We start from the raw sequence: 288,358 nt of genomic DNA on the forward strand, positions 1-288,358 counted from the left end.
AATTCGTGATAGACATCGCTGCCACTCATCAGCGTCTGCGGTCCTCCTCCCCTAGACCCACGGGGGACTGTGTCACCTTCTCTGTCTACTGAACTTAGATGTGGCCGTGTGATCTTCCACAATCAATAAAATGTGCGTGCAAGTGGTAACAAGCTCCCTTCTGGGTGAGGCATTTAAGAGCTGGCACATGACTCTCCATGATCTTTCTCCTTGGTCCGGCTTGGGGGGCAGCACTCCAGATGATGGGAGTCTCCACCAGCCTGGGTGCGGGAGTGATGATGACATAGAGTGTCCTGCTCCCCTGTTTATTTGAGGAGGGCATGGAGGTTGAAGGGAGATATAAGCCTTTGTTATTCTAAAACAACGAAAATCGGGGGCTTATTTGTTACGTATAATGCACGTAATTCCAGCAGATACAACACTCCCACTAAAGAAAACCACTCAATTTGTGTGTAGGTCATTAATAGAAATACGCTGTTCAAGCAAAGTACCTGGCGCAGAGTGAGCACTGGGATAGTAGCTTCTCTTTTCTTCATTCCACATCCCTCATTGAAAAGGGAGACAGAACCCTGATACAATCACACATGGCCTACAGTGACCTCCCTCAAGAAGCATTGTCTAAAAGTGGTGGCTTTTCAAGAGTTTCTAAAGGAAAGATGTTGACATGACAGTTATTAAGATGGTTTAAAAAAATTAGAAGAGTCAGAGTGAAAGCAAAGGTGAGTCTCTTCAACCCCGGGTTGAACCATCAGCTATAGGAGCAGGAGGCTGTAAAGGAAGAGGCGGGTGGCTCCCTTTCCAGTGCTTGCTCAGGCGCTGCTGGAGCCTGGCTGCACGTTTGAAGCAGAGGCGAAAAAGCTGACTTGAACTCATTGGCTTCAGTAATGAAAATAATTTCAGGTTTTGGCTGGTAAAAAGGAAGTTTCTTTTTTTAATTCTGGAAGAAAGAAAGGTGAAGGAATGTTCCTAATAATCATGAGTTTCTAATAATAATAATACCAGCAATGAACACTGTTCTAGCTCTCATAATGACCCAGGTACTGTTCTGAGCACCTGGCATGTTTTAGCTCTTACAATTTTCACAGTCCTGTAAGTTGAGGGTTATCATTATCTTTAGTTAATTGATGAAATGGTGACACACAGGGAAATTACGTAGCTTCCCTGAAGAAGCTATGAAGAAGAGGCTATGCAGATGCCCCGGGCCTGTTGCAATGGCTCTCAGCCACCTTGCTCTGCTGAATGTCCAAAGGTTTTGCCACCGGACTTGGAATGGAGTAGGAAGGCAGAGATGCATTCCTAGACAACTATGTTTACGAGGTTACTTTTGGCCCTCTATATCAGAATGCCCAACTCAAACTGGCTTAAACAATGAAGAAATTTATTATATGACGTAACAGAAGTCAAGAGGAGGGGCAGTTGAATAATTGGTCAGGCTACTAGTTGCCCCTTGCCTTCAGATTCTGCTACCCACAGAGTTGACTTCACCTAAGGTTGCTTATTGTCAATAATGGCCACCAGTAGCAAAAGATTACTCCTTTTTTGCTATCCAGATAGCAACAGATGCACTCACTGTCTTCCATTCTTTCTGAGCCAAACTAGGTCACGTGTTATATCTGGGGGTGGATTTGAGCAGGGCAATGCCACCTACCATTCAACTTAGAAAAATCAGGGTTCTTAGAGTGGGAGAAGGGGTCAATTCCCCTGAGAAAATCTGGCTGCATGGCAAAAAGACTTAATGCCTGAATAAAATCAAGGTTTGTTTAGGAAGGAGGATGGGGGTTGGATGGGTAAAACAACCAACAGCATCCACTAGCAGGTATCAGCTGAAGTGCAGCCATATTTGGCAACTTGGCTATCTCTGCCACCCTTTCCTTGGGAATCCTTCCACAGAGACTGTATATTGAGGTGTAAAATGTATACTCTCATTCTTGTTGGATCTTAATTCTGCTATCTTCCATGGGCAAGTTGCTTAAACTCTTGAAAGGTTGACTATACAGATGGACAATGGCCAGACGATATATAAAAATAAAACTCTGACCAACAGCCTGTAGCAACCAGTCCAGAAAGCCAACCGATCACCGACGGTAACCAGTCCAGGAAGTCAGACCGTTAGATCTAGCAACCAATTCATGCAACCAAATAACACCTGTGAAACATTGGCCTCAATGATCCGGACTTGGTTGAGAACTGACAACTTCCATAATCTTTGCCTCCACTTCCAAGTTAGAACTAACCAGAGGAAGCCAACTACACTTCCATAACCAGTGACATGGGATACCGTGCTTCCACTTAGCTTACCCACAGCTCCTCTGGGCCAACAGCCTCCAAGCAGGGCAGAACTGAAGCCTTCCCTTTTTTCCACTAAAAAGATTTCCCATTCGTCTGCTTAGTTTCTGCCAAATACACGTGATGGGGGCTGACTCCTTTGCTATAGCAAGCCCTGTGCTTGTTCTCATTTGGGTGACCTGTATTTGTTTCTCCACATTCTATGCTTCTTTTTCCTCATTTATAAAGCAGGGATACTACTACTAATACTGACTTCAAGGGCTGTGAAGATTAAATTAGATTATGTATCAAAGCCTTAGCATGTTCATTATTATGGGCTGGAAATTATCTCTTAAGAAATAATCATTTGATTATTTGGTGATTAAGTTTATAGAGGGTGAAGAAACTGCAGGGATTCACCATGTAGCTGTATCATGCATGATTCAGGAAATGATTCAGCAAATACCATGTGGTCTAAGCAGAAAAGGCCCAGGGTTACCAAGCTGTCTTCCTATGAGGAGCCCTTGCTATACATGTCACATGAAGTGTCCCATGAGTGAGTGTGTTTTTGTGTCTTTGCCAAACTCCATATGGGCTTCTCAGGGCAAGAAGACTGGCCTGGATTGGGATGAACCAAAGAAGATGGCACTGTTGATAGCTTCCACTGCTAGCACTGTACCTTCCACGTAGTGGGCTGATGGTAAGCAGTGGTTAACTGACCAAATAAGTGCCACTTACCACTGCTAAAAGTTTGAGAATTAATTTGAACTGCATGTGAAACTATTTTCACGTAGTCTGAGAGGCTAGAATTTCAAGGATCTGTAATGGAAAGACTTACTTCAGTCCTCATAAATAGTTCACACCACAAGGGTTATAATTCACTACCCCTACTGAAAGGAAGACAAGAGGAAATATGATGAAAATCTAACGAGGAAAAAAAAAATCTAACGAGGAAGAGGAAGACACAAAGGGAGAGAGACACACACACCCACACACACAAAAAGAGGATTAGATTTCTTTTCCCATTTGTGTTATGAGCCACATGAACAGGGAAGCAAGAGGCTCCCATAGGAAGATGTTAAAGGACAGGATTGTACAAATGTCGTACAGAGAAGGAGAGATAGGTGATTTATCCCTTTAATATTAATTAAGAAAATTTCTTTTTTTTTTTAAAGATTTATTTATTTATTCATTCAGAGAGCGAGAGGCAGAGACACAGGCAGAGGGAGAAGCGGGCTCCATGCAGGGAGCTCGACTTGGGACTCGATCCCGGGTCTCCAGGATCACGCCCTGGGCTGCAGGCGGCGCTAATTCAGGAAATTTCTGAACCGGGGCTGCCCCTAATTCAGAAAATTTCTAAGCATTTGTCGTGTGTGCGCATCCATGTTGTAGGTTATTCCGATTGAAAGGAGTTAAATGCCTGAAAGAAAGGTGGAGAGAGTCAGGTGAAGTAACTATGGTCAGGGCAAATTCCAGGTTACAGAGAGCTTATCCCTCAAAGACCTCTCCAAACCATCAAAGGATAGGAACAATTTTGAGGCAAAGTCGTGTTGAGCATACTGAGTCAGGGAAAATACAGAGAGACCCCTGCATGAGGTAAGTTGGGTTAGAACTATGTTTCTTGCAAATGATTCATGGGGTTGTGCAGATTCATGGTGACCTCTTAGCGTGAGACAATCTGAGAGGCATCCCCCTCGGCCATGGTCTGGACCCTGGCAAATGCATGAGCGGCAGGGGACTGAGGGGAAAAACCACGACTGTGCAGGTGAGAATTGTAGCCTCTGGAGAACACTGGGAGCTTAGAGAGATATCCTGAAAATCAGGCTTCGATTATCTGCAACAGAGAATTGTGAAAAATCAGAAGAGCCCTGCTGCCTTTAAGTGATAAAACAGTGAGAAACAATTGGAAGGCAGAGAACTCACCACAATCTGAGTTTTTTAAAGCTCAGACCTGATGTTTCAACAATTGCCAGGCAGATGTTTCCTCTGTGGGCTAGGTTCGGTGCTTGCTCACTCGTTCTCCGTTTGGCTCCATCACACTAATAACCCCACCAAGACCTCTCTCCTTTCATGCACAGTGAAGCAGAAACTCTTCATTCTCCCATCTCTGCAGGTGACATGGATTCTGTGTCAAGATGCTCTCGACACCCAGGAAAAGACCCACACAAATATACCTGATTCCTGACAAAGGTGCAAAAGCAATTAAGTGGAGACAGGATGGCTTTTCAACACATGGTGCTGGACAACAGAAGCCAAAAAAAAAGAATCAAGCCTTGACCCAAACCTCACACTCCATTCCAAAATTAACTCAAAATGGATGATAGACTTAATATAAAACATAAAACTACCGAACTTTTAGAAAAAATGTAGTAGAGAGTGGTTGGGACCTATGATGAAGTAAAGAGTTCTTAGATCCCACACCAAAAACACAATCCCATAAGAGGAAATATCAACAAATTGGACATGATAAAATTTGGGACTTGTGTTCTACAAGAGCCGATGTGAAAGGACAAAAAGAAAAAACTACAGACCAGGAGACAGTATTTGCAAATCACATACACAGCAAAGGACTAATACTGATAATGTATCAAGAATTCTCAAAGCTCATAAGTTAAAAAGACAAACAATCTAATTAGAAAAGGGGCAAAAAGACATCAAAAGACGTTTCACCGAAGGTAAACAGGAAGCAAATAAGCACACGAAAATGTTCCCCATCCCTGACTAATCCAGAAGGGCACGTTGAAACCCCAGTGAGACACCGCACACCTATCACAATGACCAGCATAAAAAAGTGATGAAACTGTCTTTTGATCCAGCACTTGTGCTCCTTAAGTATTTAGTTCAGAAAAATGAAAACATACGGCCACACAAAAACCTAAACACAAACATTCATAGACTTCCTCGTAAAAGCCCACACTGGCAACCAACCCAGATGTACTCGCCTTCACAGGTGAATGCCTACGCTGTGGTCTGTACCGGACGTGGAACACGACTCCCCCGGCCAAAGGGATAGACTGCCAGGAAGGTTGGGCTATTGGGGCCCGTCTCTAGGGCTTTCTACTGAGTGAAAACAGCCCATCTTCAGAAGTTACATTGTGCACATTTTCAAAAAGATTTTTATTTCTTTATCAGAGAGAGAGAGTGAGCACAGAGGGAAAGGGAGAGGGAGCCCAATGTGGGCCTCAGTCCCAGGACCCCCGGGACCATGACCTGAGCCGAAGGCAGACACTTACCGGGCTGAGCCACCCGGTGCCCCTGCAGGTACCTTTATAGAACAGTTTTGAAGTGACAACACTTTAGACATGAGAACAGATTAGTGGTTGCCAGAGATGAGAGCCTGGGGGACGGCACAAGGGGAGTGAGTGTGCTGCTCAAAGGAACAAGAGAAGGGGCCTTTGGGTTTTGGAACTGGTCAGTCTCGTGGCCTCGGTAGCCACACATCGACACAGCTGATAGGATTGCAGAGAACTTAATACACGTACACACACTCATACAAATGAGCACGAGTAAAACTGGGGAAATCTGAGTAAGAGTGGTGTTTTGTATCAACGTTAACATTCTGGTTGTGATATTATTTTATGATATGGTTCATAGTTTAGCAAAATGTTACCATTGGGAGAAACTGGGTAAAGTGTACGGCAATCTTTCTGCCTTGTTTCTTACAATGGAATGTGAGCTTATAATCATCTTAATTGGAAATATTCATATGTACACGCCATGTCGGAACAACAGTCCAACTAGTGACACCTGCCAGCAACCTACCCCAGGCCACTTTTAAAGGTAGTTCTGACCATCCTAGGGATGTGTGTGTTCACTCTCAGGCTCTGCTCCGAGCAGACCTGAAGGAAAATTTTCTTTTCTTCTTTTAAATAGTTTATATTTTTATCATAAGGGTTATGTTTAATTGTAGAAAAGATGAGAAAATATGGAAATACAAGCAAGGAAAAGTAAATAAAAATCACATCTAATCCCACCACCTGACGATAACAAATAGTATGCCCTTAAGAGGTAGGCCATAATATAATTTATTTTTGTTTTTTGCCATTTTTGTGTTATTTTTTTTTATTTTATTTATTCGTGAGAGACACACACACACACAGAGAGAGAGAGAGAGAGAGAGGCAGAGACACAGGCAGAGGGAGAAGCAGGCTCCATGCAGGGAGCCCGACGTGGGACTCGATCCCGGGTCTCCAGGATCATGCCCTGGGTTGCAGGCAGCACTAAACCACTGAGCCACTGGGACTGCCCCCATTTTTGTATTATAATTAATGCTTCCATGCATATACTTTCATAAATATCATGGGCTTTATTTCTTAGAATATACTCTTTCTCAAAGAATTTACCTTTTATGAGTAATACCGTTGCTATACATACAAGTAAGATCAGGAGACTGTGTCAAGGTCAATACCCTGGCTATGATATCATACTCAGTTTTGTATTTGTGTGTACATGTAGGAGACGGCTCAAGTGCATAGCACCCGTGAGCATTCCTGCTCCTTGTTTTAGTTATACCTCCACACTCATGATCATACAGGAGGTCGGGCCCCCCCAACATCTGTCCTAATCTCAGAGGCACCCAGAGATACCTGTAGTGCTGTTGCTTAGATGGCTCTAAGGGTGTATATTCAAGGAGAGGCAGAAAATCCTTCAGTATCTCTTTAACACTTGGAGGTTGTCCTTCCTGGACTTCTGTGGGCTTTACCACACCTCTCAGGTCTGAAATACATACAACAAACTACCTTAATATAAAAGGAGGTGGAGAAAAAGCCCCACGCAGACACTTGCAGAGGGTCCAGATCTGCAGCCCTTTCTCAGTCTACACTAGTGGGTAAAGTCTTTTTTTTTTTTTTTTTTTGGCTCCACATGTGCAAGGGCTGTCATGGATTTTCCTGGACAGGAGGTAAGAGACCTGACATTTCATAAAGCCTCGAAAGGAGAATTCACTGGAAAGAACACCCTGCATAATTCAGGAAACAACAAAAGAAGTGCGTGATTGTATATTTCTCAGTCTTCAGCATCATGGTGCCACAGAAGGGCAATGGTGTTTCTCAACCTAAAAGGGGTAAAATAGGAAACTCTGCATGTACAAAAGTGTGCTATGACTTCCATTCCAGGGAGGGTTTTATCATCCAGCGTAGCACCTGGCAGGCCCTGGAAGCGAGCATCCTTTCGATGGGAATGCTAGTTGAAATGCTTTCCTTGCACTGCCGATGTGACCGCCTTGCCTGGAAACTACCTATGATTTTTTTTTTTTCCCACTTCACTGAATTGCATGTCATCTGTATTTTTCCTGCTGCTTATCAATGGATCCTTCTGCGATGGAGAGGGATAGAAGGAGAAGAGCTGACACACCGAAGAGATGCTGTTTCCCCTCCTGTCTACGGATGTCTTCTCATTCAGGATTTGCTTCGCTATGAAATCAGAAGTGAAACTCTGCCCTTGGCACAGAGCATCCGAAACCAGCGCCAGGACACACCGTGGTTGGCATCCGCTCATGGAAATTCAAGGCCAGCTCATCAGTTTCCTCCCACAGAGCTGGGGCAGATATTCCAACAAATTGGTGCCAGACTAATTTAAGACATGATAGGAAACAGATTTTAGTAAGCCAGAGTTGTTGTTGTTATTTTTTTTTTTTTTTTGGATTTTCTCAGACAAGGAAAAACACAAAACTCGGATGTTAATGGGAACATAAAATGAAAGGAGATCAGTACATCGAGTGCAACTTCAGTGGGCTGAGAAATGAAGGCTGTCAGAGGATGGAGTTCAGGTCTTTCTACTGTCATGGCTTGTGTCGGGGCCAGGAATCTGCAGATACCACGGAAGTCAACATGTCCACCAAGAGGAAAGAGACTATATTTGCTAGAAAGGGGGCTATTTTCAAGGAACACGGGATTTCTGCTCTGGGAGCATATTTTCCTTTATGACAGCTACGAGTGCTGTCTCTGTAGCTGTGCTGAAAAGGGCCGTGTGCTGTGTGTCCACTCCAGTGTGAACATAAGATCCCAGGAGGGCCTTGAGCCAGTCCTTCAGAGCGGTTTAACACGAAAGATTTACAGAAGGGCCCCAACTTTTGATGGTTTGATTTGGATTTTCCTGGTGCAAACGCAAAACACATTGAGTAGAAACTCTCCTTCTAATTTCGAACTTGACCTTTTCCCAGGCTAGTGACGCGACCCCGGGCAGCCGTGTGAACTGTGGCTCCCTGGCAGCCCTGCAACCAAGATGCTAACAGCCCGTGGGCTTGCAACCCTTCTGTACCCAGACAACCACTGTTTTTCCCTCTCAGTTCAGTACTCAATGCATTACATGAGGTACTTGGTACTCGACACCGTATTCCTAAATAGGCTTTGTGGGAGGTGATTGGGCCCGACGGTAGGCTAATGCCAGGGTTCTGAGCGCATGAGGGTGGGCGAGGCTAAGCTACGACGCTCGGTAGGTTAGGTGCCTTCAACGCATTTTCGACTTGACAGTATTTTCAAAGTATAATGGGTTTATCGAGATGTGACCCCGTTGTGAGTCAAAGAACATCTCAGGATTAAAGAAAGGCAGTAACCGTCTGACACGTTCACCTTTCTTGATTGCACTTCCCCTCCGTGTTATATTCTGTTTCATTTCCGAAGACGCGCTCTTGCCTCTGGAAATGTAGATTCTCATAAAATTCACTTTGGTTCAACAACAACACAGGCTAGTATTGTTTAAAAAAAAAAACTTTGTTCCAAAACCAACAATATTGCTCCAAAATTACATAACATCTTTTCTTGAATGTTCTTAAAATAGCTTCTAGACATTACCTCACGAAACTAACACCGTCAGAAACCTTTGGTGAAGGCAGAAGTTGGGGGTGCCGGGCCCTTCCCCCTTGGCCTGCCTCATGGTGCTGTGGCATGAAGCCTGAGATGGAGGAGGGCGGGCTCTCTCTTCCCTTCCCTGTCTGGCTTGAGAGCGTCCCTTCAGCTTTCCGCAGCTCCGCTTCTCGTCTGGAGGCGGAGCCAGATGATTTGCACAGAACTCTCCGGTCCTGTGAATCTCCGAAATTCCAGAACGAGGAAGGTTCTCATTAAGAGAAGTAGAACGCCGACTTGCCACGCCTGTGAGAAGTGGGTTTCACTTTAAAATCAAGCTTTACCTCCTTGAAGGGACGACGGATACGCCAGGCCCCGTTTCCGTGCCCGGGATCCGCTCAGCCTTGCCCACCTGCCAAGCCTGGCTCTGGCCATCAGCCTTCCCGACCGGGGGCCCGGCCCAGCGCACCCATTCTTGCACCTCGAGGGCGGCTCGCCACAAACTGAGGAGCTTCCAAGGACACAACCAGCCAAGGAAAACACGCGGTGGCCACACACTGCCGGGATCGGAGCTTCGGAAGCTTCGGCTGGTTTCCGGGAGGCGGTACTGAAGCAACTTGGCTTGGGGGGAATTGAGCCAAGGTGAGCTCTGACCTCGGGAGACGAGAGGCAATAAGAGACCATCGGACGTAAGGGTTTGCGCCCCCCTCTCCCCACACACATTGTTCCAAGATGCAGGTACTTTCACCCGGTCCCTCGGAAGGTGTCTGCTCAAGACTGAGCAACCGAAGGGTTGGTGGCGGAGGTGCTTGGCGGTGCTGGGGGCGGGCAGGGTCGTGAGCCTCGCCGCGGGGGCTCTTCTCCCTTCCCTGCACGTTTCTCTCTTCCGCCTGGGGTCCGCCCGTCAATAAAGTGGTGACACGTAAATTTTGCCTCAGGTGCCGCCCGCTAAGCGCCCAGGCGGAGACCGGGGTCCCGGAGTGGCCTTAGGCCGAGCTTCAGGACACGACTTAGGGGCCTCGCTCAGAGGGTAACCCAGGCGTCACCAGTCCTCGGCACGCCCTGATGTCGCGATCGCTACAGTGTCCACCTGGGCGAGCCCGGTGCGTGCTGACGGTAGAAGGCGGGACGTTGGTACCTCGTACGGCTGCTGGACTCATCCGTAAGGGACAAACGGTGATTACTGGGATGGCCCTGGGAGACGGGATCCCCGGGCCCGGGAGCTAGCTGGCCGCCTCGAGCCCGCTGGTCCTGCAGCCGCAAGGCAGGCGGGGTAGGAACTTGTGGCCAGGATCCCATATTCTGGGTGGCGAACCCACAAAACAGACCAAACGCACAGCCTCCGAAAGCTCCGAAGTCAGAGTGAGGCCCTGAGAGGCGGAGGGTGGCCTCGGCGCCCTGCTCCTGCGGCTACTGACTGCCCTGCCGCCAGGGCCGGAGAGCCGAGCCGGGCCCCGGACGAGGCCTCAGTCCTGGACAGGCCCCTCGCCTCAGCCCCTTGACCTTAGCAAAGCGGTTACTCGCGCTTCCCTAAGATGACGCTCTGGGACAGAGTTGCCTTCCCGCCCACAGTACCTCTGCCAAGAGGACTCTTTCAGGACCTACAGGATGTCTGCTCTCCTCCCACACGTGTGACATTCCCTCAGAGTAAAGGACTTGCTTTACAGCAAAGGAAGTAGAGTAACAAGCTCATGGCCATAGAGTTCACCAGTTTTATTTTATTTTAAAAGATTATTTACTTATTCATGAGAGAGACACAGATAGAGAGAGAGGCAGAGACACAGGCAGAGGGAGAAGCAGGCTCCATGCAGGGAGCCCGACGTGGGACTCGATCCCAGGACCCCAGGATCAGGCCCTGGGCTGAAGGTGGCGCTAAACCACTGAGCCACCCGGGCTGCCCAGTTCACCAGTTTTAGAATGTATTCTATCAACAGAAGCAACTGGCTTGATAGAATTGTGGAATGGCCTAGAGAAGTCTCAGCTAAGTTGCCAGCAAAGGGACAACTTGTTGGCTTGCGGTATTGTCCTTCATGGTGTAACTGATTAGATAGATACATACATACGTAGTACGTACATATCCCAGATGATATAGGATTAACCCTGTTCCACCATAAACCCAAGTGATTCACAAATAGAATTGTAGAATTTGAGTTTCTCATTCCCCACAATCTCTGCTAGTTTAGACGTCTTAGGTCTCAGGGCAAGAACTCTTGTCACAAGTATCACTGAACCGGGGGCTGCAAGTGCCTCCTGGCCACTCTGGGCTCCATATGTCACTGAACCTACAGAGGACAAAAGAAGTTACTGTGCCGGAAGGCATGATCAATGGTGATTCCCTTGAAGGATGAGAGTTGCTGCTAAAGACAAGAGTGTGTCTAGAACCGGAGGATTCCCTGGGGCTTCTCTTAGCTCTCTGGTGTCTAATAATCTCCATTAAAGGCAATTGCATCAAGAATGATTTGATCAGACTCACAAGTCAGGGCTGAAACCCCTCAGAGATGGAGGTTCATGTCACCACCACGATGACAAACATTCAGTGTGACCGTGACAAACACTCGGCCAGACGAAAGGTTTGTGAAGGATAAGGAAAACCTAGAAGGGGTGTTAAGGAAGTGGTGACTCCCCAATATTGGTGTCGCCCTGGCTCGGCTGCAGCGGCCAAAGCTGTAGCCTGATTGGTAACATCTTTTAAGCCTTTGAAGGGATTACAAGTGACCATCACCTTAAAGAACTGGACTTGTATTTCTCCTTATGGGAAAAGTAGGAACTTCTTTTTACAATATGGATAATAAAGTCAAAGTATCAGATCTGAGTGGCCCAAGGAAAGGACCCTGACAGCCCTCCCCTCCCCGCTCCTTCGGACGCCTGTGAAATGCAAAGGACTGTGTGGCCAGCATCACTCTCACTCCCGGACTCTGTCGTGATGCTTGCCGTCATCCAGGGAAGAATGAAGGTGTGAAAGCGGTCAAACAGTGTGTCGTGATAAAGTAACTAGGGAAGCACAGATCAAGGGAGGGGGTGTGGGCGCTGGGGAGTAATTCTAGAGCCACTTCTTGATTCCAGCTGTGGTTCTGAGAACATCAAGAAGAGCCTGCACACGCCGCCCTCAGGGTATAAATTGGCTCAAAATCAAAAGGGTTCTTGATGTGCAGCAGGGCTGGTGCTTGCTCACCAGGTTTTCTCCCAGAAATGCAGTCACTGAGGAAAGAATAAACCTCCTGCTAATTAGATCAGCCACCTTAGAACCAGGGCGTGGAATGAAGAAAATGAGAAGACTTTGCACATGTTGTTTGTGTTAAATAGGAGCACAAATGTTTTGTGCATGTACACACACACACACACACACACACTACAGTGGTACAGAGAAAAAGAAGAAAACTTAAACTTCACCTCTTAGAAGAATCCAGAAAAGCAAACTGGGGAGACTCCAAGATAGATAGATAGATAGATAGATAGATGATAGATTGATAAATGATAGATTGATGATAGATAGATGACTGATAGATGATAGATTGATAGATGATAGATCACATATGATAGATGATAGATAGATGATAGGTAGATAAATGATAGATTGATAGATGATAGATGATTGATAGGTGATTGATAGATTGATAGGCGATAGATGATAGTTAATACATAATATGTATCAGTCTGTTGAAATCTGAATTGAAGAAAAGGAGAAAGGACACACTAGAACTTTGTTCAGCATTGGAATTTCTACACCAATAAGCCAGTGGATTGAGATTCAGGTCGCCGTGGAAAGGACCATACTTGGGATTCAGAAAGTAACAGCAATAAGCCCGGAGTCCAGGTTAATTCAGTGTATGTGACAAGTCAAGATTCAGTGACCTAAGCTGAGTGTCTATAAATGATCTCCCCACCCAGCACCCCCGAAGTTTCTGCTTAGGTAGTAGGTTAGTTTTGTATTCAAAATACACAGGTGAGTGATGAGCTATGGGAGGATTCAGTAAATATTTATGGAAAGAAGAGTGGTTGCTACAAAATTCTAAGGTAATGCTAGGAAAGTCCTCTAAATTCCTAAAGGTCCAACAAACAACTTTATCTAGTTATTCATTTCTAGTAACCGTAAAACTAATTATTTGAGAGATGACTTAAATTGTGTGTTAGTAGTACCTTGTTGGGGGTTCTCTGGAGAAATAAAACCAATAGAGAAAGTGTGTGTGTGAGAGAGAGAGAGAGAGAGAGAGGAGATCATTTTTTTAAGGAATTGACTCACACAACTGTGGAGATACAAGTTCAAACTCTGCAGGAGGGCAGGCTGGCAGGGTGGAGACCCAGGGAAGAAAAGCATTTTGAGTCCAAAGGCAGTCTGTTGGCAAAATTTTTTTATTAGATGATATCTGTCATTTTTCTTTTTTTTAAGATTTTTATTTATTTATTCATAGAGACAGAGAGAGAGAGAGGCAGAGACACAGGCAGAGGGAGAAGCAGGCTTCATGCAGGGAGCCCGACGTGGGACTCGATCCAGGGTCTCCAGGATCACGCCCTGGGCTACAGGCAGCGCTAAACCGCTGCGCCACCAGGGCTGCCCTCATTTTTCTTTTAAGGTCTTCAACTGATTGGATGAGGCCCACCACACCTATGGAGAGTAGTATGCTTTGCTCAAAGCCTACTCATTTAAATGTTCATCTCATCTAAAATACACCTTCATCAAAACACCTGGAATAATGTTTGACCCAAGATTTGGGTACCATGATCTAGCCAAGTGGACACACAGAATAACCATCACGAGCAGTAAGTAAATATCCGAGCATACTTAATTGGATTATAAAATTATTTCTTTGCATTGAGACCCTAAATATATTTGTTGAGTTTGTAACATAAATGCTTTTGACTTTGGTGGTTTAAGAGTACACTAAATATACATAAAAGTGATTTGTTCTCTGTGAACTCCAAAGCATTATCTGGCCCTAAGTGTGGTCAATTAACACCCTGAGATTTTGTGATATGTTGGGCTTTGAAGGTGGCCAATTCATCCGGTTTTCCTAGGACTTTCTTGGTTTTGGTGCTGAAATCACACTCCCTCAGAGACTCCCCAGAACACCAGGCACCATAGTGTGCTGTGCTTAAAACCTCCTTACTTCCCAAAAGGAAGAAGGATTCAGGGGTGGCTTGTGCTGGCCATAAAATAATTTACATCTGAACATGGCTGAATTACTTTATGATTTTTCCTGCTTCCTCCTTGGAAAGAATCCTGAAACAAGCAAAGGGACCAGCAGTGGGACTTTATCATTTGCTGTGGCTACCTGGACTTCACCAAGGACGGTCCTGGCAGGCTCTCATCTGGAGCAAGGTTTAAGCTCACTGTTCTTTTCTGTGGCTCTGAGGATCTCTCTAAGGAGGCGGCTGCCCGGGGGGGGGCACTGAACCAGGCCCCTGATTGGTGCTGCCCTCCTCTAGGTCATAAGAGCCCTGGTGACCACACAGCAGTGAGGCTGCCAGGCGGCCGGGCCTTCCTACACAGCCACATGATACCACCGTGGCAAAGACACACTCCGTCACCCACATATGACATTTGACTGCTTCCTGGATCTATGGGCTTGAGTGGTATGTAGAAAAACGCTCGGGATTTAAAAACTATGCTGGGCCATACACGAGAGCCATAGAGTTCTTGACTTTGGGGAAAATAGTTGAGAGGAGAGACAGAAGGATCTCATCGATTTCCCACCCCCAGGTGCCCTGAGCAACTGCCCTTTTATTCAATTCACGTTCTGGGTGCCCACACCAGGTTTTGTTTAACGAAAATATTCTCTATATTGCTGAACTGTTTGAGAAGAACAAAAAAAAAAAAAAAAATGAGGTACAGACTAAGATATGGTCATGAATATTTCAAACCATTGGCGTGCTGAAATGACCCTGTTATGCAATATCTTAAACCACGTAACTATTTGTGTCTTTCTCTTTCATTTCTAAATGTAGCACTCCTCCGTCCACCCCACCCCACCCCACCCCACCCCCTGCTTTTTTATATTTTAAGGCTGAGAGTTTGAATGGTTGGGTTCGAATTCCAGCTCTGTGGTTTTCTAGCTTTGGGTGGGACTGTGAAAAGTAGATGGAAGCTACTCGAGCCTCTGTTTCCAAGGGTGTAAAATGAGGGTGGTAATAGTGACTCCCAGGTGCCCGGCCTGCCCTTGCTTAGTGAGTAAGTAGCGGCCTCGTCACTGACCGGAGGCCTCCCAGTCGAGGCCTGCAGAGCCCTGCATCGACTCGGCACCTGCCCTCAGCGCGCCGCTCTGGCTTCAGCCCCTCCAAGCTCTGGCAGGGACTTAACTCACTTCCAGGATAAAGAAAATAAGGGGTTTTGTGAGGTTTTGTTATGCATCTGGGAAGGGTGGCCAAGGATGCTCAGAATACGAATCTATGACAGCAATCTGCACAATAATCTTCTGTGCTTTGGAGGCACTACTCTCACCCGCCTGTGGCCCTGTTCCTCATCTTCTTCAGCAGACCCCCCAGTTCCAATTGTCCCCCAAGCCTGGATTTAGGGGTCCTCTCTGTACCCCTGACTCCTGCCACCCGGTGAGGGCTGGTCCCACGCATCCTGTCGGACCCGTGGAGGGCACGGGCAGCGCGCTTTAGCGTTTACCCTCGCAGGTGCCTGGAGCAAGCCCGAGTCCTTCGGAACCTGCGCACCCCCCCCCCCGGTCGGCTTCACCCAGGGTCTCTGCCACCAGTCCCAGCCTGTGACCTGTCACCTGTGCCCGCGGGTCATTCTGATTGGGCAGCGGCGTCGTTCCAGACAAGCGTGTCTTCTGCCTTCCGTCCCCAAGGATTCGGGTTGGGCGGCTCGGGGCCCCGGGGGGCCTGGTTAGAACCCCACTGGTTGCGGTAGGCTCCGGGCAACGGCTCCTCCAAGCTGCTGCACGCCCAGCAGGAAACGGGCTGCCCAGACGTGCGCAGGTCACGGAGGGTCACAGGGACCTGTCTCCCAAGGCCGCGGGGACGGGACACTTGTGGTGCTGAAGACGTGGGTCACCCGGGAGGAGCGTGGGGGGAGGGATGCGGTGGGGGGAGGGGGTGGGAGGAGGGGGGCAGGAGGGGGGGAACGACAGGTGGACGTGGCAGGCAGGGCCACAGGCCGGGCCCGGTGAGGCCCCCCCGTGGCCCTCTGCTCCCTCACCCGCCCCCCATGGCCCTCTGTGCCCTCACCCCCCCCCGTGGCCCTCTGCCCCCTCAGCTCCCCCCGTGGCCCTCTGCACCCTCAGCCCCCCTCCGTGGTCCTCTGCTCCCTCACCCCCCCATGGCCCTCTGCGCCCTCACCCGCCCCCCGTGGCCCTCTGCCCCCTCAGCCCCCCCCGTGGCCCTCTGCGCCCTCAGCCCCCCCCGTGGCCCTCTGCCCCCTCAGCTCCCCCCGTGGCCCTCTGCGCCCTCAGCCCCCTGCCGTGATCCTCTGCTTCCTCACCCCCCCATGGCCTGCTGCTCCCTCACCCCCACCCCCTGTGGCCCTCTGCTTCCTCAGCACCCCCATGGCCCTCTGTGTCCTCAGCCCCCCGCCCCGTGGCCCTCTGCACCCTCAGCCCCCTGTGTGGCCCTGCTGTGCCCTCAGCCCCCCAGGGGAGGCCCTCCCCACTGTCCTGCCCCCACTGAATGGACCGAATGCGAGGAATCGCACACAGCCAGCCCCCCCCCCAGGACGCTGCATCCCAGGCTCTGCTCCCCAATCCTCATACTCTGTCTCCGCCCGCCGTCCCACCCACAGAGCCTCTGCAGGCCCCCAGCTTGTCCCCCAAACCCGTGCAAACTGCAGCACCAGCCTCCCTGGAGGTGGCAGGGCTGCAGGCAAGAGCACATGGGCTGAAGCTCCGCTGGCCCTACAGGGATCTGGCTGGCCTACAAGCACAGGGACGATTTCCTTCCTTCTAACTTGGAATCCTAAGAAAACGCCTAAAGAAAATCTGAAAGCTTAATTTTGAAAAGGGAGAAACTAGAAATGTGAATAACTCATTCTCCCGGTCCGGAGCCACCTGTAGCCTCCAGTAAAGTTTGGGGGGGGGGGGTGGGCGGGAGGTTCTGAGCACCATCAAGGCTGAGAACAATCCTCCTGATGCAGAGATGCATGTGCAGAATGATTTCTGACCATCATATTTATGATAAATATATCAAACTTATTTTGCATACTTTGTCCTCTTTGACAGTGATGACAGATGGAACAGGATCTTTACTCACTACAGGAAGGTCCGTGTCATGCATCGGGGCAATTAACTTGGAAATTTCTAGTCGACAAGCATGATTCTGGGGCTTATCGAATGTCAATTCAAGGATTCTGATGAATCCTACTTCTTCCATTGGCTGAAAACAATACTTTAAGATTTTGAATTATGTGCTAAACGTTTTCGTTTTGCTCGGGCCTCCCACTTGAGTCCCTTGGCATTCGGCAGAAAGTGAGTAGGGGCAGATCTCCGCCGGCTGAAACGAGAAAGGCTAGTCTGGGCAGAGCATTTTGCAGGGTGCAGGTCTGAGTGCAAGCCAACTATTTTTAAAGTCCTCGTTCTTGTAAGCCAGCACCCGGCCTCTCCATAAGGGGGAGGAAATTCCAGAGCTTGGCGCCTGCGATCTGGAGGGGACTGCGCAATTTACTCGAAACCTGCATCGCCGTGAACTTGGAATTAATCCTAGTGATGAACAAGGAGAACATGCCAGGGCGGAGAGGTCAGCTTCATCTGATAAGAACGGCCCCCGTGGTCCGGCTGGGGGGAATGTGCTGACAGTCATCACATTCAGGAACATTCTAGTTGGCCCCACCCACGGGAGAGGATTCCTGGGAAAGAAAAGGTCTCCCGTGAGGCTATCGAAGTGAGAACCCCGTCAAGGCCATGGCTTTCCACGGTGCCCGGAATCACGGCGAGCCGAACACCATCCGACGCCGCTCTCTTTCGTCCTGGGAGAGAAGGCATCTCTCCACCGCGCCTGTGAGGTTTCCCGTGTTTGCTCAAATCACGTCAGAAATAGAACGTCCAGTTTGCAATCAAGCACCAGTTGGAGCTATTTACTACCAAGCGCATGGTTTTAATTTTGAAGCCCTCTGCTTGTGTTCGTCAGCGCTGGGAAGGGCCTGTGACGCCACTGACTGCGTCTCCCCCTTTGGCCTAGGGAGACCCAAGAGCAGATCTGGCTTAAACTCCCAAGCCGGCTAGAGCCAATTTTGTTCCATTTTGGTTGCTGCTATTATTTGTTTTTGGAAGAGGGGCAGACAGAAAAGAGCGCAGCGGGGATGGTATCTGAAGTTTGCTTTTGGTGTATTGGGAAAATAGGCACCTAGCACCATAAAAGACGTTTCCTTCAAAATGTGACTTTCTCACCATTCCAGCTTAGCTCTTGGAACTGAAATGTTTGGAGAGCAGTAGAAATCTGTTAAGCAATCATAGACCGAAGAGGGGAAGGGACGATTTGAAGTCATCAGATACAATTCCTTGCTTTAGGAAGCCCATGATCCATAGTTTCCTTTTGCGGTGACGCAGCCTGGAAGTAGGTGTGTGGTTCAGAACCCTCAGTCACAGACTCTGCTCTCAAGTCTCTGAAGATGACTTTGGAATCTGTATGTGCCAAGGAATTGGCATCACACAGAACTGGGCAAAAATCACAACTTTGCCCCTTCACTCCTGTTTGAATTTGTTAAGGGGCTGGAACCCTCTGACCCCCGGTCTCCTCACCTGTAACATGAGGGGGTTCTCATAACTGTCTTGCAGAGATTCTTCTAAGATTAAATGAGATAATGCTATTTTTCCTATTTAGATAATACACAAAACTCCTTTTTTTAAAAAAGATTTATTGATTGATCTATAAAATTCAAATTAACACAAATTTCCTGTAACAAATGCTTTGCTTAAATTCAATGCATTTACAGTGTGAATGTGACACAATTAGGCAAAGGTCCCTTTGAGTTCAGCAAGGCTGCAACCCTAAGTTCCAAGGCATAAATGTCCCAGGAATTCAGTCAGTCCCTGGCAGCTCTCTGGGCCTGTTTGCCATGACATGATGGGCTGCCAGGCATTATCTCCACCCCTGAGACTATTGCTCGGGCTGAAGAGGGATCTTCTTTACCCAGCCAGCCACAAGCCCAAGCACGACCACGTGGGGGACCCTACAGGCCAAGCTCAGTGACACGGAAATTCTGTGTTTTTGTTGTTGTTGTTGTTTTGGTTTTTTTGTTTTTTGTTTTTTGTTTTTTGTTTTTTTTGGTTTTTGGTGGAAATTCCGTTTTGCTGCTCAGTTGTGAATAGTCTCATAGATACCCGTTCTTGAGTGGCCAAGGGATTCACATCTTCTAGAAGGCACTGCAAAATCTTCAACAGAGGAGCTACATGTTAGCTTTGTCTTTGAGGAGATTCACTTTGACAGAAGCTTTGAGGATGGCTTGGAGTGGCTGAGGATGAAATTCGGGGATGACAATTGGACTACAGAAATACTCCAAACTCATGAGCTTGCCATTCAAAACACCACAACACTCACTGCTCACTGGCTTCATCCACTTCTGTTTGCCAATACGAAGCTTCTGCTCCTGCCAATACACCTCGCTTTCCCTGTATGAATACGGTGTTTTTCCGTCTATTTGGTTCGTACTCACACCTTGCTCTTCACTTATAATGTCCTTCGCAGTCCTTATCACAAAGGCCACCTACCACTCAGAGTCCATCTTCTCCACCCAGTCTCCTTTGGTTTGTTCAAATCACCCAATAGAACCACAAATTACCCGTATTGAAGTATATTTGTTCAGTATTAACATTTGACTCTTGCAGCAATTGGGATCAAATTCAATGGCAAGGATGTGTCTTGCACAAGTTGACATCTCACCTGGTTTTAACTTAGTACAGCTCATTGTTTACTGTTGGTTTTCAATAATTACTGAATTCATAGAGGTATAATTAAACCACCTGACTTATCTTACAAGGCACCTGTGTACAGTTATAAGGAAATTATTTAGTATAATGAAAAGTGAGAGTTCACTTAAGCTTGTCAGATATCTTTTTTTTTTTTTAAGATTTTATTTATGAGAGACAGAGAGAGAGGCAGAGACACAGGCAGAGGGAGAAGCAGGCTCCATGCAGGGAGCCCACTGTGGGACTGGATCCTGGGTCTCCAGGATCACACCCTGGGCCAAAGGCGGAGCTAAACCGCTGAGCCAAATAAAGCTTATTTAATGAATTATTATCCAAGAGAACATAGGCAATAACAAAAAGCCACAGAAAGTGAGAGAGATATAGAAACATGGTTGCAAGGGTAACAGTTTACTGATACATAAGAAAAATAAAAATAGAAGTGAACAGGGAAAAAGTCTGAAATAATCTTTTCACAATATGTTTTGTTTCCGGTTTGTTTTGCTCTAGACTATGAAAAAAAAAAACTTGCTGGTAAAAGCACTTCTGGTTGGTAGGAACAAGAGCATATTGAATGAAGTTAGCAACATATTCAAACTGTAACAAACAATGAGTTTTAAAAAGTCAGAAATCTGGGATCTACAGACAAGCCTGGAATGATACTTTTAACTGCAAGTTAAAAAAAAAAAATGTACAAAAGGGCCCAAGCCTGTGATTAAGAGAGCTGTTTAAGACATTAATTTTCTTTTGAATTTTTGTCCTAGTTGTATCAAATCTTCCAAGTAATGGAAAAAGTAATCAAGACTTAGTTATATCCTAACTGTTTATTCTTTTGATAATTTTTAAAATAGAATAGTGAGTACTGATGAGATCATAATCAAAATGCTCCCTGATGCAGCTATTTTCACTAGGGAAAAACCTTACCCACTGTTAGTCGTTTTTATTTTCTTTACACGTATTAAGGGCCTTGCAAAAACAAGTGTTTGGTGAATGAATGAGTGAGTGACGGATGAATAAATAAGAGCATGCAAAGCAGTCATCTAGTGACAGCCCTTTTTCTCAAAGGACCTAACAATCTTCATAGGCCCATGCTTGAAAATTCAGTTTTTTAAAAAAGATTTTATTTATTTATTCCTGAGAGAGACACACACACAGAGGCAGAGACACAGGCAGAGGGAGAAGCAGGCTCCCTGCAGGGAGCCAGATGCGGGACTCGATCCCAGGATCCCGGGGTCACGCCCTGAGCCAAAGGCAGACTCTCAACCCCTGAGCCCCCCAGGCATCGCAAAAATTCAATATTTTAAGGACAGAAAATGGTATAGCATCCTCGATTCTTTTAATTCCCTTGGTTTTAGACCCCGGCACTAGTATCCGGCTCTTAGAGATCCTTTGTTCTCTAAACTTGCGACCGCGCCTTGCCGCGGTTTCTCTGGCTCGGCTGTATGATGGCAGCGCCAGCCCTGATGCACAGCTCTCGTTTACTTAATCGTTTGTCAATGGATTAAAATATGTAGGTTGGTCTGGGGGGAAGTGCAGTTCACGTAAAGCCAACACTTCGTTCTAGTCACATTTGTGGCTATTTTCCCCCTCGCTATAGCAGCTGAACTCATAGGTCTTTAATTTTCAGAACAAAACCGTTTTTCCTTTTATTTTTCAACCATTTTACGTTGGCTCTTTTCCCAGTATGCTGGCACTTCCTCCTCCATCCTCCACGAAATGTTAAAGGATAACAGATGTGACCCTGCAAAACTTCAACCAATTCAGCAAGTTCGCCGTGAAGTAAGTGGCCCTCCCATAGCTTCGAGTGCAGCTTCTTGATCGACGACCTCCTGTCCGTTTCGGTTCCCTCTCTGGGGCCCTCTGTCCTCCCTGCTGGTCCGTAGCCTGGGTACTGTACTGATACTCTATCGATCAGGCAATAAGTGGTTGCTTCTGATAGGAATTCAGCCGCGAGTTGCTCCGGGGGAAAGGGACTGGTTTCGAGGTGAAGTGGTAGGCTCGGGGCTTCAAGGCTCTGGATACAGTAGGTCCAGGGACGTATGATGTCTTTATTCAGTACCATGTGCTGTAGGTAGAAGAGGCCACTGATAATTCCAGGTGCTTAGCCCTCACCATCCTGGAGACGGGGTCACCACCAGGCATCCAAGAGCCTCGGTCGCTGCGGGAAACCAAGCATCGCCGGGTGGGGGCTTCTGTGGTCTTCCCAATAGAGCCCACAGTGACGTGGGAATGTGGCAGCCGGTCTGGATGGTTCTGGGCTCCCATGCCCTGAAATGATAAGAATTCGCTTTGAGAATTTGAATCAGCTGCATATTTGACCTTGAAACATGCCCAGGAACGGGGCACAGTGTCCATCGGTAGAAAGACCTAGGCCTCAGGGCGAGAAACCAAGGTTTTGGCGGCGCTGCTGAATAAAGACAGGTGAGTAAACCGGCCGGAGACAACAGGCCCGTGAGCCCGGGTTTGCACAGTGCGGTGCACACCGAGGCGAGAGGCCGTCCAGACGGGAGGGCTCTGGGCTGGCCCTCCGAGCCGCCCTTGTCCCGCCCTTGTCCCGCCACCCGGCAGCCTCACAAGCGTGAAGCACCTGCGGCCGGGACATGTGCTCATGGCTTATCTCCCAAGAGAAGCACCGCGCTGCCCTGGAAGCTCCCATCTAGGGAGAGAAGTGGGGCGTGGGTGCAGCCAGTGAGGCATGCGGGGTGCCCAGGGCTGCCAGAGGAGGCCGGGGGGCAGTGGGGCTCTGCTGCATGGCCTCGGCCTCAACAAGAGGGCCAATCCCTCTCCGGGGATTACGCCCTTCACCGGGGCGACGCGGTAACGGGAGCATCTGATTGTTCTCCTTTGCCACCCACTCTATGAAATCATTCGTCCTCATTACTAAGCAACACCCAGGGCCCTTCCTGGGGTGACGTCGGAAGTGCCGTGGGAACCTAGCCCTCTGCTACAACCTCAGCTTCTGCTTTGAGCATCTTTAGAGGGTACCCCATTAAGACACACCTCTCTTCTACCTGGGGCAGTTGCAGACATGGGCAAGGGGACGCCATACTTAGGGGACAAGCTACCACCATGCGATCGTGTCACCGTTTCACGTGCCATCGGACGTGGCCGCACACGGCAAGCTTCCCCAGCCTCAACCTGCAGGTGGGGCGCCACTGAGAAGGGACTGGAGTAGACAGTCCATTACCCTGGACCTCGGTGCTTAGGGGAACGAGTGTTGTTTCATGTAACGAACGATGATGAACCCTTTCTGTCGTGACGGCGCTTGTCAGGACGCCGACCTGTCCTGCAACCTCCTTGTGAGCTCCCGTGGCCCTTGCTTCAAGGACGGAAGGGAATGCACAGGCCTTGCCTCAACGTAAGAAACGAGTTGGGTCTTTAGAGAATGTTCTCTGGAAAAACCAGCTGGCCAGCCAACGCAGAAGCAGTAGTGGCTCTAGAAGTTTCCAAAAGAGAGGATCTCAAAGTGGCAACTGGTTTGGAAAGGCTCCAGGGGGCCTGTCCGGAGGTGCGTCCACACATGGAGCAGTGTCCTCCCTTAGCTGATCTGTGTTGGCAGGTGACGCGCGAATGTTGGGAGAGGAGCGAGACCCCGATATCTTGGCTCTACCGCTCTGTGTAAACCTGGACAAACCCACATAAATAAAGGGCAAAGACAGGTTCTCTCTCAATTGACCAAATTCCTGGCTCCGGTCTCCCCTGGATATGAACCTCCCAGAGTGGCCCTGCGGGTATGGGGGGCGAGCAAGGCCAAGAGGGAAGGCCTGGAACCCTTGGACCAAAGGCCTGGGACCAAAGGCCTGGGGTTCCCCTCGCCCGCCCCCCCGTGAGGGGCCCCCCCACTGCCTGGGCCAGAGCCAGGAGCCAGCGAGGAGGGGCTTGGTCACCGACTCTGGAGACCCTGCGGGCCATCTCGAGACGGATGGACTGGACGGGAGCCTAGAGAATCTGGTTTGTGGTGAAAGGAACCCAAGGCCCAGCTCGGCTGCCTGGGAGGTGGCTTCACTGGGGGGACAGTGCCCTCTGCTGCTTGGCTAACGTTCCAGCCTCCAAACTAAGGAAAGGACCATCTCTGCAACTCGACCAACACAGGAAGGTCTGTAATAAGACGGGCCATCCTTAAAGTTGCCCTTTCCCACCCAAAACTGTGTTGTCACTTGTGTGCGAGAGTTTCCCCCTTTGCTCTGACCTCGCATAGATCCGGGCAGGACCCCGCAGGCCCCGCGGAGGGGACGGCGCGGCTCCTGTCAGCGGGGACTTGAGAGGCCGACAACTGAAGGAGGCTGGAAACCCTTCACTTTCAGGATTTAGCTTCTTATTTTCACTCAGTGGAGCTTCAGACACAGGCTCCCCTTCTGGGATCTGTGGAGGCGTCTGAGTTTGGTTCACCTGAGCTGGCTTTTGGACAGCGCAGCCCTCAATAATTTCTGTGTAAGAAGGAAGGATTTACCCCTTCCTTCGACTTTTTTTTTTTTTTCATAAATCATTTATTTGTTACGGGTGGTCCTTTGCTTTGGGGATTTTTTTTTTTTTTCTTGTGGCAAGGAATTCCAAGCAGGCGAAGTTCTGCTAGAGGCTTTTTCTGTAAAGAGAACCACAACCCTCGCAGGCCCCAGATAAAGAGCCTAGTGTGAGACGCTGGCGACAAAACTAAACATGAAGCTGAAGTTCCACCCAGCTGGGTCTGCATCTGGTTGCCTCATTCTTTTAAGATCAAACTGATAAAGGGGGAGACAGAGAAAGTAGCTGTTCTCGTTCACATCTTCCAGATACTCCTTCCTCTCTTGCTATTTGAGGCAGTGTTTGCCATGACTCTCCTCTGTCCCCTCCTCCTATTTCTCTCGTTTGGGGGGACCCCGGGGAGGTAAGGGGCAAGCACGTCCGGGGCTCGGGCTGGGAGGCAGGGCTCTGGCACAAGAGGGCACGCGGGTGGCCTTCACACGGGCGAGGGCTGCGCTGGGTTTCGTGGGATGTACTGGGGGGGCTGATGAATTATGCCTACCCCTGAGGTTTGCTTTTTCCTTAAAAATCACGCTTTGCAGCTTCTCCTGGGAGAATTTCCAAAGACAGAAGATGTGTAGGCACCGGTTAGCACAGCCGTGCCCGCCTCTTGGCTGCTAGGTGCACCTGGCCCAGGGCCTGCCTCACCGGGTGGCACCACTGCTGTCCACCTTGGGGGTCCTAGGCCAAGCCCTGTCACCTCATCGTGCTCAGCCACTCTGCTCCTTCCGACCGTTGACTTTCATCCCTTCCCTTCCCAGCTCATTTCCCACAGTAGCCCAGGACCCTGAGGTCTGTGGCTCAGAGGTGCTGCACCTTCTAACATCTGCCCCCACTTCCCTGTAGGGACTCCGACTGGCGACCTGGCTCAGAGCCACAGAAGGAATGGGTCTGCTCAGAAGGCAGATCCTGAAGCCCCCCCCAACCCCCCGGGACCTCAAATGTCCCACGAAGCAACTTAGAAGTAGGAGAAAGCATCCCTTCTTCCAATTAGATGAGGCCCCGCATAGAAGCTCATGTCCTGGAACCGGAGCAGTTGGGACCTCAGTCCCCACTGAGCCTCCCAACTGGGCACCTTTGCGCAGTGAACAAACTGAACAACTGTTCCCACATGTCCTGGTACCAGCTAGCCTTGTTTATCATGACTCGCCCAAGGCATCTTTTCTTTTGTTCAGGTTATTTTCCTCGCTGTCTGGAAGGATGCCGGTCTGAGTCCTTCATCGGTGTCTTAGCTTCTTTAGGCAAACAGAACATCCTTGCCCTCCGCCTTCCCGAGCACAATTCTTTCACTCTTCACTCTTTCCGTTAGCCATATCTCCTGTATTTTCCGACTTCTTCAACTCATTTTGGCCTTTAACTCTTCTGGATTCCTGTGACACTTATGCTTAGTATTGTAGGTCAACTGAGCACTTCTAGTTTCCTATGTGTATTTTCTCTTCTCTGCCAGTTGATATAGCCTTAAGAAAATTCCTCCTTAAGTCACTCTCATTGTGATAAGCACACTGCAGGAGCTCAGTAAATATTTCATACTGAATTGAATGGATTTCAAAACAAATACATAGCTCTGCCCCTTAAAAGAGTGTCTGGGGACTTCTGCTTTGAGCATGATGGGTTTAACAGGGATTGGAGTTGCTAGATAAAATCCAAGAAACCCCATTAAATTTGTATTTTAAACATACTTATACTATAAGTATGGGTCATACATATACTAACAAGTACTGGCTGTTGATTTAACATTCAGATTTTACTGAAAGTCTTGCTTTGTTCCCCCAAATCTGGCAGCCCTTCCAGGGGTGGCTTTACCCTCCTACCTTAAAAACTTAAATTAAAAAAAAAATATATATATATATGAAACAATGGTTTTCAGGCATTGGCAAACAGACAGTGAGAGAGAATGATCTCTGAGAGAAGTAAAGAACTGGGCTTTCTCTCTGCCTTATCTCACTCTCTGGAGAGCGTTTCCATACTGTGGCACAGAAGGAGGGAGCGCAAACAGAGCCTGACAGTCTCCCAAGATGAGAAGACAGAGTCAAGAGTTTGGGGAGGCCGAGCGGACTAAGTTTCACAGGGCCGTGCACCAGAGAAGAGACTGTGGACCACTGCCCCCGATTCTGCTGAGTATTGATTAGTGCATGTGTACGAAGGAACTACCCAAAGTTAGGGGAATAAAACCACTAAAAAGGAGTGAGTAGAACTTCTAGAGCTCATGCAGAGCTAAGGATGGGATTTACTTTCAACAGCCAGAGTGGAGAAAGCTTATTATCCATAAAGAAGGTAGAAATTGTTAAACTGGGTAAAAAAGACCCAATTTTATGCTACCTGTGGGAAGCCCATGTCAAATATAAAATAAAGTTGAAGGTAAAATATTAGGAAAATGGCATACCATACTACCATGAATCAAAGAAAGCTGAAGTGGATATATAAATACAAAATAAAGTTGACTTCAGAGCAAAAAAAATATTATCACGGTTAAAAAGTCATTTCATAATCATATAGGGAAAAATCATCAATTGGACAAAAGAATCCCAAGTGTTTATGCACCTACACATAAAGCCTCAAAATACATGTAACAAAAAGTGACTGAACTGGAGAAAAATTCAGAATTACAGCTGAAGATTTAAACATTCCTCTGATGATAATAATTGAATAAATAGGCTAAAAGTCTCGAGTGAAAGAAAAATCCTAACACTATTAGCCTATTTTACCGAATTAATATTGACAGAACACCACCCAGCAGCCACAGAGAACACATTCATTTAAGTGCATCCTAAACATTAGCCAAGATAACCATATTCTGTGCCATAAAACAACTCAACAAATTTAAAGTGATTTAAATTATAAAAAAGTATATTTTCCAACCACAATGGAATTAAGTTAAAATAAATAAAAAGATACCTAGAAAAATCTCCAAATAGTTGGACGCTAAATGACACACTTCTCTTTTTAAAGATTTTTATCTATTTATTTGAGAGAGAGAGTGAGCGAGCATGAGCTGGGGGGAGGGGCAGAGGGAGAAGCAGACTCCCCACCATGCAGGGAGTCCCACGTGGGGCTCGATCCCAGGACCTTAGGACCATGACCCGAGCCAAAGGCAGATGCTTAACCAACTGATCCAACCAGGAACACACTTCTAAAATAAAACAAAACCCATAAATCATAGAAGGAATCACAAGGGAAATCAGAAAAGATTTTGAAGAAAATGAATGAAAATTTAACTCTAATATATCAAAATTTGTGAGATACAGCTAAAGGGGAAAGATTTACATGCTTATATTAGAAGAATCAATGACCTAAGCTTCTATCTTAAGATGCATGAAAAAGAAAAGCAAATTGAAACCAAAGTTAGCAGAAGGAAATAATAAAGGCAAGAGCAGAAATCAATGACAGAGAAAGCAGAAAAATGATAGAGAAAAATCAATGAAACCAAAAAGCTTGTTCTTTCAAAAGATCAATAAAATTGATCAACTTCTAGTCAGATTGTCCTGGAAAAAAGAAAGACACAAATTAGCAATATCAGGAAAGAGAGGGGTGACATTACTATAGATTATAATTAAGGGAATAAAAAGAATATTATTAACAAATTTATGCCTACAAATACAACTACTTAGGTGAAATGGATAGCATATGTGCTGCTGAAGCCAGCCCTAGACGAAATGGATAAATTCTTTTTTGTTGTTGTTGTTTTTAAGACTTTATTTATTTATTCATAGAGACACAGCTAGAGAGAGAGGCAGAGACACAGGCAGAGGGAGAAGCGGCTCCATGCAGGGAGCCCAACGTGGGACCCGATCCCGGGACTCCAGGATCACGCCGTGTGCTGCAGGCGGCGCTAAACCGCTGCGCCACCGGGGCTGCCCTGGATAAATTATTTGAATGATACAAACTATCAAGCTCATTCAAGGGGAAATTGGTAACCAGAAGAGTTTTCTGTCTAAAAAATTGAGTAGACCCTCAAAGTCCTCATTGCAAGAAAAAATTGTAACTATGCATGAGGATGGATGTTAACTAGACTTACTGTGAAGATCATTTTACCAATATATACAAATATCAAGTCATTATGTTGTACACCTGAAACTAGTATAATGTTATATGTCAATTATACCTCAATAAGAAAAAAAAAATTGGGTTTGTAAGGTAGAAATTTTCCACTAAGAAAACTCCAGGCAGGGATAGCTTTATTAGTGAGTTCTTTCAAATTTAAGGGAGAAATAATACCAATTCTACACAGTCTTTTCTAGAAAATTGAAGAGGAAGAAACACTTAACATAGTCTGAGACCATTATTACTCTAATAAAATAAAACAGACATTACAAGAAAAGAAAGCTACAGACCAATATCTCTCATAAAAATAGTGCTTGAAAATCCTTTTAAAATAATAACAAATTAAATCTGGCAATATACACAAAGGAATATACATCACAACAAAATGAGGTTTATCCCAAGAATCTAAAACCAGTTTAACTTTGTAGAATCAATGTAATTAATCACATTACCAGACTAAACAAGAAAAAAAATATGGTCATATCAATGTAAAAAAACATTCCAAAAAACAAGGAATAGAAGTGCACTTCCTTAACCTAATAAGGGGTATGTTTGAAAAATTTTGAGTTAACATATTTAATGGTAAGAGACTGAATGTCTTCCTCCCAAGATCCAGAACAAGGCACGGATATCTTCTCTCATCACTCCTATTCAGCATTGCACTGGAAGACCTAGGTAGTGTAATAAGACAAGAAAAAGAAATAAAGGGCAAATTGGAGAGGAAGAACTAAAAGAAGAAATACAAGTTTTCCAGAAATAAAACATTCACAGATAATATGGTGCATGCCGACAATTCCAAAGAATCTACAAAAACCCTCTTGAACTAATAGGGGAGTTTTGCAAGATCACAGGATACATTGTCAATATACGAAAGTTACTTGCAATGAACAACTGGAATTTGAAATTTTAAAAGACTATAAAAAGTAATTTGATATAACCCTAACAAAAATGTTTAGGGTTTATATACAAAACATTAATGAAATACACCAAAGACCTCAGTAAGTGGAAAGATACACCACACCTCTTTTTGATTTGGTGTTCCTTTCTTTCATTTCCTTCAATATGACCACAATAAAAACCAAACCAGTCATTCTGAAGCCTGAGGAGAAAGAGGAGGTATCCAACAGAGAAAAAACATAATTTAATATAGATCATTAAATATGGGTCATTAGAGTTCACCAGTAGAAATCTTTTACTAAGCTCCTTTATTCTTTGCAAGTTTTGTGCCATGTTTTCTTCTCTCTCCCATTCTCTCCTCCTCTTTAGCTCCCTTTATATCTTTTCTTTTTCCCTTCCTTTCTTTTCTCTGCTATCTGCTCCACATTCCCAATTTCTATCTATGCCTTTAAATGGAGCCCTTTATCCATTTTTGTTTTGTTTTGCTTTCTCTCACTACCTCAAACAGCTTAACCAAGGATTTTTTTTTTTTTCCTAAGCGAAGAGAGTCGAGAGGGGTGCCTGGGTGGCCCAGCCAGTTAAGCATCAGTCTCTGGCCCAGGAAATGATCCCAGTGCTCAGACTCCCTACTCGGCAGGGAGTCTGCTTCTCCTCCTCCCTCTGGCTCGTCCCTGGCTTGCTCTCTCTTGCTCAGTCTCTCTCTCTCTCTCAAATAAATAAATGAAATCTTTAAAAAAAATTTGAGAGAGACAGAAGGATAATCTCCTCTACCCTCTTCAACTTGGCATTTAGATAGAATTGATGTACATTACATCTTTATATTGACTTTATTTAAGCATTTATAAACCTATAAATGTTAGATATTATTATAATTATCAAAGGTAGTGGCAGTCCTAGTGAAAATGAAGTGCCTGGACAAGGCAAGTCAACTGAAAGAGCCCTCAGAACAGACTAAGGGGATGAGGCATTCCATCAAAGAATGGATGTAATACAAGGAAAATGACATTTCATTCTGATCCACTAAATATTCAATTCTGAGAGAGACCAATATATGAAAAAGTACATTAAATGGAAACAGAAGTAGAAACAGAAACACACTGGTAGAAACAGTCACCTTTCACACACTATAAGCAGGATGCTGTAGAACCACATAATTTGCTAAATGGTTTGGAAATCTGTTGGCAATGTGGCCACCATCCCGGCACATGCAGGACTGTTAAATGCATGGCTAACCGTCCATATAGCAAGGCAAATCTGGAGAATCAGAGTATACGCATCATCTTTGATTAATAGACTATCCAATGAGCCTCTCTATTTTGGAATCCGCGTTTGGATCCTTAAACTTACTTCTTCCGTAGCTCTTTGGGAAATTCATTGTGTTTCTTATATGAGTAGATAAGATTTTTAGTAAAGCCAATGATTACAAATGTTTCTGGAGCCAGACAGTCTTGAGTTTGACTCCCGAACCTGCCCTTTACCATCTGATTCCCGTTGACCAGTCCCTCTAACCTCATTAAGCCTAATCTCTTTGTCTGTTAGAAATCAGAATGATCCTTAATACTTCAGAGAATTGTGAGGAATTGGTAAAAACAATGCCTGTAAATCTCAGCACTCCATCTGGCATGCAGTTGGAGCTGAAAAAAGGCTGTTGGAGGAATGTTGTGATTTATAAACTGCTGTGCTCCTGAGGTGGCAGTAGAGGGAGCACAGTCCTTGGAAACCGGTCCTGAGGATACAACAAGACAGATCTTTAAAGCCCTTTGTAGACCTTGCCCCTGTTCTGCTGGAGCTTGAGGGACCTGCCTCCAGATGAGCTGAGACCCACACCACGCTGTCTTGTCCCAGTTACCCTCGCTGTCGTGCTCATTTGATACTAGCACAGGCTACCGTGGAGTTCAGCATGTCTGTACATGCGCGTTCTCTGTACCCAGCATCGGACTCTAACTCCCTCTAGTTTCCTAAGGACACATTAGAAAGGAAGCTTGGATGGGACGGGTAAGGTGCTTCCACAAACATGAAAATGAACAAATGTTTACATTCTTCGCACAAGAATTGGGAGAAGGTGGAGCTTGCTCACAACCAATGTCAGGGAAAGTGGTAGCCCCTTCCCTTCTCCTCCCCTTGACTCCCCCAGACGCAGACGCTGTAGAAAATCAAACAAGGGGTAGTGGAAGGGGAGGTGGGCGGGAGATGGGGTGACTGAATGACAGGCACTGAGGGGGGCACTGGACGGGAGTGGTGTGCTATATGTTGGCAAATCCAGCACCAATACAAAAATATACAAAAAAAAAAAAGAAAGAAAGAAAAAGAAAGAAAGAAAGAAAGAAAGAAAGAAAGAAAGAAAGAAAGAAAGAAAGAAAGAAAGAAAGAAAAGAAAAGAAAGACAAAGAAAAAGCAGTCAAGAACTGACTGTATCCTCTCGGCTTCTGATGCACAGATGTGAACCTGCCTATCTCACTTGACCCCTCTTCGTCTCCATTTGGAAACCCATCCGGAGGATGAGGAGAGAAGGGGAGGAGAGTTATCCTAGTCACTTTCAAAGCCTCCCAACTTGGTTGTTATGATTCTATTAAGAGCAGCTCTTGTCGAGTGTTTTCTCTTATCTTATTCCTTACACTAGATTTTTGAATCTTCCCAGCAATTTTATGGCGGATATACTATCCCCATTTTTACAGAGTTTGGGGCTTAGAGAGGTTACATAGCTGAGCTGACTTTGTGTAGCTAGAAAGTGGCACAGTCAGGACTTTCCTGCAAGTCTATAATCTGATATTTCCCAGTTAAGGGGAGGCAAAAAAAAATTAGAAATAGAGATTTAACTAGGGGGAATGGAGCATGGATTCTAGGGGGACAAGAATCTGCTGTGGTCTTTGAGCTTAGCAAACTGGGGGTTTCACTACGATGTGCTTTTCTTTGGTTTTATTTCTCTTCTCCTACTTCTCCAGCCTCCCCTCCCCCTGCCTTTCTTCTTTGTCTTTGACTCTAAGGGACTGATGAAACCAGGGTCCATGTAGGGCCAAGAAATTGGGGACCTGGCTATTTATTTGACTCTAACAAAGAAAAGTAAAGTGGACATAGAGATACCTGTTCTTAGAAGCCAGACTCAGTTCATGAAACAGGACGGTAGACAGAGGTTTAAGGCAGATGCTTTAACCAAGAAAAAAAAATGTTCATCTGAGGACAGATTCCCTCATGATATACCACTGGATAAACTGATGATGGTGGATAGGATACGGTAGACAGAGCAGAGGTTTCAAAAGTGTCTGCAGATTCCCAGGGGGTAGACGCCAAGACCTTTTTAAGGAAAGGCCATCTGTCTGAAAATAAAACTATTTTTATAATAATGTTTTGCTTTTTCACTCTATTGACATTTGCACTGATGGTACCAAAGCAATGGTGGGTAATGTTGGTGCCTCAGTGTGAACCAAGGCTGTGATGCCAAATTACTCTAAAAGTCATTGTACTCCTTTTTTTTTTTTTTAAGATTTTATTTGCTTATTCATAAGAGATACACAGAGAGAGACAGAGTCATAGGCAGAGGGAGAAGAAGGCTCCCTGGGGGGAGCCCGATGTGGGACTCCATCCCAGGACCCTGAGGTCACGCCCTGAGCCAAAGGCAGACACTCAACCGCTGAGCCCCCCAGGTGCCCCTCGTTGTACTCTTTATCACCACACACTTAAAACTATTTAAATGCTAGTTTAACTGATAATGTTTTCAATGAAGCTGGAAAATTAATTTTATTACGTTTTATATTAATGTCTCCATAATATTCTATCATGAGAAGTACACACATTAAGGTGTGGTGATCGTCTCAAGAAAAGCCCTTGTGTGATTGAGTGTCACAGAACATCATCGTTACTCAGAAGAATGACTTAAACTGTGGTTATTCAGACTTGGGTATTTGGAAGACGTTTTCCTGAAAATGAACGGTTTGTGACTGTCACTTCAGGGAAAACACTTGGCAATGTCTGTCTCCAATAATAAAATTGAAGTTTTCAAGCAAAAATTAGAATATGGAAAACTTGCATACTTGCAAACTCCCTCTGGGCTTAACAATTTCCAATGCTTAAAAATACTTTTCTAATAAGATCAGTGGCGATATTAACTAATACGATTTTCTGACTTGTACGATGAAGTGTGTGAGCATTTACAAGATCTGCATAATTTAGTGGATTCATGTTTTCCAAATAACCAATGTATGATATTACAAAATTGTATGGGTAAAATTTCCATTTAAAATATAAGATGTGCCAACAGATTTTAATGTGAGTGTATATATAGAGCTTACTGTTGGAGTTTCACATTCCACAGTGCAACCAACCCTTAAAAAACTATCACTTGTTGAGTTTTGTTGTGGTATCAAAGAAGGATTATCTGAAAAGGCTATTAAAATGCTCCTCCTGGGACACCTGGGTGGCTCAGCGTTTGAGCGTCTGCCTTTGGCTCAGGCCGTGACCCCGGGGTCCTGGGATCGAGTCCCGCATCGGGCTCCTGCAGGGAGCCTGCTTCTCCCTCTGCCTGTGTCTCTGCCCCTCTCTGTCTGCGTCTCTCATGAATAAATAAATAGTCTTTAAAAAAAATGTTCCTCCTTTTCCAATTACACATCAGTGTGAGTCCGGTTTTCTTCAAATACTTCAACCAAAACGATATTTTGCAAAAGATAAAATGCAGAAGTCTGCTCCTGCAGACTAAGAATCCAACTGTCTTTTCCCAGCCCACACGTTAGAGATTTTCAAATGTAAATCCATGCCACTCATTCTAGTTTTTTAATTTTTTTAATTAAAAAAAATTTTTTTAAGATTTTATTAAGTAATCTCCACATCCAAAGTGGGGTTGGAACTCATAACTCTGAGATCAAGAGTCACATGCTCTGCCTACTGAGCCAGCCAGGCACTCCCTTCCCTAACTTTTTTATATTAGAAATACACTTGTTTTTCATTCAAAAACATTTATTTTAACACATAATGGGTTTATGATGGTAATTTTTAATAAGTAATTTTTCCTCAGATTTAGTTTTAACACAGTAAATATGAATTTGATGCAGAAGAGTAACACGCAAAAATTCTTTGGAGATGTTAACAATTTTTAAGAGGATAAAGAGGTCAAGAGATCAGTTTGAAAGCTGCTGAGGGAGTCCTGAGGCGAGGTCCTTAAAAGGAAGAAGAGAACGGAATTGGCTTTGTAGAGCAGGCGCTCAACTGTTGAATATAATGATGGTAAAGACGCACAAAACCAGTATGACTAACACTGGAAGGCAGGAAGTGAAAAGTGCTAAATGAGTGGTCTAGATCTGCGCTCACAGGGGAGCCACCGGCCGCAGGAGGCTCCTGAGCATTTGGCCAGGCCAAATGGAGATTTCCTCAAAGTGCCAATTACGCACCCGCCCTCAGAGATTTAGTTTGAAATACGGAATCCAAAGCATCTCATTAGCAACTTTGATATGGATTCTATGCTGAAATGTTAATATTTTGTATTATTGGATTATTTATAGCCTTGAAATTCATTTTGCCTGTTCTTGTTACCTTTTCCAACGTGGCTACTAGAAAACTTAAACCTGTGGCTTGTATTTTATTTTTCTTGGGCAGCACTAGTTTGGATGGGAAGTGTGATGAGAATTCAGAGCAGGGAAAAGATGCTGTGGGTTGGGGTCATCAGTGAAATCTTCACTAAGGATGAAAGGATTTAAAAAAGAAAAAAAAGGCAAACCAAAAAACAGACTCTTCACTACAGAGGAGAAATAGAAGGTTACCAGAGGGGAGGTGGATGCGGGGATGGGCAAAATAGGGAAAGCGGATTAAGAGTACACCTATCTTGATGAGCCCTGGGTTGTTGACTTGTTGGACTTGTTGACTTGTTGAATCACTATATTGCACACCCGAAGTTAATGTAATGCTGTATGTTAGCTACACTGGAATTAAAATTAAATTTATAAAAAGAGGGATAGGATTTCAGTAAGTAGACGGCTTGGGGAGGAAGCGGCAGTTGAAGGGAGCACCAATACTGAAACAGGAGAGGTTCTTCTAGGGAACAGAACAGACTCAGCTGCCTTGGATCCTGGGCTCCAGGGCAGGGATTGGGGCGGGGGGGGGAAGGGGTGCGAAGGGGAGATTCCCGGATAGGTTGAGACCAACTTATACAGAATTTTGAGTGCCAAGAACTTAGACCTTTCAGGAGAGACTTGCCTCCCCAGAGGAACCAGACTCTGCGCCTAGCTTATGGGATAGCCCACATTAGGGACTTGCTGCAGGTGGGGACTGAGCAGCAGAGCCAGCAGCCAAGACCAGGCCCACCTGGCGTGACGCCCAGTATGCTTGGGGAGTTGACCCACTTACTCTGGTGATTCTGGTGCTCGTGGGAGGGAGAGGGGTGAATTTAAGCAGGTGATCAGATCACAATGTCAGGAGGGAGAGGAGAACCCAGGAAGCGCAGCTGAGGGAGGGAGGCCCTTACCGGGGTACCTTGCTCTGACTCCTGTGCAAGCAAATGGGGCCATTCTTTCTGCCTCGGTCAGTCTGTCTTCCTTTATTTTGTCTTCATGTTCCTGAACATTAGTAGGACTCCTGTGTGAGGAGTAGCCTCTAGCTCGGAGGAGAGGAAATATGTCAGATCACTGGGGAGGGAGGGCCAACATCTGGCCTCACCCAGGCTCAGAGACACCTGATGGAGTCACTCCGGTGGCTCCTCCGGCACCGTCTGTCTTTCCAGGTACAGAAGAGGTGTTAGAACCAGAGCAGGCCAAGGCTCCGTCCACCCGTGATTCTAGAAGAGGCCCGTGTCACAAAGGGAGAAAAGCATCCCGTGGCAACCAGGTGCGGGGCTCCGCGCAGGTGCAGGTGGTAGGAGGGCCCCGCAGGTAGGAGCGGCCAGGGCTCTGGGTTCGGCTGTCCCCCCCCCCCCGCCCCCCGTGAGGGACCCCGCGGGCCTGGAGCCCCAGAGGTCTCTGAGCCTGGTGGTCGGGTCCCGGCGCCCCTTCCTCCCTAGGTGCCCCCCTCCTCCGCAGGCGCTCCCTCCTCCGCAGGCGCCCCTCCCTCCTCCCCAGGCGCCCCCTCCTCCTTAGGGCTGGCGCCGCAGGGTGAGCGGCCTGGGGGAGCAGGAAGCCAGGGACCTAGGTGCTAGGTGCGGGCGGGGAGGTGTGCGGGCGAGCGCGGGAAGGCCCAAGAGGGGGTGCGGAGCCCCAGGCGGCCCCTGCCGCACCTGACACCCGGCGCACGCGGAGTGATGGGGGGCGGGGAGGGGGGCTGCCGAGCGGCTCCCGCCTGCGGTTTCTGCTCTTTAGCGTTTCTAGAAGAGAGAGTGGGTGGGAACCGACGCCACTAAAGTCCCGGAGCCTCTGGGCTGACGCACAGGAAAGCCTCGAGGGGGCGGAGAAATGCAAATCCGCGGCTGACGACGGCGCCCGCGGCCGGTCCTGGGTCCTTGGTCCTGGGTCCTGGGACTGCGGAGGGCGCCTCCCACGGGACTGGACGCCGCGCGAGGCCTGGGCCGACGCCGGGTGAGTAGGCCGGGCCTCCTGCTCCTGCGCCTGCGCCTGCGCCTGCGCCTGCTCCTGCGTGGGATCCCCTGCGGCCCTGGGATCCCCTGCAGCGGGGCCCGCGGCCCTGCACGACGGGGGTGGGGGGGAGGGTCTCCGCGGCCCAGCACGACCGGGGGTGGCTCCCGTGGGCCCTGGACGGTGGGGGGGGGGGTGTCCCCGCGGCCCTGGACGATGGGGGTGTCCCCGCGGCCCTGCACGACGGGGTGGGGGGGGGTGATTCCCGCGGCCCTGGACGATGGGGGTGTCCCCGCGGCCCTGGACCACGGGGGGTGTCCCTGCGGCCCTGCACGATGAGGGGGAGGTGTCCTCGCGGCCCTGGACGACGGGGGGTGGCTCCCATGGCCCTGGACGATGGAGGTGTCCCCGCGGCCCTGGACCACGGGGGGTGTCCCTGCGGCCCTGCACGATGAGGGGGAGGTGTCCTCGCGGCCCTGGACGACGGGGGGTGGCTCCCATGGCCCTGGACGATGGAGGTGTCCCCGCGGCCCTGGACCACGGGGGGTGTCCCTGCGGCCCTGCACGATGGGGGGAGGTGTCCTCGCGGCCCTGGACGACGGGGGGGGCGGTGTCCCCGAGGCCCTGGACGATGGGGGGGTCCCCGCGGCCCTGGACCACGGGGGGTGGGGTGTCCCTGCGGCCCTGCACGACAGGGGGGAGGTGTCCTCACGGCCCTGGATGACGAGGGTGGCTCCCGCGGCCCTGGACCACGGGGGGGGGGGGGGTGTCCCTGCGGCCCTGGACAATGGGGGAAGTCCCCGCGGCCCTGGACGATGGGGAAGCTCCCGCAGCCCTGCACGACGGGGGGGAGGTGTCCTCGCGGCCCTGGGGTACGGGGGGGGGGTGGCTCCCACGGCCCTGGACGATTGGGGGGGTCCCCGTGGCCCTGGACGCCAGCCCCCCGCTCCCCCGCTGGCTCCTCCGGGCAGGACTGTGGGCCGGGCCCGGGCCTGGCATCCGGAAGAGGTGCTTTGGCCCCGACGGGGGTGCGGGCCCCCAAGGCCTCGAGCTGCCCTTGGGCCGCGCCGGGCGCCCCAGGAGAGTAGACAGGCGCTCGGTTCTCAGAAGGGATGTTGCCCAGATTCCTTGTGATGCGAGAATTTGCCATTAGAGGCTGAAAGGATGACTGCAGACCTTCTAGGGGCTGCCTCGGGGGAGAGGGCCTCAGCCGCCCTCTAGACGGGGCCCCGGGGCCTGGGACTGAGCTCCCCAGCTTTGCCACTGTTCAGTGCAGTGAATTCTTAGAAAACAGATCTTGGTCCAAATCATAGCAGTGACCATTGTAGTGGCATTTGCAGCTCCTGCTCTCTCACCGGTGCCTGGAATAAGTTGGCAAGGACCTAGTAGGACAGTATCACTGTGGCACCGGAACAACTATCCCAGTTTTATGGGATCTGTTTATCAGTCTGTCCGTCTATCTATCTGTCTGTCTACCTGTCTGTCTGTCTATCTATCTGTCTGTCTATCTCTACCAGCATCTGCAAAGACAACGGCGTCTGGTGTCAGGAGACCTTGGATTGGTCCTTGGGTGCTGTGCATCTTGGATAGGAGTCATCTTCCTTGTCCTTCCGATTTTTTTTTTTTTTCATTTCTAAAGTTGGAGTAAAATTTACTCTCCACCTGCCCCGTTCGTAGCCACCCCAGAATTGCCACTCCCTTGCCAAGCACTCGCTGAGCACTTACAACATGCCTAGAGTGGTGCATGTAAAGGTCTTCAAGATACGAAATGATGTAGAAATAAAACATTATTTCTTTTTCCAGTTCCTTTCTTTTAGCAAAACATTCCTCTATAGATTTAGGTCAGAGAAAAGGTGCCCTGAGAATGGTTCCATTTGAAACCTGAGGAATATGTATATGAAATATATGAAATATGTTATTGTGACCTTATAGGCAAAAGAAATCTTAACTTACTTACAAGGTAGGCCAAAATATTGTGGTGATTAACCATGTAAAAGTTTTGTTCCTTGATCTAAAATTGCTGATAAAACAATCGGAACTTTGACTCTGGAAAAAGCAAAATACTGTAACTTAATTAAGACTGTCCTATTAATCCCCCTGTGTTAGGAAATGCCTAAAGCTTCTAAATTGGCCAGAGTAGGGTACCGTGGAAGAAACGCATACTTTTGTTTTGTGACAGGCTGCCAAATACATATCAAGTGTGGTTTCCTCCTCAGTTAACCTGAGGGGTTAACCACTGTCAGGTGCACATCAGAGACTAATGAAGAGTAGACTTTTTTTTTTTTTTATAAACAAACTATCTGCTTTTTTTGTTTTAATTTATGATAGTCACACAGAGAGAGAGAGAGAGAGAGAGGCAGAGACACAGGCAGAGGGAGAAGCAGGCTCCATGCACCGGGAGCCCAACGTGGGATTCGATCCCGGGTCTCCAGGATCGCGCCCTGGGCCAAAGGCAGGTGCCAAACCGCTGCACCGCCCAGGGATCCCTGAAGAGTAGACTTTAAAAGCTCTGCACAGTCATAGTGGATCATCATACAGAGAAATATAAATATGTATTGATTTAGAGATATTTCGACCTGAAAGAATTAGAGCCCACAGAAATGCATACGTGAAACTCTTCATAAGGCAAAGACCACATTCGACTAGAGGTCTAGGAATGCGAGCATGAGTCTGGAAGCCAGACACATCTGAAATAAAGAAGGGTTGAAAAAAAAAAAAAAGAAGGGTTGGGTTGGAGAGACTTTTATTGGGGGCGCTTCACGCGGAAAGTCTTACGAGGTTCTGAGAAGGTACAGTTGAATATGTTTGCCTTCTGGTTGCTCAAAGTCAAGAGTGCAGAGGGAGCAAGGGAAGGAAAGGAGTTTGTTGACGACACAGATTTGTGTGACAGAGTGGAGGTGTTGAGGGGGAGTGAATGCTTTCTGGAGAAAATTCTGGAGTTCCTGTTAGACCAAAGCAGGATGTGGTTTGGGAACAGAGAACTTTTTTTTCCTTTATTAGAGATGACTTAGGGAAAAGCTAAGAATTGCTTTATCTTTGGATGGAAGGCATTGTCTCTTTACTGTTGTCTTAAATAGGGTGACTATAAAAGAAAAATTTTTCCAGTTACTTAACTAATGGACGACATTGTCTTTCTTTGAAGTCTGAGCGAGGGACGCCTGAGTGGTTCAGCGTCTGCCTTCAGCTTAGGTCATGATCCCAGAGTCCTGGGTTCGAGCCCCACATAGGCTCTCTGCGCTCAGCAGAGTTTGCTTCCCCCTCTCCCTTTCCCTCTGCCTCTCCCCCACTTGTGCTCACTCTCTCTCGTGCTTGCTCACTCCCAGATAAATAAATAATTTTTTTAAATCCAAAGGAAAACGCCCATGTACCACAGTAAATTTTTTTAAAGACTTTATTTATTCATTTGACAGAAAAAGTGATAGCAAAGCAGAGGGAGTAGAGGGCAAAGGGAGAAGCAGACTCTCCGCTGAGCAGGGAGCCTGATGCAAGGCTTGATCCCAGATCCCAGGATCGTGACCTGAGCAGAAGGCAGATGCCCAACCGACTGAGCCACCCAGGCGCGCGCCATGTACCACAATCATTAACGTTATTTTTAAACTCTAATTTTACCTCTTCATTTATAGCATGTCTCAGTGGAATCAAGTCCAACAATTAGAAATCAAATTTTTGGAGCAAGTAGATCAATTCTACGATGACAACTTTCCTATGGAAATTCGACATCTGTTGGCTCAGTGGATTGAAAATCAAGACTGGTAGGATCAAACATTATTGTATTTTCCTTAGAGGCTGATATACAAATGCCTTATGCTCTATCCTTGTGAATTTATCCTATGATCTGCTTTTGACTGAGTACATACATTATTTCAGATCGAGAACTTTCTTCAAGGATTTGGAAAGTTTCCTCAAAGGAAAATCCTTGTCCTTTCTGGTTTCATGTATTGTAGATGAAAATTTGGTGCTTCTGGCACTTTGTTTTTTTTGTAAGCCCAAATCCTAGTAATTTCTAAATATTAAAAAGCCAAGAAGTAAACCTATCGCTTACATCAATTTTCAACGTACAGACTCAATATAAATAATTATTTTTTCTTATTATGTTTTACAATCTTTCTTTAAAGCTCTGTTTATCATGTACAGTTAACCTTTTTTCTTTGAATAGTCCTCTTTTTTATTGTGATAAAATATACATAACATTTACCATCTTAGCCATTTGTAGATATACAGTTTAGTGGCACTAAGTATATTTACGTCGCTGTACAAACCATCACCACCATCCATCTCCAGAACTTTTTCACCTTCCAAAACTGAAACTCTGGCCTCATTAACCAATAACTCCTCACCCTCTGGCCCCCAGTCCTGGCAAACACCATTCTATTTTCTCTCTCTCTGAATAGGACTATTCTAGGTACTTCATGTAAGTGTAATCACACAATATTTGTGCTTTTGTGGCTGGTGTATTCTACTTACCAAATTTTTCCTAGGTTCATTCATGTAGCATGTATCAGAATTTCCTTCTGTCTCTTTTTTTTTTTTTAGAAACTTCCATTCCTTTTTTTTTAATTTTTATTATTTATTCATGAGACAGAGAGAGAGAGAGAGAGAGAGGCAGAAACCCAGGCAGAGGGAGAAGCAGGCTCCATGAAGGGAGCCCGATGTGGGACTTGAACCCGGGTCTCCAGGATCATGCCCTGGGCCGAAGGCAGGCGCTAAACCGCTGCGCCACCCAGGGATTCCCCTCCTTCTCTTTTTAAGGCTGAGTGATATTCTATGTAAATGTATACCACATTTTGTTTATTCATCTGCCAATTAGCACTGGAGTTGTTTCTACCTTTTGGCTACTGTGAATAAAACTAACATGAACACTGATGTACAAATATCTGTTCAAGGACCTGCTGTCAGTTCTTTTGAGTATCTGCCCAGAAGTGGAATTGCTGTTTGTAACTCAGTGCTTATATTTTGAAAAGTATCCATCCTATTTTCCACAATGGCTGTACATTTCCCGTTCCCATCAGCAAGGCACAAGGGTCCCAGTTTCTCTGCACCCACACCAACACTTGTTATTTGAGGATTTCAGTAATGGCCATCCTACTAGGTATGAAGTAGTACCTCATGTTTTGATTTGCATTTCCCTAATGATTAGTGATGTTGAGTATGCTTTGAAGTGTACAGTCTAATTTGTAAAAACTTTAAGTGCTTGCCACTGTGGAATAGATTTTACCAAAATTAGTATGGTAAAAAAGTAGACGTTTTACTAAGTTGTTTCCTGTTGCATAATAACACTTTTGTTTTTTAGGGAGGCAGCTTCCAACAATGAAACCATGGCAACAATTCTTCTTCAAAACTTGTTAATACAACTGGATGAACAGTTAGGTCGCGTTTCCAAAGAGAAAAACCTACTCTTGATACACAATCTGAAAAGAATTAGGAAAATCCTTCAGGTGAGAATGCATTTTACTTTTTCAAAAATGTTTGGATTTATGTGTCTTAAATTCAGCCAAAAAATTAAATATGTACCCTTACGTTATTTTCAATTCAGATTTAAGAGGGAAAATTTGAATTCTCTTATCATGTTAAGTTTTGTGCTCCATTTTATTTTATTAATTAATGTTTGCTTTTTATGAAATTTTGAATCTGAAATACACTATAAGTGGGGAGGTATGTGTGATTTTAATGTGACTATTTACCGGTTATGTTTAAGACTGGAGCGAAGATTTGAAAGACGGTAAGTTCATGGCTGTCTCCCGTTTCTTCCCTTGCCTTCTCTCTCCTAGAACAATCTAGTTAGTATTGTGGTTGTATATATCCTTCCAGATTTGGCTCATGTCTCACCTCCCCCAAAAGTGTTTCTTGGTACTGTCTAGCCTCTAGCTCTGCAAAGGTTTGGCCAGGCAAAGCCCATCCGTCTGTGTTCCCACAACACATCTGTACCATGGCATTTAGTATATTTTACATCAGTGAGTTGTCTTCTCCCCCAAACTGAGAACTTTAGTATTCAACTCTGAATTCCCAGCGCCTGCCTCAAGACTGGATATATAGTAGATGTGTAATATTCATTGAAGAAGGAGCTAAATGAGTGAAGCGAGGGAAAATAGGGATCTAAAGAATTAAGGGTAGGCTAATACTGAGTTAAACTGAGCCGTGCTAACATTCATAATGAACTCTGAATAGGAACTGCTGTAATATTTCCTGAGTGGCTATGCAATGTGTCAGGCAACATGAAAAGTGCATCTGCCACTTTTCAGTGAGGCATTCTTAAAATCCCAAAGTTACAGTGAATATATTTTTAGAAATTTTTATCTAGACTGTAACAGAAATGTACTGGAAGTTACTAACATTTGTGGGAGGGACATAGATGTTGTTCTGTTTGCTGTATGGATTTCACTGAGCTGTCTTTGCCCTTCTAATCCCCTACAAACTTGCAAAACACTTGGCCAGGTAGGAAAATAGCTTCTTGCCAACAAAACAGGATTTTTCACAGTATAAAGCAAGCTGTCTCTTACAAGGATAAGACATTTGACCTGGGCTTCATTAGCTTGGTGCTCTAATCAATAAACTAAAACAGGGGTGAGCACATTGCTAAATATGAAGTCAGATGTGAGTAGGTCACTGCCTGTTATGAGGCCTCATGACTAAGAATGTTGTTACATCTTTAAGTGGTTGAAAAAAAATAAAAATAAATTAAGTTTGTGATGTGAAAATTCTATGAAATTCAGGTCTTTGTATTTTAGTGGAATATAGCCATATGCTTCATTTACATATTGACTATGGCTGCTTTTACATTGCAGTGGCATTCTTGAATAGTTATCGCAGAGATTGACCCCCAAAGCCTAAAATTAAAATGTATGTAGTGTATCGTGTGTGTGTGTATGTGTGTGTCAATGATATTTATCTTGCCTAGAAGCAAAGATCTTGCAAGTTACTTGCCTAGAAGGATGCAGATGGGTAAAATGGGTGATGCATGGTCTTTGGAAATTCTGAAATTTGAAATTCTCACAATATGACCTTGGACAATCACTTAATCTTTCTGAATTCTCACATCTTTTCATGTAAATCGGAATGATCCTTATTTACTTTTTGGGATTGTAAAGAAGACTGGAGTTTCTATTCTGGCAAAAAATAGGCTTCCAATGAACAGTTTTTGTTGTTGACTGGGGAAAATAACAGGATTTTTCTTAGGATAAATCAAGGGTAAATTTACAGCCCATCTTTTTTAGGGGTGGAGATAAGATTTTGATTGAGTTCAAGAACCTGCAGTAACTCCCATTCACATTTCATCTTGAGCAAAAACTCTTCTCGTATGTCACTGTAGCATCTTATGTCACCTCAAGCATCTTATCTCTGTAGACCCTTCCCGACAAACTGCCTCCAGCTCCCTTACCATCCCTGCCCCCCGAAAATAGATCTTCTCCTTATTCCCAAACATACCAAACTCACTCTTGAAAGACTCTGAACCTCTTTCCATGGCTAGGAGTGCAGTGCCACCCTTCTTACCCCAGCCCCGTCCCCAGTTACTTCTAGAGGACCTGTGGAGGTCCCCGTGTATTAAGGAAATCTTCAGCCATGTTAGCCCGTATTCTCATCTTTCATGGAGCGTGGGTTGCGAGATAACCAGCATCTCTTCTGGCTGGATGTGTCTAAGCAGGTCACAAGCTCTTTGAAGTCAAAGCCTGACCTCCTTTTTTAGACCTCCCTGACTCCCTCCAGTACCCACTGTGGTTCTACTACGAACTAGGAACTCAAAGAATGGTTTGGTTGGTTAAGGTATTTTGAACAGACAAAACACTTGCTCTTTCATTCGTTCTGTAAGCTGTCCTTATCGGGTATTTGTATAAATTCAGAATACAGTAAAAAATAGTAACAGAATACAGTAAAAAATAGTAACAGAGAATATTGTCAACTATTTTATTATTTATTCATGAGAGACACAGAGAGAGAGGCTGAGACACAGGCAGAGGCAGGAGCAGGCTCCCCGTGGGGAGCCCAATGTAGGACTCGATCCCGGGACCCCAGGATCACACCCTGGGCCGCAGGCAGACGCTCAACCACCGAGCCATCCAGCTGCCCAACAAGTCTTCCTGCTTCCTCAAGAATTAAAAGAGAAAAAAAGCCTCCTATCAAAGTCTGTTGACACTGTGCTTATCTGGTTTGAACATTTTCATCCTCTGAGATTTTAAATGCAATCCATTTTAACTATTTTAGCAAAAAAGAGCAAACAATACAGTTCCAGGGGAATTAAACTGGCGTAAGACAGACTTAGTTCTTTAGACAGCAGCTGAGATCTCCGGTTTCAATATTGTGATTTACTCTGGGGTGGGAAGCAGCTGGGCAGGACGTCCAGCTCACCTTTGCCCCTCCCGGGGAGGCAGGGGAGGCAGCGTCAGGTGGAGACTGGGAGCAAGGACTGCCTCGCCAATCCTGCTCTGTGAAGCACTGCTTGCAGCTCCCACCAAGATATTTACACTCTCTGGCCTCAGTTTCTTCATCACACTAGTACGTACCCCAGGGGTGTTAGAAGCATTACAAAACTGTTAAGAATGTGGTAAGAATAGGATTTGCTAAAAAGAAATATATGCCTAAATCTTTCAAGAATGCTTTCTTTGCCCTGTTCTTGTTTTTTGTTTGTTTGTTTGTTTGTTTGTTTGTTTTTAACCAACAGACTATTTTTTAGAGCAGTTTTGGATTTATAGAAAAGCTTAGAAGGTACAGAAAGTTCCCTTATACTCCCTCTCTACCTGCCTCTCCCCAGTTTCCCCCATTAGAAACCTCTTGTGTGGTATGGTACATCTGTTACAGTGAATGAACCTGTGTGGTACATTATTATTAGCTTATGGTCCAAGCTGATGTGAGGGTTTCCTCTTGGTGCTGTCCAATTCTATAGGTTTTGACAAATGCGTAATGTTACGTACATATCCACCATTTCAGTTTCGATGCCCTAAAATCTCCTCTGCTCTGCTAGTTCATCCTTCCCTTCCTTACCCCAACCCCCTGGCAACCACTGGTCTTTTTACTTTTTCTCTAGTTCTGCATTTCCCAAAATGTCATATAGTTGGACTCATATGGTATTTAGACTTCAGATCGACTTCTCTCACTTAGGAATATGCTTTTAAGTTTCCTCCATGTCCTTTTGTAAGCTGAGAGCTCATTTCTAATCATTGCTGAGCGATATTCCCTTGTGTGCAGCAGATACTATAGTTTGTTGATCCATTTTTGGCAATTTCGAATAAAACTGACAGTAACATTCACGTGCAGAGTTTTGGGTGGGCATGTTTTCTCAACCCATTTGGGTAAACGCCTAAGAGTTTGCTAGATCTTTGTTCTTGGGCTTTCAATTGCAAGCCCCTTTTCCTTATTCATCTTCCTCACCATATCTCTGGTCAGGCTGCTGTAACGAATACAATTGATTGCGTGAATTTTAAATAACATTTATTTCTCACGGTTTTAGAGGAAAGGAAATAATGGTATGGGCAGATTGGGTGCCTGATTCAGCTTCCTGGTTCAGAGACAGCTGTCCCTTCACTAGACCTCACATGGCACAAGTGGGGAGGGAATGCTTTAGGTTTTCTTCTATAAAGATGCTAACCCCATTCCTGAGGGCTCTGCCCTGATGACCTAATCACCTCCCAGAGGCTCCATCTCCTAATAGCATCACATTAGGGGTTAGGACTCAACATATCAATTGAGGAGACACAAATATGCAGTCTATGACAACCTTCCTATCTTCTCCCACAGGATGACATAAAAAAAAAATTAAAGTGGGAGTGCCTGGGTGGCTCAGTTGATTAACGGTCTGACTCTTGATTTTGGATGAGGTCATGATCTTAGGGTCATGCACTTGAGCCCCATGTTGCAGAGCCTGCTTAAGATTTTCTCTCTCTTGGGACACCTGGGAGGGCTCAGCAGTTGAGCATCTGCCTTTGGCTCAGGGTGTGATTCTGGAGTCCTGGGATCCAGTCCCCCACATCCACCTCCCTGCATGGAGCCTGCTTCTCCCTCTGCCTGCGTCTCTCTCTCTCTCTCTCTCTCTCTCTCTGTGTGTGTCTCATGAAAATATAAAATCTTAAAAAAAAAAAAGTGTTTGTCTCTCTCTCTGTCCCTCGCACCCCGTGCATGTATGTGCACTCTAAAAAATAAATGAATAAATAATTAAAATGGTGCATATTCATAATAAAAAAATTGAAGTAGTACAGAAAAAATGCAAAAAAATGTGCGATAATCCAAAGTCTACTGCCTACATATAACCACATTAATATTTGATGAGTGTCATTCCAGACGTCTATACATGTATGTGTGGATAGAAGGTTGGCTGTTGCCGCTTTGTACCCAGTGGTCTCCAGAATCTTAGAAGTCTCCTGTGCCCCTTCTCTAATTCCACTCTGCTTTCTCCTCATCCAAAGTAACTACTAGTCTAAATTTTTCATTTACCAGTCTCTTCCTTTTTGCTACAGTTTTACCCCATATGTTGGCATCCCTAGACCTAGACAACATACTATATAGGTTTGCAAGTCACAGAATCTTATGTAAGTTGGATCAAAAGTGTATTTATTCTTGACAGTTTTCTTTCTTCACTTAATCTTGTTCCTAAGATTGACCTGTGTTGACATGTGCCGCAGTAGTTCATTCATTTTCATTGTCACGTAGTATCCTGTTGTGTGAGTATCAAGGCCTACGCATTTCACTATTGATGTGCATATGGGTTACTTCTAGTATTTCTTCACTGTTTCCAATGATGTTGGGCTGAACATTCTTGTTCAGCACATGTTCACCAAGGAGCACATGAAATGTGCATGAAATTCTCTAGGATAGATACCTAGGGGTGGAATTGCTGAATCATAGAGTATGTACATCTTTCATTGCACTTGGTAATCCCAAAATTGTTTTCCAAATCGGTGAAACCAGTTTATGCTCTCCTAATAGAGTCGTGGCTCCATATCCTTGGCATACCTGTAGTGGTCATATATCACATGTCAGTCTGGTGGTGTATCCATCTTACTTCTTTAGTTTACTTTTTTCTTTTACTAACTTCTTTATTCAAGTACTTTATATTGAGTCTTTCTCTTTTTTTATAAATGAATTTAACTTTATATATTTTTGAGAACTACTTTATATACGTTAACATGTAGTACTCTCACTATTCATTTTGAAATAGTCCATAATTTCAGGATCGACTTATAATTTTAGATAAATAAAAACTGTCCCACTAAAAATACATAGAAATGCTAGGAAAAATAGAACAGACTTTTATTTTTTTTAAATTTATTTATTCTTGAAAGACACACAGAGAGAGATTGAGAGAGAGAGAGAGAGAGAGGCAGAGGCACAGGCAGAGGGAGAAGCAGGCTCCGTGCAGGGAGCCCGACATGGAACTCAATCCCAGGACCCCAGGATCACGCCCTGGGCCGAAGGCAGGCACTAAACCACTGAGCCACCCAGGGATCCCCTAGAACAGACTTTTAATTGCATAGGTTGGTTCATCACATTAGAAGAAATTGTAGAACCAAATAAAAAATTTTTAACTATAAAACATAGCTGTAAATAGAGGCTGCACTGGAGACTGTCATACATCATTCCTGGATTCTAGAAATATAGATCCCAAGCAGGAGGGACATCAGAAAGAAAGAAAAGTCCCCAAAAGTAGCAAGAGAGATCAAATATATTACCCATACAGAAATGAGAGACAAACCAGAGCCAAATTTAAAACAGAAACAAGAGAGAGAGAAGAGTAGAATAATTTCTTCACAGAGCTGGAATACAATATCCATCAATTCTAAACCCAGAGAAATTATTATGCAACCTTGAAAGTTCACCACATAGATACTACTAAGATCTATTGAGTAGAGATATTTAGGATGCATGGTCAAATTTCAAAAGTACCACTACAAGTGAAAATAGAGTGCAGAAGAAATTAAAAGAATAAAAAAATAAATATTTAGCATCTGTAAAAAAACATTGAAAGCACAACATGAGATATCAGAAAAAAATCCAAGTAATGTCTATTAAATGGACAAAACTCAGCAGTTATTAGATAAATAGTGGATTGTATCTAAAATATGAAATAACATAAGATGATGAGATCAGAGAGGTGTGTGAGAACTGTCTTGTAGAGAAGCTTGGGGGCTTGGCGAGGAATCCAAATCTTATTCTGAGTGTAATGAGAAGCCATTGGTAGGTTTGATCGGAGTGTAACATGAACTGATCTCTGTTTAAAAAGCTCTCTCTGGCTATTAAACTGTTGTGAGTCAAGAGGAATTTGGGGAGACCTGTTAGAAAATTATGTTTATTTTTTTTTAAGTTAACATGTTGAAGGGGCACCTGACCTGGGTGGCTCGGTTGGTTAAGCATCTGCCTTCAACTCAGTTCATGATCCTGGTGTCCTGGGATGGAGTCCCACGTCGGGCTTGTTGCTCAGCAGGGACCCTGCTTCTCCCTCATCCTCTGCGCCCACTCGTGCTCTCTCTGTCTCTGAAATAAATAAATGAAATATTTTTTAAAAAGTTAACATGTTGAAATCATTTTCTATTAATTTGGATTTATCATCACTTCTAAACTTCAAAAGCTTTGGCTTAATGTACCTATTACTATGTTGTGAGGGGCATAGGTACAAGACAATGTTGGTCAATTAAACTTTAAAAAACCCACTTAAAATATCCTTTTTTTGATCCACTTATTATTTTTCGTTGTAAAATTTATGGTGTGGTTTTCTTTTTGTTACCATTTGCCAACCTGTAAATGAATTCATGTCTTCATTTTCATACTTCCCATGTCACTTTGTACTGGGCTTGTCTTTTATAAATATCGTGTAGCAATCTTCATATTTGGTCGACAGATATTGAATGAGCCCTTACTGTGTTACCAGTCACATTTTCAGCAGGAGAGATGCTATCGGAGGAAGTCATGAAGCTTACAGTCCAAACAATTCACACCTCCTATGTTTTGGTTTTTCACTTAGAGGAAATTCTATGGCCATTCCTCAAAAATTGGTGTTGGGCGGGTAAAGGGAAGCAGGCATCAGCAATCTTGTCTAATAATAGAAAAAAAATCTCCATCAATTAGAAGACTGTGCTCGGGGTTTTGGCATTAGCTCTGTGGTTAGCAGTCCCACCACCCACAGACTGTTTGTCACTGACCAGGGTAACGTTCTGTTAGTGAGAGTTTTAGGCCCTGTTGGTGTGGGGGCGCTTACAAGTGTAACCCACACCCCACAAGTTCTGTTCTCTGCCTCACCGTGGCCTCTTCCTCAGAGGGTTTCTCATTTGCGTTTGCCTGAACAAAAAATATGTGCCGGAGCTGAGAGCACCTTGAAAGTTGAGCGATGGGGAGTTTCTTCTCACCCCATCTGCAAAAATCCTATTGTTGGTCCTGAGTATCAGGTGGATTTTTCGTATGACAAGGTGCAGGGTCAGAAACATTTTTGCAATAGGAAGGGAGGGGGGAGAAAAGCTGTTTTTACTGCTGATCTACTCCGAACTTGCCAGATCTTACCATCTAACTCCGCTGCCTTCTCAGGTCACTCCTCTTCCTTCCCCTCAGTGTACCACACACACAGAGAAGTGAAGGGGTGACCTCAGCCTATGACCTGAAAACAACCCAGTATCACCACTCGGTGTTAACTCTGAGAGAGCCGAGTGGAGGGTTCAGTCGTTCACGTCACATGCCCGTGAGCCGGAGCCAGTGTGCCATTCACTCCACGGTTATTTTCCCCAAGTCCCCTGCACACACACCCCAGATCTGTTTTCATCGGAGACAGTTACCAGGAGCCAGTGTCACAGTGCTCATATCCCATAGGCTTAGAGACGTACCTGTTGTGCTGTTAAAGGTGAAACAGGAATTACTTGTCAAGATTCTGTTCATTGCGTAATCGGGGATGGTCAGCAGAAGGCAGATGGTGTGCGTTGCCATCCCTTGTCCTGTGCACATCCAGCATGGTCAACTCAAGATCCTGCCCACCTGGAATTTCATTCATGAATCATTTTGTGTAAATTCCTCCAAGCCTGTCTCTTATCCAAGGCTGCCTGGATTGTTCTCTCTCCTTATTATTGTCTTCTCTAACAGTCTAGTACTTGAGTTGACAGTGGTATGTCCTTTCTCTGAATTCTGATTCTCTTTGAAATTTATGCCATAGTCCAGAGCTTCTTTATGCAATAGTTACTTTATGTTTGGTGTACATAGGCTTTTTTTTTTTTAATCCAAATGACAGCTTAGATTTTTTAAAGTAAGGCTCATGTAATTTGCTCTGGGGAATACTGTACCTACTGCATAGATATTTGTTGATTGAATATTAGTTTCATCATATGAATTTTAACATCAGGCTCTAATGACGGCTGAAAACGCAAGGTGAAGAGAACAGAGATAAAATCCTGATGTTCAAAATTTTGCGATTTAGAATGGAGACAAAAGTGCAAATAAATGTTTATAATGCAGTGGGGTAAGCACCATGGCAGAAGTATCTACAATAGTAATTGGCAGAGTTGGAAACATTTAAGGTGATTCTAGAAGGATGATTCGGGACTGTGAAGAGAAGAGAAGAGAAGAAAGGGAATCCCAGAGAAAAAACAAGAGTAGGAACACAATGACAAAATGCTTATCCTCAACAAGGGAGTTCTACGAAGACCCCGAATGCCATGCTGAGCCATTTGGACTTCAGCAATGGGGAGCAATCAAAGGTGTTTAGGCCAAAGTGTGGCATGAATATATGTTTCTACCGAAAACATCCAGAGCTAGTTTTCTCTCTAGGACAACCTGCTCCTGATCTGCTGTAGAAGATACTCCTGAGGTTGAAAGATTTTTCTTTCCTCATTCCAGCCCCTATATTTCCTCTACTCAAAGGATTTGAATTTAGAGAACTGAGCCAGAGTTTGAATACATTTTATTTTTCTTAACACAAAACCTAGCTGTAGTTTGTCAAAGGGAAATAAAAAGTAAGTTATTCATGTGATGAAAAGTCAAGTTCCACCCTTGGTTTGGGAAACAGGAAGGCTACATGGAGCTGACATGGAAACTCCAAACATACTGATGTGCCCTGTGACTATAACAGAGGTTTAGGGAGGAGCTGTCAACCCCAGAGCGAGCAGCCATGACCAAGAAGAAAATTGGATTTCTACGGCCTATAGTGTGATGACTAACCACGCCATCGGGAACGTTGTATAGAGACATAGATGTTAGCTGAGAAAGAAGATATGAGGATGTTTAGAGTCACATGTTGACTTTTGTTATCCCTTGGCATCATTTTCTAGGAATGTCATGGTGGTTGTGAAGAAAAAATTGGGCAGATATTTGCTTTAAAAGTAGAATTGTGTCATTCTAATAGGTTGTTTTTTTTTTTTTAAGTTTTCTATTTTAGTTGTCCCTATTACATGAAGATGAAGACCCATAGGAAAGCTGCCAAACTGGCCTGAATCCATTGTGATCTGGAAGCTTTCCAGAAAGATACTTAAAGATAGTTCATAATCCTTGCAACCTTAAACATTTGCTTTTTGAAACACTTTTATGTACATTTTGCAGAAGTTAGTTTAATAAACAAAAGCATACAAATTAGAGAAAAAACAAATCCACTTGTCAAAAAGTTAGAAAACAATTGTCAGTTTGAAACCAATTTATGTTTATATTTAAAATTGTGGTTTGACTGAGTTATGATCATGTAAATATCTGAACTTAGTAGATAACTCATTTTAGTTCATGGGCATTGAGTGATTGCCTTCAACTGATCCAAACCACTTTTTTTTTTAAGATTGATTGATTGATTGATTGATTCATGATAGACATAGAGAGAGAGAGAGAGAGAGAGAGAGGCAGAGACACAGGCAGAGGGAGAAGCAGGCTCCATGCCGGGAGCCCAATGCGGGACTTGATCCCTGGACTCCAGGATCCCGCCCTGGGCCAAAGGCAGGCGCCAAACCGCTGAGCCACCCAGGGATCCCCGTGATCCAAACCACCTTAAAGGCATTTGTTTTAATTTATCAATGAGATGTTCATAATAGGAAAAGAAGTTGGTTTTCTCTTTGAGCCACCAGGCACCCTCCACACTTGCATTACTGCCAAGACATGACCAAAGGACAAAAGATTTGCTCGATTAATACCTATCTCTCTCCTTCTTCCCAAAAATGAGGATCGAAAGCCAAGTACTTGGTACATGGTTGATCATCAGCACTCTAAGACCATAGTTATTCTCTGATGGGTTAACTTTGGTCAAGAACATAGACCTTCACTCCTAGCTGCTGAGTGGGCTCCTAAGTGGGCTCCACAGTAAGGTGCTAATGTGGTATGGATAGCCAAGACGTATGTTGATGGCTAAAGAATGAGAAGACCCTTTGTCTATCTGTTTTCAGGAAGTTTCCTCTTTTATATCCTCTAATCTGGGATCTCTGCTTCAGTAAAAAGATCTAGGAGTGAGAAACAGAAATGGGTAGCAGCCTTTCATACTTACCAGGTTCTCACAACCTACCTCATATATGTCAGGATTTACTTTGGAAAAAAATTAGTATCTCATTGGTTCTCTGTACCATCAGCTCACCCCATCTTCTCCATTAACTTCTTGTATTTCTTTCCCTGAACAATAAAAAGTCTTCCCAGAGAAAGAGGCAAGAGATAGACATAGAGACTTGATGGGAACAATGTGGAGGATAGTGTGTAAGAGGTAAAAACAGGGGCATGGAGACATTTGGACATTATTGCAATAATTAAAAGGAAAGGAAACAGGATGCTGGGCAGTGACAGGGGGATGGGGAAAAAATGTGCTGGAGTTGTGAGGCAGTTTGGTAAAAGAATTGGCATGTAATGAGTGAACAGATGTGAAATCCGTGAGTGAGAAATGAGAGATGACTGATGGTTTTAGTTTGGGTTATTATATGGACATTGTTGCATAATGAAGATTGCATTTGGGAAAGGAAGTGGGAGAGCAAGATGAGTTTGGTCAATTCTGAGTGGAGTGCAGTAGGAAGTTAATAATAGGAAGTAACCGAAAGTAATGTGTCTACATAACTGTCTCTTCCACAAGACTGAGAGGTCCTTGAGTACATTCTCCTTTGCATCTCCAGTGCTAAACACAGAGCCCAGCACATAGTAGGGCCCAGTGTCTTGTTTAATAAATGAAGAGTTGACATTGAAAAAAACGATTTTTGCCTTACTGCAATAGGTATCTCTAACAAAATGGAGCAAATGTCATTCCATTATTGGAAATGCAATTTAGAGCCCATAAGCAAAACATAGATGATAAGATTTTCTTATTGAAATCAGCACTTTCTGAAAATATTTTTCTTAATTTTTTCAGATATTTTTAGGCTATGTGGTTCATCTATGAGCTTTTTCGAATTGCTGCAAATCTCAAATCTCCAAAAAGTTTTCCAATATATTTCTGGAAAAAAAATTCATGTAAAGTGGGCCCATGCAGCTCAAACTCATGTTGTTCAACGGTCAACGATACATGTATTTGGGTCTTTTATATTCTTCACTGCTGCTTTTAAACTTCCCATGCAATTACAATATATCTTTCCTTAAATTATCCCAGGAGATGTACGTACCTCTAGGTTTATTTACAATAGCCAAACAATGGAAGCGACCCCGGTGTCCAAATGAATAGAAGTTGTATAGTGTATAAACATATACTATTTACACACGATAGAATATTACTCAGCCATAAAAAGAATGAAATCTTGCCATTTGCAACAACATAGATGAAGCTAGGCAGTACAATGCTAAGCAAAATAAGCTAGTCAGAGAAAGATGGAATATTGTATGTTTTCACTCACACATGGAATTTAAGAAACAAAACAAAGGGGAAAAAAAAGAGAAAGACACCAAAAAAAAACATTCTTAACTGTAGAGAAGGAACAATTGGTTACTGGAGAGGAGGTGAGGGAGGATGGGTGAAATAGGTGAAGGGGATTAGGAGTGCACTTGGGATGAGCACTGGGTAATGTGTGAAACTGTTGAATCTCACTACACTGTACACCTGAAACTAATACGGCATGTATATTAACTATGCTGGAATTTTTTTAAAAATCAGTAATGGGGGTCAAAAGGTAGAAACTTCCTGGGACGCCTGGGTGGCTCAGCGGTTTAGCTCCTGCCTTGGGCCCATGGTGTGATCCTGGAGTCCTGGGATCGAGTCCCGCGTCGGGCTCCCTGCATGGAGCCTGCTTCTCCCTCTGCCTGTGTCTCTGCCTCTCTCTCTGTGTGTCTCTCATTAATAAATAGATAAAAATCTTTAAAAAAAACTTCCTATAAAATAAATGAAAAAATATGAATTCTTATTAAAAATCTAGGAATTTTTTTACATTTTATTGATATTTTGAGGGATATTTTTTCTATTACATTTTCTATATAATTATTGCTAGTCAAAAGGAATACAACTGGTGTTTGAATACAAATCTTTCTGATCTCTTTTATTGATTCCAGCTTTATGCAGACTCTTATTTTCTGTAGATTCTCATATCTGCAATAAGAAGAGATTTATTCTCTTCCAAATTTTATGCTTATTTCTTCCCTTATCGGTTGAGATTTCTATTACAATATTGAAGTGAAGCAGTCATAACAGGTGAAGTGTTTTATTAAGATAATGTTTGCTGTAAGTTTGTAATGGTAAGGAAATTTCCTTATAATCCTGGTTTACAGAGATTTTTAGAAATCTTGATAAATATCACATTTTATCTGATGATTTTTCTACATCTCTTAAATACTTATCTCTTTTAATCTATACTTAACGTGTGTGACATAGATTCTCATATATCAAACCGTTGTTATGTTCCTGAGATAAACTTTGGTTTTTATATACTGCCGAATGACTTGCTAATATTTTATATAGGATTTGCATCTACTTGCAAATATATCCTTTTCTTTTACAGTCCTTGTCTGGCTTTGCTTTCAAGGTTATACTAACTTTACAGAATGAGTTGGAAGTGTAACCTCTTCTTTGTTCTCCAAAGCTGAGTTACCAGATGGGATACAAAAATACAACCTAGTTTTTCTCTTTTTTCAACCTTTTCTTTTTTCTTTTAAATATATATATATATTATATATAAATATATATTATATATATAATATAATATTATTTATATTATATATTATAATATATAATATATATATATATATATTTAAGGTGTTCAACATGCTGATTTTGATATACCTGCACGTGATGAAATGAAATGAAATACTACAACCAAGCTAATTAAAGTATCATTTCCTTATGTAGTTACCGTTCTTGTGTGTACCTGAAATCTACCTGAAATCTGCTCTCTTAGCATGTTTCCAATATTCAGGACAGTATTATTTACTATAGTCCTAGTGCTTCCCATTAGATCTCTAGGCTTATTCAAGCTGTGTAACTGCAGCTTTGTACCCTTTGACGGGCATCTCCCATTCCTCTTCACCCCTGACTCAGGTCCTGGTAACTACAAAACATCCATTTATTTTAGATCTTTAATTTCTCTCAGCAATGTTTTACTTGTTCTTATGTAGATCCTTCACATCTTAGAGACATACCATAATTTAATCAATCCTATAGAAATGAGCCTTTAGTTTCCAGTTCTTACTCCACTTCATCTTTATAAGCGAAACGAAGTTTAAAACTTCCCATCTAACCTTTGTTTGTCACATTTAAGTGCTATAATTGGTATCTAACACCACTCATTCTCCCCTCCTACATTCTCATTTACAAGCACGAAATCAAAGAGCAAAAAAGGGCCCCCAGAGTGTCCCATCTTTTGGGTTTTAAAACCACAGCTGAACCACCTCAATCTGTTTCCTGTTATTTAAAATCTCTAGGGAAAGGCATGGTATACACAGACTTCAGAGCCTCTGCAAGGCCCTAACAACATGGGCATCAGGAAAGGGCTCCTTTTGTCAAGCTGCGTTAATTACACCATTTTCCCATTGTTCACTTACAGTGAATGGAGGAACTTACCTGTGAACAGAAGAATATCTGGCTTTTGAAAACTAGTTCTTCATGCATTAGAAGACAGAAAATGTATTTGGGGGACTATTAATGCCCTATGTCTGTAGGTGTTTGTCACTCTTTTTAGCTCTGCATACAGGTCGTAATCTCCAACCTTGCCAGTCAATTAACAATCATGTACTGGATGGTAAACTGCTGTCTATGAGGTCTTGTAAGAAGTGTGGTTTCAGGTCTCCTCTTCGAGGGAGCCAACTTTCCTAAGCTGTTGAACCTCAAACCACATGAATCCAGAGCCACGTAGATGGTTTATCCTGAGTTCCTTAGGTTATATCTTTTTGCTAATGTAGGTTACTATCATACCAACCCATTTTTAAAAAGATTTATTTATTTATTGGAGAGAAGGCAAGTGCAAGGGGAGGGGAACAGAGGGAGAGAGCCTCAAGCAGACTCCCCTCGGAGCACGGAGGCTGACTCTGGGGGCTCAATCTCATGACTCTGAGATCAGAACCTAAGCCAAAACCAAGAGTCAGAGGCTCAACCAACTGAGCCACCCAGGCACCCCGATAATACCAACCAATTTTTAAAGAACTTTATTTCTATTACAAAGGTGATCCAAAAACAAAGTTTAGAAAATCAAAGATAAGTAAAAAAGGAAAAACTCATTTGTAATCCCATCTTTAACTGCTAACCACTGTTAATATTATAGTATATTTCCTGCTGATATTTCTACTTACATATATATCTTATTTTAAAAATGAATACTGTTTTGCTCACCTTCTTCCTAAGCTTATTGCATTCATTTAAATGATCAAACAATCATGGAATGGCACTCTATTCCATTAAATATTCTTTTTCAGCATCATTTGTACTCACCTATTAATTGGATATTTATTACTTTTTTCCATTTCTTCACCAGTATAAACAAGTGAAGTACACATAGCTATTATCAAAAGTCCATTCATATATATGATTATTCTGTTAGGAGAATTGGTCTTTTTTTTTTTTTTTAGGATAGTAGGCCTTAACTCCATGCATCAAAATCACCTGTAGAGTTGTTTTTATTTTTATTTTTTTAAGATTTTACTAATTTATTTGAAAGAGAGAAAGAGAGCACAAGCAGGGAGGGGCAGAGGGAGAAGCAGACTCCCCACCGCTGAGTGTGGAGCCCATCACAGGGTTCCATCTGGGGTTTGACCTAGGGCTTGATCCCAGGATCCTGAGATCATGACCTGAGCTGGAGTCAGATGCTTAAGTGACTGAGCCACCCAGGTGCCCCCGTAGAGTTGTTTTTAGGACAGGTATCCACTGTTGACATGAGTGTAAACAGATACATTAATGAAGGTAACCCTAGTTACTGTATTAAACAACAGACAATTGGATTTTATTTATCATACACATAACAGTCTAATGTTTGGCTATTATGTGGATAAGAATATCTTACTCTTTTCCTTTTCATTGCTATTCAAGGATCCAAGTTCCTTCCATGGTGTGGCTTGGCTGTTCCAAAGGGGACTGCATGTCTTTGTAGATAGGAGATAAAGAGAAAGAGCATGAAGTCACAATCATATCTGGGATATCTTGGCCTAGAAATGACACACTGTCTGCTTTCCATTAGGAGGAACTAGTTGTCTGCCTCATGCATCGTGCAAGGAATGTTAAGAAATGTAATTTCTGGAAGGGCGACCATTTCCCACTTGCAAGGGCTTACTGCATCCTGTCAGAGAGGAAGCAGGAGTTTCAGTGGACAGTTCGGTTTGTCTGCTACGTTTAGTAAAACCATTTTGGAAAGCAATTTGTCAGTATCAAAGTCTGATGTGACTCAGCAGTTCCATTTCTGAATGTTCATCCATAGAAATTCTCACACAGGTAAAGAGATGGATATCCAGACAAGAACATTCATGTTTTTGTTGTTTATGACACCAAAAATGTGAAAATAATCTCAAACGTCCATCTTGAAACGTCCACCATGGTTAAATATGTTGAATTATTTCAATGCATGCAGTAACTACTAAAATATGATATCTGTGTTTCCTGAAATGGAAGGATGACTATAATATATGTTATTGAGTGGAAAAACAGAAAAAATATGTCCAGTGTGATTGCCCGCAGGGAGTAAGGGGAGAAAGTGGAGGAGGATGGAGGCTTTCACCAATTTTTTAAAACTTTATTACTTGAAATTTTTTTTAAAAAGCCCAAATAACATCACTATTTTCAAAACCCAGATTCCCAGACCTCACCCAAATCTCTGGAATCAGAATCTCCAGAAATGTGTAGTTCATAAAAGCTTCACAAGCAATTCTGATAAATTGTCAAGGTTGGGACTACAGCCTTAGGATAAATTTCTAAAAGTGGAATTACTATGATATAAAAAATGATCGGGCTTTGCTAAGAATTGCCAAATTGTCCTTTAGTAAAGTACCAATTCACATTCCCACCAGCAGCATGGAAAACCTGATTCCCTCATCAACACTGAGTGGTACAAAGTGTTTTAATCTTTGGTGTTTTGATAAATGAAAAATGGTTTATCTGATTTATTTAGACATAAGGGCTAGCTTGTTGCATTTGGATCTCTTGGGGGCGGGGAACATTCCCTTCTATCTTCCTCTTGAATTGTGCAGACTCATCCTCCTACATTAGGTTGCATTATAAAAATCATTTAGGGAACTTTTAAAACTGGAGTCCTTGAGCTCCTCACTTCCAGTTCTGACTGAGCAGGTCAAGGGTAGAGTTTGGGAATATGGACGGGAGAGGTAGGATCCGAGAGTTTACAAAGGAGAGATCCATCCCAGGCAGGAGCATTAGAAGAAAAGGAAGCAGTGGGGGACTTAGAATACGGGCCTTTCGTATCCCTGGTGGAGACCCTTTGCTCGTGACTTGCCTTGCCCTCTGCCCAGGCCTAGGCCCCTGACTTCCCGGCATCCACCAGGCTCCAGCCCTAGTCCTCTCCATGTGTCAACAAAAATCACATCGATTTTTCTTCCTCTGCCCTCCCACGGCCCGTGGTGTCCACGCAGCTCATCCTGACACTTAAACACACACTGCAATTACTTTAGATAGATGAGAATCGACTTACAGTAATAAAGATATAGTCTAATGAAAGCTGGAGAAGGATTATTTCAGGACAAAAAGAAATGCCTCAGGATAACCTGGAAAATAATCCTGCAATACATTACTTTTGTGTCGACACTGAATTAGAAGCAACAGCAACTCTATAGAAGGTGAAATTTGAAGTCATACAGCCTTAAAGACTTAGAAACGAATGCTTCTCTGTCAAAGCAAGCAGAGGTCACTTTTTAATCTTCCAAACGGGCAGAGATTAACACCCCCTGATATTACCACTCATGGACGATTGTGGACTGAGCAACCCAGGTGATTCTTGTGATCAGACCAGTTTGGCAAAGAGTGCCCCTCCACTGGTGTTCTCGGCGTTGTCTGCTTATTAGAATCATCAAACACACGTTGAAAAATTAGCCATGCTCGGCTCCACCCCAGAGATTCTGTTTCAATTGTTTTTTGTTTTTTTTTTTAAAGCTCCTGGGTGATTATAACATGTAGCTAAGACTGAGTCTCATCTGAAGAAAGAGAAATTAAGGAGTCAATCCCATTTACAATTGCACCCAAAAGCATAAGATACCTAGGAATAAACCTAACCAAGGAGGTAAAGGATCTATACCCTAAAAACTATAGAACACTTCTGAAAGAAATTGAGGAAGACACAAAGAGATGGAAAAATATTCCATGCTCATGGATTGGCAGAATTAACATTGTGAAAATGTCAATGTTACCCGGGGCAATTACACATTTAATGCAATCCCTATCAAAATACCATGGACTTTTTCAGAGAGTTAGAACAAATTATTTTAAGATTTGTGTGGAATCAGAAAAGACCCCGAATAGCCAGGAGAATTTTAAAAAAGAAAACCGTATCTGGGGGCATCACAATGCCAGATTCCAGGTTGTACTACAAAGCTGTGGTCATCAAGACAGTGTGGTACTGGCACAAAAACAGACACATAGATCAGTGGAACAGAAGAGAGAGCCCAGAAGTGGACCCTGAACTTTATGGTCAACTAATATTCGATAAAGGAGGAAAGACTATCCATTGGAAGAAAGACAGTCTCTTCAATAGATGGTGCTGGGAAAATTGGACATCCACATGCAGAAGAATGAAACTAGACCACTCTCTTGCACCAGACACAAAGATAAACTCAAAATGGATGAAAGATCTAAATGTGAGACAAGAGTCCATCAAAATCCTAGAGGAGAACACAGGCAACACCCTTTTTGAACTCGGCCACAGTAACTTCTTGCAAGATACATCTACGAAGGCTAAAGAAACAAAAGCAAAAATGAACTATTGGGACTTCATCAAGATAAGAAACTTTTGCACAGCAAAGGATACAGTCAACAAAACTCAAAGACAACCTACAGAATGGGAGAAGATATTTGCAAATGACCTATCAGATAAAGGGCTAGTTTCCAAGATCTATAAAGAACTTATTAAACTCAACACCCAAGAAACTAACAATCCAATCATGAAATGGGCAAAAGACATGAACAGAAATCTCACAGAGGAAGACATAGACATGGCCAACATGCACATGAGGAAATGCTCTGCATCACTTGCCATCAGGGAAATACAAATCAAAACCACAATGAGATCCCACCTCACACCAGTGAGAATGGGGAACATTAACAAGGCAGGAAACCACAAATGTTGGAGAGGATGCGGAGAAAAGGGAACCCTCTTACACTGTTGGTGGGGATGTGAACTGGTGCAGCCACTCTGGAAAACTGTGTGGAGGTTCCTCAAAGAGTTAAAATTAGACCTGCCCTACGACCCAGCAATTGCACTGTTGGGGATTTACCCCAAAGATACAGATGCAATGAAACGCCGGGACACCTGCAACCCGATGTTTCTAGCAGCAATGTCCACAATAGCTAAACTGTGGAAGGAGCCTCGGTGTCCAACGAAAGATGAATGGATAAAGAAGATGTGGTCTATGTATACAATGGAATATTCCTCAGCCATTAGAAACGACAAATACCGACCATTTGCTTCGACGTGGATGGAACTGGAGGGTATTTTGCTGAGTGAAGTAAGTCAATCAGAGAAGGACAGTGTATGTTCTCATTCATTTGGGGAATATAAATAATAGTGAAAGGGAATAGAAGGGGAGGGAGAAGAAATGTGTGGGAAATATCAGAAAGGGAGACAGAACATAAAGACTCCTAACTCTGGGAAACAAACTAGGGGTGGTGGAACGGGAGGAGGGTAGGGGGTGGGGGTGAGTGGGTGACGGGCACTGAGGGGGACACTTGACGGGATGAGCACTGGGTGTTATTCTGTATGTTGGTAAATTGAACACCAATAAAAAATTATTTTATTAAAAAAAAAGACTGAGTCTCATTGTCTAAAATAATGCAATAACGCAAAACAAAACAAAAATCTTGAGCAGATCTTCCATATAGTTCATTATTCTTTATGCTGCTTTAAGAGGAGGGGATATAGGAGTTGCTTTTCTAGAGAAAGTAATGGATTCCCAAAGATTTATTTACTATCTCCCTCAAATCTCTTGTTATTTGTGAGAAGTTTTTCTGGGTACATTTATTTTCACTTATTCAGTCATTCAATCAGTCAACAATTACGCATTGAGGGGGTTCTTTGCGGGAGCACTGGTGATGTTGGGGAGAGCGCCCTCATGATGTGTGTGATCTACCAAAATGGAAATTCAATAATTGCAAGTAATTATTATGCTGGAGCTGAATTTGTGAGTAGGCCTCTGTGGTGTCCTGCTTTACCCATGAAAGTTAACCATCATGGACCATTTCTAAAACATACCACCTTTGTCTAAATTGAATCAGTGTGACTTCAATAACTTCCCTTGAGTTTATTCTTTCTGATTTATTTATTTATTTATTTATTTATTTATTTATTTATTTATTTATATTTTTTTTATTCCTTCTAGTTTAATGTAAATCTATAATAATTTTATTAGAAGATAATTTTCTAAGCTGCTCAAGGGTATTTCTTTCTAACCTGAAGTAATATTTCTCAAATTTTCTTAGGCTTTTTTTTTATTATTATTATGACTAAGCTGATTCTTCTTTATCTGAACTTCAGATTGCATAGTAATTGTATAGCAAGAAGACCAGCTCATGAGGGGCACGCGAGTCCAGTTTGGGATGTAATGGGTGGTATGGTCCTATAGAGAAGGGTGGCACCAGGTCATAGGTCTAAAAGCATTACGTCATCTAACTGTTTTCCTCTTGTCAGCACCAGTGGACAAAGGGCACGTGGCATCTTTGCTCCACCTTGGGAATGAAAAAAGTGAAAGGGAACCATAAAGATTTTCATTGTGTCACAGCTCTTACCAAAAGGGTTTTCATGTTATGAGAAGAGTACATTCTAAGCAAATGAAGTTTTTCTGGTGATCCAACAACATTCAAACTTTTTCTGTGACCATACTGTTCATTTGGACCACTGGTTTCATGAACACAGGTTCACTAGTCCCATTTGACTAATCCCCTACTCCTGCGAGCATTAGGCAGCTCTGTGTAATGGACGCAATCTCATCTGACCTTTCCGTGTCTTGCTTGACTGGGCAATGAAGAACCCAGTATGTAAAATCAGAGTAAATTTTTTAGACCCTCCCAAGAAATGATATATGTTGATCACTGTACTTCTGCTGTGACATATATAGGAAGATACCTAATTTATTAAGGGCTTCTTCACTATCTTCGCATCGGTGGTAAGTTGTTATTTCTGAAGACTGAGGTCATGTACTAGTACTAAGTGTTAGTCAGAGTCCTTACTGGAAACATGGAGCTGTAAGCTTTGAAACTTTGCTCGACTTGGGAGCAGCATTCTGTAGACAGATGACTAAGGACCAAATAAGACACAACAGAAATGGCCCATGGGCTTTTGGGGAGTCCGATGAAGTGGCATCAAGCACAAAACCAAATCAGGTGTCTTCAAAACAGTAGAGCTTGCAAGGTGTTGAAGCACGAGTGATAGGTGATAGCCTGCACACATGCACCAAGCAGAGGGACACGGGTGGGGTGGAGGGAAACCCCCTAGCGCAGCGGTGCGTCCTGGTGCTAGACTGCCTAGGTTGCTGTGTTGGAAGTCACACTAGGTCATTACATGGAGTAATAGCTGCCCTGGTTTTCTTTGATTTCCTATCTGCCTGTGAGCCCCAGCCTTTCCTCAGCTGAGGTACATCCAGTTTCTTGACCATGTGGGTCAGTATCGTCTGCACACCTGACTGACATCGTGAGGCGCAACATGGCCTCCAGCTAGAAGGGCTCCAGCTCATGAGAGAAGAAGGGGAGCCCAGGGTCTAAGCAGCCACTGCCAAGGCAGTTGGGGTGCATGTTGAGGTCAGAACCCGTAAGCCCATCCACCTTCAGGCCTGCGTATGCGTGTCTCAGAAATGGCTTCACCAACAGACCAGAAGCTGGCGGAATGGAGATTGCCTTTTTGCATCAGCGTGTCCTATGTGGAGGAGGAGGCTGTGTTCAGATACTTTTAGGAGTTCTTACAAGCACTAGGTGAAAGCACACAAGTCAAAGGAAGACCTCCCTTGTGCTGAGCTTGGCAGGAAGGCTAGAGTTCAAACTGTCTGTCATCCTGCCCAAAGTCATGAAAAAAAACAAAAACAAAAAAAAAAACAAAAAAACTAAGGACACAATACAGATTAAATCCAACTTCTCTCTCAGAGCCCAGATCAAATCACACTTTCTCCCTGAATCAATTCCTAACCCCCAAGAAGAATCATTTTCTTACCTGAGCTCTGCACGAAAGCTTTGTTCACACCACTAATAAAGCAGACATCTCATGGCTGCATACACATCTCTGTTTTGTATTAAGCTGCAAGTTTCTGAGAGCAAACAGCCAGGAATCACTTTGACGAATGGGCTCTTTGTGAACCGATTTTTGATGAATTCACCTGCAGGTGGAATTATCATTTCACTCAACTTTGACTCTCCAATACCTAGCATAATCTCTAGCACATAGCAGAGGTTCCATAAGTGTTGGTGGAATTGAAAAACAGCTAAATATTTTTCTCTTTATAAAAATAATGCATTTCCATGCTTGTCAAAAAAAATAAAATAAAAATATGGAATATAAAGGGAAAAAATCAATAAGGTTGCCTTTTCAAGCACACAGACTAATGTACATCAGCACATCAGTTCTGAGAACAAAAAATAACAGTAGCAACGATGACAACACTGAAACCAAGATACATGAAATTTTGCCAGGGAAGGTGGGAATGTACCTTTACGCCCACCCGACTGTGTGGCTGCCCAACTGAGCTGGAAGGAGAATTGCATTCTCTTCCATTTTCATATTTGCTGTCTCCCCACTCCCAAGGGATCTTCTAATCTCATGTCCCTTGAAGGACACGATTAAGGCCAATGACCCTATGGCAGGTCCTTCAGGATGGTGGTGGGAGAGCCCTGGGCTTTGATTGCACGCGGAAGCGGCGTCACATGTGATGAGGGGTGTCGTGATGGCGTTCTCGCTAGAACCAACTTCATATTTCTAATAAATGTTCAGCTGAAAACTACACAGAGGATGGAAAACATGAATTATGCAACGGAGAGTTGTGATTTCCTGTTGAGCTTTATGGAGGAGGTGAGAACAGAACAGTGAGAGAGAAACTATTCATAAATACTTCTTTTTCGACGTATTGTCCTTCCCTTGGCTTCCCCACCATCTACACTGTCCACAGCATCTTCTCCATGATGTTTCCTGCAGTGTATGTGGCTCTTTAGATGTGGAAGGACCTGGGACCTAATGGACATATCTGCAACAAGCACCCGGCAAACTCTGTGTTTTGGTGGTGTGGTGTGTGGTTTTAGGGAAAGGAACATCTTCTCCGTATCCGGTCTCACCACCATGATTTTGAGAAGACTTCGGACTATACATTTTTCTAAATTAAATGTCTTATCCGGCTTTAAAAATTGTATCAGCAGCTTAACATTGAGCACAACACTTACAGCTTGAGGTTTCCAAGACTGTCGTCGGTAATTATCCCCCCGCCTCGATTCTGATTCACTTGGGTAAAGTCAGTCTGAGGAGCTACCCAGGCCGTAAAACAACTGCGGCCCAGACTAAATTATAACAGCGGCTTCCTGTATGTCACACCTTTGCTCAGACCACAGTTTTCTTAAGAAATTATGTATTTTAAACATAAGATTTAATGGCTTAGGGGAACCTCCTCCTGTCTATGGTAGTTCTGAGCAGAAGGGAGAAGCATGTCAAAAATGATATGTATGAAAATATTTTCTCTACATAAATCACTTTCTCTGTTTTAAAAACCTGTAACATTCTCTGCTGCTCTTGTGTAAACTTCCTCTGTGAAAAAGTTACTTTCTAAAAAAATTAAAAATTTCCACAGATCTTCATTATACAGGTTCCTGTACTTATTTTTCTCTATACTATTTCTCTGGTCATTTTGCTGTAAAGCTTATCTTTAATTTATTTGATCCCTTTTTAAATGGCAACAAAGGCAGAAAATAAAGTTGGCTCTGATAGCACCTGTTGCCTTCCTACATCTCCCTGCGAGGCCAAGATTCTGCCTAGATTCTCTCTCTTTTTTAAAAATATTTTATTTATTTATCCATGAGAGACACAGAGAGAGAGGCAGGGACACAGGCAGAGGGAGAAGCAGGCTCCATGCAGGGAGCCCAACGCGGGACTCAATCCTGGGACCCCAGGATCACGCCCTGGGCTGAAGGCAGATGCTCAACCACTGAGCCCCCAGGCATCCCTGCCTAGATTTTCTTGAACCAGTTCAGCCTTATTCCGATTTGGCTACCTTGCAGAAGTTTCTGAGTATTGTTTGTATATAAAAACTTCTTTATTGTACAAATTCAACATTTTCCCTTCTCTTAAATTCAATATATTGTGAACAAGTTTTTGTTCCAGGCCCCAAGCCCTGCCCTGTGCCCTTACCACAGCTCTCCAGGGTAAAGGAACAACCACAATACAGGTCCTGAAAAAGAAGCTCAGCTTCTGAAAAGGGAAAGATGGGAGGAGATGATGCTGGTTTGTTTCTCAGCGCCCAGGTTGGCGCCTGGCAATAACCGCTGTTCAGGGCAAACGTGTGGACTAAGTGAATGAACACGGGGCATCAGTGATGCCTGACAGCAGCGGCTGTGGGTGTGTGGGTAGGAGCTTCAAAACAGAGGTGTGTGCCGCTGCTGCAGGTGGCCAGCACCGTGCAAGCAAAGGCACAGAAATAGGAAAATAGGTGAGGGAGACATAAAAGCCTGGGTCGGTTGCCTTGAGGGCATTCTTGGCCCACTCCCGTGAGTCGTGGAGAGAAGGGCCAGAGCATCGAGAACCATGGGAATGCCTGCGTGGGAGGGGATGGTGAGCTGGCAGTGGGGTGTAAGGCAGAAAGAGTCTTTTTCCTTAGTCTTGGTTCCGCTGCGGGACTAGAAATCGTGTGTTTATTGTGAGGCACAGAATAATTATTAACGCGTCTTAAGAAATGACCTTAGGCGCACTTGGGTGGCTAAGTCAGCCTTCGGCTCGGGTGGTGAGCCCGGGGTCCTGGGATCGAGCCCTGCTCTGCAAGGAGTCTGCTACTCGCCCTGCTTGTGCTCTCCCATTCTCTCTGTCAAATAAACAAGTAAATAAAAAAGAAATGACCTTAAATTTTCCTCCTGTGGTCTGTGCAGAGAGCCCTGGATCTGAAGGCACGTGTCTCTTATTCCACTTCCAGGGCTCCCGCTCATTAGTTGGTTGATCTTCCCTCTCCTGCCTCAGTTTTCTAAGCTGGAGGATGGGGTAATAATAAGACTTACCTCACTTAGTTGTTAAAAATAGGATGGAAAAGTGATGACACTAATAACAGAAGTTTCGTTTTTCGTAGATTGATTCATTGCTTCTTTGGGGCTCATCCATACCTTACACCGTACATACGTTACACCACATTATCTGTTTATGTAAAAAGCATGTGTGCGTCCATGTACCTCTGCCTACGCGTGTGTACATCTCAGAGCAATGGTGAGCGCCCCGAATGCTGGGGGTACTGTGCCGGCTACTTTCATTGGGCCATTCAGTCCTCACAGCTCTGAGGTCATTGCTGCGGGGTCCTCTGACTTCCAGGCGGGAAACCGAAGGCTTACAAGGGTCACGTAGCTAAGACCTGAGCGAACTAAGATGCAGTCTCAGTTTTTCTGAGCCTAAACGCTGTGCCCCGGGTATTTTACACGTGTAGATAATTTCTCCAAATTTTGTCTTAATATTTCTCTGAAACGATAGTCTGTGATAATTTTAACAACTTTATTGAGATACGATAATCTTCAATAAATACCTATTTAAAGTGTACAACTTGGGCTCCTGGGTGGCTCAGTCAGTTCAGCGTCTGCCTTCAGCTCAGGTTGCAAATCCCAAGGTCCTGGGATCGAGTTCCGCATCGGGATCCCCATGAGGAGCCTGCTTCTCCCTCTGCTTGTGTCTCTGCCTCTCTCTCTCTCTCTCTGTGTCTTCTGTGAATAAATAAATAAATATTTTTTAAAAATGAAATCAAACCAAAGTAATCCAGGGGGGTACCCTAGACTGCATCTCACTCCGTGGCACAGTGCCTTGGAGCTGGGCCCATTATAGTTCACACATCCTTCCTTCGGTGATGGAGGCCTAAGTGGGCCGTAACCCTTCACCTTCAGTGCGTGTACATCACGAAAGAATACTTTAAAGACAGACAGACAACTCTTTTTGCAGATCTGCACGTTGCAACCCCACATGACGCTTGGCTCCAGATGGTGTTGCACAAAGACCCGCGCGTATTGGCCAGGCTGGCAGGCTGGCTCCCCTGAGCTTCCGAGGCCCCGTTTGTGTTTGTTTTAACATTTTTAACATTTATTGAGGATTCTTGCCCAAATCTGTCCATAGCCTAATGGTTACAAACTTTCTAACTCTGCTACTCCTTCCAGTACCTTAGAGGAGGAAAAATCCCATAATCTCCAAATCCACAATAAAACAATGTTGGAAACTGCCGTAAGGATACAAGTGGAAAAAAAAAACAATCTTTTCTAGAAACGATAGGACTACAAATTCAGGAAGGACGCAAAAATTTTTAAGTGACTCAAACTCATCAAATCATATACATTAAATGTATAGCTTTTTTTAAAAAAAAATGGTACTCATACTTTATTCGAGTGGTTTTTTTTTTAATTTTTTTTTAATTTTTATTTATTTATGATAGTCACAGAGAGAGAGAGAGAGAGGCAGAGACACAGGCAGAGGGAGAAGCAGGCTCCATGCACCGGGAGCCCGACGTGGGATTCGATCCCGGGTCTCCAGGATCGCGCCCTGGGCCAAAGGCAGGCGCCAAACCGCTGCGCCACCCAGGGATCCCTATTCGAGTGGTTTTAAAAAAGAATCATGCCAAAGAAAATCACGGTTTTTGGCTTAATCCTGAGTTAAGAATATTAAGAATTTGCCCACAATGCATATGGCCTCCTATATACAACAGATGATGTTATATACAATTTAAAATCCAACCATATTATGAATTTATGGTAAGACCTCTGAGCGCTGGGCTGCGGACCCAGCCCACTCCTCCCAGCTCCTTCCTCCTCTACCACCACGTTGGACTCCTAGTTAGTACAAGGGCTTCTTCCCGTTCCTGCTTAGCTCTTCTCTTCTCTTCTCTTCTCTTCTCTTCTCTTCTCTTCTCTTCTCTTCTCTTCTCTTCTCTTCTCTTTCTTTCCTTTCTTTTCTTTTCTTTATTTCTTTCTTTCTTTTTTCTTTCTTTCTTTCTTTCTTTCTTTCTTTCTTTCTTTCTTTCTTTCTTTCTTTCTTTCTTTTCTTCCCTTTTTGGTTTTGTGTGTGTGTGTTTGGGATCTTTGTTGAATAAGCACCCAAAGGAACCCTCTTGTTCCCAGCATTGGCATCACACCAAATCCACAGATGTGCAGGTTGAGGACCAGCAGGCCTTGCTCCCCAGAGAAGCATGAGGAGCGGCCCCTGGAGCCCCGAGCTGGGGTGTGGCTGGTTTGCCACAGGCCTTCCTGGGTGGCAGGGTCAGACTCTCCGTGGGAGGGGACAGCGCAGACTGGAACCCAAGGGCTTGATGACGGTGGCCTTTCTCTGAATGGGCCCCCTTCTGGTGTTACCAAGGACCATGTAGTGTTGACACACCCTCAATTAGTAAATCAAACGCCTTGCTGCCTGGGAAGCCCAAGGAAGTCCCAGGAGGTCCACCCGATGGCAAAAGCAGTCCCAAGTGAGGAGGTTCATTGGGCGGGGGTCCGGGTCCAGGTCAGGGTCGCAGCCAAGCCCTTCCCCACGGAGGTTGCTCTGTGAGAAGCAGACGCGTTTGCTGCGTCTTTGATAAATAGCAAAGTAAACAAAGCTAATGTTTTTGTGATTTTCCATTTGAAACCAAGAGGTTTCTGGGTTTTTTTGCCAAATGGAAGAAGATTTGTCATGCATGCAGTTTTATTTTTCCACATCGTTTAGTATACGTGGAAAATTCAATTAAGAAAAATGATTTTGTTAGTGAATCTCTATCAAATTTTTAAGGGCAACTACCCAGTGTTTTAGAATTTCAGGGGAGTTTCCATCAGTGAATAGCGCTTGTTTTGTGACCTTTTGGCTGGTTTAAACCTGTCAGGTCTGACCACAGAATCATGGTCCCAGGGCACACACTTGTTTTCTCCCACTAACCTATTCATCACCCCTCTTTTGCTGATGCTACCCAAAAGATTTCCTTTTTCTAAGTAAGAAACATTTATCTGCGTAGTTTATGTAACTCGCCCGCATGAACTGAAGCAGTGTTTCCCCGGTCCCTCCTCTTCTTCCCTCACCACCCCCCTCCTCTTCCCACATTTGACTTCCCACATTGACTGTCCTAACACTCCAAAACCACTTCCTGCACCCCTTTCTCAAGGTATCCCTGCGTGTAAGTAAAAGAGATCTGTTCCCAAAAGGACATTCATCTAGATAGGACAACGCTGTCACTATCATCACGTTTGTAGTTACATGTTCTCCTTCTTTCTGAAGAAGTTCCCTGATGTTTTGTTATGTCTCTATCCGTTCAACAATGAATAATCTCTTTATTTCATCCTCGATATGCTTCATAAATTGCAATAATACTATTCAGAGAACATGGAAATTACCTCTTTTTGTAAAATATGGTCATTAACAAAGAAACATTCTATAGAAATGGGGGCTCTTCAGCCTATAGAAATTTGGGGGACTTCCCCACGTAGTAAATACCTGCTGAGAAACCAGAGCTGTCATTGTGATTCTCTTGCTGTGACCATACATTGGAACAGCAGGAAGGGATGGTAACAATCTGGATCCAAACAATAAAAAAACAGAGAAACTATGCTTTGAATACTTCCACTTAGCCTGGGTATACTGAAGCCACGCACAGTGACCTTAAGAAAAATTCCCACATCAAAGCCAAAACGTGGAAACAGAATTTAAAAGTCATAGCATGGGGATCCCTGGGTGGCACAGCGGTTGAGCACCTGCCTTTGGCCCAGGGCCTGATCTTGGAGACCTGGGATTGAGTCCCACGTCGGGCTCCCTGCATGGAGCCTGCTTCTCCCTCTGCCTGTGTTTCTGCCTCTCTCTCTCTCTTTATGTCCATCATGAATAAATAAATAAAATCTTTTAAAAATAATTAAAAAAATAAAAGTCATAGCATAATGCTTAAGTGCACATGCGTTTGTGAATCAGACTCTCTAGGTTGCCTCCTGGCTCTGATTTACTAGCCAGGTGACCTTTGGCAAGTGACTTAATTCCTCTGCTCCGTGCTATCCTTGTCTTCCCCCATCAAACAGGAGAGCGACAGTGCTGTGCCTTTATCATTGGGTTGTTGGAGAGCTAGACAGCAAAATGCCTGTAGAGCATGGTACCTGGCGCTCAGAAAGTCCTCAGCAAATACTACTTAATATACGCCATCTACAACTGAGTATAATTGACGTGTTTCCTTAAGATTGGCATCAGGCAGGAGACTTATAAAGAAAAAATACAGATGAGTTGGTGGATTTCAGCCCATAAACACGTTTGCAGCATATGTGGAGGCCAACACCCTGGGGGGCAAAAGGCTGACTACTATGACACCAAAGAGCTCAAAAGAACGAGAAGGTGAACCTCTGAAGCTTTTAAACATTTTTCATCTTAGCAACCTCCCTGGACACTACGTAAAAAACAAGCAAACAAACAAAAACCACCTATATTTATTTTGTGCAATCACAACTTTCTCCAATGAAGTAAAACGTAGAGAAGCATTTGAATTCAATAAATACACTTATCAGTACCAATCCCAGCATCTCTTTACTGACACCCTGGGGTATCACCAAGCACTGAACATGTCCCCTTTTCAGACAGCAGCATCCTTGTGCAGTTTCTTTCGTCTTTCTCCCCTAGAGGATTCCAGGAATGCTCCCACATAAAAAGTAGATTTTTCCACATACTGTATTACTCTCAACAGGATCTGGCCTAATTGGAATGCTGGGCACGGCGTCCTGTCACAGGGACGCGGTCTTGCTCTGGCCCTGAAGGATGTATGTTTGCTTTGCCTAAAATGATTTGTTGACTCATACATACTTTTTTGCAAAAAGCTCCTTGAATTGGACGCATTTTAATTTTTTTTTCTAAGCAGCTACTAAACCATGGAACTTAAACAGAATTAGGCATGTGTTTTGATTTGTCTTCTACTTTGCTAAGTTGGAAGAGTTCCTAGCATCAAGTGATTTATTTGCCAACAAAACCGCAAAAGCACAAATGAGACCCCAGAGGTTACAAGTTCTTTTGTAATATCTGTGTTCTGATGGATGGCTAATTATTTCTGGCTTGAGACAGGTTGATAGCAAAACAAGAATTAAGAGCTAGCATTCTAACACCATCTAATCCCAACTCCTAATGTTGCCGCTGATTCAGTTGAGGCCACAGCGACCCGATGGAGATGCCTCGGTAACAGCTGATTGACAGTCTCCCTCCTGCTCTTTCTTCTGCAGTTTTCACAGGGAGCCCCAGGGATACACCCACAGTCTCAGACCATCACAAGCCCCCTACCCTGATGCCGACACTACCTCACTCGAGGAGTTAGCGGTGATTTATTGTCAGTTCCTGTCTACTAGCAAGGATTGTTAAATACTATATTTAGAAACCAGGAACAATCTAACCGTCCATAAGAGGGAGATGGTTCCACAGATTGTGCCTAGGGAGATCATTTAGTAGCTTAACCTCATTTAACACCATCTTTTTGAAGACTATTTAATGACATGGAGAAGTAATCCTGGGGTGTTATTTATTAAGTGACAATACAAATGTACATCTCAATTTTATATCACACTCTCTATATTTAAAAATAATTTTAAAAATCTGGAAGGAAAAACAAAATGTTGATGCTTATCTTTAGTGGGTAGAATTTGGGATGGTGTTTATATACAGAAATATACTCTTCCTGTGTTTTATATATTTTATTCAGTGGACATGGATTACATGTATAACCTGGAAGACAAGGAGTGTTCTTTCAAGCAATCCAATGTATTCATAATCAACTGGAAGAGGGGAGTTGGTAGCTGTACAAACTATCCTTTTTTTCTTTTTAAGAGTATGTCTGCATGAATATGATGTATGATATATGTGCCATCCACTCATGACTTTGGCTGAGGAGTGGCTTGATCCAACTTAGATTTTAACAAGATCGCTCTGGCTACCATGTTTAGCCAGGCTAAAGGAGGATACTAGTGGTACAAGAGGTGGTGAGAGGAGCTGGATTTCAGCTGGTTATACATCACAGTGTTCGATTTTAAAAACTATCTTCCCACAACCTATTATTTATTATGTGGTGGTTTAAATATGTCTTTTTAAAAATGATTTATTTAAAAAAAATGATTTATTTATTCATGAGAGACACAGAGAGAGAGAGGCAGAGACACGGGCAGAGGGAGAAGCAGGCTCCCTGCAAGGAGCCCGATGTGGGACTCGATCCCAGGACTCCAGGGTCACACCCTGGGCCGAAGGCAGATGCTCAACTACTGAGCCACCAGGGGCCCCTAAGTATGTCTTTTACATATATTTTATCAATGGGACTTGTGATAAACCTAAAAAAACATTGAGTATAGCAGGCCTTCTTTTGGAAAGTAATACCAAGTCTGCTTTTACCTTTCCTTTTTAAACGCCTGCTCCTATACTAACAGTTGCTCTGTCTCTATGGAGAGCCACCAAGGTTTGAGACTAGGAGTCTCAAAGACTAATAGAGGCAAATAGATCAAAATTAAAAACTCAAAAGCATAATATGAAAAGGAGATGGTACCTAAGATAGGAAGGGTTTCTCAGGAGGGAAAACGAGAAAGTGGGGTAGAATTAAACTTGTGTTGGACACAGGAAAGGATAGAAATGATACCACAGATAATAAATGGAGGATGTGGGAGGCACAGGTAAAGCACACAATGTAGTGATGTGGAAGAAAATGGCATATGGAAATCAGAGACAGAAGGGCCAACACAAATATAATTGAAGACACCAAAAAAATAGAACAAAAATAATCAAAAATAGGTTCTAGGAGCACCTGGCTGGTTCAGTGGGTGGAGTGTGTAACTCTTGATCTTGGGGTTGTGAATTTGAGCCCCACATTGGGTGGAGAGATTACTTAAAAACAAAACCTTTAAAATATATAGATATATATTTATTATTATATTATATATTATATATTTATGTAAATTTTATATATTTATTTATATAATATATTATTATATATTATATACTTAATGTAAAATTTTATATCTGTATGTTCTAGAATACTTTTCTGGGTTGCCAAAAAAAACCATTTGGAGGTAGAGTTGAGAGATTTAATTAAAGTATGCTACACACCTTATTCTGACATGGAATTTCAAAAGTTTACCTTTTACTCCAGACACTATAAGTGAGGTTGTTTTTTTTTTTTTTTTTTAGATTTTATTTATTTATTCATGAGAGACACACAGAGAGAGGGGCAGAGACACAGGCAGAGGGAGAAGCAGGCTCCATGCAGGGAGCCCGATGCGGGACTCAATCCCGGGTCTCAGGATCAGGCCCTGGGCTGAAGGTGGCACTAAACTGCTGAGCAACCTGGGCTGCCCTATAAGTGAGGTTTGAATCACAACGTCATGTAGCCGCATCTTGTGATTAGTGCTAGTGAGAATGGACGAATTAGAGAGGGAGAAACTGGGAATTGTGTATAATCCAGCCCATGGTATCAGTGCTGCCATCCATAGGGAGAGGAGCATGTATGAATGTGAAACTACCCACCAAGTGGCTGCAGTGGTTGAGAACCACTAGATCCAAAAATAGCTTTTGGTATATTCAAAGATTATTGCTAGAAGCATGTAAAACTATATGGATACCTTCTGAAAAAAGTGGAGAAGGTGGAAGAAACGGAGCAAAAGATAGGCAAAGGAAATAGAAAACCAGGTGACAAAGTAAAATGAAATCATTAAATGTGGCAATGAATCCAAGTAGTTTAAGCTATCTTTATTTTTTTTTTATTTTATTCATTTATTCATGAGAGACACAGAGAGAGGCAGAGACACAGGCAGAGGGAGAAGCAGGCTCCAGGCAGGGCGCCCGATGCAGGACTCGATCCCAGGACCCGAGGATCACGCCCTGAGCTGAAGGCAGATGTCCAACCCTGAGCCACCCAGGTGTCCCTAAGCTGTCTTCAAAAATGAAGATTTTCACTTGGAATCAAAACAGAAAATTCAATAACATGCTATTACAAGCAACCCCCTAAAATTAGGTTCTAGAAGAGTTAAAAGTAAAAGGCAAAGGCAAAGATCTATCAGGCAAATACAAACAAAAAGAAAGCACCATCACTATGTATGATGTTATAATAATATCATAAAATAGAAATGAGATATAATAGCTGACATTTATTTAGTACTAAGGACATATAACATCTCATTTAATCCTCACAATGGTTATGAGGTTGTTAGAGTCAAGTTCCAGTCCAAAAGAAATCATCAGGGTAAATATAATATGACTCTTAGAGACAATTTTAAATGAACATCTACCATTCACAGATCAGTATGCAACAAAGCATTGTTAATCAACAAGTAAAGTAAAAATTATAATAAGCACAAGAAGAAGACACAAGAGACAAGTAGTAGTGGGACACTTTAACACTTTTCTCTGTCTCTGACCTATCAAGTAGGCAAAAACAAATGAACAGGGTCTAAATGCTATAGTTTAATGAAGTTGGTTTAACAATAAATCACAGCATTTTAATGGTGAAAACTGCAAGTAATCTAAATACCAACTGGATAATTTATTAAACAAACCAGACTAGGGCTAGAATAACCATTAACAGCTATTAAAATGATATTGTAGATGGTTATTACACAGTTAAAATACTTAAAAATGATATTGTAGATGTTTTAATGACATCAGAATTATCAATGGCAATGGAAAAACAGATACATTTTGACATACAGGATGTGCTCTGAATTTTATTTTTTTAGAGTGTGTGTAAATATACGTAAATATACACACAGAGGAAATAAGCTAAATGGATATGTCAAAATATTGACATTGGTTATCTCCAGATGTTGTGATTATGGGTGATTTTATTTTCTTACTGAGTTTTCCACTTTAAATTTTTCTTCAAAGGGTATTTTGTCTCTGCAATCAGAGAAAAACATAAATGACCTTTGTTTAATGACTGGGTGTGATCTTACCAGCATCCCACTTGATTCTCACAACCTAGGAGAGAAAAGGTACAGATTTTATGGGGGAGGAAATCAAGGCTCAAGAGAGGTAACACAGGGGTTTTTTTGTTTTTGTTTTTTAATGTCATAGTTAATGGCAAGACTCCGGTAAAACCCTGACTTCTGACCTCAAATCCTGAGGACTTTCCAGGGCTTTTCTTCTGGGTAAACCATGTCTCCATAAAGGCCTTGTACAAATGCTGCTGGTTTAGCATGTCAAGTGATCAAGGCCCTGAGGCAATAACATAGAGAAACCCATACAGCCTAACAGGATTTTGCATCCAAGATGATAGGAGAAAGTGACTAGAATTAGCTCTAACTGATCAAGGAACTAGGGGAATGAGATCATACATTTTGCTAGAAGCTGGAAGTGGAAATAGTCCTGAAAGCCAGAGCTGGTCACCAAGAGACAAATTTTACCTGGCTAGCATCTTTTCTAGAGGTGCTCTGAGAGAAAAAGCTACTTTAAGCATAAAGGTGTTAGTGTGGCTTGCATTTTAGGCCACTCTAAAGACCGCTTTTCAAGTGTCGCTCTGGGTATCTATAAACCAACAGTAGGATTCATTGTTTTAGAAATGCATCTGTGACCTGGCCTTATATTCACGGTTGAGTTATAGATCATTTGTGCACTCACTTTCCATTTTTTACGAACTATTAGCAATTTTTCCGTTTCTATTTCTCTCAGGTGCTGGTTAAGTTGTAGTAATATCTCCGCTACAGTTGTAAAGAGATCGTGGATTTTTGTTCAATGGAAAATGTACAGGGACACTTTGAGGGCTGCTTTGTAAATGTCAACCTTCTTCAAAGATGGTTTTATTTTTTTGGATTGGAATGATTTTTCCACTTCTTGCTTTAGGAGTTCTAATTTTCTAAGTTTTGCACAGTATGTAAATTAATATGTTTTTAGTAATGGAATTTTTATTATAAAAATAGTTTGAAAACGTTTTCCAATTGCTTAATAACACAAATCTTTGTAAATACTCAAACAACAATGAAAAGTCTAAGAAGAAACTAAAAATCCCCTGAAATTCCATCAAAATAAGATAATCACCATGAACATTTTGGTCACTGTCTTTTCATGCTTTTACTGAATACACACAAGTGATTTACCATAAATGCGGTATTATACGTGCAGCCTTTTTATTGCAAACTTTTTTTCTTTTTTCTCTTATTTCCATCCATGCCATTACCCCCAAGGATATCATTGTTAACCAATGTGTGCTCGTCCATACCTGTACTTGATTACTTAAATAAAATAGGAGAATGTACAATTTATCCCCATATATATCATCTGTCTTTATGGAGTTTTATAGGTGAGGAAGTCAAGATTTTTGTCATTTGCAAAAATGAAGTTTTGCTACTTTCCAAAGTTTCCATCAGAGAAGACTCTAGATTTTAACGGTAGCAAACGGTCTGTGGAGTGGCTGTGCCACAGTTTATTGAGCCATTCCCGTTAGGTGAGCAAGCACTTTGCTTCCAGTTTTCCTCTATCATAAACAGTGTCGTAACAAACAACCTTGTGCGTGCTTTCTTACGGGCTAGTGCTTGTCTTTTTACGGGATAGATTCCTAGAAATGGGCTTGCTAGTCAAAGGCATAAGGACTTAAAATTTTACGTGATAGTGTCAGATTGCTTTCCAAAATGGGTTATAAAGTTGACATATTTCCATCAGTAAAGTGTATGAGGATATGAGGACCCTCTCTCCCCATCTCCATTAGCAGTAGGTATTTTATTCATTTTCATTTTTGCCTCCCTGATTGTTGAGAAATAATCTCTCTTACTATCTTACTTTTGCTTTTCTCTGACTGAGGCTGGGCATCCTTTCTCAAATTTATTAGTTCTTTGGATGTGCTCTTTTGTCAGTCTCTTATTTACTTTCTTCTAGTAGGCTTTCTCATCAATTTCAAAGGATTCTTTATATATTAGAAATAAACCCATGCTCATAGAGTCAATCTTTGACAAAAGAGGCAAAAAGATACAGTGGAGAAAAGATAGTCTTTTTTTTTTTTTTTTATAAACGGTGCTGGGGAAACTGGACAGCTACACACACACAAAAAAAATGAAACTGGACCACTTTCTTACACCACACACAAAAATACAAAATGTATACAAGACCTAAATGTGAGACCTGAAACCATAAAATTCTGAGAAGAGAACATAGGCAGTAATTTCTTTGGCATCAACTGTAGAAACATTTTTCTAGATATGTTTCCTGAGGCAAGGGAAACAAAAACAAATTAAACTATTGGGACTACATTAAAATAAAAATCTTTTCAGCAAGGAAACCATCAACCAAGGAACCTACTGAATAGAAGAAGATGCTTGTAAATGATAAATCTGACAAGGGGCTAATATCAAAAATATATAAAGAACTTACAAAACTCAACACCAAAAAACCAAATAAATCCAATTTAAAAATGGGCAGAGGACCAGAATAGACATGTTTCCGAAGAAGATATGCAGATGAACAGATACATTGAAAAGATGCTCAGCATCACTAATCAGGGAAATGCAAGTCAAAACCACAATGAGATGTCACCTCACACCTGTCAAGAAACAACAAATGTTCATGAGGATGTGGAGAAAAAGAAATCCTTGTGCAGTGTTAGTGAGAATGTAATTTGGTGCAGCCACAATGGAAAACAGTCCGGAGGTTGCTCAAAAAATTAAAATTAGAAGTGTGATATAATCCAGTAATATTGCTACTGGATATTTACCCAAAGAGAATGAAAACACTAATTCAAAAAGATGTATGCACCCCTTTATTTATTGCAGCATTATTTTTAATAGCCAGGATATGGATGCATCCCAAGTGTCCATCCATAGAAGAATGGATAAAGAAAATGTGGTATAAATATACAATGAAATATTACTCAACCATGGAAAACAATTGAGATCTTGCCATTTGCAATAGGGTATAATGTTAAGTGAAATAAGTCAAAGAAAGACAAATACTGTATGATTTTGTTCTTATGTGGAATTTAAGAAACAAAAAAGAAAATGAACAAAAGAGACAAAAAACCAGACTCTTAAATACAAATAAACTGATGGTTGCCAAAGGGAAAGTGTGTGTGTGTGTGTGTGTGTGTGTGTGTGTGTGTGTGAGAGAGTGTTGAAATAGATAGAGTGCATTTATTGTGATGAGTGCTGGAAAATACACAGAATTGTTGAAACATACCGTACACTTGAAACTAATATAACACTATGTTAATTATACTTTAATAAAAATTTTTAATATTTAAAAAATATCTTTCATGTAAAATAGCTCTTTCATATGATTTATTGATATTTTTCTCAGACTACCATGTGTCTTTTGGCTTTATGACATATTTTTCCATACAAAAAGTTGTCAAATGTAGTGAAAAATTCATCTTTTTGAATATAGTTTCTGGGGATCCTGCCATTGCTAAAAATCTCCCAACTCTTAAATTATACATGTTTCCCTAAATTTTACTCAAACATTTTTTTTTTAATTAAGACTTCAGTCTAGATAGAATTATTCATAGAGAAATCCAGCTTTTTTCTTCTGGATTGATAAGCAAGTATACCAGCAAGATTTTTTTAAGTAATCATTTTCCCCCACTGAACTGAAATACCACCTTTCATATTTTAATTTTCACAAATGATAATTTTCCATCACTCTCTGGTGTGTTCTGCTAATTAGTTAAATGTCAGTAGTATTGATTATAGTGTGTATTTATGAATTAGAAATGTACTACCCTTCATAGTATACGTCAGTATCTTGTATGGGAAATCCTCCTCCCTCCAACTTGGAGACCGTGACCTGGTGGTTGATTGGAAGCACACACGCTGGTGTCAAATTGAATCCTGGCTTCAAGTTGCTGAACATCTCATTATCTCAGTTTACCTATCTGTAAATTGGGATAATCCTATGTATCACAGTTGTTGTGAAGATTAAATGAAGCAAAACATAAAACACTTAGAAAATTTCCTGACATATTTTAAGCACTAAAAAACTAGCTTTTGCGGTTTCTTAACTGTTGTGCAACATTTCTTTCATTTTAAAGTTATTGACTCTTCCCTTCAACCCAAACCCTCTGAAAGCAACTCTTGGGAGTCTAACTTAAATTGCATTAAATATATGTATTCGTTTTGGGACAATTAACATTTTTATGATACTATATATCTGGAGTTCTGTTTTGTTTATCCTATGTTATGTTTTTAATTTATCCCCTTTTAGATCTTGATTAAATTCTTCAATATGATGCTAGTTTAACTCATATGACTTGAACCTTTCTTGTTGAATTTATTCCTAAGTTTTAAAAATTATTTTTCATATTATTCTGATTATAACATTTTCCCCATTTCCTGTTGTAGAGAGTTATGGCCAGTGTAGGGGGAAAAAAAAAACATGTCATCTTGATTATGCATTCTAGACTTTTATTAGAGTCTCTTGTTTTTGCTGTACATACAGTTATTTACTCAGTAAGAGAGATGTGTGATGCCTTCCTTACCAAGATTTACACTTAATATTCCATTTTCCTGTCTTTATACTTTTGTCTTAATACTCTGTAATTAGGATAATGATGTGTCCTTGTTATCACAAGAGTACAGGTGAAAGGGTGACCAAAGGATATCATTAGACATAAGCACAGGACACTGATTCCTTTACCATCAATAAAAGATGTCTTACCTTACAGAAAGCAGGAGCCTCAGCTTGGGTGTGAACCCCCATGCCCTGGGGGACAACCCTCATGGTTCAAGTCTCCCCAAAGCAGCCTCACTACCTGTCAACCAAGTGAGAATCCCATCAGGCCTTTGAGAAGCAAAGTTGCCATCTCTGACAATATTTCATACCTGCTATCCTCTTCCGAGCAATCTCAAGACTCCAGTTTCATCTTTCTGGCTACTGGGGACACATGACTAACAAAATCTCCAGAAGGATTTAAAGAGACAGGCCTGGGGGTACCTGAGGGACTTAGTCAGTTATGCATCCAACTCTTGATTTTGACTTAGGTCATGATTTCAGGGCTGAGAGATTAAGCCTCAACCCCAGGCTCTGTGCTGGACATGGAGCCTGCTTAAGATTCTCTCTCCCTCTTCTTCTGTCCCTCTTGCCGTCTCTAACAACAACAACAACAAAAAGACATAGGCCTTTACCAACATAGAGGTTGAATAATAGGCTTTTTCTGTTATTATCTCAGGAGGAGATTATCGTAATTTATTCACCCCACCGTTGATCATTCAGCATGTATTATGAAGTTCCTACAAGGTGACAGCTATTTCCAGATTAGTCTTGAAGAAGACCAATCCCTGCTTTTTGACAGATGCAGAGTCTAGATGGGGAATCAGATATAGAAATAAATCATAGAAATTCTGTGTGAGATGTTTTATAACACAAGTAGGTACCAGGATGTGCACAGGGTCCTCCTTACCTCCTTTCCTTCCTTTCAAGCTAACAAGTGAGCTTGTATTGTTTTCAGGGCTGCTAGAAAAAGACATGTCTCTGGATCATTATTATTCATCGCAAAAGCAGTAGTCTGAGCTTCATGACCATTTGTATCGGTTCCCCATGTACCCTGAGTTGCTAGGGTGATGCAGTGGGCTCCTCAGAGGTGTCTGCACACTCAGTGGATTGTGTTACAGGAGGAGAATACTGAACTTCAGGAATTCACTATTCTGATAGGTAGGGAAAGCAAGCCTGCCCTTCACCTGGGCTCGGTGGGGAGACTTTACCTCATTTAAGGTTGCTTGCTGCAAATACAAATCTGAAAAAATGAGTAAAGAATGGTCTGGGTCTTGCACTCTTGTCATATCCAGCAAGATCGTGCAGGGGACACCCAGGGTCCATGGCAGATTGCCTCTCTCTAAAGTAACGATAACTGCCAGAGGTATTAAGACCTCAGTTGTCTCAGGAAGTGATTGAATAATTTTGTAATCAAACACATGCTCCTTTTCTGTTGGTTGCTTTGTTTTTACCACTGCAGCTAGCTATCTTGAGGTTCCATAAAGAATGGTTAGTCCTTGAACAGATTTATCATAGAAAGTATTATAATTTCCAGGGAAAAATAAAATTAAATGCATCTGTGGCTCAAGGGTTTTGGTTAAATAAACGGGGAGTACATTTTTTTTAAAGGCAGTAATGATTTGGTAAGGTCATAAATTAAATAAAATGCACCTAGATTTGAAGGGTTTCTTCTCCCTTACTTCCTAGTTCTATGACTTTTCAGAAAAGACATAACCCTGAGCTTCCTAATATGTACCTTGCAGGCTATTGTCAGTATTAAAAACAAAGCTTGTAAAGCCCCTTGCATATAATAGGTAGTCGGCAAATGGCAGGTTCCATTATTATTATTATGTTCAAATATATAATGGTAAGTGGAGTTTGTTAACATCTACCTTGTGTTCTTGCTGTCATTTTGAGTTAAGCAGTTCATTTATCTCTTAATTCCAAGGCTGTGAATTGCCAAGGAGCATTGAATTTTGGTCGTCATAATGATCTATTAGGCGCCAAACTCTCTTTTCCTTCTTTCAAAGTTTCAAAGCCAACATTCATCTTTTACAAAAACCTTTGCCTAAATCAAGCAAAGAGAAAGATCTTATATGAAGAATATACATATAATTTATCACTTCGTGTTTAGTTTTAATTTTAAAAATGACACATGCTTAATTATTTTAAAAATTCTAGTAATGCCAGGATACCTGGGTGGCTGAGCAGTTGAGTGTCTGCCTTTGGTTCAGGTCGTGATCCTGGGGTCCTGGGATCGAGTCCCGCATCAGGCTCCCCATTTTGCTTTAATTCACTACATTTTAAAAATAGGTAGAGGAGCCAAAAGAAATATAGTTAGAAAATATAAGGGAAAAAACAACTTTTCTTATTATAGTAGCAGCAGTGAGTTTAATGATTGGGTGATTTTAGGCATAAAAATGAGACTTTATAACCTTGACTTTCCAGACAAACTACAAACAAACTATGTATATATATAAACTCTAAGTATATATAAAATAGTTACCAAAAAAATACATAAATAAGATAAAATAGTTGCTATTCTTTAATTCACCGGGGAGCCTGCTTCTCCCTCTTCCTATGTCTCTACCTCTCTCTGTGTGTCTCTCATGAATGAATAAATAAAATCTTTTAAAAAAATTCTAATAATGCTGAAGAATTGAGGTAAAAGTGAAAATTTCCATCCCCCCTTCCCATTTCCCCAAGGATAATCATTAATGACAGTTTGATGTGTTCCCTCCGGGTTTTTTCCTATGCCTAGATAGTGTGGTGTTCTTTTCTTCCAAAGATGGCATGAATTATGCTCAAGTGAAAGCATTATATCATTATTATTCTAATTGCTAGATTGTGGAGTTTTTTTTTTAATTCAAAGAAGCTTTTATGTATTTATGTGCATGCAAAAGTTAGTCCTAAAGAGATGACAAGAAAGTCCCTACAGTCTATTGTCCTGAAAGCCCCAAATACCTAGTCTTCCTTTTTCTGGAGCTTATATTCATGTAAATGCATTTCCTAGAACATAACTCAGTCTTCATTGTCTTTATAACCAGTCTTTTCTTTCATTTCTGTGAAACCAATTGGAAGATTTTCATCTTCTATTTGTGGCCATTTGTGAGCTTTAAACTCTCCTAACACCCCCAAGAGGCAACAAAGAAAACTCCTTCTGTTAATAGAAAGTAAGTAGAACTAAGGCATTAATCATTTCTATCCGTGGAGACTCTCTACCTCATGCTTTATCAAGAAAATCTATGTGGTGACGAGAGGATTTAAGGCTGACTGAGCAAGAAAGGCAGGTAAACTCTATTCATTTGAAATTTGTTCACTCCTGGCCAGAGAAATAGCATAAGGATAAGTGAGAACTGTGGCTTCCATAAGATGATTTTAAAAATAGGCTTGATTTTCTGGAGCTGCCTTGAGTTTACAGAAAAACTGAGCGGGAAGCGCAAAGAGTTCCCATCACTCCCTCAGCCTCCCTCCCCCCTGCCAGAAGCCCCCCTGCATTACTATCTTGTGTTCTCTGTGGTGCCTTTGTTCCGATGGAGGAATCAATAATACAGTGTTAAAGTCTGTGGTTTACCTTAGGGCTGACTGTACGGCCAGGTATCCGCCACTGCAGCCTCTACAGAAGAGGCCCTGTGCCCTAAGAGCCCCCCACACGCCCCCTGTGCATCTCTCCCTCGGTCCCTGCCCCCCAGCTCTGGGCAACCACTGATGCTTTCACTGTCTCCATAGTACAGACACAGCCTTTTTATATTGGCTTCTTTCATTCAGCAATGGTTTCCTCTTTGTGTAGCTCGACAGCTCATTTCATTTTACCACTGAGTCCTATTCCGTCCTAGAGATGTACCAGTTTGTTTATCCATTCACTATTGATGGACATCTTGGTTGCTTCCAAGTTTTGATAATTAGGAGTAAAATCGCTAGACACATTTGTATGCTAGTTTTTGTGTGAACATAAGTTTTTAATTCATGTGGGTAAATACCTAGGAGCCTAACTGCTGGATTGTATGGTAGGAGTATGTTTGACTTTGTGAGGAACTGCCAAACTATCTCCCAAAGTGGCTCCACCATTTGAAAGCTCCCATTGCACCACACCCTCATTGGTGTTTGGTGTAGCATGTGTTTTGGATTTAACCTTTCCAAAAGATAGTGTAGTGGTGTCTCATTGTGGCTTCAATTACCATAAAGGATAATGTCTTCTAAGTCTCTTAGACGGGTCATTCTACATCTAAATCAACCTTAAGATGACCAGATCAGCTCTTGCTCAAATTACTGGGTTTTTCCCCATCCTAGACTTGCTCTTATGATTCTCATGAGGAAATACTAGGTAGAAACCATTATGAAAAATCATGTGCTCAGAATAAAGAGAAAGAAATAGTAAAAGGCTGATGCTGAGAGAGCATATTGTTAAGTAGAAACTGGCCAGTGTGTTTTGGGCAAAGATAAAAATAATCAAACAGCAGTATTTGGGAGGATAAAAGGGGAGAGAGCTAATTGGCAACCAGAAGTGTGCAGTAGGGTGCATATTGCCAATAAAAATGTGAATGAAAACATTTTACTCCGTAATTGGAGACAACTGCGTCACATCCCAGAGACACCATAAAAGAAGAAGTGTCAACATTTCGGTGTAGTATGGTTGGGAGTAGTTAAAAACAATGAGAAGCCACCTGTGGGGAGAAGAGCTGGTGTAGCAGAGGCAGGGGGTGCCCTTCCATATCCCTTGGGCCTCATCATTTTCGTTCAATGTTCTGAAATGCCAGCATCTACATTTCTTTTGCTTCAGGGCTAATGAAGACTACAGTTGGTGTAAACATACTCCATTTCCCAAAACCCTTGGAGAGATAGCTCTGTCACATGTTCTACACTGCCTCCCAGCCCATGTTAGACAATGACTTGATAATACCCCCTCTATTGGATGCCTTCTTTTCTTCGTCTCACTTATCCTCCCTCCCATAACTGTGTTTTTGGGGATCAACTCCCAATTACACTTTTTGTACTGGAATTTTGTTGGTTACATGTTTCTTCAGAATCCCACGTCCCCATTGACTACTATTGACTCCTTCATTCAAGACTCCTCTGAAATTTGTCCTGGGACCCATCACTTTCATCCTGCAGTTGCCAAGTCCCGGCAGCCAGAAAGCAACATCTGATCATTCTTGCACAGTGCTGAGGAAATTAATTAAATATAGTGTTGACTCTGCCTCATGTGTTTGCATTTTAAAGGGGATCCTTGGAGAAATAACTCAAAAGAGTGAATGTCTAGTTGTAAAATCTGATTCTCTGCCACCTGAGTGGAGGAGATTATTTTGAGCAAGACTTCTCATATCCTTTACCTCTGATTCTGGTACTCCTTGGACCATTTGGGAGAAAAAAAACAAACAGATGAACTAGTCACTAGTGACAAGTCAAAATTAGAAATCAGATGGAAGGGCAGGAGAATAATTTGAAGGAAAGCCAAAGAAGTTAGCATAAAGTAGCAAAAAAAGAATAAAACAGCTTATTTATCAATTCTAAGACACCCTTTTTAGCATTTTAATCTCTGAAATGAAAATGCTTCTTCTAATCAATAACATCTCTTACTTATTGTTGTCAGGTGGCAAATGCAATGTCATTGTCATTGCCTATGATGTGAAATTGGGTCACAGCTATTTGTGTTGTCACTTCGGTTGAATAATGTGCACTGTCAGCGTAGCATATGTTGAGTTTAATTGCTGTTTAAAGTGTCATCAATATAATACTGATTTAAGACTGAAACGAATAGCTATCATGTATGCAGAATGGGATGGGAACAAATCAGCAGGGTATACATTTGATATTTGTTAAGTAAATTATTTGTCACTGGATGGATGATCCTAAATTCCATATTTTCATGGAAAGTAACAGTAAAGTCCTTTATAGGATGTAAGAAAGGAAGAAAGATGAACACAGGCAGAAGAAAATGTGTTATATTTTATTACTGAGATTCATGCAAAAGGATTGCCTATCATACACAAAGCAGTAGTGGCAAGAGAAATTGCCAGATTCCTCACAATAGGTGAATGAAATCTCCGTGCAATAGGAAACTTGAGTAAATGAATCATGTGTTGCAAGGAACTATGTGTAAGATGTATGATATCTATTTGTCAGAAACTTCCTCCTGATTTGGAACAGAATGCATTTAACTTCCACTATGCCATGAAGGAAAAAGTTAAATATGTGCTTAATCAAATAGGTAATGCCTGGGATGGGAATTTGTTTTCTTTGATGAGACTTAATATTACACTGTCAACACAAAAGGATCTTTCGAGTCTGAGTTTGAGTTATGGCAAGCAGTATGTCACTGTAATCTTATAACTGCCAATTGCTGAAGTTACTGCCATATTTAATTTAATTTAAACAATGTATAAGAATAAGAACTTCTTCAAAGATATTATTAGGAGTGGATCCAAAGAGTACGGGTAGTGGTTGAGCTGATAGAGGACTGGTTAGAAGGCTTATGGAATAGACTCCCAGGAACCTACTATATATTCTGGTCCTCGGTGATTTTATGGACATATTTCTGAACACTTAAATAATAATTTCATCTAAAAGTATAGTGATATGGTTGTTAATCATGATGGCATGACTAGGCCACTACGATCCCTCAGTGTTTCTGTCAACAAACCATATAAGGACCATTTGCAGACGGAGTGTGAATCTGAGTCCTCGTTCTTGTCTGAAAATTTTCTACTAAGAACTTTTGGTAAGATCAAGAAAGTGCCAGCATCAAAATTTACAGAATGGAGACAGTAGTTGTGCACACTTTAAAGATTTTTTAAAATTTATTTATGATAGAGAGAGAGAGAGAGAGAGAGAGGGGCAGAGACACAGGCAGAGGGAGAAGCAGGCTCCATGCTGGGAGCCCGACACAGGACTCAATCCCGGGACTCCAGGATCACGCCCTGGGCCGAAGGCAGGCCCCAAACCACTGAGCCACCCAGGGATCCCCAGTTGTGCACACTTTAAAGAAATGCTGCATCACCGACATTCTTGACATCCTAGAGGACATTATTTTATTGAAAAATATGAATGCCAAAGACTCTAAGTTGAAGAGATTCAAAAAATTTGAATTCTAAATATGTGAAGAGGTTTTAGAATGCATTAACCAATTTACTTCATATGTATTTACCCTTTTTATATATACACAGTACTGATATGTGATTTTTTAAAAAAATTTTTAAAGATTTATTTATTCATGAGACACAGAGAGAGAGAGAGAGAGAGGCAGAGACCTAGGCAGAAGGAGAAGCAGGCTCCTCCCAGGGAGCCCGATGCAGGACTAGATTTCTGGACCCGGGATCACTCCCTGAGCTGAAGGCAGACGCTCAACCACTGAGCCACCCAGGCATACCCTGATATGTGATTTTATTTTATTTTTTAAAAGATTTTATTTATTTATTCATGAGAGCCACACAGAGAGAGGCAGAGACATAGGCAGAGGGAGAAGCAGGCTCTATGCGGGGAGCCCAAAGTGGGAGTCCATCCCAGGACCCAGGGATCACGCCCTGAGCCAAAGGCAGCTGCTCAACCACTGAGCCCCCCAGATGCCCCTGATATGTGATTTTAGTATTATATCTCTGTAGAAATAAATCCAGTTCTTTCCATAAGTATGAAATAAAAATTCCAAGTGATAAAAAAAGCATTATGTCATAGTTTATATTTTTGTTTCAAAGCTAAGAGCATCATTAAAGTTCAGTTCGCAGAAATGGAAGGTTTGACTCACTGGTAATATATAAGTCTGAATGTGTATGACAGCACCACAAGGAGAAAAATCCACAGAATAGATTTTAATGTGCCTCTTTCAATAACTGATAATATTAACTAGGGAAAAAAATCCACAAGGATGCAGAAATTTGAACAAAACAATGAACAAATTTGGGTTAATGATCCTGTATAAGACATTTTGCACTGAACAACTGCTTCTCCACAAGCTTACAAAAGATCCATCTGCTGGGCCACAAAGCAATTCTCAGCAAATTCTAAGTGGCTGAAGTCACTCAGAACATAATCTCTGATTAGAATTTTTAAATCTATTTAAAAAAAAAAAAACAGTTAAGGGGCATCTGACTCTTGGTTTCTGCTCAGGTCATGATCTCTGAGTCTTGAGATGGAGCCCCACATTGGGCTCCATGCTGGGCATGGAGCCTGCTTAAGATTCTCTCTCTCTCTCCTCTGCTCCTAACCCCCCACTTGCATGCTCTCTTTCCTTCAAATAAAAAAAATAAATAAAAAGCTTTTAAAAAAAATCAGTTAAACAGATAAGTAGAAAACCCTTATGTTTGGAAATTAACCAGTACATTTCTAAATAAGACTTAGGATGAAGGTAAAATTTCTGATGCAAGTTAGATGTTAGAAAAGGGAGAAAAATGTTATCAATATTCATACAAGATATGATTTGTGTATATATAAAATTCAAGATAGTCTACATATAAATTGTTAGAATTGATAAGAGATATTAAAAACTCATTATTAGGGACACCTGGATGGCTCAGAGGTTAACCGCCTGCCTTCAGCCCAGGGCATGATCCTGGAGTCCTGGGATCGAGTCCCATGTTGGTCTCCCTGCATGGAGCCTGCTTCTCCCTCTGCCTGTGTCTCTGCCTCTCTCTGTGTCTCTCATGAATAAATAAATCTTAAAAAAAAAAACTCATTATTAGAGTCAAGAGTTTAGCAAAGTTGATAGTTTCAAAATCAATAAATGCAGCAAAAATAATTAGGAAAGAAAGATACCATTTATTCTGTTATCAAAATACCAATTATATGGAAATAAACCTAATAAAAAATAGGTAAGATCCCTATAGATAATTATAATGCTTAATAGAGAGGCATTAAAGAAGACCCAAATAAATAGATTAGAACATAATTATAAAGAATGCTAAGTCTCCCAAATGCATCTAAAGATACCATGCAATTCAAATTCTCAACGTGGCTATGTGTGTGCAGGTTGACAAGGTAGTTCTCAAAATTTATAGGGACATGCAAAGAAAGCTATTCTCCTTGACTTCAAAACTTATTATAAAGCTCTAATATTTAAAATAAGCTGTTGACAAAACAGAGATAGAATTCTAAGATGGAGTGAAGTTCAGAAGCAAACCCATCCACACGTGGACACATGATTTATGAAAGAACTGGCCCAATAGAGCATGGTGAAATAGCAGAATGTTCAATAAATACTCTTAGAACTGAGTATATGTATAGAAAAATGTGAAAAAAAAAAGAAAGAAAAGTGTGAAAAGGACCTCATATTATTAACAAGCTCCAAGCGAATTACAACAAAAGACAACATTATAAAGGCTTAACAGAGGGAAAAAAGCTCCATGACTGCAGGTTAGAGCAAGATTTCATAAGTCATAAAAAGCATTAACTATAAATGGAAGAATTAATAAGTTTGACTTCACTTAAAAACTTCCATACACTGCCTCTTGGGAAAAGATAAATCACCGATGTACTAACCATACATGAGACAGACACACAAAATGTGCAGTTTTTCTCTCTCTGACATTCTCTTCCTCCCACCAACACACACTCAGGGGTGTTGTTTTGGTTTGCTTTGGTTTGGTTTTGGTTTTGGTTGCCTTTTTTTTTTTTTTTTTTTTGAGGTCCATATACGTGATAACTGAAAGGTGAACATGAGTACATCTTTGATATTTACAAAAATAAAAAGCACCAATTTGGTTTTTAATCTGTAATGATCAATTTTCCTTAAGAAGTTTTTGTCTCATACATTTAAGTGTAAGGGACTAAGTCAGGAAAATGGAAAAAGGAAGTGAAAAGATAGCCTAGATGAACACAGTGGTGCTCCTGTGCATGAGGAAAAGCTGAATCAAAGGGAAGGTAAACAGTGCAGGTAGGAAAGGAAAATGAAAATGTGCACAATGAGGCTGAGAAGCATTGAAAGAAAATATCTGAATGATCATGGAAAAGCTCCTATAATGGTGAGAAACACAAGGACGAATAATGGTGATTTTCCGGGTCTTAGAGGAACTCCAGCACTTGGACAGGAAGAGGAGTTTTCAAGTTTATGTGAGCAACAGAGCCTCCAAAGGAGCCCTAGAAGAAGCCTTTTATTTTTAACGAGTATTTTAAAAATAAAGGCAAAATGAGGAAACGTTTTTCTTAGGAAGTTGATAGGAAGGTATATGGAAAACACCAGTAGATCAGAGAATTAACAACAGGAACAAATTCCAACGAGACAGAATCTGAAATTGTCGGCATGCAGAAATGGGAAATTTGGTGTATCTGCTCAATAAATAGGATCATTTGGATTTCTTAACTTATGAGCTTCTGTCAATTCACGTTTGTTTTTTCTTTTGGAGCTCTCTGACTTAAGAGGGAAAAAAAGAGTTTTGAAGGCTGTAGAATATGGAAGAGTAGGAACTCAGGAACTTGGTATTTACCCTAGTTTTACAAATACAAGTCCTAATGAATGTGCATCATCTAAGAAAATTGTGGCAGCAGTGAAGGTCATAAAAATGTTTACAACCTCATTGCTTCCATTGAAAGACCCTTTAGTTTGTTCAATCTGTATAATCTTCCTTTTGATTAATTGTTAATTTTCCACTTTATGGATTGTTACTTTATTTTTTCAGTTATCGACCCTTTTGACCATTTCGGAGATAATTAGCATGTCCTTCAGAAAGGAGGGTAGAGGGAAACTAAATAAGTGTATTTGTCTACATTTATTAAGCTCCTGTTAACCCTGGTTTGGAAAAGGTCTATTGATAAAGAAGTTTAACACTACTGACTAAAATGATGGTGTTGTTGGAATTAGTCCTATAAACTCAGACAACTCAAATAACTACAGGGTCCTGGCAGGTAGGTAAATTAGTGCCTGGGTTACTCAGTGGTGGGCACGATGGCAGCTGTGGGTGGACATGCTCCTTCTGAAGGGGTTATGATATTTAACTTATGCAGCATATCTAGTGGCTGAATTAAACCTATGGGCTGCCAGTGCAGCATCCTTAAGGGTGATAAAAAATGTATATGCCTTGATGTGATAAAAATATAATTGCTGAAATGCGTGATAGTCTTATTCCAGCAAATTCACGTAGTTAAAAGCTAGTCAACATGAACACCACCAAAGAGGGGCTGAAAGAGTGCTTTAAGCATACCATAAAGTACAGAGCGAACAAGTGGACACCTGGGGCCGCCCTGGTTCATAATTTGCAAAGAAGCAACTCTTTTACCTAAAACTTACCCTAAATAAATGGATCTTCCTGGGTGTGTGTTCAGGACCTTTCCTACAGAGGTGTTCAAGAATTATTTTTAATTACTAAAATGATTTTTGAAGAGAGAGCAATATGCTACATAGGAGTTTCATTCCCAATACAGGTTTCTGTGGCTTTAGAGTGGATTGTGGAAACAAGTCCCAAATAATTTCATATATTTATTGGGAGATTATTTTTGATTTGTAAGTAGTGATGTTCTCCTACAATGTATATATTTGAGCTTTTATGTTTGTTTTTGCTCACTTTTCTTCAGGGAAAATTTCATGGAAATCCAATGCATGTAGCTGTGGTCATTTCAAATTGTTTAAGGGAAGAGAGGAGAATATTGGCTGCAGCCAACATGCCTGTTCAGGTAATATTTTCTGAACTTGTGGTCTTGTTATGACCCTGAACTCAATTTTTCTGAAACATTCTTTTCTTCCCAGCCAGCTCCTTCTACCTATGTTAATGGTGCCTCCATCCTTCCAAGCACTTGGAGTCAAGGTCTTAGGATCATCTTTGAGTAATTCCTTTTCTCTCCCTTCATCCTGAGATAATTACCAAGTCTTTCTAGAGTTTGTTTCTGGAATCCTATTTATACATTCTTCTGTTTCCATTGGTCACACTCTTGGTCCATGGTCTTAAAATAACATATATAGTTAACTGCCCCCTAGCTGAATTCCTAACTACAATTTGGACTTTGTTTCCCTCAGCATGTTTATCCTCAGGGAATGACCTTGCTCAAAACCTTCCATGGCTTCTGATTTCCTACCCCACAAGTCCAAAACTACTCCACACCCAAAATGTTATCTTATGGAAATTCCATAAATACTTGCTTGTTGATTGTTTCAATGTATTTTACCCTGCCATATTTTAGATTATATGTTGTCACACTATCCTGAATGAATTCAGAGCCCCCATCAAAGACAAATAGATGAATCATTGAAGTTTTGGGTAATACTTTTTCAGTTAATCCTTATAAAAAGGAAAGAGTATGTAAGTAATCTATTTTTCAGATGAAGTCCTCCATAATTTAGCAGATCACACCACTATATTTATTTATAAAGGTCCAAGAAAATATATTTTTTTGAGCAGTTAAAAATCTTTAGGCTTAGTTATGTCAGGTTATGATTGTTTTTGGAGAAGTATGAAATTTTAACAATTTGTTCTTCATTTTTTTAGGTGAAGGATCGTATCATTTTTATTTGATTTAAAATCTAAAGTATAGTGCTTCTAAAATATAGTTTGATTTAGTGCTTTTTAGGTAAAAATTAAGATGCTGTTACTACTAATATGTGATATTCTCACATATATCCTCTTATCTCCAGTCATTTTAGAGTGTGTGTGTGTGTGTGTGTGTGTGGTGTCTTCAAATGTCAGATAGCAGTCAAATTAGAAGCTACAAATAATCTGCCAGTACCACATGCTACCACAAGAGAAGCACTGGTTTGTGATTTTCAAACCTTCAAACCAATACACAAATATGTGGAAAAAAAATATATATATATATCTCAGAGAGAGAGAGAAATAATGGAAGCTGAAATGAGAGAGAGGGATTTTATATTTTTTCCAATCTCAAGAGTGTGGTGTAGTTGAAAGAGCATTTGATTGACCGCCAAGCACATTGTTTCTACTTGAGGGTCTTCCACTGATTTGCTCAGTCAAGTCGTCCGCCTTTCTAACCATCCAGAGCTCCTCACTGAACTCTAAGGTAGAGGGGTTGCCGACTTGCTAACTCTCATCTGGGTATCGATGTAGCTTGATACCTAAGGACACAGTCAGTGTCTCTATATCCAAAAACACTCAATGTTAGATTATTTGAATGACCAAGAAATGGTGCTTGGAAGAGTTGGTTAGAGTTTCTATTTAACCAGACTAACATTTTAAAATATTCTTTGGTAAACTCCCTTTGTTCCAGTTCCAGTTGTAAAAGTAAGTCTCATTCTAGCAGATTCAACATCCCTAATCCTGAATTTAAATCCAGTCTAATGTAGTTTCACTATGCTCAATTTTAAATTACATGTATTCATTTTATAGAATTACAAAAGTAACATAGGTCTGGTATAGAAAATTAAGAAGTTTAAGCCATAAAATCATCTGTAATTTCACTTACATAATGATAACGTTTTAGTATGTATGTTCTTCCAGTCATACGTACTTGAGTTTACTTGTCTAGACATATATCCATATATTTATACATACACATATATATATATGGAAGATGGTTCATAAATATATGTTTTTATAATTTGCTCTATTTCTTAACAACTTAATTCCACTTTAAATGTCATTAAATATTTTTCTAAAGTATACTTTTTAATGGCTGTATGGTATTCCGTATCATATGAATTCAAACCTCAGTTCAAGGTATACTACATTTATCATAAACTTCTTTTATTAGCATCACTGAAATATCAAGACATTCTTTTTCCAGGGACCTCTGGAGAAATCTTTACAAAGTTCTTCAGTTTCAGAAAGGCAGAGGAATGTGGAGCACAAAGTAGCTGCCATTAAAAATAGCGTGCAGGTGAGTGATCTCATAGACCCCTAGCAAGGCTCGCCACCACCCCCATACATCTAGCTGTGCACCTTTTTCTTATAGACCCAAAGTTAGTCCATACAGAAATCGTAGGGCAATTTGATAATCAGTATCTCTTACACACTATGTTCATATTATGAACGATTTCTTTGAGGGGAGCTTTTCAGATTCAATTTACTGGAGACTGGGCCTACTCCACCAAACCTGAGGCCTCTAAACCTTTGCATCCGTAAGTCTCTATCTTCATCTGTAAAAGTGAGGGTGACCCCCAGCACAGGATTGTTGTGAGGACTACATGAGGTGATAGAAGAAAAGCCTTTAGCCCAGATCTTGGCACTTAATGTCTGTTATGTCTGAACACAGAGAGAACACCGGGTCTGGAGAAGAGCAAATTGAAATCTCAAAACAGAAACAGACAGGACATGTAGAGGAAGCATAGATATTTTTCTAAGAAATAGGGAGGAAAAATGTAGACTGAATTGCCATAAACTACAGCAGACTAGAATAGAGACTTTAAGTGAGAAGATAGTTGGTACATTAATACAGTTATATGGAACTCAAAGGGAAAACGTATCCATATTCTCAAGCAACAAAAGATATTAGTAATCTCTAATGAGATTTCTCATTTAGTACCAAATGACACATAAGAGGCAAGATGCTGAAAGATTTCCAAATAATCAGGAAAAGCAAATGGAAGAGCAAATTTAGTATGGTTCTTCTAGCACTAGTCAACCTTCATGGGCATAGCTCTTTAGAAATGTAGTTTCTATACACTTAGGCCAGGATGTGATGGGAGGCTGGAAGCGCCAAACCGTGCATTTTAAAATACTGATGGGGATGCCCGGGTGGCTCAGTGGTTGAGCATCTGCCTTAGGCTCCAGGCGTGACCCCGGGCTCCCAGGACCGACACCCATGTCAGGCTCCCCATGGGGAGCCTGCTTCTCCCTCTGCCTGTGTCTCTGCCTCTGTCTTTGTGTCTGTCATGAATAAATAAATAAAATCTTTTTAAAAAAAAAAAAGAATTACTGATGATGATGTTTCACTGACATGCTTAATTAGAACAGAGTATGTTTTCTTTTGTAAAAAGATGACAGAACAAGACACCAAATATTTAGAAGACCTACAAGATGAATTTGACTACAGGTATAAAACAATCCAGACAATGGGTAAGCTTTTATTTTGTCTATAATTCTACTTAGGGACATAAAGACAACATGACTAGAATTTCCTCTTCACTGACAAAATTGATAAATTGACCTACTTCTCTAAGTGAAGTGCATTTGTTTTTGTTTTGAAGAGATAGTGCAGGAGTATTGTGAGTCCTCCTTTTCTCTCAATATAAATATAAACATAAATATATATACATATTACCAACCAATTTAAAATAAATTATAAAGCTCATGAGAAGTCACTCCTACTTTGGCACGCATCTCCAAAACCTAAAAACATTCTCCTATAGAATCAAAATATCATTATCACGCCCAACAGAAGTAATGATAGTTGCCTAGTATGATCAGGAAATTACTAATTTCATCCCTAGGTGAGTTTTTTAATATAATTTTTAAGATCATAAATAGAAATGTGAGGCACCTGGCTGGCTCAGTCAATAGAGCCCACAATTCTTGATCTCAGGTTCATGAGTTCAAGCCCCACACTGGCGTAGAGCATCCTTTAATAAATAATAATAATTTAAAAAATTGTAAGTAGAAATGTGATTCACTGTAGGAAATTTGGAAAATAGACAAAAGCATTAAAAAATAAAAAGTCACACAAAATTCCACTAAAATTCCAGATAAACGCTGTCAAAATGTTAGTTTATCTCCTTCCAGCTTTTTCCCTGTATGTTCAAATTCATATATATCTAGTTGCAAAAAAAAATTGAGATAATCCTTTACATAGTTTTGTGTATTGCATTCTAAAGTTTTAAGTATTTTCCCAAATCATAAAAAATGTTCAGACATAATTTCAGTAATTGTATAAATGACAAAATGACACTGCAATTATTTGTCTTTTTGTGGTTGAACATTGAGTTTGTTTACAATTAGATGGAGTTTTTTTAAATGGAAAGAAAGGGAAAAAAGTAATGGAAAGGAAGAATGAGAATATTTACAAGGCCTACAATTTACAAGTAACAGGATTGATCATTTGAAGTTTGTTGCCATTAGTGGGACAACAGAGAAATTCCAATTAGATCTAGATTAGTTAATAGGGTTGTACCAATGTTAATTCACTGGCTTCAATAATTGTGCTATGCTTCTGTAAGAAATTAAAGGAAGCTGGATAAAGGGCAAATGGGAACTATTTTTGCAACTCTTTTGTAATTCTAAAATTATTTTAAAATAATTAAAAAAACAAACTGGATAGAAATCGTTTATTTACAGAAGCATCTTTAACTGTTGAAATGTTAGTTTAGGATTTATCTGGAAGGAAATGGATGATTAACTTTCATCTCAGATTTAAAAGCAGGGATGTTAGGATAGGAATCTTGTTTGGCATAGATTAGGAATGATTTGTTCTCCTGGCCCCTTCAGGATGTATTGACTTCAGTGAAATGATATTTAAAATGTTCAGAGTTGCAGGACACTCCTAGACAGCAGTGGTTGGTATAGACCATCACTTGCTATAAACCAATAAAGTTAAATGTTCAAGTTAAATAATACAACGTTTATTGCACGTCTCCCATTTAAGAAGATAAACTATTTGGGGTTTTATCAGTCAGAAATTTTTCTTACTTTGTACTTCTAGTTTTATTGTGAGGCCAGCCCATTTTGCAAAGGGAAAAAAAAAAAAAAAGGAAAGCAAAGGATTTAGTCTTTATTAATTCATGAGACTAAGTAAATAAAACTGCGACCCTTCCAGGCAGTTTTCCGTAATTCCTGGATAAAAAGTAGAGTGGGAACATGTGGGTAAAAGGGTCAGCAGGAGTCAAATATGATTTAATAATAGGCACAAAGACAGGCTCCTTTCCTTTCCTACTTGGGCCATCCCGTTAGGGTTGTCATCAACGTAGAAGTATCTAAAAAGGAATGCATTTCAAAAATATTTTTACCTCTGTCCCCATCCCAGAAAAAACCATGGTGTGAAGAATGGTCTTGTGTCAAGGTCTGTAAGGTAGAAAGCTCCTCCCTGGCTTGCTTGGAAGTGATCTTTCCTGGCAAATGAGCAGATAGGGACTTACTCTCAAGCTCATCTCCAAAGGCCGCATTTAGGCTCTTGTAGTATAGGATTTAAGGATGGGGTTGCAGCAGACGGTCCGAGAGCTTTGCCTTGGAGAAGACTCTACATCTTATCTCTCTTCCTTCACAGATCAGGGGGACAAGAACAACGCCCTAATGAATCAGGAAGTTTTGACTCTACAAGAAATGCTTAACAGTCTCGACTTCAAGAGAAAGGTTAGTGAAGAACTTTAATTTGACCTTTTGCCTATCTTTCTCCTTTTCCTATATTTGCTCCTCCTACTGAAAAGAATCAAGCTTTTGGATTCATTCAGTTCTATTTGAGCTGAATGAATAAATGGCAATGTTTCTAGGAAGAGTGCCATCCTGTTTGCCATGCTTCTCTTCCCAAGTTTACAAAGCTGGCCCTCTGTAGAGTTTATCTTTTTTATGCAGTACATTCACTGTAGCTACCATTAATTCCAAGGAGAACGTTTTACCCAGTTTTTATTTACCACGATCTCAGACGTGACTGTTTTAGTTTCTGTACTTAATATGTTGATGTGGGTTCTGCTACACATGTATAATTAAAATATTACTTGATGGCTACTAAAATTTTACTAGAAAAAAGCAGTGTTCCAGTTTCCACTCTGAAAAATGGCCTCATGCTAAATAATTTCATAGATTGCAGGGTAGTTCATTGACAACTGAACACGTTCAATCTAATCTCCTTTCAAGGAAAGGAAATTTTTTCTGGCTCAATGAAATATTTTAAAAGAGGAGAAACATTTCTATTTCAACTTTCTCTATCTCCTTGAAAATAAATGCAATTGAAATTTGAGCAGTCACTGATAAATCAAGTGTTTATTTCTAAAAGCTCAGCTTCATTTTTTTGTGCAGAAATTTGTGTGAGCACAAATAAATGTAAAATTTATTTTCATCCTACATTATAAGCTTTAACAGTTAGATATCAGATTTTAAACATGCAAATATTCAATCAAGATGAACTAGTGGGGATCCCTGGGTGGCGCAGCGGTTTAGTGCCTGCCTTTGGCCCAGGGCGCGATCCTGGAGACCCGGGATCGAATCCCACATCGGGCTCCCGGTGCATGGAGCCTGCTTCTCCCTCTGCCTGTGTCTCTGCCTCTCTCTCTCTCTCTCTCTCTCTCTCTGTGACTATCATAAATAAATAAATAAATAAATAAATAAATAAATAAATATTTTTTAAAAAGATGAACTAGTGCTTTTGTGCATAACAAATCTGTACTATATGTATAGCAAAGTTAAGTGGTTTATCCAAATTCAATTGGCTTGTCACTAAATTGGGATAGGAATTCACACCTTCTAATTCCTAGGCCTTTAAAAATTATACTTCTCTACTCCTCTTCCTTCAACCCAGATAAAGTCCTAAAAAGACTAACACAAAGAGGCTCAACTTTAGGCACTACATTTTAAATGCATGTATTTATAAGAACATCAATTTAATGTATGTCTTTTTAAAAAGCAGAAGATGTATGACTAGAAGATGCAATATTGTCACAAGAGTTACAAACTCAATGTATTTGGTTTTGTACTAAATGATACTAAATGATATTATGAGATGTTCTGAGATTGTGAACTGTGGTCATATGCTTCTTTCTTTATAACATTTAATTATAATGATTTAATAGTTTGAAAGGGCAGTGCTATGGTAAATAGAAGGTAGTATCCAATAAAATATTTGGTGAGGATTTTATTTTATTGTTTTGTTTTTGTTTTTGTTTTTGTTTTTTTGTTTTTGGTGACAATTTTAACCAAGCATTTATCCCCCAGGTCAGACAGATTGTTTCCCGGATTGAATTATGAGTGATGTTGGTTGTATCTCATGAAAATCTTTTCAGTAGTCACCTTTGTTTTTAGGAAGCCCTCAGTAAGATGACACAAATAGTAAATGAAACCGACTTACTAATGAACAGCATGCTAATGGAAGAGTTGCAGGACTGGAAGAGGCGACAACAGATCGCCTGCATTGGAGGGCCACTCCACAATGGGCTCGACCAGCTTCAAAACTGGTAAAACAAATTGACTTTAGTTTCTAGAGAAAACCACAGGAAGTACAAAACTTCAGTGTCGCTCAGCCAGAGAAGGCAGGCTTAGACCAAAACATAAATTAATTCAGTTTATTGATGGTTTATTAGCAGCTGGGAACTCCACAGTTGAGAACAAATAAGTGTATACGTACTTTTTTTAAGATTTTATTTATTTATTCATGAGAGACATAGAGAGAGAGAGAGGCAGAGACAGGCAGAGGAAAAAGCAGGCTCCCTGCAGGGAGCCCAACGTGGGACTTGATCCCAGGGCTCCAGGATCATACCCTGGGTGGAAGGCAGCGCTAAACCTCTGAGCCACCCAGGGATCCCCTGTATACATATTTTTAATTGTATTCCCTTGGGGCAAAAAATAAAACATCTATAGAAATCTATAGAAGGCATAAGAATTGCTTAGTTCTCTCATATACTAAATTAACCCTAAAAGAGTCCAATGAATTTTTGAAACCAGCAATGAGTACAACTTTCTCTAAGGACATAAGAAGCAGTAGCTTCAAAAGCTTGAATAAAGGTATCTCAGCTTTTAAAGGTGTATCTTAAGAAAGTTGGAGTTAAACATTCTTTTTGTGTTTTCAACGAAGTGATTGTATTTAAATGAAAAATCTCAGATGGCTACCATTCCCCATGCATGCACATATGCAATCATATACAGATACTGCCTATTGTATTAGAAGAAAAAATGTTGATAAAGTTTTCATCAGCAATGCAAAATAAATTTATCTGATGGAAGAACACTTAGAAAAAAATAATGAAAAAGAAGGAAAAAGTTCAGTTGAAATCTAAAATTGCTTTTAAAGGGTACAATTCAGGGTGGCTAAGGAGTTGAGCATCTGCCTTTGGCTTAGGGCGTGATCCCGGGGTCCTGGGATCGAATCCCACATGAGGCTCCCCGAGGGAACCTGCTTCTCCCTCTGCCTAAGTCTCTGCCTCTCTCTGTGTGTCTCATGAAAAGATAAATAAAATCTTTTAAAAAAATAAAGGGTACAATTCAATATGATGGAAATATATCATAACTGGGGCCACTGGCACTAAAAGCTCTCCCCTGCCAGGCCTGCTTCTCAAGAACAGTAATAAATTGGGCAATTTTTAAAACATACTGATTTTCCTTGGAGGGATGCTTTGATTCTCTAACCTCACTGTGATAATAAACAGTAATATACACAATAATAAAGTATAATATAATAATAAAAATAATAAACAACAAAGGAAGCAATCAAGAACCTAGTAGATAACAGTGCTTATACCACAATCAGTGGGGGGTTGACAGATCCTTCCATCGCAGCACTACGTAGGGAGTAAACTTTTAAGTAGAAAGAGCTGCTGTCAGGGTCAGATGGACTTACCAAGTCTGTCCAGACATCCTGCCTCCTCTCTAGTTGATGGTCCCTTGGGTGTCCACTTCGGAATATCTCTTCCCTAGACTTCAGGCCCAAGTTCCCACCTCCATTTCCGAGGTGAAATCACCACACAGTGAGTAACACTCTAAGCCATACCTTTCTCTAGGCAGATAATTTTTGGCTAATACTTAGGATTTGTAAAAACATTGGGGAAGGGAGTCCATTTCATATTGTTTTTGTTTTTTAGTATTCTTACACAACATTCTTCATATCATGTATCTTTAAAGTTTTAAATTTGCTCTTTCTTTACCCATTACTGAGTACCGTATATATGTTTAACAGACTTTTAAAACAACTGTTAAAAGGGATTCGGTTCCAGAAGTTGACAAAATTTTATAAATGATGTTTATTACTACAGGTATCAATGACAAAACATTGAAAACATTTTCCATGTATCATACATCTCAGAGGAAAGAAGAGATTAGAGAAATAAACATAAAGAACTGTCACTAACCTTTAATGGAATTAAGTGAATGATTTTGTTAATTGAATAATTATTTAGGAATTTATTTTTTGCTAATGCAGTTAATAGTTAAAACGGTAGATTGTTAAGTGGGGAAACCATCTGCTGATTTTCATTTGATGTTCAATAGCTTTACACTGTTGGCGGAAAGCCTGTTCCAACTCAGAAGGCAATTGGAGAAATTAGAGGAACAGTCTACTAAAATGACCTACGAAGGGGACCCCATCCCCATGCAAAGAGCACATCTGCTAGAAAGAGTCACCTTCTTGATCTACAACCTTTTTAAGAAGTAAGTAAATTTAAATGTGTCATGGCAGCCTCCATCCCGTGGGGTTGTAAGGATATCCTGGCTGGGGTTTTGGTGTTCAGGCAAAGCAGGATAGGGATGTGTTAAACAGTGAGCCTCAAGGTAAGGTGAATTGAGGCTCCAGAGAGTTCCAGAAACATTTCTGCTCTTCGCTATTTATTCATCACTTCTCCCAAAAACTGATTCAGTTTTCTATAAGCCAAGCACAACATCCAGCTGAAGTTCATTTTTAACATTTTAGAAAAGAAGATTTCAATGATTTCTCAAGTATATATCCAAGATATGAAGGGTAGAAGCCATGTGTATGTGTATAAGCTCATCTAAAGAAAAAAAAAAAAAAACACAACTATGTACCAGAAATTCTAATATCCAGTTCAAAGATGACATGAAATTAACTTTTTACTTTATGTTTAGTTTGATAAAAATAGGCTTTTATTCTCGACTCAAGAATAACAATTAAGAATTATTTACTGCTGTTATTTAAGGGACAATCTTTAGGCATTTTTTTTCCATCTCCTAGTAATAATTTATGAGAAGCTTTTGGAAAGATTTGAGTTTAAAGGAGGTTTGAATAGCTTGTAAGTAAAGAAAATTTGGATTTCTTAAGAGGACAGCATCCTGTTTCTCTGTGGTTTTCAGCCTGACAATATTTTCAGTGTTCTCAAATGATGTGCTTTATTTCCTTTTAATCTAGCTCATTTGTGGTTGAACGACAGCCATGCATGCCAACCCACCCACAGAGACCGATGGTACTTAAAACTCTCATTCAGTTCACTGTAAAGCTAAGGTAGGCAGCATGTGCTCTATCTTTCCATTTGTTTGTGGGGCCACGGCCACTGCTTAATTAAGACTAATTTCTCTCATAGTGCCTTTCATTCAACTCTTCTATATTAAATGCCTCCTGCATGCCCAGCACTGAGCTATGGTGGATACTCTCAGAAATGTTAATATGAGGGCCCTGCCTGTAAAGAATGTGACAGTAAATATAAAGACATGAGGGACATTAGCATGAACGCTTGGAATCACAATATGGGGCATCATGGGATCAATTGCTGAAAAGATCAGTTGGGAGAAGACTGGAGAGTCTGGAGAAGTCTTGTGGCCCCTTTGAGGGCCAAAGACCTCGCAGGAAGAGCAGAGAGGGAAGGAGAGTGGGATTGTAAGAGAGCCAGACTACAGAAATAATGACTTTCTGGGTCTGTTTTGCAAGCATGTGAAGCAGAGAGAGGCAAAATTGAGTAGATTGGGGACAGAATATGGAAGACTTTGAATATCTTGCCCAGGAAACAATATTGGCACATTCTTCCCCTGTGATTGCCCAGCAACTAGCTTATAGGATTTTTATGAAAAATCTCAACGTTGTAATTTTCAACATATCCTTACTATGTACCTGATTTAAAGATATACGACTTTCATGTTATTGTTGCTTTGTCCATGCATTTGGTCCTTTCCATTAGCTGAGTAACCAAAACATATCATTTTCCTTAACAACTTTTAAAATAATGAATTTGAGCTTGAACTTTTGAAGATTTTCATTCATGCATCAATCCCCAAAGGCCCCAAGCTTTTAAATTCCTAATCACTAAATCACCTCTGATAGGACAGGAAGTGGTGATAACACAGTAGATAATTGATTTAGGGCCTCATGATAGGGTCCCTGATCACATATCACTATTAGAACTTTATTTTTAGGGATCCCTGGGTGGCGCAGCGGTTTGGCGCCCGCCTTTGGCCCAGGGCGCGATCCTGGAGACCCGGGATCGAGTCCCACATCGGGCTCCCAGTGCATGGAGCCTGCTTCTCCCTCTGCCTTTGTTTCTGGCTCTCTCTATCTCTCAGTCTTTCATGAATAAATAAATAAATAAATAAAATCTTTAAAAAAAAGAACTTTATTTTTATTTCATTTTATTCATTTCCATTTTATTGAAATGTAATTGACATACAGCACTTGAGAAGTTTAAGCTGAACAGAGTAATGACTTCTGTAAACTGCAAAATGATTACTACACTAAGCTTAGTTAACATCTACCAACTCAGAACTCCACTTTTAAAGGAAAGGCATTTTTCTTTAACTTGCATTTTAAATACCTTACATGAAATTCTTTTTTTTTTTTTAAGATTTTATTTATTCATTCATGAGAGACAAAGAGAGAGGCAGAGACACAGGCAGAGGGAGAAGCAGGCTCCCCGCAGGGAGCTCGATGCAGGACTAGATCTGGGACCCCAAGATCACTCCCTGAGCTAAAGGCAGATGCTCAACCACTGAGTCCCAGGTGTCCCCTGAAATTCTTAGTCATTTCCTTTGTGTGAATTTTGCAAGAACTTAAGAACCAAGAACAAAAGCCAGAGGACAATTTCTTTTAAAATGTTATGACTTTCAAAAGTTCCTTCTTCATCCTCACATCTCTATATAACCCAGAAGATAGTAACACTAAAGAGAAATAGGATAGAGGGGTGGCGGGCATCCTACTTTTCCTTGAGACACCTCTGTAGATTATATGATAAGTCTAAGATTCTCTCTGGGACAAAAAGGGAGATGAGTAGAGATTGCTTAGCCAAGAGTTCTGAGTGGAAGAGGCCTCTTGAATGGGCATCACCTTGCATGTTGTTTGAACTAATTGCCAGGGCTACTGACCATTAATTAGTCCCTGACTTGAGTGTTTCCACTTTCCTCTTCCACCTTTCTGTTGGGTCCCTGTCCTTCTTCCCTGTACCCCTGTTCTCCACCATCTTGATAAATGATCCTTTACTTAGTATTTTCCCTAAAACCCCTCCCTACCATAGCATTCCATCCTCCTATTTCTAAGGGAAGGGTGACATCACCGTCTTCCAGTGAATCAGATTCTGAAGTAAGATCCTTACTTCACATGACCTTCTCACTTCTCACTGCTAACAGCTACACACATCATATTCCCAACCCTAAAACCAATCCTGTGCTTTGTATAGGATAGTTAAGCAACATTTGTCACATTCTGCCCACACTTTTGCTTGGGCTATCATCTATGATTACATTTCTCCATTGCCCATCAGTTGCTTATCACCATTCTCCATATTCCATCTACTACTATATTTAGCTGGACTTCTTCCTTTGATGTATAGCCGTGTCCCCACACTTCTCCCTTCCCTAGTCTTCACCAATTCTTTAGTACCTAGGGCTGTACTGGGTCTAGATGAGATGTTCAATACATGCTGAGAGAATGATTGGGGTTTGGGATGAGTGCATGATTGGGGTAAGTGAATGAGTGATTCAATTAGTATCTCTGAAATTAGACTGAACCCGCAGAGAGGATCTATGAGAGGTTACAACTCAGAGGAGTTGAGGAAAGCAAAAGAATAAAGGAGGAGCTGACATCAGAAGAAATTAGAAGAATTATTACTCTGATCTTTCATCACTTATTTGCTTGGAGTTCGATCTTTTTTAGTTATGCACATTTTTGTTGTCATTTTCATAGTGTATTTAAAGATTGCAAATGCATTTGAATTGGAATTTTTCACATTCCACCAAGGTCTGATCTTTCTCAGTATTTTTACCATAAAACAGTGATCATCAAAACATTTAGTTTTCTAAACTTAGAGTTTTTTAATGATACGAGAATAAAATGGAGTGATATTAATAAATTTGCAAAGAATTTTTCTTATATTTATACATTTAACCTAGATTTGAGCTTTAACCAAAATATATATATATATGTATGTGTATATATATATATATATATATATATGTATTTTTCTGACCTAGCCAATGTATTACCCAACACACATCAACTGAAAATACTTTCCAAGTTTTTGTCAATATGATATTAAGTGACTGGTGTCAATATTAATTACATGACAAACTAAAGAGGAATTGGACATTTTTATTTTTACTTGTTTTTGTTTTATTTTAATTACAATATAGTTACTATACAGTGTTATATTAGTTGCAAGTGTGCAATACAGTGATTCAGTAAAGAATTAGATATTTTAAAAACACGCTAACATATAACTAGAGATAACCTAAATTTGATTTGTATATATGACATAAATATATTTAAATATTTAATTATAAAAAGTTTTTTAGCACTTTTAATTTTTGCCTCTGATTCTTTATTTATATGTCTCTCCAGACTATTAATAAAATTGCCAGAACTAAACTATCAGGTAAAGGTGAAAGCATCAATTGACAAGTAAGTTCTAATTTCATTTTGAAACATGAAAATGTGAGACTTTTTAAAAAAAGAACTTTCCTCATTTTATAGAATAATTTCAAACTTTTAATGTATTTCTCTAACATTACATATCAATGTACTTCAAATATTTGACTTTGAAGTTCAAACATTTAATAGAACTCCAATGAAGACTTACTTTAAAAAATTTTACTATAAAGTCTTGAAATGAAAATTAGGACTATATTATACTGTCCCCTAAAGTATCAAGGAAAGTTTTTACTAGGTCTATAAAATAGCTCATTTTAAGGAATCTTCTTGATTTTACAGGAACGTTTCAACTCTAAGGTAAGAAATTCATTTTAGAATTGTTTTTGCTGTTCTCATAAATATATTTTACCTGAGAACGTGTAAATAGCTAAGATTTTCTCTCTAGCAATCGAAGATTTGTCCTTTGTGGAACTCATGTCAAAGCCATGTCCATTGAAGAATCTTCTAACGGGAGTCTCTCAGTAGAATTTAGACATTTGGTGAGTTCAATTACACAAGCTTCTCCCCCTCCCTGAATCAGACATGTCTTTACAAATAGGCCTTGTAATTCAGTGTATTTGGGGTTTGGGGGGTTGCTTATGTGAGATTAAGGGCCATATTGAGAAATAAAATATGGCGTCATTGAAATATTAGAAAGAGTAAGGAACTTTAACTCAGAAGTCCGAGTTCTCAACAATGGTGATACAGTACCCAAATACAGATGCCAGTTGGTCAATATATTTTGGTAATGATGACAGAGATAATTGGTCTTATAATGGAGAGGCATTCCTGATTTCATTTTTTTAAATCTCTCCAAGAAACGATATCCAGCAACCACATGTCTGGCCGAAGGTGCTTTCATTTTAGGAGTAGCTTGAGGAAGCAGGATGTTCCTGGGTATGACAGTTGCACGCAGTTTGCTTTGGCATGTCTAGAAAGCTTCTGACCCGGCCTCACCCGGTTGCTTCTTGTTTTTACCACTTCCTCTTAACCTAGAGTTCTCTTCCTGCTTTCTTTCTAATTCTTTGCATAGCTCTTAGATTCCCAAAGACTCTACTGCTTTCTTGTCGATGCATGTTACTCGTGGTTTCTTAACATTTAGGAAGTTCCTCACCTGAATGTTGGGGCGCCACTGAATCAGCCTCAAGGGGTCTTTCTTAAAGATAAAATTTAAGTTCACAGATACCTGCATATGCAAGCTTATGGTTTTTGGTTTTGATTTTTGTTTTTGTTTGATCTTTAGTAGTGAAGAGTACCTTTTTAACTGAATCCCTCCAGCGTGATACTGATAAATAAATAAAATGAAATGACGAGTCATGTATTATGTATCCTTTTAACTGGCACTCTTTTTGCTTAAGTTCAATTTCTATCCTTAAGAAATTTTCAACAATGGACAGTGTTTGCTAATAAATAAAGCTGTAAGAGATCCTTAACTTAGAGATGTCTGTCTCTCAAAAAAGTCATGTGGTAAAAAAAAAAAAGGAACATACCAAAAAAGGTTAGGTCTTTCTTCCAGCAGGTATAATATATAAATTAACAAAACCTTACTTTTTGCAGTCCTCTTCTAGTAGCAAAGCATTTTTAAATATATTATTTTTTGCATAATAATTTTAATTGCTTTTTAATATAAAACTAAATGTAGAAAATCAGAGAGAAAAAAAGAAAAAAAAAGAAAATCAGAGAGGCAAAAATTTTAAAATTAAAAATCACCTGTATCTCCCTACCTTGTAACACTATTAACATCCATAGTTTTCATTCTCTTATACATACATGTATATGTACTTTTTAAGTGGGATCAGATTGTACACACTATATAAATTATTGTCTGCCCCTCTGTTTAATTAAGTAACCTCTATCCTGACCATTTTTGTGTCAGGAAGTCTCTAATGCCATTTAGTAGCTTACTGTGCCATATGGCACACTATCCCATCGTTTGTTTTCCCAATCCTTTGCATTGGACTTAGTTTCACAGGGATTGAGAATCATCATGGTTTAGCTCAGATGATATTTTCCAGGTACAAGGGAGTGCTGAGCAGATTTTAAAACATCCCAGCATGATTTCCTCTTTCCAAAATGTTGGCTGAAAAGCGTAGTCTTATTAGTACGTCAGCTTGCTCACTTACCTCAGTGAAGGTTTCTAAAGTGGGGCATCCCATGAGATGAAACAGGAGGCTTCTTTTTAGGCAACTATGTTAGACATCTGGGTACCATTCTAAAAGGAAAATTGTAGCCAAGGAAATGACTACACTAGGTATGACCAACTTGATATTTAATTGATGATGCTTCTCCATCTAAACACTGTTCTTTGTTTGTTTTTTGTTTTCTGGGTTTTTATTTTTTTGCAAAGCAACCAAAGGAAATGAAGTCCAGTGCTGGAAGCAAAGGAAATGAGGTACAAAATGTTTTCTACAAGATAATCCTTTTAAGGAAACAACCCTATAATATCATATTTTTACAAAGTTTTTCAACTGCCCTTTATCGTTAAATATAAAGTCAAACTTGTGTCTGTCTAGTTACAAATTAAAGCTTGATAATTACAGTGTAAGAAAGTTTGTCTTAAAAAGGAGAAAACAGAAATTGCATATAATAATACCTTCTTAAAAGAACAACTATTAGCATTTGGTTCACGTCATTCTACCTACCTTGTAACTTACAAGTTATATTAACTTGTATATATTAACTTACATCTATGTACATATTAGCTTAAGTGTATATACATATTGTTTCATAACCTGTTTTTCCCCCCCGCACATAACAATATAAGGTGAGCAGCTTTCTATAACCTTAATACTCTTGGAGATAAGCATTTAAAGTGGTTGCACTGTATTGCATCTTACAGGTGTGCCATAATTTCTTTAGTCAATCTTCCACTATTGCAAAATATCTTAAAATCACTCATTTTCCACAGATAAGAGGCAAGTCTCAAACTTCATGACATAGTATATGAAAATCACAGGTGAAAAACAGTCCTATTAATTTATGGTATCAATTACCTTGCCCTTGTACTTAAGGTTTGCATTCCACTGGATGAACTGATTAACAGAACAAACTGATGTGGTCCAAGTGCTTGCATTTGAGTCCGTAAATGATAGAGTGGTCAGATCCTGAATTGAAAGTGGCCTTGGAGATCGTCTGTTTAGTTGGCCTAGATGCCAGGGCATATGTGTACGCCCTACATATTTGGAATTAGAAAACCTGGATTTGAGTCCATTCTGACAGTGACTGAAAATGTGATCCTTGGCAAATGATCTGATGGAGAAAAATTGCATTTTTTTCCTCTAACGGATCAGGGTAGTAATGCCCAGCACTCTCTGCTCAGAGATGCTGTATATGTAAGATCATCTACACAATGTAGTTATAAAGCAGTGAGGCTTATTCCTGGTGTGGTGGTAAGGATTCAGTCTCCTGGCTTGACAGTCACAGCTTCTAAGAGAAATCTCTTTGAATTATTTGGAAGGGAAAAGCACTTTATAAATCCAGCATTCAACTGCAACCAATCTAGCCCTCTCCACAAAACCACAAAGATTGACCACAAGAGGTTTAATGCTCTGCATTTTCCCTCCCAAGAATTCTTCATCCCCTTAATTGTGTCTTAAAGAGCATTTGCCAAATAGCACAGTCGCACCAAAGATGAGCCAGGGTAGAGCCTTGGCTTAGGGCAGAGCTGCAAACAGGTCTCTATCGCCTAGATATCACAGAAGCAGAGCTTTTGAGTTAAAGGATATTCTAGTAAACTAGATAGATAGGATTTATTCTTCCCACCTTATAGAAATCCGTAGAGATTTCCCAAATTTCCTAATTGGAACATTAGCACATTATAAATTAAAAAGTCATTTCACGCATCTCACTGGAACTTTGGCCAGTGATGCAGAGTAACATCCCTGAGTAGTATCTGCTAAGTCTGAATAGACTAAATACAATGCTTTCTGAGCTTTTCTTAAGTAAAACAGATCAAATGGGAATAAATCTAAATAGCTCAACTCTCCAATACATTGTCATCTTTATAAACGTAAAATCAAAGTCTTTACTTGGGTTTCCCTAGAGATGAAAATCCATGTAAATCATCCTCTACTATAGAATAACCAAGCAATGTCTTATTAACACTGTCTGCGTATATTACTGCGAACGTATTTCCTATTGTTTTCTGATTAATACCAAAATCATGCAGTCGTGTCAGAATGATTTTATCCTTCTCCTTTTTTCCCCTCTTTGCCAGCTCAGTTTTATTCTAAGCTAATTCCTTGAGCTCCCCCTGTTGATAAAATTGTAAGATGACGCCTGGGTACGTTTAAAACACACCACAAGGCCCCGAAGTCGTTTCCTGTCCTACAGAAACAACTGAAAAGTCACAAAAGATATGAAGTGGCCTCAGAAAGATGATCAAAGGATCAGGGGCTTGGCCAGGCAGTAGGAGTGATCAAAAGAAGTCAGGAAAAAGCTTGGGGAAGATCTAGTGATAAAATAGAGTTCATAAAGTCATAGGGACAGAGGTCGTAGTAACCAAAATGTCAGGAAATCAGGAAGCTAGGACATTATACCTCATTTTCAAAATTCGGATAGATGTTGCTTATCTGTGAGAACCTGCAGCGGGAGTGATATGGCCTGATAAGAATTTACTGAACAAATCCTCCTGTGGCATTTACTCTATACTGGGCAATAAGAGCTTCACTGACGTTGATTGATGTACTTCTTGTGACAGTGCTATGAAGTGGATACTATGAGCGTACTCATTTAATGAGGGAAACTGAGGCACGCAGGGGTCGGGCCAAGATTCAAAGTGGGGCTCCCGTGTCCATGCTCTTGGCCACTATGCCAGGCTGCCTCTGGGATCAGAAAACCTGCGCTGGGAGAAGCGGCCCTGGTTGGCACTGCTCTGTGACCCCCTCCTGCCCCTTGCTCACACGCTCGCTCCATCTGCTGGGATTCCTGTCAGGGAGGCCTTTGTGAGCATGCGAGTAGCACCCATCCTTTCTCCAGCTGCTGCTGTTACGGTCTCACCCTGCCCACCCACTCAGAAATCACGTAGCCATCTCGCACCAGAATCCTTAGAGAGTTTAGAAGAAATTTAAAATAGTGCTTTCTCAGAAAATGTTGTTGACCTCTCCCTTAACTCCTCCACCCGTCAGTTGGGGATTGGAACTAGCACCGTGGCGGGGTCTGCCTCTCAGAGGCATCACTGACCCCCCCGTTCCGTTACCTGAAAATGGGGATCACGTTGACCTGCGCTCATGGGGTGGTTAAAAGGACCACGGGAGATGGGACATGGGGAGAGTCGGCTGCGCTGCGCTGATCAGAGCCCCAGGGCCGCCCATGTGTGAACAACAGGTATTGACCCCGGTGGAGAAGTATCTGTAAAGATGACCCCTGACTTAGGACACGCCGCCCGTCCTTACCTCTGCCACCTGCCAAAGTGCTTGGATGTTCCCTTTCAAGGGCCCCTGGCACATACTTCTCTGATTCCAGATCCCTGAGCTCTCAAAGCACCATGTATGTAAGCCCTTTTTATGGGATCACATGTCTTGGGTTCCTACTTGGCCTGCCCCTGTGTGCAGCACACGCGCACACACGCACACTGGGCACCTCAGTTCTGCTTTTGTGGTTGTCAGAACTTGGACTGGATACTTACTAAAAGATTGGGAACACACCAAGACACCATGAGTGATGGTTTCCCCAGGGGCGCCCACTCTAAGCCTCCCAAGCACCCCATATGGGGCTGTTTGACTCACAGTGTCCAAAATGAGGGGGTCGGTCAGGATGTGCTGGGGGTCTCAGCTGTAGGATTAGGTAAAGGGAGGAAGTTGCATTAGACCCGTACTGTTGCAGAACAAGCAAAGAGGTTCCTTAGGAGCCACCTGTGGATTGGGGGAGGGGGTGAAAGGTGGAGCTCTGGGTCACCCACCCCTATTCAGTCGCTCTATTTTATATATTTTACAGATTGGAACCCAGGTAGTAAAGTTCTTTTCAAGAATACGTTTCAATATTATTGAAATTTGAAATATTTGAAAACCATTGGATTTAGACAATTTCTGAAGCTTTTTTGACTAAGGCTCTATAATATGCAAAAGTGCAAACTAGAGTATGGTCTTTACTTTTTTGTAAAAGAAAATGAATTTAATTTTAATAATTTCCTTTGCAATTTCACAACCCCCCCCCCATGGGAAATCTGTCGATGTGCTGTCGCAAAATCAAGGCTAACAATTATTGCTCCTTTCTCCCCCCTTTGTTCTTTCCTTGGAAGAGCCGCCGCAAAGAAACAATCCCATCTCCTAGCAAATGGCCAAACCTGGAAGGCATCAGGTTGTCCTTGTAAAATAAACATTCCCAGGAAGCAGGCTTTCCCAGAGGTCCTTCTCTGGCAAAAAGCTAGCTAGAGAGTATCGTTGAAATGTGGAAACTGTTTGAACAGGCAAGCTGGAATGCAGCCTCTCGAGTTTGCTCTCTGTCATGGGCTTTAACTGACAAATGAGGTTTAGCCACAGACTAAGGTATCAGGTAATTTTGTTTATATGGTGGGAAGTCATGAAGCCTAAAGAAGCTATTAGTAGAGCCTGGGTGACTTGAGATTCATCGAACAAAAGAGCCAAACAGATGTTCTTTCAAGGTTCGCTGTTCTCAAGCACAGATACACGTTCACGCGCCAGCCAGCCCAGCCGTTGTCGCAGAAAGCTGATTCCCTTCTGAACAGTTTAAGTAGTGGCCACACTTTTTAAGAGTGACGTTGATACAAGAATGACACTAAGTGTGTAGACTTTGTATGGGACACCTTCCGTATAGTCCCCTTATTTTATGGGCTGAGAATTAGTTGTTCTGTGATTGAGGTCGGTCTCTCGTGTGATTGTACCATTATTTCCCGCTCGGATCTTTGTTTCCCAGCATCCAGCTCAGTGTCTGGTACATGGTAGGTACTCAGAAGGTGTTAATTAAGTGAATAGATTATCATTCATTGTTTTCTAGTCCACGGAGCAACATTATCACAGATTATGGCTTGTTTAGAGATGAGCAAGGAAGGCCGCCTGGGTGGCTCGGGCAGCTCTTGACTGCAGCTCAGGTCGTGGTCCCAGGATCTTGCGGTCCAGCCCTGCTTCAGGCTCTGTGCTCAGCGGGGTTCTGCTGTTCCTCTCCCTCTGCTCTTCCCCCCCTGCTTGTGCGCTCTCTCTCTCTCTCAAATAAACAAATAGAATCCTTTAAAAAAAAAAAGTGAGCAAGGAATTTAGATGAAAATTTGCCTTATCCCAGTGTATTTTCTTAAAAGAGGTTTCCTCAAGTCCAGAGTCATAACATATGACTTATGTTATTCACATATTCTAGATTTAATAGCATGATAATATGTTTATTCACATATTCTAGATTCCCAGGGTGTATTATTAGGCATAGAGCATAGGAAAGAGAAAAAGAATATGGTGACATGTCTCCCTGCCTTTCATAAGGTTGTGTATTTTCGTGTCCAGGTGAGCCTGGCCAGGTGGTTATGGCAGATGATGCAATGTGTGCTTTTCTTTACAAGTACAATGAAGTCAATCCATTCACGTCATTCAGTGCCGTAGACTATAAACACCACAAATAAGGATATTTTAAATCCATAATCATCTCAGATGATTAGAGTGGCTTTTAAACACAGCCGTTAGTGATGCGTCTTATCTGTGACGTTTTCCCCAGTCTCCGAGGAATGCATCCTGGCAGTGCGAACTTGAATAGTAGCCCTGGCCTGGATGGCACTGATAAAGCATAAAGGCTGTGATGGGCAGCCGTGTGAGCTTTCAAAGTCAGTGGTGCTTCCTTTCGTCAGAGCTGCTTTTCTCCAGGCACGTCTATTATATAGTGTTGACTTCCTTGCTGTATTTCACTCTAAATGTGCCTCACTACTGCATCCGGGGCTTTAAGTCATCATTAGAAATTAGCTTGGGGGCGCCTGGGTGGTTCAGTTGGCTAAGCGTCTGACTTCGGCTCCGGTCATGATCTCAGGGTCCTGGGATCGAGCCCCACATTGGGCTTCGCACTCAGCAGGGAGTCTGCTTGAAGATTCTCTCCCTCGGCCTCTTCCCCTGCATTCCCTCTCTCTCTTGCTCAAATAAATAATCTTTTTTAAAAAAGAAACGAGTTTGGATCACTGAGGAAAGCTCTTGCCATCCATATTCCAGTTCAGTAAAGTGATGAGTAAAGCATGTCGTCTTTTTCCAAAGTTCATGGACAACTCTGAGTGTCATTGCTCTGTCTACAGAGTCCTGGTTTCTCACACTTGGGATGGTGAACACACAGGCCCCATGACACAAAGGCCTGAGCAAATTATCCATAATGAGTAATTAGATCATGTGTGCATTTAGTTGTGGAAGTTAAACTCTAGAGACTAGTATGGGGGAGGGGTGGGGCCTCATAGTCAAAAAGACTCCCGTTAGCTGTCCTCCGGCTGTGGCCCTCCCGACAGAGAAGGACGTCTGTGGGATCGAGGCAGTGAGCTTCCCTGGAGTCCCAAGCGCAGATGGCACCATCAGTGCAAACTTGTAGGTACAAGCAGAGGCCTATGGGCCACACTGGCTGGTGAGGCCCCTCACAGAGGTGGAGGAGAAGAGGGTGGGCAATGGTCCAGAACGGCCCCGCTCTCTCCAGGCCACCATGTTCCAGTGAACTTTGAGCAGTTAAAACCTGGCCAACTAGGTCATATGAAACTTAGAGGTCAAAGCAGGAGCTATATCATATTTTAACAGTTTGTTAACTTGATTTATAATGGTCAAGTGTTTACCCGTGTGGTTTGTGGGTCTCCATCTGTGTACTTGCCTCAGGCCTCTTAAGTGTCCTACACAGGCTTGCCTCATCCTGTCCACTGAACTTAGTGAGAATGTGAAAGGAACCCGCTAGTAAACATGCATTGTGGATTCTTTGTTTGTCTCAGGATTTGCATAGTGGAAGCACGCTATGGGGCAGTGAGATTTTTCTGTTTAAAAAATGTGGGTTTTGTTCAATTCCGTGTCTAAACAGAAGCTGATGACTTCAGCCCATACTTGACCAAAGAAACAGTAATGTATTTCTTTCAACACGGGAGGGGTTTGGGCGGGGACTGGCTGTTTCATGCATTGGATGTACTGGGGGTAATTTTAGGAGGGGTCTAAGGGATTTTCAAGCAAAATTTCCATTAGCATAACTTTCTACTAACCCAGTAAGAAGCAGTCCCACTCCTACCTGAGGTCGATGTAAGGTACCACAGTGATCTAGCCCAAGGAACAGAAGAGTCTTTAATTCTCTACTTCTTTCCCAGTGACAAATCCTAAGTGTGACATTCCTCATTGTCAATAAAGTCTTCCTCATGCAATTGTGCTTCATATCATCATATTAGAACTAAAATCTTTATTATTTGAAATTTAATATAAGTAGATTATAACTTGTTATTAATACATATTCAATTTAGATAATTTCTGCTAGGGCTGACTCTGACACCCTTAATGCCACCCCGACTCTTGTAGTCTCAATAATTGCTCATCTGCTTACAGGTTCCCACAGGGTTTGTGGATTTTTGTTGTTGTTGTTGTTGTTGTTGTTGTTGTTGTTGTTGTTTTAACATTGTTTAAGCCTTCAAGGTGCCTGGGTGGCTCAGTTGGTTAAGTGTCTGGCTCTTCATTTCAGTTCAGGTCTTGATCTCAGGGTCATGAGTTCAAGCCCCATGTGCTGGGCATGGAGACAACTTAAAAATATTTATATAAGTAAATTAAAAAATAAAATTCTACACCCATCTCCAAATTTTGCACATCTCTTTTTGAGACTAAACACAATGTGGATATAGTATATTGAGACTCATTGTCTCACAAATTCCACCTGAAGTTCTTGTTATGATGCAGAATCTGATTCAGAAGGCTTGGGATGAGGCCAGAGATCCTGTTTTCCTACCAGCTTTCAGGTGCTGACAGTGCTTCTAGTTCTGGGCACACAGCAAGCTGCTGTACGATTTCATTAGAGGAAAAACAGCAAAAAAAATAAAAAATTAAAAATTAAAAAATTTTTAAAAAAGAGAAAAACAGCAATTTCTGTCCCACTTCTTCCTACACCAAACCTACTTTCCAGAGGTGATCATTTTTTGAGTCAAAGTATTACGCTAACATACTAATATTTCTTGATTTTTAAAAAATTTCATATACTTAACTTCTGAATTCTTTCTATAAAAGATTAAAGTATCACTATCACCAGTTCTTTTTTCTTTTTATTTCACTGATTCTTTATATATATACATTTCCCCCCATCTTCACAGTATCATTATAGAACATAATTTGTTTTAGTCAATGTATTCAACACTTACATTACTTTGAATAAATAAAAATTGTTGACAGCTGAACCACATATCATAGTATAATTGCATTTCCATTCTTGTATTACTTCTGACTTTCCCTGGATTTATTAGTTGCCTCAGTTTCTTTTTCAATCAGTTTATTTTACGTACCTGTCACTAATGTGGCCCAAAACTTTTCTTTGAAACTTGAAAACTTCTTTTTTTAATAAGGATTTTTTAAAAGTTTTTTTAAATTTATTTATCTGAGAGAGAAAGAGAGCCCGTGCTCAAGTGGGGAAGGGACAGAGGGAGATGGACAAGCAGACTCCCTGCTGAGCAGGGAGCCCCATGGATGTGGGAGGGGTCTTGCTCTCACAACCCTGAGGTCATGACCTGAGCTGAAATCCAGGGACACTTAACTGGCTAAGCCACCCGAGTGCCCTGAAACTGGAAAACTTGCTGCAATATGATCAAACAAGTCAATCTGTGGGGGTTTTTTTTCTTTCCCTTGGGAACACCCCCTCCGGAGCCCTCCATCTCTTTCTCTAATTTGAGCTGATTGCCCTCTGATTCTGTTGCCCAATTATTATTATTATTTTTTTAGTTCTTAAAAAACTTCCTTTCACCATCATCCTAGGAACTACATCTTCTACTTTACTAGAGACTGAAAAACTATTCTGTAAAGTGATCGTACCCACTCCCATCAACAGTGTATAAGAATTACCATTGGATTATGCCTTTGAACTTTTTTCTATTCCATTTTCTCTATTCTCTTTCTGGAACTTCTGTTAGTTTGTTATTAGAGTTTGTGTATTAATTCTTACTCTCTTTTCTATCCTATTTTTTTATTCGACTTTTTTTGTTTGTTTGTTTCGCTTTCTGGGACATTTCTTTCACTCTATTTCCAGTCCTTCTGCCAACTTGTCTATTTCTCTTATTCTATTTATAATTATTCATTATTATTTTCTGAATGTTCCTTTTGATAGCATCTTATTCTTGCTTCACTGGTGTGATATATTTGTTACATCTGTTAATAAAGATTTTGCGACATCTTTAAGAGCTTTTTAACGAACACACACATGCACAAGTAGAGAAATACAATAAACCTTCATTTATACATCACCTAACTTCAACAATGATTAACAATTGCCTATCTTATTTCATCCATTTTCTCCCTATAGTCCATAAACTTTTACAGGATCTTCCTCTTTTCTGCATAATATCCCAGCCCTGCCCTCCGCTTGGCCTTGTATCTGAAATGCAGAGAGCCTCTCTAGTTCCTCTGATTCATCTGCTCTAGAGAGTAAACCTGTCCTTCTTCAGGGTCGGGGATGGGTGGGGACCTCATTGCATGGGCTCCTAACCGCTCCCCTGTTCAACCCTCTGCATTCAGGCCTTGCAGGCTCAGGTGTTCGGAGACACCCCGGTTCTGCCCCTTATTGCCACCCTTACACCACACCCCTTCACCTCTCATTCAGAGATCTAAATTACAGTTTTATTTAATGAAAAGTAGACAAAACTCCAGCTGTTACTTTATTGAAGTTTCTGGAGGGAGCAGAAGAAAATACATTTTCTACCTGCCAATTTTAACCAGAAGGAAATCTTGCTTTCTTTTTAAACAAAATTCATTATGACATTGACTTGTTTCTGTTATATCTATATACATATGCCTTGATTTTATTAATAGTTTACAAGCTGAAAAGGGCAAATTTTTAAGAATTAAAAATACAGAATTGTCTGCTTCTTATTGATGAAAATATGCTAGAATTTTAAGTAAAAAAATATATTGTTAGGGAGACTTAAAATCATTCTGTTTATGGAAATGAAGATTTCTCACTCTGTATAGAGTCTACATAACTTTTTAATTTTTTTCAAGAGTTTATTTATTTATTCATGAGAGACACAGAGAGACAGGCAGAGAGAGAAGCAGGCTCCCTGCGAGGAGCCCGATGTAGGACTCGATCCTGGGACCCTGGGGTCATGCCCTGGGCCAAAGGAAGGCACTAAACCGCTGAGCCACCCAGGGATCCCCTTAATTTTTTATTTAAATTCAATTTGCCCACATATAGTATAGCACCCAGTGTTCATCATATCACATGCCTGCCTTACTGCCCCCCACCCACCTCCCCTTCAGCAGCCCTCCATTTGTTTTCCGGAGTCGAGAGTCTCATGGTTTGTCTTCCGCTATCATTTTTTCCGTTCAGTTTCCCATCCTTCCCTTACATTCACATGTGAGTGAAACCATATGGTGATTGTCCTCTGATTGACTTACTTCACTCAGCATCATACCCTCCAGGTCCATCCACGTGGAAGCAAATGGTGGGTATTTGTCATTTCTAATGGCTGAGGAATATTCCGCTGTATACACAGACCACAGCTTCTCTATCCATCATCTGTCGATGGACACCGAGGCTCCTTCCACAGTTTGGCTATCGTGGCCATTGCTGCTATAAACATCGGGGTGCAGGTGTCCCAGTGTTTCATTGCATCTGAATCTTTGGGGTAAATCCCCAGCAGTGCAATTGCTGGGTCATAGGGCAGATCTATTTTTAGCTCTTTGAGGAGCCTCCACACAGTTTTCCAGAGGGCTGCACCAGTTCACAGTCCCACCAACAGTGTAAGAGGGTTCCCTTTTCTCCGCATCCTCTCCAACATTTGTGGTTTCCTGCCTTGTGAATTTTCCCCATTCTCACTGGTGTGAGGTGGGATCTCATTGTGGTTTTGATTTGTAATAGAGATTGAAGTCAGGCATTATGATACCCCCAGCTTTGGCTGTCTTTTTCAACATTCCTCTGGCTGAGATCTTTTCTAGTTCCATACAAATCAGGATTATTTGTTCCAACTGTTTGAAAAAAGTTTATGGTATTTTGATAGAGATTGCATTAAATGTGTAAATTGCCCTGGATAACATTGACATTTTTACAATATTAATTCTTCCAATCCATGAGCATGGTATGTTTTTCCATCTCTTTGTGTCTTCCTCAATTCCTTTCAGAAGTGTTCTGTAGTTTTTAGGGTAGAGATCCTTTACCTTTTTGGTTAGGCTTATTCCTAGGTATCTTATGCTTTGGGTGCAATTGTAAATGGGATTGACTCCTTAATTTCTCTTTCTTCAATCTCATTGTTAGTGTATAGAAATGCCACTGACTTCTGGGCATTGATTTTGTATCCTGCCACACTGCCGAATTGTTGTATGAGTTCTAGCAATCTTGGGGTGGAGGCTTTCAGGTTTTCTGTGGACAGTATCATGTCATCTGCAAAGAAGGAGAGTTTGACTTCTTCTTTGCCCATTTGAATGCCTTTTATTTCTTTTTGTTGCCTGATTGCTGAGGTGAGGACTTCCAGTACTATGTACTATGTTGAATAGCAGTGGTGAGAGTGGACATCCCTGTCGTGTTCCTGATCTTAGGGGAAAGGCTCCCAGGGCTTCCCCATTTAGAATGATATTTGCTGTGGGCTTTTTGTTGATTTCATGATATTGACGTATGTTCCCTCTGTCCCTACACTTGAAGAGTTTTAATCAAGAAAGGATGCTGTATTTTGACAAATGCTTTTTCTGCATCAGTTGAGAGAATCAAATGGTTCTTGTCGTTTATTAATGTGATCTGTCATGTTGATTGATTTACGGACGTTGAACCACCCTTACATGCCAGGGATAAATCCCACTTGGTCAGGGTGAATAAGCCTTGTAATGTACTGTTGGATCCTACTGGCTAGTGTGTTGGTGAGTATTTTGACATCTGTGTTCATCAGGGATATTGATCTGTAATTCTCCTTTTGGGTGGGGTCTTTGGTTTTGGGATCAAGGTGATGCTGGCCTCATAGAACGAGTTTGGAAGTTTCCATTTCATTTCTATCTTTTGAAACAGCTTCAGTAGAACAGGTATTATTTCTTCTTTAACTGTTTGATAGAATTCCCCTGGGAAGCTGCCTGACCCTGGACTGTTGTGTTTTGGGAGGTTTTTGATGACTGCTTCCATTTCCTTATTGGTTATTGGCCTGTTCAGGTTTTCTATTTATTCCTGCTCAGTCTTGGTAATTTATAAGTTTCAAGGAATGCCTCCATTTCTTCCAGGTTGCTTATTGGCATATAGTTACTCATAATACATTCTTCAAATTGTTTGTATTTCCTTTGTGTTGGTTGTGATCTCTTCTCTTTTATTTATGATTTTATTCATTTGAGTCTTTTGTCTTTTCTTTTTAATAAGGCTGGCGAGGAGGTTATCTATCTTAATTCATTCAAAGAACCAGCCCCTAGTTTCATTGATCTTTTCTACAGTTCTTCTGGTCTCTATTTCATTGAGTTCTGCTCTAATCTTTAGAATTTCTCTTCTCCTGCTTGGTTTAGGTAAATAACTTTTTTAAATATTAAGAGGGAACGTTCCATGACAGGGAATGTTTGGGGCATTTACTTTAAGACTTTACTAATTTTTGTTAAAAGTAGGCCTAAGAGTAGATAGCAGAAGTGCATTTGTAAGATAAAAAATTCTTTCTTTCTTCCTTAGGGCTGTCACATGGTAACTGAAGAGCTTCATTCTATAACCTTTGAAACACAGATCTGCCTCTATGGCCTGACCATAGATTTGGAGGTAGGTGTCAATCAACTATTTACTAATAATATTTTCAGTAATTGGCTGGCATTTGTAGATGAAAGTTGAGTGTTTTTAGGTTTTAGTACATTCTCTATTATTTTTGGTTAGAATTTTGTTTAGAAAATTTAATTTAGAAAATCAACATGTCATTTAGTTACTAATTAATCAACATTCTACTAGTAGAATGTATGCCATTCTGGTTAAATATAAATGATAAAATCTCATGGGCATTATCAATGCAATATCTATTTAATAATTGCTTGCCCAGATTGCATGTTTTTGGTTTGTTTTCTGGGATCTTCTGAGTCATGCCTACTCAGTGGAAAGCCTAAAGAGAAATAAGTAAGCATCCTTAAACCATGCCACATAGTGATATATTTTTAAAATTTTAACTTGTCCACAAATCCCTCAGAAGGAAGGTTTTTCTAATGTAATGAGTAAAGACAAATGATAGGAACATTAACAATATGTTGTTTTATTCTCTTAACAGTCACCATTGGGGCATCCCTGGGTGGCTCAGCGGTTTAGCACCTGCCTTTGGCCCAGGGCGTGATCCTGGAGTCCCGGGATCGAGTCCCACTTCGGGCTCCCGGCATGGAGCCTGCTTCTCCCTCCTCCTGTGTCTCTGCCTCTCTCTCTCTCTCTCTCTCTCTATGTCTATCATAAGTAAATAAACAAACAAACAAATAAATAAATCTTTAAAAAAAAAAACAGTCACCATTGTACTCAAAGAAGGAATAAAGAAATTTTGAGAATTAAATTGAACATGACTGACTATGAGCTCCTTGAAAGCAGGGCATCATCATGACTTTGTCACACCATTGCCAGTAACTTACTCAATGCCTGGCACATAGTAGATGCTCAGCATAGGTTAAATAAATTAATGAACGGGTGCATGAAGGAACACACACAGTTTTACACATCCCAATATGATCTTATTTGTGAGAGGTATTGTCTTAGAGATCTACCTTTCCATTTTTTTCTTATTGAATGTAAATCTATAAGCATTTTCCATGAATGCCTTCCTTATCTCTTTTTCCTAAATCTCTGTTTAGGAAACATGGGCCTAAGAGCCCATGTTTTCATGAAAATGTTTTCATGGGCTATTAGGGTTGGTGTTTCCCTGTCTCCAGAAGTCTAACCTCTGTTATCGAGAAAGGACTAATGTGGGTTGATTAGTTTCTCACACTAGTCTGTGAAAGCCTTTTTATTCTATGAGGTTGAGAACTACAGTACCAGTGTAGTTCCACAGCAGACTGGGCAGCTCTGTTTCTAATAAAGTTTTGTATTCCAACATTGCTTACCCCTTCATCTTCTGCAGTGAAAATGCCCATGTCTAGTACTGACATTAATTAGATGTCAGATCATAAATTGAATATATTGATTCACTTCATGGATTAATTTGAAGTTAAATCCTTTATAGTAACTTGTTAAGAGAACGGTTGCAAAATCAATACAAGCTCTAATTGGCTGCATTTTAGGCCATTTATAATACTAGAAAATATAAATATTTTTATGATGTCAAGGGAAGATACTGGAGAAGTTAACTGGCCAAGCGCTCGGAAAGGATTCCCATTTTTATGGCTTCTTTCATCCCCATACCTTCATTCATATATGCCTAGAAATTTCCCGTACCTTCACAAGTCATTTCAGTAACCAGGGCAGTGTAGACACCAGGATTAAAGGAGTAGAGCTGGCTTGAGATGGCCCTTTAGGAGACAGGGTCAAGTATAAAATCAGTGCAAGGTGCAACTACCTGTAATAACTGTGCTTTTTTTTTTTTTTTTTTTAACAGACCAGCTCATTACCTGTGGTGATGATTTCCAATGTCAGTCAGTTACCTAATGCTTGGGCATCCATCATTTGGTACAATGTGTCAACCAACGATTCCCAGGTAGAGTCTATTCCTATTTCTCCTCCTTTAATTCTATTTGATTTGTTTTATTGTCCAAAAACCCATCTGCATCAAAAGATATATATATATATATATGTATATATATATGAGTTTTGAATATATAGTCATATATCTATATATATTAAATTTAGCATGTTTTTGTGGATTGTTTTATTACAGAGAGTTCCAATTATATTTAGTTGTATATATCCTCTCTTATGTTATATTTAAAGTCATATGTTCTGATGAACTTGGACGCTGGGAGAGTTCTGGCTAGCAAAACGGACAGGCAGGTATTTGTTACGTCTGAGGATCTGGTCAGCTCTCAACTATGTACATAACAGTGAGTTCTAGGCCCATCCTGTGGCTCTGTTAATTGGGCCATGGGGAGACTTCTCAGTATAGAATTAATGTCTGACTGCTATGTGTACCGCCTCAACTACTTCCGGCCCCACCTCCACACAGATTTTATTTAAAGGTAGCAAATTGGTTTCCAAAGAAGTAACTAGAATATTAACCAATCTTGCCTAACTAACCCTCTGACTATACAAATTTTCAAGTTGATTATAGATTTTATCCATTCTAGGCTCAAGCTGGGTTTTAATGCCATCTGGTGGTTGAGACATTGAGCAAAAATTGGCTTCAAGTTCCAAAGCTAGCCGAAAACAGAAACAGATGCTCTTCTTAAAAGACAACCAAGGGAAACGAGTGGCAAAAAAAGATGTCTGCCCTTCCCCTTGTTCCCTCTTACAAAATTTCATTATGTTGTCCTCGAAACCAGCAAGGCCTAGAGAAAATGGTTCAAATGTAAAGAATATTTATTCTTAATTCAAAGCAAATATTCACTCTTAAGGGAAGAATTTTTTTTTTTTTTACCTTAGGTCCTAGCAATAAGAACCGACATGATGAGTTAGCTCTATCTATCTATCTTTTTTAAAATGTGCCTAATAGGGAAATAACATGGACTATGACTCAGCTCTATTCCTTCTCATCCTTGGTGCCCTGGCATCTGAGATTAACTGTAGAGAGGGAGGCTGCACAGGGTACACGGTGCCTCACTTCCTCTCAGGCTGCAGTGAGAAGAACAGGACTCACTAGAGAAATCATCTGGTCTTTAAAGCCAAGAAGAGCCTACACCCCTGGATTAAAGGATATTCCCCATGAGGGGCTACACATATTCAGAGCTTTTCATTCAACTTTGGGATGTAGGAGAAACGATGGGTCACTTCCCTGTCCTCTGAGTACAGCACTGTTGCACTTAGCTTTCTTCAGCATCTTTCACCAAAATTGTCACACTAGCCACCCCAGACTCTGTTCTGCTCCTGCATGAGGAATGTGGAAAGCAGATCGCATGTAGCTCCTACAGCATAGATGCACAGCCTACTTACAGAGTCCAGCATAACAACAAACTCTGGTTTTTCTTCTTCCCTTTCTTCTGCTTCAAAATCTAAGCTCCCAGACCTCAATTATATTCTATGCTTTTGGGGCATTTTTCCAGACACAATTGTCTGGTTCAAGGGAAACTGCATCTCTAGAAACTCTTTCTCTCCATTCCTCCCCTTCCTATCTCCCACTCCTTGTTGGATGCTGTGTCCTCTTTCACTCCCAACCTTCTGACACCTCTTGGATTGGTTCCTTTTGTTGCTGCCCAGCTTAGCTCATGCCTCTCCTGAACTGTACTAGATTACTCAATTCTTCCCCTTCTTCTCTCCCTAGAACATCTTTCTTGGCTTTCACACCTTCTGCTTTCCAGTAATCTGAGATGAAATCCTCTCTTTCACAATTGTTGACCCAGTTTCTGGTACAAGCAGTCTTATTTGTAGTTAGTCATACAGAAGATTCTCTTGCCCAGATCAAAAGAAAAGATTACCGTATGACCCATAAAACAGGACTCAGGTTAATTATGAGTTCGTATTTGTAAGGTCACCTACTTTAGCTCGAGACTTACCTATTTTTGTGCTTTGGGATTCTTCGTTCGGTCAAGGTGTAACTTGTACCAACCCATGATAAGATAATTATATAATTGATATAGGTATTGTTGAAGATTGATATTACTTGAGAAAAGAATATTTGCCCAGTGACTTGTTGGACAGTATTAAGGACTTACCTGAGTTGATTGATAGCCCACAGTCCAGGGAAAGTTAAGAGATGTCCAACGATTCTATCAAGAATAACATGGAGACATCTATTGTATTGGACTCAAGGATTAAGGAACTCTTCAGGAAAAGACAAAAGCAGCGTCAGTTTAAAAGCACAGCAGAGATGAAACAATAATCTGTATTAACTTAGATTGGCCTAAACAGTTTAAGACAGGAATTTTACATACTGAATTATAGTGTGTTCAATGTGATCAATGAATATAATCATCGTTACAACTCTATTTTAGAACTTGGTTTTCTTTAATAATCCTCCATCTGCCACTTTGAGTCAACTCCTGGAAGTGATGAGCTGGCAGTTTTCATCCTATGTCGGCCGGGGCCTTAACTCAGATCAACTCAATATGTTAGCAGAGAAGCTTACAGGTGAGAGCTTGTAGACGTGAAGACTTGCCTCTGTTTGGGGTCCTCAGGCATTTTAAAGAACCAGGTGATACTACTACTTATTCATAAGGAGGAGAGTCACAATTTACTGAGCACCTACTACATCGCCAGGCACAGAGCTAAATGCTATGTTATATTTTTTAGGAAAGGCTAACTCATTACTCTATCCGTTTTAGAGATGAGGGTCCTTCAGCTCAGAGGTTAGTGCCTGGCACGGCTGCGTGGCTAGTACACAGCACAGCCAAGACACAGGCCAAGCAGGTCCAGTTCCAAAGCCTCTTTCTTTCCATTCCACTCTCCAGTGTCCAGGGTGTTTCTATGCCATTTTCACTGAGTGTAATGTGAAGTCTTAATGGTGCCTTGACTTTCATATTAATATCACAATGGTCATTAGCCAGCTGGACAACAGCTGATTCCAGGGCCAGGGAATTTCATAGAAATTAGAAGCCACCCAGATAATACTTAATTCTCCATATCAAGAAGATCTCAGTTTTGGGCACCTGAGTGGCTCAGTCGCTTGAGCATCTGCCTTTGGCTCAGGTCATGATCCCAGGGTCCTGAGATGGCGCCCCACGTCAGACTCCCTGCTCAGTGGGGAGCCTGCCTCTCCCTCTCCTTCTGACTCTCCCCCTGCTTATGCTCTCTCATGCTCTCTCTCTCTCAAATAAATAAAAACAGTCTTTAGGAAAAAAAGGAAAGACAATTTCAGTTTTGACTAATAGTTTTTTTAAATTTGCAAAATAGAATTATTGGTACTTCAGATAGTGACTATAGTGTAAGATTTTTCTAAAAGAATTTTTTTTTCTAAAAGAATTTTAAAAGGCATCTATATTTTGACAAGTCTGGGGTAAATACATTTAGCACCAAAAAAGAGTTAAGATTAGATTTGTATACATTTCTAGTTAAAGTAGGGCGTAAGATGCATTTGAGCATCAGCAGTGAAATACTAGGTGACTTGGCAACTGGTGCTGGGTTGCCACTTGGACCTACTATCTGATCAGTAAATCAGATCTTTGGGGAATATTTAAAAATTTAGTTAATGTAAATTTGCTTTTTGAACTTACATAGTTCATAAACTGCATTTAGTAAATATTTGTTGAGTGAATAAAGTTTTCAAATATCCTTTCACATCTTTACCAAATTATCCTTATAAGTATAATTTCCTTAAAAATTGAGATAGTCTTGTACCGTGTCATTGCCCTGGACCATAGTCAGATGGCTCCTTACTGCCTAAAGGATCCCGAGTTCATTCTTTTCGTAGTAATAATTAGGAGTCCTGATAATCTGTCTATATCTAACTTATATAAGTTTATTTTATGTTTATTGACCAACATTAGGCAGCTCTCACCGTCTCCTATATAAGCCTTGTTCACGCCCACTGTGCTTCATCCTACATTATTCTTACTAGAGTGTGGTTTCCTCCTTTTCTTCTGATAATTTATATCCAATCCAATCATGAGGGCCTGGCACTAGACACTCACCCTCTTCCTAAAGTTATCTTAGCTCCTGCACTGAAAGGAATTTTTTCTTAGATAATTTCGTGATATCTTACATTTTTACTCTTTCTAGCATTAAGTACACTGAAAACCCATAACAGATGCTTAAGAAAATCTTGAAAGGGGCTGGGGAAAATCTAAATTGAGCACCAAATGGAAAAGCCTAATTGTTAATAAAAAATCTCATTCTTTTCTTTCATTTTAGCCCAATCTAGCTACAATGATGGTCATCTCACCTGGGCCAAGTTCTGCAAGGTACAAACAGGGGAACAAGAATATCATTAAGATTTTTTTTAAGTAGTGCTTCTTCTTAAGCCTCTTTTGCATAATCTGGGATTTTGAGGATTTCCTGAATGCAGTTTTTTTTTTTTTTTTAAACTCTAAACTATTTTCTCATTTAAAGGAAGTATTCCGGGGTGCCTGGGTGGCTCAGATCAGTTGGGCAGCCAACTCTTGGTTTAGACTCAGGTCATGATCTCTCGGGGTCTGGGATTGAGCCCCATGTCAGGGTCCCCACTCGGTGGGGAATCTGCTTCAGGATTCTCTCTCTCCCTCTACCCCTCCCCCCACTTTCTCCCTCTCTCTCTCTGTTTCTCTCTAAAATAAATATTTTTTAAAAAAACGTTTAAAGGAAGCACTTCATTGAAAACTGGAACTTGAACTGTTATTTCAACATTACTATTGAAATAATCATTGTCCTAACATGTTTATTTATTGCAATAGGAACACTTACCCGGTAAATCATTTACCTTTTGGACATGGCTTGAAGCAATATTAGACCTCATTAAAAAACACATTCTTCCCCTTTGGATAGATGGGTGAGTTACAGGCTATATTTTCCACATGAGTTCATTAGATTCTTGTTTTTATGGTATTGGTTTTTTTTCCTTTTTTTTAAAAAAAGCATGTTTAGCGATGGGTGGGTGGGGGAATAGTTCAGTTCTTTCATTCTTCATGAAGTTCTGATATTTACTTTAATCTTATAAGAGTATTTCATTGACTTTTTATTGTACTCAGAACAAATTTAAGTCAGTTCTTTGTGAGTGAAACAAATACATATGTAATAAATTACAGTGTTTGCTCAGATAAAACTTGTGCCATTGCTCTACTTTTAGGTATGTCATGGGCTTTGTTAGCAAAGAGAAGGAACGACTCTTACTAAAGGATAAAATGCCTGGAACCTTTTTGTTAAGATTCAGCGAAAGCCACCTTGGAGGGATAACCTTCACCTGGGTAGACCATTCTGAAAATGGTACATGCTCACTCTTGTTTGTACATGTGAATTAGCATCGGGTTTGGCTGTCGGCATTTCAGTTTTCAGAAGTGTGTAGCACGATGTTCTGTTTTTCACGTGTTCAGGGGGCTTTAACATCAGTTGCTAGAGTTGTCCCCGAAGAGGGTACCTTGAGTCGCTCACAGCCCTGTGTGGGTGCCCTCCATCGCGTGGCAACCTCTAGCCACACCGCACAGAAGGGCCGGCAGTGTTTTAGAGCCAGTTAAGTGAAAAATGACGTGGGCAGGAAGAAAGTCCGCAAAGCATTGGCGGCAGGAACCTGCATGTTCCTCCCCGACCCCCTGTCTGTGTTTCCAGGAGAGGTGAGATTCCACTCGGTGGAGCCCTACAATAAAGGCCGGTTGTCTGCTCTGCCGTTCGCGGACATCCTTCGAGACTACAAGGTTATTATGGCTGAAAACATTCCCGAAAACCCTCTGAAGTACCTTTATCCTGACATTCCCAAAGACAAAGCCTTTGGTAAACACTACAGCTCCCAGCCGTGCGAAGGTTAGCTTCTTTGCTTGCTTGTCGTCTTCAGACCTTGGCAGATACCCTCATATTGGAGAAAAGTAAATGCAGCCCCTCTCCTTAGGTTTACTTCGATTGTCATTGAGACCCAGGGAGCACGTGGAGGTCAAGGCCTTAGAAATGAAGTAGCGCGGGCAGTTCCCGAGGAGGGACAGCTGGGGCCACCGCGCCCCGCACAGGAGCTAGTAATCCGTGGCTTCCAGCAGCCGGACTTCCGGTGGCCATGACAGCTTCTCACAGCCACTGGGAGGGTGTCGGCTTCCTCCTTCCTGAAACAAAAGTGCCTCTGACTTCATGTCTATGACTAGGAGAGGGGGGCAAAAAAGAGGAGGTAATGATTAGAAAGCTATTAAGAGTTCGGGAAGTCTGTTTTCAGCAAAAGAAGCCTGGGGCTTAAAGGCTTTACATTTTCTACCTTACAGTAGTCTCCCAACTGAGTGGACGGTTCACTTGCCGGGAAGGGCCCGGGGCTCACTGCTTCGTCCCCCATCTACTGGCCGACTAACAAGTCTTAGCGCACCTGCCTTTCCGGGTTGCATTCCAAGGGGCTAAAGTAACGCCTGACCAAAATAAGCATTTGGGAAAAATATTTGTGGGGTTTTTTTTCTTTTTCTTTTTTTTTAAGATTTTATTTATTTATTCATGAGAGACATAGAGAGAGAGAGGCAGAGACTCAGGCAGAGGGAGAAGCAGGCTCCATGCAGGGAGCCCGACGTGGGACTCGATCCCGGGTCTCCAGGATCACGCCCCGGGCTGCAGGCGGTGCCAAACCGCTGCGCCACCGGGGTTGCCCTGGGAAATATTTGTTAAATACATGAAAGAATACAAATAAAATTAGCTGTATAATTGTAATGTTAAGTTTCCCGTTCTGTGTCTCTAATAAAAGTGTATGCAAGTCATTATCCATTACAATGTCCATCTATAGCAACCTAACCTATGAGCACCGTCTTGTGGAATATCACAGTCGTCACCCACAGACACTGATTGTGGCTACCCTACTGACTCACTGTAAATCCTACAATACTCAGATCAACCAAATATAATCAAACTTAAACATAACATTGAAGACAGGTGATATAGGTGACTCCCACTTCTTCTCATACATCCCAGAGACAATCATACGTAAAGTCAGTTTAGGCCTGCCAAGAGATTTTTCTCTTCTTGCACATTTTATGTTCATAAACACTGTTTCATCTATTCAGCCAAATATTTTGGCGAGTCACTAAACAATCAGAATATCTCTCTTCTTTTAAGGTTCCTTATATTTTCATAGGATTTTTAAAAATATATATATATCACATTGATATCATTTTTTCCTGCCTTTCTTTTCCAGTCTCACGGCCAACAGAAAGAGGGGACAAAGGTTATGTTCCATCTGTTTTTATCCCCATTTCAACAATGTAAGTAACCTTAGCTACATGTAAAATATCTCTTACTGAACTTATCTTTCTTTAAAAAAGCATTTCTACAGGAAATCTTAGGCTAGAGCAGAGTACGTGTACCTGACAATAAAGCATTTTAATGCTCAGTGTCCCACCCACTTCAATACCTAGAGAGCCGGCCCTCAGGAAGCCCCATAGCATGCCATGACTGGAATCCTAAAGCTGCCACTTTATATGTCATGTAGTTCAGGGGGGGCATCTCGGTGTCACAGATAGATGAAGCCCCAGCAATGAGTTCCAGCCCCAGCGTCTCACCACAGCTATTTTTTTTTTTTAAACTTTCATTTATTTATGATAGTCACAGAGAGAGAGAGAGAGAGAGAGGCAGAGACACAGGCAGAGGGAGAAGCAGGCTCCATGCACCGGGAGCCCGACGTGGGATTCAATCCCAGGTCACCAGGATCGCGCCCTGGGCCAAAGGCAGGCGCTAAACCGCTGCGCCACCCAGGGATCCCCACAGCTATTATTTTTAATCCTTTTCAACATGTGCCTTGTGATCTCTTTAAGCCGAAGCGATTCAGCTGAGCCACATTCTCCGTCAGATCTCCTGCCTATGTCTCCAAGTGTCTATGCAGTGCTGAGAGAAAACCTGAGTCCCGCAACAATTGAAACTGCAGTATGTTCCCTTTCCTTTCCATTGCTGGTCAAGGGCACTCCTGTGAAGCACATGTGCTACCTGGTAATCAGAGGGGCTGAAGTTCTGCCTGAGAAGTGAGAAAACACTTCTGTCGGACCAAATCCATGAGCAAAATGCTGGGTGTGTCTGTCTGTTCCTGTGGGTCACTGAGGGGGTCTTGCCAGCAGACGCTTTCACTCATTTGAACTCCTTTAGTTTCTTGCCATTAAAGCCAGCAGAGGGCAGATACTGCTCTTCCTCACTCACATACACCTTGTCCCCACTTCTCCCATTGGCTGCACCACTCCCCACCATTCCCCACCTTAGCAGACCACATACATTAGTCAATATTTATAAGCCCAGTTCAATATTTATTATATTTTTTTAAGATTTTATTTATTTATTCAAGAGAAACAGAGAGAGAGAGAGAGGCAGAGACACAGGCAGAGGGAGCAGCAGGCTCCATGCAGGGAGCCTGACGTGGGACTCAATCCCAGGTCTCCAGGATCACGCCCCGGGCCGAAGGCAGGAGCTAAACCACTGAGCCACCCGGGCTGCCTGCAATATTTATTTTAGTTGAAGGATCACAAATTCCGATTTTTTTTAATTGTTACTTGTATTATTAGTCTTGTCCCGGGGCTTCTTCAAGTAGTACATGAATTACAGTCAGTAGCAGCGTAATAATTCTCTCCTGAGAACTGAATCACAATCTTAAATGCAGTAATGTGACTTAGGGTGCATCCTCTCTATTGCTCGTCCCCAATACCATCGAGGGATTCCATTTACATACAAATGAACATACTAGAACAATAGAATCTTAGAGGGACCCTGAGCCCCAAGAAATTTGTATCTGGTGTTGGGGAGGAAAATTTTTGCTTTGCCCTTCGAGGATCCTTTTGCTGATCTAAGAATTAAATTGGCATGAGACAGATTGATAAGAAAAAATAAAACAATTACTAATAATTACTAACTAAAAATAAATAAAGTACTAACAGGGAACCATAAGAATATGAGGCACACACACAAGCAACTGAGGCTTATATGCCATTCTGAGCTAAGGAGAAGGGGCTAGGGTCTGGGACTTCAAAGAGAATGAAGACAATTCACGGGAATATGAAAAAGAGTAAATATTTCATACATGTTTGCTGGGCTATACAGAAACAATGGGGCAAAGAGAAGAATTTTAACAAATAGATTTTGTTAAGTTCCTCCCTGACTACCACACCTAGTTCATTTTATAATGTCATTATCTATGGGGATCTGGCTCCCTTCCTGAGCCAGATCCTCTATCTAGATTCTTTTAGACCATTAGTGGGAAGGTCAAAGTTTCTTCCTAAGCCTTTTAGTTCTTAAACATAATCAGCCTAAAATAATTCACATGCTAAAAAGGCACATTTTGGGGTGGCAAATTTTGCTCCTCTACACGGGTTATAAATCAAGTGAGTTTTAGTCCTCTTGAAGATTTCTGGAGACGGAAAGCCCATTGTCCCCTTTGGCAGCTTATTCCAATGTTAGTTGTCTTAAATCATTTAGTTGCGAGAACTTTTGCTACATTTTTATACACATTTCCTCATTACTTTTTTTTTTTAAGATTCTATTTATTTATTCATGAGAGAGAGAGAGAGAGAGAGAGGCAGAGACACAGGCAGAGGGAGAAGCAGGTTCCATGAAGGGAGCCCGACATGGGACTCAATCCCGGGACCCCGGGGTCACGCCCTGGGCTGAAGGAAGATGCTCAACCGCTGAGCCACACGGGCTGCCCTCATTACATTTTTGTGGGATAAAATTTGTGAACACTTACTAGTTAATTGGTAGAAAGATTATGAAATATTTAGTAGACAAAAGGGTGTTTACCTAAAAAAATTATAACTTACTTGCAAAATCATTATTTTCCTCAAAAGTCATTTTCATTTTCCAATTTTAGATGAAGTCTCCGTATTCTGCTGAATGACAGGATAAACCCTTGACTCTCAGAAGAAGGAAGCAAATGAAAAAGCTTAAAGACTGATCTTTGCCAACAATCATATCTTATTTCTTCAGCTTTGTATATACCGGATTCCAGGAAATGGTTGAAGTCTGAAGCTCTGCTTTCACTGACGTGACACCACCAACTGGGAATGTCCTGGTTGAAATGCTAAAAACCGAAGCTTCAGATAAACTTGCAAAATAAAACACTTTAAGAAACCAGTGTTAATATAATATTAACAAATGACTCATTTGTATTTGCTTCATTTCTGATTTTGTTTCTTACATGTTACTCCTGACTTCGTCTCTAGAAGGACTAAGTGTTAAGATTTCAGAATAGGTCAAGAATGACAGAGTCACACCTACATCACTCAAAACCCAGCAAGAAGGCCTGAGAGTAAAGCCAAGTGGGCTAATGTCCTGAGTTCTAGCAGGTAAAAGCCATCACCCTAGATACCAGATGGAAGGAATGACAGGGCATAAGAGCAGCAATTTACAGGGTGTCCTGGGTGAATTGTGAAGCCTCTTGATTGCCAGATCAATACTGTCTCAACTTTGGGGTTCACAGCTGCTGGTTCCACTGCCAGGCATGACCTCGTCTCAGGGGAAGGGTTCCATCATCATCCTCAGCTGGTATTCTCAGGTAAATTGCCCCAAAAGCAGATTCATAGGTAAAAATTTCATGAAACAAGGACGACTCTAGAAGAGGTTGGACTAGGTGAGCCCTATGATCCTTTCCAGCTCTCTTAGTCCCCAGTCCCATGAATCCAGTCTGAGCCTGGGAAAGGACTCGAGGATGAAGAGAAGCTCATCCCTTCGGTTTTCTTGGGTGATGAGGGAGGGGAGGGGGTTTCTGGAATGATGATGCAGGTGTATGAGCTGCAGGTCTGTTTAGATCCTTGCCTTGCTTCAGTGGTGCCTTTGCCCAGATGCTGCCCTTCGTAACAGTGTGGGGTCCCCACTGCCCAAGACCTGGGGAGGTCTCTGTGTCTCAAGCCCTGGGGAAGCTGTTGAGCTGGGTGAGGAGGTCATGATACCAAGGCATCTGCCCAGCCCAACTACAAAAAATCTTGAGGCAGGTGTTCAAGGTGAGGTCTGACTGCAGCGTCAGACAACAGCTCCCTCTGGAGCTCTCTAACTCCTACCCATCTTCTGTCCCTGAGGCAAGACAGAGAGAGGCTAACATCTAATGGAAAAGAATTCGAAGAAAAAAAAAGGTTTTGCTATAACCTGCCTTCTCAGAGATTCCATCTTACCAATCTCATCCATTCTATCTACTCACATGGGCCCAACTGGATTCCGTATTGTTCTTCCAGCACCTGCCCCAAGGCCCGCAACCTTACTCCTTTGCAAGCTCCCGACAGCCCTCTTACGTGGTCCAGGCGTCTGTTGGATGGAGGGCCGTCAGGCTCACTTGAGGTGCATTCTCCTAGTGTCTCCTCCACATGCCCTATTTCCTGAAATTCAATGTATCAGTTGGCAGCAAAAGTAGAGGAGATCACCGTAAACCTTATTTAAAGCTATATAGTTTGGTGGATATTTTGAATTGTAAAATGATTATTATAGTTTTGTCTTTAAAGAGGTAATCTCCTACCAGGAAATACTCAACTGGATTTGGAAGCCAACCAAGGTGGCGGAAGCTTTTCACTAATGAAATGTAGTAAAAGTACGATGCACCCTTATTCAGCATGGTTTTTAGAACCTCTCAACATAGAGCCTGGTAGCAGAACGCCAAAGTTCCATATGGGATCTCAACCATCGTCGGAGGGCAGACAACACAAGGACATGTGTACTGTGCTCCCTATAGTAGAGGCAGAGGCCATCTAGTAAGAGCTCAACATGTGGTTATTTGTACTTAGATTCGGGAAATCAAAACCAAGTTCTTTATGACAGCGTAGAATTGGGGGATTTTGTCCAAGGATTCCTGGAGAACACCTGCAGTTCAGGATGAGCTGTGCCACTTGAGATGAAGTGCAGTGAATGGGAAGGGAATTTAGATTACATCCTCCAAATCCTCCTCCAAGATATTTTTTTTTTTTGTCACAACTGGCAACAAATAGCATTTAATGAAATACAATGTAGATTTGTTTTTTAAATATTTTTATTTTTTAAAGATGTCATTTATTCCTGAGAGACCCAGAGAGAGAGGCAGAGACAGGAGAGGGAGAAACAGGCTCCGTGCAGGGAGCCCGATGCGGGACTCGATCCCGGGACCCCGGGGTCACACCCTGGGCCAAAGGCAGCGCTAAACCTAAACCGCTGAACACCCCCGGGCCGCCCTGTATTTTTTGTTTTTTGCTTTTTTATTTATGATAGTCACAGAGGAGAGAGAGAGAGAGAGAGAGAGAGAGAGAGAGAGAGAGAGAGGCAGAGACATAGGCAGAGGGAGAAGCAGGCTCCATGCACCGGGAGCCCCATGTGGGATTCGATCCCGGGTCTCCAGGATCACGCCCCGGGCCAAAGGCAGGCGCTAAACCGCTGCGCCACACAGGGATCCCTTTGTTTTGTTTTGTTTTGTTTTTTAAATATTAATCACATTTTCACTTCTCCCCTCCCCCACCCCAGGCCGACCCCAGATGTCCACTCTGCTAATCCCTTTGCAAATTCTTTTTCACATGGACTCACTTGGACCAACTGCACTGAAAGTCACCGACTTTATCTGGAATAAATGTTGCAAGGAGGCAGCCCCCAGGGGATCTCCTCAAAGTCCTACGGTAGCAAGGAAGGCCTCCGGAGGCCCATAAGGAAGGAGCGAGCCTGTTTCTGGCAAACTCTAGGGCTTTTCCTTTACCTCCTACGTTCAGGAGCCCCAGGAGCTCAGACAGGATTTGAGGTCCAAGCAGTCCCTGCTCTACTCTCCCCACAGGAAACCGTGTGCAGGCTTAGCCAGCCGCCCTGTGCACACACCCCAATTTCTGGCAGATGGTTTTCTTTTTCAAAATGACCGTGAGCTTTGATTGACTTGACTGCATTTTTTTTTAAGAGTCAGGTATGTATTAGAGAGAGTGTGCATCCGTGGGGTGGGCAGGGGCAGGGACCTTGCAGCCGACCCCCCAGGGACAGGAGCTGAGCCCCGCGGCTGTGGCCGCTGCTTTCTGGCTCGGGCTGCAGCGCCGCACACGCAACCAGACCCCCTTCCTGGCCACCCGCCGGGCAGAACGGCTCCAGCAGGGCCCCAAGCAGAAGCTGCAGAAACACGAGGCACGACCACCCCGCCACCTGCTACAACAAATGCGACAACTCTGCGGCTCCCTGTGTAGACCGAGGGCCCCGCTGAAAAGAAACCCCACGGGTGTCCTGGCTTGATGATCTTGGAGGGGCTCACGGGCCTGCGGACACTCGGGCTGCGGGCGCCCGGCCGGCAGGTCAGCTCCGCCTTCACAGACGCCCAACAAACCCGGGGTGTCCTTCGGTAGGAACGAAGGCAACGAGCCGTGGGCCACGCAGCTGTCACTGGTCAGTTGTGACCATTTTGAACTTGCCTTCATCAGACCCACTGATGTACTGAGCCGTGAACACGTAGATGACTGATGACCGTGTCACAAAGTTGGCTTTTAATACCTTGACATCTGCATTTCAATGCCGTTCGTTGGCTTTCTATTTAATCTCTTGCATTTTATTCAACTAAAAACATTACCCTCTGAAGGAGTCCACAGGTCTCATCACGCTGCCGAGGGGCCCGTGGCACAAAACCTAAGCATCCCAGCTCTCGGGGCACCTGGGTAGCTCCACCGGTTAGGCTTCTGCTCGGGGTCCCGGGATCCAGCCCTGCTTTGGGCTCCCCCCTCAGGGGAATCTGCTTCCCCCTCACCCACTGCCCCCCCCCCCGCCCTCGTGTTCTTTCTCGCTTTGTCTCTCAAATAAGTAAAATCTTAAAAAAAAAAAAAAAAAAATCTCAGCTCTGGGTGAGGACCACAATTCTCAATGGATCTTTCCAGAGTTATGTAGTCTCTTCTTAGTGTTCAACTCATCCCCCATTTCCTCCCCCAGCAACGGCTTCTCACCCCGCGGGACATAAACACACACAGGACTGAACTACTTTCTGTTTCTTTGAGGGCCTGGCCTCCCTCCCGCCCCCTGCACTGCATCCTCTCAATTCTTCAACCCCATCCCGTCCACGCCGCCACCTGGACAATGCTCCCCCAACCTCCAGGTTCTAAAAAGCCTCCTGCCCCCAAATGTGTACACGCGGAGGACTCTGGTCACTCCACCCTCCTCCGTATCCTGCGGATGCCCCAGCATCCTTGCTACCACCTCGGTAGGAAAGGCGCATCGGCGGTCTTCCTCATGAGGCTCTAAGCAAGTTCTGCACATACAGGGACCAAGAAGCCTTTGTTCCCAGTTCTAGCCCTAAAATCTAGTCCAATCTGCCCCCGAATAAGTATTTGTTGACAATTTAATATTTGAGCACGTAGAGGACAACAATTAGTTCCTTTCCCTCTATTGCTCCCTAACCTGCAAGACTAAGAATTCTCTTCACGACCCTCCGAATTCCAAAATTATGGAACAGTCACTAATACTACAGACCGATTAACCAAAGTATGCTTGTCCTTGCTTTCCTTCTCCTTCACCTCGTAATTTCCAGACTCTGTAGAAGTGCTCTGGATTACATTGTTTGATTGTCAGCTCATCCGAACTTCTCTTTAATTCAGGGATCTTATGTGTGCCTCACATCCCAGACATCTGCCCCTCCAGGAATGAACGAAGTGCTCCTGAAATTTCCCTGAACTCCGCCTCTATTGGACCCTGGGCCTTCCTACTCCTGGGCCAGGTGAAAGCTCTTACGTGAAGCTTCAAGGGCATTCACTGAGATGCCTGGAGGCTCTGCTAGGCCCGATGGAGATGGGGAAGAGGTTGGAAAGGGGACAGACGAGTGAGGCTCCCCCTAAAATCCTTCAGACCGGGTTTCAGAATACTCCTGCTCTTTCTTCTCCCAGCTCAGGAGGTCTAGAGCCCACGTGGAGGTCTGAGTGGTTGACTTAACTGTGATTCTTGATTTCCAGGTTGTTTGGTGCTGTCATGCGCTCATTAAAAAAAATATTGATGGGCAGCCCGGGTGGCTCAGCAGTTGAGCACTTACTTTAAGCTCAGGGCATGATCCTGGGTCCTGGGATCGAGTCCCACATCCGGCTCCCTGCATGGAGCCTGCTTCTCCCTCTGCCTGTGTCTCTCTACCTCTCTCTCTCTCTGTGTGTGTGTGTGTGTGTGTGTTTCATGAATAAATAAATAAAATATTTTTTAAAAAAACATTGAGGTTGCCTATCAGGGACCGCCTTTCTCAACTAGGGCTTCCCATCTGGACCATAAGACACAGTCGGTGATTTGCTTGACTATTTTCCCGGCTGTGCCAATGCCGATACGCGGCCGTTCCACGTGCACAGGAGAGACAGGAGCTGCCACGCGGGCTCCCCGGGGCACCAGGCCGGATTCTCCCCCGGAGCCCGGGACAGCTGTCACGGGACAGTCCTTCCTGTTGTGTGGGGAGATGAAAACACACAAACGACAGGTTATTAAATGACAGGTACCGTGGAGACTAGAGTAACTGCAAGAAGTGGTGAGTGAACGTCTCTCCGGGGAGATCATGTGATCTGAGACCTAAAGAAAGAGCAGGAGCAAGTCCACGGACAGGGCCGGAGCCCGGAGCCCAGTTACCTGAAGGAACAGCACAGGAGGCCCCCGCTGAGAAAATCCTGAGGAACAGGAGGCCACAGGGAGGGGAATGCGGTGAGGGGCACGCAGGGGAAAATATGGGTGGGCGACAGGGGAAAGACCAGACCCTGCAGGTCCCTACATGGAAAGCTGAAGGCTCTGGACTTTATTGAAAGGGCTCTAGGAAAGAATGGTGTTATTGTTTTCGTTCCTCCCTTATCTAAGTTTTCATTTGTAAAATGAAAGTAAATACGTAACAAGGTTTCTGTGGAAGAACTCACCTTTCCTTCAATTTCACACTAACTGCATTAGTGCGCAACCTGAGCCGCTGCGCAGGGCGGGCGCTCACAAGGGCTCGCGCTGGGATTAAGGCTCTACTGCCGCCTTCTTGAAATTCTTTAGTGTTGAACACAAGGCTGCGTGTTTTCATCTTGCACGGAGCCCCGCCAGTTACCCAGCCCGCCCTGTCCGTGTAACCGCAGGAAGTGAACCTCCATTTGCACCGTGGGGACCGTGTAAGAGCGCGTGGGGGGCCCGGGGCTGGAGGCCGAGGTCCCTCGCACACTGGGAGCCCTAGCTGGGGCCTCTGTCACCCTGAGGACCTGGTACCCTGTGCAGGGGCTGGAGCTGAGCCCAAAGGAACCCGGGGCGAGCCCCCCAGAACCCTTCAGTAGGTCACGCAGGTGGCAGGCGGGGCCCAGCCAGCTTGCCCGGCCGTCGAGCTTGTGAAATCGGGGTGCCGCGCCCACACTGTGCTCCCCGGGACGTCTCTCCCACTGCCTCTGGCCTAACTGCCCCGGGGGGGGGGGTGGACAAGAAGACCCGGAGGACAAGGCTGCGGGTGCGGGTGCGGGTGCGAGTGCGAGTGCGGGGAGAGGCCCTCGGTTCCCGCGCGCCGGACCGTGGAGATGCGGCCCTGGCTCCGGGGGCTCCGTGCTGCAGGATGGAGGAAGGGGCGGGGGGGGGGGGGGTCCGGGCTCATCCCCGACGGCCGTAGGGGTCATTCCGCTCCGTCCCTCCCAAGCTAACCGGCACCCCCCAGGGCGCAGCCGGCGGGGCGCAGGGCAGGTACCCGCGGACTGGGGGGGGGCAGGGAGCACCGACCCGGAACGGGGGGAGGGGGTGTGCTGACCTGCAGCGGGGGGGGGGGGGCATTGCTGACCTGCAGCGGGGGGTGGGTTGTGCCGACCTGCAGCGGGGGGGGGGGGGCCGGGGGGGGCTGACCTGCAGCAGGGGAGGGCGGGGGGGGGCGCTGACCTGCAGCGGGGGGGGGCAGGGGGCGCTTACCTGCAGCCGGGGAGGGGGGCAGGGGGCGCTGACCTGCAGCGGGGGGGGCGGCCGAGGGGCGCTGACCTGCAGCGGGGGAGGCAGGGGGCGCGGACCTGCAGCGGGGGGGCTGACCTGCAGCCGGTGAGGGCGGGGGGGCGGCGACCTGCAGCGGGGGGAGGGGCCGGGGTCGCTACCTGCAGCCAGAGCTGGGGGGGGTGCGGGGGGAGCCCCGGGCCGCGCCTGCGCACTGCTCCCCGCGCCCATTTACTTTCGCTTTTCGGTTTCCTGCCACTTCGGCGCCTTCTCGCTCGCGGCCGGTTTCCCCGAAAGCACGTGGACGGCTCTTCCGCGCGCTGCCGTCCCTCCCGCCGCGCCGGTGGCGGAGCTGCGAGCGCCCCCTCCCGGCGGCCGGCGCGCGGGACCCGCAGGTGCGCGGCTGCGGCCGGGAGCGCAGGTGTGCCCGTGAGACACGCGGAAGAAAAAGAAAAAGAAACAAGTTTATGTAGTGACCCACCACCCGGAAACTTTGACAGTTTCAAATATTTTCCCTCTGTCTCTCCCTCTTGTCCAGTGTTCCCTGTATTTACGTTGCTATATATTCCCGCAGTAATAGAATAACGATTTCTTCCGTGTATTTCAATTTTATACAATTTTATACAGTTCAATTTGATACAATAACTGGTCTTCGAAAGCATAACGCTCGTATTCAGGCATATGAATATCAAAAACCCAGAGAACTACAGGGGAGTTCAGAAATCCCTTATTTTAACCCCGCTGTATTAACAGATTAGCAAAGATGCCTTCCATTGATTAAGGGTCATTTCTCCCATTGGAGAGAAGTTACCAACATGAGTACAACATTGGAAAAATGTGTCGCAAATGCAAAATGGAACTGTAGATTTTTCTAAACGGATGTGTCGCTGCCACTTTGAAACAGACCAAGGCCATCAAGATGGGACACAGAGGGAGTAAGTTGTTCATGGGTGTGTCAGTAAGAACACACAGCATAGTGTCCTACTGGGGATCCAGAGACCCCAAGGAAAATATTTGTGGGGGGGCCGGGCACTCCCTGAGAAATTACATTTTATAATTTAATAGTAGGATGCTTTTCTTTCCCCCATAAGGTCTATATCAGTGATCTATTGCTACATAACAAACTGAACTATCCTCAAAACTCAGGATAAAACAAGCACCGCGCATCATTGCTTGTGAGTCTGGGGCACACTGGGCGGTTCTCCCCGTGGGCGTCAGGGCTCCAATCTCGCTCCCACGCCTCTGAGGCCCAAGCTCTGCCAGCTGCATCTCTCAGCGGTGTTTGGGGTGCTCTCTGATGTTCCAGCCGGCCCAGCTGACTTGCCTTGGAGGACGGCAGGGTTTCTGGAATCCGGTACTGTGAGGTCCCTTGAGGCCTGGGCTCAGGACGGCGCAGTGTCACGTCTGCTGCACAGTATTGGTCGAAGCAAGTCAGAAGCCAGCCCAGATTCAACAGGTGCAAAAATAGTTCCCACCTGTTGCTGAAAGGAGCTACAGAGTCACATTGCAAAAGTAAGTAGATAAAAGGAAGGAATAACGTGGCCCTTGTTAGGAGATCCTAATTTCTTATAAAAAAAAAAGATTTTATTCATTTATTCATGAGACACACAGAGACATAGGCAGAGCAAGAAGCAGGCTCCCTGCCTGAGCTGAAGGCAGACACTCAACCACTGAGCCACCCAGGTGCCTGATCCTAATGTCTTCTGATGAGAATTATGTAACTGACGATATCTATCTTTTTGCCCTGGTTTGCAAACTGCGCTGTATCCTTTACATTTGTTGTTCTTGTAAATATAATTAAATAAATATGACCGAGTGATTGGAAATTTAAAAAAAAAAAGGGATGAGTGAAGAATAGGAATGATATTGTCTTCTGGATGACTCTCAAAGCAAAAATAAATTCGCTTCAAATAGATCTGGGGTGGTTCCTAAAAATCTTTTCACTGTAACGTCATGTTAATTTATGAGTTACTACAGTGCTTTCGGTTACTTATAAAATGTAGTTCCACCATCTCGGACTCTCCTTTAAACACCAGCTGGGGGGGGGGGAGGGAGAGGGAGGGGGAGGGGGAGGAGTCAGTTTCACCTTACTTGCCCTTTCTGATGGATTGCTAGCAACTGGCCAGATACAGTGCGCAAAGGACTCCCAAGCTGGCCACTGGCAGCAAAGAGCACCCTGTCATTTGTTGCCCTTTTTTTCCCCTTTCAAACCCAAATACAGGTCTTTGCAATTACTGTGTTTTACCAGGTTCTATCCCGTTAGCTTCAGCATAGCAACACTCTGCTGAAGATAATTTAGATTTTTGATTCTGTCATCGGTGAGGCAGTCAGCCCTTCCTGTGGGCGGGGTAGTGGGGGAGGAAACCGCAGGGACTTCCAACAGGGACCACAAACAAACACCCCTTCCTCATGGGGCTGTGGGTAGGCTGCAGCAGTTCTGCTCCGGGCAGAGAAAGTGCACGAGGGCATGTTGATCCTACAGACATTCAAGGTCTCGGGTGGGTTATACCTGAGTGTACCTCACATCTGCTTATATTCCATGTCACCGCCATGTCACGGCCAGAGTGAACCAGGGCAAGGAGTGGGAAGGGAACGAAACAAATGGAAAAATAATGCAATCTACCAAACATGGTATTAGCTATTTTTTTTTTTCCAGATTGATGTCTTTTGCGAAGTGGGCACTGTTAGTATAGAGATACGGTTTCCTAAGCTGACTATTCCAGGGAGCCATCGCACATTTGGGTTTTCCACTTCTGGATCTCTAGTTCTTTTATTCGGTTTGGTTCTGTATTTGGTTGCTTTTTCAGCAGTTGGTATGTTAGTCACACTTAGAAAATACATAAGCTTGCCCTCCTGGAACTTAGAATCTTGGAGAGAATAAGGCCTGAAGACTTCAAAAAACATAATGTAGGGACTGTTGACATAAATGGAGACACATATCATGTTATTTCAGAGACGAGATTAATCACCACAGGATTAAATGGTTCCAGAAGGAGAATATAGGATTTTGGCTTAGTTTTAAGAGTTGCATAAAGACTTGATATTCAAAGTGAGTAAGGGGCAGCACATGCCATTGAGTAAGCACAATACTTGCCAATGGTATGAGCAAAGGGCCAGAAACAGGCAAATTAAAAGCTTGGGGGTGGGAGTAAAACAATGGATAGAATTTCGCTGGGTCCTGGGACAATGGGGGACAAGGCCAAAAGGTAAGAACATTCTGTGGAGGATCCAGACTAGCAGAGCTGGTGTTTATCCTAACTGCAATGAGAGTTGTCAGGGTTCTTGAGTAGGGACTGAGGGTATCAATGTGGTTAACGTTTTCAAGGACTTAATTTGGCAAACAGTGGAGAGGAAAGGGAAGGGAAGACGGTAGTCGAACTGGTCTTTTGTCGCATTCCAGTTCTGAAGCGATGAGAGCTACGGTGGAGTTTGGTCCATGACAGTAAAACGAAGGACAACAAAGGCACAGGGAAGGAGGCATCCACAGAACTTGATAACAAATGCTGACTCTTCCTAGAGGCAGATTTTCTCCAACATTGTCTTGGGTCCTAAATGCACATAAGTAGGGGGGAAAGGGCGTTTTGTAGCGGCCTGGCATCTCTTTTTACAGAAGGCTGCCACTTTGGTGCCAGGGGTCATTGCTATCGCAGGTCGGTACTGGCTTTGCGAGGCTGAATATGTGACAAGAAAGAGCATAAGCATAGCTTTGGGAGCCTACTGAGATCTTTTTTGTACCCAAGGGCGTCTTATTATTCATGGCTTGATTCAAGTTCCATCTACTTGAAGGCGCCAACTTATCTTGTGGGCATACATTCCAAGAAGATCTCATCTAGGCTGGCCTCCTGGATGCCAGAAAAGAGGTTGAGAGAAAGGGATGTTGCCCCAAGGGACTTTCCAAATAGAGAACTGCTGGTGAAAGGCCCGGAGTTTGGGGAAAGACAAAAGTGCTGAAGTCTGGAAAAGAAAGAATAGCAAGAAAGACAGGATTAGAGGAAGAAATGGGGAACCAGGGCTTTGTAAACTATATTGAGAAATTTGAATTCGGTAAGAAAACCCATCATAGGATTTTGCAAGTGGCAAACACATGATCTGCTTTGAAATAAAAAAAAAAAATCACTCAAACTGTCGTAGGGAGAGCGGATTAAAAGAGCATTAAAGGCAGGGCACCTGGCTGCCTCAGTTGGTATGGCATGCCACTCGAGCTTGGGGCTGTGAGTTCAAGTCCTATGATGAGTGTAGAGATTATTTTTTAAAAAAATTTAAAAAGGGGAGGGGCAATTAAGAGCTTAAGTGAGGGGCACCTGGGTGGCTCAGGGGTTGAGCACCTGCCTTCAGCTCAGGGCGTGACCCCCAGGGTCCTGGGATCGAGTCTTGTGTCAGGCTCCCCGCAGGGAGCCTGCTTCTCCCTCTGCCTGGGTCTCTGCCCGTCTCTGTGTCTCATGAACAGATAAATCTTCAATTTGAAAAAAAGAGTTAAAGTGAAGCAGCCATTTGGGAATCTACTGCAATCATCAAAATGAGGAAAATGTGGGGGATGGTGTAGGAGCTGGAGACAAGTTGGTGGGACTTGGGGCATCGCCAGCAGGAGCACCGAGCGGGCTGGAGAACAGGTGTGCGGGGGCGGGAGGAGCCCACACCCAGACCCCAAGGGCCTCGACGCTCTGACACGTGCCAGTTCTTCCAACAGGGGGCAGGTTTGAGGGGACAGGTGTCCAGAGGGGACAGGTGTCCGGAGGGGGCAGGTGTCCGGAGGCGACAGGTGTCCGGAGGGGACAGGTGTCCGGAGGCGACAGGTCCAGACGGGGCAGGTGTCCGGAGGGGGCAGGTGTCCAGAGGGGGCAGGTGTCAACGGGGCAGGTGTCCGGAGCGGACGCTGCGCGTGCGGGGAGGAGCGCAGGAGCAGGAGCGGGGGCGGGAGCGGGGGCGGGAGCGGGGGCGGGAGCAGGAGCGCCTGCCTCCAGAGCCGCACGGCCGCTGCGCGCGGGGCCGTCGGGTCTCCAGCGCAGCCCGGGCTCGTCCACACCTGGCCGCACCTGGCCGCACCTGGACACCCCCGACGCCGCCTCGCACCGCGGCCCGAGGTCGGGGGGGGGGGGGGTGGGGGCGGGGGGCGGGGAGGCTCACACGGGCCGCGCTGGGCGCCGAGCAGGTGCGCCGCCCCCGCGGCTCCGGGGGTGCCCGCCTCCCCGCCCGCCGCCTGCCTCGGCTCCCCGCCGCGGGGCCCGTGCACCGGCCTGCGAGCCCTGCGAGCCGCCCCTCCGGCCGCCGGGGTCACCGCCGCGGTCACCGCCGGGGTCGCCCGGCCTCGCGCCTCCGCGGGGGGCCCAGCGCCCGGGCTGCGGCGGGTCCGGGGGGAGGGGCGGCGCGCCCGCGGAACAGCCGCGTCCGATTGGCCGAGGCGGCCGCGGCCGCTGATTGGCCGAGGCGGCGGGGGGCGGGGCGCCGGCCTCGGTCTTTTACGCGCCGGGCGCTTCCGCTTTCCCGCACAGTCGCCGAGGGACCCGGGCGCTGTGACCCCCCGGGCCGAGCCCTCGGACCCGGACGCCGCCGAGGCCGGGCCAGCGCCGCGCGCGGTGAGTGGCCTGCTCGCCCGGTGCTCGCGGGGGCGGGGGGCCCGGTGCTCGCGGGGCGGGGCTGGGCGGGGGAGCCCGGGGGGCGGCGCGGGGGGCGGCCCAGCGCTCCCGGGGTCGGGGGGTCGCGGGGTGCCCGCTCCCCGAGCCTTCAGGCGCTGGCGCCCCGCAGGAAAGGAAGCTCCTAAGACACCCTCCCCCAAACCCTGCCTCTCCCCCTTTCACCTCCACTCCCCCCACCCCCCGCCTCCACCCTGTCCCCTTCTCACCTCTTCTTCTCCCCGCAGGAAAGTTTCCCTTTTCCCTGTGCCAGCTGGGACGCTCCCACCGTGTGCGTGCAGGCCCGGCCGCCCGCGCCTCGCCAGCAGCCAACAGCTGCCGCTTGGGTTGGATCCTCAGGCCCTCGCGGGCCCCCCGGGAGCAGGTCAGTAGTTGCTCCCGAGGAATGAATGTCCCGTCTGGGACTCTTAGTCCTGCACCGGTGCGTACAGACGGAGCAGCTTAACGTCTTCCTGGAATATAAAAGTTCCTGCAAACCCCCGAGCGATGTCAGTTGTTTAAAAAGTGGTGACTAATACTGAAGATTTGGGGGCCGTGTGTGTGCATGTGTGTGGCTGACTGTGCTCCAAGCGTTTGTATAGGTTGGAAAGGTCATTTTTATGGCACAGAACTAGAGGACTTGAGCCTCCAGCACAATCCCGGATGCAGCTGCTGCTTAACAAGGATGCAGAGCTGAGGCTTGGTGCAGCATAATGTGGTTTGCCCCGTACTCTTTTTTTTTTTTTTTTTTTTAAGATTTTATTTATTTATTCATGAGAGACACAGAGAGAGGCAGAGGGAGAAGCAGGCTCCATGCAGGGAACCCGAGGTGGGACTCAATCCCAGGTCTCTGGGGTCACGCCCTGGGCCCAAGGCGGGTGCTCAACCGCTGAGCCACCCAGGGATCCCCTTACCCCCTACTCTTAATTCAATGTGAAATACACTAGATTTCAATTCAGTAAACCTGTTGAACACATACTACGTGCGAGACACCGTGTAATGTACCAAGGATGTTTTTAAAAAAAAAAAAAAAAAGAAAGAAAGAAGAGGAGGACACAGTCCTGGCAACTTACTTCACTCAGGGGAGAAATCCTGGAGCTTTATAAGGAGCTGATGCTCCAAGACAGGGTACAGAATGCTGTGGCACACAAGTTAAAGACAGCTTAGTTGTCCCTGGGTAAGTCCCAGATGGCTTTCTGGAAGAAGGGGCATTCACATCTACCTTAGAATAGTGGGAGGATGTAGAGAGGCAGAGATCCCTGGGGAGGCTGTTTCCAAGGGTGGATGACAGCCGGAGCAGCGCCACAGTGTTGGGCCTAGCCAAAACACAGTAGACCATTTGGCAGTTGGTTTGCTTTGTTAATGGGTGAAAATAGGGTCAGGGTGCACATCAGCCTCGGAACGGGCAAACGGCAGCACTTTTGAGCAAGACAGTGATGTGGTCCAAGTGTGTGCAGCAGGAGGCTAGACTGGGACGTGGTTTGGGAAGCAGGGAGGTGGGAGGTCTTGGGACTGCAGGAAGGAGTCCGTATAGCACTGGAGCTTGAGCATGGTGACGGGGAGGTGGTCATGGCACTCTTCGCATTGGTTACAGGTTTTGTGAGAAGATGACACGGATTCGGAGTTGTTAGCATTAATTTATTAGTTGCCTGCTTTGTGCCCGGTGCTGTGTCTGTACCAGTTCATTCATTCTTAACAGCCACACTGTTGATAGGGAAGTGACTTGCCCGAGGTCCAGCATCTAATAATAGGGGTTATACCGGGGATCCCTGGGTGGCTCAGCAGTTTAGCGCCCACCTTCAGCCCAGGGCGTGATCCTGGAGTCCTGGGATCGAGTCCCACATCAGGCTCCCTGCATGGAGCCTGCTTCTCCCTCTGCCTGTGTCTCTGCCTCTCGCTCTCTCCGTGTCTCTCATGAATAAATAAATAAAATCTTAAAAAAAAAAAAAAAAAAAGGTGTTATACTCCCTCTGGCTGACCTCTGGCCAGTGTAGTTGCTGTAGGCACATCCTTATTAAATAAACACTTAGCAGAGAGGGAAGAGCCACAGATTTGGAGTCTCCCACTCAGGTAAAATTAATTTGAAGTGAAAAATCAGATTCCTGTTGCAGGTATGCCAGAGGGGAGATTTGTGTCCGTTTCTTCTTTTTTTATTTTTAATAAGATTTTATTTTTTCGTGTGAGACACAGAGAGAGGCAGAGATACAGGTAGAGGGAGAAGTAGGTTCCATGTGGGGAGCCTGATGTGAGTCTTGATCCAGGACCCCAGGGTCATGACCTGAGCCAGAGGCAGCTGCTCAACCGCTGAGCCACCACCCGGGCATCCCTGTTTGTGTCCATTTCTACTCGTATTGTGATGGCAATGAGTTTTATAGTCCCACCATATTCTTGCTTTTCTTTCCTTGGAAGGAAATTCGTGGAGTAGATGTAACTTCTTGCCTGCACATGTGTGCTTGTCCACACCCTGCACGAAAATCTAGACCCCTTCCCAGAGGCCTGCTGGGACAAGATTCACATATACCCACTCTGCATATTGCAGCTGTGCACTAGTGTAAATCCTAAGTTATGCTGTGGTAATGGGACGCCCTTTGTTTTCTTCATAGATGCTGGGACTTCCTTAAATTCGGGTTCTGTTTTCATTTCCTTAGAACTGCTATGCAAAAACTGACTTACACTTATCCAAAGAAGTGAAATTATATTTAAATATATTGAAATTATATTTAACAATGTGGTTTCAATCTTTAAATTGTTACTGATATTAAAGACTTTTTGAGCTAGTTTTATTGTTTGTAGTCAGCCAAGAAGAAAATCTGTTTTAAAAGGTACAGGACAAAAATAATTCATTTTACCATATGAATCACAAAATATAAAATACCAGTTTAAAATTCTTCTTCTTCTTAGTTGGGCAGCCCGGTGGCTCAGTGGTTTAGCACCTGCCTTCAGCCTGGGGTGTGATCCTGGAGAACTGGGATCCAGTCCTGCATGGGGCTCCCTGCATGGAGCCTGCTTCTCCCTCTGCCTGTGTCTCTCATGAATAAATAAATTAAAAATTAAAAAAAAAAAAGCATTTAAAAATAAAATTCTTCGAGTTAAATTACAAATGCACTGTATTTCTTTCTTTCTTTCTTTTTTCTTTTTTTTTTTTTAAGATTTACTTATTTATTTTAGAGAGTGAGGGCATGTGAACAGGGGGAGGGCTAGAGGGAGAGGGAGAGAATCCCCAGCAGACTCCTCACTGAGCTCAGAGCCCAATGCTGGGGCTCAACCTCAGGACCCTGAGATCTTGACCTGAGCCAAAGTCAGACGTCCAACTGACTGAGCCACCCAGGCACCCCAAATGTACTGTGCTCCTAAGAGAGCAGTTTTTGGAGGGTTCTTAGAATTTGTCTGAAAGTAAATCTAATGAAATACTATTTTCCATTTTTTATATGATGAAAGTCCAGATTCATTCCAAAGTCATATTATGTGCCCAGCACTGTTCTGGAGAGATAGCAGTGAACAGTCCACTTCCCTCCAAATTCTTCCCTTCGCGCGGGGAAAACAGTAATCAAAATAAAAAAGAAAATATATGGTGGGTTAGATGGTGGTAAGTGCTATGGAACAAAACACATCAGGGCAGAGGGAGAGTGTTTATGAGGTGAGAAGTGGTGTCAGTTTAAGCAAAGCATCCAAAAAGGCTTCCCTGGTATGTTGACATTTGAGCAAAAGGCCCAAAGATGTGTTTTCTGGAGAGGAAAAGAATATTAACCCCCAAACCTTAAAAAAAACAGGCTTTAGTGTATAAACATCACTTAAATTATATATTTCAGAGACAAATTACGTTTTGGATTAAGTATGATTTTTTAAAGAAGCATAATGCTAGATAAGCTTTCTTTGGAATTACGGTCTTCCATTCATGATCTGTGTTTTGTGTTTTGTGTCCTTACAGGATGTCCCAGTGGTATGAGCTTCAGCAGCTTGACTCCAAATTCCTGGAGCAGGTTCACCAGCTCTATGATGACTGTTTTCCCATGGAAATCAGACAGTACCTGGCACAGTGGCTAGAAAAACAAGACTGGTAAGAAGGAAGGCTCACTTGAAGTTTTTCTATGCTTTTAAAGTGATTAAGTGACTCGGAGCCACACTGGTTAAAAGATGAATCTCATTGTAGCTGTTTGGATTATCTGTTGCAGAGAAACGTATTGGTTTGAAAAATGGCATTTGACTCTACAAAAGTAAATGGGTTAGTCATTGAGTCTTTTAAGGTAGTTCTGTCCATTTGATTATGATGCATACTCCTAAATGCTTTGGACACGTTAGATAACGCTGGCACCAATTATTTTCCACATTAAGATCCAGGTTATAGAAAGAAGTAAGTTAAAAGAAGTCATTTATAGCTAAATTATGGCGACATATTGATTAGAAATATGAAGATAATAAAATTAGAGGACGTCTCTAAAAACTGATAAGTATTCTGTTTTAAAATTTACTATTTGCTGGGATGCCTGGGTGGCTCAGCGATTGAGCGTCTGCCTTTGGCCCAGGGTGTGACCCCGGGGTCCTGGGATCAAGTCCCACATCGGGCTCCCTGCATGGAGCCTGCTTTTCCCTCGGCCTGTGTCTCTGTCCCTCTCTCTGTGTCTCTCATGAATAAATAAGTAAAATCTTAAAAAAAAAAATTTACTATTTGCTGACTGCAAAAATTCTAAATGTTTTTAAAAGTATTTGACGTACAAAGTAAAGGCCCCTACTGTTTTTTTTTTTCCCCTCCAGAGATAATTACCATTAGCAGTTTCGTGCACAATCTGAGTTCTGGATTTTTTTTTTTTTATAAGATTTTATTCATGAGAGACAGAGAAGGAGAGAGAGAGAGAGAGGCAGAGACACAGGCAGAGGGAGAAGCAGGCTCCATGCAGGCAGCCCGACACAGGACTGGATCCCGGGTCTCCAGGATCACGCCCTGGGCCGAAGGCAGGCGCTAAACTGCTGAGCCACCCAGGCTGCCCCAGAGTTCTGGATTTTTTTATGCTAATTGTGTGTAATAGAAATATAGTACAAACAGCTGTTAAAAACAATGTCAGCCTTAAAAGAAGGAAAAATCCTAAGAAAACGCTAAAAATTTGGCTTCTTGAATAATTTTCATAAGGAAAGCAATGTTTATTTTGTCTGTTTAAAGTAGTATCTAAAATGAAATGTGTGAATTTTAAATCTCCCAGGGAGCATGCTGCTAATGATGTTTCATTTGCCACCATCCGTTTTCACGACCTCCTATCACAGCTGGATGATCAGTATAGTCGCTTTTCTTTGGAGAATAATTTTTTGTTGCAGCATAACATAAGGAAAAGCAAGCGTAACCTTCAGGTATGACTTGGTTTTTGCATTTTAGCCAAAATGTTCCCAAGCATAAGAGTCTTCTTCACTGAGTGAATATTCTTGAGCATGCATTTTATTGGTATTTTTTAAAGTTTCAGAGCTGGTAAATAAACTCCCTTTGTATAGCTAATATTTTACAGCATATAAGCAGAGTAAAATATCAGTTCATTTTGTAAACATACAGGGAATTTTGAGGTTTAGATGTATCACCTGCGAGGTGTCCGTAATTCTGAGAGAAATGTGATGCTGTCCCCTGTTTTACTAAACATTGTTGAAATTGAAACCCAAGGGAAGGGGTCCCATTGTCAAAGCAGTGAGCTGTAGTAACATGTAGAAGCTCAAAGGAACTTAGTGTGAATCTGGTCTAAGTCCTTGGTATAAAAAAATAAAAATAAAAATAAGTCCTTGGTATACAGATGAAGAAGAAGCCCGGAAAAGTTTGACGTTCCTGAGGCCTGATACTGAGTTGGTGAATTGGAGCTAGATCCACCTTTCCTTGCTTTTGGAAGATTTGCTCTCCCACAGATGGGATGGTCCCAGGGAGTCCCAGGCAGGAGATAATGGGCTACAGAATTTCAGGAGTTCCTTAAGCCTGGCTACTGTATTTACTTCTATATTAACAGAATTTTTCTGTTTCCATGGAAACGAGAGCGATTGTTTTCTTGTTTCATACAACACAATCGGGGATCCCTGGGTGGCGCAGCGGTTTGGCGCCTGCCTTTGGCCCAGGGCGTGATCCTGGAGACCCGGGATCAAGTCCCACGTCGGGCTCCCGGTGCATGGAGCCTGCTTCTCCCTCTGCCTGTGTCTCTGCCTCTCTCTCTCTCTCTCTCTCTCTCTCTCTGTGACTATCATAAATAAATTAAAAAAAAAAAATCAGTCATACAACACAATCAAACTGTTCAACTTAGGTAATTAGAAGGTTTTTCTTCCTTTGTGAACATATCTATGATTACATAATACCAGTGACAGGGGAAGGCAGCTTAAATTTACAGAAATTTGCTCTGCTATAGACTTTGTTTGAACGTGCCTATTATTGAAGAGCCCCCCGATTGCTAGTATTTTGCAACCCGCGTTGACAAGGATATAGGAAAACTGAAAAGAGTATCTTTGACTAATTCAATACAGAGACTAGCAGATAAATTAATTGAGAAATGGCATAGTTTTTGTATCATTTGCATTGTCTCAGGATCCTAATGGAACATAAATGGCTTCATGAAGAACGGAAATTAAAAAGTCATTAGAGGAACCATGTTTGAAAATACTTGGTTTTTTAAATCAAGAAATAACTTAGATACCTACACTTATTGGAAAGCTTTTGTCATAATTTATGAAAAGAATATTTTGATTTTACCAAAAATAGCTTGTGTAAGAATTTAATAAATTCAAGATGAGTTATCTCAGTAGATAGAAACAAATGCAATTTATAATATACAATGGCTTAAACATTCTGAAATTTCATTTGTTCTTATTCTAACAATCCCTATCTAGGATAATTTTCAGGAAGACCCAATACAGATGTCTATGATCATCTATAACTGTCTGAAGGAGGAAAGGAAGATCCTGGAAAATGCCCAGAGATTCAATCAGGTACTTTTTTTCTAATTAAACACCGAAGATTATAGTAAAATAAAAAATTCATTCATTTATCCAACAAATATTATCAACACCCCTGTGCAAGCCAGTAGTGAATAGTCCTCTGATTTGACAGCCCCAGAAAATGGGAAAGATCAGATACAGAGATTTGATGGGACCCAGGCTGTAAGAAAGGACTGTAATCTAATGGAAGTCATTCTGGTGGGGGAGAGAAATAAAACATAAACAGAATAGCTTCAGATAGTGGTAATTACTATGCAGATACCAAAGCAGGATGCTGTGAGAGAGTACTGGAGTATTCGGGGATGGGTTTGTGTCTTTGTTTTATTTTTTAAAAATATTTTATGTATTTATTCATGAGAGACACAGGCAGAGGGAGAAGCAGGCTCCCAGCAGGGAGCCCGATGCGGGACTCGATCCCGGGACCCTGGATCATGAACTGAGCCAAAAGCAGGCGCTCAACCACTGAGCCACCCGGGTGCCCTGGGGTTGTGTCTTTAGATCCTGCAGGAAGCTTCTCTGAGCCCTGGGGCAGAGAAGGAAGCAGGCCGACTGAGAGCTCGTGCAGCGGCAGCCCGAGGAAGTGGAAGTGTCCTCGGAGAAGGTGCAATGGGTAGAGGTAGGAGGTGGGCGGATGAGGTTATGGATATGGTACCAGCGTGGCTTACGTTGAGCATCAGAGGTGGGAGTGAGGGAAAGGGGAAAACAGGATGATTTGGTGGTTTGAAACCTGAGTCACTTGGACATATTGTTTATCGAGCTGGGAAGGAAAGAAAGGACAGGAGTCGGACTTCTGTAGGACCTGGTATGTTTTGGAGAAGAACAAGTTGTTGGGAAAATCAAGAGCTTTGTTTTGAATAGGGTCGAATTTAAATCTTAAATATATAAGGCATCCAAACGGAATGAGTCAGACTTTGTTTTAGTGCCAAGATTTTTTTTTTTTTTTTTTTTTAGTACCAAGATTCTTGATCGTGGTTTTACTAGTACTATTATGAGCCTACCTGGCGATTAGGGTTCAGATTTTTAAAGTTGCCACGGCATCTGTTTATTCCTTTCCTGGATGAGGGGGTGGTGGGAACAACCCAGAAGGCAGGTCGCTGTGACACCACCGCGTGGGTGGTTCTGGCTAAGACCCTTCCAGGATGAGGGGACACCGTGCCCGTGTACTAGAGCCCAAGTAGCGGTGCTGAATGCCATTCTCCATGCACATTCTGGGCATTTGACCCAGTCCTTGGGCATCTGCTGCTTCCCTGGGCGTTTCGTTCCTGTCACATTGAAAGCACCTTGCTGTGCTGAGCAGGTAAAGATCGGCATTATTTGTTCTCATGTCAAGCTAGTCCGTCTGCTTCATGGCCTATGAACCTAAGTGCGTGCGTGCCGGTGTTGGCCGCCCGGCCTCCCCGCAGGAGGTGTGCATGTCAGCGTGGCCCTCTGCACCTGGGAGGTGTCCAGCAGGACCGTTGTGGTTGTGTGACATTTTTGTCTTAAGGATGCTATGCGATGGGCTGGCCGCTCCTGTGTCCACCTTGAGAGGACTGCCCGGAGCAGAGGGAGGCAGAGTGGGCCTCCCTCCTTGGCACCCAGGCATCCCTCGCCTCACATTTGGCCCCTTTGGGAGGCGGAGCACGCAACATCTTCTCTCCCAAATCAGCTCCTCTTTGGGTCTAGAAGACTCACCAGCTTTGGTCTCCCCTTTAAAGAATGTCGGTGATCTGGGAGACGATCATTTCAAGCCCCTTGGAAGACACCTGCGTTATCAGTGAACACCTTCAAGGAGGTTTAGTTGGTTGTCCAGCTGAGAACGAGAAGCAAGGGCTTCTTTGGGTTTGAGGGAAGGATCCAGATGTCTGAGGCCATCGGGGAAAGGGAAGAGGCACTGACATTACCCAGCCTCCTCTGGGCTGGGAAATTGAGAAACCTTCCTTTGCTGTTTCTCCCCTGGTTGAAGCAACCACATGTTTTTAATGCGGCCGGCCGTTACTCATCCTGACACACCATGTGTGGGGTGTGGCGATGGCCGTATTTGCTTCAAAGTAACCTCATTTTGGGGCCAGAGGCACAGGGGAAATCTGATGAAACAAAAATGTTCATGAATGGACAGACGGCTGGGGAACTGATGGGTACACGGGGATTCAGGAAGTTCAACAGGTTAAAAACATGCAAACTTCAGAGTCCGTTCAGAGCTTTTAAAGAGCGCAGAATTCTGTAGAAACATCAGGATAGGAAAATCTGGTTCCTGTTATTTTTTTTGTCTTAACAGAAGAACTTTAGAAAGTATGTAGATACTTCTTGGTAGACTACAAATTTTTGTTTGCCACCATTTTAGAACACCAGGCTTTCGTGTGTGTGTGTGTGTGGGTGTGGGTGTGTGTGTGTGGGGGGTGAAAAACTATATGTATGGATAAAATTGAGGTTCATAGGGTTCACCACAGTGAGTGGTGTAAGGAAAGACCTAGAGGCACCTGGATGGCTCAGCGGTTGAGTGTCTGCCTTCGGCCCAGGCCATGACCCCAGGGTCCCAGGATCGAGTCCCATGTTGGGCTCCCTGCATGGAGCCTGCTTCTCCCTCGCCTGTGTCTCTGCCTCTCTCTCCGTGCCTCTCATGAATAAATCAAATCTTTAAAAAAAAAAAAAAAAGACATAAAGTGGCTCTCAGGGTTCCCTTTGCTGTTACGTCCTTGTGATCCTCAGCAATAGCAGACTTACCATATACCACAGGCTTATTTCCGGGCCTGTGCTAAATGCTTTATAAACAGGATTTCAAAGCTGTCACTGAAATTAAGTCCTCTTATCCCCATTTTACAGATGAAAAAGACTAAGACTGAGGGGCCACGTGCTTTGCCCCAGGCCACAGAGCTGAGTCAGAATTGTCTGACTACAACCCGCTCAGTAGAGAAGTGTCTTAATCTCTCTTGGGGTTTCAGACTCATGAGGTGGGAGAGGAGTCCCATGCTGCTTGGGGCTCTGACACCCGCAGGGTGCCTGTCACATGTCCTCTTCCTTGGAAGCTGCTTGTTCATCGAGGGGGAGGCCGCCTCAGTCCCCAAGCAGACTTCTCCTTGGTCTAGGGCACATGAGAAACCCGGTTCTTTTTTTTTTTTTTTTTTTTTTTTTTTTTTTATTATTTATGATAGTCACACAGAGAGAGAGAGAGAGAGAGAGAGAGAGAGGCAGAGACATAGGCAGAGGGAGAAGCAGGCTCCATGCAGGGAGCCCGACGTGGGATTCGATCCCGGGTCTCCAGGATCACGCCCTGGGCCAAAGGCAGGCGCGCCAAGCCACTGCGCCACCCAGGGATCCCAACCCGGTTCTAATTAAAACCCTCCAAACAAGGCGGGTAGAGGTGCTGGTGAGCAGTGAGAAAATACAAGAAGACCGCAGAGGTCCCTTGCGACTTTAACAGTTGGTGCAAAGCTTTTACTTAGACTCCAGTTAGTTCACAGGCAGTGTGATGATAGCTTCAGGTGTGCAGTGGGGGGGTCAGCACCTCTGTACCCACCTTCCCACCTTCCCGTGGTTTCCTGATTCTCTTGGCTTGTCCGACAGTGAACAAGTCAAAGATCCCGGTCTCTGGAAGTAGTATCAGAATCACAGGTGTAGGGCGGTCATAGTGATCTTGTTGGTGTTTCTAAAATACTTGATGGGAAAATGCTTAACAGCCACCCAGCAGTGGGGTGAGGGAGGGAGCGGGGCGGGGGAGCGACATCGGAGCACCCAGGGTGTGGGAGGAGCTGGGCCCCGACTGCTGACGCTTCTTTGTGGAGCCCACGCTCCTTAGGCCTCTGCCACAGTTGCCAGAGCTTTTCCACCCAGCATTTCCCAGTGTGAAAGCGGGAAGAGACTTGGTAGCTGGCACTGCGGCTGCACTCGCATGTCCACTTTGTCCCCATTTGCTAAATTAACCCTTGACGGTGTGGGAGGAAGGGCCTGGTCCCTGCGACCGGGTGAAGTAGCCCAGCTGTCAGGAGAGCCCGCAGCGCAGGGCGTCCACGTCGGGCTCCCAGCAGACACCAGCACAGATGCCTCTCAGGGCTGCAGCTCATTCTGAATGGCCGGGGCACCTGGGCGGCCTAGTGGGTTAAGCATCTGCCTCCAGGGTCCTGGGGTCGAGCCCACATGGGGCTCCCTGCTCAGGGCAGAGTCTGCTCCTCCCTCTCCCCCTGCTTGTGCTCTCTCTCTCTCTCTCTCTCAGAAGTAAATAAAATCTTACAAACAAACATGTGTTTGAATGGCCAGAGCAGCCCCGTTTATTTCTGAGTGACACGTGGCACCTGAAGATAGCAGTCATTTTATTTTTTTCAGCAGTCATTTTAATATATTTTTTTTAATACACACTTTACACAGATAAAATTCAGATGCTTTGAACTTCGGTGATTCCAGAGGATATAAAATGAGGGAAAACTTCCAGAGTTTTCTGTAAACAATAACTTTGATTACCTAAATGTACTAAAGATAGAGCAAAAGATACTATAGGCCAATTTCCTGTATGAATAATCGACGTAAAGTCCCAAATAAAATAGTTCATTGATCAGAATTCAATAATACATTAAGAAAAAAGTATATTATGACCAAGTGGGATTTATTCCAGATTATAATTACAGAGTAAATTGTGCCTGGGAAATGCATTAATGTAATTCATTATGTAAATAGATATAAGGGTGGGGGAAGCCTATGCTTATCTCCATAGTTATTGAAAAGAGCTGACAAAACCCAAAACCCATCCCTGATAAAAGACAGTAAAAAAACACGAACTGCTAGATACCTCTTCAGCATATTAAAATATACACCTCTCAGTTCTGTAGACAGTGTGTCCCGTAGTTCAGAAAACCTCAGTTAAGTAAGTCAGAACCAGGGCAGAGATGTTCATGCATCTCTATTTCCACTGCTACTTAAATAACATTATGTTATTTGCCAATACAGTTAGACAAGAGAAGATCGTTAGAGGCATAAGAATCCAAAGACAACATCATAAAGATATTGGCTCTCCCTGAATCATTCATAATTTTAATGTGATCCCAATAGAAATAACAAGTCGCTTTCTGAAGCTGTGAAAGTCATCAGGAAAATAAACGTGCAGGAACAGCAAGGAAGCTCGTGGAGAAGTTCAGCAGTAAGACGGGCCCATCCCTGCTAGATATACCCCAAACTCTCTATAAGTAAACACTGTTCAGGGGTTTGGGTTTAGGAAGAGAAAGACTTGTGGGAAAGCAGAGAAAATCTACAACTTAAACCCAAGTAGATAAGGAAATTTGTGTGCTAAAAGTGACAAAGCTCTGGGGAAAATACGAACTTTTCACTGAATCTTAAGACGAAGGAAAGAAGTTACAATTGTATCCACTCTTCACAGTAAACGCAAGAATCAACTTCAAATGAATTAGAGATTTTAAGGAATAAAGAAACCATGCAAGTGGAAAATCCAGATATAAAAGAAGAAAACACTAGCAAGTTTGAATATGTAAAAATACTCACATGGAATCTGTGCCATGTAGGACTCTATGTAAGACAGTTTGATGGGCACACTTTTTGCCATGGGAGGGGCTTTAACTCTAAACAAAAATAGCATCTTTCTAGAATCCAGTCTGTAGGAGAACAGTCTCCGGTTTACCACTCCACCGCCTGGGTGTGGGACGTTACCTGACCTTGACTTAACACCTAGTAAGCCATGCTGTGAGGATAAACGGGAACACCTTAGGTCACGAACGCACAGACACCGCTACGTCGGAGTCTTCTGATCATCAAGGATGAGGACTGAACACTGATGTGCCTGCACTGATGATCACTCTTATGTTAGCAGATACCCACTGAAGTCCTGAATGGCAGTACTGTTCAATTGATAGGCCTCTGACTCACCTGGGGTCTTGTCAGAATGGGGCTTCTGATGCGGTCATCAGATCAGGACCCAACAGTCTGCACCTCCAGCAGGCTCCCAGGTGGTAGGCGCCGCTGGTCTGGGTACCACACTGTGACTTGCGAGGTTTTAAGACAAATAGGTACAGGGTTAATGAGAATAACCTTGTCTACAAAATTTGAGAAACCCTGAGATAAACTTCCTGTGTGGTACGATGCAACCGTATGGGTTAATGGGCAATTGCAGAAATCCTCTGTTTACAGTAGACCTGAGCGGAGCTTCGTCTTTCTGTAGCCTTTTTAGTAGTTGACCAGTGTTTTCTGGGGTCTTGAGAACTGAGTGGTTTCGTGTCACTGCTCACGTGGGAAGCTTGTAGGAAGGTCTGGGAGGTCTGGGAGGGAGGTGTGCACAGGGTATGGACTTGACTTTGGAGACTAACCAGCAGCTGACTACAACGGAGGAGAGGAGTTAACCAGTTGTTAACCACGCACCACCTCCCATTACAGGCGCAGTCGGGGAACGTTCAGAGCACTGTGATGTTAGACAAGCAGAAGGAGCTTGACAGCAAAGTGAGAAACGTGAAGGACAAAGTTATGGTGAGTATTGAGTAAATATGTATGTCTAGCCTCTAGCTTTTTTGTAGACAGGAAAAGGTTTCAATTGCTGGCGTGTAAACGTGGTAAGTGATTTCAGCCTTCTACGTAGCTGAGGAGAAGAGGTTTGCTTAAGTTCCAAACCACGAGGAAACAAATTGGCTAAACCAACGAGCAGATAGACCTTTATGGCCGCTGCTCTAACTTCCAGACATTGAGCTTATCTCTCTTTTCCTTTGCAAGATTGTGCAGGAACTGCTGACTTTGCCCCACCGCTCGGTAAACTGGGTGTTGCTGCTCTGCGTAGCCTTTTATGTGCACGCTTCTCCAATTGGGGTGTTCCTGGGCTCACACAGAGGCCTGGGTGAACGTGGCCCATCTTTCTCAAGCACCTGTTTTATTCTAAGACTTGGAAGGGGAACAAAGACTTTTTGCTAAAAGAAATTCTGATAACATTTCTGATTAAAAGAAAATACAACAATTTTAAGATGAAACCTACAAGAGAACTGAATCTGCGGAGGAGAGGGCTGCTCCGGTGCCCTGGGAGCACGTGTTCACCGCTCTCCTCTGTTAGGGCTGTTTACCGGAAGGGAGAAGTAGTCCTGCGGGGCAGCAGGCCTGAGTCTGGGAAGGGCCCTGAGCTAGGCGCGCCATCTCACCTGGGCATCTGGGTCTCACCAGCATGGACTGGACTTTGTGCTTCAGGCAGGGTCTTTCCAAACTCCAGAGTCTTGGAAGCAACTTTATCCTGCAGCCTCCCAAGGAAACACTTCATTCAAGTAGAAATCAAGTGAGCCCAGTCTGAAAATAACTGTACATTTTCCTCTTAAAAATTATTATGTGCTTATTAAGGAAATAGACAGTATTATGTATGTGATTAGAATTTTGCAAGTTGAATTCATATTTGAGGATTGTCACCGTGCTTTTCTGGGTCCCATTGACCTATAGTAATCTTATTTCCTAAAGTCTCTGGAAGCTGATTGGTGGAAAACCTGTTTATATCCTTATTTGTAGTGTATAGAGCACGAGATCAAGACCCTAGAAGATTTACAGGATGAATATGATTTTAAGTGCAAAACCTTGCAGAACCGAGGTAAGAGTCAACGTTTGGCTGGCTGTCACTTCTGTGTACACTCGATGAGGAAGGCAAGTAGGTCTTCGTGTTTGTCAGATGTTTTATGACTCTGAATTGCTAGTTTGGGCCTCTTGATGATGCAAGCCAGGGTCTTAACCTCTGTACTGGTGACATTTTGAGCCAGGTAATTTCTTGTTGTGAGGGGCTGTCCTGTGTGTTCTAGGATGTTTAGCAGCATCCCTGACTTTTACCCACCAGGTGGCAGTAGAACTATCTCAAATCCCCCGGTGGGTGGGAACAGAGCAGTCTCCAGCCTTTGCCAGCTGCTGGGGTAGGGGTGGGGCCAGTATCATCCCCCCCGCCCCCCTTGACAAGGGCTGGTCTCCTGTGGCTTCTTGTACCTAGCCCGCAGATGGACTTAGACTGACAGGTGTGTGGAGCTTGCCTGCTGGAAGCTCTCCCAGACACTGCAGCTTCCTACGTACACTTCACAGAGAAGTTCAGCATCGCTCTTCATGTTCTAAAGCCATCTCGCTCCATTTTGTTGTTGCTCATCTTTAACGATGACAGACTATCAAGTGAAAAGAACCCAAATGCGTGCATTGTGTAAAACATGGGAGGCATTACTGTGACCCTGGTGACCGCTTGGAGGACGCCAAGGGTAATCTGGAAAGATTATTAGGATAATCTGAGGGCTGGTGTGAGAGAAAGGAACCTGAGCTACTGCTTCTCAATTGTGGGCTTGTCTTTCAAAGCTACAGATACACTTTGTATACATTCTTTATCTGAGATTTTCAATTTTGTCACTTGTATTCATTTAAGTAACATTCTAACAATGACTCAAGAGCCAACTGGTACTGTTTCCAGTTTACTTGGGTCACTGGAAACGAGTACTTTGTTTCAGCCTGTCCAGCTTCTATACTTAGGGCATTTCTCTCCTTCAATCAAAACTGAAGACGAAACTTTGATCTGTCAGCTGATAGTGTTTGGGTTATATTTCTTCTAAGTGTATGTGAACCTTCGATTTAGTTGATTTTGTTTTTTTTACATTTACATTTATCTGCTCTCTCCCTCATGTCGTAGAACATGAAGCCAATGGTGTGGCAAAGAACGATCAGAAGCAAGAACAGATGTTGATCCAGAAGATGTATTTAATGCTTGACAATAAGAGAAAGGTAGTGATTTGCTTTCCAGAATAACCTGTTGCTTTTATCACAGACTATAAATAATAGGCCTGAAGTTTAGAAGAGAGGAAAAATTATTTTTATTTATTTATTTATTTTTTTGAAAAATTATTTTTATAACCACTTGGTTTAGAGCCCCAGTTGAGCTATTATTTGCTTTGCTTTTAAAAAAGATTTTTAAATTCAATGATTAGGGCAGCCCAGGTGGCTCAGCAGTTTAGCACTGCCTTCAGCCCAGGACGTGACCCCTGGGTCCTGGGATCGAGTCCTGCATCAGGCTCGCCACAGGGAGCCTGCTTCTCCCTCTGCCTGTGTCTCTGCCTCTCTCTCTCTGTCTCTCATGAATAGTCTTTTTAAAAAAATAAGTAAATTCAGTGATTAAAGATGAATTTACCTCACTGTGTGTCTTCCTCTCCCTTTAGGAAGTAGTTCTCAAAATAATAGAGTTGTTGAACGTCACAGAACTTACCCAGAAAGCCCTGATTAATGATGAACTGGTGGAGTGGAAGCGGAGACAGCAGAGCGCCTGCATTGGGGGACCCCCCAATGCTTGTCTCGATCAGCTGCAGAACTGGTAAGCTGCTCCTAATCCGACTGGCCGACCCTGTGAACTCAAAGTGCGCATTCGAGTGGTTAGTGGAAGGGACCCCGTCAGAACTTTGGTTTAGACTGTGGTTTAGTCCGGCTTCTTCTGGCCCTGGAAGCACTTGAAAAGCACATGCTGTTCATGCCTGTGGCCGAGTTCAGCCAAGTTCTGCTTGGTTGGGAGCACGCCCCTCCCCACTGTCCATGCACCATGGGACACGTCATTTGTGCCAAAACGCTGGCGACATAGTCACAGAACACATTTGGTGACTTGAGCCCTGTGTCTTATTGAAAACAAGACCACGTAAGACATTTTCCAGGTTTGCATGAAATAATAGTCTGGATCACTCATTCAGTCCTCCATCTCGGAAACGCTTGCTAGAGGCTGTGTGCCCGGCCCTGGGCTAGGCCCTAGGAGTGCGCGACCAGGGATTCTCGGTCCTTCCAGTAAGGAGTCTCTGTGTGGGGGCGGGACCCAGGTGTGCTCCTGTGCAGTAGAAGGCTGCTGGCGGAGGTCTGCGGAGGCGAGGGGAGGAGTCATCGGGGAAGGTTTCCCGGGAAGTGGCCCTGCAGTGACGTGACCCGGAAGAGGAGTCCTGCGCACAGCCCCGGCTGGGTGGCTGCAGAGTAGGGGGCCCAGGAGGACAGGAAGCTGGAGCATGGTTCTAGGGGATCTCACCTGCTGCCGGGAGCAGGACCGTGTCTGGGGGCTGCTGACAAGCCAGGAAGGCTGTTTACTGGAGTAGAGGTTCACTTCTCTGGGGCTTTTTTGACTTAGGTCACCCTGGCAGCAGTCTGGAGAGTAGACTATAGACAGAAAGGCCAGTTGGGTGACCTGAGCATGTTAGTGTCGCCCCAGAGACACCGCCAGCAGAGTGGACGGAACAGATGGTTTAGGGTAGAGGTGAGGGGACGGTGGCCTGAGTGGCCCCCAGGTGCCCAAGGCCCAGAGATCTCAGGAAGTTCTCTGAATTGATACATTCTTTAGAATTCACACTTCATACTCAGCCTTTATTTTTATTCTGTGGATTGGCTCCTCATATTCCGAATGTCTTGTGCTTAGTTAGAATGTCCCTGCAGAGGTACTGTCACCCTCCCCCCCATCCCCCCCCCCCCCCCCCCCCCCGATGCCTTGTCGCCGAGGCCACAGGAGCCTGTTCAGGGCCGCAGCTGGGCTCTGGGGCCATCGCGGTACTGCCCGCAGGTTGTTGAGCCTGTGTTGGGTGCCAGGGTGAGCCTGCGTCCCCGTCATGGCCACATGGCCACTTGGTGGGGCTCCTGGCGGGGACTGCGCAGTGACGTGGCCTTTCCGGGGAGAAGGCTCCTGCAATTGGGCCTCCAGGGGGTGAGGCCGAGGGGCCTGAGCGCCCTGCCCTCCACAGCCCTGCACTCCCCCCCATCCCCGTCCGCCCCCATCAAGCCTGCCTGGGCTCCCCCTGTCCCCGTCCTCATCTGTCCCGTCCGTCCTGTCAACCTCTGTCAAGCCTGCCTGGGCTCCCTGCAGCCCTCGCGCCCGCTCTCAGGGCCCCATGTCCCCGCTGCCCTCACCCTTCCCCTGAAGTCGGGGCCCGCAGGCTGCAGCCCGACGTGGGGGGCCGTCTCTGCAGCCAGGGGAGGGCTGGGAGCTGGGCCGTGGGGACACTGCTTCTGAGGGAGGCCCGTGGGTCTCATACCCCCAGGTTCACCGTAGTCGCTGAGAGTCTGCAGCAGGTGCGTCAGCAGCTTAAAAAGCTCGAGGAACTGGAACAGAAGTACACGTATGAACACGACCCGATTACAAAAAACAAGCAGGGGCTGTGGGACCGCACCTTCAACCTTTTCCAGCAGCTCATTCAGAGGTAATGGAGGGATCCCTGGGCTTCTCCTGCAGCTCTTTTACCCGGGCGGGGAGGGGGGGCAGTTTACTGCTCTCTCAGCTGCTTTAAAAGTTTAGTAGGTCATGTAATTCGTTTAGGGCACTCATGTCTTCCGGGACCCCTGTCCGTGCCGCTGGCTCTTTGTTCTCGTGGCCCCTGGGCTGTAGCTTGTCACTTCGCCGTGCCTGTCCTGTGCCCCCCCGCACCCCCACCGCCAAGCCGCCCCCTCGGAACCTCACCTCAAAACTGTATCCTCCTGCAAGTTGCAGCTTCTATCTTGTCCCAAAATCTTCCCAGAATTTCCAAACACAGCACCTCCCTCCCGGATCTGCACGACTCAGTCTTTATTCGCCCGTTCTGGATTTCTTATGTACCTGTGGGCGTGTATTTCTGTTGCCTGTGACATAAATTACAAGTTCTTGGAAGACAGAGATGCGCCTTTGTCATCCTTTTCCCCCCATGGGGACCTGGCCCAGTACCCAGTACCGGGCCCGTGGGCAGGCCTTCCAGATGTGCTTAGTAGATACAAATGCGAGCGAAAGACGAGTCCTTATTGTAGATTTTTTCATACTCACTTGACATAAATACCCTCCGCGTCCTGCGGCTAATGTCCAAACAGAACCACCTCAGGGCTGTATCTTGAAATAACCAAGGATATGTATTTACTTGGGTTTTGGAATGCAAATTTGGTCCCTTTTAAAATGAAAATTAATATTTGGAAATGCTTGTGAGGTAGTCAGTATTACTAAACAATTGGACCAGAAGAACGGCTCTCTAACGGATACTGGAATACCCGCTTCAGATTATGGTAGTGAGCAGTACGTTACCTGGTTCATTTGTACCTGTAGCAAGATTCCTTTTTATTTTTTGTTCTTGTTTATCTTTAAACTGACAGACCTTACATTGGGCTCAGGTGCACACATAGCGATTGGGTGTTCATGTATTTTGCACAGTGATGGCCAGTGCGGGTCTAGTTAGCAAACTTGGTTCTTCGTGCATCTTCCTAAATGAACATAGCCCAACCTGGGGCTTTTGCTGGCGAAGGTGTCACAGGTCGCTGCAGCGACTGTGGCCGCACGTCGAGTGCAGATGCGGTATGGAGGTTTCCGTGCTGACCGACAAACCTCACTTTGTTCATCAACTTGTTCGAATCTTCCAAACCGAATTTTCGCTTGCACGCTCCAGCCCCCTCTCCTGTTTCAGGAAAATAATTTGTCCCGCCTCAGCCTTCACGGAAACGCTAATGTGCACTTTGCTCGGAATTCACAGCTCCTTTGTGGTGGAAAGACAGCCTTGCATGCCAACTCATCCCCAGAGGCCGCTGGTCTTGAAGACGGGGGTCCAGTTCACGGTGAAGCTGAGGTAACCCCAAGACGTGGATGCCCCGGGCCCTCCGCTATGCAGTTTGTGTCCCTGGGCCCCCAGCACTGTCACGGGGGATGCTCCAGAGGACGCACCCTGCAGTGGCATTCCAGCCTGCGTTCGTGCTTGGGACGTCTAAGAGTCTATCTTCTCCATTAAAAGAAAGAGTTAAAAAAAAAACAAAAAAAAAAAAGAATAGGAATACAACAAATATTTATGTATGCACACCACACCGGGTTTTTTCACCCGTTAATGTGATGCATGTTTGCCTTAAAAAGGACTTCAAAAGGGCAGGACTGCACCTGGGGGAGAGCATCAGTTCCGGCAGTGTCATGCCCTCCTGGGGATGAGCTTCTAACCTGGGCTTCACGTGCCCCCGAGACCACGTGCAGTGTGTGTGAATACGGACCCGTGACACGTGTTCTTCTGGTGACTGGGTCCAAGCTTCCATCGGGTTTCAGAGTTTCCCTGTGGTCTGAATGTGTGTAGACCACCACGGAAAACAGCCCAGTGCCAGTCCTCCCTCCCAGAATTCTGCACGTGTCTGCACACATACACAAAGACCCACACACACTACAATGTACAGGATTTTATTTCTAAAAGCTAGTGTCCCGCTCTACAAGTTGTTTTGCAGCCTACTTTTTCCCTTGCTAATAAATGGCAGAAGTGTTTCCATGTGAGGACAGATGGCTCTCCTTTCTCTGCTGAATGGCGAATTTATTGAGCTGTTCTTCTACTGGCGAGGAGCTGGACGCGCCTTCCGAGTTGGCCTTAGTCCTTTCTCTGGGGGGCTTCGACCTAGGTCCCCAGGGCCGGCTCTGCCGCCGCTGCAGGGGGTCTAGAAACCCCACCCCGTCCAGCGGAGCAGACCAGTTAGGGGCTCCTGCCCAAGGTCTCCAGCTCATCAGAGGAGACACGCACGCCCCCCCGCAGGGCTTCGTCCCATCCTTCACACCACCCTGGGATCACTATAGATGTTAACCTCTTTTTCCTGGTTATGGGTAAGGATTCATATTTTCCCCGACAGGACAAACATTAGATACAGGTGCCAGTAAAAATATGTTTGCTAGGCTTTACCCTTTACCCATGTGATTGGCCCCAGCTAGACGTTTTGATAAAACCCAGTGTTGGCAAGGCTGTGTGGGGAAGCCGTACCCCCACTCACGTTTGGCGGATATGGAAAAGCTGCTGCTTTCTCTCGGAGTTTAGTGTCACAGCTTTGCCCCAGCAACTCCACAGCCAGGGACTTACCCACAGATGCACTTAAAAAAACATCCAACTCGACATACACGGAAGTCGATTCAGCTGTTCATGGTAACTGGACCACGGAAATGTTCACCGGGAGGGAAAGGGCTTAATAAATAAACTGGGACAGACCGTTTCCTAAAGTAATAATGACTTTTGTTTTTCTTTCCAGACTGTTGGTGAAACTGCAGGAGCTGAATTACAATTTGAAAGTCAAAGTCTTATTTGATAAGTAAGATATCTTTGATATTATCTCGCCACATACACTGTTGAAATGCCGAGTTTCTTAACCCAACACAGTGCTGCGCCGGGACTATGTATAAGTGATCCTAGGAGATGTAAATCAATGGCCCCCATCCCAGACACCGGGAGCTTCCCCTAGAGCTGACATCAACCTGCTGGTGCCTTTTTAGACCAAAAACAGATGAAAGAACGAGCGTATTTTGTGCATATGAACTTGTAAGGATCAGGTCAGGAGCAGCCGGGCCCGGACACCACCCCTCCTGCTTCCTGGAAGAGGACAAGACCCTTGGTCCAACACCAGGCCCACGGTCGTCCATGTGGTAGCGATTCCGCACCCGGTCGTGGGTGCTTCTGGAATGTGGCTGACAGCCTTTTGCAGGGACTGCGTGGAGCCTGCAGGATCCACCCTTGTCTCTCCTGGGCCCTAGGGACCCCCAGGACTGCCAGGCTCTCACGGGGGCCTGAATGGGGCAGTCCCACCGCATTTTGCCTTTAGGCCCTGGACCTGGACTAGGCCTGACCTAGGTCTTGGCTCCCTCGTGGCCCCGGCCCCTGATACAGTCCGTGTTCTGTTTTGCATGTAACCGACTGGCTTAGCCAAGACTGTAGGTGACGATCCGGGCCATTTTCCTCTGGTGTCTTGTCTCCAGCCTGAAACAATGTTCTTCCTTGGACTCTGTGCCTTTCCTGCCATCAGCTGTGGTTTCTCTGTGTATCAGCTCTTGCTGCTTAATGATTCACCTGGAAACCTAATAGAACCTGAAGCTGCTTGGCTCGTCCCCGTCTGAGCTCTAGGTGGTCCTCTGGTCGGGGTCAGCCTGGGCTCATGGCAGGTCTGAGGTCCTGGCTGGGACGACCGGGCCCCATCCGTGGGGCTCTCAGGAGCCCGCCCGGCCTTCCTGCATGGTGACGGCACCCCAGGTGGGTGAGAAGGGCGGCGTGCTAGGCCCGTGGAGGCGAGGCTTGGAGCTCCTGGCGTGGATGCATCCTCCCATCCACTCTGTTGGCCGACCTGAGTCACCTGCGCCCCCAGGGACGGAGAGACACTGTGTCTCGGAAGGAAGAGCGGCAGAGATCTCACGGCCGTTACACTTTGTCTACCGCGGTCTCTCTTCTGGTTTGTTCAGCTCTTTGGTTTCTCCTCTGTTCCAGCTCTGGGTTTTCTTCTTAGCTCTGAAAGGGCAGCTTTGTATCTTTGCGCCACACTATTCCTTTTCTTTTCTCCAACACCCCGCGCCCTGCCCACCCGCCCCGAAGTGTTGGTCACCCGCGTAGCTGGTGGTGATTGTCATTCACAGAGATGTTGGACTCCTGGTGGAGGTAGGAAAGGAAGCCGGCCGCGTCCCTGTGGGTGGCTAATGGCGTCCAGTCTGCGCCTCCACCTGACAGATTCTTGCGAGTCCAGAACATGACCGCGTAGTCACTGAACTTACGTTAGAGGCGAGGCTGCTCAAGATTTTTTTAAAGATTTTATTTATTTATTCAGAGAGAGAGAGAGAGACAGAGAGAGGCAGAGACACAGGCCGAGGGAGAAGCAGGCTCCACGCAGGGAGCCCGACGTGGGACTCGATCCCGGGTCTCCAGGACCAGGCCCTGAGCTGAAGGTGGCCCTAAACCTCTGAGCCACCAGGGCTGCTCAAGATTTAACCTCAGATTTAAAACTTGAAAGCTTCCTCAAATCATTGACTCTTCCGATACTTTCACGAGAGCCTTAAAGATAGTGGAGAGCATTTAGCCATCGTCTGGGAGCTCCCCAGGCCGACCGCAGACGTGGGCTCTGCTGCCCCGCGGCTGCGCAGCCTCTTGGGGCCTGTGGGTGTGCAGGAAGTGGCCAGAAGTGTAGCCTCGCGGTGGTCACAGCACATAGCCAGCTCGCCACTTACGGCATCCCGTGCGTTTGGTGCTCCCCGCAACGCGCTGGACGAGAGATGGGGGCCTGGGTGGTGCACCTGCCCAGGGTCACAGGCATCCTTGGCTCCTTGACAGAGCTGGTGCTGCTTGACTCGGGGTGGGGGAGCAGGAGGGAGTGAAGTGACAGGTGTAGATTCCATGTTGATCTTCGACTTGGCTTTTACATCTTTGGTAAAGCTCATGTCAAAACTTCAATATGCGTGTGTATGACTTTATTGATCTGTGTATTTCTTTCTTTTTCCCCAGAGATGTGAGCGAGAGGAATACAGTAAAAGGGTATGTCAGCCACTTTGCACCGGGTTGTACTGTCTTTGTCTGTCTAACGATCCTGAGCCTCTGAGGTGTCTCTACTCTGTATTGTCTAGGTTTAGAAAGTTCAACATTTTGGGCACGCATACGAAAGTGATGAACATGGAGGAGTCCACCAACGGAAGCCTGGCAGCAGAGTTCCGGCACCTGGTAGGGACGCCAGTTTCCCCTTCTCGGCCTTGGGTCGGGCATGTCAGGACCGAGCGCTCGGCTCCCTGTGTGACGGGGACACAGCCCCGGGAGGCGGCTTTCTGCAGCTCGTGGCCGGGACCCCGGCAGCCCTTGGGAAGCCCTGCTGCTCCTCGCGCTGCCTCCGCCCGAGACCACCTCCCAGGGTGCAGCAGTCTGGGCGGGGTACCCCCTGAGCCGGCGTGCACAGAAGGAACATGTGGCCGCTCGCTCCAGAGCCTTGCAGTCCCCTGGCTTCTCTGGGCTCCCGGCGCGGCCGACCCCAGGAGGTCACGATCCCTTGCCGGCCACCTTGCCCACGACCACCACGTCTCCTGCCTTGTCTCCCGGGGAGTGGGCCCGTTCCAGCAGCCGTAGAAGCCCAGCGGGGGTGGCAAGCAGGTGGTGCCTTTGGCCTGCGTCCGTGGAAAGTGGGGGCTGCTGGTGGATCTGGAGCGCGGGCACAGAGCCCGGCGGGGCGGGAGCCGCGGGCAGCTTCGGTGGCAGCCCTTCCGTAAGCCAGCGAACCCTGGGTAGTGAAGCCAGCGCTTCCCCGAGAGCCCATCCCCCCAGGCCGCTCTGCGCCCCAGGCTTCCTTAGAGCCTCAGGGCTCGGTCCTTCCGAGGGCAGTGTGAGCGGGGCCCTGCGCCTGGGGAGCATGAGGCCGGTCATGAAGATTACGGGGATCTTGCGGGGGAGGGAGCAGGATGGGACCCGTGCAGACTCTGCCGTTTGCCTGGTGTCAGGCTGCTGCCAAAAGGCACCGAGGCCCGGGAAGCCCACACGGGTCCTGTCCCGTCCGGCCCTCCGAAGATCATTTCACGCCCTTTATCCTTTATAAACCCTGCCCTCGGTTTGGCTCGTAGACGACCTACGGCTGTGAACACTATCGTGCTGTTGCTTAACACGGTCTCTTGTTCCCCAGCAACTGAAGGAACAGAAAAATGCTGGCACCAGAACAAACGAGGTGAGTCTCCCTCTGTTTTGAATGGTGTCTACCCAGCACGTGTGTCCAGGCAGGTTGGCTCAGCAGCCCGGGGGGCAGGGACACTTGTGGGAGGGGTTCAGACCCAGCAGGGAAGAGCCGGGGGTGAGCTTGGGGACCCAGCGTGTCTGGAGTGATGGCAAAAACACGCGTTCACGCTCTGTGGCCGTCGCGGCAGAGGGGGTGCAGCGGGCTCCTGCACTACTCACGTTTCACAGGCGAAGAGTGTGGCTCACGGGAAGCGTGTGGGATTCAGCTAAGGGTCACGGGAATTACTGTCTGGGCTGGAGCCAGCGGCCGGCTCGGGGATGACTCGGACTCGGGATGGCCGTGCTGAAAATGACGGGACCCGAGGGCTTTCTCAGCGCCCAGTGGCATCATCGTCCCGTCGGTTTCCATTTTACAGCCAGGTCCTTGGGGCAGGAGTTAACAATTGTGATGCGAGGGAACTGGTAGCACGGCAGACCCTGTGCACTTGCTCTCGTGCAGGGTGTGTTGGGCCCCCGCGGCCCACAGCGAGCCGTCCTTCCCTGCCGGGTGGACACGGGGGGGCCAGGGGGGCTGGGTGCACCTGCGCCGCCCGACCCTGCTTTCACCCCTGCTCGCCCCGCGGCCTCCTGGGGCTTCCTCTCCTCCCTGCCTGCCCCCAGAGCCGCCTGTCCCGCCGAGTTGCCGGGACGCTCCCACCTGATGGTGTGAAGGCGCTTGGAAACTGTTAGGTTTCCGCGTAAGCCCAGGACTTTGTGACCCACCAGGCTTATGCGAATGGGTCCCCCAGGAGGTAATCCCACGGGGACACGGGCACTTGCCAGCGGGCAGGGTCAGCCGGGGCTGGAGCGGGCCAGCAGGCCGAGGGGGCTGAGAGCTGGAAGCCCAGCATCGCCAGTAAACCCCTTAGAAGCTGCTGTTTTCCTGTGGGCCGGTCTTTCTGTTAATCTGTAGCCCTTGCCATGGCTCCAGAAATTGTACCTTTAAGACAGAGAACACTGAGGTACGATAATTACATCTGAGATTGTTCCTGAAAAGTGGAATATTTTTTCTGGATTGCACTTGGTTGGGGGTCAGGCTTTCTGCAGCTGCCGCAGGGCTTATCCGACCCCTGGAAGTTGCAGGGCGCGGGGATGAATCACTGAACCCCCCCCTTCTCTTCGAAGGGCCCTCTGATCGTCACCGAAGAGCTCCACTCCCTTAGTTTTGAGACCCAGTTGTGCCAGCCTGGTTTGGTCATCGACCTCGAGGTGAGACTTAGTGGTTCAGACGTGGACATCTTTATTTTTACCTTTCACTGTTACCTGTATTTTTCTTTGTCAGGTTTTGTTTCAGACGTCGTAATTGCCAAAAAAGACGATCCTTTTTAGCTAATGCTGTCTTGACATTAATTGAATGGTTTGGGAAGCTAGAGTACTGAACTCCCATTTAAATGCTACAAACGAAATGTTTGTAAAATGTTCTGGTTGAGGTGTCCTATGTTAATTTTTTTATACGAAGCAGGGAGACTTATTTCTTAACTGAAAGCTATAATGAAAAACTAGAAACAAAAGAACTTAACTTTACATCTTCTGTGCTCAAATACAAAACACGCGCAAGTTTACAACCACGGCTTGCTCGGTCTGGAGGCCACCCAGGGTCTGCAGGCGGTATTTCTGTGGTTCTGACGACTTCACGGTCTTTGTCCCCTTTCAGACGACTTCTCTGCCCGTCGTGGTGATCTCCAATGTCAGCCAGCTCCCGAGCGGTTGGGCCTCCATCCTGTGGTACAACATGCTGGTGACGGAACCCAGGGTACAGAAGACACATCTGCTTTTGTACCAGGGCTAGACAGAGACCCCGTTGTGTGGCTCCTGCCGAGCCCCTCAGGGCCGGACGTGCAGAGAAAAGGGACAGGACTCCAGTGGCTTCATCAAGAATAGGGAGTAATTCTAGGAAAGGGAAGCGTATACGTGTATTAGAAATGAGGATTACGGTTTTCCTTCTGTGGGAATAAGCTCAGGCAGTAGCTTTCCTGGGACTCTTACCGTGGAAGAGTTCATTTATTGCTTTTCTTAAAAAAAAAAAAAAAAATAGCATATCTATGTGCTAAACAGGTGTGCTCAGCTCACTCGTAAGCGTGGATGCTCCCTGCTGATTACTCACAGCTCGTTGGGCCCGTGCACACTGCCACAGCGAGCACTGAGCGATTGCCCGCACACCTGTCAGGGCACGGCCTTGCTTGTGTGTGCTTCTGTTTAAAGACACTTTATCTAATTTATTTGTTGGTCTATTGGCATTGAGCTTACGGCCAACGGCACGGTACCTCGTGGCCGAACGACGCTCCCCTAAGCACACGTATCTTCCCCGTGGGGCCATCTTGTGCGTAGGAACATCAGGCGACGCCTCAGTGCTCTTCCTGGAATCACGTTAAAAATGAAATTTTTAAAAAACAACCCACAAAAAGGCAAAAGACACGGCACTAAATAGACCTCAAAAAGGACAGTGGTTTGCAGTAGGAGAGCTGAAGCGAAAAGGCAGTCGCTCTGTTGGCCTCTCCTGGAAACACATGTGGGAGACTCCCATCGCTCACGCTCTGTTCCCGGGAATGTCCACAGAAAGCTCCAGAAGTGCCCTGAGGAGCTATTTGAGCGGTAAAGTAGCTTTCTGTGAGTAGATTGAATTCACAAAGGTGAACCTGCAAATAACGAGAATCCACTGTGTTTCTCTTGTGTGACAGCTTCTGTGTGTCACAGAAACTAGAACCGAGCTTTGGTGCAGGTCCCCAAGTGTTTGAGCCGCCTCGCTTACAACCGACGGCCTGAGCTTTCGGGTGTTTTTTTTCTCCAGAACCTGTCCTTCTTCCTGAACCCGCCTTGTGCACGATGGTCCCAGCTCTCGGAGGTGCTCAGTTGGCAGTTTTCTTCTGTCACCAAAAGAGGTCTCAATGTGGACCAGCTGAACATGCTGGGAGAGAAGCTACTCGGTATGGGCTGCATGTCTATGAAAATTGAAATTCACACAAAATATCTCCACTTGCTCCTTTCCCTCTTTGCTCTCTATTTTGTTCAAGGTAGGAGAATGTTAAAAAAACAAAAATCTGTTGGCTTTTCCAACTGCAGCTTGTTATGGCTAAATGAGAATTACAGTTCAGGGGATCCCCGGGTGGCTCAGCGGTTTAGCGCCACCTTCAGCCCAGGGTGTGACCCCGGGGTCCCAGGATCGAGTCCTGCATTGGGCTCCCTGCATGGGGCCTGCTTCTCCCTTGGCCTCTGTCTCTCTGTGTGTCTCATCAATAAATAAATAAAATCTTTAAAAAAAAAAAAAAAAAGAAGACAGTTCACCTTGGAAGTATACACCTGATAAAACGAATGAATCATTTCCTGATTATCTCACATTAGCATCTCTGAGCAGGTTGCCTAAGGGAAATATGTTTGAATTCCATAAAATATATTATTGGTGGCTAAAAGAAATGCTTTGATAAGAAAGATGAAGTCTTATTAACCTTGGGGAGGAAAACGTAAGTCCCCAGCATTAGTAGACTAAGGAAGGGCCTGGGGACGCCCACCACATAGCCTACACCCCGGGCTCCGGCCTCAGGGGGCCGAGGTGCATGGAGACGCAGCCCCACGAGGGTGATGTCCCTGACAGCTCGGCAGGGTCCAATCCACGAGAATTCCCTTTCAGTAGCTAACATCATGGATTTATTAGTCATTTACGTAAGGAGATTGGAGACCTACTAGTCTCGAGGTCAGGTCTTCAAAGAATGAGCAATTTAAACATCCACAGGCACCTTTCCTCCAGGTTTGCTTCTGTACAGCAGGATCGCACATATTGCAAATGCCAGGAGAGCCTCGCTCACCCGATAGCTCTCCGGCTGTCTTCTCGTGGCCGTACAGCCGTCAGGGTAGGGGTCTTACGCTGCTCAGTAAGGTGTACGAACTCACCTTGTCCCGGCTCCTTATTTGGTGACAATGAAGACAGATGCCCTTTCTGCCTGGACAGGCTTGTTTGTGGTTCCTACAGAGATGGCGCCTCAGCACCTGCACGGCCTGGGCTGCTTTAATTTGTGCAGTGATAACCACCAGGCTTCCTTCCCTGCTCTCCTCTCTCTCACTTGGCTTTTGATTTGCATCAGTCTCCCCGAGCCCGTGTCCTGTTTGGAGGAGGGTGGAGGGAAATGGCCAGATGCTACCCGAAGTAAGCCTGGAGAGCCAAGTGTCCGTGCAGTGGATCACCTAGGGGTGACCTTGGCCTTAGTCTGCAGTTTGAAGAGGCTCTGGAGGACGAGTGGGAGAGGAGGCTGCTGAGGAAGGAGGCAGCGGGGGAGGTGATGCTGCACCGACAGGGACCAAGGGGAGGCCTCTCCAGGGCGCCGTTAGTTCGCGCTCCCGTGTCTGAGAATCTCGGCCTTCCTCTGCTGGGTGTTGGCTCTTTGAGAGGAAATACAGGAGCCACCCGTCCAGCCAAAGCTTCAGAATCCACTTCTGTTTCCTGAAAAAGCCTGTGTTTGCTTGCTTAGGTCCCAACGCTGGCCCCGACGGCCTCATCCCGTGGACGAGGTTCTGTAAGGTGGGTGCCGCCTCGGTCCGCCTCCGAGCTCTCGCTGTCCGTGGAGGTTCCCCGGGGCCCTGCTGTGCCGGCCGTCCGCCCTGTGTTGCGGCGTGCTAGCGCCTGGCCCTGGCCCTGGCCCCAGAGCCCTGGGGCCAGTCGGTCGCTCTCTTGGGTGTGGGAGGCCAGTCCCCAAGCATGTCTGATGGGAATCGCCCGCAGGTGTGATAACGGTCTTCCCACCCGAGTGAGCCTGCCCTTCCCTCAGCCTCGCTCCTCGGGCGAGGACACGTGTGAGCTCTGTGCCTCCTTGGACGGCCCAGGACGTTCCCGGCCTGCTCCGCCCAGGGCCCGCTGGAGGGAATGACCAGACCCGCTGAGATCCCCAGACCGTGTGGACGAGCCACACAGCTGGATTTCACTAGCGGGAGGGCAGCTTTGGTTCCGCGATCGAGCCGAGGCCATTCCTGGGCTGGTTCACCAGTTTGCAGAGAGAAGCAGAGCCTGGGCCCGGAAGCGGGGAGCCCGGCGTGCGCCTGCTGCCAAGGGGTGGTGGCTCCTCGGGGGACAGTGCGTGTGGGGGCAGCAGGGCAGCTTCACAAACAAATCCGACAGCGGGAAGAGGCTTGGTAAGTCACCTTGTTGCATTCCTCTGCTCCTAATGTGTGCGTTTTCTACACTTGCAGGAAAATATAAATGATAAAAATTTTCCTTTCTGGCTTTGGATTGAAAGCATCCTTGAACTCATTAAAAAACACCTGCTCTCCCTCTGGAATGATGGGTAAGGGCCTTTGATAGATTTATTTTCGAGACATAATTTTAGCGTACGCCTCCTGCTGCGGGGCTGAGCCTGGCCTGACTGGACAGACGTTCTTCTTTGACAAGACTCATGTGCCCCTCACAGAAATGGACACTTACAGGCCGTCCACCAGGGCTTCGTGATCGTGGAACCTCCGAGGACCAGACTTCCACTTTCATAGCCTGTGGATATATGTTTTCAACTCTTAATTAAGATCTTTTGAGTGCTGCTCATGCATTCACTCCTTTGATAAAAATTCCCTAAGCCCTTACTTATTATGTTGCTGCTAGGAAAGAAGAAAAACCTTTTCAACTCAGTGAATCGTTTTTATCTGAGTTGTTCCTGGGGTCAGTTGCTATTTCAACAAAGGCTTTAACTTCCCGGAAGGGCCAGGACATGGGGCTACGTTGTGGGAGCCTCCCCCTCCAGTAGAAAAGATGCAGAAATTCAGACATTCTCATGGCCTTTTAAAAATCAAGTGAAAAAAAAGGTCATCGAATAAGTATGAAAGGCTCGTGAATCCAGCGAGTATTTATCGATCATCTGTGCATCTCCTTGTCCCCACGTTACTGGCTTGTGTGGACCTGAGCGTGCGCACATACAGGCGAGATGCTGCCTGAAGGGTCAGTTAAATTCAGGGCCTCTGAAACGGCCTGCACACCCGGGGGGCTCCCGTCGAGTCTCGGTAATCGTGTCCATTCGGAAGCCAGCGTGCGAGCTGCCAGCACGCCGGGCCTCAGCCGCTGACTCCGCCCGCAGGTGCATCGTGGGCTTCATCAGCAAGGAGCGCGAACGCGCGCTGCTCAAGGACCAGCAGCCGGGCACCTTCCTGCTGCGCTTCAGCGAGAGCTGCCGGGAGGGGGCCATCACGTTCACCTGGGTGGAGCGGGCGCAGGGCGGAGGCGGTAAGCGGCCCTGCGTGTGCTCCCCGACCTGGGGTCCCCGGCCCCGTGTGTGTCCCCCCTCCTGGGGTCACAGGCCCTGTGTTTCCCCCCGACCTGGGGTCCCCAGCCTCATGTGTGTCCCCCCTCCCAACCTGGGGTCACAGGCCCTGTGTGTGCCCCACCCTGTGACCTGGGGTCCCTGACCCCGTGTGTGTCCCCCCCCGACCATGGGGTCACAGGCCCCGTGTGACCCCCCCAACCATGGGGTCCCCGGCCCCATGTGTCACCCCCCCCAACCTGGGGTCACAGGCCCTGTGTGTGCCCCACCCTGTGACCTGGGGTCCCCGGCCCTGTGTGTCACCCCCGCCCCAACCTGGGGTCCCTAGCCCTGTGTGTGTCCCCACCACAACCTGGGGTTGCGGGCCCTGTGGTGCCCCACCCCCCAACCTGGGGTCCCCGGCCCCGTGTGTGTCCCCACCACAACCTGGGATTCCCGGCCCTGTGTCTTCCCCACCCCCGACCGTGGGGTCCCCAGCCCCATGTGTGTCCCCCCCCAACCTGGGGTTCCCGGCCCCGTGTGTGTCCCCCACTCCGACCATGGGGTCACAGGTCCCCTGCCCGACCCTGCCCCAACCGTGGAGTTGCAGGCCCCGTGTGTCCCCCCCGACCTGGAGTCCCCAGCCCCGTGTGTGTCCCCCCCACCCCCGACCTGGGGTTGCAGGCCCCATGTGTGCCCCACCCCCCGACCTGGGGTCCCCGGCCCCGTGTGTGTGACCCCCACCCCCGACCATGGGGTTCCCAGCCCCATGTGTTCCCCCCGACCTGAGGTCCCCAGCCCCATGTGTGTCGTCCCTGCCCCTGACTATGGGGTCGCAGGCCCGTGTGTCCCCCCACACCCCTGCACCCGGGGCAGAGGTGGAACAGCAGAGCTGAGCCAATGCTAAAGACAAATGAGGCCATTTGGTGGTTGCTGTTCAAGGGGCTGGAGGGATCCAGTGACTTTCCTGCTTTCAGAGCAAAGATGCAAGAAAACATGGGATACTTGTCCTATTTATGTAGTTTTTTTTTTCTCCAAAGGAGAACTCAGGAAAGCTGGAATTAGGGCCCAGGGGGCAGTAGTGTCAGTCCCCCAGGCAGTGCCCTGCCCGTGGAGTGGGAGGCGGAGCTAGCAAAGCAGGGGGCAGAGATGGGGAGATGGGGCAGGGCCGGCGCCAGCCCAGGAGGCCTGCGTGGGGTGCAGTAGCAGAGCAGTGCCTGGGTGTGTGCGCCAGCGCGGGCTTCTGGGTCGGTCAGGAAGCAGGATGCAAGTGACGTCTGGGAGAAGGACCACGAGTGAATCACCCTGGTGTACTGCATAAGGACTGGAAGAAAAAGTAGCGAATGGGATCTTTTTGTTGTTTAAAAAGTTGTTTTCCATGTATTGTCATTATTTATTGTAATAAGAAGTTACATTTTTCAATCTGAAAAGAAAAGCAACCGGAAACCTCATTTTTTATTAATCTGAGCCAAAATGACCTGCTTAGTACTTATTTAATAGCTACCTGTGGGTGGGTCCCTCCTTAAAGATGCAGGCTGCTAAAAAATGTTTAGTAACCTCTTCTTGCCAGATTTACAGACCTAAGCAAACAATGACGAGTGCAGCACTGTTGCATTAGTAACAAGTAGTGGCTGCCTTTATTTTTCCTGTTTTTAAGAAAGGATTATGATTCATTTAGAAATGAAGCAGCACACTGTGTTATGAATCCTGTATCGTGATTAGTTCTTACCAGGCTCACTCAAGCCCGTTAACTCTGCAGTGTTTTGTTTCTCTCCTATTGTTTGGGGACAGTCCAGGGGACTCACTGAGATCTCCTTCTTTTTAGAACCTTACTTCCATGCAGTTGAGCCCTACACGAAGAAAGAACTGTCTGCTGTTACATTCCCCGATATTATTCGCAATTACAAAGTCATGGCTGCTGAAAATATTCCAGAGAATCCCTTGAAGTTTCTGTATCCGAATATTGATAAAGACCATGCCTTCGGGAAGTATTACTCCAGGCCAAAGGAAGGTAGGTGGGGAAAGCGAAGGATCATTGCCCTGATGAGTAATAACACAAGTCCTATCTGCCGTGATTATGTTCTCATTTCATCATCGTCCAGAGGTTTGCTGGAGATGGGGTTTAGTAACACACGGGGGGGACGCCTGGGTGGCTCCACGGTCGAGCGTCTGCCTTTGGCTCGGCCTGATCCCAGATTCTCAGGATCGAGTCCTGCGTCGGGCCCCCTGCATGGAGCCTCCTTCTCCCTCTGCCTGTGTCTCTGCCTCTCTTTCTGTGTGTCTCATAAATAATAAATATTTATTTATATTTTAAATATAAATATATTTATTTAAAATATATTTCAAACATAATACTATCGTATATTTAATGTATGTTATTATCATATATGTTATAATAAGAAATATATTTATATTTTAAATATAAATATATTTATTTAAAATATTTATTTATTCATGAGAGACAGGCAGAGACACAGGCAGAGGGAGAAGCAGGGTCCATGCACCGGGAGCCCGACGTGGGACTCAATCCTGGGTCTCCAGGATCACGCCCTGGGCCAAAGGCGGCGCTAAACCGCTGAGCCACCCGGGCTGCCCAATAAATAAAATCTTAAAAAAAAAAAAAAAAAAAAAAAGACCACACAGGGCTTTTGGCTTCCCGTGACTGCAAGGCTCCTGCACAAACCTCACGCATGCTGAGCATTAACCTGCCCCTTTCGAATTGCTGTAAGCAGGCTTTCCAAAGATGGTATAAACCCAGCATAGTGGACATATAACGTGTTACCTGCCTGGTACACACAGATGAACAAAGAGTTTATTTCAGGCGTGTTGAAAAAGTCATTTCTGGTCTTGTGTATCAATCACGTTATTACCTTTTCCACGTGCAAAGTCGTAAAAGGCAGGAACACCGTGGCCAACTGATTTATACCAGCCTGTTCCTTTTAAAATTGAGAGAACTAAGGCCCAGGGAAGCAAATGGTTCATTGAGGGTGATCTCCGTAATTTATGAGATCATATTATTTCTAGTGATGACTGTTAGGAGCGGACGTAGGCTTAGAACGCAGGTTCCCTGCTTCTGTGTCTTTACTGAATTGTATTTGAGAACATTCAAGTTAGGCTGCTTAGGGAAGAAGACGCCCCCAGCGTCACCTTGACGGCTGGCTGAGTCCTACCAGCCAGGCCAGGACCACAAACCCACACAACTGTGCACATTTTGTGCTCCAACTTCTGTAGGATTTCAAGGCTGGGAAGGAGAACCCTCTCCACTTCACTTCCATGCTGAGCCCTCCTCCCTTCCCTCTGAGTTGTTTCTGCATTCCCACCAGAATTTCAGGTGACCCAGACAGGTGTCACAGCCCCGTAAGGTTATAGGACTCTAACCTGACTGTCAGGGAAAATGGTAAAAATAATTAACTAATTATATTTAAATTCCATTAATTAACATACAGTGTATATTAGTAGTTCCCTAGATCGAGGTCAGTGATTCATCCGTCTTCTATCACACCCAGTGCTCGTTCCATCACGTGCCTCCTTAATGTCCATCGTGCACTTACCCCCTCCCCCTTCCAGCAACCCTCAGTTTGTTTCCTGTAATTAAGAGTCCTTATGGTTTGTCTCACTCTCTGATTTCGTCTTATTTTTTCCTCTCTTCCCTTATGATCCTGTTTTGTTTCTTAAATTGCACACATGGGTGAGATCCCATGATCAACGTCTTTCTCTGATCGACTTCCTTCACTTAGCGTAACGCCCTCTAGTTCCATCCACGTCGTTGCAAATGGCAAGATTTCATTCTCTTTGATGGCTGAGTAATATTCCGTTGTTTCCATGTGCACACCACACCTGCTTTATCCCTTGACGGGTCGATGGCCATCTGCACCCCAGGGTTTATAACAGCAAAATAGTAAAATTTGGTGAAAGAGAACGTTGGGTGTGTCTCTGCGGATGGCCTGCTAACAGAAAGTTGTACCCGATGTGTTTGCTTCTAGCACCAGAACCGATGGAACTTGATGGCCCTAAGGGAACTGGATACATCAAGACTGAGTTGATTTCTGTGTCTGAAGTGTAAGTGAACACGGAAGAGAGCCGTGTTTAAAACCCTGCAGCCAGCCCCGCTGCTGGCCAGGGCCTGTTGAAGATGCTCGTACTTTGCTTTCTCATTATAATCGCTGCTGCTGCCGCCGCAGTTGGACTCTTTGGAAAGATCCTAACTAGAGATCCTGGTGTCACTGCCTTTCAGAATTTTACTGCCTTTATAAAAAACAAAACAAAACAAAAAGCAAAAAAAACCCCACCAGCATCCAAGGTTGTATTTAAGATCCCCTCCCCCGCCCAACTGATACTTTGAAAAAGTATAAATAAAATAAACAAAAATTGATGAGAGTGGGAAAGAAGTTCTTTTCAATCGAGGAAAGGCCAAAGTGATGGTTGAGATACATTCTTCTCGCTTGCTTTTATTTTGTTGTTTCATTTTATAAAAGGTAGAAAAAAATTTGGAAAAGTCATTGTCAGTTATTTGGCCTGCAGCACTGTCTTGGGGTGAATGGATGTAGCCTTCATGTAAAAACACTGGAGCAGCTTTATCTGCATACAAACCTCAAGGTAGGGATGAGGGAGGGACTCCCCAGACATTTCTCTGGAGCTTCTCGGGCCAGGCTCAGCCCCGAGGCGTCCCCACCGCAGGGCGACCCGCTGCACAAGCTCGCACGCAGGTCCAACAGGCAGGAGCGGCGCAGGTTCCAGGCTGGCTATTTCTCGCATCTTTAGAGCCCTGGACGTTTCCCGAGGGGCTGGGCTGGGGACAGGAACCCCCGTGATCCGTTCTGTTCCAGAATGTACCGCACAAGTGTGTGCACCGTAGCGGAGATCAGAGTCTAAAGCGACGACGTGGAGGTCGTACCGCTACCCCCGGGATCTGGTGCCAACGTGTCCTTTCCTCTCTCCCCGTTTCAGCCACCCCTCCCGACTTCAGACGACAGATAACCTTCTGCCCATGTCTCCTGAGGAGTTTGACGAGGTGTCGCGCATAGTGGGCTCCGTGGAGTTCGACAGCATGGTAAGTTGGCGTTGCTGGGGGCGCCCGCCGGGCGTGGGGCATGGGGGCGGGGGGGCTCGCTCGGGCACAGCCCCCATGGGCAGTGTCTCCCCAGTGCCGAGACCCCGTCAGCCCCTTGCGAAAACTCAGTGACGTGGCTGGTATTTCACAAGCTCCCCCTCCGCCCTCTGCAAGTCGTCCTTGGAGAAATGTCCCGTACTAAGGAACCCGGGCTTCTGCCACACGGAGGTGCTCTCCCTCGGCCGTCGTTTCCGCTCTGGGTCTGGGCGCAGGGGGCGGGGGGGAGATAGGCAGAGAGGACGGATGCTGGGCAGCGGGCATCCTACGAGCCCTCCCCAGTGGCCGGGAAGCACGTCCACCTGCTTCACGCTTGACGACTGGTTGTCCTGCTCCCACCCAGGCGCTCCGGGCCTCGGCCAGAGTGGAGTCGCCGCGAGTGTCATGACCAGGGTAGGAGCAGGATCGTCCACATGAGACGGGATCTGTTCCCTTTGGGAGGATGGTTTTCTTCTTTTTTTTTTTTAATTTTTTATTTATTTTTTTTTTTTAAAGATTTTATTTGAGGGAGAGGCAGAGACCGCGCGAGAGAGCGTGAGCATGAGCGGCGGGGAGAGGGAGGAGCAGACGCCTGCTGAGCAGGGAGCCAGGTGTGGGGCTCGTCCTGGGAGCCCCGATTGCGACCCGAGCTGAAGGCAGGGGCTTAGCCAGCGGAGCTCCCAGGTGGCCCAGGGAAATATTTTTCAAAATTACCAAGTAGCATCATCTGCCTGCCAGGCCGCAGTCCCTCCTCTTGAAGACTTTGGTTGGTTGGAATCTTGGTGACACTGTTTAATTTTAGGCTCCTTTTCCACGTGATGCTATTCCAGTTAATTTGTTAAAATTTGTTTAATCTTTTAAAAAAAAAGACCCTCCCTGAGTTCTTCTTGCCCTCTCATGGCGGTGTACTGGCGCGCGGCCCGGAGACGTCCCGGGGTGAGGCGGCCCCGTGGGAAGGGACGGGCGGACGCGGGGTGCCAGCCCTCAGGCCCCGGGGTGCGTGCCCCGGCCTCAGCCCTGACCTCAGCAGCACCTGTTGCGAGCTGGGTTTCCGGCACGTACCCTTTTCTTGGTCCCTTTTTGTCACCTGAGGAAGCTCAGGCTCAGACCTTCAGAAATGTGACCCTTCCGCCTTCCTCACGGTTGAGAACAGAGAGAGGGCCCTTCGCCCTGTGCACGTGTCGCGCGACCCCTTCTGGGCGCGAGGGTGCGTCCTTGTTGGACGGCGGCCCTGAGCCGGCCCGAAAGTGCTTTAGGAGCCTGTCACAAAAATGGGAGCAACGTGAAGCCCTGTCACTCCACGAACGTGACATCCGCTGCTGGAACCGCAGGACGGTGGGCCTCCTTCTGTTCCTTCTTCGCCGTCCCAGGCGTCACGCTGCCCTTGGGGTCCCCAGCCCCCTGCAGGTGAGGCTTGCCGTGTGCGGGCACCCGCCGCCACTGGCCCCTCCTCGTGGCCGCCTCCCGGCAGGCGTGACCACTATTCTAGGCGTCGTGGTGAGGCCCGGGCGTCCCCGCCCCAAGCCGTGTGACGTGACTGAGAGCAGCTGCCAGCCCAGGGAGCAGTGAGTCCATCAGAATCCAGCCGGCGCGCCCCGCTCGGCCCCGCTCGGCCCCGCTCATCCCCACTCCTGGAACGCTGCCCGGGAAGAGCCGAGCTTTGTTTCATCCTAAACCCCCACCCCACAGAAACTGTCTGCATGGGACTCAGTAGGATTTAGTCAGCGTGTTAGGGCGGGGGCGGGGCGGCCTTCGGGGAGACGCCGGTGTTTGGGATTTGGAAGTGGGAGTCCGGCTGCGTCATCAGCACCGTTCCCCCTTGGCTCGGGAGGATGAGGCGGTGCGGCCCTTCCCTGGGCTCGTGGGCCGGTCCTGCGGTGCCGTGGGACTGCCCTGCGTGAGCGCCCGTGGGCGCGCCCCCTGCCCTCCCGCCCACGCCCTGCACCCGCGCCACTTGCAGGGCAGAAGTTGTTGCTCGCTGTGCGCGCGCCTCCGGGTCAGAGCCCAAAGGACAAAGATCCCGGCAAGGCACGAGCCGGGCGAGATAAAAGTTGGGTTTGCTCCCAGATTGGGTGGGCTCGACTTTGTCCCGGTGTCCCTGCCCTTGGCCATGGGTCCAGCCGCGCGTGGAGGTGGCGGCCGTGGCCCAGGCGCAGGGACAGAAGGGCCACAGGCCCCTGAGCACACTGTCCCCCGACCCCGGGCCCCGTGTCTCCCGTGGGCTGCCTCACCGTGGTCGGTCTGCATGCCCTGGACCGTCGGCGGCTTCCCCGGGCCCGCGAGGCCGGCCTGCTCCTGCGGCCTCGGCCAGGGCAGAGGGTGACAGGCGCGTCCCTTGACCCTCTGTTCCCGTCTGCCTCCCGTGCCAGGCGACGCGCGTGGTCTCTTGTGACTCGCTCCCGCCGTCCTCTGCTCGGCACCGGGAGCCCGTCTGGGGGATGAAGACCTCGGGCTGCAGGCGGAGGGGGCCTAGGTGGCGGGACCCGGGCCTTCTGCCCCCCCCTCCCCCCCGTGTCTGCTCCCCGGACGACACGTCCCAGGCACACGCTGAAGCATCGGGCGGAGCCTCCATTGCGCCGTGACCCTGCGTAGCGTGTGGAGGAGCCCACGGGCTGTCGGCCAGCGGGCACCCAGGATTAAAAATAACGGGAGTCTTTAGGGAAAGCTGTGAATTCTTACGAGCTCTGACTCCGTTACCTGGTCACCGTGTGGCTCCTTAGATCTTGCAGGAATCCTCTGAGACCTTAAGGTTTAGCCCAGTTCTCGAGAGGCTCAGTGTCGGGGACCCAGGCCGTTCTGTGCCCGGTGCTGCTGTGTGCCTTGGAGAGTACTTTGCGGCGTCCCTGGCCACCACCCGCCGGGCACCAGTGCACCCACTTCCGAGCCCAGTGGTGGCTGTCAGGCCTCTAGACGCTGCTGGGGGCGGGGTCAGCCCCGTGGAGAGCCCTGGTCTGAGGGGAGAGCCCGGCCTGGAAGGGGGCTGGGGGCGAGTAGGCAGGCCGCCGTCCCCTGGCCGCGCACTTGGCGTCTACAGGGTGTCCCACCGGGGCTGCCGGCCTAGCCTGCACCTGCAAGACCCCCACGGCATCCCACGGCGTGGCCTTTAAGGAAGACTCAGCAGGTGCCCGGCCCTTCCCCCCGCTTGCAGCTCCGTGTTGCCTCCTGCGTGTTGTGCAGAAGCACATTTGCCACGTGGCTCTGCCCCAGACGTGCAGAACAGCAGAAAGCTTTGTGTGGCCTGCGTGAACTGACCGAGTTAAGCCTGTAGGCAGCAGAGGAGTAATCCGTCAGCTTAGGGGATAGAAAAGGCCTCCATCTGCCCCACAGAAAGGATGAATAGCACATGCTGAAGGCCCCGGTTCCGTGGGCGACGTGCTGCGGGCAGTGTCGCCCCTCCCCTGTCGGAGGGCAGGCGGGGCTGCTGAGGACGCGGTCCGCACCCCGGGGAGGAAGCTTAACCACGTCTCGTCTCTCTTACAGATGCACGCGGTGTAGAGCGTGAACGTTTCCCCTGGCGACATGTCTCCTTCCCACCTGTGACTCCCTCCTGCTACTCTTCCTTCACCTCCTGCGTTTCTAGGGAAACGAAACAAAGACGAGCACATTTGCCGCAGCCCACGGATAGCAAGCGGGTTTTCCCCTAATTCAGAAACATCTGTTACTGCGAAGGGCCTCGTGCACCTGTGAAAGGTAACGCTGCAAGGCCCTCTCCGCAGAGTGGGTGTTAGGCACGAGAAACTCCCAGATAACCCCGAAACCCCCAGGCGAGAACGAGACTCCTTTGGGAATGGCGAGAAGTGGAGCTTAAGACGCGCCGTGCCCGACGTGGGTGCGCAGCTGCCGCAGGCCGTCGGACAGATCACGCGGCCACCTGGGGACGCCTCTGCCGCTCCTGTAGGGTCGGCATGTGTCTGTCCTGGAGAACTCGTTCCCTCTGCTTCACGTGTGGCTGCAGGTTTTCCCATTGGTTTACTTGCGACCTAGTTCAAAGCCAAGTCACGTAGAATCGCATCAGCTGTTACCAGAGGTGGTGTCCGGCCGCGTCGGGGGCGGAGCAGAGTTCTGTACCTGGCAGCGTTTTGCACGCCGGCCATTCAAAGCCGCAAGCAAATGCCCTCTCGTGGGAGACGTAGCTTTGCTGTCTGACGGGCTCTACGATGCCGCTGACGTCAGCACAGGGAAGTGCGTTTCCAGCCTGTGAGTAGGTCCTTGCGTTTAAACCCTGATGCCCAGAGCCCAGTACCTTGTGCCTTCGTCGTGGTCGCTGGCAACCGAAACGGTCTCCCTCCGTCGGCCGAGGGAGCCAGGTTGACGACGGCTCCCTCAGGGCCACACTCCTGCTGTTTTTCAAGACGTTAACATCGATCGTAGATCCGGACCAACCCAGAAACTTAACTCGTGTCTCTTAAGTGGGTTAATGCGTCTTTATTGTCAGTGGCTCGTAGTGAGTCTTCATCATAGGATTTCCAGGCTGAGAAGAAAAGGCAGTGATGAGTAGCCGACCTGAGACCGTGGGAGGACCCCGCAGTTCGAGCCCCCGTCCTGTGTACCCGCACTGACCGCGGCATGTTCCTCACTGATAACTGTGTGTCTCTGACAAATACATTTGCAAAAACGGTTCCATTATCTCTGCTGTGCTTTTTCTAGACTCTGCTCTGCGGTGTTCCGTGGAGCGTGTGGTGCTTCCCACGCATCCCGGGTGCGGGCGGGTGGCCGGGCCTCGGGAGCCCAGGGGCCGGGGCCTGCGTGGCTGCCCTCCATGGCCCACCACCAACCCGCGGCCCCGTTACTGGGTCAGGCCGCGCTTCCCGGTGGGGGTGAACGTGGCCTGCAGCCTGTCGTGAAGTGCAAACTGAAGGTGCGTGTGTCTGCGAGATGCCCGTGCTCACGGGGCCACGGGGCCTGACCGGCTGCGCAGTGACTTTCAGTAGAAGCGAGGAAGGACCAGGGAAGGGAAGGTAGGAACATCCGGTGCGTGATCGTCGGGTTTCAGGCAGTACCTGCATGGCCGAGGCCCGCACACCCGAGCCCCCACGCCCCCGCTGCCCGGCCCGACACCCGCACGCCCCCGCCGCCCACCGGCCACGCGTCTGCCCTCCTTGAAGCCCCGCCCCAGCCCCCGAGCCCTCCGAGCAGACTGGGCGCGGTTCCGAGCACTACAGGCGTCCCGCCCCGTCGGCGGTGTGCCTGGCCTCTTCCTCGCCGATGACCCGACCCGAGGGTGCAGCCTTCCGCGGGAGCGCTGTCCCAGCCAACGGGCGACATGGCCGGGTGGGTCCCACCTGCAGCGGCCCCCGGTGCCCCCGGGCAGGCAGTGGCTCGGAGGGCATTTTGGTGATGGAGGCCCTGCCTCCAGAATGCACCTACGTACGTGGGGCCGTGTCCTGGGTCGAGGCCCGGCTCCAGCGCAGACGCCCGGGAGGAGAGGAGCCCTGCCCGAGGTGGCGGCCTGCCCTCGCCAAGACGGCCCCGCTCCCCGCAGACCCGCCGTGACCCGGCCCACCATGGTCGCCTCAAGGGAATGGGCCCCGTGTGCGGGGAAAATCCTGTCACAGCAGCCCAGCTGCCACCGAGATGGGACCCCGACGGGCTAGCCCGGAGGCTCGTTGGAGGGGCTGACGGGGAGGGTGGGGGGTGGGGGGTGGGCCTGAACCCTGCGTCATTCCAGGTGCCGCGCCCTCTTGCAGCCGACATGGTCCCCTGTGTCCTGGGGGGGCCGAGACTGGCCCGGCGGCTCACGCCCGCGCTGTGTGACCCATCGTCACCACGGGCCCCACGTGGGCCCCGGCTCGGGGATGTTTGTGCGTCGTCACAGCACCTGAAGTAGTGTCTGTAGAGGGTTCGAGAAGCACAGACCCTTTATGGGCCACTCGGGAAACCTTTCCCGTCACTAAGAAGAGATCCCGGGATCCCGGGGCGGCAGTCAAGGATCGAGCTGCTCCCGCAGTGTGAAGGGACCCGCACCCGCTCCGGGCCTGGGAGCTAATGTGGGCGTCACGTCTCCACCAGCGAGGCGGTCCTTTCCCGTCTGCCCCCATCCCGGGGAAACCAGGAAAAAACGGGGGATGGTCTTGAGAGCCGCCCGGAGTGGGTGCTGCCCCCGGCCAGGGGCGGGTGCCGAGTGCCGCCCCCGCTCAGCCCTGCTCGCCCTCGAGGGCATCGCGTGCCCGGTGAGCACCTGCCGCGGCCTGGCCGTCCTCTGGGCGTCTGGGAGGCGCTGGCGTCAAGGAGCCCTGCCCGTCGGAGCCCCAGGGGTCTTCAGCTGCTGGGCTGTACGCTCCAGACGTCTCACTCAGGAAAACGTTAGACTTCGTGGCTCGAACAGCCAAGGGCTGCAGAGAACTGTTCTATGAACCCGCATGGCCTCCGGGAAATGGCGCTTGGAGCTGCGGAGGCCGAAGACAACATGGTTTTCGGACCCTTCAAAGCCCATCGACGTAATCCGGGCCCTGAAGGACCGTCCCGCTCGGCTTCCACGTTGCGCTGACCCGGCCTCAGGCTGCGCGTGCTCCGCACCGGGAAGGCCCTTCTGCCCTGACCGGAGGGAACAAAGTGCCGCGCTTATGCGGCGTGAAGCGCGTTAAGTTCGCATCGGGCGCGGGTGTGCAAGCGCCTACGCGCCGTCGGGAGCTGGCGCCGAGCTCGGGCCGTCGCCCCCTGCCATGCCTTGTGGGCAGCCTCCCCTCCCCCGGCCCCGCACGTGGCCGAGCCGTTCCTGTGGGGGCCCTGCTTGTCGGGCTCCGTCCTGGGGCCTGTTCGCAGGGGCTGTCGGAGGCCGCGGGGGCTCGGCCCGTGGGCACCTGCGTCGCCTCGGGTGGTGACCCGGGCCGCTGCCCCGCTCCGCCGGCTGCCCACCCCCCGGCCGCTCCCCCGGCCTGCGCTCCTAACCTCTCTGCCAAATTTCTTTACTTTTTTGAAGCTTTGGAAATGTTAGACCCGTGGGGAGGCGGCAAGGGGCGAGGCTGGGCGCAGGAGGCCCGGAGGGGTGAGGCTCTGGGATAGAAGGCGGGTGCCCAGGCTTCGCTCCCTCGTGCCGCGGGCGTGACCGTCCAGGGCGCCCCCTCCCAAGCGCTCGCCTACCCGCCTGCTGGCCGCTCACGTCCCCGCTGTGCCCCCCAGCGCCTGCCTTCCTGAGGGCCCTGCCACTTGGCGCGGGCTGCCTCCCCCCCTCAGGTCTGGGGTGTGCGGGGCCCCCTCCCACCAGGAGGGTTTGTGAGTGACGTAGGAAGGGGACAGGCCCCAGGACGGCCCCGCGCAGGTGCGGCGTCGTGTGGTAGCGGCAGCGTGGTCGGTGTTGGCCACGTCCCGCTTCCGTGGAGTCTGTGCGCAGCTCTTGCCGCCACGCGTGGCAGGACACCTCGGCCTTAGCCCGCACGGGGGCTCGCTGGTGGCGGGGCGCCGGGGTCTGTGCGGGGCGTGTGGCAGGCCGTGGAGAAGGGGGCGCGGGCCTGCTCGCGGCCGGGTCTGCGCTGCATCCGGGCCGGCGGGACCAGACCGGGGCGTCCCACGTCTGTTGGGGCCGTGGGTCAGTGACGCGGACCACGCTGTCCAGCTGCTGGCGCAAAGCAGGTCACCTGGTGACACAGGTTCCCCGGCTGGAGGTGGCAGGCGTGGCAGCCGCCCGCCGGCCCCGCGGCTGGAAGACCCCGGGCTGACCCCGGGCCCACACCAGGCAGGGGCTCCTGGGCTGAAGGGGCTGCCGCCCGCCCGCCCGCAAACCGGCCGGTGCCCCGCAGACGCTTGTGGGGCGGCCCGAGAGCCGGCTCCCGGAGGAGGGCAGGGCCTCGGGGGAGCGACCTGTCCTCTCAGGATGGGGGCAGCGGCCCTCCTGCTGAGGGGCTGGTGCTGGCGCCTGGGCCCCGACTTGCTGCGGACGGTGGCCGCCCCCGGGTGCTGCCAACAGGCCTGCCGTGCGCCCGCGAGGCCGAGCTGCTCCCCTGCACGGCAGCGGCGGCAGCGGGCGGCCCGGACTCCCAGAGTCTGCCCGTGCCCCTAGACGCGACCTCCGGGAGTGCACTGGTGTGCGGGTGCATGCGTGTGTGTGTGTGCGTGCGTGTGTGTGCGTGTGCGTGCGTGTGTAGTATCGAGGGCATCACCCTTGAGCCGACCAGGTAGTCTGCGCTCAGCAGACTCCACAGCCCAGGGATGTAAGGGAGCCTTAGTTGTCTTAAAAAATTCATTTTTACAGATTTCTTTTTGATACACGTATTTATTATGCCGTAAAAAGCAACACTATCTGATTTCATTTAAAATAAAGATTTCCCAATTTCGGAACGCTTACAACTTGATTTTTAAGATTAGATTCACTTTGGGAGGTTCTGGAAGCAAATACATTCATGGCTGCACAGTCCCCGGGAAGGAGGGAGGTCGGTCCGACGTGAGGTGGTTCAGTGCCAGGCGGGCAGCGGGGAGCAGCAAGGGGCGGGGGCGGGGGCGGGGGCGGCCACGGGTGAGGCCCCGGAAACGGCAGCGCGTAAGCAGCTTCGCACAAGCGCGAGCAGCTCGAGCTCCCCCGTACAGAGGCGGCCCCGCGGCCGGAGCCGAGACCCAGAGCTCTCTGGGGTGCAGGACGGGGGAGGGGGTCGCGGTCACGGCGAGGGAAGGGCGGGCCCCCTGGAGCCGAGGGTTATGTCGCTCCCGTCCGACAAACGATGGAAGCGGCTTCCAAGGAGCAGTCCGCCCCGCTTTCCTTTCCATCCCAGCCTCGCAGCTGCTGGCGGGCAGAGCTGCCCCCGGCCCCGTTGTCCCCACCGTCCCCCCGCCGTCCCCCCGAGGCCCGCACGAGGGACGTGGCCGGGAGCCGCCGGGAGGGCCATGCAGGGTGCGGGGCTGGGCCCAGAGCGGTGGCTTCCCGCGGTGCAGGAGCTCGTGTCCCCAGACGCGGCCTCGAGGTCCCCGAGCGTGCGTGTGCGTGTGCTCAGCCCCCGGCCTCCCAAGCAGACCCCACGGCCCCCGCGGCCCCCGAGGTGGGACAGGCTGCAGCCTGGCAGACGCCCGCCCTCGAGGGTCGGAACACGAGTGGTTCGCCGGCCCCAACAGACCATCGATGCCCCTACGGCTCCAGCATGTCCCGGGTCCCGCACCCTCGGCGGTGGCCGCGGCGGCTCAGCGGCGTCTCGGTGTCCCCGGCCCGGCCGCGGTCTGCAGCCCCCGCACACCCCTCCCGGTCGGAGGGGACGACCTGCCCCCAGCTCCCGGGGGCCGCGCCCGCGCTCGCAGCCAAGCCAGGCCGGCGGCTCGGGGTCCGGACGAGCAGCTGGGCCACCGGGATGGAAATGGGGGTTTTTTCAAAAGTGTCACAGAACTACATTCACATACGTGTTTTGGTCACCAAACGTCTTAAACAGATTCCCTGATGAAGTCTCATCAGAATCGGCCTATGCCACGGAGTCCGGTCACGAAGCTCGGGTGATGGGAGACCAACACACGGGACCCCAAGAGCGTACAGTTGTTCAGTCGCTCACACTAAATCTACAGCAGAAGTCCTGAAATCGCACTCTTTCGCTTCTAAAGCACGGCCTTGACCCACCTGGACGGACCGTGCGACAGAACTTGCTCTATGAATGCCTTAAGCGAATCGTACAAATCGAAAGTTCACAAAACACACAAAAATCAAAGGTGGGGACCGCACAGCTAAGCTAGCGTTGGTAACTATGGCTCTTACGTCAAACTACACAGCGCACGAGGTAAATACTGCTCACATTGTGGAGGGAGATTGTTTTATTTCTATTTGTTTCCCCAAAGAGGTCAGATTCGTCCTGCGTGTACGATGAAGAGGGCTCCAGCCACACCGAGATGACAGGTGGTGAGACAGACGTCGCTGCCGGGTAGGAACGCACGTGTGCTCCGCGATCATTTTCCACGGCTGAGCAGGTGAGCGGCTGGTCCTCGGGGCCTGGGGCGGTTACAAGAGTCCGTCCAGGTTCTTGTGGACCGTCTGATTTTCCTTCCCGTCGTCGGCATCCCCCTGGGGCGTGTACTGCACTTGGTACTCCTGGAGGATCTTAAACACGTCGTGGTGCCCGAAGTGCAGCGCCTCATCCATGGGAGTGTTGTTCCACCTGAAACGACAAGCACAACCCGGCCCGGCCGTGAGCGGAGATGCTCACGCGGGTTTCGGGGCCTTTCAGACTCAGCCGTTTTAGCGACGTCACGAGTAAACACTGAGATACAGAAAGGGGTTCCGCGCCCAAAACGTGGTCTTCTGGGCAGGGACAGGCCCTTGTCCACAAGGGCCTTGCTCGCGTGTCCCGTGCTTACTACGGAGGGGCGTCCTGGCGTGGACGGCTACAGCGGGCCCCTCGGATTCCCAAACTGTAACTTCGTGAAAAGCCCACAGGATCCCCCCCAAGTAAAGCATTCGAGGAAGAGTCACCCGTCGCCCCGTCCTGTGGGAGTCACGACAGCTCAGAGGTCTGGAAGGGACGGTGACCTCGGGGGGGCCCCACGCCCCGGAGGGATGGACACAGTCCTCTTGGGTAAGGACGGGAACCCAGGGGCCCCCGCGCCTCGGGCAGGAACGGCGCTTTCCCCATCGCCCGTGTCGTGGGGCACACCCCGCGGCGGCCGGTGACGAGTGGACAGCGGACGGGGCACGGCCGGCCACGGCACGAGGCGAGGACGCGCAGGGCGGGGCGCGGGGCCCCCAGGCTGGTGGGTGTCCTCCGCCCGCAGCCGCCGGGTGCCGGCCCCACCTCCCGCCGCCCCGACTGTCCTTCCACCTCTTGCCTCCTCCGTGGGGTCACGGGGTGGAGCCGAAAGGCTCCTCAAGTGGCCTCGACATCTTGGGGTAGGATCCGGTAATCGTCCTTCTTTACGTCAGGCAAGTAACACTTTACAGGCGTGTGTCCGAAAGCCGCTCCCTTTCCACACTGGCCTCCCGGGCTGGGGAGTCGGTGGCCCGGGGACCGGGGACGGGGAGGGGGGCTCTCGGGCGCCGCAGCACAGACTTAGCTCCGTCTTAGCGAGCGAGCGAGTGTTCACGGCGGGGCCCCCAACCCCCTTCCTCCGTGAACCGACACACACTCCCCACACCACCCAGGCCTGTCCTGCAACTGGAGGCGACACCGATCCCACGGGGCAGAGTGGCCTTGGCTGCGCGGTCACCAGGGTCGTCCAGCGGACGCCCGCCTGCCCCCGCCTGCCCCCGGCACTGGCACTCCCAGGCCCCTGGAGGCCGGAGTCCTGCAAAAAGAGAACAAAGGCCTAAACCTTTCAACCTTCAAATATGAAGGATAAAACAGAAAAGCACCGCGAAGGTTCCCAGCACGTGCGTCCTCCGCTGGCATCACAGACCCGCGGCCCAAGGCCGGGGCTGAGGGCTCTTGACTTACTCTAGGAAGCGCAGCGGTGACAGGACACCTGCGGGGACGGGGACGGGGACGTCTCAGGCCTGAGGCTTTACAGTCTGGCCTGTGCGGGTCACGGGAGGGGGCAATAAGCAGAGCGCCCCAGCCCCACGGCCCTGCTAGCACGTCTCGTGACTTCTCTGCATTTCTTGCAAGCCGCGAACTAAGAAAACCCAAACTTCTAATTAAAGAAAAAACAGTGAAACGAAGATTGAATAGCGAGGAGCTGATCTGCTCGGCGCAGACTTCCTGACACGTCCTCCCGTGTCCAGTCCCACCTCCTGGTCCTGCCTGTGAACCTCTGGCGAGCCTGTCCTCCCCCTCCCCTCCTCCTCCCCCCTCCATCCTCCCCCTCCTCCTCCCCCCTTCTCCTCCCCCTCCCCCTCCTCTGGCGAGCCTCTCCTCCTCCCCTTTCCTCCTCCTTCCCCTCCTCCTCCTCCCCCCTCTCCATCCTCCCACTCCTCCTCCCCTCTTCCTCCTCTTCTCCCTCCTCTGGCAAGCCTCTCCCCCTTCTCCCTGTCCTCTGCCTCCTCCCCTCCCCCTCCCCCCTCCATCCTCCCCCTCCTCCTCCCCCCTTCTCCTCCCCCTCCCCCTCCTCTGGCGAGCCTCTCCTCCTCCCCTTTCCTCCTCCTTCCCCTCCTCCTCCTCCCCCCTCTCCATCCTCCCACTCCTCCTCCCCCCTTCTCCTCCCCCTCCCCCTCCTCTGGCAAGCCTCTCCTCCTCCTTTCCTCCCCCTCCCCTCCTCCTCCCCCCTCCATCCTCCCCCTCCTCCTCCCCCCTTCTCCTCCCCCTCCCCCTCCTCTGGCGAGCCTCTCCTCCTCCCCTTTCCTCCTCCTTCCCCTCCTCCTCCTCCCCCCTCTCCATCCTCCCACTCCTCCTCCCCTCTTCCTCCTCTTCTCCCTCCTCTGGCAAACCTCTCCCCCTTCTCCCTGTCCTCTGCCTCCTCCCCTCCCCCTCCACCTCATGCTCCACACCAGCTCCCTCCCGTGCATGCGGCACGGTGCCCGGGCACAATGGACTCAGGTGCAGCTGCCCCCGGGGCCCCCCCCCGACGCCCCCCCAGGATATCCACTTTAGAGCAGGTTGGCCTGGGGCTGGAGGGGGAGATGGGTGCCGGGCCGGTGCCTCCCAGCGCCGGGCGCCCTCCTGTGCCCTCAGGGCCCACCCAGCGCAGTGGTTGGAGGCCGGCCCCGTGGGGCCCCGAGGACGGGCAGCAGCTTTGAGAGCACCTGGCCCACGGCCGTCCGCGTCCTGCGACGGGGGTCTTCTCGCTCCTCTAGGGTCTGTCCCGGGAGGTTAAGGCCCCGCCAGGACCAGGTGCCTGGTTCTTCCCCAGCACAGAGCCTGGCTTCCCTCGTGCCGGGGGGCCCACCCTTAGCCCGGCGGTGCCGCGGAGCGGGGCCTCGGGGGGCACAGGGTGGGGGCGGGGGGCCCTGCCCGCGGCCTCTGGGCGCCATGGAGGCTGCAGAGGGTCCCCACACGGCGGCTCAGCCCGGGACAGCGGAGCCCCGAGCTGCGGGCCCGCGTCGGCTGGCGGCGTCCTCACCTGTCCTTGGGGAACGGGTTCACCTTGCACGCTTCCAGCAGGAATTTGACGACTTCGACGTGACCTGTACCCAAAACAACACAAGCAGACGCCAGCACTTAGTATAAAGCTGAGGTTCCGTCTGGAAAATAAAAAAAAAACAGAAAAGCAAAGCAAGCGGCCGGGGTGGCGGCTTACCCTCTGCGGCCGCGACGTGCAGCGCCGTCCTCGAGTCGTAGTCCCGCTGCTCCATGTCCATGGCCGACAGAGCGAACCTGAAAGTGGGGGCGGCGGCCCTTCAGCCCCGCGTGGCCCCGTCCCCGTGGGCTCGGCCGCCCCTGCTCAGGGCCCCGCGACAGCGCGCCTCGGCCGGACCAGGACCCGGGCTCTGGGCATGTCTGTCACCGGCCGTGTGCAGACGGACGCCAGGCCCTGCATCCCGGCAACGCTGAGGCCCGTGGGATGGGAGGTGTGGGCGCGTGTGGGTGTGTGCAGGTGCACGTGCGTGTGCAGGTGCGCGTGCAGGTGCGTGCGGGTGTGTACAGGTGTGCGTGCAGGTGTGCAGGTGTGTGCAGGTGCACGTGCAGGTGCCTTGTGCATGTCACTAAGAGCCACCCCCAGGGACGGGGCATCGGCTCCTTCCCACGCGGCTGCGGCCGCGCCCCACGGGCAGCCCAGGGTGAGGGCGCAGCCCGCATGGCCCTTCTCCCTGCGCCGAGCGAGGAGCCCGGTCGCCCCCCACCCCCCGGCCTGAGGGGACCGCACTCCCCTCTAAGGACACACGAGCCGGATGGTGGCCGCTGCCCATGGGGGAGCAGACGTCTGGGCGCTCCGGGGGCTGCTCAGGAGGCCTGCGGCACTGGCGGGGGGCTCCCCGGGGATCCGGGCCATCTCCACTAGACACGGAGGGGAGCCTCGAGCCGTGACAGACGGCCGCCGCCGGTGACCCCCCACCCCGAGGGCCGCAGGCCACGCACCACGCCACGCGCCACCACGTCCACGTACCTTCGCAGTGCAGACACGTCCCCGGTGTACGCGGCAAACAAAAGGTTTATCACTGACTTCACCTGTGAAGACAACAGAGTTCAGGAGGCCACAACCCGGGGACAGAGCGTGTCACTCGCCGCGACGCCCGTGCGCGGACACCTCCGCTGGGCCACACGCAGGAGCTCCCGCAAGCACCTCCCCAAAGCACACACATGACGGTCGCGAAGCGGGTCGGGGGAGAAAGTCCACCAGTCGAGGTGCGCTGCGTGGAGGAGACCGTGCACTGACGTGGCACAGGCGGGACACTCGGGACCTGGGCAGCCGTCGGGGCCAGGGACGATCCTCGGGAACCTTCCTTAAACCCAGCCTCAGTGCCGTGCGGGGACTCGCGCCCTCACAAGCCTCACACCACATCCTGCTGACAACTAAACCATGTCACGGGGCCTCCCCCGGCCAGCGACCGCTGCCTCCCCGGCCCCGGCGTCGGGGGCCCTCGGAGACCAAGCTCAGTGCTAACCCCTCAGCTCCAGGACGGTGCTCCCTCAGAACGACCGGCTCCAGGCCAAGGCCCGGGGGGGCCAATGCCCAGGTGGACAAGGCCTGGTGGCCAAGGTCCGGTGGCCAAGGCCCAGTGGGCCAAGGTCCAGGTGGCCAAGACCCGGTGGCCAAGGTCCAGGTGGCCAATGCCCAGTGGCCAAGACCTGGTAGCCAAGGCCTGGAGGAAGCCAAGGCCCAGTGGGCCAACGTCCAGGTGGCCAAGACCCCAGTGGTCAAGGCCCGGTGGCCAAGGCCCAAGTGGCCAAGGTCCGGGTGGCCAAGGCCCCGGTGGCCGAGGCCCAGTGGCCAAGGTCCAGGTGGCCAAGACCCAGGGGTCAAGGCCCGGGGGCCAAGGTCCGGGTGGCCAAGGCCCAGTGGGCCAAGGTCTGGGTGGTCAAGGTCCAGGTGGCCACGGCCCGGGTGGTCAGGGTCGGGGTGAGGACGCTGGGCCGTCCTCGAAGGGACCTTGTCCGCTCAAAGCTGCGCCAACCCTCCGGACGTGAAGTCCCTGCTAACGAGCGCCCCGCTCCGAGACTTCAAGGCGTGTCTGCTCTTGACGGGTGTCCTTCCGATGAGCAAGAGGGCTTGTGGTCCTGAGAGGTCCTGAGAGGTCCTGAGAGGTCCTGAGACCGCGGCCTGCTTTCACGCACCGTGTCCAGCCAGTTTCCGGGAAGCTCCTGAAAGTGCGGTGTTCACATCTCATCAGGTCCCACCCTGACCTTGGACCCTCTGCAGGCACAGGGGTGATCCAGCCGAGTGGGCCTCGATGGCAGCAAGCAGGACTCGGGCGGAGGGAAGGTTCGTGGCCGGCGGCTCGCCTCCCTTTTATTATTTCTTCAGAGTCTTTATTCGTCCGTTCACGAGAGATGCCGCAGAGGGAGAAGCAGGCTCCGTGCGGGGGCCCGAGGCAGGACTCGATCCCGGGACCCGGGTCACGCCCCGAGCCCCCCCAAGGCCCTGGCTGTCCTGGGACATCAAACTGAAGGAGCCGCTGCCGGGACTCTTGGGCCAGCAACACGATGGAGGCCCGGCGTCGGGCGTGTGCGTCCCGTCGGGGTTGGCGCGCTGCACGGCCTCCCAGGGCCCCGGGACCCCCCGCCCCGCGCCCCCCGCACCCCCAGCCGAGGGCAGCTCCGTGGAACCAGCCGGTGCTCCAAGGGGCTACGGAAGCGTCTCCCCTCCGGTTCCCGCGCCGGTCCGGTGCATCTCAGGGAAAAGTGGTCTCCCGGGAAGTGTCACCGGCGACTCTGACGGGCTCTCCTGGGTGTGAGGCGTCCCAAGGGCCCTTCGCCTTCTCCAGCTGGACCCTGGGACCCCCGAGCACCCGCGCCCTCGGGTCCCCAGGGCCTCCTGCCCCCGCCACGTCCCCACCAGTTCGGGCCTGCGCCCCGGCCCCGCACCCCACTCCCCAGCTCCCCGCTTCCACTGCTGAGGCCACTTCTTACCTATTCCCTTAGACCCGCGTCCTCCCCGTTGCCTAACCGGCCCTCGGCCTTGCTGGGGGTCTCCAGCACCTTCGCCCTCTCCCTCCCCCGCTGGTCCCCTCACTTCTGCCGTCCTGGGACACAGCTTCGCCCAGCACCCCATGGCCCCTCTCCGGGCGCGTCTCCGCAGTCAGCCCCTCTAGCTCCCTGCACGCCTCCCCCCGACCCCGTCACCCTCCTCTGGCCCAGCGGCCCCCCAAAGCCCTCCCTGGAGGACCATCCAAGCCCGGAAGCCCGGCCTCCCCAGGGACCTGGCCCCCGCATCCCTGAGCCTGCGCTGCAGTCCTCCCCGCTTCCCTCTGCGGAGGTGCTCCCAAGGCACCCCCTCCCTGCGCAGCTCGGCTCTCCTGTGAGGCCTCACGCGCCCCTCGCCCCACGGACCGCCCAGCCCACATTCTGAACCTGCATCTTGTCCCTGAGCTTGGACCCAACAGCTCCGCCTGCTTGTCACGCGGCGTCTCTGCCGCTGCCGCCACCTACTTGCCGCCGCCTCAGAGCGCTCCCCGGGCACCCCGACTCACACGGAGTGCAGCTGCATCTCCCGCCCCCAGCCAGCAGCTGCCCCCAGGCTCCTCATTTGGGGGTGACGGCTCAGTCCACCCGATCGCTCAGGGACCATCAGGGCCCCGCCGAGCCCCCCAGGCCGCCGGAGCGGGTTTCCCAGCCTGTGCTCCTCTCCCCCCGCGGCGCCCAGCACCCACGTCCACCTGGTGGGACAAGGGGGCCTTCTTCAGACAAACGCGCCGAAGGTTTGCTCCTGCGAAGGCAGAACTGGGAACCGGCCTTTTCCCTGATCACGCAAACCCACCAGGTAGGCCCTGGCGACGTGCCTTGCTGCCGTTTCCCACAACCCACGGCCAGCTCGTCAACACGCCTGCTCTGCCTGCGGGTGCGCGTGGAACCCCCCGCCATGCCCCCCCACCTGCAGGACTGCCCGGCCCCCTAACTCCTCATTCCTCAGCCCTCTGCTGCCACCGGGGAGGCTTTCTCCTGAAAACCCAGACCACGGCACCCCCAGGGGCTTCCCTCCCGTGGACGTCAGGGCGCCGACTGCCCTGCTCCCCAGCTGCGCTGCGCACCTGCTTCCCTACCGCTCGGCCCGCCAGTCTCCTCCAGCCAGGTGGGCCCCTGCGGGTCCTCGGGGCTCCCCTTCTCCCCGAGCGCTGCTGCCCGGCACGCTCTCCCCCCGACGCAGGATGCCCGCCTCACCTCGTCCAGGTCTCTATCACATGTCATCTCAGGTCCTTCGATACCACCCTCTTTCTCATCATCCCTTAGCCCTTAACTTGCTTTTTCTCTTCAGAGCGTGTATCATTATCTGACACCATATATACATGTATTTCATTAATTTCACATCATATATCTATATGTGTGTGTGTATATATAAATCTTTGTTATATATATATCTTCAGATTGGTTTCTCGTCCCCTTCCCCCATTAACTGTGCGCTCCACGTGGGGCAGAGACCGTATCTTTGCCCCAGGGCCTACCACACAGAACAGGTGCTCATTAAACACGCGTGGACGCCAATCAACACATCGTACACCTTGGACTTACACAAGGCTCTACACCAATTACACCATAATTAAAAGAATGTGTTTACAGACGAATCCATATTCTCTCCCAAAGCATCAAATATTCAAATTGTTGCCACCACCTGGGGCATTACATTTTCATCCTTATTAGTTTTTCTACCTCCTTTGACTTTTACTTCAAAGATCACTACCAGATCGGTTGTCTTCCTCCCCGCTGCCTCTGCTTCTGGTCCTTCCACCTGCCGCAACTTTCCCACATATTTCTGCTCATCTTCTCAAAATACGGCTCTGATCATTAAAGGTTTGTCAGCGTGGGAGGGTCAAAAATCCCCAAGTCATTCCCGATAAAATTTAAGTCCTTTATGCCTGCATTCAAGATTCTTCGCTCTGGCTCCCTCCTTGCTTTTCTCTCTCTCAACCCCAAACAGAGCAAAACTGGCCTTAGTTACTGCTCGCTTGTATCCTTGTGTCTGTGCTCCTGTTTCTCCTTTTGGGAACATCTAGATTCCTAGTCAGACCCTTCCATTCCCTCGAGGGCTAGCCAGAGAGCCTGGGAAAGCCCCTTGGCGGCTGCCACACCTCCTCCCACCCCATCCAACACTCATCATCTGGGTCACTGGCTGCCAGGTGTCTGCACAGTGTCTGTGACAGCAGGTGCCGGGGGTCCTCACCCAGACACGGCTCCCACTATCCCCCAAGTGTACCCTTGCTCCTACTGAGCCACACGACATCCTTGTTACTGGCCGACAGCCGCCTTCCCCCACCGGCTTCCACTGCGGCGCTATTCCCAGCCCTCCTCCAGGAGCTCTACTCCGGTCTCTTCAATCACAAGCCCCCTCTTCCTCCTGTGTTTGCCGAGGACACCATCAATCACACTCGGTAGGTTTACGTATGTATCCTATCTCCTCTACTACTCAAGAGAAATCCAGAATTCCGACATGGGTACCATTAATATGTTAACCACCCATAGTTCTTATTCTTTATGGTCTAGGAGTCCTTCCGAGCAATAACTCGATGTATTTCTGTGACTGCGTGCATGAACGACAGCCCCTTTTTTAAAATTTTGAATTTAGACCGAGCTAGTTTGAAGAGATTCTTTAAAAATATGTTGTGTCACTTAATTATTCAATATTTCCAAAGTTCTAAAGCTCCTTATTAAATAAGTCCCAGGACAGGCTGATTTTAAGAATAGAACCAGTTCACTGAGAGCATAAAAGTACTTTATTCACAAGCATGTTTCAGCTCAGAGAAATCCAGAAAACTATAATGTACAAAGGCTTTGTGAGGGCAGCCCCGGTGGCTCAGCGGTTTGGTGCCGCCTTCAGCCCAGGGCGTGATCCTGGAGATCCCAGATCAAGTCCCACATCGGGCTCCTTGCTGCCTCTCTCTCTCTCTCTCTCTCTCTCTGTGTCTTTCATAAATAAATAAAATCCCTTAAAAAAAAAGGTTTTGTGATGTATCAGGGGGAAAATACACTAGCTTGCCTTAAAAAAATTTATTAAAGGGTAGCATGGAAGCTTAGTACTCTTCCCATGAGAACAAAAGGCTAGCTGCAGGGCTCAATTTGGTCCCAATCACAGATCAAGAAAAGGAGCCTGGTCACACAGCGAGTGCCACTTACTTCTGGACAGAAAAACGCCAGGAGGCAGCACAGACACTGGCACCATTGAAAATGAAAACCACATTTATCTCCAGCAAATAGCCACCTGTAGTTTTAAGGCTGGCATAAATCACGGAACAAGCCATGGGTAGAACGCCAAGAAAGAAAAATGCAACAGCTTTTAACAGTTTTGAGACCGCGGATGGAAGGAACATGACTTCATTTGCGGACAGTCCACTTCCTGGTCTTGGTTAAAAGGGTCCCGCAAATCTTGCCAGCTGCACTGGCACAGTCTCGGGAATGAGGAGCATCGTGAACCAAACTGGAGGAGAGGACTCGTGCCAACAGCTACCCAACCCTTGCAAAGAATGGGGGAGGGGGGTGCCAGCCCTGGAGGAAGGCTCGGCCCCCTGCCTCCCTAATGGATACTTGCGTTAAGCTACTTTCTAAAATGCCATCAAGAAGGCCAGTGGATGGGCACGGAGGAGGGCACTTGATGGGATGAGCACTGGGTGTTGTACTATACATTGGCAAGTTGAATTTAAAGAACAGAGCAAAAAGAATAAGGTGGCAGCGGCAGCCAGTGTAGGAAACAGTTAACAGTAATTGTCGAGACACAAGCAGGGGTCTGCTTCGAGGACGCTCCTCAGTACAAAGTGGCAGAGCTTCCGCAGGTCAACAGGAGCCCACGTACACGAAGGGCCCCAGGGTCTAATGTATGCCTCTCCACAGTAAAGAGAAGCTTCACTTGGGCAGGTAGCCACTACATATCTATAAATTAAAGGTTAACCAGTTTTCCCTTTATACTGCACGTTTTCTAGTACTACTACATTTTCCTTATCAAATCTGTGTTGGAACCTGTCAGAACCAGACAACCTTATCTTCGTTTATTTATACGAAGTCATGACAACAGTAGGACAAAAATGCTACAGTTCACAGGAGTTCATTTAGCACTAGCATGCTTGGCATATCAAAACTATACTTTTTTTCCCCAAAAAAAACAGCTAGAAGTAGCTGGAGATGATCTTTCAATTTTACAATTCTAAAACAAGGTATTCCTAACTCTCCAATCCTATCATTTTATTCATTTTAAGCCTGGTTAGAAGTTGAGTTGTGTGACTTTTGTCTCCTCCTCCCCAATGTCTTAATTCTCTACAAAGCAGCAGTTAGAATTATGTAAGATCTCTTTGCATTTCTATGGTGAACCACCTTGAAAAAAATCAGCATTTTAAAAAGTTGCAATTGTTTTTAAACACTTCTGACACAGGCTGGTTGTAAGATAAAATTATAGGTATATTTTATTTATTACTACCACTGGCGTGGAGGACCTTGGCTCAAGGTCATATGGCAAATGAATTAGTAATGTAGCTGGGCTGCATTCTTAATTCCTACAACCAGACCGTGGTGATGTGAGCCCTTAACAGAGCTCAAACTGTTACCCAAAGGACAGAAGGAAACCAAAGGATTAAATAGCAATTTAGCTCTGATCCATAAAGGTCCTTTGCTAAATATCAGAAGGAAGGAGGGCGGTTTGGAAGGGATGGGTCAGAGACGAGAGACGAAGAGGGAGGAAGGAAAGGAGGACCGATTCATTAGCTTTACTCCAAGTATTTTACTTCCAACTCTGTTAGCAACTGCACCACAGTGGTTACCCTCGTTTTTCATCATTAATTTCTGTCTTCATACAAAAACTAATGCAGCCCTTTTGGAAAGGCTTTAATGAAGAAAAAGGAGGTGACTGAAAAACCATCCTTCCGTTCCTACCACTTCCAGCTTGACGTAAGCTGCTCTCTCATTTCCAACTCACTACAGTATCTGTTGCCATGGAACAGATACTCTTCTTCATCTGTTAAATAAACCATCATCATTCCAGATCCAATTTTGTTTTAAAAACTTCACGCCAACTTGGCCTTGTAGAGACTTTAAGTGAAAGTAAGTTTTTAGCCTTCTTTCATAAATAATTTTCTTAAGGTCGGATTAAGAAATACAAACCTCTTATAGTATAGCTGAAGACAAATTTTAAGTTGTCAGCAAATGTAAATTAATCTCTTACCAACAAGGGTGGAAATATAAGCCTGAGCAATGTGTATGTGACCAAAGATATTTCCTTTCCCTTTTTAATATTCATACAAATATTTAATACGAGCTTATTTAATATCATACGGACATGTAAAACAAAACCACAGTACTTTCATAATTAGAAAGTTGAAGAGGAGTATGAGGCTATAGGCTACTAATGTCTCCCACTGACATTTAAACACAATTATTAATCTACTATATATAGACGAAATTAATCCAAACTGACATGACCAGAGGATTAGAGAAAATCCTTTAAGGAAGTAACAGTTCAGCAATTTCATGACATTTCCAAATTTTTACATGAACGCAGGAGGTTCTCCTACAGACATTTTAATAGAGAGGAATAAATTGACAGTAAAATTTACTCTAAAGAAGAGCATAGAAATTACACTTACAAAATACAGCCTCTAAATGGCAGCTCCAAATAACTGCATTCTGCTTCATTAACGAATAAACTCTCCTACGCACACCATTTTCAACATTTCTCAATGAACAGATTAACCTTAAATAATTCTACTTATTCTTAAATAAGAACTCATGATTGTATCAAAGAAATAAGAACTCATGATTGTATCATGACCCACGAAGACAAAAATTCAGATTATACATTATTTAGGGAAAAAACAGCTAATAGGAAGTACCTACTCTCTCTGGACTGAGCTTTAAGTGCTTTCAACAGGACTATCTGCTATTATTCAAGAGAGAGAATGAAGGGTAATGCATTCAAATTAACTTGTGCAGAGTAATCATGCTGGTGAGCGGCACAGTGGGAGCTCATCCCGGCCTGACTGGGGCTCTGGTCAGTGCTCCCAACTACTAGGCTCTATCTACAGGGCCAGGAGATTCCCTAACAAAACCCATTAGCGACCCTCCTTTTAGGTCCAAGCATAGAAGGAGCTAGCGGTGTAGCTCTGTGTGGCAATGACAAACGGCATCCTAATGAACAAGTCAGCCACAAACAGAGGAGGAAACTTGAAACGAGCAAGGGAGAAGGCAGTTACTTCTCTGAAGAACAGAAGTGCATTTTCCATGTGGCAAACCTAGGAGTATTTATATGACACAGACAGCTATCAAAGGCTCATATTCATGGTCTTCTCCGCTCTCTTTCTTTTATACAAATATTTGTGAAACACCATAAAGAGCAGTTAACATTACATCAGGGTGCTCAGATAGAGAGGACAAGGTGCCACACTTCCGGCAGGGGCAAGTACCATGTTCATTTACAATGATGATTAACTAAAAAGACAAGTAGGTAAAACCCCAAAGAGTCAAAGAAACTAAAAGCAAAGAATAAGAAAGAGAAGAAACCGGTCACCAAATTCTTATACACGATACTTTAAACAAAAACCAAAGAATGAACAAATAAACAAACAAACAAGCCAGGATCGGAGCAAACAGAATCAAAAGATTCTTGCTGTCTGGTAGAAATAAAAAATATATACACGAGGTCCCTGAAAAGAGGTGGGCTTCTCTTCCTGCCAAGAAACAAAACAAAGATTCGGCAGCAGTAGAGGCAGAATTAGGTCAATTTAAAGGACCACTCTCCCCTTTGCATGCCCTAAACGTTGTTGCAACAAAGCAAGGCACAGGGACGCGGACAGTCTAGTTATTCCAACCACAGTACACTCTTACTGCTTTGGTTTTAGAAACTTCTCATCTCCAGAGAGCCATGCTTCATTCTCTACATTTGTTAATGTTAATTTTACAATTCTACTACGGATTGTCCGACAGGCTGGCTCTACGGCAGCACCCGAAACAGGCCCAGTGCTGTGCACTTTTCAAAGCACTTTCCTAGACACTGTGATATCAAACAGGTTCCTCCAGCACGTATCACAGGAGGCTGCTAGAGAATAGGATATTTTTAAGACCCTTAAACATAATGCACTGTAACACTATACGAAAAAATATGTACTAATAGCCACCCCCAATCCCCCCCCGGCCAAAAAATCACTCCAGCACCATTCTCAGGGCCTTTATCAGGAGACCGCTTAGCATGTATCCATATTTTAACAGTTGTAATTCTTTTCAGCACTATTTTATGTGAAGCAAGGAAGATATGGCCGTGGCAAAGTAATACACACAACTCCCCTGTTCGTGTAATCTATCCTAGTTTAAAATTCTTTAAGCAGGGGATCCCTCGGTGGCTCAGCGGTTAAGCGCTGCCCTTCAGCCCAGGGCGTGATCCTGGAGACCTGTGATTGAGTCCCGCATCGGGCTCCCTGCATGCAGCCTGCTTCTCCCTCTGCCTCTCTCTCTCTTTCTCTCTCTCTCTCGTGAATATATAAATAAAATCTTAAAAAATAATAAAATAAAATATTCTTTAAGCAGAATCAAATTCTAAACAAAGAAAGCCTAAATGGATTTCAATCCAAAGTAGATTCCAAAGCCTGCTGTTAAAATCACTATCTGGCAAATGCTCTAAGATCCCTTGCCTGATCTTCTGCAGCTCCTGAACCTAAATTTGGAATGCAGACCTAGGGTAACGGGTGGAGGGAGGCGGGTGGCAACGGACAGATTAGCACCACTGCAAGTCCAGTTATCAACCTCAGCTGTAGTCTGATAATGCTGCTCATTTTCTTCAGCTCTGCCCCGCTCTCCGAGAACACCCCTTCCTAGCTTCTACATGCCCTGAAACCAGGCTCCCTCCAACGCCAACTCATTCTCCCCAGAAAGCCTATTTTTTTGTTTTGTTTTGTTTTTTTGAAAACCTCCTTTTATACTCTTCAGGAAAGTGGGAACCAACAGACAAATTTCAACTTCTCCCTCCAGGTCTGCAAACCTGCCTGCCTGCCTCTAGATGTCCTATTTTATGGGAAGAGACGCTTTTCCTCCTACCAAACCTAATCCTCCACTTGTGTTGAGAGCTCCGTTTCTTTCCAGAGACAGCGCTTTATCGGCCGTTTCCACTCTCCTGTATCTGTATCAGGTTCACCTTCTTAACTGGGTCTTTTCTACCAGCAGCCACACTGGCTCCACTCCAATAGTTCTCGGACTTTAGATCGCAAAGCCAAGGAAATTTTAACTGTGGGGAAGAGGTTACCAATACGGGCTGCCAATTTTTTTTATTTTCTGAGCACATACAATAAAAACCCTACCAACTTCTACTATCATTTACTAAAATAAAAGGGCACTTTCACACGAAAAGAAAATTAGAGATTATGTAAATAGACATCCCTCATCATACTTCACGCCTATCTGCTCTTTCCTTGAGTTCTACAAGGATATGCTGGATTTTCTCCTAATGGGACATTTTTCCCTAGTGGGAGACCTACTGTTCTAGCCTTTTATTATATTTTTTTAAGATTTTATTTATTTATTCATGAGACACAGAGAAAGAGAAGCAGAGACACAGGCAGAGGGAGAAGCGGGCTCCCTGCAGGGAGCCCGACGTGGGACTCGATCCCGAGACCCCCGGGGTCATGCCCTGAGCCCCAAGGCAGATACTCAACCACTGAGCCACCCAGGTGCCCCCTATCCTACTTTTATTTTTTTTTTTAATTTTTATTTATTATTTATGATAGTCACACACACACAGAGAGAGAGAGAGAGAGAGGCAGAGACACAGGCAGAGGGAGAAGCAGGCTCCATGCACCGGGAGCCCGACATGGGATTCGATCCCGGGTCTCCAGGATCGCGCCCTGGGCCAAAGGCAGGCGCCAAACCGTTGCGCCACCCAGGGATCCCCCTATCCTACTTTTAAAATGGGAGTTCCTTAAGGTTCCTTCTCATTCTGCACTGTCTCCTGGAGCAATCTACATGGCTTGACAGTCTCAAATGTACTCTCCCACAGGGACCACTTTCTTAAGGTTTAGGCCTACATCTGATACCCCACATCGCTACTTGGGAATCTCACAAATATGCCAAATGGAAGTTAGTTTTCTCACACTGCCAAGTGCCTACCTATCACCTATTTCCTACCCCATTCATGCTAAGTGAATCTCTGCTAGTTAGGCACAGCAATGTGGCATCTAGAAATCCTTCCCTAGATCATCTTGTAGCTGCTGCCGTGGTCAGTACATGTCAGATGGGTTTCTAGGAAACTCGTCTGACTTAGGTATCCCTCCTCCTTTTCTTCTTCCACTTTGACCACACAAGTGAGGCTAAAGTGAACAGTTACCTTGCAACTGTAAGGGGACAGGCAGGAGGCCTAACGTCAACACACTAAGGGTGGCTGGAGCCTAAGTATATCTTATTGCTGGCACACTTCCTGGATTTTCTACCCCGACTTTTTTTTTTTTTTTTACGATAGTCACAGAGAGAGAGAGAGAGAGAGAGAGAGAGAGAGAGGCAGAGACACAGGCAGAGGGAGAAGCAGGCTCCATGCACCGGGAGCCCGACGTGGGATTCAATTCCGGGTCTCCAGGATCGTGCCCTGAGCCAAAGGCAGGCGCCAAACCGCTGTGCCACCCAGGGATCCCAACCCCGACTTGTTATATTAGAAAAATAACCCCATTCATCTAAGTCCCTATTAATGATCCTCTTGGTATCTATTTAGTCAAATATACCCTTTAATTGTTAAACAATCAAAATTAATTTCTCCCCGTACTCCCAAGGTTTGCTTCTCCGATGTTCTCCATCTTAGAAATGCAGCTCCATCTCCCCTATCACTTATACTAACACCTGGTTGTCCACTTGACATCTCCTCCTTTTCACCCACCAAATGCTACCACTCGGTGCTGCCAACTGCATCTCCTGTATGCGTCTCCTGCTCACTTTTCTCATGTCTATTTTCCTATTCTAAGCCACTATCACGTCCCACCTGAGGCCCAGAACTTCGACTTTTGTCTGCCTCTGATCAATTGCCCACAAAGCAGGGTTTTAAAGACAAATCATGTCATTCCCCTTCTTAGAAGCCCTAAAGTTTCCCATTGCATTTTACATAGTCCAAAACTCTTAATGTGGTATGTAAGATCCTATGTAAATTATTTCCCAAACTGTGTTCAGGGGACTATCTGCAGCAGAAGCACCTGGGGTGCTTGTTTAAAAATGTAGATGCTTAAACCAATCTCTGAGGTTGTGCCCTAGGATTCTGTACCTTAAAGTTAGGACACAGTACCCTATATCATGTGATCTTGCCAATCTCCATTCACTTTGCCTCACTCTTCTATCATTTTTGCTTTCTTTCACTTTCACAAATGAGCTCCTTCTTGTCCCTCCAAGGCAGACTGTCCTATAATCCTCACCCTTCCTCTAACTCATGCAAAACTTAAGTATCACCTTTGAGGAAAAACCAACCATACCTATTCATCCAGACAAAATGAAGTCTTTTGCTATACCCTCTGCTGGCACTTTGTACTTTTCTATCATTTATTATATTTGTGTATTTCTTAAATAAAACATTAGAAGTTTTACTGAAGACCAGTGTGCATGTTCTTTAACTACACTGTACATTCATCTCATGAAGTCTATTGTATAGGTGTATAAAAAGTGCCATTTGCTATATACCGTCTCACCTCCTTAATAAGCTAAAAAGTTCTAGATCTAAAAAAAAAAAAAAAATCTAGATCTAAATGGGTCAGTTTGAACAAATCACTTATCACCATTTTAGCTATTTTATTAGTTATTCAAGACCTGCATCCCCTTCTAGGTTGCAAACATCAAGGGCTTGATCACTCATTCACTACCACACATCCTAAGCACTCTGCAGTATCTAACAAGTAACAGGAAAGAGACAAATAAATATTGGTTGAAGAAGTACTTAGTGAATGAACAATAGGATAATGCTAAAGCTAATTTTTATAAAATCTGAACTACTCCATCAATTTAAATTTACTAAATATCTTAAACTAATTGTGTGCTGCTTAAACAAAAACCTGTAAAATATGGAGAGACAACTAGTTCTTAGTAGGAAAAAAGCAAAAAAAAAAAAAAAAAAAAAAAGGAAAAGTTACACATCTGCACTTAAATAGCGGGATCTATTAGACATATTGGTAGGCGAGCTATATGTACTACCTGAAGTGAAGAGAAAAAAAACTCACACAAGAGGAAAATAAAATTCTTGGTATTATAAATGAAAAGCTGTTAACTAATTAAACTGGGGCTAATAATAATTAATTGGAGGCCTAGAAACCAGAACAATCCTGTTACTTTTCTTATAGCCACTTTAGTGGATGAGCAGCATCATATAAAGAAGGAACTATTTGACTACTCTTGTATCCTACTACATTATTATAAAAGCAATATTGGAGGAACAATTTAATTGGAAAATAGGTACGTTTACTACCAGCTTCCCTGAGTAAGGGCATTAGAATTAAGAAGAATTCATTTTTTAGATATAATTTAATAGCAGAATTGTGTTTCTTCATAGTCCAGTACACATGGCATGTTTCTGTGATTTTGTTTCTAACCTTATCATTAAAATAAATCACATATACAAGAACTACAAATGATGGTAGATGAAAATACAAACTGTTTTGTTTTTAATCACTGAATCATTCTAGTCTCAAAATACATTTTACCCTAAAAGTAAGTGAACGAAGAAAAATTCACTTTTGGATGTTAAGGTTCCAGATCATAGAATTCTTCTATGTAAGATTAATGAAAACCCCTACAACTGAGCTTTAAGAAAAGCTTTATGGAGTCACGGTTTACAAAAGTTTTAAAATTAAGGTTAGCTGACAGACATTTAGAGGAGACACACAAAAAGATTTAAAACGATTTAAAAATGAATCTTACAAGTTTTAAAGAGTTACAACAAACATCAGCTTTTAATGCTAATATAGCAATTTATATTTAGTGCTGTAGAAATATACAATGAGGAAACTTTTTAAATAATGAAAAGCACTTATAAGAAAGCTAAATTAAAAAACGATTTCACTGTAGTATTTAGGGCTGATCTGTTATCTGCTGTGGTTAAGTAATATTGGACTTAACTTTCCCACTTACACAAACATTTTAGAATAAATGTGCTGTCTGCTGAAAGCCTCCCCCCGTCCCCGCCAATAATAACCTCCCATCACAAAAGTATCTTTGGAGATAGAAAGTTCTTCTCTATGAATGAAATAAATACATGCACATATGACGATCATAGGATACTGGGGACGTGTGATGGAGACATTGCCTGTATTACATACAATGAAAATTGAAATTATTACAGGATAACCTTGTTTGATATGAAATTCCCCTTTTTGTTCTAGCAAAGCACTCTGAAACTGTTATTGTCCTTACGTTCTCATGGAATATCCCAATTTTATTAACAAGGAGACAAAAGTTGCTCCACTTACATCTTGCAATGGGAAATAATATAGTCTATGGTCAAAACAATGAGCTCTGGAAGCAAAACTGTCTGGGTACAAATCCTAATGCTATAGATATAAAAGTTCTGTGACTTTAGGGAACTTACAAGATCTATACAGATCTATAGAGGTAATAATAGTTCCTACTTAGGCTTTAGAAGGATTAAAAAAATTCTCAAAGCACTGCACTGGTTAAAAGTCATGCTATTCAAGATTTGATGTTGTCAGGTTTTTGCTGGTGGTGTATTGGGCAGGTACAGTTGCTAGAGCAGACTGAAATTACTGATACTGAAAGCAAAAGGGGAAGTCTACAGAAAACTGCAGGATCTGAGCAAACAGATTATCTAAATTTTGGCCCACAATTTGGAGGACTCATCACTGTATATTCAGTCTTAATCGGTTAAACTTCTTGTGATAAGGGACTGAGACAGGAACTCTAGACTTCCAAGGTCTCTGGCAGCAGGTATAAATGAGACATCCTTTTTAAAATCACTGCCAATTTTAGGAACAAATGGTAACTTCAAGCCTGCGATTAAGACTGTTTACAGACTAACCATTACTGTCCTATGTTAAAATGAATGAGAATGGTACATGTTCCTGAAGCCAATTTTACCCCAACTCTGGAGAAAAAGTCACAGAACTTGTAGTAAATACTATGTTCTAAAAAATAATAAAGTAGGTAACAGAGAAGAAAATTTATATGCATTTTTAAGTTAGAAAACAAGAATCAGAAGTTCATGCCAGAAAAAAAAAACTTCATGCCTTGTATCACATTAGGTTTCTATGTCCCCAACTTTCCAGTATTCACTGATCCTATTTAAGTCCAAACAACACTAGGTAAACCACAAGTTTCAATCTATTAAGAACTTTTGCAGAAGATTGTAAATTCCTTTTTTTTTTAAGATTGCAAATTCCTGACTAAAAAAAAATTCTAAAATTCATGACAGCAATGAATGGGAATTTTTGCAAAGCAAACACTACAAAACTCAAGAGGCAAACATAGCAACAGCCCTTTATCCAGAGTCCCTAAATATGAGGTAAATGCACTAATACATGACAAAGCCCAAAACATAAGGAATACCAAACAAATAGCAGTGCTGATTCTGTGGCAGACATATATGGTGGATGTAAAATAAAATTGCACAACAGAGACAAAATAAAAATTAAAGCTTCTCAAGTTTTTATTACTTGGCTAAAAACAGCAAGTTAGTTTTCTTTCTCCTTTGTTTCTCCTTCAGGTGAAAAAAAAATCATACATACTATTATTAAAAAGTTTTGTTTTAATATCCTGTTTTAGTTGAAACACTTCACAAACCCATCAATAGAAAGTTAAGCTTTACTTCCCCACCTCCTAAAACCATTCTCTAAAGTTTCTCTTTCAGGTAAAAAGAAGAGACATTAATGCAGGAATATTTTATTGGAATGATTTAAAAGGGTTATTAGTATTAGTCATCGTAGAATTTTAACAAATCACTTGTTCTATAATTTCATCAAGAGATGTTAATAAACTTTCATTGTTCAAAAACTATAACATTCATTTCAATTAGAAGTAGAAACATTATTTAGTTCATTTCTTTATTTATATTATAAATCTTGTGCATAGACCTGGACACACAGATGTATGCATTCAAAGTTGAAGGTAAAATAATAAATTACCAACAAACTTTATTATAATGAAAAAAGTTTGAATTTTAACACTTATGTTTTTAACTTTTTAAAGAAAGTAACCCTAGAATAGCAAATGTTAACAAGATTTGGAAATGAACATATCAGCAATACAAAGGCTTGAAATGAAACCCCATTTTTATGAGTAACTTTGAAGTAATTTTTATGTCACCTCATTTTCAGCCAAAAATGAGTTATGAGGGAAAAAAGCTTAAAAAAGAATACTTGAAATTAATATACTTTGAATTTTTCAATTAGGATCTTTAATTGTGACTATGCAAAAGAACAAAGCAACAAAATGTTGATGGAGTCCAATGAATAATTTATACCATGGTTTTATACAACATAATTAATCTCATTTAATGGAATTAAATGAATCCCTCAAAGGATAATTTGTAATAATTGCCCCTTAGTGATGATTTGTGAAAGGCACATACAAAATCATGAAAACTAGTAATTAGAAAGAGAAGTTTAACGAAAGGCTAACAGTTATCATTTCAATTTTATTTTTTCAATGGAATGGTCCAAATATGAATAGTTATACTAGTATAACTGATGGGAGTACTTCAAGGCCATTCTACTTTAGTAAGTATAATGTGAAAACAAGCAGATTATACTCAGTAAGAGCCAGTCTCCTAAAAGTTCAGGTTTTTATCTACATAAACTTGTGGGAAAAAGAGCTACCTATTAGCCAAGTTTAAATTTTGGGAAGAAACTCATACTTTTTTTAAAATAATATTTTAAGTTGTAACATTTCTAAGTCAACAAAGGCTTTTAAAAAGTAATGCTTTTCAAGAACAGCAATATTAAGTTTCCTTTAAAAAATCAATCAATCCAGAACTATGAAATGGAAAATAGTGCTAAGGACAATATACATGATAGAATAATATATTACACTGACAAATGAGGTGCCTTGTTCTGAAGCCACCCAGAGATCCCAATATGTAAACTAAAAATAAAGGAAATAAGCTAGATATTTTGTATAGTATGTGCTGAGAAAAGCTAATTTGCAGAGAAAAAGATTTTTTCTTCTAGAAAACATTTGTTTAGAACTCCCATAACCTTTTGCTTATTTGACCTTTTTACTTATATATATAACCTAACCCCAAAGGAACTTATTTTAAAAAGCAAATGGTGCAACATCTATATTTAGAACCACATTTTTGCTACACTTACTTTTCTTTCAAAGGTTCCAGGGTAATGTTTTATATTTAGAATTGTAACATTCACTTCTAACTTTACTAGTCTTTATAAATTGTGGCATAAGACTGTTTACTAGAAAAATACAATTAAGTTGTTTTAACAAACACTGATGGGACAATCAGTTTGCCAAATAACTTAGTCATTTTAACTATTGCCAATTATGCTTTTCATTAGAAATAACCAATAAACAAACGGCTGTCATAACAAAACACAAAACAGACCAAACTCCATGAAGACAGAGAAAAAAAATATTCTACATATGTCAACTGAGAAAGCAAGGTGCTAAGAAATCTGGAAAAGGGGGTTGACTGAAGTCGGAGTTTGCACCAGATAAACTTTAGGATTTATTTAACTTTCAAGCACAGTTATGGGATTCTTATTTACATTATTTCTTAGAGAGCTTGCTTACGTGCAACTGGGGGAAGGACAGGGGGTAGGAGAGAGAGAATCTTAAGCAGGCTCTATGCCCTGGGTAGAGCTGACCTTGGGGCTTGATCTCATGACCCTGAGATCATGACACCAGAGCCGAAATCAAGAGTTGGACACAACTGAGTCACCCTGGTGCCCCTCAATCATCAAATTCTAAAAAATTATGAGATTATGATAAATGAAAGAACATCAAAGATCTAGAAAGGCTGAACTATGTTTTAAAAATAAAAAATTCTTCAGCTGTTTAGAGAATATGAACTAGAACTGTAACTCAGGGTTCCAAAGTGGAATTACGGGACAGAGATTTAAAATTACCAGACATGTTAATATGGAAACAAATCTAAAACTGTTTAAGAACTTTTCCTTTTAAAAGTTAAGCCTTCCAGGGACATCTGGGTGGCTCAGTCAGTGAAGTGCCTGCCTTCGGCTCAGGTCCTGATCCCAGGGTCCTGGGATGGAGCCCTGTATCAGATTCTGCACCTGCTAGGAGCCGCTTCTCCTTCTCTCTCTGCCTGCCACGTCCTGATTGTGCACTTGCTCGCTCTGTCAAATAAATAAAATCTTGAAAAAGAAAAAGAAAAAGAAAAAGAAAAAGAAAAAGAAAAAGAAAAAGAAAGAAAGAAAGAAAGGGAAAATGCTAAGCCTTCTTGACAGATAATTTCAATCATCTGGGGTATTAGCATTGGAAGTATTTCAGAAGGTAAATAATGAAAAAAAACCAATTATTTTTAATAATACCATGTCCAGAAAACTCACATCCTCAGATATTAAAATTTGGCTTAAAAACAGATATACCAAGTCGTCCTTTATCACTGAGATTTAACTAAATATTTCTGAGTTAGTAAATGAGATTTAGAGTTGAAAATCTAATAACAGTGTTATGAGATCAATTGCCAAAACTTGTCATTTCATTACTTTTTCTTGTGAGCCTCCAAACCGAACTGTATCATCACAGCATTTGGCACCAAGAATCATAATTTGTTCTTTTTTTTTTACCCCATACACAACAGTTCTCAATAAAAATTTATGCAAAAAATACCAGACACCACCAAAAAAGGCAGTACACTCAAGTGCTATTTTCTATCACTCATTTTAGTTAAAGGTTAATCTAATTGATTAGAAAGCCATTATAAAAGTTTAATCAACAAAGACTTTATACATTTGGCATATTTTATTTTTTAAAGATTTTATTTGTTTATTCATGAGAGACACAGAGAGAGAGAAGCAGAGAGACAGGCAGAGGGAGAAGCAGGCTCCATGCAGGGAGCCCGACGTGGGACTCGATCCCAGGACTCCAGGATCACGCCCTGGGCTGAGGGCAGGTGCTACACTGCTGAGCCACCCAGGGGTCCCCCATTTTGCTGATCTTAAAAATCTCTACAGCTACAACTTATAAAGACCACTAAAGTGGATCTACAATCTACAAAACAAATGGTAAAGTAAGCCTTAAAATTAATAACCTTTCATATTTCAAAATATAAAGAACATTTTAAAATTACAGTATAATAGAATCACTTCATTAAAGATTTATGATCATTCTCCTTAACATCTTCTATTTTTATTTTTTATTTTTTTTAACATCTTCTATTTAAAAAGTAAGTACTTTCTATTATTTAAATAATAATAGAAAAGTACCTTTTCTATTATTATTTAAAGACCCTTTAATGTCATTTTTGCCAGCTGTTTTATGTTGCACAGATTTTGCTCTAGATGCCTTTATTTTTATTATTTTTAAAATATTTTATTTATTTATTCGAGAGAGACACACAGAGAGGCAGAGAAACAGGCAGAGGAAGAAGCAGGCTTGGGACTCGATCCCGGAACTGGGATCACACCCTGAGCTGAGGGCAGACGCTCAACCACTGAGCCATCCAGGCGTCCCTCTAAGATGCCTTTTATAGTAGTTTTAAAAACTAAAGTAAAAGAGACTAAGTAGAACTCTAAATTTCTTCAGGTCTGTATGGAATTCGCTTTGATAAACTACTTGGGCAGGGGAAGAGAGAAGAGGAGTAACAGAACCTCTCCCAGTCCAATTAAATTCCTTCCATTTCTATCTGTGTAAGAAACAAATGTTTTTAACTATGCTACAATATGAAATAAAAGTGGTTGAACTTATTAGTTTATTTGGATATATTTCCCTGTTTTATTTTGCCTTTGAGCTCCATGACAGAGAATGCAAAATACACTAAGGTAAAAGTCTCTTCTGAAATCTAGGTGAAAACTGAAGGACAGGTCACGATGCATCATAGCAGCTGTATCTCCAACAGCTGGCTTTGGTTTTATTATACAATGTAAACATAACATTTACTATAAAATAGTAAAGGAACTAGGCAGAAATCATGCTACCTTTTTTTAAAAATTACATTCTAGAATTTAAGAGTAGTTAGAACAAACACCCACATTTTCACAAGAGAATAGCAAAGCACATTCTTAAAAAATAAAAATTGTGCAGTTTTTGGAATAAATCTATTCCATAAGGTGTTGAAAATGAGTACATTACTTTCAGTTGAATATAATCCTTCCATGTAAAAAATTTTGGAGACTGCCTTAAATTCAACTTCCACATGAAATTTATAGTTCTTGCTTTGCCTCTTACAGAGTTTCCCAATACTGTTACCCCCTTGCCCTGACAGTGCAGGTAGTGAATGGGCACAACAAAAGGAATCACAATCTTTTAGAGTTAAATTGAACAAGGGAAATATGTTATATTTTATAAATTGTGGGGGCAGCAAAAACGTTAAGAGTTCTATGAAAAAAATAAAAAATAAATTAAAAAGAGTTCTTCTATGACAAAACTTGGGATAGGAATGAAGCAACGAACCATTGATACATAAGACACTATGTGTAAAGAACTGCTGCTAATTTTCAGAAGATGGATGGACTGATAAATGGTTGGATGGATAGACAGACATATACAGATATATATATACTTACAAACATACACATGTAACACCCACACATTATACATAAATTACCAGGATATAGATCGGTATCTATCAGTGTTTCTTTCCACATTACATGCATGCCTATAAAACTCTACACTGTCAGACCAAGATCACCAAGCTCTTTTGAGTCACCTCTCCCTTTGCTTTAAATGGATTAAAAATAGTAACAAAAAATTCCAACTGTATCTTTAAAAGTAAGCAATCATTACATATTGAATATATTATGACACTTGAACTCCTTATTTACTAGTCCCCAAAGAATTTTATCAAAAATCCCACAAATACAAATTCTTATAAACAATGGTATTTCCCCTTCAAATAGTTTTAAAATTCTCTAATATATTTGGGATATCTCTGGATGCAAATGATAGATCTGATCAAATAGAAATATTTAAAGTGCAGTTGACCTTGAACAATGTTGGGGTGGAAAAGTGCAGCTGACCCTGAACAATTTGTGGTGGGAACTAGGGATACCAGCTCTTTGTGTAGTTGAAAATCTGCACATAATTTTTGACTCCCCCAAAACTTAACTACTAACAGCCTACACTGACCAAGAATATAAGCAGTACACTAAAACATACATAGTGCACTAGGAAAATAAAAGGTCATTAAGAAAATCATAAGGAAAATAAAATACATTACAGCACTGGCCTAAAATTAAGTTATATAAGTGGTCTCATGCAGTTCGACCCTGTGTTTGAGAGTCAACTGTACTATATTTGACCAACTATGCTGTGTAAATATACAGAAGAACTAAGTTCCTTCTGAAAAATTCCTTAAAAATGAATTAAATTCCTTAAATCCTTAAATTCCTTAAAAAGTAGTTAAGGTAAATTTCTATATTATAGTTCTTGCACTCAACATTAACTCTGTGAATGACAATTTTAAAGTAGTAGTATGATTGATACTCTTCGTTTTATTTAGCAATATTTTTTCCTATGCTGGACAACAGATAGTTGAGAGTCCATTAAAATCAGTGATACTCTTCCTCAGAAAGCAGAAACAGTAAATAGGGTATACTTTTTTTTTATGTTGTCAAATGGAACAACACCCCAAAAAAATTTGGGAGGAAAGTCTTTATTCAAATAATTCTAGTACATCCAACAGGAAAGCGCAACCTATCCCTCAAAAAACCCCACCAACTCTACTTTGCTTAAAAAAAAAAAAAAAAAAAAAAAAATCAAACAAAGCCCTTGAGTATTTCTAATATCTCAACAGCCTCAGAATTAAAAATATAAAGCATTTTAATAGTATCTTCATAAAAGATTTTAATGCTAAAATTCCAAATACTTGTTTTATATTTAAAATGCCAGAGTTGCTTTCATCAAAAAAACAAAACAAAACAAAACAAAACAAAAAAAAACAATAAAATCAGCTTAAAATAAATTTATTGTACAATACAAAAAGTAGGCATACTGGAAAATAAAAGGTACATTTTTAAATATACAAAGCAAATGAAAGAAAGCTAAATAACACAAATGTTTTAATCCAAACACTAAGGATAAAATGCACAACATTTATGCTAAAAATAAAGTAATTCAGGAAGGATATGCATTTCAAATGAAATGTTAATAATGAAAATAAAAAAAGAAAAACAGATGTGCTAACTCCTAAATGCTTGAATATCAAGAATCAGTAATGGCATGAAATGTTAAATCCACAATACTGGGTACTTTTCAAGAACTTTATTTGAAAAGGTATTAAAAATACTGAAGGAATCAATTTAAAGAATGTCTTTAAATCTGGCAAAGATTTTTCTTCCTTTTTTTTTTTTTTTTAAAGTAAAGTTTGGAGGCCTATTCACAGTACCTTCCCCCTTCTTCCATATGGATACCCTCCTACAAAATTTCTGGACGCTCATCCTTCACAAGATTCTATACACACAGGTTAGGTTAATACTACTTTACTGTTAAGTGTGCATTTGCTCTTTACCAACAGAAGTACCATAAATTAACAACATAATTTTGAAATCTATACATATGGACACAATGGGAAACATTAAATTTTCATTTTATGAAGTAAAACCACTCTCCAAATGAAATAGTAAAATTTAACACTTTAGAGCATAGAGGAAAAATAAAGCCTTTTTTCTGATCTATCAATTAAGACATTCCCCAAACTGCAAATGGCTCTGGTGGAAGTCACAGTACAAATGATACTGTTTAAAGGTGTTGGAGAAACAAGCAAGGCCTTCAAAAAAAAAAAAAAAAACACTGCTCTATAAATGGCCAAACCAGAAGCATCCAGTGAGATATGCATTTGTACATTAGAGATATATTCAAGTAACCATAAAATCCTTGAAAAAATCCTCTAAAACTTAACATATATTTAAATATTTAAATTTAATACTTAACTTAGCCCAAAAAGCTTTTAACCAACACCTTTGGAAGGGAACTTCTTTTTCTAATGTCATAGTCCCCAAACACCAGACATCATATGATCAAGTTTTCTGTATATTTGCAACAGTATCTAAATTACTCAGTGAAACCTTTTTTACTACATTATTTACTTTCATAGATGTTATCTATCACATTATTTGCCATGACACTTAAAAACTATCAAGTTCTCCTTCTAGACCATCACTGCCCTCCAAAATCTGTTAAGTTTAAAAATAAATAAAATAGAAACAAAAACTCCTTGCAGCTATGATAAAGAAATTGTGGGGAAAAAGCAGAGATATCTGGAAGACGGAAGAAGTGTGAATAGGTCCTACAGAATTTTACAATCACTTTGCCAAGACAAACTTTAAACATTGTAAATTATTCAAAATAATCCTTCTTTTAAAAACAAGTTTTGATTCTCAATATTGCATTTTTATAACCAAAAGGATTCAGATCTAACATTTTAGTAGCTTACTTACTACTATCAGACTGAATTCATTTAAGTACTCTAAGAGTTCAAATAAAGCTAACTTTGAGATGTTATTATAATTTATCATAAAAGATTAGCATTTGTGAAATTATGATAATAAAAATATTAAAAGCTAAAACCCAAGATTTCACCATTCATACTTAAATATAACATAGAAAAAGTAATGTGGATAATACGAAAATAAAATTGTTCAGGTAAACATTTCACTTGAAGACACTCACTGTTGCTCCTTCTGAGTAACCATTATAGCTTTTTAACAGTGAAACGTCATTATCTTACTTCTGAGATTCTTTGGCTGGAATGTTTTAGTAACATAAGACACTCCTGTACATGACAATTTTGACAGAACAAAGAAGAATTGCAAAGTAAAAAAAGCAAAGACATGATTATATTTTAAAGTGTTTCATAAAATTTAAAATGAAGTTTTAAAAATTTAAAGCCAATCTATCACTAAAAAATGGCATAAAATGTAAACCTTAAGCTAATTTTATAATCTACTGCTATATTAAATAATTTGGGATTAATTTTGCCTTTTTAGTTTTGAATTTAGCATTGAAGTAACTTTCTATTGCTCCTATAGACATTATGTCAGTTGTAAAACTGGGAAAGAAAAAACAAAATGTAATGAAACTTATGAGTTCAATGTGTGGGTTTTAGAACCAAAAAATTACATATTTGTTAGTATTTTAAAATGAAGATTGTTAAAATTTTAATTATACCATGAAAAATTTAAAGGAATTTTTCCTTTTTGCATCATTAAAGATAAAGCAAATATGCTTTACTTATTTATAAATACTTTTTTAAAGACCAACAAATCCACTTTTTAATCTATTATCTTTATACAAAGATTAAAAGGAAAAAAAGCTTTATGGCTCCAGCACCCAAGGATGAGAACACAAAAAACTCAAATAAATATTTATAGTATGCAAAAAAGCTAAAGATGTTTGAAAGGTTAAATGAAGAACATTCTGAAACTAGAACCCATTTCTTTAGCTTTTCTCTCCCAGACTTTCCATTCTATATACTACAGTTGTAGAGATGTCCTCATTTGACTCAGGTGACACTTTTTTCCACACTGTCTCTTTTAAAGCAAGTTCTTGTTGGAGACTTTCATAGTCCAATGGTCCAAAGGAATGCTAGTTGTTCAAGCAACATACATAATTTATTAGTGCACTTGAGTGAAGAAAGGTCCAAGCTATAAAACGGTATTTTTCAATGAATGTTATTAAAATCTGTTAACATTTTCACCCACCACCATTTGATGTTTTGTTCCATGTTACTCATGTTGACTCTCATGGAAGTATCTATTCTGTTGGCTTTGCATAATTCTCATATATATTAGAAGTTACTTTGATTGGAACTAACAATAGGAAAATTTTCTTGGTATGCATTAAAAATAATTTCTATTTCTATTAGCTTCAAGTCTAATTAGGTATTTATTACTATAAAACATTTTCTAGATGGGATGTAAAGGAATTTAATTAAAACTCAAAAACAAGTCCTTGTTCCAGTGAATAACTATGAAGACAAAAAAATCTTGTTCCTAAAATTTAAGTCCCAACTCTTAAATATCAGCTCTAAAAAAGCAGGTATATGCAATAATATGAAGCCAAACACACTGATAAACAATATTAGTTTAAAGTAAGAGTATCAAGAATTCTACATTAAACATTTTTTATAGCAAAGTATCTCAACTGTAGTGGCCAATAAAACTTACTATGTGGCTTTCAAAGGTCATTCACTAGTAGTATAATCCTTTTCCATTTATATATCCATCCACATCAAAATAAACTTCAAGACTATAAGCTAACAAATATTAAGAGTAAAAACAAGGCTTTTTTTTTTTTTTTTTTTTTTTGGAATAGCATGTAGCACTTTCTAATGTTTTCTTGGAACAGAATTCTTTTTTTATTTTTTTAACAGAATCAATTCTTAAAAATATCGCTTAAAATAGGAAAATGGGTGGTGGGGAGGGAAACACTGCTGCTAAGCTAACCAGTTGAAATTTAAATGAAACAACAATATCTTTATCACTGTTTCCAGGATAAAAATGTCAACAATTTGTGTACAGTCCTTTGTGATCAGCAAATATATGAGGCCACTAACAAAGTTCTATTCAAACAGGTGAATCTCATGTTCTCTTAGAAAAATCATAATAATCTAAATAAGAATTTTGCTTACCCTTTGATCACCACCTTCTCTTCGAGGATCAAGTTTTTTTGCAAAGTGTCTCAGATTATCATAGTTATGGAAATTACAGAGAGAAACAAGATCCTATAAATAAACAGAACAAGTATAAGAAGTTGTCTCTTCAATGGCTATTGATTTTCATATTAAAAAAGAAATCACACTAATACTAACCTAACCTAACTACTATCTCATGGAAAATACCACTGTATGTTAATAAAGCAGCATGATACATCAAGAAGGGAACTGAAATCAAAACGAGAAGACATGGATAAAATCTTGAGAACACTGCTTACTAGTATGACCCTGGGGGTTACACCACAAATTGTTTAATTTTCATTTCCTATAAAACAGGCACTATACCAACAGGCCATATGAAAGAACTATTCTATCAAATAACCATAAAGCATCACAAAAATAAATATTCTAGTTATAATCTATTGTAATCTATAAGCAATCCAATGTCCTCTAGTTTTTCTAAAATACAAAAAACTGAATAAATCAGAATTTTAATTGAGAAAGTTTTCAGAAAAATTATGGTATTCAATATAGAGTCTAAAAAGTAATAAATGTCCATAAAACCAAAAGCTGAAATATTAGCAAGACTTGGGGAGCAACATAAAATATTGAACTAATCAACAGTAGTAACAATTTTACTTTACCAGTGCTTATGTCCTCAAAAAAAAGACTTTCATGGTAGTTTATGGATAAACATGCATATTAACAATGATATATTAAACTATAATAAATTGTGTTGTGCTTTAAACACCTTTCCAAGTTTAATAACTTTAGTTCAACTTTTGAAAACAAAACTTTTTAAAACCATGACAAGTAAAACATCAGCATTCAACAAATGCGATTTTCTGTGGAAATGAGTATATGGCAGCTATCTGATGAAGCAGTTGAAAGCTACTGGATGAGTAACTGGTAGGTAGGGAGAATGCCAACCATCAAAAGACCACTGAAGTGAGTAAAGAAATAGAATCACTGGATGGTACCACTTACATGACATTATTATACAACATCCACAAAAAACCCACAACTAACATCATACTCTATGGGAAAAAACTTGGGAACTTTTACCCTAAGGTCAAGAACCAGATGTCCACTCTCACTACTTTTATTCTACATAGTACTGGAAGTCCTAGCCACACCAATCAGACAACAAAAGAAATAAAAGGCATACAAACTGGTAAAGAAGAAAATTTTCTCTATTTGCAGATGTCATGATACTATATATAAAAAACCCTAAAGACTCCACCCAAAAACTACTGGAATTGATAAATGAATTCAGTAAAGTCACAGGATACAAAATCAATATAGAGAAATCCAATACATTTCTATACATTAATAATAAACCACAAAGAGAAATTAAGAAAATAATCCCATTTATTTATTTTTGAAAAGATTTTATTTATTTATTCATGAGACACACACACAGAGAGAGAGAGAGAGAGAGAGGCAGAGACACAGGTAGAGAGAAAAGCAGGCTCCTTACAAGGAGCCCAGTGCAGGACTCGATCCCAGGACCCTGGGGTCAACGCCCTGAGCCGAAGGCAGACACTCAACCACGGAGCCACCCAGGCATCCCAACAATCCCATTTATAATTGCACCAAAAATAATAAAATATCTAGTAATAAACTTAACCAACAAGGTGAAAGACCTGTACTTTGAACTATAAAACACTGATGAAAAAATTAAGATGATACAAAGCAATGGAATGGAAGACACTCCATGCTCATGGATTAGAATATTATTAAAATGTCTATACTATCCAAAGCAATCTACAGATTTAATGCAATTTCTATCAAAATACTAAAAGCATTTTTCACAGAACTAGAATAACCCTAAAATTTGTATAAAACCGAAAAGACTCTAAATAGCCAAAGCGATCTTGAAAAAGAAAAAACCAGAGGTATCACAATTCCAGACTTCAAGTTATATTACAAAGCAATAGTAATCAAAACAGAATGGTACAGGCACAAAAACAGACATACAGCAGCATCTGGTTGGCTCAGTCAGTTGAGTATCTGCCTTCAGTTCAGGTCATGATCCCAGAGTCCTGGGATTGAGCCCCACATCAGGCTCTGTGATCATCTGGGAGCCTGCTTCTCCCTCTCCCACTGCCTGCCACTCTCCCTGCTGTGTTCTCTCGCTCTCAAAATAAAATCTTAAAAACATCAACAACAACAAAAACCCAGACATATAGATCAGTGAAACAGAAGAGAAAATCCAGAAATAAACTCACAATTATATGATCAATTAGTCTTTGACAAAGTAGGAAACAACATACAATGGCTGAAAAAGATAGTCTCTTCAAGAAGTGGTGTTGAGAAAACTGGAAAGTTACATGCAGAAGAAATGAAAGTGCACCATTTTCTTACATCATACACAAAACTCAACTTAAAATGGATTAAGGGCCTAAATGTTGAGACCTAAAAACCATAAAAATCCTAGAAGAGATCATAGGCAGTAACTCCTCGGCACTGGCTATAGCCAACATCTTTCTAGGTAGGTCTCCTGAGGCAAGGAAAACAAAAGCAAAAACAAAGTATTGAGACCAAATCAAAATAAAGAGCTTATGCATAGCAAAGGAAACAATCAACCAAACCAAAAAACAACCTATATGGAAGAAGATACTTGCAAATGACATATCTGATAAAGGGTAAGTATCCAAAATTGATACAACTCAACATCCAAAAAACAAATTATCCGATTAATAAATGGATAAAAGACATGAACAGACATTTCTCCAAAGACATGCAGATGGTCAACACATGAGAGTTCAACATCACTCATCATCAGGGTAATGCAAATCAAAACCACTGTTGATGGGAATGCAAACTGGTGCAGCCACTATGGAAAACAGTATGAAGGTTTTTTAAGTTAAAAAAAAAAAAGTTACCCTATGATCCAGTAATTACACAATTTCACATTTACCCAAAAAATATGAAAACACTGATTTGAGGGACATACACCTCTATGTTTGCTGGAGCATTATCTACAATAGCCAAACTATGGAAATAGCTCATGTCCATCAACAGATGAATATATATATATGTATATATACACACATACACACACTCACTCACATATACATATTCACACAATGCAATATTATTCAGCCATAAAAAAGAATGAAATCTTGTCATTTGCTGCAACATGCATGGAGCTAGAGAGTATAATGCTAAGTGAAGTAATAAGCCAGTCAGAAAAAGACAAATACTATATGGTTTCACTCGTATGCGGAATTTAAGAAACAGAATAAATATAGAGGCAAAAAAGAAATAAACCAAATAACAGACTCAGCTACAGAGAACAAACTGCTGGTTACCAGAGGAGAGGTGAGTGGGAGTATGGGTAAAATAAGTGAGGGGGATGATGATGATCAACACTGGGTAATGTAGAGAATTGCTGAGTCACTTATATTGTACACCTGAAACTAATATATCATTATTGTATGTTAACTACATTGGAATTAAATTTAAAACATTGAATCACTGGATGGTTTCATTCTATGACCATTATTTTCATTAAGAAAATATGCTTACATGACAGAAGTGAATTCCCTTAACACTGTTGCCCATCTTATCCAGAGGAGGAGACCAGCACATCATGCCCATGACATTGGGGACAACTAAAAGAATGCCCCCAGCAACTCCAGATTTTGCAGGAAGACCAACCTGAAAATAATTTGAAAAAAAAAAGGATATTGATGTGAATATTTAAAAAAAAAAGAAAAGTTATACCCAATAAGGGAACTTAAACTTACTATGGTTTACATATACACAGTAGAATTCCAACATTACAAATGTACGTATTTTTCGACATGTTTATAATACAATGAATGAGAAAACACTATGGAACGGTTGAGATATATTTGAATATGGAAAAAAAATCTGAAAAGATATACTCTAATATTAAAGTAGATTATATCTCAATTGTGGGGTATGCATGTCTTTATTTTACTCTTTTGGACTATATTTTAAATTCTATAATAAATATGTAATAAAGTATAAAACATTACTTTCAAAAAATATTCTATGACTAGAAAACAATGAGAAATTATAACTTCTTAAAAGATTCTAAAAAAAAGATTCTCTGCATACTGTCAGAGAATTGTCTGAGGAATAGAGAAGATTAATTCAAATTAATCCTCTTCAAAACTTTTAAGTTCACATTATGGAACACTTGACAATAATTATGATAAAAGACAAAATTAGTATCATCAGGACAGTATTCACTAATGGCTTACTAACATTCAGCTACTAAATACCTATTGCTAGAAGTAATTTTGCACAGAATCTAAGAAAGAAAAAAAATCATCTGAATGGGATATACCAATTTATAAGGAATACAAGATACAAGGGACAATGGTATGAATATAATAAACAAAATCTAGACTGTGAGAAACTACAGGATAAATGACCTAGTTTTTTCAACTAAAAATAACAAGTAAAAACATCAAGGGGGAAACCATAGATTTAAAAAATAATAATAAGAGGAGATACAACTATCACAGCATATGGCCCATATTTGCATCCCAAGTCAAGGAAATTATAAAATAATCAATCCGGATCATCTGAACACTAAATTCTTGATGATATTAAAGATTAAGATGTTATCTTTTAAAAAATGTAATAATGCTACTTTTTTTTTTAATTCCTTATTTAGAATTACATATTAAACTATGGCGGGGTGGGGAATAAAGATAAACAATATCGGTCATATAATGATAATTATCGAGGTTGAGTAATGGGTAATGTTAAATGCATTTCTCTATTTTTGCTTTAAAATTTTCAAATAAAATTTTTTTTTGGGACCCTGGGTGGCTCAGTGGTTGAATGTCTGTCTTTGGCTCAGGGCGTGATCCCAGAACTCCAGGATCGAGTCCCACATTGGGCTCCATACTCAGCAGGGAGCCTGCTTTTTTCCCTCTGCCTGTGTCTCTGCCCCTCTCTGTGTGTGTCTCTCATGAATAAATAAATAAAATCTTAAAAAAAAATTTTTTAGGGCATTATGTCTTCACATAGGCAGAATGAGGTAAGAAAGTCTATACATTCATTGCACAAGCATACACAAATGTTCACAAGTGTACAACAGAGCCTAAAGCAGTATATTTTGTTAAATACACTTTAAGTGCTTTAAAAAATCTATAACATAACCAAAGATATTAAACATTACAATTATGCGTTCCTTCTGAACTTAAGGAATTCTTGAGATATGTAATCGCCATAATGCTAAATATTTAACAAGAAAAAGCAGATAATGTCTGTACCAACCCTGTTACATTGGAATGCCTTGTAAGTACAAGTGATGAGGTTCTATAAATTAAACTTCAAGTTCTTTAGAATATCTTGCAGACTCCTTAACTCTATTCCTTACCAAGTCTGTAACAAATTAACCTTGAAAAAGTGTCTCTCTCTCTCAAAAATTAATGTCTGCTTGAGAACCAAAGTTCAAACAGTATTTTCAAAAGAACTAGTCCAGACTAGTTTCTAGCAAGAGAAAATTAAGATTAAACAATTACTTACATGGAAGGCAAACTGCCCTGAGAAATCATACATGCCACAGGAATGCATCAAACTTAGAGTATTTCGAACTGCTTCAGGGCTCAGTACTCTCTCACCAGTAATTGGACAGAAACCACCATTAGCCAGTGTTGCAGCCATCACGCTGGCTGATTCACAAGTTACTTCAATGGAGCATAGCTAAAAGGAAGAAAAAACTGAATTCTAAAAATTTAGGTTCACATTATTTTTCATACTACAGTTGACTTTTAAGGAAATCTGAGTTTTTTTGGTATCTCATACAGATCTGTAATCTTTCTTCCAAGAAAAATTTTAATATAACTTGATAACATTCCAAAGATTTTAGTTTGAACAAAGTTCAAGCCCCTCTAAGGTTTACTGATTTGCCCAGTTATCTAGTCTTTTAGACTAGGCAAAACAATCGAAAGAGCCAGCCCCTAAGCACTAAGATTTGTAATTGCCCCAAGAGATATTCAAAGTTGCTTAAATATTAATACTTACTATTGGATACACTAACAATTATTTTTTATATCAAAAGAAAAAGGAGGAGTCATGATATATTATTAAGATAAAACATACATTAGTATTATGATAGCATCTACATGAAAATTGCCACTTTAAGGAAAAAAAATGCTAAAATGCCTGACATTTCACACTATAACAAAGCTCAGCATCTCCACATAGCAATATGCAAAAAATTAAGGGAAGATAACTCTAAGACAGCTCTAGCCTGGATACTCTGTGTGCCTAAATCAAAATGCTACCTTTTAAACCATTTATTAATAATCAAATATTTATTTGATATTGATTATGGGTGATGGATAAACTATGATGAATTAAAAAAGGCAAAGTCCAGGTACAGTACAGTTTGAAAATTTTGCATTTAAATGTAATCAAGGGGATCCCTGGGTGGCTCGGTGGTTTAGCGCCTGCCTTTGGCCCAGGGCATGATCCTGGAGTCCCGGGATCGAGTCCCACATCAGGCTCCCTGCATGGAGCCCGCTCCTCCCTCTGCCTATGTCTCTGCCTCTCTCTCTGTGTCTCTCATGAATAAATAAAATATTTTAAAATAAATAAATAAATAAATAAAATCAAAATAATGCGAAGTTTTGATTGTGCAAAATAATGCATGGTTTACCATAGCAAATCCAAATTTACTCATAAAACTGAAACAGTAATTATGCTCCATTTTAGTTTTCCTCAACAGCATCCAAAACTGTGGGGGCTGGAGGAGGAAGGAGAGGAGAAAGAGGATAAGAAGGGGAGAAGAAAAGACTGGATTCTCAACTTGCAAGTTTTACAAGAGGCCCAAAGGTGTTTGGAAACAGCAGGAAGGAAAACTAATTCACTACTGAGCATTAGGAAACTGACTGGGAACCACTTATGGCTTTTACTTTTGCTTATGTATATTAAAATCTCTTCCCTTTTTCTTCAAAACTACCAAACCTACTTACTATACTTAACCAGACAGCAAAGACTTATAGGAGATCTAATCATGAAAGGCTTTCTAAAATCAGTAAGATTTAAATTCCTATGATCATTTCCTAATTTATACTTAGTATTTTTTTTTTAATTTTTTTTAAATTTTTATTTATTTATGATAGTCACAGAGAGAGAGAGAGGCAGAGACATAGGCAGAGGGAGAAGCAGGCTCCATGCACCGGGAGCCCGACGTGGGATTTGATCCCGGGGCTCCAGGATCGCGCCCTGAGCCAAAGGCAGGCGCTAAACCGCTGCGCCACCCAGGGATCCCCTATACTTAGTATTAATTGGAATTTTGTTTGTCATAAGATGATATACTAATTTGACAAATCCCAATTTGAGAGCACTTCCTGATACCCTGACGAATGTTCAATTACATACAGCCCTTCTCCAAAAATATAAGGCTTCTATGGCCTTCTCTTGACTTTTGCCCAGAAGTGCAGACATTTCACATTAGTAGCATCTAGGCTGTAACAGCCAAAGTATGTATACCAAAGGAAAAGAAACATTATCTGTATAGAAGAAATTCATATGGGCTGGAGGAAAAATAAGGGCTACAGGATAAAAGTAACTATGATGCTATATTTTATTTAACACTTTATAGCTTCAAAGAAATTTCACACACATTAACTCAGGTTGTCTTCAAGGTAATGCAGAATGTTAGGACAAGCATGTGCTACACATAATCAAACTAGGTCTAAGTAACTGAAATTAGGTCATATGGCTAAAAAGTGGCCAGATTAGGCCTTGAATTTATATGAATAGCCTGTATTCTTGACTCACAGTTCTTCACATCAGCAGGTGAAAAACTGCCATCAAAATCTATTTCATTATCAACCTCTCCTATATATTTTTTAAGATTATTACAAAATTGAAATTCAAGTACTTCTTTAAAAGTAAAGACAGACAAATGTAAGGTTAACTAGAAATCGATACTAATTAATTAGTTACTACGTAGTTTAAATTGGTCCATCAGAGGCACCAATTTATTAAATTACAGATTTAATAATGAACTGAATGAACTGAACTGAAAACACAAGGAGAAAAGAGGGATGTCCAGGGAGGCTATTTAAAACTGAGTTCTGGAGCACCTAGGTGACTCCGTTGGTTAAGCTTCTGTCTTCAGCTCAGGTCATGATCCATCCTGGGATGGAGGCCCCACATTGGGCTCCCTGCTCAGTGGGGAGCCTACTTCTCCCTCTCTCTCTCTGCTCCTCCATCCCCACTCATGCTCGGTCTCTCTCCCAAATAAATTAAAATCTTAAAAAAACCCACAAAACATAAGTGAGTTCTATAACCACAGCAATCTATGGGAGTGGCCCACCTCCTTCCTGAATGTAGAGAGCTACTTTAACTTAGAAAAAACCCATCATATGATACTGCAAAAATGAATTAACTGAAAGAAAAACTACTTTAAGATGCTATGAACCCTCTGATAAAAAAAAAAATCCTCCAAACAATATTGAAAAGTTAAGAAATCAACTTAGTCATAATAAGGATAAGCCAATTTCTGGAGTTACACATCATTTTTGACACTTCTTAAATATAATGTTTGTTGTTGTTGTTGTTTTAATATAATGTTTGTATAGAAAAAAACTTTCCCTATATCTTGAGGCATAATATATTTTAGGAGAAAAAGACATGAAATTGTCTTTCATGAAGGCTTTTCTTTTTGAATGTCAATGATAAATGTATTTGTCTTAAGCTGGAGCCATGATTTCACAGACACCTATATTCTGCAAAATGTCACAGACTCACTTCTAATTCAAAGAGAGTTAAAGTAAGTTACCTGGAAATAGAAGTCTAATATACCAACCATGTCTGTGCCTTCTGGAAAACACTGGAAAAACAAAAAGACAATTAAAAATAAGAATATACGCACATAAAACATAAAGATTAAATTTAAAATGTACACAAATATTTCATCTTGAGAAAACAGCACATAATCTATAAAAGAGTATAAGTGTGAAATATGAAGAATGATAAAGTAAAACTATATCACATACAGATTTCTAGATACTAGTTTAACAATGATATGCTGATTCATAATTTATAAATTAAATTACTGGACTACCCTCTTAAAATTTAAAAAGTAACTATAATCAGCAAAGTCTGGCATTACACTTTTGAAAAAATGGGCTAATCCTTAAGCAAAACTTGCATTAATATAACTAGTCAAATACTTGAATGCCAGATAGCAAATCAATTTAATATTAACATTTTGATACCATTAACTCAAGGGTGTCTTGTAAAAACTTCTGCACCTTAAAGAGTAGTAAGTTGCTTAAAAGCTATTGTTGAGTTCTTAACATACATCTTTATATGTTTTATTTAATAAAATAAGTTAAAATAGAAACAAAAATTCAAAAACCTTTTTTTCTTTCAGGTAATATCCTATTGCAAAATTTCTATCTCCACTTTCTCTTTCAGACTGAAACCTAGGAGGAAAAGAAAATAGCTTTATTTATTTTCTGTAAGAGTATGACTATACCGTAGTTTAATTTGTATAGCAAAGTACAGTAAAAAGAACACTGATCTAAGAGTCAAGACTTCTGGGTTCCAGTCCCAGTTCTGTCAATAGGCTATGTGTCTTGGGGAAGTCATTTAAGTGACAATTCTTTCAGTCTTAAATTCCTCAGCTGTAAAAGGACTTAAATGATCTAAGGCTCTTTGAAGTCTTCACATTTTGTGAATAAAGAAGCTAATTTAAAAATTATTAAATATTCCACTATTAAACAATATACTAAAAAGTTGCAACATCTTCTGGATCCTCCAAAAGTACAATAATTAATTCCAACTGAGGGAATCCATGGAAATTTCACTGAGAGAGGGATACATGAAATGGGCCTTTAGTCATTTGTTGGATTAACAGATCTCAGGGGTAAGCCTAGGTAGTGGCAAATTCCATGCAGCATAAACAAAGTTACAAGTATAAAAGGCAGGACTTCACTGAATAGAATGACACATATTCTGACGTATCTGGAAAATAGGGTTCATGGAGAAGAGTGGAGAAACATCAAACTAGCAAAGGGGACTAGGACATTATCAAGACTAATAGATGCTAAAAATTGCTCCTGATTGCCAACAAAATGAAAGCTTAAGGGCTTTCAATCAAATTATCTCGTCAGAACTGCATTTTAGAAGAAGAAATATGACATCATTTGGGAAAGGGAAAAAAAAGAAAGGATGAGTGATGTTACTAGGAGACTAGAGTAGTAAAGAGCCACCAAAAGCCTAAACTTAGGTAGTGATGATAGGAATGGAAGGAGATGTATGATCAAACACGAGAATAGTTTGGCAAGTCTTCAAACCTGATGGGAAAGAGGAGAAACAGGGTGAATGAAGTCTGGTACAAAAGTCTAGATTTTTAATGCAGTCTACTGAAAGGATCGTGATACCAACTGATGGGAACCTGGAACAAAGAGGAGTTTGAGAAGAAAGAGAGTAAGTTTTAATTTAATTCATTGGTAGTACATTTAAGAAATCAACCTACAAGGGTCTAGATGGCTGCTGACAAAAGAGCTGAGCATGACACTCTGTATGGCTGATCATGGAGTGGGAGGTGGCAGTCCCACCTAACTATGCATTTTAAGGTTCCTCTGGTTAGAAAAACAATGCTGGATGTAGAAAAGCTCTTGAAAATAAACTTGTCAACTTGCCATACCTAAAAAAAAAAAAATCAACATAATGTACTAACTACTCAGCAATTATCACAGCACCTAGCATATAGCTCTGTTCATCAAACACCATATCAAGTGTCTATTATCTGCCAAATAACAGAAATACAAGTGTGAACTGGAACATATTCTATCCAGGTATAAAGAAGATCAGAATCTAATAGTGGTGATAAGGCAGAGAGAAATAGATTAAGCACAATTAAATATGGTAATATGAGAGCACATAAGAGAAGTGAGATGAGATTCATGAAAAACTTCCTAGAAAAGATACTTAAGCTGATGAATAAAAGTTGGGAGACAAACCTGAAACTTTTCCCCTCCTGAAACATGTAGTACAAAGTATTACCCGGTTAGTATTCATGTCAAAACTGTTTAAACTTTAACCATAGGAAACAACCAGACCTACTCAACATGGGGAATGAATATCCACTATAGCCCATGGGGCAGATGCTGCCTATTTTTATAAATAGTTTTTTGGAACACCATCTCATATGGTCTCTGGCTGCTTTCCTATTAAAACAGTAGAACAAGTAGCTGCAACACAGAGTCTATATAGCCCACAAGTCTAATAGATTCACTCTCTGGTCCTTCACAGAAAGTGAGTTAATTCCTGCTTTGTAAGACAAGTGATTGGCACTCCTGAAAGAAAGCCATTTAATAAAATTTTATAAAGCAAGGGTGTAGGGCAGGGGAACTCTTCTATTTTAATAAAGCAAAAAAGACATAAATGTATTGCATGAGCTTTGATTAATTCCTGGGGAAAAAAGGCCAGAATAGGCAATTAGGGGACAATTGAGGACATTTACATATTAATGGTACTTTTAAATTAATGTTTATGATCTTAAGTATGTTGACAGTATTGTGGTTCTGTAGAATATCCTTATTCCTAGAATACACATGTTGAGTTATTTAAGAGTGAAATATTATGGTAACTATTTCTATTATTTCAGGAAAAAAAAATCTACCACTTACATGTATATTTACATATATGTACATATACAGAGAGATACACGTTTTTAAATGCCTCTGTTTAAAGAGTTTAAGGAAAAGCAGATGAGACAAAATATTAATCAGAAAATATGGGTGAAAAAAAAAAAAAAAAAAAAGAAAATATGGGTGAAAAAAAAAAAAAAAGAAAATATGGGTGAAAGATATCCAAATATTCATTGCTTATTCTTTCAACTTTTCTGTAGACTGGCAAATTTCAAAATAAAAAATTGGGGTGAAAGTCATTAGCCAAGGACAGGTAAGATAGGGGTGCCTGGGTAGCTCAGTCAGTTAAGTCTCTGCTTTCTTGGTTTCAGCCAGGTCATGATCTCAGGGTCTAGGGATGGAGCCCGGTTTCAGGCTCCACAACTCAGCTTGGAGTCAGCTTGTCCTTCTCTCTCTGCATTCCCCTCCCCCAACTCAGGCACATTGGCTTGCTCCTTCTCAAAATAAATAAATAAAATCTTTAAAAAAAGAGAGAAGTAAGAGATGTAGTACAAAGAGAAAACTAAATATCACTAATTTAATGTAAAGTTGGGGTCCCTTCTAATTCTATAATTACTCACAAGAAGTTTATCAAAACTACTGAAAAGCATTTAAGGGTTCTCCCTCAGGTAATTTAGAATTAATTTCCCTCTAATGACCAAATTTTAAGTATTTATTCACTGAAGTAAGCTCTAGGACCAACAAAGGAAAATAGATGAATTCTAAGTATACTGTGTATTATAATATAGAGGGAGGGGAAAAGGGAAGGAGAGAGGAGGGACAAAACAGTATTTAAAATAAAATTCTATAATCCAGATATTTTTGTTAAAGAGGCTTGGCCTATTTATAAAAACCGTATGTCACAAATCAGACTCACGTTGCATTACTGAATCCAACATATTCATTGCCAGCCATCTTATTCAAAAACTGCATCACCTATAAACCAAAATTAGAAAGTATTAGTCAAAAAACAAATAAATAAGGAATATAAATACAGTTTGAAAACAATTCCATGTTACACTTACATAGTCAAATTTTTCAGCATTATTCACTCCTTGCTGCAAAGAAATGAGACAAATATATTAATATAGATATCACCCCACAGTTAAGTTTTAAGTGAATATAATATCAAAATTTCAAAGTGCTATCATTATAATTAATATACTGTGCATTAGTACTTTTAAGACTAGGAAATACTTCTACAATAATTTAATATTTACATAAACTTTTTACATGTTCATTAACACCAATATGTTGATAATGGAAGGGAATGCTTTATTTTAAGTATCTTTACCCAACCCAAAGTTAAAAAATTTTAGTTACCCCAAATTCCCTTATCTTTCATGACAACATAAAATATTCTAGAACGTCATTTAATTTCATATTTAGAAAAAAACTTAAAATAAAGTTTCACCCTTAGAAAAGAATTGAGTATTTATAAATTATGGTTTTCAATTAAGAACAATCTACTCATATTTTTAAAATAACCTTAAACCAGCATTAGAGTTAGAAGAATGAGTTATGTTGCAAAACTAATCTTTTATAATTCTAGTATATGCAAACATTCTGAATACATTTTGCTAGTGTAAAGAAAGCTCTACCTTTAATATCTCATTTGTTTTAACAATACTTGAACTAAAAAAATATATATTCCGCAGTCTCTAAAAAATTAGCTACATATGAATTTAGCATTATGCCAATTCAAAGCATGGAAGATGTATTGTTTCATCACTTCTATTTCTGACATGTTAGCTACTGCAAATGTCAATAGGAAAAACCTATGTATCGTAGATCAGTTCAAGTAGCCAAATGGTTTCATTTTACCTCGGCGAAGTTTACAAAGCAGTAAGATGTAGATCTGAAATCAAACGTATTAATTGGTGATGTGCACCCAATAGAAACAATACATCTCTAATTTTTAAAACAGGCTTAAAATAAAATTTGACAACTAAAAATTTAAAAACAAATTTCTTAGCTCTCAAAAATTCCAAAACATTACATTTTAAAATTTTATTATGAGGGGGAAAACTGTACCAGAGACTTATTTAACTGAATAAAGCCAGGTTCATCCACTTTACAAATGGACTGGAATGTGACTGATCTGTGAAACCTTACAAATCAACTTATTTAAGAAAGGATGTCAATCACATATACAATCAGTAGCTGCAAAGAACAGACTGTATCATCAAAATTAGGCATTAGCAAAGCTTAAACAAGGTAAAAATAATTTAGCTACCGCCATATTGTAATCACTATCTATGTATTTTCTCTAAAGTACCCTTTGACATATTTTAAGTTTTCTTTCCTTATAATACACCAGAATTCAAAATGTAGAAATGTAACTCCAAAGCTGTTCAATGAAAAATAATTAAAAGAAGAAATTACCAACTTCATTGAACTGTTGCAGTTGTCAAAATATTCCATAGATCCTAATGCTGTAAAATATGTAACAACATTTAAACCACAAAAACCTTTTTAACCTTTGAAAAAGAAAAAAAAAAAAAAGAAGAAGCAACTCTTTTGGAAAAGGATCTCAGCATTTGTATTGGGATGTTACATGGATAATTACCATTATACAATTAATCAATGTAAAATAAACAAGTTATACTGAACTTTCATTCTCTGACCTAAACTGTGCCCTACAGAACAAATACAAATTTTCTTTATTTAGCTGTCATGGTTAATAAAAAGAAAAAAAAAAAACTGTTTCAACTCCAGGCTATGGGCACATGCTTGGTCTACTTTGTAACTTTCTACATTAAAGCACAATTAAATTTTGCTTCTATGCTGTCTTTAAAAACAATTGATATTTACTAATGTCAATCATTATATAACATTTTGGATAAGCTACTTGAAATGTCCTAGGCAGATTATATAAACAAGCAAAATAAAGTGTTTAACTGATTTTTCTTGACCCAAGAAGGTCTCGCCCCAAAATTTAAATGTGAAAGCACTTGATTAACGTTTGTTCTTACTATCTACTCTGAAAATAGTATTTAACTCAAGTCAATAAAATATATTTGCCCCCATTATCTCTTGGGAAGATTCTGTGTACCTCAGGGATATGTGGGCTTTAATAATCATTACAAAATGTCAAGTTATTGTAATTCCTAAAAAAATACTGTATAAAGTTTATTTGCATAACATTAGGAAAAAAAAGCACACATTACAAAATTAACTAGAGTAAACCCCCCCCCATAAGCAAAAATATAAACTGTAAAAAAATATCCATTATCATTATCTAATAGTAGGGTACAGAGGGGTAGAGGAAAAGAGGTTATGAAAATCAGAAGCCAGGTAAATGGGGGCTAGTTCCACTATCATGTTTATTTTGTATGTTTGAAATATTTCATAAAAAGTTAAAGAAAAAATGTTAATGTCTCGTGTTAACTTACAATGGTTACTTTAGAATATATTTTTCTCTTTGACATAGTAATTGATTTTTAATTAGTTCACGTATAAGTAAATTATTTTCTACTGCTAGAATAAGGAAATAAATCTATTTAAAATTTTGACAGATGTGTGAGTTGAGAAATCTTGTTGAAACAGAATTGGATAGAAATAGAAAGGGTTTTGTTATAGCAATACCACTCAGTTCTTTACATATCTACCATATTACATATAAAAGTCACACAGTAATCCATCCTTAGAAATTATAATGCTCTAACAACTTGATTAGATCCTCCGTCCATTTTCTTGAAACCAAAGACCTAAAACAACCTAGTACCAGAGAGCTTTTTCCCCTCGTTATGATTCATATCCTCAATACCACTGACTCTAATTCAAAAGTGTTCTCTTCTATTGTTGCCCCAGAGGTTTTTACAACCTGAAGCAGTGCACCATAGTAAAATTTGGGACATATGAGAAGTATGCCTTTTTATGAAAAATGGGAGGAAATTTGGACCAATGATAGACTAATTTTAAAAAAGACACACATGGAAACTGAGATTTGGAAACTGATAGTCTTAAAACTATCAAATGCCCCTTTATCTCTTGGAAAAAAATTCCCATAACCAGGGATACATTTATCCCAGTTTTAAATCACTGTACAACCATTATTAGATATGTTATTTTAGGGGCAGCCCGGGTGGCTCAGTGGTTTAGCGCCGCCTTCAGCCCAGGGTGTGATCCTGGAGTCCCAGGATCAAGTCCCACATTGGGCTCCCTGCCTGGAGCCTGCTTCTCCCTCTGCCTGTGTCTCTGCCTGCCTCTCTTTCTCTGTCTCTCATGAATAAATTTTTTTTTTAAAAAAAGATGTTATTTTAATCTTAGAAAAAGTTATAGTGATAAATAGTAAGTACAGTAGAAAAGCTTAAAAAAATAAATTGGAGCAAATATATTTACCAAATGATTTATCAAATCCATTTGCCAAAAGATTTTTATTTATTTTTATTTTTATTCTAAATGATTTTTATTTTTTGTATGAAAAAGTGTGTATTAGAGCAAGGACCAATGGGCAGAATGAGCTGCACTGTGATTGTAAGGAATGACTGATTATATATACATTTAAATTGGAGGAGTAGAGATAAAGGACATTTCTAAAAGGATTTTCATATGTTAAAGAAGACTTACAGGATCCTGGAGATCAAATGACTTTTAAAAAGCAAAGCACATTTTGTTTGAAAAGGGTAGTAATTAGATCCGGAGACTGGAAAATCATACAAATTAATTTCTCCGTAAACATACCTACACCAAGTTAAAGAATTTCCATTTCACTGAAAAAAACTTTATGAAAGAAAAAGTGATAAAAAGGCAGAGACTTGTGAACATTGGCTGTTCAAAAAATTAATATAAATATACTGGAGTGTTTTTATAGCTTTTTACAACATACTCCTAAACTGAATTATGTATTTTACATTAAAACATTGGTGAAAATATTACAGTCAACAGGAACATCTAATAAAATAAAAAATGATTCATTTGAAGTCAGTGCATTAATCATTTAGTTTGTAAAGAAATCACTTGATTCCATTCATAAAGTATGGAGTGTAAAAGCCAACTGAAAATTAGAGATCACACAGGAAAGAGGCATAAAAAAGAGGCAAGAAGAAGTAACCAAAAATGATTTTATAGAATTACTCTTAGTTTAATCTTGCCACAGAAAATGCCTTAAAGCTAAAAAATACTTGGAAAACTTAAAATAGATATTACAGGTAAAAAATAAGGTTCTAAATGTAGTATTTTATAGATTAATCCTAAATATAAAGGGAAAAGTGAACTCTGTTGGCAATGAATCATCTGCCTTTCATTAAAAAAAACTCAAACAATTCAACTGACATAAACATGGAGTAAATAAAACAGTAACAATAAAATCACTAAGTCGAAAGGCATCAGCCAGTTCTCCCCAGAGCCACAAACCACTTAAAAGTGTGGCTTAAGTGCATCCAACAGGTTACTGCTAACATAACCAAACTGAGCATTATATACATACATACAAACTAAACTCATCTTATTTTCATGGAGTAAGATTAAACTGTCTTTTAAAAAGAGAAAGTCTGATTTTTTTAAATTTAAAAATAGTTCTGATGTAAAAATAAAATTGAGCTTCTTCAAAAGACAAAAACTGGAAACTACCACTAGAATAAAGAGAGACAGAAGCAGAGAAGACAATGAAATTTATTCTTTATCTTCAAAATAAAAAGGCAGAAGTATAGCAATTATCTTGTAATATGTTGTCCTCATTTTCCCACCCTAATCCTGAAGTCATCCGGAAATCTTAACTTTTAAACTAAAACTAGGTAGCTTTACCACTGCAAAGAAAAAAAAATATGTATGTATACTATTTCATCCAGAGTTAACTGTGCTTTTAAATTTTTTACTCTTCCCTTTAAATCAAGCAACCATATCATCATATAAAACAAACTGCATCAAAAAGTATTCTTTTAAACTTAATAGTTACCACAAAGAAAAAGAAAGGATAGTTTATAGTTTTAAAATTATGTGCATTTTAAGTACAAAATGACATTTGGTTTTTTTGAAGGTATTTACCTATATAAGCTTTGTTTAAAATTTAAAATTTTGGAGTTTTCCTACAAGTTTAGTAGTTAAGAATTTATGCAACAGGTTCCTTCTGTCCAAATCCTCCTTTTTTTCCACAATCTGCTAATCCTTTTGAACATTTGCTCTGCCTCTTCCCCCATTTCCTGAGGATCACCTCCAATCCTACAAGGAAAAAATATCAATACTACAAAATTAAGAAATAAAGAGTCTTACTAAAGACTCTACTTAATTTTTGGGGGGGGATGGGAGAAGACTAATAACATGAAGAGAATGTTTTGATAGCATTAAATAAAGTTGAAGTTTGAAAGAAAAAATAGCCTTAAGGTCATTAACTCAAAGAGCTAAACAAAATTCACATCTAGTTAGCCATGGTAAAATATATCCACGCTTTGTGTACTCAAATGCAAGCTCCTTGAGAAAAGGGGTAGTTCCTTACAGATAGTAGGGACTGACTAATGTCCAAAGAATGCCATATTACACCCACTAAAAATCAGATGTGACTTTTAAGCCAATAAATTGTTATCTTTTGTACAAGTTAAAATAAAGAAAATAAAATTTCTGCTTTTTGGACAATATAACCATGCTGGGTAAGACAAGGATGTCATCTAGAGAAACAGCAAACACCTACATTAAATATGCACAGCGGATTCTAATGAAGAACAAACAAATCAGATTTAGCTCAAGCCTGGCTCTACTTGCTGTCAGTCCCTAAGGCTCAGTTTCTCACTGCATCTGTGTAAAGTAAGAAGGCTGGACTTGAAGACCCTTCTCGCTACGGTTTTGTTACCTCAATTTCGATTACCAATTCATAAATACGTGATCATACAACTTGCACAGATCACATACAAATTTTTAGAGGAGTTCTGAATTTTTTTAAAACAGCCTAAAGAAAGTGTTATGTTCTAGGGCAGTCAGTTTTACAGAGGGAGATGAAGCTTACCCCTCCAACACTTAGGATGAACGTCATTTAAGAAAAAGAAACTTGTGAAACACTTCTAAAAACAAAACAAAAATTCCAAGAAAGTGACCTTAAAAATAAACTATATCCCAAAGCCTCATTTTTCAACTGTGCCAGTAAATTAAAAATGTTTATATATTTAAAATCACTAAAAAAAAATAAAAAATAAAAAAATAAAAATAAAATCACTGATCAAATTTATAAATACCAGATGACTCAGTTAAATTTTTGCACTGTTGGAACACTGAACCACACTTATGTTGTGTATACGTATTTCTTTCACTGTCTGTGTTTATGTTAATGTGGCTCCATGTGACTTTTATGGCTCCTGACTGAACATGGGAAGTGAAACTGATGAAGTGATGGTGTGATATGACCAGACATGCATTTCTCACATGCAGCATTTCAGCAGAGTATATGAAACCCATATAAACAAAAGATGTTTAATTGCATGCAGTTAAGGAAGGCTTTTTAAAATCATCTATAAATACCCTTTCCTGAAAATAGTATTGGTGTGCTACGTTACTCTTTCTCCAGTATAAGATGACGGATCAGCTTCAAAGGGTCTGTGAACTCCTTAAAGTTTATATAAAATCATTATACATGAACATTTTTCTGGGAAGACCCAAAAAAGGTAAAAAAGGTCTGGAACCATTCTAGTAGTTTTCTCATCAAGCACTAATATATAGGTTGTAGTATCATAATTTTCCTCACCTCTAATTTACTACTTGTTCAAATCTAAACAGTAATTAATGAGACTTTTCTCTCATCGCAATGTTTACTAAATTTCACTGTAAGGACCCATTTATACTTGTGTCCACCTCACACTACAAGGCAAGGACTGAAGGAAGGACTGCCTAGCACAGATCTGTATCATAATTTTCTACAATAAACAAATATTCTTTCACCTCAAACTCACAACTTTTATCTGAAGTATAACAGTCATGAACAGCTAGATGTAACAAAGTATTTGCCCTAAAATAACAACATATATAATTCTTATGGTAGTAGTCTTCCATTTTAAAGCCTTTTCTCATGAACATCTAAAATTCATGAAAGAGAGAATTTCTAGTATACAAATTAGCTAAATCTTTATTAATTGGGCCAAGGGTGTAATTTATATCCAAACATCCTTTGTGTAATCAGGGAATCCCATCCTCACTAATGTATGTAATTAGGTTTTTTTCATGCTTGGAAAAGGTAGGCACAGATTTACTGAAGAAAGTATATAAATGTTCTAAACATAAATGAAATTTATTTGAACAAATGAATTTATAATTAGAAATTAAAAATCTAAATAGTATCATACAACTGAATCATTTTCAAATATTTATTCCAAACAACATTAGAGTTTCCAATTATTAAGGAAAACCAGACACTAAAACAATCAAAACACACAATGTGAAACAAAGCATAAGAAAAATAATAGAACTTAATAATTGGAGTAAGTCTTACTTATTTTAGTTATGATAATAAGCAAAACAAATGAAACAAGTTCAAATGAAAATCATGAATGTAGTTCCTTAGAGTAGAAAGGACTTCAGATATTCAAGGGTAAATGTACTTTGTTTTAAGACAAAGTACCAGAATATTTGTTCCTACATATGCTAATGACAAAGTTAACAATAAAATGCTTCTACTTGCGTTTACATCTGTTCATTTTCAAAGAACCAAAAGGAGAAGGAAGAAAAAAATATCCAAACTTTAGGAAGAATAACCTCTGTGCCTATTGGTCAGCAGAGACTTCTTTTTGAATTTTTGCCAGATCCTCAGGTCAAGAGTAAATGAGTAACACTTAGAATGAGTCATCTGTTTTTAATTTTGACTTTGAAATTACATTTATTTTTAAATAAGTAGGAATTTAGTTTTATACCATAAGATTAATTTTTTTAACACCAAAATTTTTCACAATTCTACATAAATATTCCAAGATTCATCTTTATGTCTCATTTTTAAAAACTTACTAGGTTAAAAGGAATTGTCAACATTTTACCTTTATTAATGAAGTCACAACAATTGCTCCAGCATTTACCATAGGATTGTGTGGCTTATCTGCAAAATATAAAAATGATAGCATTATTTTAAATACTTGATATCATTTTCTGTAGTGCACAAGTATTTCCCGTGAACATATATCTATTTTCCTTATGTAAAATACTGTTACAGTTATTTTTTGGGGGGAAGAGAGGGTAGAAGAATGCACTGAAGTCATTTACTTGTCAAACCAGTAATATACTTCTGTAATAATTATACAGGAAAACAAAGACTCATGTACTGAAAGACAGTGAATAGTAGTATAATACTACATCGAAATTTCCTAACTCTATCACATTTACTAGCTATTTGACCTTGGGAAAGTAAATGAATTTCCCTGTGCTTCAATCTCCCCACTCTATATTGGGAGTAATAAATAGCACCAACACTTGAGCGAGTCCTAATGCTTGAATTAATTAAAACATATAAAATGCTTAAATGTATATGGCACACCCTTAAACACTCAAATATTACTATTAAAAATTAACCTTGAAAATAAGCACATCTAATATGAAACCATTTTTGCTTTTTAAAGTGCTTTCTTTTTTTATGTATTTACCCATGTAGATAAAGAAAACATGAACACTATAAAGGGATATACCTATGATAAAAATATTACAGGGGATTTAAATTATATTCTCTATTCTTTCCATACTCCCTGACAATGAAGATGTATTTACTTTAAAAATTACTTGAATTTAAGTTCATCCAAAATCATATCTTTTTTCCTATCCTATTCTTAAAATAAATAGAATTTCAAATCTCAACTGATTGCATTATCATTCATGGCATGGCACAAACACCAAATGAACCTCTCAGGACACTGAAAACAGTTATCTGATAGCAAAATTCCTCATTTGTTTGTGGTAGTGATTTATTTTGGAGGGAACAAGTTCATATCTAACTTGACAAATCCAGCAGAATTCACTATGTCACTACTACATTATTAGTTTCTTAAATTTTAAGCAAGGTATCTTCTGTAAGATGAACCTATAACTAAATAGCTCTGACCTCTGGAAAACAGCCTGACAGTTCTTCAACTGTTCAAGTTTCCATGTGACCCAGCAATTTCATTTACCAGGTATATACCCAATAGGAATAGAAATAAATACATTAAAAAAAAGAAATAAATACATATATGCACACAAAAACTTGCACACCATTGACCACAGAAGCATTATAGATGATAGTCAAAAGGAGAAAAACAATTCAAACATCCTGCCAACTGATTATCGGCTGTACACCACGTGGTATTATTACTGTGGTATTATTACCCATACAGTGCAATGTTATTCAGCAATTTTGAAAAAGTGAAGTACTGGGATGCCTGGGGGGCTGAGCGGTTAAGCGTCTGCCTTTGACCCATGGCGTGATCCTGGAGTTCCGGAATCCAGTCCCATATGTGGCTCCTGCATGGAGCCTGCTTCTCCCTCTGCCTAGGTCTCTGCCTCTCTCTGTGTCTCTTATGAATAAATAAATAAAAAGTGAAGTATTGATGCATGCCACTGCATGCAAGTACTTTAAAAATAAAATAGGCCTGTCATAAAAGACCAAATATCCTAGGATTTTATTTATATAAAATGCCCAGAAGAGCCAAATAATTTTTAAGAGAGAGAGGGCAAGTGCACGCATGCATAAGCCAGGAGGTGGGCGGGGGGAGAACAGAGGGACAGAAAGAATCTTAACTTAAGCACACAGGGCTGGATCTCAGAACCCTGAGATATGACCTGAACCAAAATTACGAGTTGGATACTTAACTGACTGAGCCACCCAGGTCCCCCCAGAACAGGAATCTACAGAGACAGAAACTAGATCACTAATTGCCAGAAGTAGGAGAGAAATGGATATTCATTGCTAATCGGTACAGGGTATCTTTTTGGGGTGACAAAAGTGTCCCGAAGTGGATTGTGGTGATGGTTGCACAACTCTATGAATATACTAAAAGCCACTGAACTATATACTCTAAATGGGTGAATCATATGACATGTGAACTATGTCCCAATAACAATGTTAAAAATTTCTCAATTTTTTAAAAGATTTTACTTGAAAGAGAGAGATCACAAGGGGGGTGATCTCCATAAAATCAAATGCAGTATCAGGACAGAAAGATTATGGTAAAATAGGTAAGAAAATATAATTGCTCTCAAAACAAATAGAAAAGCACAAGAAAATACTTTTTTTTTAAGAGGCTGATTCATTTAATTTAGAGAAAAAAGAGAGCACATTGGGGAGGGGCAAAGGAGAGGCAGAGAATCTCAAGCAGACTCCCTGCTGAGCTCAGAGACCCATGAAGGGCTCAATTCCAGGACCCTGAGATCATTATCTGAGCCAAATCAAGAGGTGGACACTTAACTGAGCCATACCCACGTGCCTTAAGAAAATATCATTCTTACAACATCATTGTAAAAAACAGTAAGTGTAAGGCATATTTCATTTTTTATCCAGTACTAACAAAAAATACAAAACCTATATTTATATTTCTCACAACCATTACTGCAACCACAGACTTCCGCACTTTCTTTGAATTATAAACTCATCGCAAAATGAGGAACATAGATGTCATAAAGACTGAACAGAAACCAATGTATAGGTTGGTGTTTAGATTTAAAACCTCTACTAGATCAGGGCACCTGGGTGGCTCAGTGGGAATTGAGCCCACACTGGGCTCCCTGCCCAGTGTGTGTGGGGGGGTCTGCTTCTCTCTGTCCACCTGTCCCCTCCCTGCTCGTGTTCTAATAAATAAATGAATAAAATCTTTTTAAAATAAATAAATAAAAACTCTATCAGAACAAAAGTACTAACTACCGTTGTCTTCCCCTCTTGCTTTTGTATTCCTGTTAAGTAGTAATACTTGTTAGCTATCCAATCATTTAATGCAGGATTTTTTTTTCAAATTTTAAGTGTTATTAAAGAGAAAAAGCAAAAACACTCATTATTTCAACCATAGCCACCATAAAAATTTATGATGGGAGTTTTCAAATATATATAATATGCAAAAAGTAGAATAGAATACAAACACCCACGTAGCCATCAGCCTCAATAATTACTAACATATAGTTAATAATCACACCCAGCACTCCCTAGCTATACTCACAATACAGTATCCTGAATTCAAAAATAATTCAATTTTATAGCAAATCCCAGACACTAAGAGATTTTACCACAGAATATTCTGTGTGGTCATGAAGTGAAAGGAAACTCTTACTCCTTGTCCCATCTTCTCCCCAGCTCACTTTCCAATAATAATACGAGAACCCCACAAAAAAAATTTTTTTTAAAGTAGGTGATTAAACAAACTATGTTTATGGGTTTCACAGAATTTCCATGAGAAATGAAAATAAATAAAGTATGAGTGTTTTTTTCTTCAAAAAATTAAAAACTTCTTAGACTTAAATAGGAAAATCAGGTATTTCTTTTTTAACTTTTACATAATTCTTACCATCTTCATTTAAAAACAGTTTGTTGAATCTTAATCCACTTGGCTCTTTCCCAACATATCGATGCACATATTCTGTTCCAAGATCATTAACAGCAATGGCATATTTCAAAGGTTTTACACAGGACTGAAGACAAAATGGAACTTTGGTATCTCCAATAGAATGCCTATTTAAAAGTAGATTTAAAAAATAATTAAAATCAACTAGAAAAAAATGTTGGAATAACTGGAGTTATTTTTACATTTTAATTCTAATTTACAAAGGTTTTCCCATAATTTGACCACAAGTTTACTTGGCTATCAAAGAATAAATATAAATTTTAAGAATACTGCAAAAAGGGCAAAAGCTTAAAGGTACTCAGGTAATAACATGGTTCAGAATTAGAAAATAAATAAGTAATATGAAAAATTTCCTCAGAGGGCAAGAGGGGTACAGCTCTCCCTATGCCTACCTGTGTTCAATCATATAAAATGAACTGGACCTTTTACAAATCAGTCAGTCACCACTTTCTCACTCAGCTTCAACCATGGCTACACCAGTTAGTTTTTAAACAGCTCAGTTTGGATTCAATAGCATTCTCAGAGTGACCGTGCTCTGAGACCTTGACTATAAATGCTTCATCCTACGAACCGTATCTATCCACATTCCAGTCCTGTTCAAAATAAACAGCACCCAGTTTTATAAACTGTATTGGAGCTGGCATGAATGGCACCATTATTACCATGTATCTAAACAATGGAACAAAAAGAGAGCTTTATGTTTCCAAATTGGAATGCACCTGAAGTACAGAATAGGTTTAAAAATGGAAAAAATGACTGACCCTATTATAATGTAAGCTTCACAGGGACAGAGATCTTTGTTTTATTCACTGGCATCCCAAGTACCCTGGACTATGTCCCAATACAGACCAAACATTCATTCATTCAGAGTGAAATTCATTCATAGTGAAACTGGGTACTACTGATAACCACCCCTGGGCAAAATGAGGTTAGAGGAGGTATCAAAGGGCAAAGAAACATCAGAGGGCAACTTACCTCTAAGTATGTTATGGAATATAAATACGAATGTATAGATAAGGAAACTATATGTGCTTCCTACCATATTTATAAATAGTTTCTAATTCAGACTGTTGACTTCAACTTGACCATCATTCTAAAATCTGGCAAGTACCTGCCTTATTACCTTTGGATTAAAAAATATATGTATGTTCTAATCCAAAGTCAACTTCTAAAATTCTCTAGATAAGTAACCTAAGAAATCATCTCTACACACAGAGAATGTTTAAGAGAAAAATCATGTGCAAGCCTTGCATTATCATTTCCTCCAAATACAAAAACAGGACTCACTCCCTATTAGAATTTGGTTCATAAGAACAAAGCCATGTCTTCTCATGTATTTATGTCCTTTCATATCACCCATTTAATTCAACACACGAGGAGTGGTTAGTACATTTTACAGGCCCAGATGAGAACAGAAGTCTGTCACAATGGAAAGAACGGCAAACTACAAGAGACCCAGGTATTAATTTTACCTCTGCCAGTATTAGATGAATTTTGAGCCTCAAGATACCTTAAGAATGAATGGACTAAGCCATTATGTCTTTTTATTGTATTATTTGAAGAAGATGATTAGTAAAAATAAAAATATCACTTGGAAGGTATAGAAGACTGAGAATTATAAAGCTAAATGACTTGTAGTTTTAACAAAATTTAGGATAAAATTACATCACTGACATAGGATTCATCAAGCTGTATACATTTAGGAGTTTATACCTTATTTTATGTAAGTAACATTTTATTTAAAAAGAGATAATACCTTAGTAAGAAAACATAAAAGGAATACAAAAGTTATAATTCTGAGCTAAGTCTTCAAATGAATTTAAAAAATGGATTTTTCTTTTTTGGCATAATTTTCCTGACTTGACAAAACCAAATTATAACATGATAATAAATCCTAATATCCGACTCACGGCATAATAGTCATTCTTGAAAAAAAAAATTCCAGAATTTCATTAATTTTTCAAGGGCCTCATGTAATTCATTGATTTTAAAACCAAATCATTCTCTTTGAAGTGCCTTCACATCATTATCCTTTTTATAATTCTGCTACTAGGACGTCATTTGTCAGTAGCTCTGCCTATAGTATAAGCACTTCCCAAAGATTGCTTTCATGGATTTTATGAGATCCTGCAAATTTGAAAATGACTTTTCACTTTGCAAATGACAGACAGAAATACCCCATTATCATATTATACTGTCTTAACAATCATGGCACTTATATCAGGAGCATGAGCAACAAAGGCAGTGGGAGGCTGAGTAACTAATGTTAAGTTGAAAAATGGAAACCAATTTTATTAGTGGTCAATACATTAGTGAAAAATTTCATGTTCTGACAAGTCTGCTTTTCCTAATGAAATTATAATTGCAGGTACTTGAACAATAAATACTTAAACAACAAGACTACAACTGTGAATGAGATGATATGCCTCATAAAATTTAGTATAGACTATTTCATTTGAGTTTTTAAAAATTAAATTAAAATCTAAACTTATTTTCTTTCTTGAATTCCTATGTTAACGGCTAATTCCCACCACCACCATTTTCCCTCATGCTCACTGTTACACAAAATTTAAGGCTTCAAGTTGGTTTTCATGAATTTAAAATAAACTCACCTCTGTCCATCTACTGTACACACAGACACACCCCACAAATCAGGACTGAACTTGGCTAGCTGAGGAATATAATCTGCAACCTATACAAAATATTGGGAAAAAATTAACAGAATATAGGCAGATAATATTTCTTCTACCAAAAAATTTACTTTAAGTTAGCTTCCACTAATGAAGAATTATTTTATAGCACAGAGTGGGTTTGTGGTCTTTTATAATAACATTCATAAAAACTAAGGGCAACAAAGACTTGAGGATTACAGATAAGATCTAACTGATTTCTGCCAGTCTCCATCACCCTGTACGTTTTCCAATGTATTCTCAATTCCTACGAAAGCACAGTCTAAAAGAAGAACTAAGATTTGACTTTTTTTTTTTAAGTTAAAGAAATAGAAAACTTCTTTAATCAAAGTCATGGTAGCAGGGTTTCATTATCTAAGAACCTTCAATACAAAGAAAAAATAAAATAGTCCTTAGTATTTTATTTAGAGAATTTTTAAGACTTAATGCTCGAGAATATCACATCCATAGAAATTCTTAAAATACTCTTATTATTAATGAAAGAGGTAAAAGCCATTTCCATCATCTGAAAATCAAAAAGAATTCTTAAGACTTCTTTGTAGCCCAAACAACAAAGCTGAATATTTAAAATACTTTTAAAGTATTTAATCCAGTAGTTTCGCTTGACTTAAATTTCTTAACTAGCAAAGGACAAGAAAACTCTACAACTTGAATTTCTATACAAGTTAAGCTAAATAAATTGACTGGTTTAGGAAAATATTCACATCAAAAATGTTACCTTTCCTCCAGACTGCTTTTTAGCACTTTCAAATAACTCATCAATGTGAGAGGTAAAAGACATAAAGTCAGGAATGACAAACTTTCTTCTAAAGGCTTGTGTCAACAAAACAATGTTGCTCTGAACACATCTGTGGAATGTGAGAAAAACATTAATTGACTAGGTGCCTTTCAAATATTAGTCCTAGGTAATAACAGTATTACTTAGGAGAGTATTTAAACAATAGAGAAAATACTCATTTTATGTAACTAAAAATCTATAAATTATACTTTCTGTATTATTTTCTTCCCTTCAAGCGGTCTTTCATGCAGTTGCTTGTAAGCTGTGAACAAGTTAAAGGAATAAATTGCCTAAAAATTGTGTCAAAGATTAAAATAGCAGAGCATCTACCAGGGTAAATATCAAGAGCATCTAAAGACAAGTTTCTTAGGCCACCAAGGATGACAAGCATTCAGTATGACATCTGGTTAACAAAAATTGGACTGTAATAATGTTATAGTTGAAATCTTGTTTATCCATTAGGTAACCTCAGGCATATATTCCTCAGTTCCTATATAACTATTAGTAGTATTTCATAAAAAAAATTAAACTTTTTATATTTTAACATATTTTCCCTGAATTACAGTTTGAAAAATTTCTATTTCCCAGCTAACAAATGGAGATAAGATCTTTAGATTAGAAAATACCTATTAAATTGCTTATAGTAATGTATAATTTTAAATAAAATTATATATGAAGTAGTATAGTAATTCACTTCATATGAATACCCAAAAACATGGAATCATATTGTTTTTTTTCACTATAAGATATATAATATATTGTAAAATAAAAAGGTCTCATTGTTAAAAACTATTTTAAAAGATATGTTAAACCATGTGGATGGGAGAGCAGGATTCAAATCTAATGATTTGAACATTCTGCTTTGTTCTAGAAAGTGCTTAAGCCAGAAAACCAGTATATTAATCTAACCATAAAGAAGAGCTTTGTAATGTTACAGCGAACCGTCTTCTAAGCTCATCTTCTCAACAGTCTCAGTAATTCAGTAAGAGAAACTTAAGCCACTAACTATGGTAAGTTATGTAACTGGATTCCTCAAAGGTCAATGATGTGATACTATATTAGCTTCTTTGGGAAGAAAAAAACCATCCAAATTGGCTTTTTTTTTTTTTAAGTGAGTTTGAAATACTATTCATCTGTTCAACCCTGAAAACATCAACATTTTGAGAAAGATGATTTCCTTACTTTATGGGTATGAAAACTGTACCTGCAAGTAAATAACTTGCATCAATTATAAATAGATAAATGAAGAAAGAAGAACGAGACACTCAGTATTTTTTAGTTTGTGGTGAATGAGAAATTTTCATATCTCAGTATTTTAATTGTTCTAAATGAAACATCAAATTAAAATTAAAAGCCAGATTTCATTTTAAACTATTAATTTAAAAATCAGAGAATATACTCACTTGGTCAGTATAAAATTATTGATTTAAAATAATACAGGTTATTTCCAATGATGAAGATGTGCCCCAAATACAGCATGAAAAAACTATAGTCCTACTTTCCATTATTAACCAAAAGAGAAATAATGGGACATCCTAGAGATAACAAATATTTACTTCAATAAACTTTGATAAATTTTCTCATAGTTCCAATGTTAATCTAAAAATTAAGTGTGCCACTGATTTAATATTTGATGTTTTAAATAGCAATTCAAAAAATTTAAAAAATAAATAGCAATTCAATTTGGACATGAGAGTTGTAAGAAATGTACACTAAAGAACACATTTCTCAAAAGAAAAGAAGACAATTCCTAATCTTAGATCATTCTATCTGTATCAAACCTAAATCCCAATTTTTCAAAAAGCTAAACGTGAAAAAACACGAGGACTGCCAAACAAACTTAAAATTATTAACTTACTACTAACTAACTATTTAAAATTAATCAGCACTTTTAAAAGGAAGCTTTATAATTAACAAAACTGTACAGTCAGTGAAACTGGTTTGCTGTTTTTTAGCCCTCTATCAGAAGGTGCTGGTAAAGCTGTGGTAACTGACTTCAGGTGAATTACTGTGGCCAACACAAGCAATGTAACCATTCAGTGTCTACTGCAAACTGATGGAAATTACAGGTAGTCAATGTTTTTCATTGGGAGTTATGTGAATACAGATGTCATGAATGGAACTAGAAAATTAGAAGTCCTATACAAAAATGAATTCTGAGAAGGAAGGGCTCATATTTTTCAGCAAGTCACAAATTTCTCATGCTTTGTTTAATTTGCTCATCAGTAAACTGGAAATAATAATCATCTTTTCATCTTAGAAGTTTATGATTAACTATAATGCACATGTTTTACAGAGTATCTCACAATTTTTCATCAGTAAAATAACATAATAGAAAAATCAAGCAATATACAAATGCAAAGACTATCATTCATTTTCCTCCGAAACAGAAAAGACCAAAAGAATTATGATCACACATAAAAATAGTTCTAATATTTGTATGGTTAAAAAATGCATAAATAAATAAGGCATTCATTTTCAACACAATTTTTCCACTTCGATTAGTTTTAAGGATTATTAGCATTAAAAACAATTAATTAACTAAATGGGTACAGGCAGTCTCCAACTTTCAAATAGATTATGCTCCAAACAGTATGCTTAGAACTAATTTTCCCTTAAAAAAAAAAAAAAATCATATGTAACAATTGTTTCTCAGATTACCCTCAAAGGCTAAATATATTAACCAACAATGTTTTTTAGGTTTTTTAAGTAAAATATCAAAATACTGACTTCAACCAAGTCAGACGTTTTAATTACTTCATTCTAGAGATGAAAAGAATTATGCCTATACACTGAGATTTTTCCACTGCCTATTCATATAAAACACTAAGCATCTGTCAAGTTGGGAACTGCCTATATCACAATCATCAATTTTTAAAAATTGGATTAGTATTTAAAATATGGTAATTGCTATTCTTTTATGTAATTATGGGCAGAAAACTTTATGCTTATGTTTTCTAGCTTCATGATCAGTATATTTAAGTTACTTTTAATTTCATATTTAAACAATGTGTTTATAAAGCATAAAAAATTTTAAACAGTACTAAAAAGGTATAAAATACCGCTTTCATTTAAAATTCCAAAGCAATTCCTCATGCCTATTATCAACAGATTTACCACCCATCTCTGACAACCTCATTCTCAGATACACTAAACTAACTCTTCAGAAGGCACCATAATCAAGAATACTTTGCTCAGACAGTTCACGAACACTAAAAATAATACTTATTGCAAAGGCATAGCTAACCATAAATTATTTCCTCCCCTCCACAAAGAAACATATTTTGAGGATTCAAAATTCCTAACATGAATTCCAACATTAACCTAAAATCTATACTTTATAAGATCAGCTGAGTAGCAGGATCAAGAGTCTTGTGGTGAAAAGATAAGAATCCAAAACTATCAGCAGTGCTTCAAAGCAGGCCAGGAAACTCTGTGAAGGACCTCAGTTGAATACTTATACCTTCAAATGACTTAATATTCTAGGATATCCTAGGCGATATCTCGGACAAATCAAGTCCCCAAAAGAAAATAAAAGAAAAATAAGTAAAAATACACATATACATGAAAATTCATTTTCAAGGTAGATGCTGGAATTCTTTGGATCTACCTCAACTTACCCCCATGGTCTAGAAAAAGGCTAGGGTTAAAGTAGTGTTTATAGTTTTATACTGGTTCTTACCTAATTCTTAGAAGTTTAAAATATGATTTACCTCCTTGGGATTCATTATAAACATATTATCTTTTAAATCATTAAGAAGTCAGACAAGTAGGAATACATTAATGAAGATAAATCATAAATAAACAAATATAGGAAAATCAAAAAAAGCATGCTCATTCAATCAAATCAAGGCATTAATATCCAAAGTGTCTTCAGTTTTTAAATATTTTGAAGGGGAAAAAAAAGTAGTCAAAAGCCTATGTATTAATATGTCTGAAGAGAGGAGAGAAGCAGACACTGGAGATATGTAAATCTAAGGAATACATGCTGTCTGAAGCCTTCTCATTTTATGATGTCATCTAAGTCACCTTGTAGGAAAGAAACAGAGACCCTACTGAAAAAGCCTATTAATACATGCAGATGAACTGGAGGATCAATTTAAGCTATTACAAGAATGTGCTCTCTTCAAACTGAATGCAATCTCCAGATACTGTAAATTGGAAACATCCATGCCTACATTGCCTCAGAGCAGTTTCAAGGAAGTCTTTTAGCCCCTATGTAATATAGAACGTTATGCGCACCACGTTCTTCAAGCAATTGATGTTTATAAATTCCCCCTTTTTTCAGTTACACAGGAAGCACTGGCCTTCAAAAATGCAATTTTGTTTTAAAAGAAAAATCAGCATATAGCATAGCAAATCACCATTAAAGGTTTGGCAGAAATTTTTACTTTTTAAAAAGATCTTTGTCTAGCATGACACCATCTGATGTTGTTTGAAGAGTTAATCTTAACATATCCATACACTCTTTCAACCTGGGATCAGACGTTCGCAATCCTGTAGATTTGAGTGCCTGTTTTTAAAAAAATAAGAGTTTGTAAATACATAGTGCAAATAATGTATATGCTTATTCCAACTACAAGTTTTTATTCCTGTATATAAAAACTTCTACCCAGGACCTGAATATGTATATGGGCATTTTAGTGTCACTATTACCCACTTTCTGGACAAGTTTGTCATTGTTTCTTTCATTTTCTTTCACTGATTACCTTGAAATGAGCATGATGAAAATTTAAAACATAGTAAGAGAAACAGTGTCAGCCAGAATCTACATGTCAGATGACCTTTAAAACTACATTTCAATATTACTGTTTTTATTCCGTATTACTATTTTTAAAAAGTTTAGGATAGAAAAATATAAAAACTTACTGTAATAAATTTATGAACAGGTATTTTCTCTTGTCCTTCTGCAATTGTATAGAACAGCAAATCTTCCAAGCTAGGTAATAGACCCTGTTTTATTTTACTAAAGGGGAGAAAAGAAAACAAAATTAATCCATGTGTGAACCGTCTAATGGATTTTAGGTATATTCATCACTGAACAATCAATCACTGAATCAGACTACAGCTGAGCTAATCTAATCATCAAGACTACTGTCATGATAAATGCAAATTTACCAAAATCAAACCAGTATTACTGAAACCACACTGAAAAAGTAAAAGAGGATTTATTCATGAATACAGGTATTTTTAATCCCAGGTCTTAAAATCTTGATTACCATTTCTAGTGGTACTAATGCCTAGTCATCTGTTACGGTGCTACCCTCTGTATAGCCTAACACAACACTCCATATTAATTATAGAGATCAGGAAATGTTCAGGTAAGAAGAGTCAACACTTTCTTCTGTTTTTATTTTTTTTTAAATATTATGACTACATTTATTATTTTTTTTAATTTTTTTAAACATTTCATTTATTCATGAGAGACAGAGACAGAGAGGCAGAAACATAGGCAGAGGGAGGAGAAGCAGGCTCCATGCAAGGAGCCCAATGCAGGACTCGATCCCGGGAATCCGGGATCATGCCCTGAGCTAAAGGCAGAGGCTCAACCACTGAGCTACGCAGATGTCCCCAATGACTATATTTATATATTAAAATAGTTAACCTAATTGTAAAATCTGGGAGAGACAGCAATTACGTACTGGACAATAAATTCAGTTTTTGAATCCTAGCTATAATACTTACTAGTGGAGTCACCTTGGATAAATTAAAGTACCTTTCCATGATTCAGTTTCCTCATCTGAGAGGAGATAATAGTGCTTATCTCAGGGTCTTTGTGAGGATCAGCTGACTCAAACGTTCAATACATTTAGAATGCTGACTGGCAGAGAATAAGTACTCAACTGATGGTAATTGTGAATATTTCTAAAGTGATCTAGGCTTACATATACAGACTAAATGCCACAAATCACAAAGACAACTGTTAGAATAAAATTTTTTACCATAAAAAAGACATTAAAATCTTAATTAACTAATAAACTAGTTTAAGGTATCATAATTAACCAAACAATTAAATAAGAAATTCTTTCCTATCCATTGAAAAGCTTTCAAGTAAACAAATTATAATGAACTTATAAAATGTGGAGGTTTTTTTTTAGCTCTGAGACTATAATCAACACATTCCAATATTCTAAATATCAATTACTAAATATTATAGTGATGTTACAAGGATTACAAATCTAAGGTTAAATGATCTCTTCCTCACCTATCAGTATTTATTAAAACAGGAGGGAGAAATACAAATACGTGTGTCTGTGTGTGTAAAATATTCTGGAAAACTTTAATCTGTATTTCAAGAAAGAGAGAAAATTAAAAAAAAAGGAGGAATGGAATACTCATTTTCTTAATTTTAGAACTTAATGGAGAACAATTCTGTACTAGCCATAGGTATAGTATCAAGTTTCACGGGAAAACTGTATATATTACTTTTGTAAAATAAACTGTTACACAACTCAAATCTGTTTAAAAGTGTTTTTGTACTGTTAAAAAGAACTTTTCTAGGTATCTAAATATTTCCTGGATTACCCAATTACTTAATTGTTCCATACTTGAGTAAGACCATATGTACTAATTTCCTAATGTAATTACTTCCCTATTATTAGCAGTCCATAGAGTTCTATCTTAAAAGACAACAGAGTATAATGTTGGCTCACAGAACATCAACAGTGTTACATGCACATATAAAATTTCTCCTGAAAGAAACATTAATGTTGGTATTAACATCATTTAAAGTTGCTTTAAAAGCTGTTACAGGGCAGCCCAGGTGGCTCAGCGGTTTAGTGCTGCCATCAGCCCGGGGTATGATCCTGGAGACCCGGGATCAAGTCCCACATCGGGCTCCCTGCACGGAGCCTGCTTCTCCCTCTGCCTGCCTCTGCCTCTGTCTCTCTCTCCTGTGTTTCTCATGAATAAAAAAAATAAAATCTTAAAAATAAAATAAATAATAATAAAAGCTGTTACAACAACTTTTAGTTTTTAGAGTGACCTTTAAAATGTATCAATTTCATGCCAAAGTTTTTAAAAACTAACACATCGGATTATCATAACTTAATAACATATCCTGGAAATATGAATTTCTTTTTAAAATTTTTTATTGGATTTCAATTTGAATTTCTATATATATAATGGAAACAGAGGTTCAGATAGGTCAAGAAGCTTCCAAGACTACACAGTGGCAAAAATGGGTTTAGAACCTAGTTCCCTGAATCCAGAGTCCAAATTATTCACCATTACAGTATACTGGCTCTCAAATTTATTAGCTAGTTATTATTTTCATAAGGTTCAATTTTTCTAGATCTTACCCTGATCCAAAATCATTAAACAGCATTTAACAATTCTGATGGCTTAATATTTTTTAAAAAACTGAGCTAGCCATCAAAACATCAGTGGAAAAGAACATACCAATTATTTACAGAAAATGGTTTGTCAAATAAACCTCAGATACCGGTAGTTTGTCATTTTAAAAAACTGCAGAATAAGCTTTCTATGTATCTACCACACCAGTAAATGGTATTTGCTTTGCCTAAAAGCTAAGTAAGTAACATATACTCTTCTTTAGCTTATGGTACAGAGCACAAAAAAATTTCAATGACCATGTTATTGTCACAGCTAGAAAAAGGTTAATATTTACTTGCTTTTGGATGAGACTAATTTTTATCCATATAAGAGAGATTCAAGTCATCTCTAAAAAGATGTGCTCACAAAATAAATGGGTCAAAATTGATTTTTAAAAAATGTACTGCCTATCTCAGCATTTAAATCCTCTGACTCTGATCTGAGAATAAGTTAGCTTCAACACTCTGGTGAAAAAACGAATGGCAAACTTTCAAACAGGAAGAAATTACTCCAAAGGAGTAATTTAAGCTCCCCAGTCTGGTATTCAGTTCCCTATATTTGGCTTTGCACTACCTATTCTTAACTTATCACTTTTAATTATTTTTTTAAGATTTATTAATTTGGGAGACAGCAGACAAGCAGGGAGAGCAGTAGAGGGAGAGGGAGTGTCAGCAGGGAGTCTAAACCAGGGCTTAATCCCAGGACCCTGGGATCATGACCCAAGCCTAAGGCAGGTGCTTAACCAACTGAGCCACCCAAGAGCCCCAACTTATTTTTAATTAGACTCACAAACCTGTAAATAAATCCTATCTCATCTTTAATTTTTTTTCTATAGAAGCCTTCTGTTTATGAACCTCCTTTTCCTAACCCTTTAGGCCATCAATGATCCTTTTAATCAATCATTTTAGAGGGCTTCCCCCAACCAGATTTTCCATTCTTTTTAGCATGAACTGGGCTGCATCACTAAGTTTGTTTGGTACTTTTCTTATACAGCCTATTATGTACTAAGCATTGGGGATATAAAAATGAATAAGAGTAAGGATGCTATCCAGGAGAGCCAAGACTACAGCAGTGTGGCAAGTACTGTGACTAGAAGCACAAGAAACGTATTAGGAAGTAAAAGTAGGCATTTAACTTTTTTAAAGATTTTATTTATTTATGCATAAGAAAGAGAGAGAAAGGCAGTGACACAGGCAGAGGGAGAAGCAGGCTCCATGCAGGGAGCCCCATGCAGGACCCAATCCCGGGTCTCCAGGATCACACCCTGGGCTGAAGGCAGCGTCAAAACGCTGAGCCAGGGAAGCTGCCCTAAGCATTTAATTTTGTGTTGATGGATTGGGGAAATCAAGGAAGTATACTTTGTAACTAGGAGGAATACTGCAACTCTCCCTCACCAGTTCAAAATTTTAAGTTAAAAACTCTAGTATCAAATGAAAGAAGAAAAATAAAAAGCAAGTCTTTACTAAGAACTACAAAATGAGAAGAAAAAATTGAAACCAACTATATTGTTCTTTTTTGTTAAATTATGTTTCATATTATCTGACTTCTCTAAACTATAAACCTTCAAGGCTGGTGTATTACCTTCCTTAATTTTTTTTTTATGGGGGTCAACCCCATGTAACTCAAATACATAGTATGGTCTGCTAAACCTTTTAGATAATCAAAACCTTTTTATCCCCCCACAACTAGGTTAAAAAAAAAAATCAACAGAATCCAAAAGAATGGTATTTTTACTTATGTTGTTATTTTAAAACAATGACCTTTAAAAAAACTTGGGAGTTGTTTTTAGTTTATCATTTTGAATTTAAAGTAATCTGACTGGTAAGTGTCCATCAACACCAGGAAATTAGCAGATTAAACCAGTTGAGACTCATAGATACGGAGAACAGTAGTGGCTGCCAGAGGGATTGGGAGGTGGAGGCCAAAATGGGTGAAAGGGATTGAGAGGTATAAACTTCCAGTTATAAAATAAATAAGCTATGAGGATGTAACTTACAGCCTGGGGAACATCTTCAATAATATTGTATCAACTCTGTAAGGTGACACATGGCAACACATGGCAAGAAGTCTATCTTGCCATCAGCTCCCAATTCATACAAACATGGAATCCCTAGGTTGTACACACATATAATACTGCATGTCAATCATACTTCAAAAAAAGTAATTAATTAAATAAACCTATGGGATTGAAAGGTGAACTGATGGGAATTGACCATGTATCATATAAGTCTGACAAAGTGATGAATTCTGCTTATTCTCCAAATCATTTTGCCTCAAGGCTAATTAATGGTGTAATTTAGAAACAAAACCTTACATCCTGTAAGTCTTTACCTTTAGGAAAGAATCTCCTATCTTAAAACCTATGTGCTCAAATAAGGTTTACAGATAAGGACAGAGTCTCAAAGCCAAGCAACATGTCTAATGTCACACAATTCTTAAGCAGCTGGACCAGAATTAGTCCTGGAAAGCTGGTCTTTGGTTTCCAGTCCTGGATACTTCCTGGTATACCACACCAACTACACTCAGTAATCAGCCGTCCATTTTAGGAGGAATACCTGGAGTTCATTCAGAATAATGAAAGATAAGACTCCTTACATACTGAAGAATTTCTAACCAAAATGTTAATAGGGGAACTATGCTAGATAACTAAACTGTTGTTCCACCTTGTTAAAACTGCATCCTGTACAAGAAGTGAGGATGAGACTGTATTAAATAAGGGCTGCTGTTCTGTTGGACTTTACTGAACCATACTCAAGAGCATGCCAAAGAAGCACCAAAGCTATCTTTCTGTGAGGAAGTGGCCAGGCTGTCCCTGATGTCTAACCACCTACTCTTTCAGTCAAGTGTCCTTTAATACATCACTCTAGTTGTAAAAATACAGATATTATGTGAATTGTTACTGTAATCACTTTAATGCAATACTAGAAATGATGTCTTTGAAATAACTAAAATATATAGGTATAAGTTAATGAAAGGCCGACTTTAGCTATACAAAAACAAAACAGCTCTGAAAATGGAAAGTGCTATATATTCTAAGGTAAAAAATTCTAGTCAAGGAAACAGGCAGAGATGAATAACAATTTGCAGGGTATATAACAGAAGAGAAAAAACATCAGCTGGAGAGATGAGGTTTTCAGGTTTCTTCCAATCTTGTACCTAAAAAAGTAATCAATTCAGTACAGTATTTTGTTGACCTAACTGGGGATGAAAAAACTAAGTCCTAATATTGTATGAACTTTAGTCATTTAGTTAGGCCATTTAGTATATGTGGCCAACTTTTAAAATATGTAAAATCAGGTGGAATTAGATGTCTTTAAAGTCACTTCCTATTCTAATTCTCAGTTTTGAGCTGCTAAAAATAGATGTCCCCTAAAGACTTTAAACTTTACTCACTTAGGATATATTTATATACACACACACAGCATCTATATTCACACATTTTACACATAAAGCCTAATTATCTGAATTCTTTTAATTTGTTATAAAACAAAAAAAATATTTTTTCTCGTTTATTTTATTGCAAGAATATAGCATATAACACATAAAACATAATAAAATATGTATTAATTGACTGTTTAAGTTATTGGTGAGGTTTCTAGTCAATAGCAGGCTATCAGTAATTAAGTTAGGCCAGGGCAAGGCTCGACACCTTGACACTCTAACCTCCCCATTATTCAAGGGTCAACTATACTTATAAGGAGAAATCTTAATAACTCTAAAGAGGCAGGAAAAACAATGTCCATCTACAACTGCTTATGTCATTTCAGTTTATTTTCCTTGAATACTTTTTCTAAGCATTTTTTTTTTTTAAGTATCACTATTTTTTAAGTATCACTTGAGATCATACTACACAGAATATTTTGTATTCTAACTTTTGGCTTACCATTTTCTTATACCCCCAAAAGTATCCCTATACATTTTATTTTTTAATTTTTAAAAAAAATTTTTTTATTTATGATAGTCACAGAGAGAGAGAGAGAGAGAGAGAGGCAGAGACATGGGCAGAGGGAGAAGCAGGCTCCATGCACCGGGAGCCTGATGTAGGACTCGATCCCGGGTCTCCAGGATCGCGCCCTGGGCCAAAGGCAGGCGCCAAATCGCTGCGCCACTCAGGGATCCCCTCCATATACATTTTAAATGACTAAATAAGAGACTCTCAGATGGACGTACCCTAATTTACTTAACCATTCCACTAATGTTGAACACAAGTTTTTCTCCACTCTTCACTAGTATGCATAATGCTGTGCTAAAAAATATTAGTGAATAAATCTTTCCACAACTCAGTTTGTATGTATATATAAAGTTTCATGTAATTTAAAAACTGTTCTCAAAAAGTCTCTACTTTTAAGAACTCCAACCAAGGATTTAAGTGCCTGTGTCACTCAGAATACCCTCATGAAGATGATAACTTAAAAATCTTTTTTAGGGGCACCTGGGTGCCTCACTTGGGTTGAGCATCTGCCTTCAGCTCAGGTCATGACTTCCAGGTCCTGGGATTAAGCCCTGAGTTGGGCTCCCTACTTGGCAGGGGAATCTGCTTCTCCCTCTCCCTCTCTCAAATAAATAAATCATATATTTAAAAAATATATTTGTTTAGGGGCACCTGGGTGGCACACTTGGTTAAGTGTCTGGTTCTTGGTTTTTACTGAGGTCATGATGTCAGGGTTGTGGGATGGAGCTTCACACTCAGTGCAGAATCTGCTCGAGATTCTCTTTTCCCTTCCCTCTACCTCTCCCCACTCTCTAAAATAAATAAATCTTTAAAAAATCTTTAGAAGTCTGTAATGGAAATTAGTAGGCAAAAAAATATACATATATCCAAATCCTGAAAGCCATCAACTTATTGTTCATCATGCAATATCAATAGTTCATGCTTTAAAATTAGCATTCACTATAAAGTTTTCTTTAGTAATCAGTAAGCAATAATGTTACATACCAACCAGAGAATACTTCCCAAAAGGAAGCCAAGAGGACAAATTAACATGCTTTTACTGCCATTGTAGGTAGCCAGGAAAATCACTAAGCACAATAATTAGTCATTTGCACCGTGTCTCATAACCAAAGCAATTTTATACCTGAGTAGATGCCAGGATAACATAAGTGTCTACCTGCAAGCTATTTAACTCACTTAGAGCTATCAATAGTTAGTAACTATTTTTATTAATACATGCTTACTCAACTTTCTTAAGCATTCCTCTTACTAGCAAATGACTTAAAAGGTGTTAAGGGCAGACAGGCAACTCCTTGATTTATACAGGATTTAAAGACTGAGCGCCTGAAAGAAATGCAAATCCTACAATCAGACTTTCAGTTTCTACAGCCATAATTTTTCTTCACTTCATAATCACAAGGAAGTAATATATCTTTTTACATATTTCAAGTAATTTTTAAAAACTCAAACCTACATTTTCAGCTAAGTTCTCTTCAAGATGACATTTATGGTTTTTTAGACTAAAATAGTGCCCCACCCACCCATTACTTTTCCCTACCTACTGCCTCATTTAAAAACTGAATTAAATTCGGTAGTCATTTCCTGAGTTAGCTGATTTTGAGGCAGGCAGACTTCTTTGTAAACAGTAAGGCCTGAAAAGCAGCAGCTAAAACTCAAAGAAAGTAAAGTTCGAGATCTAATTCACGCTTTCAGTGAACTTCATCTAAAAATAAGAAGCATGCAGTTTATTAATTACAGATCACCACAGATATTTCTATGACTAAATAGATGTGTGTGGTTTAATATAAACATTAGGCTGCCAAAATACTGTGGTATACATTACAACTAGCCATTAAAAAGTAAACAAAAACTCACTAATAAACTGTAACCTACAAAAAAATTTTAATAGAATCACAAATAAAATCAGAGGGGTTCACTGAGAAGCCCCCCATTAAATATACTCTCAATCCTGACTTTCAGTGAATTGGAAATATGTTCACTTTTACAAATTAAAAGCAAATGCATTATTAAAGGATGAGATAATTTGTCACCTATTTCCAGAGGCTCTTTCACTTTGAAATTATCTGTATCTGTCAAATAGTGTCTCAACTTCATTATCAGTACTGTTGTATAGACCCAATTCAGTGTTTGCTGAAATGCATTTAATCTTACTTTGAGATCCAATTATCACAGCATACAATATGATTCTTTTCCCCTCACTTTCCCTTTTGTCCCTCACTTTCCCTTTAATAAATATGAACTACCAAAATAAGTCACACAATCTGAAGCTAGCTGAAAATATTTGCTTTCACTATATACATATTTATATAGTGAAGAATTATTATCTATATAAATACATATTAGAGATTAATAGAAATATATTAGATATAAATATATATATTAAAGATTTCATTTTATTTAGAGAGCAAGAGCATGCAGGGGGGAAAAGGCAGCGAGTGAGGGAGAAGCAGATTCCCTGCTGAGCAGGGAGTCCACTCAGGACTGAGAGCTCTGAGTTGGATCCCAGGACTCTGAGATCATGACCTGAGCCAAAGGCAGACGCTTAACCCACTGAGCCATCCAGGCGCACCTTGATAGATCTTTAATTATGCACATTTAATTTAAAATATATTTTTAAGTGCCAGGACTTTGTGTAGATGAGCCAACATTCAATTACTGACTGCATCATGGATATGCAGTTTTTGACAGATACCATCAAACCACCCTCCAAAATTAGCTGAACTAATTTATACACCCACTAGCAATGTAAGAGTTCCTATTGCCCACACCCTCCGCATCATTTAACCTAACATCTCCCAATCTGATGGGGGAAAAATGATCTTGTTGTTTTAATGAATACTGTATCCTGTATTGTCAATACTGTACTCTGTGTAAATTACCTGCTTACTAAAGAGCCTACATGTGCTGATGTTTTCCCAGCCTAGTCCTTTCTGTCTTAGGCCCAAGCAAAAGGTAACAAAAATGTCCCTCATCCCCACCTGCTAGTCCTTTTCAGGGACTCACTAAGAGAGGATACACATTTCTGAGCTTTACAGAAATGAAAGCATGGCATGCTTGATGGAGAAGTGTATAAAATGTCCATGTTGGGCAAGCACTTGGCATAAAGGTTAATCAAGAATACTGAATGCTACAGCATGGTTTGTGATTTTGATATAGTGCTCGTTCCAATCTGTATTGGTATTCTGGAAGAAGAATAGTAGTTTGAAATTGAACTCTAGAATTAACTTCAAAATAGATTGAAATGGGACAGAAGAATGACTATTGGGATACAGATTTTAAATTTGGGTCATCAAACGTGTAGAGATAAATATGAGAAAAGAATCTGGATAAAAGATCAAATATCACCATAAGAGTCAAAGCTGAGAGAAGGCACATGCTGTTGAGAAGGCAGACAAGTGAGAAAGAAGCTAAGGCTTTTAGCCTCACAGTTTACTCAATGAACAATCCCAAAAAAGAGCCAGGGAAGCAAAGAGAACAATTTAAAAAAAGAAGAGAGTCAAGCTCTCTTGACTGTAAAAGGAGAGTCCAGTAGCTCAGCGGTTTAGCGTCTGCCTTCAGCCCAGGGTGTGATCCTGGAGTTCCGGGATCGAGTCCTGCATCGGGTTCCCCTCATGGAGCCTGCTTCTCCCTCAGCCTGTGTCTCTGCCTCTCTGTCTCTCATGAATAAGTAAATAAAATCTTTAAAAAAAAAGAAAGAAAGAAAAAGAAAGAAAAGGAAGAAAGGAAGGAAGAAAAGAAGAAAGAAAGGAAGAAAGAAAGAAAAAGTCAGACGGCACAGCCTAGGATGACGCTGGTTCAAAGAATCTGACTACAGGAAAAAGATACGTAGGTTCTTTCCAGAATATAATATGGTAAGGGTAAAAAAATAGAACAAGTAAAGCAGGAAAGCAAATTTCTCAGCCACGTTAATTAGTAAAATTTCTATTGTTATTAAATTCACTTTGAGCCTACTGGTAAGCACGCCAAAAAGATAAACAGTGCAAATCAAATAGTTTCATATAAGTCTAATAATTTCTCAAGATAAATTTTTTCTAGAGACTGAAAAAAAAACAAAAAACAAAAATTTCTCACGTGTGAGCCTAAAATTCAGAGACCAATTTCGTTGCCAGGTTATTTAACAGATAGGTAGCGTTTAACACATTATCAAATATTGTCCTAAGCCTTTTGCAAAATGTCAATTCATTTAATTATATCACATGGTTATTTCTTTTAATAATCCTCCATAAAACCTGGCAGAGGCCTGAGTCCTGGCATTCCAGATGGCTTGCTGACGGAGGGATGAACTATGCTTCGGAAGCTGAGCATTAGAAAGGATAACAGGATCAACTGAAGCGACCTCTCAGAACGAGAGAAATGTTTACAGCACAGAAACAAAAAGGAGTCAGAGGAGGAAAGCTACATTCGGAAACCAGAGCACTCAGGAAATAGCATCTTTAACAAGACTTAAAAATTTGTTGGCAATCTCGAGGCCAGTGCTCTTCAACTTTATGCGGCCCGGAGGCAGCTGGGGTTCACTCTTTAAATCGTGGACTGAGAGCCCTCAGGATTCTCCTGTACCCGGATGGCTCCTGAGCCAGTGTAGCTATTGCTCCAAATTTCAGTGGCAGAAGAATAAACTCCTTTGAACGTATAAACAACATTAGCTTATTGGTCATTCAAACGCCCAGGGCATCTGAGCAAATACTCCTTCTTGAAGGACGCCCTTTTCTAGACCCGTTTTCTTCGCTGGTTAGGGTACAGTACAGAACCTCTTTTTTAATTTTTAAATTTTTATTTTTTAACACATCCTTGTTATTAGCATGAGCTCAAGTATTTCAAAGTGATTGATAGGAGAGGATTTCTTATTCAAGGGCAAAGGAGCTAGAAATTTCTGGGAGACATGTAAATCACAAAGGCCTAGTTTCCCATGCGATTAAAAAAAAAAAAAAAAAAAAGGTGAAAAAGGGGGGACGGCAAAGCCAGTGCAGAGACACCGACTGGAAGGCGTCATCGAGAGAATACAGCCCTTCGAGGGCGACTTTTTTTTTTTTTTTTAAGATTTTATTTATTCATTCACGAGAGACACGGAGAGAGAGGCAGAGACACAGGCGGAGGGAGAAGCAGGCTCCCTGCGGGGACCCCGATGGGGACTCGATCCCGGGGTCACGCCCTGGGCCCAAGGCGGGCGCTCAAGCGCCCCCCCCCCCCCCCCGCCCCGGGCGCCCGAGGGCGACTCCTGAACACTGGCGGTCGCGTCTTGCAGCTCCGGGGCCCCGGGCTGAGGCCCCGCGGACCCGACGACCCCGAGCGCGCGCGCTCCAGGCCCCGACAGGCGACAGGAAGCACCTTCCGCGAGTGTCGCTCCCGCGGCGTCCGCCGTCTCCCGAGGGAAGCCGCCCCGACGCCCCCGGGGCCCGGCCGCCGCACCCGGACGGTCTCCCGAGGGGACGCGGCTCAGTCCGGGAAAGCCCGCGGCTGGAAAGCCTTGAGGAAGGCGCCCGTTTCAATCACGGGAGACGTTCCGCGGGCCTGAGCCTCGCGGCGCAGCGACGGGGACGGTCCCGGGGGACCCACGGGGAGGCGAGACCCAGCCCGTCGCCTCAGCCGGGCCCGCCGCCGCGACTCCCGGGCCACGCGGCACCGCGCTCCCGCTCGGGGCGAGCCGCCCGGCCGTCCGTCCCCACAGGAAGCGCGGGCCCCCACGTCAGGCGACATCCCCGCGGGGGGGCGGGGGAGCACGCGGCGCGGCCGGGCAGCCGCGCTGAGGCGGGGGAGGGGAGGGGAGGGGAAGGGAAGCGGGGCCGGGCGGGCGGGCGGGCGGGCGGGGCGGCTCCTCACATGGCGCGCGCCGCGCAGGCCGCCGGCATCCCTTTCTTTCTCTGCCTCGAAGCCGCGCTCCCGTCCCGTCCGCGCCGCGGGGACACTCACTTTTCGCCCGAGGCCACGAGCTCCTTGCCCTCGCTGTTGCCGAACGCGTCCGCCTCCCCGGGGCCGTCCTGGGGGCCGGGAGCCGACGGCGCGGCGGGCGGCGACGCCCCGGGCTGCGGGGGCTGCGGGGGCTGCGGGGGCTGCGGGGGCTGCGGGCCGCCCTTGCCCAGCTCCTGCAGGATCTCCGACGGGGAGCCCGACAGGCCCCGCGCGGGGGGCCCCGCCGGCCGGACGCCCCCGCCCGCGCCCGCGCCCGCGCCCCCGCCCCACCGCGGGAGCAGCCGCGCGGCCGCCGGGCCCCCGCCCCGGGCACGCCGGCACTGCGCGGCGAGCGGCTGTGGCCGCCTGAGGGCGGCGCAGGCGGCGGCGGGAGGCCGCAGGAGCAGGTCTCGCAGCATCGCCGAGCCCCGCAGCCGCATCATGCCGCCGGCTCGGCAGCGGAGGATGCTCGGGGGCCGCCGGCCGCCTAGGGCGCAGGAGACGACGCGAGCGGCGACGTGGGTGTGGTCTCGGTTCCGGTCCCGCGGTCCCCGCCGCCGCCGCCGCCGCCGCCGCCGCTCCTCCCGCCGCTGCTGCTCCTCCAGCCGCCGCCGCCGCCGCCGACTCCGCACTGAGGCTGAAGCGCAGGGGAGGGCCCGAGACATTCCGCGCTCGCCCGCTGGGGGGCGGGAGGACGCGCGCGCCCTCCCCCTCCGCCCGCTCCTATTGGCTGGGATGCTCGACCCCGCCTCTGATTGGCTGCCGCCGCGGTCAAGTTCCATGGGCGCCGCTGCGTCAGGAGGCGGGCGGGGGCGGGGCCTGGTGACGTGCGGGGCGTGGGAGCCGGGCGGGGTGTGGCCGCGGCGGCCGCGAGGCTGCGCCGTTCGGAGCCGGGGTCCCGGGGGCGCGACCGTGGCGGGGCGCGGCGGCTGCGGTGCGGGGCCCGCGGGCGGCGGGGCGGGCGGAGCGCGGCGGGGCCGGGCTGCAGCACCTCCGGTGGCCGCGGGCCCGGGACGGCGGCGCCGGGGAGCCTCGTCTCCCTCCCAAATGTTACGTTTGCTTGAAACTTTCCATGCTTGGCCCCTCCCCAGATGTGAAGTGTTTTGGAAAAAATGAGCGAAATCCTTTGAGCTATGCGACTTAGCCATCGGGAGGGCTGGGGATCCGGCGAGGCCGGCAGAAATGCCACAGCGCGGCTGCTTCCCTTTTAAAAACAATTATTTTTTTTTTTTTTTTTCTGTACCCTGGCGTCTCGAGACTTCTGCACGGCAATGAGTCTCTGACGCAGAATCGCAGAAAGTTTTCTATCTTAAAAGCTGCTTCATCCTCTTTATTTTTTTTAAGGGTTTTATTTATTTATTCATGCAGAGAGAGAGGCAGAGACCCAGGCAGCGGGAGAAGCAGGCTCCATGCAGGGAGCCGGACGCGGGACTCGATCCCGGGTCTCTAAGATCCCTCGTCTCTAGGATCCTGGGTCTCTAAGATCCCGCGTCTCTAAGATCCTGGGTCTCTAAGATCCCGGATCTCTAAGATCCCGCGTCTCTAGGATCCTGGGTCTCTAAGATCCCGCGTCTCTAAGATCCTGGGTCTCTAAGATAGGGCCCCGGGCTGCAGGCGGCGCTAAACCGCTGAGCCACCTGGGCTGCCCTGCTCCATCCTCTTAGGGAGCCTCGGAACACCGGGTCTCTAAGTCGTCTCGGCCTGCTACCAGGCCGCCACTCACCCCGTCGGGCCTGCGGAAGGTCATGAACTGAGTTTCCCCCCTCCCGGGGCCTGCCTCTCATCCGGCTCCACGACAAAACGTGTTTGGAAGATTTCTTGAAAGAATCACGTTTAGATGCCTGGATCCCCAAACAGTGATGGGATGATTTTTAAGAGACAGGAAGGGTGTGTGTGTGTGTGTGTGTGTGTGTGTGTGTGTGTGTGTGTGGCAGGTGTCATTCCCTGATCTTCCCTGATCGCCGGATTCAGTGGTGTAGTGAACCTTAAAATACAGCACTGAATTAGTAGGAAATCTGGCTGTACCTACAGGTTATGTGACCTTTGGCGTGTCGCAGTCTTGCCATGTTTATAGTTTTTGGTAAGCTCTTTAACCGGAAGGAACCTGGAAAAAATAATGATGCATAAATCACCTAATCACCTTTTTAAAATTTTTTTTAATTTTTTTTTACTTAATTACCTTTAAGAAAAGAAGTCAAAACAACTGGGAATTACCTGGAGGACTTTTATTACTATTTGTCACCTGTCACTAAAATTTGAAGTGTTAAGCAATAATATATTCAGGAAAAGGAACACGAACTTCTGAAGGAAAGGTGACAAACAGCAGCCATGCCTAGCCTTTCCATCGGACTTGCCAATGGCATACACCTGAATGTTGTGTGACCTCTTAGCTATAACTGGATATATCCGTTTTGATTGTCTCCTTTCTCTCAACCACCTCGAAGCTGTTGACAAATCCAGTTATTATTTTCCTTCTGGTTTTTCTCTTAGTTTCTCTAATTTTCCTATGAAATTGCTTTCTAATGTTTAAAAGTTTAAACACTTTAGAGTATACTTAACAAACATGGAAAGCAAACTTAGTAATTGATTGTTTTCTACAGTGTCTACTTTCAGAGATGAGCTGATAAAAATGGACACATTACTCCTAATATTTAGAAGAACTTAGAGTCTGATGAAATTTAATTCCCTCTTTGCGAAAACCATGAAAAAGTTACAGACAGCAATTTAAAACTACTATAAATAAAATTAAAACGTGACTCATTCATACTTTAATTCTTTATTGTTTTTAATCTCGTTATGTTTTTTAATCAAAGACAACTGGGTAACCATGAATTGGAGTTAATTATTATTTCCATTAGATTAATCATTTACATGTTAAATTATATCATTATATAAAACAAAATCTATGCCTATAAAAACATTTTACACCCACACAGCAGTCCACCAAAACATCCACAAATAGAAAATGGGTCTCCAGATGAACAGGTGGTTGGATTGTCAGAGCTACTCATAGACTTCCTCTTTGCTACTAGATAAGTGCAGCCATCCCCCAAGAGGTAGTGCTTCCATAGCCATTGGGAAGGTAATGAACCATCCAAAGGAAAAACTGGAATTTATGCACTTTGTTTCTGTTCTAACTAGAAGAACAATTCCTATGTTCCGGTGCTCCTTTGAAGATTAAAAAAGGCTAATGTTTCAAAATCATAATGTAACCTATGTATAAGTTCCAGATTTTGCCTTTCACAAAATCTAAGAGGTTATTATTTGTTGACCTAAAGCTAAGTAGAGAATAATTCTCCTTTGCCTAACAGCTGAAAAGAATTGAGTAAGTTTTTTGTTTGTTTGTTTGTTTGTTTGAAATTCTTCTATTAAGAGAATAGAGTAAGATTCAGGAAACCTCTAAACAGCTTTTGCTACTACTTCCCTTTCTTCTGTTGGTTTCCTGCTTTAGCTGGCCAACTTCCTAGTCTTGCTGATAAACCCTGTCAAATATGACTTATATTCTAAAGCTGAATTTAGATCTGTATTGAAGTATTATAGATCCTTCACCTATACAATGGGGATAATATTAATATTTTATCTCACAGGGTAGTTAAGATTAAATAAATCAATACATGTACACCACTTAGAACAATACCAGTAGCATTTTATAAGTACTAACTATAAATATTCTTGTTATTATTCCATTAGTGAATAAATTTTGTTGTACAATGTCATTAGTTGCCACATCTGTTATTGAAAAGCCAGACAGAGTTGTTTTAAACCATCTAATCGTAAAATACCACTTAAGAGGAAGCTAGCTCCCTGAAATGGGATCATTTGCTCCATTTTTAGAAAACAAACCAATAATTACCAAAGTATCTTAACATAGAAATAGGCTGCTGCAAAGACAATAAGATTAAGCAAAGTCGGACTCACTGCCCAAGGTACCAGCTATTTACAAATAAATTTTTTAAAGTACTACAGAAAGAAGAATTGCTGGATTGAAAAGAAAATGTACGTGTCTATATAATTAAATCTAAAAATCTATTATTTGTCACCTATGTAAATTAAACCTCTTTTCCTTGTGATATCACACAAAAATGGTAAGACAGATTTTCATCAGATTTGAAGAGACTACTTGAATGGTCTCATCCAAAATACTAATTACATGAAATTCTTTTCTCATGTGGGTCCCCTGTTGGCTGGAACAAGAGTGGGGTGGTAATCAGTTATTTTCTGTCATTTGTAGTGATATGGTAAAGATTTAAATTAGTTCAATTTATAAAGTTAATATTGGTTATACTTAGATCACAATTATATGGATGGGTTATCTAGATATTTATTGATTTTTCAAAGTAATTTTAATTCTTATTTTTTGTAACATAATAGAGAATATGAAATTGGACTAAATCCCATCTCAGAGATAAGAAAGTTTTGCTTGTATACTCAGTAAAAATCTAAAAAATAATATTTTATAAATATTCCAAGTCAATCAAAAGGATACTTTCTTGAGAATGAAAAAAACCTCTGTGGTAAATCAAATTACTGTTCCCAAATACTTATGTCCCTTCCAATGGGAAGACTTTACCTCCAACCCAACTGTCTGGCAGGCTTGGCCTTTTGCCTTGACTTGTTCGGTGAAATATGAAAGGAAGTGATATGTGCTACATTGGACAGGAACTTTAATAGTCATCACTTAGCTCTAACATCTCTCTTTTCCTTGTGTGACAAGAATGGCATGTCCCAAAGAGGGGACGCCCCATCACCTTGTCCCAGAATGATGAAACAAAGTTGAAGATGACTGTGATTGACAAATAGCATGAAGAGAAAGAAACCTTCCTGTAAGTAATTCCAATTTAGGGATTATTACCATAGAATAACTTAACTTAGGTTGACTGATGTATCATCCAACTTGAATAAAGATAACTTGGCCACCATGAGACTAATATGGATTACAGAGAATATTTGAGAACTCTAAAAGATAGGCAGTCAATCTCTAGAGCAGTGGAAGCTGAGTATCACTGAAGGGACCATCAGAATAGGCATTCTCTTTCAAGGATGATTAAAATCAAAGTTCAGGTAGGAAATGTTTGAGTGATATTTCAATCTGTCATATATATTTGGATTTAATTAGGGAAAATTAGTGGTTTGAAATATGAGCTTTATATCCATTGTGATATGTTGGTTTTATGCTATGAAATCAAATGTTGATTCAACATCTGAAATTTGCCACATTTTCTAAGTTCTGAAAAAGAAAAATGAGCCTGGATTTTTGTATATTTATCTCATCCAAATGGTAAAATCATATTGCTAATCCAGAAACCAATTACTGAATTCCACTGAAGTATGGAGCTAAATACAAAATTCAGACTTTTTTTTTTTTAAACCATAAGAATCCACAGTAATGTATTTTGATGTTCTGGGGTAAAAAGAAATCAGTATTTATCTTTTATATAGCATTGATTCCTTCAAATATATTTATACTTTTTAAGCACCTGACATTTACAGTTACTGTGATTCCCTCTGTCTAATTATAAGTCCAAAGAAGCAATCCTACAAAAGAAAGCTTGATTTGTGATTAAGCTGCTTCTCACAGTAACAATACCATGTGATATGTTCTGAGGCAGAGCCTTATTCATATGCACCCCCAATAGTACAACAAATTAATACTTTTTTAAAAATTCTCTATAGAAACAGTCTAAATATGTATCAGTAGGAGAATGAATTAAAATAATGTGATATTTACATATAATGGTAACATACATTATTTAATATTAATACAGTATAATGTATTAAAGAAGATAAGCCTCAAAAACAATGTTGAGAAAAAACAAGTTTCAGCCAAATATGTATATTAGGATACTATGGTTGCAAAATTGGTATATCATGGAAAAAAAATATTATTTATAGATTTATATGTGTGTCATTTAAGTTTGAAATGTGCATAGGAATGATAAACATCAAATTCATTGTAGTGGCTATTATTTCTGGTTATTTATAATGAGAAATGGGATTGAAGAGATGTACACAGACTGCTTCACACGTATCTGTAATGATTGATTTTTTAAAAAATAATTTTAAAAATTTGAAGGAAATATGGTAGCCAGGCGGTTGATATGCAGGTGTTTGTTATATTCTCCCTCTTGTTCTATGTTTGAAATATTTTATAATTAAAGAGAAAAAGTTTTATTATAATGTTGAAAGCTGTTTCTTTTATCTAAAATGATAACTGTAGAAAATATTACAAATCCATTTTTCACATTTTAATGATTCCTTTTAAACTTTAATTTTGACTCATCAGTGATGAGCGCTACAACTAGTAAGTAATATAGCTATTCTGTAAATACACTTGAAGAATGCAACATCAGACAATATCCTTGAACTAAAGCTTTACAAAAGATGAGAATGGCTAATATTTAACTGAAAACCTTACAGAAAAAATTTTTTGGCTCTTAGCTACCTCAAACATAAATATGAAAGGAATTCTTCTATTAATAAAATATGAATAAAAATATATCCTTCCTTCCTCTGAAGTTAAACTATTTATCTTTATAACATTCCTACTGGGGACAGTTGTCACTTGCTAAATTTTATGGCTATGGAAATTATAAGTTAATAAAGTCACTCAACTAATACAGTGGAGTTGGCAAAGACACTCTCCAGCTAGATGTGGTCCTTGTCTTCTGCTCTCTTGAGCCTTTGGACAAATGCCTCCGAGAGATATGTTTATGGATACAAAAGCATCACAAAGCTCTTAAAAATAATCCCCTGCCGTAGTAAAAGGCTAGTAGGTAACTTGAGTAAAGCAGACCATGTTATAATGTATTAGAGAATGATGAGGCTCCAGTAAATTAGAATTGGAATATCCTGCCTAAAGGGGAAGTAACTAATGTACTCCAGCCAGCTTTAGCTAAGTGGAATGCAGGCACAGTTAGCTAGACCTTTGGATTCTTTAAGATAATACATAAATATGATTTTTTAAAATAAATAAAATCTTCTGACTTATAAAAGTAAGCAGCTCATTCAGTTTCTTTAACACCATACTAGTTAAACAAAACATCTGCAAGAATAATTTGGCCCGTGGGCCACCATGTTTCCAGCCCTGTCCTGATAGCAATGATAGCAATGTAACTTCCTTCCCCAGCACACATCCTACTCCAGATGATTAGTCCTAGCCAGCCATGGAAATTCCATTCCCCATGAAACTGCTGCAGCTATCTTGCTACTGAGAAGAGGAGCTTGCATAAGACAAACCCAACATACCAAGGCCAACAGAGTGGAAAGGTGGAAAGAGTCTGGAGTCTCTATGACATTCGTGAGCTACTGACATTCATGAGCAACCAATTCTGATGCCTGCCCTCTTTATTATACATTTACGATACATTTCCTTATACTTAAATCATTTGGAATCTGGATTTCCATTAAGACATCATGATTGGGATCCCTGGGTGGCGCAGCGGTTTAGCGCCTGCCTTTCACCTGCCTTTGGCGCGATCCTGGAGACCCGGGATCGAATCCCACGTCGGGCTCCCGGTGCATGGAGCCTGCTTCTCCCTCTGCCTATGTCTCTGCCTCTCTCTCTCTCTGTGTGTGTGTGACTATCATAAATAAATAAAAATTTAAAAAAAAGACATCATGATTGATTCAAAATCACACTCTAGAAGATTCTTTCTGTGTCTTTCTCTTTGCCTTGAGTTACAATTTATCACATCCCCTTTTTTCATTTTTTTAGCCCCACTAAATTATATATCTATGTTTAACCTGTTTGCATATTGTTTGAGGGCCACATATAACAGCCTTGCATGATTTAAAGGATGGAGTTGGAGATACAATGAGCATTAAAAAGCTTGTCACAGTTTGGACATTTCTTCAACTCTAGATTTGCTTCCCTTCTCTCCCAACAAAAAAATATTGAGTCATATTAAGCAACCAGCTTTGTTTTTTGTCTAAACTAGACTTCTGTACTTGTGCCTTATGGGTTTGTGCCTTAACTTTTTATCATCCATTCTTGCCGAAATTACCAGTTTTCCTTCACCTAACCGATTTTTCTCCTTGGAGTCTGCTTACGTCATTCTTACCATCTTGTATGTCCTAAGCCACTTTCCCTCAACCCATCCAAATTCCACTGATCCCTCAAGGTCTCCGTCTTACATCTTCATGATGCTAATTTCTCATATGACTGCACATTTATCTTCATAACAGTTGTTACCCTCCTAACAGCCATTTGAGATTGGCAAGTAGGTATGATCTTATTGTGCACATGAGAAAATTGACACAGAAATGTTAAATAATCTGTTCAATATTTCAATGAGTTGCCTTAAAAGTAGCACATATTTCTTGATGATATGGGTTTTACACCACCATTGTCCCTTACTAGTCTCATCTGGATATCCCTTGCCTTTTCTAAGAACTCAGCTCAAATGTCATCTCCTGTGGGGAAGCCTGCCCCAACCTCTCTAAGCAGAGTTAAAGGGTTCTTCCTTTCCATTATCAAGGCTTGCTTGGTAATATATTTATTGCATTACTCTGATTATTTGTGTACATCATTCTCCCAGCTAGACAGAAAGATATAGATCTTTTAACTTTCAACATTTCCACCATCATTTTAAATAACTGAACTGAGTGTTAATTAATGTAATATAGGAGTTTATTAAATAGAAAATAAGGGAAATACATTTAAAAAATGAACCTTTCACAATTTTATTTGAATCTTGAGTAAATTACTCCTCTATTGTATTTCACAAAGAAGAAGAAATTCATTAAAAATTCAAACTGCAGGGCAGCCCAGTGGCTCAGTGGTTTAACACCACCTTCAGCCCAGGGCCTGGTCCCGGAGACCCAGGATCAAGTCCCGCTTCGGGCTCCCTGTGTGGAGCCTGCTTCTCCCTCTGCCTGTGTCTCTGCCTCTCTGTGTGTGTGTGTGTGTGTGTGTGTCTTTCATGAATAAATAAATAAAAATCTTTAAAAAAAATTCAAACTGCAGAAGGACCTTATGGACATCTTCTTTTTAGTGACTATGTACCTGCATCAACCACCACTGTGGGAGCTAAAATTATGGAGATGAATGAAGAAGGCATTGTTTTTTGGTTTGAAGAGGTAGATGACAGATAGACAAACTCCTAATTAAAATATATTAGTCTCCAGGATGCCTGGGTGGCTCAATTGGTTAAGCATCTGCCTTCAGCAGAGGTTATAATCCCTGGGTCCTGGGATAGGAGCTGCATATCCGGCTCCTTGCTCAGCAGGGAGCCTGCATCTGCCTCTCCCTCTGTCTGCCACTCTGCTTATGCGCACTCTCTCTCTTTCTCTTACTCTGTCAAATATATCCGTATATCTATCTATCTATCTATCATCTATCTATATCTTAGTCTGGAGATATATATATATATATATATATATATATATATATATATAATATTTGATGTGGATATATATGTATATATCTAATATTTGATGCTATAAACATTACATATATGTGTATATTCAATGGATAAAGATGATATAGAAATGAATTCTATCAGGGAGATTACAAAATATTCTAAAAAGGAGGTGGCATTTACTAGGCAAAAATCCAGGTGCATAAGGTTGACAAGGGCATGCTTTTGAGAACAGAAAAGAAATACATTAAATGGTAAGTTCAGGGAATTACAAGTAATCCTAAGTGGTATTAGCACTCTCTACTAAATATTTCTAGTATCCACCTGTGTTGGATTGCATGTCTCTGCTCCCTTAAAGTTGGATGTATCCATGCAACTTGCTTTGGCCATGGAAAATGTTATAAGCTTAAAAAGCCAATGCATGATCTTCTACTGTCTCTTTCCCTATGCCACTATAAATGTTAATACTTAAAGCTGGTGGCTCCTCTGTCTACCTTGGTCTCTGGGGTAAGAGAAAGAAAGTTTGTCATTTTAAGCTTCTGTGATTTGTGGTCTATTTTTACCAGAGCAAAACATTCTATCCTAATTATTCTATCTAGTTTGAGGTGAGAGGAAGGTGGGATAAAGAGCATTGGATCATAGAGAAGCCAATCCTATTAGCTGCACACATAAAGGTCAGCCCATAAAATGACCATTTACCCAAAAGTGTATGTCTAATATATTTGAATACATGACTTCAAATAAGCGTATTTTATGCCTTTTAATTTAATGCCATTTCTGACCAGCAGTTCTTATTTTCACAACTAACTCCAAAGTTGGTAAGTCAAGAAAAAAAAAGAAAAAGTCTTCCTAATCCATCCTAAGTCAGTTTTACAGTTACATAGTCACTGACCAATGTGTTCCAGATGGAGAAAAAATATTCAGAGTCATCTATAGCCTCAGTATATATTAGCTACACTTGCATTGAGCAACAGATGCTATTACATTTCTACATTTGAAAGAGGCATGGTACAAATGAAAATGCTTAACTTGGGGAGAGACAAGCTTAGATATTAATTCTAGCCGAGTATATTGCTTTCACATAGTACTGCCTTCATGGATTTTACCTCCAAGCTAACATTGATTATATTTTAATCGAGTTTTCTAGAAATAATATCTTAATCCAAGAGAGTGACAGAAGTAGTGATAACTTGACATCTCATAATAGGCAAAGACAGGAGTGCATGTATATTGATTAGCACACGAGCTTTGCTAACATCATACCTGAGAGGAGAGACCAAGAGGGTAGGATACACTGTACAGGTAAGTTTATGTAGACAGAAGAGGAAATGAGGTAGGAAATGTCTAGACATGAAGGGTTACCTTAAATGGTAAGCATGGAAGGCCATGGGCTGATGAATAGGTTGGGATACATATCTTAAGATACCAGCAATACTGGGAGGAATTCAAAGAAAGAGGAGAAGAGAAAGGATGGGAAACAAAGGTGGACATTCTGGAGATAGACTTAGTCTCCTTTGTAATTACAGTTTGCTCTCGATAATTTGTGATTTGGGCCAATGGAAGTGCCTGAAGTGTGTATACTCCCTAGTATCTGCCCAAATATTGAAAGGAAAACCAAGTCCTGTACAGGAAGAGATCCAATAAATAAATTTTAAGTCTAATTCTGAGGACTAAATTTATGTTTAGGTATTAAAGAGTTTAATAATGGATATAGATCTCTAAAGGTTTTCTGAACTGAGAATGAGGCTACTGGAATTCTAGCTCCAGCCCGGCCATTATCCTACTGGTTGACCTGGGTAAATCCCTTGACCTGTCAATGGCTCAGTTCCCTCATCAATTAAAGGGAAGCGTGGCTTAAGTGACCTCAAAGGTGCCACGTGGATCTGAAGTGTGATTCTGAGCATGTGCTTCTGGCTATATGCAGTTGTGACTTCTATCTGGAGATTATTAGACGTTTACTGATGGGGGTCTCATGTCTGTTTGTTTCCAACAGATACTATATGAATTGCAGGTGACCCGTTGTAAAAATCAAACAAGATTAAACAATGTTTTAAGTTTAGTAGCTAGACAAAAGCTATTAATGGCCTTGCACGCGGCAGTTTTGCAAGAGCAAAAGGGTACACACGCCATTAGGTTAATAATCAAAGATACTGTTAAGGGGCGATGTGAGAAGGGGCACAGGGTTCCCAGCCAAGAACCTCAGGGCTGGCGGGGAACTGGTCCCAGATGTGGAGCCATGTCTCTGTAAGCTGGTCGATAACAACTTCAGTCTCAGTGGGGTTTCCCGCAGTGGTAAACATTAGCAGACTATACAGGCAACCCTGTCAAGGGTCATTCATGCATCGGGCCATCCTGTGTGGCTGGTACCCAGGCTTATGGTGGGGGCCTGTGGTCACTCAGCACGCACATGCTCACTGTTACGAGAAGCAACTGTTGGCTCTGAAGAGCCCTGCCAGTCAGACTCCTCCAACCGTCTCCAGGACTTAGTGTGTGCTTTCAGAGAATCATTAGCAAAAAGAGATAGCCACAAGTAAATAAAAAGCAGATGGACTAGTACAAATGGAGTTGCAAAAATAAATTTCATGTCAATTACCATAAGGTTTTTTTTTTTTTTTTTTTTTTTTTTTTGTACTTTTTAAGGGTATGGGACATCTAGGCTCCACTTAGCTCTTTCACTCCTAGCAACCACTACCTGGAAAACAACCTGACAAAAAGATCAAAACAGTGAAAGAGGTCTTTTGCACATTTAACAATGATTAAGAAAGGTTTTAAGAGCAAAATCCTATAACAGCTTTAATCATAGATGGCTACATCCACCATATCTTGGATGAGCAGCCAGGGTCAGGGACTTCCTGCTGCAAAAAGACATATAAACCCTTTTGTGGTTCACTTCACTACATTCTGGATGTGACCATCACCTATCTACAGAATTTTATGACAAAACAATCATTGAGATTTTATTGGTATGCCCCATGCATTAACCGCACAATAATAAAATGAATCGTACGCTTTTTTTTTCTTCTCCTACTGTTAACGCTGGGCAATTTATGTAACTTTGATGGGCCTCAGTTCCCCCGCCTCTGGAGGCCTCTGCAAGAATTAAACGAGTAATGCTTATGTCTTGCTCCGGGACAGGTCCATACAAAAACTCAACAACTGTTAGCTCCTTGTCCCTTCCAATTCGTTTCTATCAAGCTGGAATGATCTTAAACTCTAAAATCATATCATGTTACTCTCCAGTTTAAAACCATTAATGGCTTCCCATTACATTTAGGGTAAAATTAGCAATTTGTAACCTTCCCAACGAGTGTCCTTAGCTCTATCTGAATTGCAGCTCCATCTTCAGTCAGTCTACACCTGACGTTTATGTTCGGGCCACAATTGCTTTGTTTCAGGTCTTCAGATAGGCCTCCTGCATGGTAGTAGCACAAAAGGAGATATGGGGTGCTTTCTCTCTCATAATATGCATGAGCCCGTCTTTCCTTTGAGATGCACAATTGATATCTTATAAATCTTATGCAAAATGCCATGTGAAAATAGTTTCTAGACGGGGGCATCTGGATGATTCGGTCAGTTAAGTGTCTGCCTTAGGCTCAGGTCATGATCCCAGGGATCCAGCCGGATGTCAGGCTCCCTGCTCTATGGGGAGTCTGCTTCTTCCTCTGTCCCTGCCCCCACTCGTGCTTGAGCTATGTCTCTCTCTCTCTCTCTCTTTCTCTCTTGCTCGCTCTCAAATAAAGAAATAAGTAAAAAAGAAAATAATTTCTAGCCCACAACTCAAATTGCTGCCTCTAAGGCCTTTTCCTATATTGTAATTTGGAAACCATCACTGCTTCTGCACATGCTGTTCTCTCTGCCTGAAACTCTCACCTTTTCTCTTTATTACTGGCAAAATCTTTACTTTTCAGGTCTCGGCTTCAATGTCATCTCCTCAAATATGCTTCCTTCTTAAGAACTCTCATAGCACCATGTTCTTTTCTTTCAAGTGAATAAATAATCCTGTATGACTATTTCTGCCCTACCAGACTCCAAGTTTCTAAGGGCCAGGTAGTGTGGGCATTTCCCTCATGGCCACAGTCTGGCTTGGAGAAAGCATATGCAGGAAATGCCTGCTGCTGGAGTTCAAGATTTATTAACCAATAAAGTCCACCCAAAGATACAGTGAAAGATCTGGGATACCCCATCCTCACTGCCCATGGAAAATTGGAGAACCTTACTCGGGCCAACCTGATGTCAAATGTGGGGGTCCTCTTCGAGCCACATGCAGGAACCAAGAGAAAGAAAATGCATCCATCCAAGACCTTTGTATCCTGGCCTCTTCCTACTTCCTCTTTATTTCACTTCCTCTCTCTCACCCTGTTTGCTGCATTTCAACATTCACAAATGGTTCTGGAGCAAAATTAAACTTTATGTAGAAAGAGGGATTTGAGAAAGAGGAAGTGCAGGGCCCACTCACTATGAAAGAAGAGATGAACTACAAGCATCCCTCAAGGCCCTCCCTGTCCAAGCTCTCAGCAGAAATGTTCCTGCCAGGCACATCCTCGTACTTTGTTTCTAATCTGAGTCACGTTATCTTCGGGTCATTTACCGATGGGCTAAGTCCCCTGCTTTAGCTTCCTGAGTTGTGCTTCTGCATAGGTCTCTGGAAGGAAGTACCAATACCCTTTTCTGTTTGGTTTAGAGATTTAGACCCAGTTACCCTTTTTAGTCATGACAGCACACTTCATAGCCCACGCCACCTCTTCCAATAACTTAGAAAGCTTTTACTAGGAAACCCTGTCTTCTCTCCCTTCCTCCCTTCCTTCCAATTTACAAAATGTCTCTAGGTGCCAAGCACTGTGCTAGGTACCATCCCTTCTGTGTTATCTGACCTTTGTCATCTGTCTAGATCGGCAGTCTCTCCTGAAGTTTCTTGTCCACTTGAGTCTTCTTTCCTATTTGGCTTGGAATTTCTTTAAGATTCCTCTCTCCGTGCTGGTCTGACATCCTCCTTTACACTATCCCTGTTTGGAAACCCCCAATGTGGAAGGCAGCTCTCAGGGAAGTTCTCTGAGAGGTTTCTGTGTGGGTATTTAAATGTATATTTACCATTTAATAGCCAGACCTGAGGCCCTCCCTCTAAAGTATGAGGACACAGTGGCGATTGCTTCATCAGGGCCCTCTGTGCTTTAACCTTACATGAAATTTCTATTCTTTCATTAGCTTAGGTTGCCACATAGGTATTTTTCTCCAGAATTTTATGGTGTGTCTTGCCTATTAAATAAGATAAATGGAATAAGAACAGTCATGGTGCCAACTATGTTTATGCTGTCTGCCTCATTTACATTATTTTTTCCCCTCACTCCGACTTTCTTTTTTAAAGATTTATTTATTTACTTGAGATAGAGAGCAAGCTCGGGGGATGGGAGGGGCAGAGAGAGATGGAGAGGAAGAGAGAAACTCCAGCAGACCCTGTGCTCAGTGTGGAGCCTGATGTGGGCCTCGACCTCACAACCCTGAAATCATGACCTAAGCCAAAACACTTAACCGACCACACCCCCCCCCCCGACTTCCCTCACTCCAACTTTCTATGGCAGTTTCCCCCCTCCGTGTTAAAACAGCTTTCTGGAAACATTCATGGAGATCCTTTATATATAATAAAGTGAATTTAAGGAAATATCTTCCAGGTATATCCTTAAGTGTCCTCTTTACACAGTGTAGGCTTTGGCTTCAGCCACCATGAGCCCACTAAAGAAATTTGCCCTTGTCTCCTCTAAAACCACATCACAAAAGGTCTGTGTGCTCCTCCCATAAGTAAGCCTGCTGTGTCCCCCAATGTTCCAAGCCCTCCCCTTCAGGTTCCAAGGCTTACCTCAATTCTCAGGGCACATTCTTTTCCTTTGCTCCTATTTACAGAACTAACCCACTTTGGTCCTAATCTTGTAAAGCCAAGCAAACTGTGCCCAGAAGATATGAATGAGGAGAGACCATAGACTGTGGACTGAGGTTTTATTTAGTTAGCAAAGAATAACTCCAGAAAGTCACCAAAGCGTCTACACACATATTTTCTACATTTTAACATAACCCTTCATTTTGCAGGATCTTTAGTAGGGAGAAAAAGATGCCAAGAAATCTCTCTGTACTGAGCCTAAATTCCATGGATTCAGATGTATTATATATAATCCAAAAAAAATGCAGAATCATAGAATCAAAGAGGTGAGAAGGAAGAGACTTGAGAAATCTGGCCTGCTCCCCCATCTGTTTGTTAATCCCCTCTATACAGCAGTCCTTAAAACTGGCTCTCCAGCCACAATTTTAAGAAAAAGATTTGTTTTGATGAAATGAGACTAATTCTAAAACCCAAAGAATGCTCCGAGACAGCCTGCATCGGAATCACCAGGATGTTGCTAAAGGGTCCTTGGGCTCTACCCTAGATGGACAGGCTCCTAGGGTCTGGGGTACATTCCAGCAACCTGCACCCCCAGGTGTTTCTCATGCACACTAGGTCTGCGACCCTGCATTCTGACAGAGATCAGCCAAGGCAGATTTACCAGGGCCCAAGGTCTTTTTATGGCTTGAGTGGAGCAGTCTGTGCCTGTAGGCATTTTCACAGGAATGTGGTAAAACAGCTGCTACAAACTCACCCCCAACATTTTTTCCCCCACATCTCACTTAGAGAAGCCAAAAGCATTATGAACGTGGCAGATGCATAGGTTTCTACTTTCTGATGAAGATGAAGAACAGGAGCTGTTCCTTGCACCAGGGAGAGGGAGTCAGAATAGAAATATTAATACTACACCTGGTCCTGGTGAAATATGTTCCAGGCCCCCAGCAGTATATCTAGCAACCGCACTAAGGGAGAGTGACTGAACATTAATGACAATTAGAGAAACCGATTTATTAGGAAACGTAAGTAACTGATTTTAGGCTATGTGGAGCATGTCGTGATCAGCTTGTTCAAAAGATAAAAATGTAAAGGTTGGAGAGGCAGATTATAAGACAAGAATTTGAAAAGGAACACTGAAAGGAATGTAGGCACAATTCAAGCTATAATAAAATGGGCCTTAGTGATTTAACCATTTCAACCAAAACAGCATATTTTTAGAATGAGGAGTGCTGCACAAGTCTCCCTTTGGAGGAGGCTCATGTTGAGCATTCCATAAAACCACAGAGGCTCAGAGCTCAGTACACAAGAGTCGGCTGTGTTGAAAATGCAAGAGCCAGAAATGACACATACCTAGCAGATGACCAAAAACTGACCAAAAACTAGCTGAGGGAGAACAGAGAAATCCATTCTTCTTTCTCCCAGAGAGGAAAAAGTATCGAACTACACCTCTCTTCACCTCCTCCTCCCTCCCTCCCCAAAGAAAGAGCACTAGACTGGGAATTGAAAATCCCAGATTCTAACCCTGGCTCTGCCATTACCTGTATGATTGTAACCCTCAAACTTCATATTCTTGACTCCTGATCTCTTCACCTCTATGTAATAGGGTGTCTTGGCTGAGATTGAAATTTAAAATTTGTGGAATTTTGTGTGGTTTTTTTTTTTTTTTTAGTCTCTACGAGTAAATATTAATTCATATTTAATGTAAACTGTTCCTCCATTTTAGGGGGGGAACCCAGAGTGGTTTCTATTAACTACACAAATAGAAGGCAAGTACCCTTAATCTGAACAGGGTACTAAGTGTTCCAGTTTGGTAAGGGAAATGGCTGATGGTGTAGCTTTGGGCTAGATTTCTGTCTCCGGGTACCCTATGTGAGTGTGCGTGTATGTGCGTTTACTTGTATTTCGGTAGTAGGGGGAAAATTCTATTTTTCTTGGAAGAACTTAAACAGCGTAGGGAATACACAGAAAACTGCTTCTCCTTTCTGTTGGGTGAAATTTTTGCTTCAAGGTGATAAAGAGGGTTAGAAATTCTCCTGTGAGCTACAGGGAGGGGGGTGGAGCTGGCAGTGGGGCCCTGGAGGCCAGTGGCCTGCAGACGGGGCATCCTTCCACCTACCATGGCTTCGTTGGATAAAGTCAGAACACGAGTGGGTCGTGGGGCACGGGTTGCTGAACCGTCCTCAGCAGAGATGCCAGCAGGTTTCTTAAGCAAGCTTCAGCTGCAGCGGACATTGCAAGAAGAATCCCCAGTAGAAGAAGAACTTGCTTTGTCTCTTTGTGTAAGGCACCCCTTCAGTAACTCTCAGAAGTAAAGGGAGACACCTTTCACATTGGTGCAAGTGGTGTGAACTGTAAGAATGCACTGGAACCTTTGAGGTAAGCATCAGTAGGCACCACAGCTCTGGTCAACATACATGGGTTGACCCACGGTGCAGAGCTGCCTGAAGAGAAGTGGGACCTAGGGACAGAATTGGGATAGTTTTCCTCATCTTACATAACTTGCTTGCCTCCCGGAATCGGAGACCAACATATTAATCCTGTCATTCAATCATCATGTGATTAGCAACATCTTTAAATTCAGGTAATTTAAATTACTTCTCCCCTTAAATTTTATTAGTTGCTGCCTTATAACTTTCTCTATTTCAGCCCTTTTAATAGTGAGTGGAATGACTTGTTGACACGACCCTCTTTCTCACTAGAGGGCAGAGGCTTATCTTATAAAATCTATCTCTTACCCCAGCGTCTCACTCACAACAGCGACTCTATCAATAGACCCAGGTCTTGGAGACCTGGATTTGCATTTTGGTGCCATGTAATCCTGAGCAAATTACTGACCTAAGATCCAGCTCCTTTATCTGAAAATGTCGACAATAATGCTTATGCCATGAAATTGGTTTAATAATTAATTGAAATAATGGTCATTACTGCTGGGCACACAATAAATGCATAATGAGGAGAGTTACTATTAGCAATGAGAAGTTGTATTGAAAATGGCTCAAGTAGAGAATCATCAAGGGTGTTTCTGTTACACTAGAAAAAAAGGAGTGAATATTTTTCAACTCATCCAGGCCTTTGAGGGCTTTCTATGTGCCAGGCATTCTGCTCAGGCGCTGGAGATAGAACAGTGTTAACAGGCCCCTGCATTCCTGGAACTTGAGGTAGAGTGACCATTTTCCTAAATTGGCATCTAACCAACACATAGACCATTAGGGATGAAATATAATTGGCTTTCTTATCAATGTAGCCAATAATGTAACCACCTGTATAATACCAAGTCAACATCAGTTTGTACCAAATGTTCAATATTTAAAATACAAGAGTCCATCTTAACCCTTACTTTGAGGAAAACCATTAATACTGCAAACACATATTCATATTTTCAAAAGTCATGTTCCCTACCTTCCATCCTCTTAGAGTCACCACAGACTTTTAAATAAATCGTTCCAAAATTTGTTTCCCGCATAGTTTTCTTTTAAATAAATTGTCTTAAAATTTATTTTCACGTAATTTTCTTGTCAGTCATGTTCTTTGAGCATTATTTAATAAAACAGCACTATTACCGTGCCTTATTTAAAAGAAACAAAAGGACTTTACTCCTCCAGTAAAACTCTTTATGGCCCCGGAAACTTTGATCTACTCACCATAAACTGAAACATGTTTTGCTATGATGTTATATAGTTCTTATTCTTACCTATATCTTTAAATCATTTAATCCTAAGGCTATGAATAATTAATAAAATTAAAAACAAATTGACTTGCTGGCAATTGTGTCAAGTGAGCAATTGTTAAAAAAAATCAATATTTTAGTGTGTTACCATGGCTTTGAGACATGAGACTTCTGTTCTCATCTTTCCTCATGTACTGATTCTTTAAAAAATTATCTTTTGCATAAGACCAAATGTGACTCTAAAAATAAATGAAATTCTAAGTTATGTTACCCCCAAAGGGAATAGTTTTGTTCAGGGATACTGTCACAATATTAGAAAGCTCAACGTCAAACCGCCAAATGATTCCTTATTAACCTGTCATCTGAAGAAAGCCTTTACTTTCAGAAAAATATCCCATCCTTTTAGTCTGACTTCCTGACTTCAGTAAGACAGTTGACTGGAATTAGTTTGAGGATGTTGAGGGGAAAGTTCACATCTGCCTTTTCCCATTCATACACTGTACTCCTGAACAGAGATATGGTCGGTACAGGTTCAAGGCTGCTCCCCTCCCGTGAGGGTGTGCCTGATGGAGTATGTTGTGCCTTCTGCAGGGAAGGTTCTAATGGCTCTAAGAGGGTTGGCTAAAAGCCATCACCGGTGCTTTTCCACACATTTCGAAATATGTCGGAGGCATGTTTGTTGTCACATGACGGGGCAGGTGGGGTAGCAGGGCAGAGATGCTAGTGGGTTGGGACCAGGGATGCTAACATTTCCTGCCACATACAATACCATTCTATAATACAAAGAATTGTCCTGTCCGGAATGCCACTTGCACCCTTATTTTGAGAAATATATTTTCTTCCAATAGAAATTGTGGGAAACTGGGCCGAGCTTGTTGAAACAGAGGGTCCCACAAAGGTGGGGAAGAAACCACCTGCCCCTCATGGGTTTTGGTAAGCATGTCATTAGGACCTCCTCCAAGCAATTCAAAGACTTAGCCCATTTTTTTTCCTCCACCCTCAGGACAGGGAAACGATGTTGGCAGCTCCTCAAATGATTTATTTCAGAGACACCAAAAAACCCATAGTATGTATAGAAATCCTGACCAGTAAAGTCACTTTTATGCATTAAGGTATTGTCTCTAAAATGAGAGTAAAACATAAATATGTTACCCAAATGGATAAAACTAGAACATACCTTAGCATGGATTAGTTCATGAGTTTAGCTGTCACTGTGGCAACTAATTCCTAAGAAAATAGATCATAAGCAAATAATTTTGATATAGCCTTAAAAAAAGAAGGAATTGGAAAGGGGAGAATTTCCAGAGGTGAAGCACAAAGGACTCTGAGAGACCAAGAGAACAACTGGGTGCCTCAAGGAGAGATCAAAACAGGAGACATCACCCACACAATTTTGCCCATATTCGACCCATATTGCTACTGCTATCATTGTTCTGAAAAGAAATATTTCATGCCAAAATAACCTTATCCTTATGTTTTGTTTTTGTTTTTTAAGGATTTCATTTATTCGTGAGAGACAGAGAGAGAGGGGCAGAGACACAGGCAGAGGAAGAAGCAGGCTCCCTGCAGGAGCCCGATGGGGGCCTCAATCCTGGAACTTCGGGATCATGTCCTGAGCCAAAGGCAGATGCTCAACTGCTGAGCCACCCAGGCATCCCTCACCTGATCCCTTTGAAGGCAGAAACAGGCAGAAACAGTATCTTTTTTATTATCTGCTTAATTCCATGAAGCTCTGCACAGTGAACTCTTAATAATTTTTGACATGTAAGGAATCTAAAATACTATGTCTTAGATTGACTTGCCTAGAAGCTATTAGATTCTAGGCCCAATAAAATACACACCCACACAATGTCTGTGTATTTGTACACAATGTTTTGTTTTGTGTTTTAAGTTCACAGTACAATTTTTAAGAGCATGAGTACGTATTTTCTTTAAGCACAAGGAATTTTTCTAGGTGTTTCAGAGAAAATTAAAATTGGATAAAAATAGACTTTAAACTCCATGTCAACATTCTATATTTAAAAAGATTAGACCACTTCCTCTTCTTTTATATAGAACCACAAGTTTTAAGATTTGAAGTAACATAAATGAAAATAATCTTGTTCAGATAGCAAATGACCATGGTTTACACTGAAACTTGAGTTTTTCTTGAGTTATATATAGTAATAGTAATAACAAGATGATTCTTAAAATGTTATAATACAAAAGTAAACATGCACAAGTATTTTGTTTTAACATATTACATATCAAATATTCTTAAGCTATACTCCTAAAGTAGATGAAGAACTTAAGCTTCATGTGAGGAAATCTATCACCAGAGCTTATTATAAGCCCAAGACGTACAGCTAGAAGTCTTAAAAATATACAGTTGAATGCTGTACACATGAGAAAATTGTTAGGAAGACGCTTGATTGAGTACAGAGCATCAGCACTGCCAACTGTCACTCTCTTTAATATTTTTAGTTTTAAAGGCACGACTTTGGATCTAAGGACTAGATAGCTTATATAGTGTCTCTTTGTAAATTGGAAAAAGTTGCCTGTTTTTAGGGGCAGGTCAAGTCCTTGCCTCGCCTTCCCAAGCATGAAGTTTGACAAGTGAAACTGAGTCTGGGTTTCCGTTGGCCTGGGCTCTCCATCCAGCGTCTGCATGACGCCCAGACTACAGAGCTGTTTGTGGCAAGCCCTACTTACCTCTCACTTCAAGACTGGTCACCTCTGAGGTTAATCCTCACGCGAGGCTCCTGGGATCATGACCTGAGCCCAAAGCAGAGGCTTAATTGCTTAACCGCCTGAGTCATCCAGGGGCCCCTTCCGTCCCCCTTTTATCCTTTCTTACACTTACTTCCACCTACTTCCCCAAAGAGATACTTCCTTAGAGCCCAAGGAGACTGATGACAGTTGATGGCAGGAGCTGTGTTCACCCAGGGATTCCCAGGATCTAGCACTCAGAGGAACTCTGCTAATGTTTGATGAGTGCGCAAATGAATGAATACATTTTAGAACTAAATATTATCTCACCAGTTAAGGTTCACGTAATTTGACTAGTGGCAAAACCCTGAAAATAAGTAATTTCCATACTATTCTTGTAGATTACATGTAGAGGATTCAAATTCCAAACTGCTTTTTCCTGACTCTTCTTCCAGACCACCTCCTCCATCAAACTAGTTGCAATAGTAACCCATAAAAACTAGTTAATCAAACTGCTGGAGGAAAAATTCCATTTAATATAATTAAACTTAAGAAATTACGTTGGGAATAATTGGACTGCATCATGGCAATAATGCAATAGTGCCTCACAGAATTAGTGTCAATAAATGTTGGCTCTGAATTTTCCTTTCTAATTCTCTGGGTCCATTTGAAAATGTTATACACATTTAGAATGAGCTTTCTTGCAATTTCAAAATGTTTCTCACATCTCAAACACATATCATCAATTTATTTCCTTTTGGTTTAATGTTAATAGCAAAATAGTTTAAAATGTCTGTGGATTAGATGGTTCAAGGACAATAACAACACAATAATACAAGGACACTTTTACACTTGTACTGAAAGAGGGAAAATGAATATTTCAGAATTTCATACTTTCTCTGTTTGGGGACTACACTAAATGGGGTTGACTCAAAAGTACATCAAGACCACTAAAATATTTTTTCTGAATCTACTTCACTGTTAATACAAATATCCCCTCATATGATCCAGTGTCAAGAAGTTTTTGGTTATGACAAATACTAGGTAATAAATATGCAAGGAATGATAGAAAAAGAAAGTTAACATTTTATAGTTATCACTGTAATAACTTATTTAGAGGGGTGTGTGTGTGTGTGTGTGTGTGTGTGTGTGTGTGTGTGGAGACAGGGAGAGATTGCAAATACGACAAGATATTAAAAAGTATTGAGTGTAGACTATATGGATAGTCTGAAGAGTATATGGATATATGAAGAGTATATGGATGATTTTTGTATATTTCTTTCAAGTATTTCATAGGTTCATAATCAATAAATTGGAAGAGCCAGTAGTT

General features: G+C 43.0%; 3 protein-coding genes and 1 long non-coding RNA gene across 14 annotated transcripts; 2 read left to right on the top strand and 2 right to left on the bottom strand.

Annotated features, from left to right (window-relative positions):
* Positions 1 to 3,489: 3,489 nt before the first annotated feature.
* LOC140625747 (uncharacterized) lies at positions 3,490 to 14,639 on the bottom strand. Its single transcript, XR_012025076.1, has 3 exons — positions 14,318 to 14,639; positions 13,288 to 13,380; positions 3,490 to 3,685 (listed from the first exon to the last, which is right to left on the bottom strand). It is a non-coding gene; the product is annotated as an uncharacterized lncRNA (long non-coding RNA).
* STAT4 (signal transducer and activator of transcription 4) lies at positions 14,462 to 133,077 on the top strand. 9 transcript variants are annotated; one of them, XR_012025074.1, is made up of 25 exons: positions 14,462 to 14,618; positions 21,569 to 21,664; positions 40,434 to 40,562; positions 42,101 to 42,245; positions 92,382 to 92,480; positions 94,542 to 94,634; positions 95,734 to 95,812; positions 97,953 to 98,038; positions 99,701 to 99,852; positions 101,879 to 102,037; positions 102,750 to 102,842; positions 106,161 to 106,220; positions 106,530 to 106,547; positions 106,636 to 106,729; positions 108,577 to 108,621; positions 120,987 to 121,070; positions 122,869 to 122,967; positions 125,354 to 125,489; positions 127,209 to 127,258; positions 127,727 to 127,821; positions 128,119 to 128,255; positions 128,595 to 128,786; positions 130,141 to 130,207; positions 130,899 to 131,006; positions 132,790 to 133,077. XR_012025074.1 is itself a non-coding variant. In XM_072813278.1 (25 exons), the coding sequence occupies exons 3-24, from the start codon at positions 40,435 to 40,437 to the stop codon at positions 130,962 to 130,964; spliced, it is 2,319 nt and encodes a 772-aa protein (XP_072669379.1). In that variant the 5' UTR covers positions 14,462 to 14,618; positions 21,569 to 21,664; position 40,434; the 3' UTR covers positions 130,965 to 131,006; positions 132,790 to 133,077. The 9 variants fall into 9 exon arrangements, 7 of the variants coding, with proteins under 7 accessions (XP_072669379.1, XP_072669383.1, XP_072669384.1 ...); XM_072813278.1 differs by having other exon boundaries at positions 130,757 to 131,006; XM_072813282.1 differs by lacking the exon at positions 130,899 to 131,006 and adding an exon at positions 130,757 to 130,865.
* Positions 133,078 to 145,199: 12,122 nt separating this feature from the next.
* On the top strand, positions 145,200 to 185,652 carry STAT1 (signal transducer and activator of transcription 1). The gene is made up of 25 exons (XM_072813224.1): positions 145,200 to 145,354; positions 145,639 to 145,775; positions 149,319 to 149,447; positions 150,586 to 150,730; positions 152,234 to 152,332; positions 158,693 to 158,782; positions 159,794 to 159,872; positions 160,938 to 161,029; positions 161,461 to 161,612; positions 163,303 to 163,461; positions 164,749 to 164,841; positions 166,259 to 166,318; positions 168,487 to 168,516; positions 168,606 to 168,699; positions 169,643 to 169,684; positions 170,857 to 170,940; positions 171,386 to 171,484; positions 172,520 to 172,655; positions 174,192 to 174,241; positions 174,907 to 175,001; positions 175,779 to 175,924; positions 177,766 to 177,951; positions 179,924 to 179,999; positions 180,888 to 180,990; positions 184,507 to 185,652. Exons 3-25 carry the CDS (start codon positions 149,320 to 149,322, stop codon positions 184,519 to 184,521), a joined length of 2,253 nt encoding a protein of 750 aa, XP_072669325.1. The 5' UTR covers positions 145,200 to 145,354; positions 145,639 to 145,775; position 149,319; the 3' UTR covers positions 184,522 to 185,652.
* Positions 185,653 to 190,728: 5,076 nt separating this feature from the next.
* GLS (glutaminase) lies at positions 190,729 to 266,053 on the bottom strand. Of its 3 annotated transcripts, XM_072812739.1 has the most exons (18): positions 265,470 to 266,052; positions 253,145 to 253,241; positions 252,667 to 252,788; positions 248,216 to 248,345; positions 247,420 to 247,499; positions 244,751 to 244,914; positions 241,271 to 241,329; positions 233,345 to 233,377; positions 233,197 to 233,255; positions 230,042 to 230,108; positions 229,460 to 229,510; positions 226,192 to 226,368; positions 224,209 to 224,340; positions 220,651 to 220,743; positions 194,905 to 194,966; positions 194,098 to 194,174; positions 193,921 to 193,984; positions 190,729 to 191,087 (listed from the first exon to the last, which is right to left on the bottom strand). In XM_072812739.1, the coding sequence occupies exons 1-18, from the start codon at positions 265,889 to 265,891 to the stop codon at positions 190,931 to 190,933; spliced, it is 2,046 nt and encodes a 681-aa protein (XP_072668840.1). In that variant the 5' UTR covers positions 265,892 to 266,052; the 3' UTR covers positions 190,729 to 190,930. The 3 variants fall into 3 exon arrangements, with proteins under 3 accessions (XP_072668840.1, XP_072668842.1, XP_072668843.1); XM_072812741.1 differs by lacking the exons at positions 190,729 to 191,087; positions 193,921 to 193,984; positions 194,098 to 194,174; positions 194,905 to 194,966 and adding an exon at positions 216,970 to 219,605 and having other exon boundaries at positions 265,470 to 266,053; XM_072812742.1 differs by lacking the exons at positions 190,729 to 191,087; positions 193,921 to 193,984; positions 194,098 to 194,174; positions 194,905 to 194,966 and adding an exon at positions 216,970 to 219,664 and having other exon boundaries at positions 265,470 to 266,053.
* Positions 266,054 to 288,358: the final 22,305 nt, after the last annotated feature.

Source organism: Canis lupus, chromosome 36 (genome assembly GCF_048164855.1).
Source record: "Canis lupus baileyi chromosome 36, mCanLup2.hap1, whole genome shotgun sequence".
Taxonomy (NCBI): Eukaryota; Metazoa; Chordata; class Mammalia; order Carnivora; family Canidae; genus Canis; species Canis lupus.

Coding starts and splice junctions, on each gene's coding strand:
- STAT4 (XM_072813278.1), top strand. CDS start 40,435: ATGTCTCAGTGGAATCAAGTCCAACAATTAGAAATCAAATTTTTGGAG. Junction 99,853..101,878: donor CTCGACCAGCTTCAAAACTG/GTAAAACAAATT, acceptor GATGTTCAATAG/CTTTACACTGTTGGCGGAAA. Junction 125,490..127,208: donor GTTAGCAGAGAAGCTTACAG/GTGAGAGCTTGT, acceptor CTTTCATTTTAG/CCCAATCTAGCTACAATGAT.
- STAT1 (XM_072813224.1), top strand. CDS start 149,320: ATGTCCCAGTGGTATGAGCTTCAGCAGCTTGACTCCAAATTCCTGGAG. Junction 150,731..152,233: donor AAAGCAAGCGTAACCTTCAG/GTATGACTTGGT, acceptor ATCCCTATCTAG/GATAATTTTCAGGAAGACCC. Junction 152,333..158,692: donor ATGCCCAGAGATTCAATCAG/GTACTTTTTTTC, acceptor CTCCCATTACAG/GCGCAGTCGGGGAACGTTCA.
- GLS (XM_072812739.1), bottom strand. CDS start 265,891: ATGATGCGGCTGCGGGGCTCGGCGATGCTGCGAGACCTGCTCCTGCGG. Junction 244,915..247,419: donor TGTACAGTAGATGGACAGAG/GTGAGTTTATTT, acceptor ACTTTTAAATAG/GCATTCTATTGGAGATACCA. Junction 229,511..230,041: donor ATTACCTGAAAGAAAAAAAG/GTTTTTGAATTT, acceptor TTGTTTTTCCAG/TGTTTTCCAGAAGGCACAGA.